This window comes from Hemitrygon akajei, chromosome 5, assembly GCF_048418815.1.
Source record: "Hemitrygon akajei chromosome 5, sHemAka1.3, whole genome shotgun sequence".
Taxonomy (NCBI): domain Eukaryota; kingdom Metazoa; phylum Chordata; class Chondrichthyes; order Myliobatiformes; family Dasyatidae; genus Hemitrygon; species Hemitrygon akajei.
Window position 1 is genome coordinate 110,712,868 of NC_133128.1, and position 288,358 is coordinate 111,001,225.

General features: G+C 45.8%; 3 protein-coding genes across 8 annotated transcripts; 2 read left to right on the plus strand and 1 right to left on the minus strand.

Annotated features, from left to right (window-relative positions):
• The first annotated feature begins 11,777 nt into the window (after positions 1–11,777).
• Positions 11,778–71,880, plus strand: LOC140728049 (5'-AMP-activated protein kinase subunit gamma-1-like). Of its 4 annotated transcripts, XM_073046182.1 has the most exons (13): positions 11,778–11,941; positions 15,342–15,393; positions 20,406–20,512; positions 25,943–26,024; positions 27,562–27,620; positions 41,253–41,298; positions 43,660–43,714; positions 48,497–48,623; positions 50,898–51,063; positions 52,901–52,938; positions 59,040–59,186; positions 61,937–62,030; positions 70,532–71,880. In XM_073046182.1, the coding sequence occupies exons 1-13, from the start codon at positions 11,861–11,863 to the stop codon at positions 70,561–70,563; spliced, it is 1,086 nt and encodes a 361-aa protein (XP_072902283.1). In that variant the 5' UTR covers positions 11,778–11,860; the 3' UTR covers positions 70,564–71,880. The 4 variants fall into 4 exon arrangements, with proteins under 4 accessions (XP_072902283.1, XP_072902285.1, XP_072902282.1 ...); XM_073046184.1 differs by lacking the exons at positions 25,943–26,024; positions 27,562–27,620; XM_073046181.1 differs by lacking the exons at positions 11,778–11,941; positions 15,342–15,393; positions 25,943–26,024; positions 27,562–27,620 and adding an exon at positions 30,140–30,667 and having other exon boundaries at positions 20,408–20,512; positions 43,660–43,691.
• Positions 71,881–82,478: 10,598 nt separating this feature from the next.
• On the plus strand, positions 82,479–186,614 carry slc23a3 (solute carrier family 23 member 3). 3 transcript variants are annotated; one of them, XM_073046186.1, is made up of 12 exons: positions 82,479–82,747; positions 123,547–123,707; positions 127,707–127,801; positions 139,151–139,236; positions 141,600–141,781; positions 150,798–150,921; positions 154,415–154,562; positions 157,448–157,701; positions 162,073–162,178; positions 167,821–167,997; positions 169,618–169,713; positions 185,601–186,614. In XM_073046186.1, exons 1-12 carry the CDS (start codon positions 82,637–82,639, stop codon positions 185,855–185,857), a joined length of 1,797 nt encoding a protein of 598 aa, XP_072902287.1. In that variant the 5' UTR covers positions 82,479–82,636; the 3' UTR covers positions 185,858–186,614. The 3 variants fall into 3 exon arrangements, with proteins under 3 accessions (XP_072902287.1, XP_072902289.1, XP_072902288.1); XM_073046187.1 differs by having other exon boundaries at positions 82,480–82,747; positions 167,821–167,988; XM_073046188.1 differs by lacking the exon at positions 127,707–127,801.
• Positions 186,615–196,015: 9,401 nt separating this feature from the next.
• LOC140728052 (indian hedgehog protein-like) lies at positions 196,016–264,823 on the minus strand. The gene is made up of 3 exons (XM_073046189.1): positions 264,384–264,823; positions 211,915–212,176; positions 196,016–200,832 (listed from the first exon to the last, which is right to left on the minus strand). The coding sequence occupies exons 1-3, from the start codon at positions 264,684–264,686 to the stop codon at positions 200,177–200,179; spliced, it is 1,221 nt and encodes a 406-aa protein (XP_072902290.1). The 5' UTR covers positions 264,687–264,823; the 3' UTR covers positions 196,016–200,176.
• Between the last annotated feature and the right edge of the window lie 23,535 nt (positions 264,824–288,358).

Genomic DNA, 288,358 nt, shown 5'->3' on the forward strand with positions numbered 1-288,358 from the left:
GGGTGGGTGCAGTCCTTCATGACATTGCTGGCCTGTCCCCGGCATCTTTCTGTATAGATGTCCTCAGTGGTGGGTAGGTTGGTGCTGGTGATGCACTGGGAAGTTTTGACTGTCCGCTGCAGAGCCTTCCTGTCCGTCGCAGAGCAGTTTCCGTACCATGTAGTGATGCAGCATGTTTGGATGCTCTCCACTGCACATCTGTAGAAAGCTGTGCATTGTCCAGCTTTCTTCAGCATCCTCAAAAAGTAAAGACATTGGTGAGCTTTCTGGATGCGTTCTGGAACCATAAGAGATTGGGAAAGATGTGCACTCCCAGGAATTTGAAATGGCTCATAGTTTCCACCGATGTAAAAGGCTGTGAGTGGTGTGAGTTCTCCTGAAGTCAATAAGTACCAGGCCTTGATTTCGTCTACCTCCTCTCTGTAGGCCATCTCATCATTATTGCTGATGAGCCCCACCTCGGTCACGTCATCAGTGAATTTGACAATGACATTACTCGGGTGTTAGGCCGTGCAGTCGTGTGAGAGTACTTTAAAAGGAAACTTGGAATTCTTATTTCTCTTACTAGTTTTCTTATTTGCTATTCAATTCATCTGTTTCTGTTACCACTCTAAGTCAAACCTGAAACAAATTTGTATGAATCAGCTTATAAGTTTGGGCTTGCATGTCGTTAGTATTGAGCTTGAACGTGGCCAAAGTCCATAGTTTGATGAAGACTATTGCTGAAGAAGGAGAGCAAAAAAATGGGGAGATGATGCTTAAGAGAAAATCGGTTAATTAGAGAACCAGAGTGAAATTGCAATCACCCTGGTGTAATTTTAACTGTCTGTCTGAGCTGAACCATCCCACAACATGAAGGCATACAAATCTTTGCACCATAAGTTTGTCACAATGTAGAGAAACACAAAGTTAAAGGTCTAATTTCTTGTAGAAAGAAGCTGTCCTGGCTTGTTGGTCCTTTAACGCTGCAGTACTGTTTGCCAGACGGAAGCAGCTGAAACAGTTTATGGTCGGGGTGACTGGTGTCCCTGATGATCTTCCAGGCCCTCTTTCTGCACCCACTGCTGTAAATGCCCTCAATGGAGGGAAGTTCACATCCACAGATGTGCTGGGCTGTCCGTACCACTCTCTGCAGTGCCCAATGATCAAGGTTGGTGCAGTTCCCGCACCAGGCGGTGATACAGCCAGTCAGGATGCTCTCAATGGTGCCCCGTAGAAGGTCTTGAGGATTTGGGGGCTCATGCTGAACTTCTTCAGTCACCTGAGGTGGAAGGGATGCTGTTTTGCTTTTTTTTGCCACACAGCCTGTGTGCACAGTCCAGGTGAGATCATCAGTGATGTGTATACTGAGGAATTTGAAACTGCTCACCCTCTCAACTGCAGACCCATTGATGTTGATCAGTCTGAGCCTGCCTCTGTTCTTCCTGAGTTTATTGTCATATGCACAAGTACATATCTGCAGAAATGCAATGAAAAAATTATTTACAGCATCATAGGCACATTGCATTAGAGACACGACATTCACAAGAAAAAAATAATCTTAAGTATGCAAAATTTGGTGTCGCAATGTGTGGTGACTCTTGCAGACTGTCCCCACCCAATGTATACTTAAGTTGTATTGATGCAAAGAATAAATTTTACTGTTTCAATGAGTCTGACAATTATACTGGACTATCGCTCTATCTTCTCAGCTTAGTGAAACAGAAGCCAGATTTCTCTATTCTAATTCTTTTTAAATACTCTATCACCCTAGTGAATATGCACTGTTGCTTTTGAAGTCAGCACTTTAGAAGATATAACAGTTCAGCACAGGAACAGGCACTTCTCTATGATGTCTGCATAGAACTAAATCTCTTCTGGCTGCATGTGACCCATATCCCTACAGTTCCTACGTATTCACGTGTCTAACTAAAAGCCACTGAAATGCCATGATCATTTCTGCTCTTGTTACCTGCACTGGCAGCCTGTTCCAGCACTCACCAGTCTGTTGTCCACTTGAACACGTTCAATCTGCTCGTGTGCAGCAGAAGTTTCAAAAGCAATATATGATTCCGGTTAAGACCCTGTGATGAAAAGGGAGGAGAGTTCTGATCGGGTCTTGATGCAAAATATCGACCATTTATTCCCTCTATAGATGCTGTCTGACCTATTGAGTTCCTCCAGCATTTTGTGCGAGTTGCTTTGGATTTCTGGCATCTGCAGATTGTCTTGTGTTTGAGGAATGGAGAGAGGGTGGATATGGGTGAACAGCTGCAGCTCAAAGCAACAATTACTAAAAGCTAGTGCAGCGTAGGTAGACAAAGTGCAAGGGCTTAGTAGGTAGATTGTAAGATTAAGAGTACATCTTTATTAAATGTGCATTTAAATTCATCTATTCAAAGTGGTCATTGCTCGATTTGGGAATAGTTGTGCAATCTTTAAAGGTTTTTCTCTGCCTCTTAGACTATACTTCCTGGAATCTGCCCCATGGTTGGTTTATTATTGTCACGTCAGAATCATAGAACCATAGAACACTACAGCACAGAAAACAGGGCATTTGTCCCTTCTAGTCTGTACAGAAACTTTATTCCACTAGTCCCATTGACCTGCACCCAGTCCATAACCCTCCACTCCTCTCCCATCCATGTATCTATCCAATTTATTTTTAAAACTTAAGAGTGACCCGCATTTACCACATCAGATGGCAGCTTGTTGCACATTTCCACCATTCTGAGTGAAGTTCCCCCTAATGTTCCCCTTTCCCCTTTCACCCTAAAGCCATATCCTCTTTTATTTATCTCTCCTAATCTAAGTGGAAAGAGCCTATTCACATTTACTCTAGCTATACCCCCCATAATTTTGTATATCAAATCCCCCCTCATTCTTCTACACTCCAAGGAATAAAGTCCTAACCTGTTCAATCTTTCCCTGTAACTCAACTCCTGAAGACCCGGCAACATCCTAATAAATCTTCTCTGCAGTCTTTCAATCTTACTGATATCCTTCCTGTAGTTAGGTGACCAGAACTGTACACAATACTCCAAATTTGGCCTCACCAATTTCTTATACAACCTTACCATAACATCCCAATTCCTGTACTCAATACTTTGATTTATGAATGCCAGGATGCCAAAACCTTCTTTACAACCCTGTCTACCTGCGATGCCACTTTCAGGGAATTATATATCTGAACTCCCAGAGCCCTTTGTTCCTTTGCATTCCTCAGTGCCTTACCATTCACTGTGTATGTCCTACCTCGATTTGTCCTTCCAAAATACAACACCTCACACTTGTCTGCATTAAACTCCATCTGCTATTTTCTGGCCCATTTTTCCAGTTGGTCCAGATCCCTCTGCAAGCTTTGAAGGCCTTCCTCACTGTCCACAACACCCCCAATCATAGTATCATCAGCAAACTTGCTGATCCAATTTACCATATTATCATCTAGATCATTGATATAGACAACAAACAACAATGGTCCCAGCACAGATCCCTGAGGCACACCACTAGTCACAGACCTCTAGTCTGAGAAGCAATCATCCACTACCACTCTTGGTCTTCTCCCACACAGCCAATTTCAAATCCAGTTTACAACCTCTCCATGGATACCTAGTGTCGGAACCTTCTGAACTAACCTCCCATGTGGGACCTTGTCAAAGGCCTTACTGAAGTCCATGTAGACAACATCCACAGTCTTTCCTTCATCTTCTTTCTTGGTAACCTCCTTGAAAACCTCTACAAGATTCATTAATCACGATCTACCACACACAAAGCCATGCTGACTATCCTTAATCAGCCCTTGGCTGTCCAAATACTTGTATATCCGATCTCTCAGAACACCTTCCAACAATTTACCTACTACTGATGTCAGGCTCATTGGCCTATAATTACCTGGTTTACTTTTGGAGCCTTTTTTAAACAATAGAACAACATGAGCTACCCTCCAATCCTCCGGCACTGCACCTGTGGCTAAGGACATTTTAACTATTTCTGCCAGGGCCCCTGCAATTTCTACACTAGTCACTCTCAAGGTCTGAGGAAATATCATGTCAGGTCCAGGGGATTTATCTACCTTTATTCGCTGTAAGGCAGCAAGCACCTCCTCCTCTTTAATCTCTATATGTTCCATGACACTACTGCTTGTTTCCCTTCCTTCCATATACACTATGCCAGTTTCCTGAGTAAATACTGATGCAAAATCAGGTTTATTATCACTGACGTATGTCGTGAAATTTGTTGTTTTGCGGCAGCAGTACTGTGCAATATATAAAAATTATGATAAATTACAATAAGAAAATATAACAAAACAAATGGTGGAAAATGAGAATAAAATAGTGATGTAAATATATCATGCGCCGTATATGAATATAGAGAAAAATAACAAAATCATAAGGTAGCAAGTAGTGTTCATGGACGCGTACATTGGCTGTCTGGCAGGAGGCAGAATGAGGCCTTTCCTGGTTGGCTGCTTGTGAATAGTGCTGTTCCACAGGGGTCAGTATTGGGACCGCTTCTTTTCACGTTAGGTCAATGATTTGGATGACAGAATTGACGGCTTTATGACCAAGTTTACGAACGACACTAAGATAAGTGGAGGGGCAGATAGTTTTGGAAGCAGGGAGTCTGCAGAAGGACTTAGACAAATTAGGAGAATGGGCAAAAAGGGGCATATGGAATATTATGTAGGGAAGTGCATGATCATGCACTTTGGTACAAGAAATAAAGGTGTAGACTATTTTCTAAATGGGGAGAACATTAAAAAATCAGAGGTGCAAAGGGACTTGGAAATCCTCATACAGGACTCCCTAAAGGTTAACTTGCAGGTTGTGTCAGTGGCAAATGCAATGTTAACATTCATTTCAAGAGGAATAGAATATAAAAGCAAGTTAATGTTGAGGCTTTATAAGGCATTGGTCAGGTCACACTTGGAGCATTGTGAGCAGTTTTGGGCCCCTTATCAAAGATAAGATGTGCTGACATTAGAGAGGGTCCAGAGGAGGTTCATGAAAATGATTCCAGCAATGTCATTAGAAACGGGGATGGTGCCGGAGGATTGGCATATTGCTCATGTGGTTCCATTGTTTAAAAAGGGTTCTAAGAGTAAACCTAGCAATTATAGGCCTGTCAGGCCTGGAAGATCATCAGGGACACCAGTCACCCCGACCATGAACTGTTCCAGCTGCTTCTGTCTGGCAAACAGTACTGCAGCGTTAAAGCCAGGACCAACCAGCTACAGGACAGCTTCTGTCTACAAGCTATTAGACCTTTAAATTCATGTGTCCGTACATTGTGACAGAGTCATAACTCAAAGATCCTTACTCCCTCACATTGTGGGACAGATGTAAGATTTAAATAAATTCAAATGCAAATGTATTTATGTACTTTTTTTTGTATTTGCACATTTTGTCTTATTTTGCACGTTGGCTGTTCGTCAGTCTCTATGTGTAGTTTCTCATTGATTCTACTGTACTTTGTTCTACTGTGAATGCCTGCAAGAAAATAAATCTCAAGCTAGTATGTGGTGACATATACATACTTTGATAATACACTTACTTTGAACTTTGAGTTTGCAAAAAATGTCTGAAGCTTGTTTATCTTCTGTGGCCTTGTGTACTGGTAGATGTAATGTCAGTGTTGCCGTTCTTTGTGAGGTGCTTTATAAATAATGCCATTGGATAGGGATGGTGAAAGGGTGTGCTAGTTATAGAGGTTATGGTCTGGTAGCAATGTCCAACATGGTGACTCATAGTGACAAGGAGTCTCTGTCTTGCCTTCACTCTCTAATACTACCTCCTGATTCACATTCAAGTTGCCCCTGACAAGGTTTCTTCAAGGATTGTAGATCAACCTTTTTCCCCATTGTGCATTTAGGACAATGTGATGTGTTTGACATATTTCCACTTTGAGGTTGTATTATCAAGTAGAGTAACTAATGATTAGTTTATTGACATCACATGACTGAGATGCAGTTAAAAACATTTTATTTTGCATCTGGATCATTCTGTACCCAAGAAAAGGCAAGCAACAACAGAACATAGTGATACACTGACATAGAGATTGCTGTGCTGGTAGACAAGGGCCTTGATGAGGAATACTGAGAGGTCAAGTTTATCTTTGTTAAGTATGGGTTTAAGTGTGTTAAACACAAGAGATTCTGCAGATGTTGGAAATCCAGAGTGACACATGCAAAAGGATAGAGGGACTCAGCAGGTCAGGCAGCATTTATGAAAAGGAATAAACAGCTGATGTTTCAGACCAAGATCCTTCATTAGACTGTTGAGTCCTGATGAAGCATCTCAGCCCAAAACGTCGACTGTTTATTTCTTTCCATAGATGCTACCTGACCTACTGAGTTCTTCCAGCATTTTGGTGTTACTTTAAATGTGTTAAAAGTGGTTTTAAATGCATCAGTAATTGTGGTTATTGATCTATTGGGGGCATTTGTGCAATCTTGGATAACAGAGAACAGATGTAGATAATCATTCACTGAGACTCTGATGCACCATCAATAACTCTCGGAGGCAGGAAGTGAACGATAGGCTTTTATTAGCAGCAAAAACGGGAGCCCACTACATCTCAGAGACTGAGGGAGGAGCAGTGCCCCAATCGTCTTTATACAGGGGTCTGTGGGAGGAGCCACGGGAGCAGTCAGTAGAGGGGCGTGTCCAGACAGGTATACATAGTTTACCACAGACTCATAATACATAAACTGTCCCCGTCAGCTCTCACCAGGTTTTATAGATGGAATGTGGAAAACATTTTGTCTCGATGCATATAAGTTCATTTTGTTTGTCACATGTACATCAAAACATGCAGTGAAATGCATTGCTTGCATCAAATCAAATTGGCGAGGATTGATTTGTAAAGTGATTAACATGCTTTTCAGAAAATATATTAAAACATGCATAAAAAGTCATATAACACCAATCGACACATTAATTGATTCTACAATCTCACACAAAGCTTGTCAACATGTTACATAATATCAAGTTAGTTGTAATTGAAAACTATAACCATAATGCATTGATATTTATAATAAGTGAACATAAATAAAATATATCTGAAATTCTTAATCCTCATTGGTGTTAACAAAATGATCCAAGTGTTGTATTACTACTTTTTCCACTACAGTTTTCTACTTACTATTTGTTGGATACCAGATATTATTTATTTTCTAAAGGAAGTAACTCATTCCTCCAAAATAATCCGTTAGCCAGCATCTCTCAGGTACCTGGTTCAAGTTGCACATTTTAAATTGTTTGGGCCACTGTTGCAGGATGGTTTCATAAAGGTGCAGGTTCTTCAGAATAATTGTGTAGTTATGAAAAGTATTGTCACCTTTGTGTAACCAGAAATAAATAGTTCACTTTAATTAGTTAAGATTGTACTCAGCCTACTGTTCTCTTTATGTATTGGCATGATTATTAAACTCTTCAATTTAACACAGTCATAAAACACTCAACTCTGATCCAGCAGACTGTAGTTTTAAGACCTTCTTTCAAGTCTTGATAACAGGAACAAGGACAAAATTCAGCAAATTGTATCAGACTCTTGTGTTGTTGTGGGTGTTGTTTTTAGAACATTAATGAAACCTGGTTTTGTCCATTTCAGGGGATAAATAATCCCATAACACTTGCTGAAAACCGCAGGCAAGTAATTCTAGTGGTTTAGTTAACACTGTATCACTCGTCCAATATCATTAATGGGTTTGCAACTCATTTTCTGTTTGGGGGTGCGTATGTGGCTCTGTTGACACATTTGCTTATATTGTAATGACTACACTTCAAAAAATAAGTACTATAAGATGCTCTAAGGCAGGGGTTCCCAACCTTTTTAATGCCATGTACTATTAAGACCATTCAGCAAGGGGGTCTGTGGACCCCAGGCTGGGAACCCCAGCTCTAAGGTGGTGAAGTAAGAACTTACGGGTTTACATTACAAGGAAAATTCATAAAATAGTTTCAGTTTGAATGGAACAACATGGTTAAAATAACAATAATTTTTAATAGATACAACTAGATTAGGTAGTCCGTCAAGGCTGTTTAGTAGCAAAAGCAAGGAACCCCACTAGATTATAACCATTAGTTGAAATTTGCAACTCACTTCCCAAAAGGCTGTGGTAAAGTAACAAACTTGCGGTCTGAAGGTGATGGATTTTTGTTCTGTAAGTGTATCAGGAGATGAGGTATAGGGGCTTTGACTTACGCATAATCAAATCGAATGGCAGCAAATGCTCAGATTTATTATTAGTCTATTCCTCTTCTAATGCTCCTATATAACAGCTAACGCAGTCTCAGGATGTCCTAAAGAATTAGAAAGTCACTGAAGTACAAACAAAATGTTTGCTATGACCTAAGGAAAATTGACTCATCATATGTGTGCATACCAATTCTACAACAATAGCATAATGACAAATGACTAGATAATTTCCTGCAGTTGCATTGCTTCAGGGACCAATGTTATCCTGCACATATCATCTGTTATTCTTAAAACGTTATATTTGAATTTTTTGTGTTTACCTGAGGTGACCTATGATTTTGAGAGCTTTGGTTTACTTGTTCGCTAATAAGATTGTAGCCACAACATTTGGCAGCTTGATGCTTATTGTCTTGGCAGAGCAGATGTCAAATTAGTTCTAAATTGGCTATTAATGGACCTCTGTGGTATAGGTCGTAGTTGCCAACACAGTGGGAAAGGTATAATCACATACACATCATTGTCCATCCAACATATGCAGAGATTTCAGAAGAATGAGGGTTGACCTAATTGAGTGTTGAAAGGCCTCGGCAGAGTGGACGTGAAGAAGATGGTGGGAGAGTGTGGGACCAGAGTTCACGAGTGTCACCTAAAACGTTGACAAATCTCTAAAGTTGTACTGACTGGTTGCATCGTGGCCTGGTATGGAAACATCAATGTCTTTAGATGGAAAAGCCTACAAAAAGTAGTGGATCCAACCCAATCCATTCAGAGTAAAGCCTTCTCCACCACTGAGCACATCTATGAGGAGCGTTGTCACAAAAAAGCCAGCATCCATCATCAAGGAACCCACCATCCAGGCTATGCTCTCTTCTCATTGCTGCCATAATAAAGGAGGTACAGGAGACTCAGGACCCACACCACCAGGTTCAGGAAATTATTACCCTTCAACCATCAGCCCCTTGAACCAGAGGGGGTAATGTCACTCAACTTCACTCACCCCAACACTGAATTGTTCCCACAACCTATGGACATTGTTGTTTCATATGACAGGTGTTTTTCTCTTCACACTTCCAATTGGCTTTTGTCCAGCCACTCCTCCTTGATTCATGATGAAGTGTGGCCCAGGAGGGGCAGACAGGAACCTGTCCATTCCGGAGCCAGGGCTCGATTGTAGGAGGATTGTAAGAGTAGCCATGCTTCTGGAATCAACATAGCCTGCTCATCCATACAACTTTGGAACGTGGCACAGGAAACTGTATGACCTGGTGGAAGCACAAGCAGTCACGGAAAGAGTGTACAAACTCCTAACAGACAGCATTGGGGATTACAGCTGGTGCTTTCATGTGTTATGTTAGCCGCTATACTACCAGGTCATGCCTGCTTGATATGGCAACTACTCTGTACGTGGCCCCAGGGAACTGCAGGGAAATGTGGACACAGCTCAGCACATCGCGGAAACCAGACTCCCCCCCACGACTTTGTCCACACTTCCCATTGCTTCAGTAAAACAGCCAGTATAAACGGAGACTCCACCCACCCCAGACGTTCTCTCTTCTCCTCTCTCCCATTGAGCAGGGGTACAAAGTCCCTACCACCAGGGTCAAGAACAGCTTCTATCCCACTGTTAGCAGATTTGTATAACAAAATGAATTCTTGGCCTCACAATCTACCTTGTTATGATCTTGCATTTTATTGATTACCTGCACTGCACTCTTTGAGTAGCCTTTACACTTTATTCAGCATTGTTATTGTTTTACCTTGTTCTTCCTCGGGGCACTGTGTAATGATCTGATCTGTATGAACAGAATGCAAGGCCAGTTTTTCCCTGTATCCTGGTCATGTGACAATAGTAAACCAATACCAATGCTTAGAATCCACCACATGGTTTGTTTATTATTGTCATGTCTACCAGGGTACAGAGACAATCTACTGTTTCATGATCTATCCAGACAGATCATGTCATACATAATTACACTAATGTAGTAAAAAGAAAACAGCTTGCAGAATATAGTAAGCACAGGGGATTCTGCAGATGCTGAAAATCCAGAGCAACACACATAAACTCACCAGGTCAGGCAGCATCAATGGAAGGAAAAACAGTTACCTTTTCACTCCTCCTTCCCTTTCTCCCGTGGTCCACTCCCCTCTCCTATCAGATTCCTTCTTCTCCAGCCCTTTACCTTTCCTACCCACCTATAGGCTCCTAGCCTCTTACATCATTCCCCTCCTCCATCCACCTGACTAGTTTGTCCTTCTTCACCTTCCCCCACCTTCATATTCTGGCATTTTCCCGCTTTCTCTCTAGTCCTGATGAAATGTCTCAGACAGGAACATCGACTGTTCATTCCTTTCCACAGGTGCTGCCTGACCTGCTGAGCTCCTGCAGTATGTTCTGTGTGATGCGGAGTATAGTGTTACGGTTATAGAGAAGGTGTGGTGCAGGTGGACAATAAAGTGTAAGGGCCACAGCAAGATAGGTTGAGAGATCAAGAGTTCACCTTCAAAAGGTCTGTTCAATACTCTTATAACAGTGGGATAGAAGCTGTTCTTGGGTCTGCTGCTATGTGCTTTCAAGCTTTTCTGTCTCCTAGAGGGGGAAGAAGAGAAAATGACTGGGATGTGAGGGACCCTTGATTGTGTTGTCTGCTTTCCCAGGACAGTGCGAATTGTTGCCAGAACCCAGTCCATCATGCTATCAACTTCCCCTCCATTGACTACACTGTGATTTCCAGTTGACCACTATAGGGCCTGCAGGTCAGTACCACAGGTGACCAATGAGTTTAACCAGATGGAGGAATTTCTTGGTGAATCCATGGAATTTATTGCCACACAGATAGCTGTGGAGGCCAAGTCTTTGGGTATATTTAAAGCAGAGGTTGATAAGTTCTTGATTAGTAAAGGTGTCAAAGGTTATGGGGAGAAGGCAGGAGAAAGGGATTTAGAGGAATAATAAGTCAGCCATGACGGAAAGGTGGAGCAGACTCGAGGGGCTGAATGCTCATTTGACTTATTATAGAGCTCTACAGCACAGGAAAAGCTCCTTCTGCCCGTCTGGTCCATGCCAAACCGTTCTTCTGCATGCACAGAGGTTGGTGCAGAGGGAGAACCTTGCTGATGTTTCTTCCACAGCTCCCTGAAAAATATCTGCCTGGGAATTCATTAGACTCAATGTCCTATATACAGTAGAAACTGAAGCACGCATTTAGATTTCAGCCAATAGTTAACTCACAATAATCCATTATTGTGTAGATATGTAAACACCCAGACTTTTCAATTGAATCTTGCCAGGACATCCATACATCATCATGAACCATTCTTGTACTCTTTTGGAATACTTATTTAATTGCTTTTAATATATATCCCTTATTGTAATTTCTAGTGTATTTTATGTGTTGTACTGTACTGCTGCCACAAAACAACAATGTCGCAGCATATGCCAGTGATATTAACCCTGATTCTGTCTCTGCCCCCTCCCATTCAGTCTTGTTCCTGCTTTAAGTGTGGCCCTTCAGTGAGTGATGTGAGCTGTGAAGCTCTCGTGTGTTTATATCCAGCAACAGGCAGTTAACTCCTACTAAGGAGAGCTCCTAAGTGAGTCTGCTGATGCGACAAATTTAGGCAGTGAAGTAAGCTGTTTGCATTCCAACCCGAGAATGGAGTGCTGTTGAAGGAGCAGGCATTCATGGTGTGCAGTTTAAACTTGATCTGTGCTGAGAGCGCCGGACGCAGAATGCAAGAAGCTTACGAGGAGCCAATAGAACAGGTACAAATACCGTGCATTGCAGGCCAGCAGTGTCTTGATTATTCCTTCCTCTGAGCTTGTTCTTCAGTCTGCCTCTCTACTCCCTCTCCCTCATTTGCACTTGACTTTGCACCTGTCCTTGTTCTTCACTCTCCTCATTTTTCTTATCGGTGCATCGTTTGTTAACTCTCTCTCCTTGCTGCTTGTGCGCACTGTCAGCTGCCCCCTCCCCAGGATTGCCATCACCTCTTCTCATTGCTACCATCGACGAGGAGGTCCAGGAGCCTGAAGTCACACTTAGTGCTTCAGGAACAGCTTCTTTCCCTCGGAATGGACAACCAACCATGAACACTACCTCAATATTTTTGTCTCTTCTTTTGCACTAGTTATATTATTTAATTTTAAAAATGTTTTTCTTATTGTAATTTTGATTATTATGCACTGCAACACACTGCTGCGACAAAACAACATATGTCAGTGTAATATTAAACCTGACTTTGATTCTGACCCCCATGAGTGGGCAGTAAGGAAAGCAAGTGTAATGTTTGCATTCATTCTGAGGGTGCCTGGATTACAGCACCATCTGGGTGTTAAAGAACTGTCCCACTCACCTTCTTTGAACCTCCCCCCCCCCACTTTAAATGCATATTAGACACTTTCATCATGGAAAAAATAGACGAGCTTTAACCTAGAACACAGTCCACAATGTTGTGCCAAACTATTAACCTAACTCTAACTCTTCCCTCCTACATAGCCCTCCATATTTTTAGCATCCATATGCCTAGCTGGGAGTTTCTTAAATACCCCTAATGTGCATACCTGTCTATACCATGGTCCCTGGCAGGGTGTTCCACACACCCACCACAACACTCTCTGTGCAAAGAACTTAGCTGTCTTACACACCTTTTGTACTTTCTTACTATCAGCTTAAAATTATGCCTCTTCTATTAACCATTTCTGCCCTGGGAAAAAGTCTCTGGCAATCCACTCTATATCTGCCTCTTATCATCTTGTACACCTCCACTGTGTCACCTCTCATCCTCCTTCACTCCAAAGAGCAAAGCCCTGGCTCCCTCAACCTCAGACTTGCCTTCTAGTCCAGGCAGCATCCTGGTAAATCTCTCTTGCACCCTCTCCAAGGCTTCCACATCCTTCCTGAACTGAGCACAGTTTTCCAAATGTATGTGGAAATGCACCCGGAGGAAATCCACATGGTCACAGGGAGAACGTACAAACTCGTTACAAACAGCAGCGGGAATTGAACCCCAGTCTTACACTCTAAGGCGTTGTACCACTGACCAGCTATCTATACCCCTCATAATCTTACAAACTGCAGTCAGGTTTCCCCTGAGCCTCTGTTGCTCCAGAGGTGAAAAGACTAAGTTTGTCCAACCTCTCTCTATATTGCCTGTACTCTCTAATCCAGGCAGCATCGTGCTGAACCTCTCCTGCACCCTCTTCAAGCTTCCACATCCTTCTTGTAATGGGGTAACCTGAACTAAATACAATACTCCAGATGTAGCCTAACCAGAATTTTATAAAGGTGCAATTCACGAATTCCATGACTAATGTAATAAAGGCGAGTATGCCACACACCATCTTTATGACCCTGTCAATCTGTTGGCTTGGCAGAGAAATAGATGTTTGTCAGAAGTAGACAGGAGGATCACATTACACACAGGCATTACCTGTCAGACTGTCCTGAATTCTTTCTAAGTCAAGAAACCCCTTCTCACACAGCCTCTGTCACTCTGCTCCACCAGCTACCATCATAAACATGATGGTATAGGGTACAGTTTACCATCAGACTTGTTCAACTTATAACACAATGGTGTCACCTTTAGACTAGAAACTGTGCAAAATTGGAATTAACAACTGCACAGTGATGCAGAGGAGACAAAATTTGAAACTGTGGCTTCAGATTTGTAAAGCTTTCAATGATAGAATGTTCTGGAACATTTTTAAGATGAACAAGTGGAACATTGCCATGGAGAGAGATATGAATGTGTGTGTGGGGGGGGGGAGAGTGGGAGGGAGGGGGAGAGAGAGAGACAAGAAACAAATAGGGTGACAGTGAGTGAAAGCAAGAGGAGAGAAAGTGAGAGCGAGAGAGACGGGTAGAGGGAGAGAGTGTGAGAGGAAGAGAGAGGCTGAAAGAGAGAAAAAGAGAGAGGCAGGGAGAAAATAGGGGTGAATGAGAGAGAGTGTTTGTAAGAGTGAGAAAGGTGTCTGAGAAAAAACTTGAGTGAAGGGAAGAGAATGATTCTAAAGATAAAAGGAATAACGGGTTTAGAAAGAAGCAGGACGGATGAACGAGACAGGAAGGAAGGCAGGTGTGAGAAGAGCAGAATCTGGTGGGAAAACTGACTAAAGCTCAGGACTGAGAAAGGCATGAAATCAGAGCAGCAGAGGAAGTGAAGGAGGAGAATTTAGAATGAAAGTAATGAGGAGAGAGACTCGGTCTCTGCCTATCCCCTCACTGAAATGAATCTTCTTTGCACTGCTGCTAAAGCTAAGAGATCAGATTTTAAGCCAAAGTCTGAACAGTGTTTTCAGTTTTGCATTGTACATTTAAGGAAAATTATTCAAATTCAGCTACAGGCTGTATAACATGAGACCTTTAGATATGGGAGCAGAATTAGGCCATCCAGCTCCTCGAGACTGCTCTGCCATTCCATCATGGCTGATTTATTTTCCCTCTCAACCCCACTCTCCTGCCTTCTTCTTGTAACCTTTCTTATTAATCAAGAATCTATCAACATCTGCTTTAAATACACCCAATAACTTGGCCTCCACAGTCATCCGTGGCAATGAATTACATAGATTCACCACCCTCTGGCTAAGGAAATTCTTGTAAAACCCCTCTGGACCTTCTCCAATGCCAACACACCCTTTCTTAGATAAGGGGCCTAAAACTGCTCAAAATGCTCCAGATGCAGTCTGACTGACTAGTGCCTTATAAAGCCTCAGCATTTCATCCTGGCCTGTATATTCCAGTCCTCTTGAAATTAATGCTAATATTACATTTGCCTTCCTCATCACTGACTCATCCTGCAAGTTAGCCTTTAAAGGATCCCATATTGGGACTGCCAAGTCCCTTTGTACCTCTGATCTCTGAATTTTCTCCCTGTTTAGAAAGTAGACTCTGTCTTTATTCCTTGTGTCAAAGTGCATGATCATATACTTCCCTACACTGCATTCCATCTGAAATTTCTTTGTCCATTCTGCTAATCTGTCTAAGTCCTTCTGCAGACTCTCTGCTTCCTCAACATTACCTGTTCCTTCACTTATCTTCATATTGTCCATAAACTTGCCACAAGGTCATGAACTCCGTCATGCTTTTGAATGTTTCTGATAGAGCGCCTTTATGCTCTTTTTTTTAACCATTTGATGATAACCGTGCACCATCATTGTTATTAAGCTTGCAGATCAGGACAGCAGCCTGTTTGAAAAGTTTCTGCCTGACAGTGTTGGTAAGTACCTATGTTTCTATCTATAAATGTGCTTCATCCTTCAATGCAATACTATACCAAAAAATCTAAATCGTCAAATTGGTTTATTATTGTCACAGTGCATTGAGGTGGATTGATCCCCAAGGAATTTAAAGTGTCACAGTAGTATTACACAGGTATAAATATTAGAAGAGAAGTAGAAAGAATAAAAAGTAAGTGACCACAAGCAGTCTAACAGGAGGGGGGTCATGACTTCCCCGACTATAGGTTGAGTCATTATAGAGCCTAATGGCCGAGGATAAGAATGACCTCATGTAGTGCTCTTTGGAGCAGCTCTTGGAGTACTACACGATAAAACAAGATCAGAATGCAGAATATAGTGTCACAGTTACAGAGAAAGACAACAAGGTAGATGGTGAGGTTAAGAGTCCTTATCATACGAAGGGACTTTATAACAGTGAGATAGAAGGCTTTGCCAGGCCTGGTGGTATGTGCATTCAGGCTTTAGTATTTTCTGCACATGGGAGGGGGAAGAGGAGAGGTTGAACGGGGAGGGTGGAGTTTTTGATTATTAGCAAGTCAGCAAGAAGAATAGACAGAGCCCAAGCAGTTTCCATGATGAGCTGAGCCACATCAACAACTCTCTCCAGTTTCTTGAGGTCGTTACCATATCAAGCCATGATGCATCCAGATAGGACGCTTTCTATGATCCATCAGTAAGAGCACCTTGGTAAGAGGACATGCCAGGTTTATTCAGTCTCCAGAGCACGTAAAGGCATTCATCTATGTGATGGGATCTCCCAGCTTCTCACTCACTTCTCCCCGCCACACTCACCTGGTTTCACCTATCACCTTTTAACTTGTATTCCTTCCCCTCTCTCCACTTTCTGATTCTGTCTTCTTCCCCTTCCTGATGAAGGGTCTCAGCCCGAAACTTTGACTGTTATTACTCTCCATAGATCCTGCCTGAACTTCGAGTTCCTCCAGCACTTTGTCTGCATTACTCTGAATTTCCAGCGTCTGCAGGATCTCTTATGTTAGTGGCAGGCTGTTGGTGATGTTCAGTCCTAGGAACTTGAAGCTCTCAATCCTTTTAACCTCAGCATTATGGATTTAGACAGAACCACGTGCACTGCCCCCTCCCTTCCTGAAGTCAAAACCAGCTCAACTGTGTTGTTGACATTGAGGGAAAGGTTGGTCTCTTGGCACCATGTCACTAAGCTCTCTATCACCTTCCTGTACTCCAGCCCATCATTATCTGAGGTAGGGCCTGCTACAGTGCAATCACCTGCAAACATAGATGAAGTAAGAGTGAATCTGGCAATGCAGTACAGGGAGCAGAGAAGGGGGACACAACCGTGTGGTGTACCAGTGTTTAGAATAATCATGCCAGAGGTGTTACTGCCTGTCCTTAACGAGTGTGGTCTGTTGGTCAGGAAATCCAGGATCCAATTGCAAAGGGAGCTGTTCAGTTCCAGATCTAGAGGTTTTGGTGATGAGTTTGCATCAAATTAGTATCAATAGCCAGGCTTAGCTTTCTTTACGGTTTAAGTACTGTATTCATCTCCGAATGAAGGTGCTTTGATGGCATAACGCAAATCCTTGCAGTTGTTCAAAATCTGATATGAAAGTCAAGTTATTGAATATCATGGATCTAACACATTCACCGTGACCCTCTGACATAGTCACAGCCAGAGAACAGAGGCAAGGAGGAATTTCTTTCACCAGAGGCTGGTGAATCTGTGGAATTCATTGCCACCGATGGCTGAGGAGGCCAAGTCATTGCGTATATTTAAGGTGGAGGTTGATAAGTTCTTGATTAGTAAGAGTGTCAAAGGTTACAGGAAGAAGGCATTGAGAGGGGTAATAAATCTGCCATGATTGAATGGTAGAGCTGGCTTGATGGGCCTAGTGGCCCAATTCTGATCCTACTTCTAATGGTCTTATTTTCTGTAGTCATGAGGGGATAGAGTTGTACAGCACAGAAGCAGGTCCCGTAGTCTATTTAGTCTTTGCCACCCCTGCCTCTTTACCTCCCCCCTCATATCTCTCTCATCCATGTACCTGTCCAAACCTCTCATGGATATTATGTATTGAGTAATCTATATGTGTGGAGGGTGGCACAGTAGCAGAGCGATTAGCGTAACGTTTTACAGCACCAGAGATCGCGGTTCAATTCCCTCCACTGTCTACAAGGAGGTTGCACGTTCTCCAGGCTCCGCCCACACTCCAAAGACGTATAGGTTAGTAAGATAATGGGTCACATGGTGTAATTGGGCAGGGTGAGTCTGATGGGCCGAGTGGGTCTGTTACCACGCTGTGTCTCTAACTTAAACTAAACTCCTCATCCTCACTAATCTCAGTTACCAGCACTTGGCCTGTTGGCATCGATACTTTGATGATTCAAGTGCTCCTCTGGATATTTGTTAAATGTTTTGTGAGAGCCTACCGCCACCAGGGAACCGCCCTCAGATACCTCTGACTTCCTTGGAGACGCAAGGTGCGGAGATCTGGAGCAAAAGGCAGCTGTGCAAGGCAGATTCTCGTTCATGCAGAGAGTGGTGGGTGCTTGGAATACGCTGCCTGGGGCGGTGGTGGCACGAGGAGGCACGAGGGCCGGTTAGACGGAGATTGGCCTGCGGGGTCCTGTGATCAGCTCGTCCAGGGGTCGATACCGAGGATTGGTCGGTAGTCCGGAAGACGTAGCCACTCAGCTGAAGCCCAGAAACTGGAGGGCCAAAGCCCTGTTCTGGGACCAGAGGACTGTTTGTGAGGGTGGGTAGGTGGGAAAGAGGAATGGGGAGTCTTGATGCTTGTTGTGTTCTGTGTTCTTCTACCAAGCGATTTTGGTGCTAGGATGTGTTGCTGCACTTGCGGGCTGTCCTCAGCACATCCTTGTGTTGTGTTGGTTGTTGACACAAAAGATGCATTTCACTGTTGCAATGTGTACAGAACATAGAACAATACAATACAGGCCCTTCAGCCCATAATGTTGTACTGAGCCAATTAAATTAGTGATCAATGTGATAATACATCTGAATAAAAATAATAATCTGAATTATATTCAGATAGAAGTGTTTTAGAGGCTGTTAGATATATGCGTGGATAGTAAGGAATTTAGGGATTTGGACCACATGCAGGCAAAGAGATTTGGTTTAGCTCAGCAAAATGTTCAGCGCAGACATTATGGCCGTAGGGCTGTTGCTGTGCTGTACTGTGCTATGTTCTAAAATACTGGTCTCAAAGTGTATATTCACTAGGATGATACAGCGTTTAAACAGTTAAAAGAAAGAAATGTGGCTTCTATTTCCCTGTTGATAAAGTGGAGTGGTGACCTGCGACACTAAAGCTCCATCATGCTGAGCATGGTGTCATGTGCTCAGTGTGTGCTGTTCACGACTGCTCTGCCAGATCCTGCTCAAACTACGTCAAGTTAGCTGATGATACCACAGTGGTTGGCCTCATCGGCAACAGTGATGAGACGGCATCCAGAGAGGAGGTTTGTCAACAACCCAAGTCTCAACGTGGACAGGACAAAAGAGATGATCGTAGACTTTAGGAAGGCATGTCAATGGCTCTACTGTGGAGAGAGAGAGAGAGAAAGTTCCTTGTTGTGCACATAACAGATGATCTAACCTCGACCCACCACTCCTCCTCAATAGTCAAGAAGGCACAGCAGTGTCTACAATTTCTGAGGAGATTGAGGCAAGCAAGGCTCCACTCCGCCATTCTAACAACTTTCTACAGGAGCACTATTAGAAATATCCCGTCTGGCTACATCATCGTGTCTTACAGAAGTGTGAGGTACTGGACTGCAAGGCCCTACTGAGGATAGTATAAATGACCTCTGGGGTCTCCCTCCCTCTGCTTTGTGACACGTAGCAAAGAGAATGCCTGGAGCATTGTTGAGGATCCCTACCACCCATCCCACAATCTCTCTGACCCTCTACCATCAGGAAGGAGGTACAGGAGCACCAGGACGAGGACTGTCAGACTGGGTAGCAGCTTCTTCCCTCGGGCTGTGAGACTAATGAATACCCTGCCTCCACCAAGGTCTCGTCACCAGGACAATGAGCTGTTTACTGTTTACCTGTGCTGTGCACTGCCTGCATTTTGAATTACACTGTATTAACTTATTTGTGGCAATATTTAGTTTTGTGTGCTGTGTGTGACAAAGGTACTGTGGGTGTACCGTGTTCTAGAGGAATGTTGTTTCATTTGGTTGTATATATGAACTTGAATGTAAAGTAAAATGATGGCCAAGTATAATTTTTATATATTTCAGGATTAATTTTGTTCTCTTGTGAATGTTGTGTCTCTAATGCTATTTGCCTGTGAAGCAGCAATATTTAATTACACCTGTGCAGACATGTATTTGTGCTTATGACAATAAATTCAATAACTAAATGGTTAAAATAACTATTTCCACCACTGAATTTTTTTCTAGTTGTGAATGAACCCCTAGTTAACCAACCTTCTCTTAAAGATTGCCTCCCCAGATGTTCACACTGTTTGTTTATTTATTTGGCGGTACCGTGTGAACAGGCCTTTCGGCCCAATGAGCCACACCACCCAGCAACCCATCTATTTAACCCTCGCCCAATCACAGGACAGTTCACGACTGGTATGTCTTTAGAATGTGGGGGGGAAAGCGGAGCACCTGCCGTTCATGGGGAGGAACGTGCAAACACCATATTGAACTCTGAACTACGACCCTCCCCCCCGAGCTTCAGTAGCGTTGCGTTAACAACTACCCTACTGGGGTGCCCACAACGGTACGGACTTTGGGCATGTTGTATGCTGGTGAGGCTCAGCAGATTGAGCAGCTTCTGCAGAGGCAAAGGGGTAGTTGATATTTCGTGTCACCAGATGCCAGTTGTCCTTTTTACCCCACAGATTCTGCCTGAACTGCTGTGTTCCTCCAGCAGCCTATTTTATTGAGCCACAACCAGATGGAGTAGGATAGTTGGGGTACAATTCCCGATTCAATCCTGAATCTCTGTGAGGTTTGACTCCATTTCTCTTCCCCAAAGGGTCGGAGCCAGATGCTAACATCTACATGAACTTCATGAAAGCACATCAGTGCTATGATGCCATCCCCACCAGTTCCAAACTTGTTGTCTTCGATACCACCTTGCAGGTGAGACAGGGCTGGTGGGTATGTGACTGGGAGTGTCGGCAAAGGGCTCAAATGTGATTCTTAACAGCGTGGAGGAAGAGAGGGATCAGAGTCGTATGTCCCTCAAAGTTGCCACACAAGTTGATCAGTGGGAGTGTTGCCCTTGATTAGTCAGTGGCATGAGTTCAGGAGCCCGTCTTTATAAAGCTCTGATTGTGTTCAGTTCTGGTCTGCTCATATGGGAGGATGTGGAAGCTTTGGAGAGGGTGCAGAGAGATTTACCAGGATGCTGCCTGGATTAGAGAGCACGACTCATGAGGGTAGGTTGAGTGAGCTAGGGAAATTCTACTTGGAACAAAGGGGGAAGAGAGGTGACTTGATAGAGGTGTACAAGATGACAAGAGGCATAGATCGAGTAGATAGCCAAAGACCTTTCCCAGGATGGAAAAGGCTAATACCAGGGAGGATAATTTTAAGGTGGTGGGAAAAAAGTATGGGGGGAGTGTCAGGCATAGATATTTTACACAGAGTGGTGGGTTGCCAGGGGCGATGGTGGGGGCAGATACTTTTAGAGACTATTTAAGAGATTTGTAGGCACATGAATGATAGAAAACTGGAGCACCGAGTGGAGGGAAGGATTCAATTGATCTTGGAGTAGGTTAAATTGTTGGCAGAATACCAGGGACCAAAGGGCCTGACTGCGCTGTTTTGTTCTACGTAAAGTTCACAGTACAACAGCAGGCTGTTATACCAGCTGGTCAATACTGGTTCTAACCCTTCAGAATCAGGTTTATGTTCACTGACACGTGTCATGAAATGTGTTGTTTTGTGGCAGCAGTACAGTGTAAGAAGAAAATTACTTCAGTTGCAAAGATTATATAAATAGAGCAAAAGAGGACCAATGACATAGAAGTCATGGGCAGTTCAGAAATCCGATGTTGGAGGAGAAAAAGCTGTTCCTAACAAGTTGAATGTGGGTGCCCAGGCTCCTGACCTCCTCCCAGACAGACGCCATCTTTCTTTACACACCGCCATTTGAAGATGTCCTTGCTGGTGGGGAGGATTGTGCCCGTGATGGAGCTGGTGGAGTCTACAACCCTCTGCAGATCATTGCGATCCTGCACATTGAAGCCAATACCAGACCGTGATGCAATCTGTCAGAAAGCCCTCCATGGTACAACCGTAGAAATTTGCTAGAGCCTTTGGTGACATATTGATCCTCCTCAAACCCCTAATAAAATATAGTTACAGGCATGCCTTCTTTGTATTGCATCTTTTCCCCTGTGATCATGTCCATCTGCTCCTTTCCCCAGTCTGCGTTTGTCCTGCTTCTCCTTAAGCATCAAAACCCTCCCTATTCCCTGTGAGGATAACCCCACACACTTATCGGCTCCTAGATGAAGAAACGTCTGCTGAATTCCTTGTTTGAAATAGAGAACAGTACAGCACAGTACAGGCCTTCATTGTTATTCTGACCTTTTAACCTTCTCCAAGTACAATCTAAAGTCTCCCTTCTTCCATTGTTAGAACATAAAACATTACAGCTGCATATTGGCCCTTTGAACCACCTTATAGCTGACTTTAAGATCAATCCAACTCTTTCCTCCATTTTGTGATCATCCATATTCCAGTGATGTACAAAAGAGCATCTATGAGTTTCTTAAATGCCCGTATTGTATCTGCCTCTAACACCATCCTTCACAGGGCCTTCCAGGCACTCACTATGCTCTGTGTAAAGAACTAAACTCTGACATAACACCCCCCCCCCATATTTTCCTCCAATCACCTTAAATTATGCCCCTCCTATTAGCCATTTCCATCTTGGGGGAAAAAAAACTCTGACTGTCCACTTCATCTGTGCCTCTTACTATCTTATACACCTACAATCAAGTCACCAACTTCAGCTTGTAGAGAAGAGCCCCAGCTCGCTCCTAACGCAGTTAGCATCTTGGTAGATCTGCATCGTCTTTAAGGCTTCCACTTCCTGACAGGAAGAAAACAGGAACTTAAATAACCTTGAATTGTAACAGTGGTGAGCAGCAGAGGATCTCTGAACACACAACTCATTGAACCTTAAAGTGGATAGGCTCTAGCAGCAGAAGACTATACTGGGTTCCACTTCTGTACCTCATAAATAGCCACTGGGTGAATTTACCCATCCAAAAGCCTTTTAAATGTTGTAATTGTACACACCTCTATCACTTTCTTACACCCATGGCAGCTCATTCCATGCCCCGCCACCCTCTGTGTGAAGAAGCTGTTTCCCACAGGACATAGGAGCAGAAAGCCCAGCAAGTCTGTCCCACTACCTCATCACGGTGATCCATTTCCCTCTCAATCCCACTTTCCGGCCTTCTGCCCATATCCTTTCACAGTCTGATAAATCAATAACAATCAGCCTCCACCTTCAATGCACCAGTGACCTGGACTCCATGGCCTCCTGTGGAAACAAATTCCACAGGTTCACCACCCCCAGGCTAAAGAAATTCCTCTTCATCTCTGTTCTAAATGGGCGTCCCTCTTTTTTGAGGTTGTGTCCTCGGGTCTTAGACTCCCCCACCAAATGAAACATTTTCTTCACATCCACTGTATCTAACCCTTTCAACATTTGATAGTTTTCAATGAGATCCCTCCTCATTCTTCTGAATTCCAGTGAGTACAGGCACAGAGCCTTCAATCGCTGCTCATGTGATAACCCTTTCATTCCGGGAATCAGTCTGGCGAACTTCCTCTGAATCCTCTCCAATGTCAGCAGATCCTTTCTTAAATAAAGGGGCCAAAGTTGTTCACAATACTCCAAGGGAGGCCTCACCAGTGACTTGCTTTTATATTCTAGTCCATTTGAAATGAATGCCAACACTGCATTCACCTTCCTCACCATCAATTCAACCAGTAAATTAACCTTTAGGGAATCCTACACAAGGACTCCCAAATCCCTTTGCACCTCAGGTTTTTGAATTTTCTTCCTGTTTCAAAAATGCTCTGTGCTTTTATTCCTTCTACCAAATTGCATGAGCATTCACTTCCTGGCACTGGATTCCATCTGCCACTTCTTTGCCCATTCTCCTAATCTGTCTAAGTTTTTCTGCAACATCCCAGCTTCCTCAACACTACCTGCCCCTCCTCTTATCTTTATATCAACTGCAAACTTGGCGACAATGATCAATTCCTTTATCAAAATTGTTGACGTACAACGTAAAAAGACTCAGTCCCAACACAGACCCCTGTGGAAAACCACTAGACACCAGCAGCCAATCTGAAAAGGCTCCCTTTATACCAACCTTTTGCCTCCTGCCATTTAGTCAATATTCTATCTGTTCTGGTATCTTTCCTGTAATAATATGGGCTCTTATCTTGTTTAGCAGCCTTATGTGCAGCAGCTTGTCAAAGGCCTTCTGAAAATCCAAGTATACAATACCCACCAATTTGGCTTTGTCTATCCTGCTTGTTATTTCGTCAAAGAATTCCAACAGATTTGACAGTCAAAACTTTCCCTTAAGGAAACCATGCTGACTTTGGCCTATTTTTTCATGTGGCTCCAGGTACCCAACACCTTATTCTTAACAATTAACTCCGACATATTCCCAGCCAGAAGCCAGGCTAACTGGCCTATAGTTTCCTTTCTTCTGCCTCCCTCCTTTCTTGAAGAGTGGAGCGACATGTGCAGATCTTTACCCTCTCATCCTAAACCCATGTCTATCAGACAGGAAGCCTTTGCATGTTCTCTGGACTGCAAGTGTTTCGAGCTCCTTTTCTGGCAGAACATAGTACAGTACAGGAGCAGGCCCTTTGTCCCACAAGCAATGTTATTTGTAGTTTCACCCTAAACCCTGGTTTGCTCCAAAGAGAAAAGACCTAACGTGCTCAACCACTCGTCATAAGATACACATTCTAATCCAGGCAACATCCTGATAAATCTCATATGCACCCACTCTAAAGCTTCCTCATCTTTCCTAATCTCAGGTTTTTATTTCACACAGTGACAGTGGTAGTGGAAAAGCTAGATACATTTAGAACATTTAAAAGGCTGTTAGATAGGCTTTTAGAGGGCTATGTGGGAGAGAAGGGCTAGACTGATCTTGCAGAACTTTAAAAGGTTGGAACTTCTATCAAGTCATTTTCATCCTCTTTTGCTCCAAAGAGAAAAGCCCCAGCTCCCTCAACCTGTCCTCATAATGCATTCTCTCTAATCCATGCAGCATCCTGGTAAATCTCCTCTGCACACTCTCTAATTATGTCATCTCACCAGCTTTGACATAATTTCTCATCTTTCCAGAGCTGAATCTCATTGCTCTGTTTATGATCTTTTTGATGGTTTTAATAAGGAGGTCTAGTGATCCTGGTGGTGGGCCTTAAACGCACCTCAACCTCACTTGCCCCATTTTCTGAGAGGTGATGCTGCAAAGCTGATGGTACTTCCACTAATGGCGAGCGGGCACAGCCCGTAACCCACAGCCCAGTGATACTGAGGCCTATCTGAGGGAATTAGAATCAGAATCAGGTTTAATATTAATGTTGTGAAATTTGTTGTTTTGTGGCAGCAGTAGAGTGCAATACATAATAAAATAACTATAAATTACAATAAGAAATATATATATATAATAAAATAAATAAGTAGTGCAAAAAAGAGAGCAAAAAATAGTGAGGTAGTGTACATGGCTTCATTGTCCATTCAGAAATCTGATGGCCCAGGGGAAGAAGCTGTTCCTGAAACATTAAGTATCTGTCTTCAATAAGGAGGTTCTTCTTCCTTGACAGAAGCAATGAGAAGAGGGCGTGTCCTGGGTAATGTGGGTCCTTAATGATGGATACTACCTTTTGAGGCATTGTCTTTGAAGATGTCCTCAATGCCAGGGAAGCTAGTGCCCATGATGGAGCTGGCTGACTTTATAACTTTCTGCAGCTTTTTCTATACAGTGGCCCCTCCATACTCAACAGTGATGCAACCAGTTAGAATGTTCGCCATAGTTCATCTATAGAAATTTGCACAAGTCTTTGGCTGCATACAAAGTCTCCTCAACCTCTTCATGAAATATAGCCACTTCTGTACATTCTTTGTAATTTTATCAATATGTTGGGTCCAGGACAGATCTTTGGAGATGTTGACACCCAGGAACTTTAAATTGCTCTCTTGTCTCACTTCTGATCCCTCGATGAGGACTGGTGTGCATTCCCCTAACTTCCCCTTTCCGAAGTTCACAATTATTTCCTTGGTCTTACTGATGTTGAATGCAAGGGTGTTGTTGCAACACCACTCAACCAGCCGATCTACCTCACTCCTGTACACCTCCTCGTCACTACCCGAAATTCTGCCAATAATAGGAGTGTCATTGGCAAATTTATAGTTAGCATTTGAGCTGTGCCGCAGTGTTGGTTGGGATGGAGGTTTGGGAGTAATCACAAACAGAATGAGAGGAATAAGAGGCTGAGGCTTGTCTCAACTCTGTGCAGGTGAAGAAAGCCTTCCTGGCAATGGTCGCCAATGGTCTGAGAGCAGCCCCTCTCTGGAACAGCAAGGAGCAATGTTTTGTGGGTGAGTTTAGATCCTGGAGTCAGAATGTAACTGGAGTGCACACATCTTTAGACTCATAGAGTCATACAGCACTGATACAGGCCCTTCAGCACAACTCGTCCATGCCAACCAAGATGCCATCTAAGCTTGTCCCATTTGCCCCTCTAACACAATATAGACCGTAAGATCAATCTACCCTTCCCTCCCACATAGCCCTACCCTCTGTTTTCTTTTCTTCCATGTGCCTATCTAACAGTCTCTTAAATGTCCCTAATGCATCTGCCTCTACTTCTGGAGAACCTCTCCTTCAGAAGAACTGTATGCATTCAAAGTGAGTTTCTCCAGCAGATAGTTGCTTCACATTCCAGCATCTGCAGGATCCCTTATGTTCCCAAACAGTAGAGATTTTGCAGATGCTGGAAATCCAGAGCAACACACACAAAAAGCTGGAGGTGCTCAGCAAGTCAGGTAGCATCGCACCTATAGAGGGCAATAACCAGTTGATGTTTCCGTCCTAACGAAGGGCATCGGCCTGAAGCGTTGACTATTTATTCCCGACTGTAGATGCTGCCTGACCTGCTGAGTTCCTCCAGCATCCTGTGTTCCCACTATGTGCATTTACTTTATCTATACCCCTCATGATATTATTAAAACTACTGCTCAGTTTCCTACATTCCAAGGAATGAAGTCCCATTCCGCCAACCTCTCCTTGTATCTCAGGCCCTTGAGTCCTGGCAATATTCTTGTAAATCTTCCTTGCAATCTTTGCAGTTTGATGACACCTTTCCTGTAGCAGTGTGATCTAGTACACCAAGAGTGGCCTCAGCAATGTCTTATACAACATCTTCCACTTCTGAAGCAAGAGCAGATGACTGATATCAGCAACCTTCATACCTTGAACATGTTCAAACTGCTTTGTCCTGTCAGTCACTGGTGTAGTGAAGTATGGCTGCCAATGTGTGCACAGTATGGTGCCACAGACAGCAGTGTAATAATGGTCAGAACACCCGTCCCCCCATTCTCCACCTTCTCTCTCCCTGTTCAACCCGTCGCTCCTCTACTCCCAGTCTATTTCACAAAATCTCTCCCAATCTCTCCCAATCTCTCCCACTTTCTTCCCAATCTCTCCCCAATCTTCCCCACTCTCCCTCTCAATCCTTAATTTCCCCCACTCTCTCCACTGCCCTATACCCATCCACCCCTTTGTCATCAGCACCCCCACTTTCCCTCCCAATTTCTCTCTCAGTTACCCCACCATTCTACCCCAATCCTTCCCCTCTTCACTCTTGCCCCTCTCCCCCACTCTCCTTCTTCACCCCCTCCTTCCCCTCTCCCTCCCTCTTCCCCTCACTCCTCTTCTCTCCCCCACTCTCCTCTATCACTCTCTCACCCTCTTTCCCATTCTGCCCACTCACCTACTCCTCTTTCCTCCCCTACTCTCTCCCTCTCTCCGCCCTCTCTCCTGTCTTCTCCCTCTCTGCCACTCTCGCAGACCCTCTCTCGGGTCAGTGACGTTAACAGGCCCCGTGTATAACTGCTCTTTCTCTGCTCTCTGCAGGCATGCTGACCATTACTGACTTCATCAACATCTTGCACAGATACTACACGTCTCCGATGGTAAGGGTATAAGAAGGAACGGTAAGGGGCAGTACGGTAGCAGAGCGGTTAGTGTAGCACTATTACAGCACCAGTGACCTGGGTACGATTCCTGCCGCCGTCTGTAAGGAGTTTGTATGTTCTCCCTGTTACCTTGTGGGTTTCCTCGGGGTGCTCTAGTTTCCTTCCCCATTACAAAGACGTATGGATCAGTAGCTGCATTGATCACATGGGTGTAAGTAGGTGCCGCGGGCAGTCTACAGTCAGTAAAATGATCCCTTTTGGAACTAGTTCTGTTGTCGGAGTGCAATGAAAGATTACACAGAGTTGGTGTTGGACATAACGTGTGATTTATTAAAAACTGGTGCACACCAGGAGACCAGTCAAAGCTGATCTACCCGAGCATGGATTTGTTACAGTTTTCACATTCCCAGTTGGTGAGATTACCAGTAAACTACATTTTGTTAGCAGAATAGTGGCTACAGGAAGAATTAATTTAGTAGCAGACTGGGTCCTGATTACAGAATAAAATGACGATCTACAGGTGTAACAGTAAATCTAATTTTCTCTTACAATGGGTGCATGCTGTAACATCATTAGTGAAGTTCCTGAAACTGGGTGTTGGCCCTTCTGGATTCCATGTTTTTAGTTCTCAGCTTCATCTGTGCTTCCCTAAAACCACATTAGCATAATCCATATCCCAATTTACTAGTTATTAGCCCTCACTATCCCTTCCCCAACAGCAGTAATTGGGCAGTGCAAGCAGGCTACTGTTCATTAATTGATCCCTTTTAGAACCAGTTCTAAGTCTACACCCACACTGAGAGTTGTTACCGTGTTGGATCTCCCAGTAAAGCATCAATAAAAGTAAGGACAAGCCACGGACGTTCATTGTTTGACCAGACTGAGTTCAGGGTATAACGAACAGAGTCCACAACACCCCGTCACCATGACAGCTGTTTGTTTATTTACCTACATATCTGACTATTCATTCAATCATTTATGTATCTATGTATTTATCTATCTATTTCTTTATTGACATATTTATGTATTAATATACACTATTTCTCTATTTATGTATGTATGTATGTATTCATTCATTTATTTAGAGATACAGTGCAGAACAGGTCCTTTTGGCCCAATGAGCCATACCAGCCAGCAACCCACCTATTTAACACTAGAGTAATCATGGAACAATTTGCCATCACCAACTAGCCTACTAACTGTGATGTCTTTGGACTGTGGGAGGAAACCAGAGCACCCAGAGGAAACCCACATGTTCATGGGAGGAACTTCTGTGTGTACCTGCATGTATTTACCCATCTATCTCTCTGCGTGATTATTTTTCTTCTGCCCGCTGGTTGTTTGTCAGTCTTTGTTCTTGCATACTTTTTCCTAAATTCTGTTGTATTTCATTATTTTCCTGTAAATGCCTGCAAGGAAATGAATCTCAGGGAGTTATATATGTACTTTGATAATAACTTTACTTTGAAGTTTGAAAAACACCAGATCCTTTTTCAATGATAAACCAATTAACAATACAAGTCAGGCCATTAAAGAGGCGACAAGATTTTGTCCAGGCATGACAAGAGGTGAAGGCATTGGCAGTCGGAGCTCCTGTGGTGAGGTGGGTGTGTTTTGGGATGAGAACGTACCAGGAGTCCAGAGCACCCATATTCTGAAATATTATAAGTTGGTACATTGATTTATTATTGTTGTGTGCAGCAGGGAGAAAGAGATTAAAGGATGTTCTCCAAAATGTTCTGCTTTCTATTGGTTTAATATTATTGTCACATGTACTGGGGTGCAGTGAAAAGCTTGAACTTCACACTGTTTGTACAGATCAAATCATCACATCAGTGCATTGAGATAGAATGAGGTAAAGCTCTCGTAGAAAGCAGAATAAAGATGTACCGTGGAGAGCGTTCTAACAGGCTGCATCAGCATCTGGCATGGAGTGGCCACTGCGCAGGATCAGACCAAGCTGCAGAAAAAATGCAGACTCAGCCACCTCCATCATCGAGGTCATCTGGTTAATTAATCCTTTGGTTAATCGGAGAAGCTGCTTATTTGGGACAACCCTTGAAGAACAAAAACTAACAGAGAAAGTAGCTAGGATTCTCTTCATTTATTTGACACACTGCCATTTCATTGGGTCAGAAGGTTTGTAATTAGCTGGCTGTTAGACACTACACCACTTAGCAACAACAGTATTGAAATAGTGCCAGTCTGTGTTCAAAAAGCAGCGATTTTTTCACTGATTGTTGCTGAGAAAGAGGCAGTAAGACAGTTCAGAACTGGTTCTACTCGCTGCGGTTTCAAGCATTGAAGTTTGGAGGTGTCAGAAATGGCTGGGAGTGAAAATGAAATGATTTCATTACTTCAACAAGTTGGGAACTATGAAAAATTTGAAGGTATTGTCAATCATCTTGAATGTTACAATGAAAATGAAGATTTGGAGGATGCAATAATTGAAAGCATTGTATGAAGGCAGTCCATTATCTGCATCAGGTGTCTGCACTAATCTTGTTCTATTACAGTCAATCAGGAGATCAGTTGCTGGGCGATGACAGTGAAACCTGTGCTGAAGAGTTTTTAATGTGGAGAAGCTGCTGCACTTGGACAATTCCACTGTCTTGACCTGGGACGACCATGTCCAGTGATATGAGTTATCATCACAAAATGGGGGCTTTCTTGCCGCAGTGGATAACCATGACTTCTGTGCTTTTCATGCCCTTTGCTCTCCATGAAGCATTGAAGAACGGCCTTCTTGGATATTGGATCTCTCTGTTGATACCCAGTCTACCAGAGCGGATTTCACGTGCTGGGACAGACACGGGTATGAGGCTGTCAGCAACCCTCACCTGGTTTAGCCCGCCTGTCGAAGTGGTGTGGCTGCTGTCGCATGCAAACAGCTTCTTGGAGCCACAAGTGAGAGCTGAGTGTCCTGTAGGGCCCAAAGTGAGTGAGCTGCCACAGAACGGACACAACAAGCTCCTTCAACAGGGGTTCCACCCTCTCCGGACACCCCTTATACACCAGTCTACCCTGGATCCCTTCATCCTTCGGTAACTATTGGGAAGTAATACACAGTTTTATTGTACTGTCGTAACGTTGGTAGTGTTCTAATTTGTTCTGATTTAATTTAAATACATAAAGTGTCCCAATTAACCAGATTCCGTTGTATATATAAATATATTTCTAATTATAATTTAAAGTTTTTAAAATCATGTATTAAAATATTCCAACTGTGGTCAGACCAAAGCCAGTTAATGCCTCAACAGCACATCCCTGTTTTTACAGTACAGTCCTCTCAAAACAAATGCTAACATTGGACTCGCCTTCCCTACCATCAACTCAGCCTGAAAGTTAACCTTAAGAGAGTCCTGAGTTCTTCAGAATCAAGGTGAATAAGTTACAATACGGGATATATATATAAATTAAATAAGTACTGTAGTGCAAAAAGAGCTCAGAAATGGTGAGGTAGTGTTCATGGACTATTCAGAAATCTGATGGCAGCTGGAAGAAGCTATTTCTAAAACCTTGAATGTATGTCTTCTGGAAAGCATTATAGGGCTATTAAAACAAAGACTACATGCTACCTTAACTTCCTCCCCGAGGCAGTTAATCTGATCAACCATTCTGGTTAGGCACCCCCGTCCTCCCCATTACTGCACTGCAGTGTAAACGCTTTAAAAATCAGTTTTTATAATGGTATTTATTTATTCATGTGCATTTTATTCCATATTTGTACTTTAGTCTCTAACTTTATTTTTATTTAATTCTTTATTCTTTATGATTTTTGATGTTATTGTTTCCGTTGCATGTCGCGCCCTGACCAACACACCGTTGCAAATTCCTAATACATGTAAATGTACATGGTGAATAAAGTTGATCCTGGATCCTTCACACTCCTGTACTTCCTCCCTGATGGTAGTATTGAGAAGAAGACAGGTCATGAGTTCTTCCATGAGGAACTGTGACAATCAACTTAATCCCAAAATACGGCAAAGCCGTGCGACTGTTTTGATGTGAGCTATGAGGTCACCAATTCCTTCTCCTGCAGTCCTCAAGTCCTCCTCGTTGACAGTGACAGGTATCAAATCTACAGATTAGCACATCAAGTGACTGTGGTGAACTACATATACCTGTCTGGACACGTCCCCTGCTGACTGCTCCTGTGGCTCCTCCCACAGACCCCGGTATAAAGGCGATTGAGGCCTGAGCCCAGCCCTCAGTCTCCAGGATGTAGTATGGTGGTCAACTACTGCTTGTTCTTTCTTCCAGTCAATAAAAGCCGATATCTCGCCTTCATGTCTCAGAGAGAGTTATTGATGGTGCATCAATTTTATTGACTGGAAGTTTTAAAAGATGGAAAGCATTTTACGTCCGGAAAAATTGGATTTGGACCCCCAAGCCCCTGAAGCAGCTCTTGCCTTTGAACTCTGGCTTGCATGCTTCCAATCATACTTGGAGGAGGTTAGTGCAACTGACCCCGCTGTTATGCACCGAATTCTCCTCTCGAGGGTCACCCCGTAAGTTTACTCACTTATCAGAGGCCTGCCAACCTACCAAGGGGCACTGGATGCCCTCAAAAGACAGTACCTGCGGCCGGTGAACACCGTCTACACAAGACATCGCTTAGCTACGCGACGACAGCGGCCTGAAGAATCGAGCGCCGAGTTTCTCCGAGCCCTACAGACACTCGTGCGAACTTGCGACTGCAAAACTCTCACGGCGGAACAGCATGCGGAGCTGCTAGTACGAGACGCCTTTGTTACAGGGATCAGGTCAGTGTACGTGCGTCAGCGGCTGCTGGAAAATGCCGATCTTACCTTACGCTCGGTGATCGAGACGGCCGACACGCTGGAGGCTGCTCTGCACAACGCTGACGCTGTCCAGCCACGCAATCCCCTGCCGGTTCCATGGACACTTCAGACCCCACCGCCGCCGGTTCCCGTGAGTGAATTCGCCAACGCCGCTGCCAGTCGCAAGTCCACGAACTCCCCAAACCCGACCACAGCTGCTGCCAGTCGCAAGCCTGCGCAGTGTTACTTCCCTCCCCCACCGCTGTTCACCAACCTGACCCCCGACTGTAAACCTGTGGCAACTAAAAGCAGGAGGTACAGCGTGGGGGACAGGGCCTTCATTCAGTCGGAGGTGCAGCGGCTGCTCAGGGAGGGGATCATTGAGCCAAGCACAAGCCCTTGGAGGGCCCAGGTGGTTGTTGTTCGGACCGGGCAGAAAAATAGGATGGTCGTGGACTATAGTCAAACCATCAATAGGTTCACGCAGCTTGACGCGTACCCCCACCCCGCATCGCGGATATGGTCAACCAGATAGCTCAGTACAAGGTGTACTTGACAATAGATCTAAAATCCGCTTATCACCAGCTCCCCATCCGCCCAGAGGACCGCCCCTACACCGCCTTCGAGGCGGGCGGCAGGCTTTATCACTTCCTGCGCGTCCCATTCAGTGTCACAAATGGTGTCTCTGTCTTCCAGAGGGAAATGGAAGTGCCAACTGAAGGCCACATTTCCCTATCTGGATAATATCACCATCTGTGGTCACGACTGGCCGGATCACAACGCCAACCTCCAATGATTTTTCAAAGTGGCCAAAGTCCTGAACCTTACTTATAATAGGGACAAGTGTGTGTTCGGAACCACCTGACTTGCTATCCTTGGGTATGTCGTGGAAAACGGGGTCATTGGCCCTGATCCCGACCGTATGCGCCCCCTGTTAGAACTCCCTCTTCCCACCACCCTCAGAGCCCTCAGACGGTGCTTGGGCTTCTTTTCCTATTACGCCCAATGGGTCCCCCATTACGCAGACAAGGCCTGCCCCCTGGTCAAGTCTACCACATTTCCCCCCTCTGCCGAGGCCCGCGCGACCTTCAGCCGCATTAAAGGGGACATTGCCAAAGCAACGATGCATGCGGTGGACGAGACCATTCCCTTCCAAGTAGAGAGTGACGCCTCCGATTTCGCGCTGGCTGCTACCCTCAATCAGGCAGGAAGGCCGGTAGCATTCTTCTCTCGTACCCTTCAAGGCCCTGAAATTCGGCACTCCGCGGTGGAGAAAGAAGCCCAGGCCATAGTGGAAGCTATAAGGCACTGGAGGCCCTATCTCACCAGCAAAAAGTTCACCTTGTTGACCGACCAGCGCTCAGTTGCGTTCATGTTCAGCAACCAACAGCGGGGCAAAATCAAAAATGATAAAATTTTGCGGTGGAGAATAGAACTCTCCACCTACAACTATGATATCCTGTACCGGCCTGGCAGACTCAATGAGCCCCCTGATGCCCTATCCTGGGGAACGTGTGCTAGCGCACAGCTCGACCAGCTATACGCCCTCCATGCACATCTTTGCCATCCGGGGGTCACCCGATTTTACCATTTCGTGAAAGCCCGGAACCTGCCGTACTCCCTTGAGGACATCAGGACGATGACCAGGGACTGTCAAGTCTGCGCTGAGTGCAAACCGCACTTCTACCGTCCTGAAAAGGCGCAACTTATCAAGGCCACCCACCCCTTTGAGTGACTGAGTGTTGACTTTAAGGGCCCCCTTCCCTCCACCGACTGCAATGTCTACTTTCTCAACATTATCGACGAGTACTCGCGGTTCCCCTTTGCCATCCCCTGCCCCGACACCACTACCACGTCCGTCATAAAAGCCCTGCACCAGCTCTTCACTCTGTTCGGATATCCCTGCTATATCCACAGTGATAGAGGGTCCTCATTTATGAGTGACGAGCTGTGCCGGTACCTGCTAGCTAGGGGCATTGCTACTAGTCGGACCACGAGCTATAATCCCCGGGGAAATGGACAGGTGGAGAGGGAGAATGCCACAGTGTGGAAGGCCACGCTTTTAGCCCTTAAGTCAAAAGGGTTGCCGGTCTCTTGATGGCAGGAGGTCCTCCCTGAGGCACTCCACTGTATCCACTCCCTGTTATGTACGTCCACCAATGCCACCCCTCACGAGCGCCTATTCTCTTTTCCCAGGAAGTCTGCCACTGGGACCACTCTACCAGCTTGGCTGACATCCCCAGGGCCAGTGCTGCTCCAGAAACATGTGAGGAGCAATAAATACTCCCCGCTGGTCGAGAGGGTTCACCTTCTACATGCGAACCCCCAGTATGCTTACGTGGTCTTACCTGATGGGCGGGAGGACACGGTCTCCGTCCGCGACCTGGCGCCCGCAGGAGCAGCAGACCACTACCCCGAACACTCCACGGTAACTATGAACCCTGTACCTGAGGTGACACCGCGCACACCGAGCCCTACACAGACTCCTCATGACACTCCTATACCAGGCGCCTTGCACACGCGTGAGGGATCACTGACGCCTAGTGGGCTGACACCTCCAGTTAGGCCGGAACCAGCACAACCTCCATCTCCGGTGCAATCACCACCACCAGCACCTGTGCAATCACAGCCGGAGCTACGTAGATCGTAGTGACAGATTCGACCACCTGATAGACTTAACCTGTAAATATACTTGTAAGAAACTTCGCCACCTGGGGACTCTTTTTAAAACAAAGGGGGGGGTGAATGTAGTGAACGACATATACCTGTCTGGACACGCCCCCTGCTGACTGCTCCTGTGGTTCCTCCCACTGACCGTGGCTCCTCCCACTGACCCCTGTATAAAGGCGATTGAGGCCTGAGCCTGGCTCTCAGTCTCCAGGATGCAGCATGGTGGTCAACTACTGCTTGTTCTTTCTTCCAGTCAATAAAAGCTGATATCTCGCCTCACGTCTCAGAGAGAGTTATTGATGGTGTATCAGTGACCTCTGCTGGCTCCTTCAACACTGCAAGGTGTCAGTTCGGATGAGATGGGGGTGCCTCTGACAGGGAGAGAACTCAGAGTTCAGAGCAGTATTACTGACAAACTAACACTAGCTAATGGAACTCAGCAGTTCAGGCACCATCTAGAAAAAGGATTAAGTCGCCACCGATGGGTCTCAGCCCAAAACGCCAACTGCTTATTCCTTTCCAAGAAGCTGCCTGATTTGCTGATTTCTTCTAGCATTGTGTGTATGTGCGGATTTCCAGCATCTACAGACTTTTTTTAAATCTTTTAACACCAGGTAATTAATTTTCCTCAGTCAAATAAAACAAAAAATCAGGTTTATCTCTTTGTTGTATACTGCTAATAACTATTAACTTACCTCAATGTATGTGCAAGGGAGCATGTTAGTACACTGACAAAACAGTATGGAAGTTACTAATTATTTTAATTAGTAATTGGTTTATTAAAGATTAGATGATTAACATAATTTGTCACATGTACAGTTAGACGGATGTCCCTTTAGAACAGAGATAAGAAGGAATTTCTTTAGCCAGAGGGTGGTGGATTTGTGGAATTCACTGCCACAGATGGCTGTGGATCCCAAGTCATTGAGTATATTTAAAGTGGAGGTTAATAGGTTCTTAATTAATAAGGGTGTCAAAGGTTATGGAGAGAAGGTAGGAGAATGAGGTTAAGAAGGATAATAAATCAGCCTAAATGGAATGGCAGAGCAGACTCGTAGGCCAAATGGCATAATTCTGCTGCTATTTTCCATGTTCTTATGGTCTTACATGTAATTATGTAACCTAGCAATTATAGGCCTGTCAGTTTGATGTCAGTGGTGGGTAAATTAATGGAAAGTATTCTTAGAGATGGTATATATAATTATCTGGATAGACAGGGTCTGATTAGGAATAGTCAGCATGGAATTGTGCGTGGAAGGTCATGTTTGACAAATCTTATTGAATTTTTTGAAGAGGTTACGAGGAAAGTTGACGAGGGTAAGGCAGTGGATGTTGTCTATATGGACTTCAGTAAGGCCTTTGACAAGGTTCCGCATGGGAGGTTAGTTAGGAAGGTTCAATCGTTAGGTGTTAATATTGAAGTAGTAAAATGGATTCAACAGTGGCTGGATAGGAGATACCAGAGAGTAGTGGTGGATAACTGTTTGTCAGGTTGGAGGCTGGTGACTAGTGGTGTGCCTCAGGGATCTGTACTGGGTTCAATGTTGTTTGTCATATACATTAATGATCTGGATGATGGGGTGGTAAATTGGATTAGTAAGTATGCAGATAATACTAAGGTAGGTGGCGTTGTGGATAATGAAGTAGGTTTTCAAAGCTTGCAGAGAGATTTAGGCCAGTTAGAAGAGTGGACTGAACAATGGCAGATGGAGTTTAATGCTGATAAGTGTAAGGTGCTACATTTTGGTAGGAATAATCCAAATAGGACATACATGGTAAATGGTAGGGCATTGAAGAATGCAGTAGAACAGAGTGATCTAGGAATAATGGTGCATAGTTCCCTGAAGGTGGAATCTCATGTGGATAGGGTGGTGAAGAAAGCTTTTGGTATGTTGGCCTTTATAAATCAGAGCATTGAGTATAGGAGTTGGGATGTAATGTTAAAATTGTACAAGGCATTGGTAAGGCTGAATTTGGAGTATTGTGTACAGTTTTGGTCACCGAATTATAGGAAAGATATCAACAAAATAGAGAGAGTACAGAGAAGATTTACTAGAATGTTACCTGGGTTTCAGCACCTAAGTTACAGGGAAAGGCTGAACAAGTTAGGTATTTATTCTTTGGAGCGTAGAAGGTTGAGGGGGGACTTGATAGAGGAATTTAAAATAATGAGGGGGATAGATCGAGTTGACATGGATAGGCTTTTTCCATTGAGAGTAGGGGAGATTCAAACAAGAGGACATTATTTGAAAGTTAGGGGGCAAAAGTTTAAGGGTAACACGAGGGGGAATTTCTTTACTCAGAGAGTGGTAGCTGTGTAGAATGAGCTTCCAGTAGAAGTGGTAGAGGCAGGTTCGGTATTGTCATTTAAAGTAAAATTGGATAGGTATATGGACAGGAAAGGAATGGAGGGTTATGGGCTGAGTGCGGGCCAGTGGGACTAGGTGAGTGTAAGCGTCGGCATGGACTAGAAGGGCTGAGATGGCCTGTTTCCGTGCTGTAATTGTTATATGGTTATATGGTAAACATCACTTATGTCAAATCAAATCAGCAAGGGTTGTGCTGGGGCAGCACACAAATGTTGCTATGCTTCAAGCACCAACATAGCATGCTCACAGCTCATTAACCCTAAACTGTACATCTTTGGGATGTGGGAAGAAACCAGAGCACCCAGAGGAAACTCACGCAGTTGCAGAGAGAATGAATAAACTCCCGACAGACAGCGGCAGGAATCAATGATTACGGGTGCTGTAATGTGATTGCCCTAACTGCCACTCAAATCCTTTGTCATATATACAGTGACGAGCTCTTATTTCCAGACAAATTATTCCTTATGTAAGAACCTCAAGGCAGTAGAAAAGGAAACAAGAAGTGAATGCAGAATGTATAATGTTACAGTTTTGGAGAAAGCACAGTGAAAGTAGACAAATAAAGTGCTCAGGTCATTAAGAAGTAAGGTTTTTTTACACAGAAAGTGGTGGGTGCGTGGAAGACATTGCTGAGTGTGGTGGTAGAGGCAAATACATTAGGCACATGGATGATGGAAAATGGAGGGAAGGGCTAGATTAACCTCACATGGGTTATAAGGCTGACATAACATTGTGGGCCAAAGGGCTTGTAATGTGCTGTGGTGTTCCATGTTCTACGCGGTAGATTGAAGATCAAGAGTTTATCTTTGAATTGGTTTATTATTGTCACATGTGCCAAGGTAAATGCCATCCACGCAGATCATTTCATCACATCAGTACACTGAGGTTACAGAAAACAGCAGAATGAAGAATATAATCTTACGTTTACAGAGCAAGTGCAGTTCAGGCAGACAATAAGCTTCAAGACCATGACAAGCATAGACTGTGATGTTAAGGTTCCATCTTATCGGACTAGAGGATCACTCTTCTAACAGTTGGATAGAAGCTGTTCTTAAACCAGGGGTACATGCTGTTGAGATGATTAGAGTGGATGGGGTCTTTCATTACATTGGCTGCTTTACCGAGGCAGCAGGAACTGTATACAGTCAATGGACGGGAGGCTGGTTTTCCCAATGGAATGGGCTGTGTTCATAACCCTGTAGGTCCAGATCATTTTGTTCTTAAACAGTTCATTCATAGGACTTGGCACCACCATCAAGACTTCTCTGAGTTAAGCTTGAGAAGGTAGAAGTGAGATTGTTAAATTTTATTTAGAGATACAACACAGTAAGGCCATTCCAGCCCAACGAGCCCGTGTTACCCATTACACCCATCTGACCAACTAACCCACTAACCCACATGTCATTGGAATGCTGGAGGAATCTGGAGCACCCGACGGAAACACAAGGAGTCACGGGGAGGACACACAACTCCTTAAGACAGTGGTGGGAATTGAACCCGAGTTGCTGGTGCTGTAATAACATTAGGGTTTCATGAACTACGCAGTCTGTGTAGGGAAGGTGCTCCGTTGTTCCGGAGACAGGTTCAGGTTGTTGCTCTTCTCACAAGGAAGTAATAGATGATATTTGTATATAGTGTATCACCCAGTTCCACTGGGTTATATAGTGTATCGCCCACTTCCACTGGGTGATGCAGTGTATCGCCCACTTCCACTGGGTGATATAGTGTATCGCCCACTTCCACTGGGTGATGCAGTGTATCGCCCACTTCCACTGGGGGATACAGTGTATCGCCCACTTCCACTGTGTGATATAGTGTATCGCCCACTTCCACTGGGTGATACAGTGTATCGCCCACTTCCACTGGGGGATACAGTGTATCGCCCACTTCCACTGTGTGATATAGTGTATCGCCCACTTCCACTGGGTGATACAGTGTATCGCCCACTTCCACTGGGGGATACAGTGTATCGCCCACTTCCACTGGGTGATATAGTGTATCGCCCACTTCCACTGGGGGATACAGTGTATCGCCCACTTCCACTGGGTGATATAGTGTATCGCCCACTTCCACTGGGGGATACAGTGTATCGCCCACTTCCACTGGGTGATATAGTGTATTGCCCACATCCACTGGTGCACCGGGGATCTAACGTCCCACTGACCTGGGGAAAGTGCACGCACAATACATCGCCTCTCCTTTCCCGGTGTAGTGATCACCGCATGGTCACTGTCTGGCTTGCTAGGCAGGAGGTCACTGCAAATGGCCTCTCCTACACTACTGCATCCATACCAACACCTTCTCGTCAGTGCCCCCCGTTTCCACTGAGCTTGCTATGTCATGGCGCGACCGAGTGTCCGGCGGTATAACTGGGTGGGTAGGCTGGGCTTGTTAGCCTTGGTTGGCAGCCAACCTAAGAGAAGGGCAACTCTGACTCCAAACCCAGGCAGGCGGGGCTCGTCAGCCTTGTCAGGCCATCCATCTAGGAGAAGGACACTCCAATGTAACTCCTACGACCCGAGGACCTCGCCGTCACCGTCCCAGCTCGCTAGACTATGGCAGATGAACCCCGGGTGTAAAGGGTGGGGCCAGTACTGCGCACACTGCACTCCACCTGAAAAGCCATTGCGCAGGTCGAAGGATGCGCCCACGTCTAAGAAGCAGACATGGGCCACCCTCCTTCCTAAACCTTCGTTCGTGAAGCCAAGCCAACAACAATTTATGGATAAAAGAAAAATGGAAGGTTATGCAGGAGGAAAGCATTAGACTGCGATTGGTGGGCAAAAGTTCAGTGCATCATAGGCCAAAGCGCCTGCACTGTGCTGTATGAGAGGTACAATGGGTAATGTGAGTGTCATCACAGAGTGACAGATTCACAGAGCACTGCAGCGCAGAAACAAAGCCTGCGGCCCAGCTAGTCTGTGCCAAACCATTATTCTGCCTAGTCCCATTGACCCGTACCTGAATAATACCCCCACGCTCCTCCCCTCCGAGTACCTATCCAAACATCTCTTAAATGTTGCAAGCAAACCCACATCCACCACTTCCACTGGCAATTTGTTCCACACTCTCACCACCCTCTGAGTGAAAGAAATTCCCTCAGGTTCCTCTTCAATACTTCATCTTTTATCCTTAACCTATGGCCTCCAGTTCTAGTTTCACCCATCCTCAGTGGAAAAAAAGCCTACCTGCATTTACTCTGTCTGTACCTCTCATAATTTTCTATACCCTGATCAAATCTCCCCTCATCACTCCGGGGAATAAATTCCAATGGTATTAGGTTATGGTGTCTTTGACATCTTAAATATTCCTGCTGTGCACACCTAGAGATGGTCAGTTCATCAGAAACCCTCAGCTGTACGAACCCAACCTTTTCGACCTTTGCCTGCAGCTCAGTTCCTCAATCCTGACAACTTCCTTCCTTGTAAACTTTGCATCATTGGAGGGGAATTTAGATACATTCGATTTCCCAGCTGACCTTGCCCTGGAGGGTAGAAATTCCTCGAGATACACCGGGAGTGCTGAACCTGAGAGGCTGACCCACTGCTCCCTCCCAGGCTGATGCTGAGACTTTGTTGGGAGAAGCCACTTCTTAAAAGTTGATCAGGGTCAAAGTCAAAGTCGATTTGTTTTCAATGTATGAATGTGTCACCATATACTACCCTGAGACTCATTTTCTTGCAGGAACTTACAGGAAAATAAAGAATCAGAATGGAATTGATGAAAAATTATACATAAACATAAATAAAGACTGATAAACAACCAGTATGCAAAGGCAGAATTTGAGGTCAAGCTTTTTCTTTCAGGTGCAAATCTATCAGTTGGAGGAACACAAGATTGAGACTTGGAGAGGTGAGGAGGTTCCTGAGGGCCGAGCGCTGAATACTGTGTGTGTGAAGGTGTGTGTGTACACACCCATGTGTGGTATATGTGTGGATCTGCAATTGTATATGCATGAGTGAGCGCAAGAATCGCTGAGTGTGTGCGCGTGTTCGTTAGAGTCTGCATGTATGCAAGCATGCGTGAGTGTGTGCGCAAGTGTCTGTGAGTGCATGTGTGCATACGTGTGAACGTGGGTGTGTCAGTGCATGTTATTGTGTGTGTGTGTGTGTGTGCAAATGGGTATGTGTGCCTGCATGTGTATGCATGTGTGTGAATAAGCGTGCGCGCATAAATGTGTGTGGGTTTGTGTATGTCAGTATGTGAGTGTGTATATACACAAATGCTGGTTGGTGCCTGTGCTACATGTAAAAGGATGTGTGAGCAAGCTAGTCCATGTCAGAAGTGAGTGCACACGCATGTGAGTACATGCCTCTATGTTAAGCTTCAATGATTAATTCTGGTCCACGTTAATTTTTACCCAGCATTGCTTGTTTACCTATTCCTTGAATGTTTATTCCCCACCCTGCTGTCCAAGTCAGAACCCTTCCCTTACACTTAACCTCGACAATGTTGCAGTAAAGCTGTTGATGCTTGACTAATCACCATTGAGGAGTGGCTGCATTGTACACCTACCACGGTACCAGGGACTTCACAGGTCCCTCCAAATGGCCCCATATCTGACTGAGCTGTGGTCCATCATTGTGTTGATCTTTTTCGGGGGTGGGGGGGCAGAAGATTTGAAAGATAGAACCAAGGAGTACGAGTGCCTCGTTAGAATAAGGCTTAAATACATCCACACCAAATATCCTTGGCAGCCGTAACCTTGAGCAACATTACAACAAAGGGACGTCACAATGGAAATCTAATGTACCTGAAAATTAAAATCTCACCACCTCCAACAAAATTGCAAAATTCCATTTACCCCAACACCCACTGTTATCCAAGCAATGTGACTATGTAGCTCATCAGTCTCAAAGACAAAGTAGATATATGGTGATATAGTGTTAAAATCTAATCATAACTCAATAATCAAATTCAGTTTTATAAAACTATCTATTTTATTTAACATTCCCGCAGGTGAAAACAGAAATTTTAGAAATACTCAGCAGGTCAGGCAGCATCTGTGGAGAAGGACCCAAGGCCAACATTTCAAGTCAATGAGTCTAATTTCTCATTCCATTTCTTTTGTACTTTTGGAAGGACTTTCAAAGAGGAGGCATCTCCTATCTCCTTAGCCTATGGGATATGGATGTTTTTGACAAGGCCAAGTTTTTTTACACATTCCTAGTGAGAGGAACAATAGATGCAGAACTACAGTACAACATTAATCCCCTCAAACTTACTCTATCATTCATAAGACCACAAGACATAGGAGCAGAATTAGGCCATTCTGCCCATTGAGGCTGCTCCGACATCCTTCTATTCTCAGTCTATGCCCTCTGGTCCTAGACTGCCCCACTACTGGAAACATTCTCTCCATGTCCACTCTATCTAGGCCTTACAATATTCGATACATCATGACTGTACTGATTGTTGGTGTCAACTCTCAATGTATTTGATACATCACTGATGCACCATCAATAACTCTCTCTGAGACGTGAAGGCGAGATATCGGCTTTTATTGACTGGAAGAAAGAACAAACAGTAGTTGACCACCATACTACATCCTGGAGACTGAGGGCCGGGCTCAGGCCTCAATCGCCTTTATACCGGGGTCTGTGGGAGGAGCCACAGTCAGTGGGAGGGGCCACAGGAGCAGTCAGCAGGGGGCGTGTCCAGACAGGTATATGTAGTTCACCACAATCACCATCCTAGACCACTTGAGAGAGAGAACTTCACAGACACCCAGTTTTGAGAGAAGCAGTGCATCCTGTCTGAGTAACACACACAAAATGCTGGAGGAACTCAGAAGGTCAGGCAGCATCCATGAAGAGGAGTCAACGTTTTGGGCCGAGACGTTTCAACAGCATCCCACACTTCTTTGTCCTTTACTGCAATGCTGATTCCTTTGAAAAGAAAGGTTGAGCTGTCTTCTTGAATGGGGCTTGTACATAGAACATCGAACATTAGAACTGCTCAGGCCCTTTAACCACGATGGTGTATCGACATTTCAACTTACTCTAAGATCAGTCTAGCCTTCCCTCCTACCTAGCCCTCAGTTTCTCTTTTGGTCTTATAAATAGAACAAGAAAATGGAATGCATCAGAAATTATGGCTATTTGAAAAGACATGGATCATAAGTCATTGCGTTGAGTAAACGTCATGAACATTGCTTTTCTGTTCAGATGAAGCTGGTTCAGTTGAATGATTTCACTTTCCCCTTCTCTCTAGAGATTTATTTACAAGATTCCTTTAAGAAACTGGTCAGTATCTCACCGAATGACAGGTAAAATGATTATTCTGTGTGATTGGGATTGATTTTATTGTAGACAAATAGTGAATTCTGTAAACATTTCTCTCCATTCATTCTTAAACATAGATGTAACAAATGGGAAAAGGTTGGTGTTGATGTGAAGAGCCAAAGAAATTATTTTGATGGAGCATGATTTAATGATTCTGAGAGTGTCATGGGATGAAGATATCGCTCTGAGGGAGGAACATACACAAGATGTATGTTGGAGGAACTCAACCGACAGACAGGGAGGAACAAACAGTCGATGTTTTGGTTTGAGATCGGGGTCTCAGCCGGATCATCAACTCTTTATCCCTCTCCACAGATGCTGCCTGACCTGTTGAGTTCCTCCAGCATTTTTAAGTGTGACACTGAGGGAGCATTTTAGCAGCCTTTTTATTTGGGAGTATGGTTGTGAACCATCACCTTTTGAACCACAGCAGTCCTTGATGCAAAGATTCTCCCACATGATTGTAAGGGTGGGATTTCCAATGGGGATGAGGGACCAGTAATATATTTCATGACTTAAATTGACAATTTGGCTTATTATTGTCACACACACTGAGGCACAGTGAAGAAGATAATTTTGCATGCCATCCTTACAGAATTATTTTGTCCCAAAAGTACATTGAGGTAGTACAAGGGAAATCAGCAACAAAACGCAGAATAAAGTGTTACAGTTACAGAGAAAGTGCAGAGCAGGTAGCCAACAAGTAACAAGGCCATAACAAGGTAGATCATGAGCTGGGGAGTCCATCTCCTGCACTAGGGGAACATTCAATCAAGGGTGAAAGATCAACTTTATTCGCCATAAACATTTACATGCATTAGGAATTTTTTGTGGTCTGTTGGTCAGGGCACAGCATGCAACAAGAAACAGCATTCAACAATTATAAAGAATCATATAAAAATAATTAAATATAAATAAAAATGTTAATAAAGTTGGAGGTTAAAGGATGGATATGGAATAAAAGGTAGATGAATAGACTTAGACAGAAGCTGTCCTACATGCTTGGAGGATAATTTGGGAAGTGGTGGTATTCCGCTGCTCCCAAAGCCCTTGACTTGGCAGTTTTGGGAGGTGCAGTCAGAGCAGTTCTGGAGAATAATGACATCTTTCTGAAGGTCTGCACTGTACGCACATTGCAGTACTGAAGGTAGTGGACATTTAAGCAATGGGATTTGAGGATGTTTTATCAGGAAGAAACTGATACTGTAGGAAGATTGAGGGACAGAGCCTGGCTGGAGTCAGCATTGAAAGAAAAGGCTCTTAAAACCTCCACAAAACACACAAAATGCAGGAAGGACCCAGCAGGTTAGGCAGCATATGAGTAAACAAACAACGTTTCGGGCGGAGTCCCTTCATCAGGACTGAGAAGGAAGGAGGAAGAAGCGAGACATTTAAAACCTCATCAAGATATCAAAGCACCTTGTAGCCAAGCTAGTAATTCAGGTAGGCACCATGCAGGCAATGAGACATTCAATTCACACTCAGGTAAAGATGAATATTAAGATTAGCTTTATTTCTCAGACATACTTTGAAAACTACAGTGCATTATTTGTCAAATCAAATCAACGAGCTTTATGTTCAAAGCAGCCCTCTAGTGTCAACAGCACCTATAAACCATTCCCACAACTCACTGTCCTTAACCAGGATGTCTTTGGAATGTGGGAGGAAACTGGAGCACCTGGAGGACACCCACATGGTCATGGGGAGAGCGTACAAACTCCTTACAGACAGCAGTGAGAATCGATGCCCAATCTTTTGATGCTGGCACTGCAAAGCGTAGCATTAACCACTACTCTACAGTGCCACCTGCAATTCACAAGGCACATGGCACCCTGGTGAATTTCAGAACTGGCTTGCCCATAGAAGATGGAGAGTAATGGTGGAAGGCTGTTATTCCAGCTGGGAGTCAGTGAACAGTGATGTTCCAGAAGGACCACTGCCAACTGCTGGGACCTCTGTTGTGAGGGCCAAGCAGCATCTACGGAAAAGAGTACAGTTGACGTTTTGGGCCGAGACCCTTCATGAAGTCCTGATGAAGTCCTTCATGAAGCACAAAACACAGACTGTACTCATTACAGCAGGCCTGACCTGCCGAGATCCTCCAGCATTTTGTGTGTTGCTTGGATTTCCAGCATCTGCAGATCCTCTCTTGCTTGTGATTAGTCCACAGTTAGTGGCAAACCCATTAATAACACTGAAGTACAGAGAGATCTTGGGATCCAGGTTCATAATTCACTAAGAATGTCTATGCGAGTGAAAAGGGAGTAAGGAAGGTGTATTGTATAGAAAAACTTGCCTTCATTGGTCCGGATGTTGAATGTAAGAGTAAGGAAGTCATGTTGCAGTTCAGTCAGACCACACTTAGAGTATTGTGGCAGTCTGGACCCCCTATAATAGGAAGGATGTGGAGACTGTGAGAAGTTCACCAAGCTGCTGCCTGGATTAGAGGGGATGAGCTGTAAGGAAAGGCTGGACTGACCTGGGCTGGCCTCCCTGGAGCATCCGAGACTGATAGGAGACCCGATAGAGCATTTAAAATTACGAGGGGCATAGACAGGGTAGAAATGACAAACAACAGAGGACATGCTTTTAGATTCGGAGGAGGGAAGTTTGAAGATGATGTCAGGCACAGGTTGTTTTTATGCAGAGAGTGGTAGATGCCTGGAACCTAGGTGACCAGGAGTAGTAGTGGAAGTTGGTGACGTCTGATAGACACACGAATATGAATGGAATGGAGAGATACACAACACACAACAGAGGGACATTTAGCATAAATCGGCATCAAGTGGGCCATAAGAGATTCTGCAGATGCTGGAAATCTTGAGGAACACACAAAATGTTGAAGAAACGCAACAGGTCAGGCAGTATCTACCAAGGGTGATTAGCAGTCGACATTTGGATGAGACTGGAATGGAAGGGGGAAGGTGCCAGAATAAGAAGGTGGTGGGGTGGGGGTGAAGGAGTACCTGCTGATGGGTGATAGATGAGGGGGAAGGTGCGTGGATGGGGGAGAGAGGATAAAGTAGGAAACTGGGAGGGGATAGGTGGAAGGGGTAAAGGGCTGAAGAATAAGGAATCTGATAGGAGAGGAGAGTGGACCATGGGAGAAAGGGAAGGAGGAGGAGGGGAACCAAAGGGAGGTGATGGATAGGTGAGGAGAAGAGAAGAGGTAAAGGGGAGCCAGAATGGGGAATGGAAAAGAAAGAGAGGGGGATGGTGTGAGAAATAATCGGAAGAGAACAAAATCAATGTTTCTGCTGTCAGGGTAGAGGCTATGCAGATGGAATACGAAGTTTTGCTCCTGCACCTCGAGTGTGGCCTCCCCGTGGCAGTACTAGAGAACATGGGTTAATATGTCAGCCTGCGAATGGGAAGTCAAATTACAATAGGTAGGCAGTGGGAAATCACACCTTTCATGCCAGGTGGGGCAAAGGTGCTCACCAGCGGCTCTGATTTATGTTCTATGCAATGGGAATAGCTTAAATGGGCATCTTGTTTGGCATCAGCAGTCCAGCTAAAGGACCTGTTTCTGTGGTGGGGTGCATGTGATGGTCTGGGAGGGGGAGCATCTTTGGTGAAGGGGCTTGTCGTGCTCACTCACTTTGGTGAAGGGGCTTGTCGTGCTCACTCACTTTGGTCCCCAGCGGACACTCAGCTCCCACCTGTGGCTCCAAGTAGCTGTCGCATGTGACAGCAGCCGCCACACTGCTTTGACAAGCGAGGCTAACGAAGGTGAAGGTAGCCAGCAGGCCTCATACCCCAGTAAAACAGGGACATGCCAGTCCTAGCATATGAAGTCAGCTCCAGCAGACTGGGTAGATGAGATCCAACAGCCAGGAAGGTGATTATGCAATGCTCCATGGAAAGTGAAGGGCACGACAAGGCACAAAATAAGACATGGTCATCCACTGAAGCTAAGGAAGTCCCCAGTTTGTGATGAGTACTCGTAGCCCTGGACCCAGACTTCCAAGGTCAAGAGAGTGGAACTGTCTCAGTGCAGTGGCTTTTCGGCTTTTAAAATCCCTCCCGCACGGGTCTCCTGTCACTGTGGGATACAAAGGACAACCAAGATCTACTGGGTCCTGTTTCATTCCTCACTTGAGAATAAGCACTCCAGGGAGTGGAGTACTCTGCCCTATGGTCAGGAGGGGGATTCGAACCTGTGGACTCTGGCCTCAGAGGTGAGCGTGCAGCTACCTGACTGGTAACTGGTCTTGTGATGGGGTACTCCTGACAGAGCACCACAGTTAACTTATTTTTGTATTTGCACAATTTGTCTTCTTTTGCACGTTGGTTGTTTGTCAGTCTTTGTTTATGTGTAGCTTTCCATAAATGCTTTTGTATTTATTTTACTGTAAACGCCTGCAAGAAAATGAGTATCAAGGTAGTAGGTGGTAAAATATGTGTACATTGATAATAAATTTACCTTGAACTTGTGCACAGTACAGTCAGCGCAGCAGCACAGGGTTACCATAACTCTATCACAGCGCCAGCGACCCAGGTTCAATTCCGCTGCTGTCTGTAAGTAACTAGGATATCCTCCAAGTGACTGCATGATCCTGTTTCCCCCCAGACTCCAAAGACCTGCGGGATGGTCGGTAATTTAGTCACGCGGGTGTAATTGGGTGACGTGTGTTCACTGGGCCGGAAGGGCCTGTTACTATACTGTTTTTCTAAATAAAAATAGCAAACATGTTCTGAAAGGCCTGCTGTTTACTGCTCTCTGATCTGATTTTGTCGGCTTTGTCTTTATTCCCTATCTACAGTCTATTTGATGCCGTTTACTCTTTAATTAAGAATAAAATCCATCGGCTGCCAGTGATCGACCCTGTATCTGGCAACGTGCTTTATATCCTGACGCACAAACGCATCCTGAAGTACTTCCATCTTTTTGTGAGTCTCCTCCGCATTAATTTTAAAAGCAGATGTGTGCACCTTGTCTTGTTCGTTGCCTGGAGAAGCTGGGATTGCTCTTCTTAGATGTTTGATAAGCCAAACGGTTATGTTAAATTGTTCCAGTGTAGGTGGGCAGTGGGAGAACTGGAGGGTTCTTATTGAAAGGCCTAGAAAGAGTGTTCATGGGGAGTATGTTTCCTGAAGTGAGGGAGACTGGCACCAGAGGGCACATTCAACAATCAACAGTGGAGGAGAAACTGTCCTTGAGCCTGGTGATACGCACTTTCAAGAGTTTGTATCTTTTGCCTGATGAGAGAGAGGAGAAGAGAAAATGTCTGGACTGCGATGGGTCTTTGATTATGTTGGTTGCTTTACTGAAGTAGCAAGAAATGTAGACAGTCATGGTTGCTCTGAGAGCTAACATTGGCATGATGTGCTGAATAGCCTCCTCTGAGAGATGACAGAGAATATTAAGCATGAAGTTAAGTCAAGGTGTTCAGGATCATATCAAAAAGGCAAGGAAAAATGGTCACCGAAGGACCTCAGCGGGCCAGGCAGCATCTGTGAAAGCAGAGAGACGGTCGCTGTTTCCGGTCAAGACTCTGCATTAGATAAACATCAAGATACTCCTTTTTCCATCGTGCATGCTGCCTCACTTGCTAAGTTCCTGAAACAGATTGTTTGTTGCTCTAGATTCCAACATCTATTATCTCTTGCGTCTGCAAGAAAGAATCTAATTCCATTCTCAGGAACAATCACAAGATTAATAAAGATGTTAACACAAAAGTGATCTCATCCCTTTTAATAACGTTAGTAACCATGATTAGTTCAACCTGTTATCATCGGTACCATGACCAGCAGTCTACAAGGTGACTGACATCCTTGGTAAAACTGTGGATGCATTCCATTGGTTGAAGCCCATGGAATCTGTTGGTCATAGATGGCCAACCAGCCAATTGCTGACTAGTTCATGTTCTACCAACTGAGGATTTCTAAATAGTACAGTAGGAATGGACTCATGAATCCAGGGCTGGGGATAGTTCATGAGGAATTATTGGCCCCTATAAATGATCCATTTATCTGATCTACCTAGTTGGTTTAGAGGTGCCACAACAGAAACCTCTTAATCAACATCAGAAAGCCAAAGACTTGATTATTGACTACAGGAGGAAGAAGGTGGAGGTCCATGAGGTAGTCCTCATTAGGGAATTGGAGGTGGAGAGTGTTTATAGCTCCAAGATCTTTGGTGTTAACATTTCAAAGGAACTGTCCTGAGAGCCGGACGTAAGTGTCATCATAAAGAAGGCATGACAGCACTTCTTCTTTTTCAGAAGTTTGCATTGATTCAGCAAGTCACCAAAAACATTTGACAAATTTCTATAGATGCAGAATATCCGAAAAGCCCCAATGCCCAGGAATAGAAAAGTTATGATACTGGTAGATATAGCTCAGTCCATCACAGGCAAAGCCCTCCCCACCATTGAGCATATTTACATGGTGCGCTGACACAAGAAAACATCATCCATCATCAAGGACCCCATGCTCTTTTTTCACCACCACCATTGGGTAGAAAGTTTAGAAGTTCCACAGTACCAGATTCAGAAATAGTTATTGAAGCCATTAAGCCCCTGAACCAGTGTGGATGACTTCAATCACCATTACTCTGAACTGATTCTGCACCTACAGATTACTTTCAAGGACTCTTTACAGCTCATGTTCTCCTGTACCTATAAAGGGTACACTGAGTTTGTGATCTTCTGCTGCTGAAGTCTATCCACTTCAAGGTTCAATGTGTTGTGCATTCAGATATGGTTGTCTACGCACCACTGTTGTAACACATGATTATTTGAGTTACTGTCACCTACCTGTCTGCTTGAGCCAGACTGGACCCTCTCCTCTACCTCCCTCATTAACAAGGCATTTTTGCCTACAAATCTACCACTCACTTGATGTTTTTTCATTTTTCGCCTCATTCTTTGTAAACTCTAGAGACTGTTGTGTGTGAAAATCCCAGGAGGTCACCAGTTTCTGAGATATTCGAACCACCCCAACAATTACATTTCTTCCCCATTCTGATGTTTGGTCTGAACAACAATTGAACCTCTTGACCATGTCTGCAATCTTTTATTCATTGAGTTGCTGCCACATGATTGGCTGATTGGATATTTACATTAATGAGCAGGTGTACAGGTATAGCTAGTAAAGTGGCCACTGAGTGTATATGTACTTTGACTTTGACCTTGATCTCTCCATGTCTGCAATTACTCCTAGGTCTCAAAGCTCCCCAAGCCAAGTTTTATGAAGAAGACTCTTAGAGAGCTTGGGATCGGAACATATGAGAATGTGGCCCTGGTGGAAGAGACGTCAACAGTGTATGAAGCTCTTGGCATCTTTGTGTCAAGGAGGGTGTCTGCTCTGCCTGTTGTCAATAAGCTGGGTGAGTGAGACCATGGGAAAGTGCCAGTGGGATATGGAGAACTCATGGTTAGTTGAGCTGGCAGTTGTCAGTTAGCAGAAGGTGGAGAGAACTGCGGACTGCAATACCTCAAGGTAAAATTAAAGTTCAAAGTAGAACATAATATCAAAGCATGTACAGCATATGTCACTGTATACAACCTTGAGATTCATTTTCTCACAGGCATTTACAGGAAAATAAATAAATACAATAGAATTTGGGAACAGCTATACATAAACAAAGACTGACAACCAACCAATGTACAAATAAATAAAGAACATGAGTTGTATAGCCCTTGAAAGTGAGTCTGTAGATTGTGGAATAAGTTCACAGTTGTGGTGAGTGAAGTTATCCGCGTTAGTTCAGGAGGCTAATGGTTGAGGGGTGATAACTCGTCCTGAACCTGGTGGTGTGGGATCTAAGGTTCCTGTACCTCCTTCCTGATGGTAGCAGCATGGCCCTGATGGTAGTGATACTTGATGATGGATGCTGCCTTGTAAATGTGCTCAATGGTGGGTCTCAGAGCTTTGACAAACAAAGCTGTATCAACCACCTTCTGTATTCTTTTCAACCATTCAGGATACTTGCTACTGTCCATCTTGAAGTTTATCAAAGTTTTCGTTATCATTCCAAATCTACATAAAACTCTAAGAAAGTAAAGACCTTGTTGTGCCTTCTTCGTGACGGCATTTAACTGCTGGTCACAGCACGGGTCCTCTGATGTGATAGCGCCAAGGAATTTAAAGTTACTGACCCTCTCCAACTCTGATCCCAGAATAATGACTGGCTTGTGGACAACCCAGCTTCTTCTTCCTGTAGTCGATAGTCAGCTCTTTGGTTTTGATGACATTGAGTACAAGGTTGTTGTTGTGGCACCACTGAACTACATTTTTAATTTCCCTCCTATATGCTAATTCATCAGCAGCTTTGATCTGGTCAACTGAGGTGTAGCGAGCAAACATGAGCACAGTATTGGAGTTGTAGTTAGCAAACATACAATCATAAGTATAATGTGAATAGAGCAGGGGAGGTAAGCACACAGCCTTAGTGTATCTGTGCTGATGGAGATTGGGGAAAAGATGTTGCCAATCCATAATCCTGAACTATCATGGATAACTGCACTTATCTAGACTCTGAACCGACTCCACAACCTATAGACTCACTCGTAAGGACTCATGTTCCCAGTACCGATTTGTGTGTTTGTCTATTTGTTTATTTATTTGTCTATGCATAATTTGTCTTCCTTTGCACATTGAATGTTTGACAGCCTTTGTTTTTATAGGTTTTCATTGATTATATTGTATTTCTTTGTCCTACCATGAATACCTGCAAGAAAATGAATCTCAGGGTTTGTATATGGTGATATGTATGTAATCTGATAATAAATTTACTTTGAACTTTTGAACTTGTTATACTTTAGGAACATCCTGTGAGTTGGAAGTGCTGATTTAGGACACAGTCCTCCGAGTGGTGTTGTTGTCTCAACATCTGCGATCTTGTTCCATCCAATTTGGAACATAGAGCCAACATTTTGGGCCAAGTGCCTTCATCTGGACTCAAACAGAAGTGTCATCTCTTTAATTCCATCTGTAAATGCTGCCTAACCTGCTGAGTTTCTCCAACATTTTTTGTGGCTTATTCTGGATTTCCAGCATCTGCAGAATCTCTTGTGTTTATAACATAGATGTGTACTTGATGAGGTAGCATGGATATGGAGGGATGAAGGGCCTGTTTCTGTGCTGTCCTGCTGCAGGACTCTGACATGTCTGTTTTTCAGGTAAAGTGAACACCTATTTATTTACTTTTTGTTTCAATACAGGTAAAGTGGTGAATCTGTACTCAAGGTTCGACGCCATAGTAAGTACAGTATCTTGCAGATAAACCAGCAGAGCTGACACTCTGTGTGAAGAGTTTATGGAGAGGTTCAGTGTATTTGGCTGGCACCATTTCAGTGTACTGAATGGCAAGGTTCTGCATGCTATCCATACAGATCGTTTATTTACATCAGTGCACTGTGGTAGTACCACAATAACAGGAGCTGGACAATTTAAACAATGAGTGGATGATTGAAATAGGGACAGGAAAATTAAACCAGGGACTGGACAATTAAAACAAGGAGTGGACGATTTAAACAAGGAATAAATGATTGAAACAGGGACTGGACAATTAAAACAAGGAGTGGACAATTTAAACAAGGAATAAATGATTGAAACAGGGACTGGACAATTAAAACAAGGAGTGGACAATTTAAACAAGGAATAAACGATTGAAACAGGGACTGGACAATTAAAACAAGGAGTGGACGATTTAAACAAGGAATAGATGATTGAAACGGACTGGATGGTTGAAATGGGGGCAGGACAGTTGAAACGAGGGCAGGACGATTGAAACAGAGGCTAGATGGTTGAAACAGAGAATGGATAATTAATACAGGGACGGCATAATTTAAACAGTTCTAGTCTCACCCAACCTCAGTGGAAAATTCCTACTTGCATCACCCTGTCTATACACCTCAGAATTTTGTATACTGCTATCAAATCTCCCCTCAATCTTGAGTGGTAGAACAGAGGGATCTGGGAATACAAATTCATAATTTCCTGTAAGTGGCATCACAGGTAGGGTTGTAATGAAAGCTTTTGGCACGTTGGCCTTCATAGATCAACATACTGAGTCCAGGAGTTGGGATGTTATGTTAAAATTGTATAAGATGTTGGTGAGGCCTAATTTAGAGTATTGTGTCCAGTTTTGGTTACCTACTTGGAGGAAAGATGTAACTAAGATTGAAAGAGTGCAGAGAAAGTTTATTAGGATGTTTCTGGGACTTTAGGATCTGAGTTAGAATAGGATAGGACTTTATTCCTTATAGTGTAGAAGACTGAGGGGATCTATGACAGCAGTATGCAAAATTATGAGGGGTATGGACAGGATAAGTGCAAGGAGGCTTTTTCCATTGAGGTTGAGTGAGACTATTCATGGGTTATGGGTTAAGGGTGAAAGGTGAAATATTTAAGGGAGCATGAGGAGGAAGTTCTTCACTCAGAGGGTGGTGGGACATGGAATGAGCTGTGGTGCAAGTGGTGGATGCGGGGTCAATTTCAACATTCAAGAGAAGTTTGGATAGGGACATGGCAGGGAGGAGTATGGCGGGCTATGGTCCGGATGCAGGTCGGTGGAACTAGGTATATTAATGGTTTGGCACAGACTAGATGGGCTGAAGGATCTGTTTCTGTGCTATAGCGTTATATGACATTAGGATAATTAAAACAGCGACTGGACGGTTGAAACAGAGACCGGGTCAGTACAATATGCTTGGTTCTAGATGCAAAGCATCAATACTCCATGCCCTCTACCACACTCTGGCCTGATGCCCTGGGGAACCTGAGGGGCAATATCGTCACTCAGAGTGTGGAGCGAGCTGTCATTGAAACATTTAGACAGGTACAAGGGCTGCCCCGAGCGTATCCTCGGGTGTGTTGGTTGTTAATGCAAACAACACCTTTCCCTGGATGTTTAGATGTACATTTGATAAATAAGTGGATCTGAATCCAAATCCAGATCTGGATCTCAGTGGGAGGGGTATGGAGGTTTAAGGTCCAGGCGCAGGTCAATGGGACTAGGCAGAATAACCAATTGGCACAAACTAGAAGGGTGAAAGGCCTGTTCTATGCTGTAATGCTCTCTGACTCTTACCCATTGGCTGGAATTCAGACTTTGACTCAATGCTTTATTTATAGTTGCTATCAGAAATATTGCGATTCGTAACAGTAAGGTGATGGGGATCATTCAGAGACACCATATGACCATAAGACAAAGGGGCAGAATTAGGCCATTCAGCCCATCAGGTCTGCTCCGCCATTGCATTATGGCTAAATTATTATCCCTTTCAACTCCATTTCCCTGCCTTCTCCCCATAACCCTGACACCCTTACTAATCAAGAAACTATCAACAACAGGGCTTATGTGATAATGGGTTGAGGCAAGGTAGGTTACCTGTGTAGAATACAGACAGAAAGAATGTGTGTGAGGCTGGTTTTCTGAGCTTGGTGTCAGATGTGGGAGGTCCTGGAGACTCCCAGCCTCTTGGAAGGCCGCATCTGTGCCAAGTGCGTCAAGCTGCATCTCCTTAGGGAACATCATAAAGGACTCCTCCCATCCTGCGCACGGACTGTTTGATCTGCTTCCGTCTGGTAGGTGCTTCAGATCCCTCCAGACTAAGACTAATAGGCACTGGAGAAGTTTTTTCCCTACTGCGGTCACTTTGCTGAACAGTTAACTGCCGGTTAACTGTCGGCTAACTATTACTTGGATTGCACTACCTGTATGTATAATCTATATTTTCATTTATATTTATCATTATTATTGTTATGAGCAGAGAGACAACATCTGCTGGAAGTAAATTCCTTGTATGTGCATAGGTACTTGGCGATTAAAGTCTGATTCTGATGTTAGGGAACTGGAGATGAAGCTCGATGAACTTCTTCTGATCAGGGAGAGTGAATAGGTGACAGTCAGGAGACCGAAGGGCAAGAGTCAGATGCTAGAGAATACCCCAGTGGTTGTCCCCCTTAACAATAAGTTCTCCTGCTTGAGTACTGTTAGGGAGATGGCCTACCTGGGGGAAGAAACAGTGGCCGCGCCTCTGGCACAGAGTCCGGCCCTGTGGCTCAGAAGGGTTGGAAAAGGAAAAGGATGGCAGCAGTGATAGGGGACCCTATAGTTAGGGGGTCAGACAAGTGATTCTGTGGACTCAGGAAAGAAACATGGGTGGTAGTTTGCCTCCCAGGTGCCAGGGTCCGAGAAAGCTTGGAGACATTGTGAGAGGGAGGATAGGCAGGTGATAGAGAAGGGATGCACTCAGACCGATGGTTTGAGATGTGTCTATTTTAATGCAAGGGGTATTATGAACAAAGCGGATGAGCTTAGAGCGTGGATCAGTACTTGGAGCTATGATGTGGTGGCCATTACAGAGACTTGGATGGCTTAGGGATAGAAATGGTTACTTCGAGTGCCAGGCTTTAGATGTTTCAGAAAGGCCAGGGAGGGAGGCAAAGGAGGTGGGGGCGTGGCATTGTTGATCAGAGATAGTGTCACGGCTGCAGAAAAGGAGGACGTCATGGAGGGATTGTCTATGGAGTCTCTGTGGGTAGAAGTTAGGAACAGGAAGGGGTCAATAACTCTACTGAGTGTTTTTTATAGACCACCCAATAGTAACAGGGACATCGAGGAGCAGATAGGGAGACAGATTCTGGAAAGGTGTAATAATAACAGGGTTGTTATGATGGGAGATTTTAATTTCCCAAATATCGATTGGCATCTCCCTAGAGAAAGGGGTTTAGATGGGGTGGAGTTTGTTAGGTGTGTTCAGGAAGGTTTCTTGACACAATATGTAGATAAGCCTACAAGAGGAGAGGCTGTACTTGATCTGTATTGGGAAATGAACCTGGTCAGGTGTCAGATCTCTCAGTGGGAGAGCATTTTGGAAATAGCGATCATAATTCTATCTGCTTTAACATAGCATTGGAGAGGGATAGGAACAGACAAGTTAGGAAAGCGTTTAATTGGAGTAAGGGGAATTATGAGGCTATCAGGCAGGAACATGGAAGCATAAATTGGGAACAGATGTTCTCAGGCAAATGTATGGAAAAAATGTGGCAAATGTTCAGGGAATATTTGCAAGGAGTTCTGCATAGGTACGTTTCAATGAGACAGGGAAAGGATGGTAGGGTACAGGAACAGTGGTGTATAAAGGCTGTTGTAAATCTAGTCAAGAAAAAAAGAACTTACAAAAGGTTCAAAAAACTAGGTAATGATAGAGATCTAGAAGGCTAGCAGGAAGGAGCTTAAGAATGAAATTAGGAGAGCCAGAAGGGGCCATGAGAAGGCTTTGACAGACAGGATTAAGGAAAACCCCAAGGCATTCTACTAGTATGTGAAGATCAAGACGATAAAATGTGACAGAATAGGACCAATCAAGTGTGACAGTGGAAAAGTGTGTATGGAACCGGAGGAGACAGCAGAGGTACTTAATGAATACTTTGCTTCAGTATTCACTGCGGAAAAGGATCTTGGCAACTGTAGGGATGACTTACAATGGACTGAAAAGCTTGAGCATGTAGATGTTAAGGAAAAGAATGTGCTGGAGTATCATTTTGGATAAGTCACTGGGACAAGACGAGATGAACCCAGGCTACTGTGGGAGGTGAGGAAGGAGATTGCTGAACCTCTGGCAATGATCGTTGCATCATCAATGAGGATGGGAGAGGTTCCAGAGGATTGGAGGGTTGTGGATGTATTTTCCCTTATTCAAGAAAGGGAGTAGAGATAGCCCAGGAAATTATAGACCAGTGAGTCTTACTTCAGTGGTTGGTAAGTTGATGGAGAAGATCCTGAGAGGAAGGATTTATGAACATTTGGAGAGGCATAATATGATTAGGAATAGTCAGTATGGCTTTGTCAAAGGCAGGTCGTGCCTTACGAGCCTGATTAAAGTTTTTGAGGATCTGACTAAACACATTGATGGAGGTAGAGCAGTAGATGTAGTGCATATGGATTTCAGCAAGGCATTTGATAAGGTACCCCATGCAAGGCTTATTGAGAAAGTAAGGAGTCATGGGATCCAAGGGGACATTGCTTTGTGGATCCTGAACTGGCTTGCCCACAGAAGGCAAAGAGTGGTTGGAGATGCGTCATATTCTACATGGAGGTCGATGACCAGTGGTGTACCTCAGGGATCTGTTCTGGGACCCCTACTCTTTGTGATTTTTATAAATGACCTGGATGAGGAAGTGGAGGGATGGGTTAGTAAATTTGCTGATGACAAAGGTTGGGGGTGTTGTGGATAGTGTGGAGGACTGTCAGAGGTGACAACGGGACATTGATAGGATGCAAAACTGGGCTGAGAAGTGGCCGATGGAGTTCAACCCAGATAAGGGCTTGGAGCGATATGGCCCAGGTGCAGGTCAGTGGGACTAGGCAGTAAAATAGTTCAGCACAACCAAGAAGGGCCAAAGGGCCTATTTCTGTCCTGTAATGTTCTATGGTTCTATGGTAAGTGTGAGGTGGTTCTTTTTGGTAGGTCAAATATGATGGCAGTATACAGTATTAATGGTAAGACTCTTGGCAGTGTGGAGGATCAGAGGGATCTTGGGGTCCAAGTCCAAAGGATACTCAAAGCTGCTACGCAGGTTGAGTCTGTGGTTAAGAAAGCATGCGGTGCAGTGGCCTTCATCAGTTGTGGGATTGAGTTTAGGAGTCGAGAGGTAATGTTGCAGCTATATAGGACCCTGGTCAGTCCCCACTTGGAGTACTGTGCTCAGTTCTAGTCGTCTCACTATCGGAAGGATGTGGAAACCATAGAAAGGGTGCAGAGGAGATTTACAAGGATGTTGCCTGGATTGGGGAGCATGCCTTATGAGAATAGTTGAGTGAACTCGGCCTTTTCTCCTTGGAGTGACGGAGGATGAGAGGTGACCTGATAGAGGTGTACAAGATGATGAGAGGCATTGATCCTGTGGATAGTCAGAGGCTTTTTCTCAGGGCTGAAATGGCTAGCACGAGAGGGAACAGTTTTAAGATTCCTGGAAGTAGGTACCAAGGTAATGTCAGGGGTAAGTTTTTTTTACGCAGAGAGTGGTGAGTGCGTAGAATGGGCTGCCGGCGACCATGGTGGAGATGGATATCGTAGGGTCTTTTAAGAGGCTTCTGGATAGGTACATGGAGCTTAGGAAAATAGAGGACTGTGGGTAACCCTAGGTAATTTCTAAGGTAGGGACATGTTCGGCACAGCTTTGTGGGCCGAAAGGCCTGTATAGTGCTGTGGGTTTTCTATGTTTCTATATTTCTATCAACCTCTGCTTTAAATATATCTAATGACTTGGTGTCAGAGGCAGAAAGGCTAGATTGTGGCAATTAGCAAGTGCTTCCCAAATGTAAGAAATCACTCTTTTCTCCTTCTGCAGAATCTGGCTGCTCAGAAAGCTTACAACAACCTGGATGTCAGTGTGAAGGAGGTGCTGGAGCAGAGGTGGCATTGCTTCGAGAACGTTCTCAAGTGCTATGCACACGAGACCCTGGAAGTCATCATTGAACGCCTGGTCAAACATGAGGTATGAAGCAAACAAACCCAGTGACCGATGCCCTGCCTCTGATTCCAGCTGAATTGCAGACGTCTCAGCTGCTTATGGATACAGCGGAGTGGAATCTTTCCCAGGAGCTCAGGGCGTTTATTTTTAGGATAATGGTTGAGCTAAAAACAGCAGAGATGTTGTCCTTTGGCACCGTGAGATCAGTTTGTTGAAAGAACCTCTGATTAGATCTGCTCCTTGGCTCTCTACCCAGAACACTGAGCTTTTACAACATAGAACACTACAGCACAGTACAGGCCCTTTTGCCCAGAACCTTTAAACCTACTGTATCATCAGTCTAACCCGTCCCTCCTATATAGCCCTCCATTTTGTTCGATCATCCATGTGCCTCACCAAGAATTTCTTAAATGTCTTTAATGTATCTGCCTCTACCGTCCACTTCCCATTCCCTCAATAACACGTCTATTCATGTGCTCCTTCCTCAATAACAGGTCTGTTCACCTCCTCCTCCCTCAATAACACGCCTGTTCACGTCCTCCTTCCTCAATAACATGCCCGTTCACTACCTACTCCCTCAATAACACCTCTGTTCACCTCCTCCTCCCTCAATAATATGCCTGTTCACATCCTCTTCCCTCAATAATGTGTCTGTTCACCTCCGCCTCCACTTCGAGGTTAACCAGAGGAATAACATCCTATATTCTACCTGGGCCATCTTCAGCCCTGTGAAATGAATACTGAACGTTTAAATGCGTTCCATGCAGTCACCACTCTCTTTGTAAAAATCGTACCCCTGACATTCCCTCTGTACTTTCCTCCTTGAAATGATGTCCCCTTGATTTCGATATTTCTGTCCTGGGAATAAAATCTCTGTCCATCCATTCGGTCAATACCTCTTGTCATCTTGTATGCCTCTATTAAGCCATCTCTCATCCTCCTTCACTCCAAAGAGAAACGCCTTAGCGCGGTCAACTGATCCTGAACAGACATGCTCGCCTACCCAGACAGCGTTCTGGTAAACCTCCTCCGCACCTGCTCTAAAGCTTCCGCAGTCTTCCTATAATGAGCCCTAATCCATCTTAGAACCCTTCCTATAATTTTGATCTCATGGTATGGCAGCCAATCACCACACATTTAGATCCCCTATAGATAATGAGTTAATGGCGAGGTAGTCTCTTCCTTCCCAACAGCATTGTTTGAGGGAGAGGTACATGCTGAAGGACACTATGACCTGAAATTGACGTTTCAGATTGATATAGACTTAGCTTTTGAAAACTCTCGCTGCTTTTGCTTCCTTTGATCTTTCACATCGATCCAGCCTGGATCTCCCAGTGGCAATTTAATTCCACTTCCCATTCCCTCCGTCACATCCTCCTCCACTTCAAAGTTAACTACAGGAACAACATTTCATATTCCACCTGTGCCATCTCCAACCTGGTGAAATGAATGCGGAATTTTCAAACTTCCACTAGCCACTTCCCCTCCATCTCTTTTTCCTTCTCCATTTCCTCGCTCTTCCTTATGCACTGGCCCACATCACGATCGTTCTTTCCCCTCCCACGGGTGCCCCCTGCCTTCCTTTCCAGTCCTGGTGAAAGGTCTCAGCCTGAAACCTTGACCATTTATTTCCCTCCATAGATGCTGCCTCCTCTTAGAGGACCACGATCTTGTCACAGGCTTTGGAGAGTTGCATGTCTCATTGACCCGGAGAGCTGTGTTGTCTGGAGTCAGGGCCTTGTGCTTTGGCTCTTGGTGGGGTCACCCATGTCAAAGGGTAGAGGCCAGACTGAGTGGTCCACCAGTCCTCCAGGTTCAGGGGTTTAACTCAGGGCTAACACCCTGACTAGTCAACAAACAATTGTTATGGAAACAGCAATGAAGAATCCTTCTGTAGACACAGAGATGGAGGACCTTCGTTGTGCCATAAATGTGTAATGGGCAGTAAGTATAGATGCTGCCTGACCTGTTGAGTTCCTCCTGCACACTGCGTGTTTTCTCTTTTCCCCCTTGGCATTTTTATCATGTATTTGTGGTTTACAGTCTCTATCCCATTCGTTAACTACCACTCTCATAAAAAGTAAACAAGAGATTCTGCAGATGCTGGAAATCCAGAGCAACACACACAAAATGTGGGAGGAACTCATCGTTTGTGCTGGAAGGGATTACGGAAGGGAAGAGTTGACATTTCAAGCTGAGACCTTTTATCAGGACTGGAAAGGAAGGGGAAAGATGCCAGCATAAGGAGATGGGGGGAGGTGAAGGTGAAGGAGTACAAGCTGACAGGTGATGGGGGGAAGTGGGTGGATGGGGGAAAAACTAAAAAACTTACCTCCGACATACCCCCTACACTGTCCTCCAATCACTTTAAAATTATGCCCTTCATATTAGCTATTTCCACCTTGGGTCTCTCGCTGTGCATTTGATCCATGCCTCTTATCATCTTGTACACATCAAATCATCCCTCATCTTCCTTTGGTGCAAAGAGAAAAGCCTGGCTCACTCAATCTAAGCTCATAAAACATGCTTTCCAATCCAGACAGCATCCTGGAAAATCTTCTCTATACTCACTCTATAGTTCCTCATCCTTCCTAATCTTAACTTTTCCTTTTACTCCTTGTAACAGAGGCTCCTCATCCTTGGAATCATTTCTGTTGCCTCCGTCACTGGGTGAGAAATTGGAGTCAGGGCCACAACCAGTTTTTAAAGAGGTCTCAGAGGCTTTGTACAGATGAACCTTCTCTTGGTCTTCCCACCTTATGTCTCTTCCTCAGGTCCATCGGTTGGTATTAGTGGATGAGGAGGACGTGGTGCACGGGATTGTCTCACTGTCCGACATGCTCCAAGCATTGGTCCTCTCTCCAGCAGGTATAAACGCTCTTTCCTCCTGAACACTCAGAGTCTCCTCTCTTCCATATCATTCTAAAGTGATCAGGTAGGTAGTGGGCTGCCTGTCAGGCAGGCTTGATCTAGACTGCACTAGAGTGAAAGGAAGGACTCAGCTCTGATCTTCAGCAGGCCCAACATACAATGTAGTCCGTATCCATACCTGCCCTCCTGGCTACAGGATGCACAGACTTGTAAAATGTAAGGATTCGCACTACATTTTATTTTGACCTGATGGCCGATTGCATAGATTATGAGGTTGTTTTCACTTGTCCTTTGCTTTGGGCATGTTGCTTGGGGTTAGATCTACACACCTTGGCTTGAAGCCTTGTTAGCCAATGGTGGTGGAGTGAGGGGTGGTGTTTGATTGGAAGGTGCTCCTAGAGGGTTAAAAAAGCTTGGAGGCAGGGCCTTCAGCCCATCAAGTCTGTGCTGACCACCAACCATCCATTTACACTAATCTTACACTAATCCCATTTCATTCTCTTTGCATACCCACTAACTCCTACCCCCCAGATTCTGCTGCTCAGCTACAAACTGGGGACAATTTCCAGTCACCAATAAACCTTCCATCTTTGGGTTGTGGGCAGAAAGGGGTGTACCTGCAAATAGGCAGATAGATACTTTATTGATCCCAAAGGAAGTTACAGAGTCACAGTAGATTACAAGTGCACAGATATATAAATATTACAAGAGAAGTAGAAAGAATAAAAAATAAGTGACCTCAACCAGTCTAACAGGAGAGGTTCATCACTTCCCCAGCGATAGGTTGACTCATTATAGAGCCTAATGGCCAAGGGTAAGAATTGCCTCTTATGGCGTACTTTGGAGCAGCGCAGTTGTCTTAGTCTATTACTAAAAGTGCTCCTCTGTTCAGTCAAGGTGGCGTGCAAAGGGTGAGAAATATTGTCCAGAATTGCCAGGATTTTCCATAGGGTCCTTTGTTCTACGTAAGCTTCTAGTGTGTCCAGTTTCACTCCTATAAGAGAGTCAACCTTTCTAATCAGTTTATTGAGCCTGTTGGCATCACCCATGTTGATGCCATTGCCCCAGCACACCACCACATAGAAGATTGTACTGGTGACAACAGACTGGTAGAACATGTGAAGGAGAGGCCTGCATACTCCAAAGGACCTCAGTCTCCTCAGGGTGACTCTGGCCCTTTTTCGTACACAGCCTCTGTGTTGGTGATCCACTCAAGTCTGTCATCCAGGTGCACCCCAGGTACTTGTAGGTCCTCACACATCCACGTCCTCATCATCAATAGTAACAGGGAGCAGTGCAGGCTTAGTCTTCCTAAAGTCCATCACCATCTCCTTTGTCTTACTGATGCTGAGCGTCAGATGATTCAGCGCAACAAAGTCCTCCACCAGGGCCCTGTATTCATCCTCCTGTCCTCCCTTTATACACCCAACTATTGCTGAGTCAGCAGAGAATTTCTGTAGATGACATGACCTTTATAAGCTTCATGCTTAGTAACAAACACAAAATGCTGGAGGAGCTCAGCAGGTCAGGCAGCATTCATCAAGAGGAATAAACAGGGCTGAAGCTCCTCATAAGGACTGTTTATTCCTCTCCATGGATTCTGCCCAACCTGCTGAGTTCCTCCAGCATTTTTGTATGTTACTCTGGATTTCCAGCATTTCCAGAATCTCTTGTGTTTAAATTCCATGCTTGACCTGATATGCTCCAACATCCTATTTTTGCCAACTTTTGTTTCAACATGTTGTTCATCCACATTTAGGGATCAAGGTGCTAAAATGGCAAGGTAATTGGAATTGTAACTGCAATGACAATAAATTGATTTATTATTGTCACATGTACTGAGCTTGACTTGCATACTGTTCATACAGATAAAGTGCTTTGAGGTAGAACAAGATACAATGATAACGGAATGTGGAGTAGTATCACAGCTACAGAGAAAGTACAGTACGGCCTGGCAATAAGATGCAAACCATCTTTTCACACTAGGGGGCCCATTCAATGGAGTAAAACTGTTCTTGAGCCTACGTTCCAGGCTTTTGTACCTTCTGCCCATGGGGAGAGGGGAGAAGAGAGAATGTTCTAGGCGGGTTGTGACTTTGATTACGTTGGCTGTTTCACTAAGTCAGCATGAAGTGTTCTTCAAACATAAAATAGTACAGCACAGTACAGGCCCATGATCTTGTGCCGAGCTTTTAACCCACTCTAAGGTTAATCTAACCCTCCATTTTGCCCACATAGCCCTCCATTTTTCCACACAACTGTAGACAGAGTCCGTGGAGAGGACTACATTGCAACTAGTGCATAGTGGTAATTCGACCTGGGATCTAACAACGGAGCAACATCAAGCCATAGATGCTGGCTTCTGCCTGTCTTCATTGTAATTTCCATGCATGGCAGCTGACTTGATTGGTAGTCCCTAACTGTGAGCATGCTCCCAGCATTTTGTTTATGTCAGCGCATGATCCTAACTGTTGTAAAGGCATAAATCATCTACTTAATGGTTTGGCATGAATTGGACGAACTTACTGGGGAATGCAAATTGTCAAACTAATGTATTTGGGTTTAACAGAAACTGAAGGAGCAGAGGGATTGGCTCTGCACTGAATGTCTCATGGACAATGTTCATGAAGTAGAGGCTGATCATAGGTATCATCAACATAGTTAGAGTCACACAGCGCAGAAACAGGCCTTTCTGCCCTTATGGTCTGTGTTAGCCATTGATTAGCCACTTACAATAATTTTCAAGATTCAAGACTGTTTATTGTCGTTCTTCAATCTGCAAGAGTAAAGGAGAAGGAAATGATTGTTACTCCAGATCTGATGCAGCATTAAAACACAATAAATACAAAAAACACAATTAAAAAACCAAAAAGGACAATAAATATAAATATAAAATGATTCCTATAAAACAGAATGTGCAAGTAACTGTTATATACAAGGAATGATTGTATAGACATGAAGTAACATTGCATGATGATATAACGGAGGTAGGGGTGGTGTAGTGGGTTCATGGGTGGAGGTGTTGATCAGCCTGAGGACTTGGGGGAAGTCACTGTTTTTGACTCTAGTGGTCCTGGCGTAGACTCTTCCCTCAAAAGATTGGGGCAGTCTATAAGCAGAGTTGGTAACATCTTTCATGATATCGCTGGCTTTTTTCCCAGCACTTTTCTGTATGCACTAATCACATATTATTTTACATTCTCCCCACATTCCCATCAGCTTTCCCAGAATTCACCACTTATCTACAGACTGGTGGTCAGTTATCCCACCAAATTGTGGGCTTTTGATGTGACCTCTATAAGGATGAAACCTGGCAGAAAACTATTATTCAAAGTTCAAAGTCAATTTATTGTCAAAGTAAATCCGAAAGGCTTCTACAGTTATATTAAAAGCAAGAGGATAGTGAGGGATAAAATTGGTCCCTTAGAGAATCAGGGTGGTCAGCTATGTGTGGAGCCGAGGGAGATGGGAGAGATTTTGAACGATTTCTTCTCTTCGGTATTCACTAAGGAGAAGGATATTGAATGGTGTAAGGTGTGGGAAACAAGTAAGGAAGTTATGGAACCTATGACAATTAAAGAGGTGGAAGTACTGGCGCTTTTAAGAAATTTAAAAGTGGATAAATCTCCGGGTCCTGACCGGATATTCCCCAGGACCTTGAGGGAAGTTTGTGTAGAGATAGCAGGAGCTCTGACGGAGATCTTTCAGATGTCATTAGAAACGGGGATTATGCCGGAGGATTGGCGTATTGCTCATGTGGTTCCATTGTTTAAAAAGGGTTCTAGAAGTAAGCCTGGCAATTATAGACCTGTCAGTTTGACATCAGTGGTGGGTAAATTAATGGAAAGTATTCTTAGAGATAGTATTTATAATTATCTGGATAGACAGGATCTGATTAGGAGTAGCCAGCATGGATTTGTGCGTGGAAGGTCATGTTTGACAAACCTTATTGAATTTTTTGAAGTAGTTACGAGGAATGTTGACGAGGGTAAGGCAGTGGATGTAGTCTATATGGACTTCAGCAAGGCCTTTGACAAAGTTCCACATGGAAGGTTAGTTAAGAAGGTTCAGTCGTTAGGTATTAATGCTGGAGTAATAAAATGGATTCAACAGTGGCTAGATGGGAGATGCCAGAGAGAAGTGGTGGATAATTGTTTATCGGGATGGAGGCCGGTGACTAGCGGGGTGCCTCAGGGATCTGTTTTGGGCCCGATGTTGTTTGTAATATACATAAATGATCTGGATGATGGGGTGGTAAATTGGATTAGTAAGTATGCTGATGATACTAAGGTAGGAGGTGTTGTGGATAATGAGGTGGGTTTTCAAAGCTTGCAGGGAGATTTATGCCGGTTAGAAGAATGGGCTGAACGTTGGCAGATGGAGTTTAATGCGGAGAAGTGTGAGGTTCTACATTTTGGCAGGAATAATCCAAATAGAACATACAGGGTAAATGGTAGGGCATTGAGGAATGCAGTGGAACAGAGAGATCTAGGAATAACAGTGCATAGTTCCCTGAAGGTGGAGTCTCATGTAGATAGGGTGGTGAAGAAGGCTTTTGGAACGCTGGCCTTTATAAATCAGAGCATTGAGTACAGAAGTTGGGATGTAATGTTAAAATTGTACAAGGCATTGGTAAGGCCAAATTTGGAATATTGTGTACAGTTCTGGTCACCGAATTATAGGAAAGATATCAATAAATTAGAGAGAGTGCAGAGACGATTTACTAGGATGTTACCTGGGTTTCAGCACTTAAGTTACAGAGAAAGGTTGAACAAGTTAGGTCTCTATTCATTGGAGCGTAGAAGGTTGAGGGGGGATTTGATCGAGGTATTTAAAATGTTGAGAGGGATAGATAGAGTTGACGTGAATAGGCTGTTTCCATTGAGAGTAGGGGAGATTCAAACGAGAGGACATGATTTGAGAGTTAGGGGGCAAAAGTTTAAGGGAAACACGAGGAGGTATTTCTTTACTCAGAGAGTGATAGCTGTGTGGAATGAGCTTCCTGTAGAAGTAGTAGAGGCCAGTTCAGTTGTGTCATTTAAGGTAAAATTGGATAGGTATATGGACAGGAAAGGAGTGGAGGGTTATGGGCTGAGTGTGGGTAGGTGGGACTAGGTGAGATTAAGAGTTCGGCACGGACTAGGAGGGCCGGAATGGCCTGTTTCCGTGCTGTGATTGTTATATGGTTATATGGTTATATGTACATGTCACCATATTCTACCCTGAGATTCATTCTCTTGCAGGCATTCACAGAAAAATAAAGAAATACAATAGAATCAATGAAAACAGAGACTGACAAACAACCAATGGGTAAAAGAAGACAAAGTGTGTGAATAAAAATTAAAACAATAAACAAACAAATAAATGAACAGATAGATAAATGGATAGATAGATCGATAAATAAACTAAATGAGAACATGAATTCTCAAGTCCTTGAAAGTGAGTCCATACATATTGGGGAATAAAATCCAAACCTATTCAACTTTTCCCTATAACTCAGGTCCTCACGTCTGGCAAAATCCTTGTAAATTTTCTCTGTACTCTTTCAATCTTATTTACACCTTTCCTTTAGATAGGTGACCAAAAATGCACACAATTCTCCAAATTGGTCCTCACTAACATCTTATACAACTTTAATATAACATCCCCATTCCTGTACTCAATATTTTCATTTATGAAGGCCAACGTGACTAAAACTTTCTTTACGACACTATCTACCCATGATGCCACTTTCAATGAATTATAGATCTGTATTCCCAGACCCATTGTTCTACCGCACTCCTCCGTGTCAGTCCTACCCTGGTTTGTCCTCCCAGAGTGCAACACCTTGTATTTGTCTACATTTTCTCAACCTATTTTTTTCCAGCTGTTCCAGAACACACTTGAAGTGTGTTCCTTGAAGTCCACTACACCCTCAATCATGGTGTCATCAGCAAATTTGCTGATCCAGTTTACCACATTAGCATTCACATCATTGATACAGATGACAAACAACAATGGACCCAGCACCAGTCACAGTCTTCCGGAGAGACAGGCAACCTACTACCACTTCCCACAAAACCAATGTCCAAACCAATTTACTACCTCATCCAGAATGCCACGCAAATGAATCTCCTTGACCAACCTCCTATACAGGATCTTTTCAAAGGCCTTGCTAAAGTCCACATAGACACCATCCATTGCTTTGCCTACATCAACTTTCCCAGTAACTTCCTAGAAAAATTCTATAAGATTGAAACATAGAAACATAGAAAGCCTACAGCACAGTACTGGCTCTTTGGCCTACAAAGTAGTGTTGAACATGTCCTTACCTTAGAAATTACCTAGGCTTACCCATAGCCCTCTATTTTTCTAAGCTCCATGTACCTATCCAGGAGTCTCTTAAAAGACCCTATCGTATCCACCTCCACCACCTGCAGCCTATTCCATGCACGCACCACTCTCTGTGTAAAAAACTTACCCCGACATCTCCTCTGTACCTACTTCCAAGCTCCTTAAAACTGTGCCTTCTCATGCTAGCCATTTCAGCCCTGGGAAAAAGCCTCTGACTATCCACATGATCAATGCCTCTTATACACCTCTATCAGGTCACCCCTCATCCTCCAGCACTCCAAGGAAAAAAGGCCAATTTCACTCAACCTATTCTCATAAGGCATGCTCCCTAATCCAGGCAACATCCTTGTAAATCTCCTCTGCACCCTTTCTATGGTTTCCACATCCTTCCTGTAGTGAGGCGACCAGAACTGAGCACAGTACTCCGTGGGGTCTGACCAGGGTCCTATATAGCTGCAACATTACCTCTCAGCTCCTAAATTCAATTCCACGATTGATGAAGGCCAATGCACCTTCTTAACCACACAGTCAACTGTGCATCAGCTTTGAGTGTCCTATGGACTCGGATCCCAAGGTTCCTCTGATCTCCACACTGCCAAGAGTCTTGGCATTAATACTATATTCTACCATCATATTTGACCTACCAAAATATTTGACCTACACTTACCTAGGCTGAGCTCCATCTGCCACTTCCCAGCCCAGTTTTGCATCCTATCAATGTCCTGCTGTAGCCTCTGATAGCCCTTCACACTATCCACAACACCCCCAACCATTGTGTCATCAGCAACTCATCCCTCCACTTCCTCATCCAGGTCATTTATAAAAATCACAAAGAGAAGGGGTCCCAGAACAGATCCCTGAGGTACACCACTGGTCACTGACCTCCACACAGAATATGGCCCTTCTACAACCACTCTTTCCTTCTGTGGGCAAGCCAGTTCTGGATCCACAAAGAAATGTCCCCTTGGATCCCATGTCTCCTTACTTTCTCAATAAGCCTTGCATGGGGTACCTTATCAAATGCCTTGCTGAAATCCATATACACTACATCTACTGCTCTACCTTCATCAATGTGTTTAGTCAGATCTTCAAAAAATTCAATCAGGCTTGTAAGGCACGACCTGCCTTTGACAAAGCCATGCTGACCATTCCTAATCATAATATGCCTCTCCAAATGTTCATAAATCCTACCTCTCAGGATCTTCTCCATCAACTTACCAATCACTGAAGTAAGACACACTGGTCTATAATTTACTGGGCTGTCTCTACTCCCTTTCTTGAATAAGGGAACAACATCCACAACCCTCCAATCCTTTGGAACCTCTCCCATCCCCACTGATGATGCAAAGATTATTGCCAGAAGCTCAGCAATTTCCTTCCTGGTTAGACATGATCTACCGCACACAAAGACATGTTGACTATCCCAAATCAGTCCTTGTCTATCCAAATACTTATATATCTGGTCCCTTGGAATACCTCCAGAAACTTTCCCACAACTGAAGTCAGACTCATTGGCCTAAATTTTCCTGGATTATGTTTAGAACCTTTCTTAAACAATGGAACAACTTTAGCTATCCTCCAATCCTAACGAGGCTAAGGATGTTTTATATCTCTCTGCTAGGACCCCTGCAATTTCTGCACTAGCCTCACACAGGGCCTGAGGGAAGACATTATCAGCTCCTTGATGATGTGAAATTTTGCAGGAGCAGTACAGTGCAAATCCATACTCTAAATTATGAAAAATAAGTAAATGGTGCAAATAAAAGGAATGGTAAGATAGATTCCATAAATCTGATGGAAGGGAAGAAGCTGTTCCTGCTCACAGTCATGAGTAAAACATACAGGCTCCACGCAGGCAACTCTGGATGTGAGGATTGATCCTGGTTCTCAGGAGACATGAGGCAAACAAAGGCTCTTTCTGTGGCTCCGCATTGCCCTTCCCACGGATAGACTCACAATCCGGATCGGCTGTCAAACCACAGTGACAGGAGAACATTTCAGCTGGGGAGTGGGGGGAGGTGACCTTTGAGCTCAAAGTAAGCAGTGAGCCATTGAATAGTTCAGGATGGACTAGATGGGCCGAAGCGGCTGCTTTTGTGCTCTATGACTCTATGACTCCCTCAGATGTATAACTTAATTCATTTCTCTTCCATTTATTTCTACAGATCCCAAGGGCCAGTTCCTGCATTCTACCTGAGATCAGTACACTTTTCAGGAGCACGCAGATCATGTGTTGATGGGATGTAAATGGATATCGGAGAAGGAACACTCCTAGCAGGAACAGCTTCCTGACAAATGCCAACCTTTCTGTGATCTTCACGGGAAAGGGTTTCCAACAGTGACAGTCTTGGGGTTTAATGCCCTGTTTTAAGCTTGCTCTTTAAGGCTATATTCCTGTTTATACTACTTCCGCAGCACTTTTGGGTTAAAGATGGAGATAACAGGAGAAGGAAGTTAAGTTGATGCACAATAAGAATGAGGTTCACCACAAACAAAATGCAATTATGATTGTCGTTTAATTCTTACTTTGCACTTTATTTGAAGCACAGATTTAGATAGGAGTTGTATGCTGATTTTACAGGTTGCTTCACAGTGTGGTGTGGTGTGCAGTGAAACTAATTAGCTCAACCTCATGGGTAACAATCAGACATGTGCTGTTAAATTGATAGTTTGAAATTTTGGAAGATTAGCGCTAAACATAAAAACACCTATTTCTACCAGGGTGTATCGAAGGCCTGTGAAATCCCTGTCCTGAGTCACGGCTGTCTCTCTATGCAGGAAGCTCTCAGACATAGATTCAATGAAAGAAAGATTGCCTTTATTTGTCACATAGACATCAAAATATCAAAATATGCAGTGAAATGCATCATTTGTGACAATGACCAACACAGACCGAAGATGTGCTGGGTACAGACTACAGGTCTCACCATGCTTCCAGTGCCAACATAGCAAGTGCAAACCCATATGTCTTTGGACTGTGGAAGGAAACGGGAGCGCCTGGGGTAAACCCATACAGTGAAGGCAAGAAGGTACCAACCCCTTACAGACAACGACAGGAACTGAACTCCGATTGGTGATTGTTATTGCTGTAAAACATTGCGCTAAATGCTATGCTACCATACCGCCCTGCCAATAGGGGATTGATTACCTATTTCAGGATGAGGGGATCTTGGAGGTGCTGGTGTTCTCTAGCCACCGTTATTATCATCCTTTTGGGTGGTAGGAGTTAAAGATCTGAGAGGTATAAATGGTTGGTGGTGTCAGAAACCCCTGGTACCTAAACCAGACCTCAATGTTTTTGCAGAATAAAGTTCAAAGTAAATTTATTATCAAGGTACAAATATGTCACCATATGCTACCTTGAAATTCATTTTCTTGCAGGCATTCACAGGCAAATAAAGCATACAATGACATTTATGGAAAAGTATAAATAGCAAGGACTAAACGCAACCAATGTGCAAAATAAGACAAATTGTGCAAAAAAAAGTGAAAAATAAATAAATAATACTGAGAACATGAGTTGTGGAGTCCTTGAAAGTGAGTCCATAGATTGTTGAATCAGTTCAGTGTTGAGGTGAGTTCAGCTCTCCACACTGTTTCAGAAGCCTGAAGGGTAATAACTGTTCATGAACCTGGTGGTGTGGAACCTAAGGCTTCTGTACCTCCTTCTTGAGAGATGAGAGCATGGTCTGGCTGGTGGTGGTCCTTGAGGATAGATTCTGCTTTTTTGTGGTAGCACTCCTTGTAAATGTGCTCAATGTGAACAAAAACTGATCATGGAAATAGCCGGGATTCCCTTCATTTATTTGGGCCAATATGCCACATAACTGGGGCAGGGAACTTGCCAAACATTTTCTAAGTCGTGTCACAATTGCACGCCTGTCGTGTGGCCGTTAGACACACACCATGCTTAGAGCGAACAGTTTTTAAGAGGAGTCAGTTTGTGCATTTGTGTTCAAAAAGCAGTGACCTTAGTCACTGATAATTGGCAAGAAATAAGCAACAAGTCAACTCAGAGCTGTTTCACTCAGTGTGGTTTCAAACATTCAGACTTGGAAATGCCAGAAACAGCTGAGAGTGCAGATGAAACAATGTCACTAATTGAGCAAGTTAGGATCTACAAAAAATTTGAAGGGATCGACAATCATCTTGAATGTTACCTTTGGGTCCAGTCTACACGAGCAGGCATGGACTGGCGGGCCAGTTGTGGGAATATTGTGCTCAGCCCCATGTTTCGTGGCTGTAGTGGAGAATATGGGCTTGGAGAGGCTTGGGAATTCACCCAGCAGTCGAGTAAACTCACATGCGGTGGTGCATATGCTTGACAGAGTCATTGTGGGGAACTAACTGGCGGAACAGGGTAACGACCCAGTCCTTGACATTCACAAGCCAGCAGTTCTTAAGATCAACTATCAGTCCTTGGGCACGCAGGAAATCTGTGCTGAGCAGATGTCTAACTACTTCAGCCGGATGAAGTTCCACGTGTAACATCACCCACTGAAGCAGAGCATCACCCATCCTGTCCCATAGGTCTGAATCTTGCTGCCATTAGTGGCCTCCAGTGAGGTTTCATTGCTGTGTCACACAGGAAGTGTAGCCCTGAAAGGGTGTCCATTATAAACAGTAGACGACCCAGGCAGCTGGATTCACAGACCTCAGATGTCCCAATGCACTGGCACTGTTGAAGCTGCAAGGTGGTTGACACTTCCTGCTGTTCATAGCAAAGAAAGCACGGTAAAAACGCAGACCCAGTGTCGTCCGGAAGGGTCTCAGCATTAGTCAGTAGACTCTTTCACGTACTTATGTTGGAGGCCTTGCTGACTGTGAAAGGAGGAGGAATTATGCACCGTTACCTGGCTGAATGTCAGCCATTTTAGCAAGCTCTTTTACGGGTGTATGAGTGAGGGCTATGCAAACTTGATCAGGCATTTGCTGCATAAAGATTTCTTTAAAAATAAAATGATGGCAATTTCCCAGGGTAGACAGCATGTGGTCCATTAGCTCCGATGGCTTAGCATCACCGAGGCCAGGCACGGAGAGCAACTGTTTGGCGTGTTCAGACCCTGAAAGTCCAAAAGTCCGTAAGAAGTGAGTTTTTAGTGATCAAATTTATTGTGTCCAGGCGGGTGTTCTAGTAGACTCACCACTCTCACAGCCGTGGAGTTGCTGAGTGACGCTACCACATAGAAATATTTGGTGTTGTGGGCAGTGATTTCTCACAAGGAGAAATGGGCCCTGGCTTGTACAAACTAAGCAACAGCATTTGTTCCCAAAATTCTGGCAGTTTCAAAATAACTGTAGGCCGACATGTTCAATTTCTCTGGAATTGTCCTGGAGCATCAGGGTTACCAAAGTAGGTGTTCGCAAATAAAATAATGTGAGGCATTTTATATTTAAGAAAGATCGTGACAACTCATTTATTGTACTCCAAAACCTGAACACAAAAAGCACAGTAACAGAACTTTATGTAATAGTTGTCAGACCTGCCTCTTAAAGAATACCCTACCTCAATGTCAGTAGTTGTGAATTATGTACATTTCCCCCCAATTCCATTACCCTACAACAGAACTGGAATCAGAATCAGGTTTTTTATCACCGAAATATGCCATGAAATTTGTTGTTTTGTGGTAGTGTGATACATAAAAATTACTAAAAGTTACAATAAGAATTGGAAAAAAATACATCGTACAAAATAAAGCAAAAAGATTCAGAAATCTAATGGCGGAGAGGGAGAAGCTGTTCCTTAGACATTGAGTGTCTCTCTTCAGACTCCTGTCCCTCCTCCCTGATGGTAGCAATGAGAAGAGGGCAAGTCCTGGATGGTTATTGATGGACGCTGCCTTCTTAAGGCATCGCCTTTTGAAGATGTCCTTGATGGTGGGGAGGCTATTCCCCATGGTGCAGTTGGCTGAGCTTGCAACTTCCTGCGGTTTTTCTGAACTTGTGCAGTGGCTCCTCCATACCGGACAGTGATGCAACCAGTTAGAATGCTCCCCACGGTATTTCAGTAACAACTTAGTGAAGTTGTTGGTGACATACCAAATCTCCTCAAACTTGAAGGAACTATAGACAATGTCCATCTGTAGAAATTTGATATGAAGTGCAGTGCAGGCAGACAATAAGGCCATAAGGAGGTAGACTGTCAGGTCAAGACCTAACAGAGAAAGAACCATGTAACAATCTGATAACAGTGGGGTAGAAGCTGTCCTTGTGCTTGGAGGTATGTGCTGTCAGGCTTTTGTATTTTGCCTGATAGAAGAGGGAAGGAGTGAGAATTTGGAGTGGGTGGGGTCTTTGATTATGATGCATGCTTTCCTGGGGCATCAACAGGCATACTCAAAGACATAGTGGGCAGATTGACCTGTTTCTATGCTATGAGACACCAGGAAAAGCCTCTGTGTGTAGTTATAATTAAGTTACACCTTTCCTGCCACGGCCCAACTTGATGATAGAATGGAAGATGCAAGGATATAATGCTGACACTTTATAAGACATTGCACAGACCTAGAGTACAGCGAGCAGCTTTGAGCCCCTTATCTGAGGAAGGATGTGTTGACATTAGAGAGGGTCTGGAGCAGGTTCACAATAATGATTCTGGGAATGAAAGGGTTAATCTATGAAGAGCATTTCATGGCTCCGAGTCTGTTCTCGCTGAAGTTTAGAAGAATGAGTGGTGATTTCTTTGAAACCCAACACATATTGAAAGGCCCAGACAGAATGGACGTGGAGAGGATGTTTCCTATAGTGGGAAGTGTAAGACTAGATGGCACAGCCTCAAAATATAAGGACATCCTTTAGAACAGAGATGAGGAGGAATTTCTTAAGCCAGAGGGTGGTGAATTTGTGGAATTTATTGCCACATACATTTGAAGAGTCATAGAAAAATACAGCACAGAAAAATTCAGCCCATTTACTCCATGCCAAACCATTTAAACTACCTACCACAACCAGTACCTTCCAGCTGCTACCATCTGGGAAATGGTACCGCAGCATAAAAGCCAGGACCAACAGGCTCCGGGACAGCTTCTTCCGCCAGGCCATCAGACTGATTAACTCACGCTGATACAACTGTATTTCTAAGTTATACTGACTGTCCTGTTCTACATACTATTTATTACAAATCACTATAAATTGCACATTGCACACTTAGACGGAGATGTAACATAAAGATTTTTACTCTTCATGTGAGGATATAAGAAAGAAAGTCAATTCAATTCAATACTCACGTTGATCTGTATCTCCATACCCCTACCATCCATGTAGGGGTATGTACCCAAACTTCTCTTAAATGTTGAAATTGAGCTTGAATGCACCACTGGCAGCTCAGTCCACACTCTCCCAACTCCAAGTGGAGTCATGATGTTTTTTTAGCCAGTTTTCTTGTTTTTATGAGGCTGAGTTGCTACCAGGATGCTACCAGCACAGACGGAAAGTGTGCAAGGGAGGCGGCTGGATTTGAACTCGGGAACCTTCGCTCCAAAGTCCTGTGCTGATGCCACTACACCACCAGCAGGCTTCAGATTGAAGAAATTCCCCCTTAAACATTTCACCTTTCATCCTTAACCCATGACCTCTAGTTACAGTCCCACCCAACCTAAGTGGAGAAAGCCTGTTTTCATTTACCCTATCTATACCCCTCAAAATTTTGTAAACCATTATCAAATACGTTCCAAGGAATAAAATCCTAACCTATTCAACCTTTACCTATAACTCAGGTCCTTGCGTCCCAGCAACATCCTTGTAAATTTTATTTGCGCACTTTCAATCTTACTTACATCTTTCCTGTAGGTGAGTGACCAAAACCGCACATAACATTCCTCACCAATGTCTTCAGAATAGTATCCCATCTCCCGATCTCAATGCATTGATCTTGACCAATGTGCCAAAAGCTTTCTTTACAACCCTATCTACCTGTGATGCCATTTTTAATGAATTATGGATCAGATCCCTTGTTCTACCACACTCCTCACTGCCTTACCGTTCACTATGTTAGACCTACTCTGGTTGGTCTTACTGAAGTGCAACCCCTCACAATTGTCTGCATTAAATCCCATCTGCCATTTTTCAGCCTATTTTTCCGGCTGAGGTAGATCCCACTGCTAGTCTTCCTCGCTGTCCACTACACCCCCAATCTTGGTGTCATCCATAAATTTCCTACTCCAGTTAACCACATTATCATTCAGATTGTTGAAGACAAGCAACAATGGATGAGTACCAATCCCTGTGGCACACCACTAGTCGCAGGTCTCCAGTCAGAGAGACAACATCTACAATTACTCTCTGGCTTCTTCCACGAAGACAATGTTTAATCCAATTTACCACCTCATTTTCAACACCAAGTGACTGAACCTCCTTGACCAACTTCCCATGCATTACTTTGCTAAAGGATTTTAGGTATATTTAAACTATACTTATATTTAATTATACCCAATTATGTACTTTGGGTATATTTACAGTGGAGTTTGATAGGTCAATAGACTTTTGATTAATAAAAGCCTCAAAGCTTACGGGACAATGCAGGAGATGGTGTTGATGGGGATAATACATCATTCAGAATGGAATGGTGGATCAGTCTCGATGGGCCAAATGGCCTAATTCTGCTCCTCTGTCTTATGCTCAGGATGCTGTGCTAGCCTGTTAACCTACTCTAACCTTTCCCTCCCCCATATCTCTCCATTTCTCCTTCATCCATATGCCTATCTGAGATTCTCATAGATGTCCCTAATCTACCTCCACCATTGGTAGCACATTTCATGCACACACCACTCTCTGTGTAAGCACCTAACTCTGACATCCCCCTTAACTTTCTTTCAATCACCTTAATATTACACCCCGTCATATTTGCAGTATTAGCTCTGAGAAAACACCTCTGGCTGTCCACTCTGTCAATGCCTCTTATCATCTTGTACAACTCTATCTAGTTATCCCCCTTCCTCCTTCTCTCCAAAGAGAAAAGCCTCACCTATCAACCTATCTACATTAAACCCTAATCCAAGCATCATCCTGGTAAATCTCCCCTGCTCCCTCTCTTAAGCTTCCAGATCCTTTCTATAATGAGGCACCAGAAATGAATGCAATCAAAGAATGCAAATAAGATGTAACAGCTACAGAGCAAGTGCTGTGCAGGTAAACAATAAGATACTTGCTTACTTACTGCCCGTCACACCGCTGCCGTTTGGGCAGCAATGAAAGTCCACCATCTCTGTTTGTCCTTGGCCATACCAGATTTGGTCTTGGTGTCAGTGGTGATCAGGGCTTCCTTCATCCTCTTGGCTTTCATTACTGTCAGCCATTCAAGTCCCGGGTGGAGGCTCAGGAATACCGTTGCACTCATATGTAGAAGGATTCTTCATTGTTGATTCCATAACAGTTTTGTTTGACCGGTCAGGGACATTAGCCCTGAGCTGAACCTCTGAACCTGGAGGACTGGTGGACCACTCTTCACCTGACCTCTACCCTTTGACCTGTTTGGCATGAGTGACCCTACCAAGAGGCAAAGCATAAAGCCCCGACTCCAGCCAACGTAGCTCGCTGGGTCATTGAGGCCCACGATCCTCCTAACATTGACAAGGTTGTGGTTCTCTTGTAGGAGACAATAAGGTGCAAGACTGTGATGTCAAGAGTCCATCTGACCACACTAGGGAACCATTCAATATTCTTATAACAGCAGGGCAGAAGCCACCCTGGAGCCTGGTGGTATGTGCTTTCAGGCTTTTTTTTAAGCTACTGCCCGATGAGAGAGAAGAGAGAATGTCTGGAATGGGTGGGGTCTTTGATTATGTCAGCATCAAATGCAAACAAGTGTGACTAGCATAAATCTCGGTCAACATGAAGGAGTTGGGCCAATGGGCCTCTTTCTATGCTGTCTAGCTCTATGAATCTAAATAGCTAGACCAGTTTTTACAGGGCACTCAATTATTCTAATTTTTCTCTTACCCAATACTGTCCAATAATTGTCTATCAAGAAGAGAGATCCTATTTTGCTGTAATAAAGCTGTATTTAATTTCTGATAATTTATCTTTCCACATAAAATCATTTTGGAAAATCCACAGATCACAATATAGGATCAGCTAAAATATAGGTAAAGCAAAGAAAGGCAAAAATAAAACATTTCAGATGCTGAAAATCCCAGATAAAAACAAATTAAATGCTCAGCAGGTCAGGCAGTATCTGTGCAGTTACCAGACTGTCATCAGAGTTGGAAAAAATAAGTAATAAAACAGCACTACCTACCACCCCACCAGCACTCCTGTCCAGCACAAACTTCTCAGTAATTTCAACCATCTCCAACAGGATCCCACCATCAAGCACATCTTTCCCTCCCTCCCACTTGCTGCTTTCCACAGGGACCACTTCCTACGCAACTCCCTTGTCCAGTCGTCCCTCCCCACTGATCTCCCTCCTGGCACTTATCCTTGCAAGTGGAACAGCTGCTACACCTGCCCCTACACCTCCTCCCTCACTACCATTCAGGGCCTTAAACAGTCCTTCCAGGTGAGGTGATACTTCACTTGTCAATCTGTTGGGGTCATATGCTGTGTTCGGTGCTCCCGGAGTAGCCTCCTGTATATCGGTGGGACACAATGTGGATTGGGAGACTGCTTCACTGAGCACCTACGCTCTGCCCGTCAGAAAAACTAAGATCTCCCAGTGACCACCCATTTCAATTCTACTTCCCATTCCCATTCCAATATATCAATCCATGGCCTCCTATACTGCTGTGATGAGGCCACACTCAGGTTATATTCCGTCCGTGTAGCCTCCAACCTGATGGAATGAATGTCAATTTCTCAAACTTCCGGTAATGCCCCTCCCTTCACCATTCCCCATTCCCATTTCCCTCTCTCACTTTATATTCTTACCCGCCCATCACCCCATTTGATGCTCCTCCCTCTTCCCTTTCTTCCATGGCCTTCTGTCCTCACCTATCAGGTTCTTCCTTCTCTAGCCCTTTATCTCTTTCACCAATCGACTTCCCAGTTCTTTACTTCACCCCTCCCCCTCTTCCTCTCCCGGTTTCACCTATCCCCTACTGCCTTGTATTTCTTCCTCCCTTCACCCCCCCACCTTCTTACTCTGACTTCGCATCTTCTTTCTCCAGTCTTGAAGAAGGGTCTCGGCCTGAAATGTTGACTATCTATTCATTTCCATAGATGCTGCCTGACCTGCTGAGTTCCTCCAGCATTTTGTGTGTGTTGCTTGGATTTTCAGCATCTGCAGATTTTCTCTTGTTTGCACTAAAACAACATTTAGGTTGAGGAGGAGGAGTGGAGGAGAGGATAGAGGAGGATTAACAAACAGATTAGAGAACATGACTTGTGAGGAAAGGTTGAGTGAGCTTGGGCTTTTCTCTTTGGAATGAAGCAGGATGAGAGCTGACTAAATAGAGGTGTATAAGATTACAAGAGGCACAGATAGTGTGTTCAGCCTGGGTCTTTCTCCCTGGCAGTACAGACTAATACCACAGAGCCTCCTTCTAAGGTGAAAGGAGGAAAGTTTAGGGGAGATGTCAGAGGTAGGTGGTGGCCTCTATGTTTTGTAACTCCAAATCATAAAAATTAATTGAAAGGAAAGTAAGACAGGCAGGAGATAGCTCATGTACATTGGTTTTTACTTTAAGCGAGGTGTGCATGTATCACAGGGTGGTGTGATGACGTATGCCATTTACGTACTTTTACAGATAGCCCAAACTGTATTATGTAACCAATCAAGGCTGTTTAATCAAACTATATATTTACAATATCACTCAACTATTACTGAACTATTAAATACACAACACTCCTCCCTGTTTAGCTCGAAACTCCAACTCAGTATAGAATGCAACTCAACTATATACACAATATGCTATATAATACAACTACTTATAGGCACCCACAGCATAGTGAACTTTAAATTGTCCGATTCAGGGCTAAAGATTTAATCGCTGTGCAGGAATTCTTGCTATTGACAAGGGAGGTCACTCTGCTCTGCAGGTGAGACGTGGCAGTGAAAGCAGTCCCAGGTTCTGGGGCCTCCTTCGTGTTGGTTCTGGGAGTTGACTCTGGGACTGCAGGAAATAATTCTGACAGCTCTCGACAACTTACTTCCCTTCTTTTTCTTTGGCTAGTTCTAATATTCTAAACCTCTCTTAAATGTTGCAATCAAACCCGCATCGACCACTTCCACTTGCAGCTTGTTCCCCACTCACACCACTCTCTGAGTGAAGAAGTTCCCCTTAAATATTTCACCTTTCACCCTTAACCTACGACCTCAAATTGTAGCTTCACGCACCATCCGTGGAAAAAGCCTGCTTGCATCTACCCTCTCTATACCTTAATAATCTTGCATGCCTCTATCCAATCTCCCCTCATTCATCAAATCGTTCTGGGAATAAAGTCAGACTTTCCCTATAACTCGGTGCTCAAATCCCAGCAACATCCTTGTAAATGTTCTCTGTACTCCTTCAATTTTATTGAAATGTTTATTGCATGAACTTCAGGTGGGAGATGGAAACTGCTCGTAAAAGCCCAGGTGGATGAATGGAAGGTGAAAGAAACCTCTGGCTAAAGAAATTCCTCCTCATCTCTGCTCTGAAGGAACATCCTTGGTATTCTGAGGCTGTGCCCTCTGGTTCTAGACTCACCCACTGTAGGAAACTTCCTCTCCCATCCACATGACCTAGGCCCTTCAGTATTCAAAAGGTTTCAATGAGATTTCCCTCTCATTCTTCTAAACTCCAGTGACTAGAGGCCCAGAGACATCATGAAACATAGATGGGAGGGTTATGGTGCAGTGCAGGTTGATGGGACTAGCAGTTCAGCATGGACTGGATGGACAGAAGGGCCTGTTTTTGTGCTTTATGACTCAGTGACTGTGTCAGTGATTCTGATTGTCTACCTGCACTGCACTCTCTCTGAATGTTAGCACTATATTCTGCATTCTGTTCCCGCTCCTCTCCTGTATTAGCTCAGGACACTGATCGGAGAAATGATCTGTATGAGTGTCATGCAAAACAAGGACTTTCACTGAACTCCAGTACGGGTAACAATAATAAGCCAAATACCAATTAGACCATGGCCCACCCTTAACCACCTTGGTCCTAGATTCAGAACCAGGTTTACTATCACTGACAAATGTCATGAAATACGTTGCTTTTCAGCAGCAGTACAGTGCAATACATAACACTTACTATAAATTACAATAGGAAAGATGAAAAATAACTAAGTAGTGCTGAAGGAGAGCAAGTTAGTGTCCGCGGGTTCAGATGGCGGACAGGAAGAAGTGTGTGTCTTCAAACTCCTGTACCTTCTCCCGTTCAGTAGGAATGAGGAGAAAGCCTATCCTGGGTGGTGGGGGTCCTTCACGATGCACAATGTCCTTTTGAGGCATCGCCTTTTGAAGATGTCCTCGATAATGTCAAAATGAGGAATACAAGTCCTTGCTCACTGACAGTGGCCATGAAACTAGATAGGCCAGTAAAGAAGGCAAATTACATGTTTATATCATATGTATGCTGATATATGAACTTCTGCCATGGATGACATTGAGTATAAGTATCAGGAACTCATGTGCTGAACAGGTCGCCCAATTACAGGATGTCGAAGATTTAGAGAGTGTGCAAATTCAAAGTCAAATTAGGTTTATGATCAAAGTACATCCATGTCACCTTAGATTTTGCAGACATTTACAGGAAAATAAAGAAATACAAAAACAAAGACCACCAGACAGTCAATGCGCTTGATATCCAAGACAAATCTAGTGATGTTAACCCTGCCAATTGTAACGGACCCTGACCAAAAGCATCTTTCTGTGACAAGTATCTTGCAATTGCTGACCTTCTCCCCAGCATTTCCCATCCAATTGCAGACTGGCAGATAACGTTAAGAAGCATGATAAGGGAAGTAAATTAACAACAGAACTGAGATGGGGACAATATGATATAGTTAATCAGGCTGCCCAGTGCTTACTAGGACTGTAATCTTGATATAGTTAAGCAGACTGCCCAGTGCAAAGCAGAGAAGTCTCAAGCTTTAGTGAAAAATGAAACGAGTTTAGATTACCCAGTCAGATCACCCAGGTTAATGGTAAATTTATTTGTGTCCTATCCCACACAAAGGGTGCAAAGGTCACTCAGACTGTATAATGCTGCCCAGGAAATCAGCAAAGTCATCTCTCACCCCTTGTCCTCTCTCCCTCTCTTTTCCGCTCAAGCCCAGGCCTGTGTGTATCTGAGGGACGTGGGCCAGCTCAAACGTCGTCTGTGGAAGTGGACCGATGATCACTGGGTGTAATGGAGGACACCCAGAGCTCAGAGCAAAGCCCGGCCAGGAAACCAGCGATCGCTCGCTACCCATTACACCAGCAACCTCCCTGGATATTTAGTGCCTTGTTTGCAGTGCAGGTATGTAAGAATTGAGCAAGAAAAACCACAGGCATCGTACATTCCTATCGATTTACCCTCAATTTGGATTAAAGGGGAGTCTCTTCACTCAGAGGGTGGTGAGGGTGTGGAACAAGCTGCCAGTGGAATTGGTGGATGTGTTCGAATGCAATATTTAAGAGAAGGTTGGATAGGTACATGGACGGGAGGGGTGTGGAGGGCAGGTCAATGACACTGAGCAGTACAATAGTTTAGCATGGACTGGTTGGGCCAAAGGGCCAGATTCTGTGCTGTATGAGTCTACTGAGTTCCTAAACTCTGGACTTTCCATTGAAAGGAGTGGCTCAGGTGGTAGGGCTGTTGCCTCACCACTCCAACAACATGGGTTCCAGCGCTGTCTATCTGGAGTTTACATCCCCTCCCCGTCCCTCCCTCCCCACATCTTCCAGCTTTTCTCCCACATCCCATGGGTAGATGGATTGTTGTGTTAATTTACTTTTATTATTTGCACGATTTCTCTTCCTGCACATTGGTTGTTTGCCAGTCTATGGAAATGAATAAACAATCAACAGTTCGGGCTGAGACCCTTCTTCGGGACAAGTTTTTCGTAAATTTTATTTTATTTCTTATTTTCCTGTAAATGCCTGCAAGAAGATAAATCTCAAGGTAGTATGTGGTGACATATACTTGCTTTAATAATAAATCAGCTTTGAACTTTAAACTTAATTGGCTGCTGTTAATTGCCGACCTGGGGTAATGGTGAGTAAGAGAATCTGGGAAGAGTGAATGGCCATGTGTAGAGCTTAAAAATAACATTGGAGCTAACGTCAGCACAGATTCGATGGGCTAAAGGGCTTTCCTCCAAGTTGTGAACTTTATAACCTTTTCACCAACTAAGATTGTCCTTAAAGTTTATTCCTTCATTCAATGTTCTAACAATGCCTCACACCATTTGGTATTAATCTATTGTATTTATTTTCCTGTAAATGCCTGCAAGAAGATGAATCTCACTCAGGGCAGTAAATATAAGCACATTGATAACAAATTGACTTTGAATTTTGAACTTTAATAGCTTTTCTTTTATATTGAAGCTGTTATATATAGGTTGTGTTTTTAACGGAGAGGATACCTGTTTCATAGAAACATAGAAACATAGAAAATAGGTGCAGGAGTAGGCCATTCGGCCCTTCGAGCCTGCACCGCCATTCAGTATGATCATGGCTGATCATCCAACTCAGAACCCTGTACCTGCTTTCTCTCCATACCCCCGATCCCTTTAGCCACAAGGGCCATATCTAACTTCCTCTTAAATATAACCAATGAACCGGCCTCAACTGTTTCCGGTGGCAGAGAATTCCACAGATTCACCACTCTCTGTGTGAAGAAGTTTTTCCTCATCTCGGTCCTAAAAGGCTTCCCCTTTATCCTTAAACTGTGACCCCTCGTTCTGGACTTCCCCAACATCGGGAACAATCTTCCTGCATCTAGCCTGTCCAATCCCTTTAGAATTTTATACATTTCAATAAGATCCCTCCTCAATCTTCTAAATTCCAGTGAGTATAAGCCTAGTCGATCCAGTCTTTCTTCATATGAAAGTCCTTCCATCCCAGGAATCAATCTGGTGAACCTTCTCTGTACTCCCTCTATGGCAAGAATGTCTTTCCTCAGATTAGGGGACCAAAAATGCACACAATATTCTAGGTGCGGTCTCACCAAGGCCTTGTACAACTGCAGTAGAACCTCCCTGCTCCTGTACTCAAATCCTTTTGCTATGAATGCCAACATACCATTTGCCTTTTTCACCGCCTGCTGTACCTGCATGCCCACCTTCAATGACTGGTGTACAATGACACCCAGGTCTCGCCACCGTTCAGATAATAATCTGTTTCCCTGTTCTTGCAACCGAAGTGGATAACCTCACATTTATCCACATTAAATTGCATCTGCCATGAATTTGCCCACTCACCTAACCTATCCAAGTCACCCTGCATCCTCTTAGCATCCTCTTCACAGCTAACACCGCCGCCCAGCTTTGTGTCATCCGCAAACTTGGAGATGCTGCATTTAATTCCCTCGTCTAAATCATTAATATATATTGTAAACAACTGGGGTCCCAGCACTGAGCCCTGCGGTACCTCACTAGTCACTGCCTGCCATTCTGAAAAGGTCCCATTTACTCCCACTCTTTGCTTCCTGTCTGCCAACCAATTCTCTATCCACATCAATACCATACCCCCAATACTGTGTGCTTTAAGTTTGCACACTAATCTCCTGTGTGGGACCTTGTCAAAAGCCTTTTGAAAATCTAAATATACCACATCCACTGGTTCTCCCCTATCCACTCTACTAGTTACATCTTTGAAAAATGCTATAAGATTCATCAGACATGATTTTCCTTTCACAAATCCATACTGATTTTGTCCGATGATTTCACTTCTTTCCAAATGTGCTGTTATCACATTTTTGATAACCGACTCTAGCATTTTCCCCACCACCGATGTCAGACTAACCGGTCTATAATTCCTCGGTTTCTCTCTCCCTCCTTTTTTAAAAAGTGGGGTTACATTAGCCACCCTCCAATCCTCAGGAACTAATCCAGAATCTAAGGAGTTTTGAAAAATTATCGCTAATGCATCCACTATTTCTTGGGCTACTTCCTTAAGCACTCTGGGATGCAGACCATCTGGCCCTGGGGATTTATCTGCCTTTAATCCCTTCAATTTACCTAACACCACTTCCCTACTAACATGTATTTCCCTCAGTTCCTCCATCTCACTAGACCCTCAGTCCCTTACTATTTCCGGAAGATTATTTATGTCCTCCTTAGTGAAGCCAGAACCAAAGTAGTTATTCAATTGGTCTGCCATGTCTTTGTTCCCTATGATCAATTCACCTGTTTCTGACTGTAAAGGACCTACATTTGTCTTGACCAATCTTTTTCTTTTCACATATCTATAAAAGCTTTTACAGTCAGTTTTTATGTTCCCTGCCAGCTTTCTCTCATAATCTTTTTTCCCTTTCCTAATTAAGCCCTTTGTCCTCCTCTGCTGGTCTCTGAATTTCTCCCAGTCCTCAGGTGTGCTGCTTTTTTTTGCTAATTTATATGTTTCTTCTTTGGATTTGATACTATCCCTAATTTCCCTTGTCAGCCACAGGTGCACTACCTTCCCTGGTTTATTCTTTTGCCAAACTGGGATGAACAATTGTTGTAGTTCATCCATGCGATCTTTAAATGCTTGCCATTGCATATCCACCGTCAACCCTTTAAGTATCATTTGCCAGTCTATCTTAGCTAATTCACGTCTCATACCTTTAAAGTTACCCTTCTTTAAGTTCAGAACCTTTGTTTCTGAATTAACTATGTCACTCTCCATCTTAATGAAGAATTCCACCATATTATGGTCACTCTTACCCAAGGGGCCTCGCACGACAAGATTGCTAACTAACCCTTCCTCATTGCTCAATACCCAATCTAGAATGGCCTGCTCTCTAGTTGGTTCCTTGACATGTTGGTTCGGGAAACCATCCCGCATACCTTCCAAGAAATCCTCTTCCTCAGCACCCTTACCAATTTGGTTCACCCAATCTATATGTAGATTGAAGTCACCCATTATAACTACTGTTCCTTTATTGCACGCATTTCTAATTTCCTGTTTAATGCCATCCCCAACCTCACTACTACTGTTAGGTGGCCTGTACACAACTCCCACCAGCGTTTTCTGCCCTTTAGTGTTATGCAGCTCTACCCATATCGATTCCACATCCTCCAGGCTAATGTCCTTCCTTTCTATTGTGTTAATCTCCTCTCTAACCAGCAATGCTACCCCACCTCCTTTTCTTTCCTGTCTATCCCTCCTGAATATTGAATATCCCTGGATGTTGAGCTCCCATCCTTGGTCACCCTGGAGCCATGTCTCTGTGATCCCAACTATATCATATTCATTAATAACTATCTGCACATTCAATTCATCCACCTTGTTACGAATGCTCCTCGCATTGACACACAAAGCCTTCAGGCCTGTTTTTACAACATTCTTAGCCCTTATACAATTATGTTGAAAAGCGGCTCTGTTTGCTTTTTGCCCTAGATTTGCCTGCCTGCCACTTTTACTTTTCACCTTACTACTTTTTGCTTCTACCCTTATTTTACACACCTCTGTCTCTCTGCACTTGTTTCCATCCTCCTGCCACATTAGTTTAAAGCCTCCTGAACAGCAGTAGCAAACGCTCCCCCTAGGACATTGGTTCCAGTCCAGCCCAGGTGCAGACCGTCCTGTTTGTACCAGTCCCACCTCCCCCAGAACTGGTTCCAATGCCCCAGAAATTTGAATCCCTCCCCCTTGCACCATTTTTCAAGCCACGTATTCATCTGAAATATCCTCTTATTTCTACTCTGACTAGCACGTGGCACTAGTAGTAATCCAGAGATTATTACCTTTGTGGTCCTACTTTTTAGTTTATCTCCTAACTCCCTAAATTCACCTTGTAGGACCTCATCCCATTTTTTACCTATATCATTGGTACCTATGTGCACCACGACCACTGGCTGTTCACCCTCCCACTCCAGAATGTCCTGCAGCCGCTCAGAGACATCCTTGACCCTTGCACCAGGGAGGCAGCATACCATCCTGGAGTCTCGTTTGCGGCCGCAGAAACGCCTTTCTACAATCGAATCCCCTATCACTATAGCTCTCCCACTCCTTTCCCTTCCCTCCTGTGCTGCACAGCCACCCACTTCCTTTGCATTCGCACTTTCCCGAGGAGTCGTTACTGTGCTGCTGGGGAAGTCTGTAAAAACTTAACCCGCAATTACTGACTGGCATTTAACTTAACGCTTGGCTGGAGTCAGCACGGAATGTTGGAATGCCTTGTCATAGAGTCATTGACCACTACAGCACAGAAACGGGCTCTTTGACCCTTCTAGTCCATGCAGGACTGTTACTCTGCATAGTACCCTCAAGCTACATCTGGACCATAGCCCTCCATACCCCTCCCATCCATGTACCTATACGATTTTCTCTTAAATGTCGAAATCAAAACCACATCCACCACTTCCACTGGCTGTTCATTCCACACTCTAACCCCTACCTTGAGTGAAGAAGTTCTACCTCATGTTCCCCTTAAACACTTCACCTTTCACCCTTGACCCATGACCTCTAGTTCTAGTCTCACCCAACCTCGGTGGAAAAGGTCCATATGCATTTACCTTACTTATATCCTCATAATTTTGTATACCTCTGTCAAATCTACCCTCATTCTCTTAAGCTCCACTGAATAAAGTCCTAACCTATCTAACCTTTTCCTATAACTCCAGTCCTCAAGTCCCAGCAACATCCCTGTAAATATTGAACTTTTGCCCCTCACCTATGACTTCTATTTCTAGTCTCACCCAACTCGAGGAGAAAAGCCTACATACATTCACTCTGCAACCTCATAATTTTGTATACCTCTGTAAGATCTTCCCTCATTCTCCTGTGCCCCAGTGAATAAAGCCCTGACCTCAGTTAGAATCAGAATCAGGTTTATTACAAGTTTATCACATTGGGACCAGTACATTTTGGCCCAATTAAGTGACTGCCCCAATTAGCCAAAGTTTCATGGAAATAGTTAAAAAGTATAAAAAAGACAAATTACATTTAACTGAGTAAGAATTTATGTATTTAAGTGAAATAAAGAAAATAAGAACAAACCTCTACAGAACTATAAAACAATGTATTAGTTTCTAACAGTTATCAATGGAGAAATTCATCCAGTGTACGCTGCCATGTTCCTGTGATTAATTGTAAATGAACAAAATCAGCGCAGACACTTAGTTCTGATAATGGTCTGCCTTTGTACAATTCTTTAGACAATTGCATCCTCTAAATCTTTATTCTCATCTGTCCACAGAACACAGTCCCAGAAGCACTGTGGAAAATATAAATGGTCTTTTGCAAACTTGAGCTGTGCAGCAATGTTTTTTTGGAGAACAGTGGTTTCCTCTGTGGTGTCCTTCCATGAATACCATTCTTGTTCAGATTTTCTCCTGATTGTCCACAGATTTCTGCAGGTCTTTTGCTCTTACTCTTGGGTTCTCTTTCATCCCCTTCTGCTTTGCTCTTGGTGTGATCTTTGCAGGACACCCACTCCTAGGGAGAGTAGCAACAGTACTGAATTTCCTCCATTTGTAGACAATTTCTCTCACTGTGGACTGATGAGCAGTCAGTCCTTTATAAATGTTTTTGTAGCCTTTTCCAGTTTCTCGAGAAGAGAAGGTTCTGTCAGTTACCTGACTTTATGTGCATTTTTTATAGGGCAGAGTACCTCTACAACCCACACCTCCAATCTCATCTCATTGACTGGAACACCTGATTCCAAATAGCTTTTGTCGAAGGCATGACCCCAAAGGTTCACGCACTTTTCTGAACCTAGATTGTGATTGTTTAAGTGGTGTACTCAGTATTGACGAGAAGATGTACAATTGTTTGTGTGTTATTAGTTTAGGCAGATTATGTTTGTCTATTATTGTGACTTAGATGAGATCAGACCACGTTTTATGAGTGATTAATGCAGAAAACCAGGTAACTGCAAAGGGTTCAAAACTTTTTCCATATATATATAAATTAATTAACGAAAAAAGAAAGAAAAAAAAGTGATGTAGTGTTCATGGATTGAAATTGAAATCATATCTCCTAGTTGTGCTAGCAGCTCGTTCCACACTCTCACTGCCCTCTGAGTGAAGAAGTTTCCCCTCATATTCCCCTTAAACCATGATCTCTAGTTGTACTCCCACCCAACCTCAGTGGAAAACGCCTGCTTGTATTTACCCTATCTATACCCCTCATTATTTTGTATACTTCTATCAAATCTCTCCTCAATTTTCTACTTTCCAAGGAATTAAGACCATAAGAGAGAGGAGCAGAAGTAGGCCATTCAGCCCATTGAGTCTACTCCACCATTCAATCAGGGCTGATCCAATTCTTCCAGTCATCCCCACTCCCCTGGTTTTACCACAGACCCTTTGATACCCTGGCTAATCAAGAACCTATCTATCTCTGCCTTAAATACACCCAATGACTTGGCCTCCACATCCACTCATGGCAACAAATGCCACAGATTTACCATGGTGGCATCCGTCGGTCTCGAGAGACCATGGATCTGCGCCTGGAGTTTCCAGGGCGCAGGCCTGGACAGGGTTGTATGGGAACCCGGCAGTTGCCCAAGCTGCAGGCCTTCCCCTCTCCACGCCACCGATGTTGTCCAAGGGAAGGGCACTAGGACCCATGCAGCTTGGCACCGGTGTCGTCGCAAAGCAGTGTGTTGTTAAGTGCCTTGCTCAAGGACACAAACACGCTGCCTCAGCTGAGGCTCGAACCAGTGACCTTCAGGTTACTAGTCTGATGCCTTGCCCACTAGGCCATGCGCCAACACAGATTTACCACCCCCTGACTAAAGTAATTTCTCTGCAGCTCTGTCCTAAATGGACGTCCTTCACTCCTGAAGTTGTGTCCTCCTGTCCTAGACTCACCGACCATGGGAAATAACTTTGCCATATCTAATCTGTTCAGGCCTTTTAACATTTGGAATGTTTCTATGAGATCCCCCTTCATTCTCCTGAACTCCAGGGAATACAGCCCAAGAGCTGCCAGACATTCCTCTTACAGTAACCCTTTCATTCCTGGAATCATTCTCGTGAATCTTCTCTGAACCCTCTTCAATGTCCATATATCTTTTTTAAAATAAAGAACCCAAAACTGCACACAATACTCCAAGTGTGGTGTACTAACCTATTCATTTTTTTCCTTATAACTCAAGTCCTACAGTTCTGGCAACCTTATTTACATTTTTCCTGCAGGTAGGTGACCAAAACTCCACACAGTAATCCTAATCAGGTCTCACCAATGTCTTATACAACTTCAACATAACATCCAATCTCCTGTACTCAATACATTGATTTAGGAAGGTCAATGTGCCAAAAGCTTTCTTTGTGACCCTCTCTACCTGTGCTGCCACTTTCAATGGGTGACGGACCTGTATACCCAGATCCCTTTGTTTTACCACACTCCTCGATGCTGTACCTTTCATTGATTAGGACCTACCCTGGCAGGTCCTACCAAAGCACAACACCTCACACTTGTCTGCATTAAATTCCATCCGCCATTTTCAGCCCATTTTTCCAGCCGGTCCAGATCCCGCTACAAGCCATGATGTCCTTCCTCGCTGTTCATTACACACCCAATCTTGGTGTCATCTGCGAATTTGCTGATCCAGTTAACCACATTATCCAGTCAGAGAGGCAACCATCTACTACCACTCTCTGGCTTCTCCCAAAAAGCCAGTGTCCAATTCAATTTATTACCTCATCTGAATGCAAAGTGACTGAACCTTCTTGACCAAACTTCCATGCGGGATTTTGTCAAGTGCCTTGCTAAAGTTCATGTAGGCAACTTCCACAGTCTTGCCTTCATCGACTTTCCTGGTAACTTCCTTGAAAAACCTTTCTCCAACAGCAGAACAACATTAGCCGTCCTCTAATCTTCCAGTACCTCATCTATCACTAAGGATGATTTAAATATCTCTGCTAGGGCCCCTGCAATTTCTGCACTTACCTGCACTGGATCTGAAGGAACACCTTGAGAGTCCCTGGTGATTTATCCACCCAAAGACAGCAAACACCTCCTCCCCCGTAATCTGTATGGGGTCCATGACTTCACCGCTGCTTTGCCTCATATCTACAGACTCTGTGACTATCTCCTGGGTAAATCCATTTAAGATCTCCCCAGTCTCTTTTGGCTCCATACATGGATGACCAGAATCAGAATCAGGTCTATTATCACTAGCATGTGATATGAAATTCGTTAACATAGCAGCAGCCGTTCAATGCAATACATAATCGAGCAGAGAAAATAAATAAATTAATTAAATTTTACAAATAATAATTAGTAAACAACTAAATCAATTACGTATATTGAGTAGATTAAAAAAAACATGCAAAAACAGAAATACAGTACATTAAAAAAAAAGTGAAGTAGTGTCCAAAGATTCAATCTCCATTGAGGAATCAGGTGGCAGAAGGGAAGAAGCTGTTCTTGAATCACTGAGTGTGTGCCTTCAGGCTTCTGTACCTCCTAGCTGATGGTAACAGTGAGAAAAGGGCATTCCCTGGGTGCTGGAGGTCCTTAATAATAGACGCTGCCTTTCTGAGACACTGCTCCCTGAAGATGTCCTGGATACTTTGTAAGCTAGTGCCCAAGATGGAGATGAATAGATTTACAACCTTCTGCAGTTTCTTTCAGTCCTGTGCAGTAGCCCCTCCATACCAAACAGTGATGCAGCCTGTCAGAATGCTCTCCATGGTACAACTATGGAAGTTTTTGAGTATATTTCTTGACATGCCAAATCTTTTCAAACTCCTAATAAAGTATAGCTGCTGTCTTGCCTTCTTTATAACTACATCAATATGTTGGGACCAGGTTAGATCCTCAGAGATCTTGACACCCGGGAACTTGAGCTGCTCACTCTCTCCACTTCCGATCCCTCTATGAGGATTGGTGTGTGCTCCTTTGTCTTACCCTTCCGAAAGTCCACAATCAGCTCTTTCATCTTACTGACGTTGAGTACCAGGCCAATTATAGAGGGAAGTACAGAGGCCCAGGTTCTGCAACTTCTCAATCAGGTTTGTGGGAATGATGGTATTAGATGCTGAGCTATAGTCGATGAACAGCATCCTGACATAGGTGTTTGTGTTGTCCAGGTGGTCTAAAGCCGTATGGAGAGCCACTGAGATTGCATCTGCCATTGACCTATTGTGGTGATAGGCAAATTGCAGTGGGTCCAGGTCCTTGCTGAGGCAGGAGTTCAGTGTAGTCATGACCAACCTCTCAAAGCATTTCATCACTGTCGATGTGAGTGCTACTGGGCGATAGTCATTAAGGTAGCCCACATTATTCTTCTTTGACACTGGTATAATTGTTGCCTTTTTGAAGCAAGTGGGAACTTCCACCTGTAGCAGTGAGAGGTTGAAAATGTCCTTGAATACTCCCACTAGATGGTTGGCACAGGTTTTCAGAGCCTTACCAGGTACTCCATTGGGACCTTCCGCCTCGCAAGGGTTCACTCTAAAGACAATCTGACATCGTCCTCTGAGACAGAGATCACAGGGTCATCAGGTGCAGCAGGGATCTTCACAGCTGTAGTTGTGTTCTCCCTTTCAAACTGTGCATAGAAGGCGTTGAGTTCATCTGGTAGTGAAGCATCGCTGCCATTTACACTATTGAGTTTCGCTTTGTAGGAAGTAATGTCTTGCAGACCCTGCCAGAGTTGTCATGCATCCGATGTCACCTCCAACTTCATTCAAAATTGTCTCTTTACCCTTGAAATAGCCGTTCACAAATCATACCTTGTTTTCTGGTACAGGCCTGGGTCGCCAGACTTGAATGCCACAGATCTAGCCTTCAGCAGACAGCGAACCTCCTGGTTCATCCACAGCTGTTGGTTTGGGAATGTACAGTAAGTCTTTGTGGGCACACACTCATCCACAGAGGTTTTAATGAAGTTGGTAACAACTGCAGCATACTTATGCAGGTTTGAAGATGAATCCCTGAATACAATCCAGTCCACCGATTCAAAGCAGTCCTGTAGGCGTTCCTGTGCTTCCCTTGTCCATACCTTCTTGGTCCTCACTACTGGTGCTGCAGTCTTCAGTCTCTGCCTATACCCAGGGAGTAGAAGTACAGGTGATCAGACTTCCCGGAGTGAGGGCGTGGAATAGCACGATAGGCATTCTTGATGGTGGTGTAGCAATGGTCCAGTGTGTTGTTTCCTCTGGTATTGCAGGTGATCTACTGATGGTAGTTGCTTAGTGATTTTTTTCAGACTGACCTGGTTAAAATCTCCCAAAACTATGGTAAAGGCATTAGGGTGTGCTGTTTTGTGCATGTTGATCCCAATGCTCAGATCATCAAAAGCCTGCTTGACATTGGCCTGAGGTGGAATGTAAACTGCTACCAGAATGACCCCAGAGAACTCCCGTGGTAGGCAAAAAGGATGTGATTACTCGGGCAATGGGTGAAATATCCCTCTAGTGTTTGTAGATCTCGTACTGGAGATGCAGTATCACTTCACCCTGCCACTTTGTTTTTGGCCCACGTTGTCATCATCTAGGTCCCCGACTTGTCTTTATTGAAATTGTCCTCCTCGTTAACCTCCATTCTGGAGTTTAAATTACTATGGTGGAGTTATTGCTTATGGTTAGTGTTGGGGGTGGCCATTTATAGGGATTAGATGCTGTGATCTGGAGGTTGTGCAGTAGCTATCAGCTGCTTCCAAAGTCAGTACTGTCAACAAAGATGTCTTAATGTGTTTAAACAAACTATTTGTCCTATCTATCAACCTCTCAGCCTCCTGAATGAACTGGAGTTCACCCATTTCAAGATCCAACTCCTTAATACCGAGTGTTTGAAGCTGCAGCTGGATGCACTTCTTGCAGGCGTAGTCATCAGGGACACTGAAAGCAGGGAGCCTTCCCACATCTTGTAAGAGGAGCATTCAGTTATCCTGCCTGACATCCATATTGTTCAAACTGTGTAAATATAAAAAAGGAAACAAAAATTAAACTGGGGAGAAAATAATCTACCTACAGCTTTTATGGCTTCTCTCACTCAAGTCTCTCTGTGCTGAAACCTCAAAGAGTTAAAGCCTCAAATAACCACTCCCACACTGTCCGTTCCCACACTGTCCCACACTGTCCGTTCCCGCACTGTCCGTTCCCACTGTCCATTCCCACACTGTCCGTTCCCGCACTGTCCATTCCCGCACTGTCCGCTCCCACACTGTCCGTTCCCACACTGTCCGTTCCCACACTATCCGCTCCCGCACTGTCCGTTCCCACACTGTCCGTTCCCGCACTGTACGTTCCCACACTGTCCGCTCCCACACTGTCCGTTCCCGCACTGTACGTTCCCACACTGTCCGCTCCCACACTGTCCGTTCCCGCACTGTACGTTCCCACACTGTCCGCTCCCACACTGTCCGTTCCCGCACTGTCCGTTCCCACTATCCATTCCCGCACTGTCCATTCCTGCACTGTCCGTTCCCGCACTGTCCGTTCCCGCACTGTCCGCTCCCACACTGTCCGTTCCCACACTGTCCGCTCCCACACTGTCCGTTCCCACACTGTCCGTTCCCACACTGTCCGTTCCCACACTATCCGCTCCCGCACTGTCCGTTCCCGCACTGTACGTTCCCACACTGTCCGCTCCCACACTGTCCGTTCCCGCACTGTCCGTTCCCGCACTGTCCGCTCCCACACTGTCCGTTCCCACACTGTCCACTCCCACACTGTCCATTCCCACACTGTCCGCTCCCACACTGTCCGCTCCCACACTGTCCATTCCCACACTGTCCGCTCCCACACTGTCCGTTCCCACACTGTCCGCTCCCGCACTATCTGCTCCCGCACTGTCCGTTCCCGCACTGTACGTTCCCACACTGTCCGCTCCCACACTGCCCGTTCCCGCACTGTCCGCTCCCGCACTGACCGTTCCCACACTGTCCGTTCCCGCACTATCCGCTCCCGCACTGTCCGTTCCCGCACTGTACGTTCCCACACTGTCCGCTCCCACACTGTCCGCTCCCGCACTGTCCATTCCCACACTGTACGTTCCCACACTGTCCGCTCCCACACTGTCCGCTCCCACACTGTCCACTCCCGCACTGTCCGCTCCCGCACTGTCCGTTCCCGCACTGTCCGCTCCCGCACTGTCCGCTCCCGCACTGTCCATTCCCACACTGTCCATTCCCGCACTGTCCGCTCCCGCACTGTCCGCTCCCGCACTGTCGGCTCCCGCACTGTCCGTTCCCGCACTGTCCGCTCCCGCACTGTCCGCTCCCGCACTGTCCGTTCAGGCACTGTCCATTCCCGCACTGTCCGCTCCTGCACTGTCCGCTCCCACACTGTCCGTTCCCGCACTGTCCACTCCCACACTGTCCGTTCCCACACTATCCGTTCCCACACTGTCCATTCCCACACTGTCCGTTCCTGCACTATCCCACACTGTCCATTCCTGCACTGTCCGTTCCCACACTGTCCGCTCCCGCACTGTCCACTCCCACACTGTCCGTTCCCACACTATCCGTTCCCGCACTGTCCGTTCCCACACTGTCCGTTCCCGCACTGTCCCACACTGTCCATTCCCGCACTGTCCGTTCCCACACTGTCCGTTCCCGCACTGTCCGTTCCCACACTGTCCATTCCCGCACTGTCCATTCCCACACTGTCCATTCCTGCACTGTCCACTCCCACACTGTCCATTCCCACACTGTCCGCTCCTGCACTGTCCACTCCCACACTGTCCGTTCGCACACTGTCCGCTCCCGCACTGTCCGTTCCTGCACTGTCCGTTCCCACACTGTCCGTTCCCACAATAACAGTTCCCACACTGTCCATTCCCGCAATGACCGTTCCCACAATGACCGTTCCCACACTGTCCATTCCCGCACTGTCCGTTCCCGCACTGTCCGTTCCCACACTGTCCGCTCCCACACTGTCCGTTCCCACACTGTCCGCTCCCGCAGTGTCCGTTCCCACATTGTCCACTCCCACACTGTCCGTTCCCACATTGTCCACTCCCACACTGTCCGTTCCCACACTGTCCGCTCCCGCACTGTCCGTTCCCGCACTGTCCGCTCCCACACTGTCCGTTCCCACACTGTCCGCTCCCGCACTATCCGCTCCCGCACTGTCCGTTCCCGCACTGTACGTTCCCACACTGTCCGCTCCCAGACTGTCCGTTCCCGCACTGTCCGCTCCCGCACTGTCCGTTCACACACTGTCCGTTCCCACACTATCCGCTCCCGCACTGTCCGTTCCCACACTGTACGTTCCCACACTGTCCGCTCCCGCACTGTCCGCTCCCGCACTGTCCGTTCCTGCACTGTCCGCTCCCGCACTGTCCGCTCCCGCACTGTCGGTTCCAACACTGTCCATTCCCGCACTGTCTGCTCCCGCACTGTCCGCTCCCGCACTGTCCGTTCCCACACTGTCCGCTCCCACACTGTCCGTTCCCACACTGTCCGTTCCCGCACTGTCCGCTCCTGCACTGTCCGCTCCCACACTGTCCGTTCCCGCACTGTCCACTCCCACACTGTCCGTTCCCACACTGTCCATTCCCACACTGTCCGTTCCTGCACTGTCCCACACTGTCCATTCCTGCACTGTCCGTTCCCACACTGTCCGTTCCCACACTGTCCGCTCCCGCACTGTCCACTCCCACACTGTCCGTTCCCACACTATCCGTTCCTGCACTGTCCGTTCCCACACTGTCCGTTCCCACACTGTCCCACACTGTCCATTCCCGCACTGTCCGTTCCCACACTGTCCGTTCCCGTACTATCCGTTCCCGCACTGTCCGTTCCCACACTGTCCGTTCACACACTGTCCGTTCCCGCACTGTCCCACACTGTCCATTCCCGCACTGTCCGTTCCCACACTGTCCGTTCCCGCACTGTCCGTTCCCACACTGTCCGCTCCTGCACTGTCCACTCCCACACTGTCCGTTCCCACACTGTACGCTCCCGCACTGTCCGTTCGTGCACTGTCCGTTCCCACACTGTCCGTTCCCACAATGACAGTTCCCACACTGTCCATTCCCGCACAGTCCGTTCCAGCACTGTCCGTTCCCAAACTGTCCGCTCCCACACTGTCCGTTCCCACACTGTCCGCTCCCGCAGTGTCCGTTCCCACATTGTCCACTCCCACACTGTCCGTTCCCACACTGTCCGCTCCCGCACTGTCCGTTCCTGCACTGTCCGTTCCCACATTGTCCGTTCCCACACTGTCCGCTCCCACACTGTCCGCTCCCACAATGACAGTTCCCACACTGTCCATTCCCGCAATGGCCATTCCCACACTGTCCGCTCCCACACTGTCCGTTCCCACACTGTCCGCTCCCGCAGTGTCCGTTCCCACACTGTCCGTTCCCACACTGTCCGCTCCCACACTGTCCGTTCCCACACTGTCCGCTCCCGCAGTGTCCGTTCCCACATTGTCCGTTCCCACACTGTCAGTTCCCACACTGTCCATTCCCACACTGTCCGCTCCGACACTGTCCACTCCCACACTGTCCGTTCCCGCACTGTCCGCTCCCACACTGTCCGCTCCCACACTGTCCGTTCCCACACTGTCCGTTCCCACACTATCCACTCCGACACTGTCCGTTCCCACACTGTCCACTCCCACACTGTTCGTTCCCACACTGTCCACTCCGACACTGTCCACTCCCACGCTGTCCATTCCCACACTGTCCGTTCCCACACTATCCGCTCCCGCACTGTCCGTTCCCACACTGTCCGTTCCCGCACTGTACGTTCCCACACTGTCCGCTCCCACACTGTCCGTTCCCGCACTGTACGTTCCCACACTGTCCGCTCCCACACTGTCCGTTCCCGCACTGTACGTTCCCACACTGTCCGCTCCCACACTGTCCGTTCCCGCACTGTCCGTTCCCACTATCCATTCCCGCACTGTCCATTCCCGCACTGTCCGTTCCCGCACTGTCCGTTCCCGCACTGTCCGCTCCCACACTGTCCGTTCCCACACTGTCCGCTCCCACACTGTCCGTTCCCACACTGTCCGTTCCCACACTATCCGCTCCCGCACTGTCCGTTCCCGCACTGTACGTTCCCACACTGTCCGCTCCCACACTGTCCGTTCCCGCACTGTCCGTTCCCACACTGTCCATTCCCGCACTGTCCGTTCCCACACTGTCCATTCCTGCACTGTCCGTTCCCGCACTGTCCGTTCCCGCACTGTCCCACACTGTCCATTCCCACACTGTCCATTCCCACACTGTCCATTCCCACACTGTCCGCTCCCACACTGTCCGTTCCCGCACTGTACGTTCCCACACTGTCCGCTCCCACACTGTCCGTTCCCGCACTGTACGTTCCCACACTGTCCGCTCCCACACTGTCCGTTCCCGCACTGTCCGTTCCCACTATCCATTCCCGCACTGTCCATTCCTGCACTGTCCGTTCCCGCACTGTCCGTTCCCGCACTGTCCGCTCCCACACTGTCCGTTCCCACACTGTCCGCTCCCACACTGTCCGTTCCCACACTGTCCGTTCCCACACTGTCCGTTCCCACACTATCCGCTCCCGCACTGTCCGTTCCCGCACTGTACGTTCCCACACTGTCCGCTCCCACACTGTCCGTTCCCGCACTGTCCGTTCCCGCACTGTCCGCTCCCACACTGTCCGTTCCCACACTGTCCACTCCCACACTGTCCATTCCCACACTGTCCGCTCCCACACTGTCCGCTCCCACACTGTCCATTCCCACACTGTCCGCTCCCACACTGTCCGTTCCCACACTGTCCGCTCCCGCACTATCTGCTCCCGCACTGTCCGTTCCCGCACTGTACGTTCCCACACTGTCCGCTCCCACACTGCCCGTTCCCGCACTGTCCGCTCCCGCACTGACCGTTCCCACACTGTCCGTTCCCGCACTATCCGCTCCCGCACTGTCCGTTCCCGCACTGTACGTTCCCACACTGTCCGCTCCCACACTGTCCGCTCCCGCACTGTCCATTCCCACACTGTACGTTCCCACACTGTCCGCTCCCACACTGTCCGCTCCCACACTGTCCACTCCCGCACTGTCCGCTCCCGCACTGTCCGTTCCCGCACTGTCCGCTCCCGCACTGTCCGCTCCCGCACTGTCCATTCCCACACTGTCCATTCCCGCACTGTCCGCTCCCGCACTGTCCGCTCCCGCACTGTCGGCTCCCGCACTGTCCGTTCCCGCACTGTCCGCTCCCGCACTGTCCGCTCCCGCACTGTCCGTTCAGGCACTGTCCATTCCCGCACTGTCCGCTCCTGCACTGTCCGCTCCCACACTGTCCGTTCCCGCACTGTCCACTCCCACACTGTCCGTTCCCACACTATCCGTTCCCACACTGTCCATTCCCACACTGTCCGTTCCTGCACTATCCCACACTGTCCATTCCTGCACTGTCCGTTCCCACACTGTCCGCTCCCGCACTGTCCACTCCCACACTGTCCGTTCCCACACTATCCGTTCCCGCACTGTCCGTTCCCACACTGTCCGTTCCCGCACTGTCCCACACTGTCCATTCCCGCACTGTCCGTTCCCACACTGTCCGTTCCCGCACTGTCCGTTCCCACACTGTCCATTCCCGCACTGTCCATTCCCACACTGTCCATTCCTGCACTGTCCACTCCCACACTGTCCATTCCCACACTGTCCGCTCCTGCACTGTCCACTCCCACACTGTCCGTTCGCACACTGTCCGCTCCCGCACTGTCCGTTCCTGCACTGTCCGTTCCCACACTGTCCGTTCCCACAATAACAGTTCCCACACTGTCCATTCCCGCAATGACCGTTCCCACAATGACCGTTCCCACACTGTCCATTCCCGCACTGTCCGTTCCCGCACTGTCCGTTCCCACACTGTCCGCTCCCACACTGTCCGTTCCCACACTGTCCGCTCCCGCAGTGTCCGTTCCCACATTGTCCACTCCCACACTGTCCGTTCCCACATTGTCCACTCCCACACTGTCCGTTCCCACACTGTCCGCTCCCGCACTGTCCGTTCCCGCACTGTCCGCTCCCACACTGTCCGTTCCCACACTGTCCGCTCCCGCACTATCCGCTCCCGCACTGTCCGTTCCCGCACTGTACGTTCCCACACTGTCCGCTCCCAGACTGTCCGTTCCCGCACTGTCCGCTCCCGCACTGTCCGTTCACACACTGTCCGTTCCCACACTATCCGCTCCCGCACTGTCCGTTCCCACACTGTACGTTCCCACACTGTCCGCTCCCGCACTGTCCGCTCCCGCACTGTCCGTTCCTGCACTGTCCGCTCCCGCACTGTCCGCTCCCGCACTGTCGGTTCCAACACTGTCCATTCCCGCACTGTCTGCTCCCGCACTGTCCGCTCCCGCACTGTCCGTTCCCACACTGTCCGCTCCCACACTGTCCGTTCCCACACTGTCCGTTCCCGCACTGTCCGCTCCTGCACTGTCCGCTCCCACACTGTCCGTTCCCGCACTGTCCACTCCCACACTGTCCGTTCCCACACTGTCCATTCCCACACTGTCCGTTCCTGCACTGTCCGTTCCCACACTGTCCCACACTGTCCATTCCCGCACTGTCCGTTCCCACACTGTCCGTTCCCGTACTATCCGTTCCCGCACTGTCCGTTCCCACACTGTCCGTTCACACACTGTCCGTTCCCGCACTGTCCCACACTGTCCATTCCCGCACTGTCCGTTCCCACACTGTCCGTTCCCGCACTGTCCGTTCCCACACTGTCCGCTCCTGCACTGTCCACTCCCACACTGTCCGTTCCCACACTGTACGCTCCCGCACTGTCCGTTCGTGCACTGTCCGTTCCCACACTGTCCGTTCCCACAATGACAGTTCCCACACTGTCCATTCCCGCACAGTCCGTTCCAGCACTGTCCGTTCCCAAACTGTCCGCTCCCACACTGTCCGTTCCCACACTGTCCGCTCCCGCAGTGTCCGTTCCCACATTGTCCACTCCCACACTGTCCGTTCCCACACTGTCCGCTCCCGCACTGTCCGTTCCTGCACTGTCCGTTCCCACATTGTCCGTTCCCACACTGTCCGCTCCCACACTGTCCGCTCCCACAATGACAGTTCCCACACTGTCCATTCCCGCAATGGCCATTCCCACACTGTCCGCTCCCACACTGTCCGTTCCCACACTGTCCGCTCCCGCAGTGTCCGTTCCCACACTGTCCGTTCCCACACTGTCCGCTCCCACACTGTCCGTTCCCACACTGTCCGCTCCCGCAGTGTCCGTTCCCACATTGTCCGTTCCCACACTGTCAGTTCCCACACTGTCCATTCCCACACTGTCCGCTCCGACACTGTCCACTCCCACACTGTCCGTTCCCGCACTGTCCGCTCCCACACTGTCCGCTCCCACACTGTCCGTTCCCACACTGTCCGTTCCCACACTATCCACTCCGACACTGTCCGTTCCCACACTGTCCACTCCCACACTGTTCGTTCCCACACTGTCCACTCCGACACTGTCCACTCCCACGCTGTCCATTCCCACACTGTCCGTTCCCACACTATCCGTTCCCGCACTGTCCGTTCCCACACTGTCCGTTCCCGCACTGTACGTTCCCACACTGTCCGCTCCCACACTGTCCGTTCCCGCACTGTACGTTCCCACACTGTCCGCTCCCACACTGTCCGTTCCCGCACTGTACGTTCCCACACTGTCCGCTCCCACACTGTCCGTTCCCGCACTGTCCGTTCCCACTATCCATTCCCGCACTGTCCATTCCCGCACTGTCCGTTCCCGCACTGTCCGTTCCCGCACTGTCCGCTCCCACACTGTCCGTTCCCACACTGTCCGCTCCCACACTGTCCGTTCCCACACTGTCCGTTCCCACACTATCCGCTCCCGCACTGTCCGTTCCCGCACTGTACGTTCCCACACTGTCCGCTCCCACACTGTCCGTTCCCGCACTGTCCGTTCCCACACTGTCCATTCCCGCACTGTCCGTTCCCACACTGTCCATTCCTGCACTGTCCGTTCCCGCACTGTCCGTTCCCGCACTGTCCCACACTGTCCATTCCCACACTGTACGTTCCCACACTGTCCGCTCCCGCACTGTCCGCTCCCGCACTGTCCGTTCCTGCACTGTCCGCTCCCGCACTGTCCGCTCCCGCACTGTCGGTTCCAACACTGTCCATTCCCGCACTGTCTGCTCCCGCACTGTCCGCTCCCGCACTGTCCGTTCCCACACTGTCCGCTCCCACACTGTCCGTTCCCACACTGTCCGTTCCCGCACTGTCCGCTCCTGCACTGTCCGCTCCCACACTGTCCGTTCCCGCACTGTCCACTCCCACACTGTCCGTTCCCACACTGTCCATTCCCACACTGTCCGTTCCTGCACTGTCCGTTCCCACACTGTCCCACACTGTCCATTCCCGCACTGTCCGTTCCCACACTGTCCGTTCCCGTACTATCCGTTCCCGCACTGTCCGTTCCCACACTGTCCGTTCACACACTGTCCGTTCCCGCACTGTCCCACACTGTCCATTCCCGCACTGTCCGTTCCCACACTGTCCGTTCCCGCACTGTCCGTTCCCACACTGTCCGCTCCTGCACTGTCCACTCCCACACTGTCCGTTCCCACACTGTACGCTCCCGCACTGTCCGTTCGTGCACTGTCCGTTCCCACACTGTCCGTTCCCACAATGACAGTTCCCACACTGTCCATTCCCGCACAGTCCGTTCCAGCACTGTCCGTTCCCAAACTGTCCGCTCCCACACTGTCCGTTCCCACACTGTCCGCTCCCGCAGTGTCCGTTCCCACATTGTCCACTCCCACACTGTCCGTTCCCACACTGTCCGCTCCCGCACTGTCCGTTCCTGCACTGTCCGTTCCCACATTGTCCGTTCCCACACTGTCCGCTCCCACACTGTCCGCTCCCACAATGACAGTTCCCACACTGTCCATTCCCGCAATGGCCATTCCCACACTGTCCGCTCCCACACTGTCCGTTCCCACACTGTCCGCTCCCGCAGTGTCCGTTCCCACACTGTCCGTTCCCACACTGTCCGCTCCCACACTGTCCGTTCCCACACTGTCCGCTCCCGCAGTGTCCGTTCCCACATTGTCCGTTCCCACACTGTCAGTTCCCACACTGTCCATTCCCACACTGTCCGCTCCGACACTGTCCACTCCCACACTGTCCGTTCCCGCACTGTCCGCTCCCACACTGTCCGCTCCCACACTGTCCGTTCCCACACTGTCCGTTCCCACACTATCCACTCCGACACTGTCCGTTCCCACACTGTCCACTCCCACACTGTTCGTTCCCACACTGTCCACTCCGACACTGTCCACTCCCACGCTGTCCATTCCCACACTGTCCGTTCCCACACTATCCGTTCCCGCACTGTCCGTTCCCACACTGTCCGTTCCCGCACTGTACGTTCCCACACTGTCCGCTCCCACACTGTCCGTTCCCGCACTGTACGTTCCCACACTGTCCGCTCCCACACTGTCCGTTCCCGCACTGTACGTTCCCACACTGTCCGCTCCCACACTGTCCGTTCCCGCACTGTCCGTTCCCACTATCCATTCCCGCACTGTCCATTCCCGCACTGTCCGTTCCCGCACTGTCCGTTCCCGCACTGTCCGCTCCCACACTGTCCGTTCCCACACTGTCCGCTCCCACACTGTCCGTTCCCACACTGTCCGTTCCCACACTATCCGCTCCCGCACTGTCCGTTCCCGCACTGTACGTTCCCACACTGTCCGCTCCCACACTGTCCGTTCCCGCACTGTCCGTTCCCACACTGTCCATTCCCGCACTGTCCGTTCCCACACTGTCCATTCCTGCACTGTCCGTTCCCGCACTGTCCGTTCCCGCACTGTCCCACACTGTCCATTCCCACACTGTCCATTCCCACACTGTCCATTCCCACACTGTCCGCTCCCACACTGTCCGTTCCCACACTGTCCGCTCCCGCACTATCTGCTCCCGCACTGTCCGTTCCCGCACTGTACGTTCCCACACTGTCCGCTCCCACACTGCCCGTTCCCGCACTGTCCGCTCCCACACTGTCCACTCCCGCACTGTCCGCTCCCGCACTGTCCGTTCAGGCACTGTCCATTCCCGCACTGTCCACTCCGACACTGTCCACTCCCACGCTGTCCATTCCCACACTGTACGTTCACACACTGTCCGCTCCCACACTGTCCGCTCCCACACTGTCCACTCCCGCACTGTCCGCTCCCGCACTGTCCGTTCCCGCACTGTCCGTTCCCACACTGTCCGTTCCCGCACTGTACGTTCCCACACTGTCCGCTCCCACACTGTCCGTTCCCGCACTGTACGTTCCCACACTGTCCGCTCCCACACTGTCCGTTCCCGCACTGTACGTTCCCACACTGTCCGCTCCCACACTGTCCGTTCCCGCACTGTCCGTTCCCACTATCCATTCCCGCACTGTCCATTCCCGCACTGTCCGTTCCCGCACTGTCCGTTCCCGCACTGTCCGCTCCCACACTGTCCGTTCCCACACTGTCCGCTCCCACACTGTCCGTTCCCACACTGTCCGTTCCCACACTATCCGCTCCCGCACTGTCCGTTCCCGCACTGTACGTTCCCACACTGTCCGCTCCCACACTGTCCGTTCCCGCACTGTCCGTTCCCACACTGTCCATTCCCCCACTGTCCGTTCCCACACTGTCCATTCCTGCACTGTCCGTTCCCGCACTGTCCGTTCCCGCACTGTCCCACACTGTCCATTCCCACACTGTCCATTCCCACACTGTCCATTCCCACACTGTCCGCTCCCACACTGTCCGTTCCCACACTGTCCGCTCCCGCACTATCTGCTCCCGCACTGTCCGTTCCCGCACTGTACGTTCCCACACTGTCCGCTCCCACACTGCCCGTTCCCGCACTGTCCGCTCCCACACTGTCCACTCCCGCACTGTCCGCTCCCGCACTGTCCGTTCAGGCACTGTCCATTCCCGCACTGTCCACTCCGACACTGTCCACTCCCACGCTGTCCATTCCCACACTGTCCGTTCCCACACTGTCCGTTCCCACACTGTCCACTCCGACACTGTCCACTCCCACACTGTCTGTTCCCACACTGTCCACTCCGACACTGTCCGTTCCCATACTGTCCGCTCCCGCACTGTCTGTTCCCACAATGACAGTTCCCACACTGTCCATTCCCGCACTGTCCGTTCCCGCACTGTCCGTTCCCACACTGTCCGCTCCCACACTGTCCGTTCCCACACTGTCCGTTCCCACACTGTCCGCTCCCACACTGTCTGCTTCCACACTGTCCGTTCCTGCACTGTCCGTTCCCACACTGTCCGCTCCCGTACTGTCCGCTCCCACTATGACAGTTCCCACACTGTCCATTCCCGCAATGACCGTTCCCACACTGTCCGCTCCCACACTGTCCGTTCCCACACTGTCCATTCCCGCACTGTCCGTTCACGCACTGTCCGTTCCCACACTGTCCGCTCCCACACTGTCCGCTCCCGCACTGTCCACTCCCACACTGTCCGTTCCCACACTGTCCGTTCCCGCACTGTCCGTTCCCACACTGTCCGTTCCCACACTGTCCGCTCCCACACTGTCCGCTCCCACACTGTCCACTCCCACACTGTCCGTTCCCACACTGTCCGTTCCCGCACTGTCCGTTCCCGCACTGTCCGCTCCCGCACAGTCCGCTCCCACAATGTCCGTTCCCACACTGTCCATTCCCACACTGTCCGTTCCCACACTGTCCGCTCCCACACTGTCCGCTCCCGCACTGTCCACTCCCACACTGTCCGTTCCCACACTGTCCATTCCCGCACTGTCCGTTCCCGCACTGTCCATTCCCGCACTGTCCATTCCCACACTGTCCGTTCCCACACTGTCCGCTCCCGCACTGTCCATTCCCGCACTGTCCATTCCCACACTGTCCACTCCGACACTGTCCGTTCCCACACTGTCCGCTCCCGCACTGTCCGTTCCCGCACTGTCCGTTCCCACAATGACCATTCCCACACTGTCCGTTCCCACACTGTCCGCTCCCGCACTGTCCATTCCCACACTGTCCGTTCCCGCACTGTCCGTTCCCACACTGTCCGTTCCCACACTGTCCGTTCCCGCACTGTCCGTTCCCACACTATCCTTTCCCGCACTGTACGCTCCCGCACTGTCCACTCCCACACTGTCCGCTCCCTCACTGTCCATTCCCACACTGTCCAATCCCACACTGTCCACTCCCACAATGACCATTCCCACATGGTCCATTCCCGCAATGGCCGTTCCCACAATGACCGTTCCCACACTGTCCGTTCCCGCACTGTCCGTTCCCGCACTGTCAGTTCCCACACTGTCCGTTCCCACACTGTCAGTTCCCACACTGTCCATTCCCACACTGTCCGCTCCGACACTGTCCACTCCCACACTGTCCACTCCCACACTGTCCGTTCCCACACTATCCACTCCGACACTGTCCGTTCCCACACTGTCCACTCCCACACTGTCCGCTCCCACACTGTCCGTTCCCACACTGTCCGTTCCCACACTGTCCACTCCGACACTGTCCACTCCCACGCTGTCCATTCCCACACTGTCCACTCCGACACTGTCCACTCCCACACTGTCTGTTCCCACACTGTCCACTCTGACACTGTCCGCTCCCACACTGTCCGCTCCCACACTGTCCAATCCGACACTGTCCGCTCCCGCACTGTCCGTTCCCACACTGTCCACTCCGACACACTCCGTTCCCACACTGTCTGCTCCCACACTGTCCGTTCCTGCACTGTCCACTACCACACTGCCCGTTCCCACACTATCCGTTCCCACACTGTCCGTTCCCACACTGTCCGTTCCCGCACTGTCCCACACTGTCCATTCCCGCACTGTCCGTTCCCGCACTGTCCGTTCCCGCACTGTCCGTTCCCACATTGTCCGCTCCCGCACTGTCCATTCCCACACTGTCCGCTCCCACACTGTCCATTCCCACACTGTCCGTTCCCACACTGTCCGTTCCCGCACTGTCCGCTCCCGCACTGTACACTCTCACACTGTCCGTTCCCACACAGTCCACTCCCGCACTGTCCGCTCCCGCACTGTCCGTTCCCACACTGTCCGCTCCCGCACTGTCCGCTCCCACACTGTCCGCTCCCGCACTGTCCATTCCCGCACTGTCTGTTCCCACACTGTCCGTTCCCACACTGTCAGTTCCCACACTGTCCGTTCCCACACCGCAATGTCCGTTCCCACAATGACTGTTCCCACACTGTCCGTTCCCACACTGTCTGCTCCCACACTGTCCGTTCCCACACTGTCCACTCCCACACTGTCCGTTCCCACACTGTCCATTCCCACACTGTCCGCTCCCACAATGTCCACTCCCACACTGTCCGTTCCCACATTGTCCGCTCCCGCACTGTCCGTTCCCGCACAGTCCGTTCCCACACTGTCCGCTCCCACAATGACAGTTCCCACACTGTCCATTCCCGCAATGACCGTTCCCACAATGACCATTCCCACACTGTCCATTCCCGCACTGTCCGTTCCCACACTGTCCGCTCCCACACTGTCCGTTCCCACACTGTCCGTTCCCGCACTGTCCGCTCCTGCACTGTCCGCTCCCACACTGTCCGTTCCCGCACTGTCCACTCCCACACTGTCCGTTCCCACACTGTCCATTCCCACACTGTCCGTTCCTGCACTGTCCCACACTGTCCATTCCTGCACTGTCCGTTCCCACACTGTCCGTTCCCACACTGTCCGCTCCCGCACTGTCCACTCCCACACTGTCCGTTCCCACACTATCCGTTCCCGCACTGTCCGTTCCCACACTGTCCGTTCCCACACTGTCCCACACTGTCCATTCCCGCACTGTCCGTTCCCACACTGTCCGTTCCCGTACTATCCGTTCCCGCACTGTCCGTTCCCACACTGTCCGTTCACACACTGTCCGTTCCCGCACTGTCCCACACTGTCCATTCCCGCACTGTCCGTTCCCACACTGTCCGTTCCCGCACTGTCCGTTCCCACACTGTCCGCTCCTGCACTGTCCACTCCCACACTGTCCGTTCCCACACTGTACCCTCCCGCACTGTCCGTTCGTGCACTGTCCGTTCCCACACTGTCCGTTCCCACAATGACAGTTCCCACACTGTCCATTCCCGCACAGTCCGTTCCAGCACTGTCCGTTCCCAAACTGTCCGCTCCCACACTGTCCGTTCCCACACTGTCCGCTCCCGCAGTGTCCGTTCCCACATTGTCCACTCCCACACTGTCCGTTCCCACACTGTCCGCTCCCGCACTGTCCGTTCCTGCACTGTCCGTTCCCACATTGTCCGTTCCCACACTGTCCGCTCCCACACTGTCCGCTCCCACAATGACAGTTCCCACACTGTCCATTCCCGCAATGGCCATTCCCACACTGTCCGCTCCCACACTGTCCGTTCCCACACTGTCCGCTCCCGCAGTGTCCGTTCCCACACTGTCCGTTCCCACACTGTCCGCTCCCACACTGTCCGTTCCCACACTGTCCGCTCCCGCAGTGTCCGTTCCCACATTGTCCGTTCCCACACTGTCAGTTCCCACACTGTCCATTCCCACACTGTCCGCTCCGACACTGTCCACTCCCACACTGTCCGTTCCCGCACTGTCCGCTCCCACACTGTCCGCTCCCACACTGTCCGTTCCCACACTGTCCGTTCCCACACTATCCACTCCGACACTGTCCGTTCCCACACTGTCCACTCCCACACTGTTCGTTCCCACACTGTCCACTCCGACACTGTCCACTCCCACGCTGTCCATTCCCACACTGTCCGTTCCCACACTATCCGCTCCCGCACTGTCCGTTCCCACACTGTCCGTTCCCACACTGTCCATTCCCGCACTGTCCGTTCCCACACTGTCCATTCCTGCACTGTCCGTTCCCGCACTGTCCGTTCCCGCACTGTCCCACACTGTCCATTCCCACACTGTCCATTCCCACACTGTCCATTCCCACACTGTCCGCTCCCACACTGTCCGTTCCCACACTGTCCGCTCCCGCACTATCTGCTCCCGCACTGTCCGTTCCCGCACTGTACGTTCCCACACTGTCCGCTCCCACACTGCCCGTTCCCGCACTGTCCGCTCCCGCACTGACCGTTCCCACACTGTCCGTTCCCGCACTATCCGCTCCCGCACTGTCCGTTCCCGCACTGTACGTTCCCACACTGTCCGCTCCCACACTGTCCGCTCCCGCACTGTCCATTCCCACACTGTACGTTCCCACACTGTCCGCTCCCACACTGTCCGCTCCCACACTGTCCACTCCCGCACTGTCCGCTCCCGCACTGTCCGTTCCCGCACTGTCCGCTCCCGCACTGTCCGCTCCCGCACTGTCCATTCCCACACTGTCCATTCCCGCACTGTCCGCTCCCGCACTGTCGGCTCCCGCACTGTCCGTTCCCGCACTGTCCGCTCCCGCACTGTCCGCTCCCGCACTGTCCGTTCAGGCACTGTCCATTCCCGCACTGTCCGCTCCTGCACTGTCCGCTCCCACACTGTCCGTTCCCGCACTGTCCACTCCCACACTGTCCGTTCCCACACTATCCGTTCCCACACTGTCCATTCCCACACTGTCCGTTCCTGCACTATCCCACACTGTCCATTCCTGCACTGTCCGTTCCCACACTGTCCGCTCCCGCACTGTCCACTCCCACACTGTCCGTTCCCACACTATCCGTTCCCGCACTGTCCGTTCCCACACTGTCCGTTCCCGCACTGTCCCACACTGTCCATTCCCGCACTGTCCGTTCCCACACTGTCCGTTCCCGCACTGTCCGTTCCCACACTGTCCGCTCCTGCACTGTCCACTCCCACACTGTCCATTCCCACACTGTCCGCTCCTGCACTGTCCACTCCCACACTGTCCATTCCCGCACTGTCCATTCCCACACTGTCCGCTCCCACACTGTCCATTCCCACACTGTCCGTTCCCACACTGTCCATTCCCGCACTGTCCATTCCCACACTGTCCGCTCCCACACTGTCCATTCCCACACTGTCCGTTCCCACACTGTCCGCTCCCACACTGTCCATTCCCACACTGTCCGTTCCCACACTGTCCGTTCCCGCACTGTCCGTTCCCACACTGTCCACTCCCGCACTGTCCGCTCCCACACTGTCCGTTCCCACACTGTCCACTCCCGCACTGTCCGCTCCCACACTGTCCGCTCCCACACTGTCCGCTCCCACACTGTCCGCTCCCGCACTGTCCGTTCCCGTACTGTCTGTTCCCACACTGTCCATTCCCACACTGTCAGTTCCCACACTGTCCATTCCCACACTGTCCGTTCCCACACTGCAATGTCCGTTCCCACAATGACTGTTCCCACACTGTCCGTTCCCACACTGTCCGCTCCCACACTGTCCGTTCCCACACTGTCCACTCCCACACTGTCCGTTCCCACACTGTCCGTTCCCACACTGTCCGCTCCCACACTGTCCACTCCCACACTGTCCGTTCCCACACTGTCCGCTCCCGCAGTGTCCGTTCCCGCACTGTCCGTTCCCACACTATCCGCTCCTGCAGTGTCCGTTCCCTCACTGTCCACTCCCACACTGTCCGTTCCCACACTGTCCGTTCCCACACTATCCGCTCCTGCAGTGTCCGTTCCCTCACTGTCCACTCCCACACTGTCCATTCCCACACTGTCCGCTCCTGCACTGTCCACTCCCACACTGTCCGTTCGCACACTGTCCGCTCCCGCACTGTCCGTTCCTGCACTGTCCGTTCCCACACTGTCCGTTCCCACAATAACAGTTCCCACACTGTCCATTCCCGCAATGACCGTTCCCACAATGACCGTTCCCACACTGTCCATTCCCGCACTGTCCGTTCCCGCACTGTCCGTTCCCACACTGTCCGCTCCCACACTGTCCGTTCCCACACTGTCCGCTCCCGCAGTGTCCGTTCCCACATTGTCCACTCCCACACTGTCCGTTCCCACATTGTCCACTCCCACACTGTCCGTTCCCACACTGTCCGCTCCCGCACTGTCCGTTCCCGCACTGTCCGCTCCCACACTGTCCGTTCCCACACTGTCCGCTCCCGCACTATCCGCTCCCGCACTGTCCGTTCCCGCACTGTACGTTCCCACACTGTCCGCTCCCAGACTGTCCGTTCCCGCACTGTCCGCTCCCGCACTGTCCGTTCACACACTGTCCGTTCCCACACTATCCGCTCCCGCACTGTCCGTTCCCACACTGTACGTTCCCACACTGTCCGCTCCCGCACTGTCCGCTCCCGCACTGTCCGTTCCTGCACTGTCCGCTCCCGCACTGTCCGCTCCCGCACTGTCGGTTCCAACACTGTCCATTCCCGCACTGTCTGCTCCCGCACTGTCCGCTCCCGCACTGTCCGTTCCCACACTGTCCGCTCCCACACTGTCCGTTCCCACACTGTCCGTTCCCGCACTGTCCGCTCCTGCACTGTCCGCTCCCACACTGTCCGTTCCCGCACTGTCCACTCCCACACTGTCCGTTCCCACACTGTCCATTCCCACACTGTCCGTTCCTGCACTGTCCCACACTGTCCATTCCTGCACTGTCCGTTCCCACACTGTCCGTTCCCACACTGTCCGCTCCCGCACTGTCCACTCCCACACTGTCCGTTCCCACACTATCCGTTCCCGCACTGTCCGTTCCCACACTGTCCGTTCCCACACTGTCCCACACTGTCCATTCCCGCACTGTCCGTTCCCACACTGTCCGTTCCCGTACTATCCGTTCCCGCACTGTCCGTTCCCACACTGTCCGTTCACACACTGTCCGTTCCCGCACTGTCCCACACTGTCCATTCCCGCACTGTCCGTTCCCACACTGTCCGTTCCCGCACTGTCCGTTCCCACACTGTCCGCTCCTGCACTGTCCACTCCCACACTGTCCGTTCCCACACTGTCCGCTCCCGCACTGTCCGTTCGTGCACTGTCCGTTCCCACACTGTCCGTTCCCACAATGACAGTTCCCACACTGTCCATTCCCGCAATGACCGCTCCCACAATGACCGTTCCCACACTGTCCATTCCCGCACAGTCCGTTCCAGCACTGTCCGTTCCCAAACTGTCCGCTCCCACACTGTCCGTTCCCACACTGTCCGCTCCCGCAGTGTCCGTTCCCACATTGTCCACTCCCACACTGTCCGTTCCCACACTGTCCGCTCCCGCACTGTCCGTTCCTGCACTGTCCGTTCCCACATTGTCCGTTCCCACACTGTCCGCTCCCACACTGTCCGCTCCCACAATGACAGTTCCCACACTGTCCATTCCCGCAATGGCCATTCCCACACTGTCCGCTCCCACACTGTCCGTTCCCACACTGTCCGCTCCCGCAGTGTCCGTTCCCACACTGTCCGTTCCCACACTGTCCGCTCCCACACTGTCCGTTCCCACACTGTCCGCTCCCGCAGTGTCCGTTCCCACATTGTCCGTTCCCACACTGTCAGTTCCCACACTGTCCATTCCCACACTGTCCGCTCCGACACTGTCCACTCCCACACTGTCCGTTCCCGCACTGTCCGCTCCCACACTGTCCGCTCCCACACTGTCCGTTCCCACACTGTCCGTTCCCACACTATCCACTCCGACACTGTCCGTTCCCACACTGTCCACTCCCACACTGTTCGTTCCCACACTGTCCACTCCGACACTGTCCACTCCCACGCTGTCCATTCCCACACTGTCCGTTCCCACACTGTCCGTTCCCACACTGTCCACTCCGACACTGTCCACTCCCACACTGTCTGTTCCCACACTGTCCACTCCGACACTGTCCGTTCCCATACTGTCCGCTCCCGCACTGTCTGTTCCCACAATGACAGTTCCCACACTGTCCATTCCCGCACTGTCCGTTCCCGCACTGTCCGTTCCCACACTGTCCGCTCCCACACTGTCCGTTCCCACACTGTCCGTTCCCACACTGTCCGCTCCCACACTGTCTGCTTCCACACTGTCCGTTCCTGCACTGTCCGTTCCCACACTGTCCGCTCCCGCACTGTCCGCTCCCACTATGACAGTTCCCACACTGTCCATTCCCGCAATGACCGTTCCCACACTGTCCGCTCCCACACTGTCCATTCCCACACTGTCCATTCCCGCACTGTCTGTTCCCACACTGTCCGTTCCCACACTGTCCGTTCCCACACTGTCCGCTCCCGCAGTGTCCGATCCCACACTGTCCACTCCCACACTGTCTGCTCCCACACTGTCCGTTCCTGCACTGTCCCACACTGTCCATTCCCGCACTGTCCATTCCCACACTGTCCGCTCCCACACTGTCCATTCCCACACTGTCCGTTCCCACACTGTCCATTCCCGCACTGTCCATTCCCACACTGTCCGCTCCCACACTGTCCATTCCCACACTGTCCGTTCCCACACTGTCCGCTCCCACACTGTCCATTCCCACACTGTCCGTTCCCACACTGTCCGTTCCCGCACTGTCCGTTCCCACACTGCGCACTCCCGCACTGTCCGCTCCCACACTGTCCGTTCCCACACTGTCCACTCCCGCACTGTCCGCTCCCACACTGTCCGCTCCCACACTGTCCGCTCCCACACTGTCCGCTCCCGCACTGTCCGTTCCCGTACTGTCTGTTCCCACACTGTCCATTCCCACACTGTCAGTTCCCACACTGTCCATTCCCACACTGTCCGTTCCCACACTGCAATGTCCGTTCCCACAATGACTGTTCCCACACTGTCCGCTCCCACACTGTCCGTTCCCACACTGTCCACTCCCACACTGTCCGTTCCCACACTGTCCGTTCCCACACTGTCCGCTCCCACACTGTCCACTCCCACACTGTCCGTTCCCACACTGTCCGCTCCCGCAGTGTCCGTTCCCGCACTGTCCGTTCCCACACTATCCGCTCCTGCAGTGTCCGTTCCCTCACTGTCCACTCCCACACTGTCCGTTCCCACACTGTCCGTTCCCACACTATCCGCTCCTGCAGTGTCCGTTCCCTCACTGTCCACTCCCACACTGTCCATTCCCACACTGTCCGCTCCTGCACTGTCCACTCCCACACTGTCCGTTCGCACACTGTCCGCTCCCGCACTGTCCGTTCCTGCACTGTCCGTTCCCACACTGTCCGTTCCCACAATAACAGTTCCCACACTGTCCATTCCCGCAATGACCGTTCCCACAATGACCGTTCCCACACTGTCCATTCCCGCACTGTCCGTTCCCGCACTGTCCGTTCCCACACTGTCCGCTCCCACACTGTCCGTTCCCACACTGTCCGCTCCCGCAGTGTCCGTTCCCACATTGTCCACTCCCACACTGTCCGTTCCCACATTGTCCACTCCCACACTGTCCGTTCCCACACTGTCCGCTCCCGCACTGTCCGTTCCCGCACTGTCCGCTCCCACACTGTCCGTTCCCACACTGTCCGCTCCCGCACTATCCGCTCCCGCACTGTCCGTTCCCGCACTGTACGTTCCCACACTGTCCGCTCCCAGACTGTCCGTTCCCGCACTGTCCGCTCCCGCACTGTCCGTTCACACACTGTCCGTTCCCACACTATCCGCTCCCGCACTGTCCGTTCCCACACTGTACGTTCCCACACTGTCCGCTCCCGCACTGTCCGCTCCCGCACTGTCCGTTCCTGCACTGTCCGCTCCCGCACTGTCCGCTCCCGCACTGTCGGTTCCAACACTGTCCATTCCCGCACTGTCTGCTCCCGCACTGTCCGCTCCCGCACTGTCCGTTCCCACACTGTCCGCTCCCACACTGTCCGTTCCCACACTGTCCGTTCCCGCACTGTCCGCTCCTGCACTGTCCGCTCCCACACTGTCCGTTCCCGCACTGTCCACTCCCACACTGTCCGTTCCCACACTGTCCATTCCCACACTGTCCGTTCCTGCACTGTCCCACACTGTCCATTCCTGCACTGTCCGTTCCCACACTGTCCGTTCCCACACTGTCCGCTCCCGCACTGTCCACTCCCACACTGTCCGTTCCCACACTATCCGTTCCCGCACTGTCCGTTCCCACACTGTCCGTTCCCACACTGTCCCACACTGTCCATTCCCGCACTGTCCGTTCCCACACTGTCCGTTCCCGTACTATCCGTTCCCGCACTGTCCGTTCCCACACTGTCCGTTCACACACTGTCCGTTCCCGCACTGTCCCACACTGTCCATTCCCGCACTGTCCGTTCCCACACTGTCCGTTCCCGCACTGTCCGTTCCCACACTGTCCGCTCCTGCACTGTCCACTCCCACACTGTCCGTTCCCACACTGTCCGCTCCCGCACTGTCCGTTCGTGCACTGTCCGTTCCCACACTGTCCGTTCCCACAATGACAGTTCCCACACTGTCCATTCCCGCAATGACCGCTCCCACAATGACCGTTCCCACACTGTCCATTCCCGCACAGTCCGTTCCAGCACTGTCCGTTCCCAAACTGTCCGCTCCCACACTGTCCGTTCCCACACTGTCCGCTCCCGCAGTGTCCGTTCCCACATTGTCCACTCCCACACTGTCCGTTCCCACACTGTCCGCTCCCGCACTGTCCGTTCCTGCACTGTCCGTTCCCACATTGTCCGTTCCCACACTGTCCGCTCCCACACTGTCCGCTCCCACAATGACAGTTCCCACACTGTCCATTCCCGCAATGGCCATTCCCACACTGTCCGCTCCCACACTGTCCGTTCCCACACTGTCCGCTCCCGCAGTGTCCGTTCCCACACTGTCCGTTCCCACACTGTCCGCTCCCACACTGTCCGTTCCCACACTGTCCGCTCCCGCAGTGTCCGTTCCCACATTGTCCGTTCCCACACTGTCAGTTCCCACACTGTCCATTCCCACACTGTCCGCTCCGACACTGTCCACTCCCACACTGTCCGTTCCCGCACTGTCCGCTCCCACACTGTCCGCTCCCACACTGTCCGTTCCCACACTGTCCGTTCCCACACTATCCACTCCGACACTGTCCGTTCCCACACTGTCCACTCCCACACTGTTCGTTCCCACACTGTCCACTCCGACACTGTCCACTCCCACGCTGTCCATTCCCACACTGTCCGTTCCCACACTGTCCGTTCCCACACTGTCCACTCCGACACTGTCCACTCCCACACTGTCTGTTCCCACACTGTCCACTCCGACACTGTCCGTTCCCATACTGTCCGCTCCCGCACTGTCTGTTCCCACAATGACAGTTCCCACACTGTCCATTCCCGCACTGTCCGTTCCCGCACTGTCCGTTCCCACACTGTCCGCTCCCACACTGTCCGTTCCCACACTGTCCGTTCCCACACTGTCCGCTCCCACACTGTCTGCTTCCACACTGTCCGTTCCTGCACTGTCCGTTCCCACACTGTCCGCTCCCGCACTGTCCGCTCCCACTATGACAGTTCCCACACTGTCCATTCCCGCAATGACCGTTCCCACACTGTCCGCTCCCACACTGTCCGTTCCCACACTGTCCATTCCCGCACTGTCCGTTCCCGCACTGTCCGTTCCCACACTGTCCGCTCCCACACTGTCCGCTCCCGCACTGTCCACTCCCACACTGTCCGTTCCCACACTGTCCGTTCCCGCACTGTCCGTTCCCACACTGTCCGTTCCCACACTGTCCGCTCCCACACTGTCCGCTCCCACACTGTCCACTCCCACACTGTCCGTTCCCACACTGTCCGTTCCCACACTGTCCGTTCCCACACTGTCCGCTCCCACACTGTCCGCTCCCGCACTGTCCACTCCCACACTGTCCGTTCCCACACTGTCCATTCCCGCACTGTCCGTTCCCGCACTGTCCATTCCCGCACTGTCCATTCCCACACTGTCCGTTCCCACACTGTCCGTTCCCACACTGTCCGTTCCCACACTGTCCGCTCCCACACTGTCCGTTCCCACACTGTCCATTCCCGCACTGTCCATTCCCACACTGTCCGTTCCCACACTGTCCGCTCCCGCACTGTCCATTCCCGCACTGTCCATTCCCACACTGTCCACTCCGACACTGTCCGTTCCCACACTGTCCGCTCCCGCACTGTCCGTTCCCGCACTGTCCGTTCCCACAATGACCATTCCCACACTGTCCGTTCCCACACTGTCCGCTCCCGCACTGTCCATTCCCACACTGTCCGTTCCCGCACTGTCCGTTCCCACACTGTCCGTTCCCACACTGTCCGTTCCCGCACTGTCCGTTCCCACACTATCCTTTCCCGCACTGTACGCTCCCGCACTGTCCACTCCCACACTGTCCGCTCCCTCACTGTCCATTCCCACACTGTCCAATCCCACACTGTCCACTCCCACAATGACCATTCCCACATGGTCCATTCCCGCAATGGCCGTTCCCACAATGATCGTTCCCACACTGTCCGTTCCCGCACTGTCCGTTCCCGCACTGTCAGTTCCCACACTGTCCGTTCCCACACTGTCAGTTCCCACACTGTCCATTCCCACACTGTCCGCTCCGACACTGTCCACTCCCACACTGTCCACTCCCACACTGTCCGTTCCCACACTATCCACTCCGACACTGTCCGTTCCCACACTGTCCACTCCCACACTGTCCGCTCCCACACTGTCCGTTCCCACACTGTCCGTTCCCACACTGTCCACTCCGACACTGTCCACTCCCACGCTGTCCATTCCCACACTGTCCACTCCGACACTGTCCACTCCCACACTGTCTGTTCCCACACTGTCCACTCTGACACTGTCCGCTCCCACACTGTCCGCTCCCACACTGTCCAATCCGACACTGTCCGCTCCCGCACTGTCCGTTCCCACACTGTCCACTCCGACACACTCCGTTCCCACACTGTCTGCTCCCACACTGTCCGTTCCTGCACTGTCCACTACCACACTGCCCGTTCCCACACTATCCGTTCCCACACTGTCCGTTCCCACACTGTCCGTTCCCGCACTGTCCCACACTGTCCATTCCCGCACTGTCCGTTCCCGCACTGTCCGTTCCCGCACTGTCCGTTCCCACATTGTCCGCTCCCGCACTGTCCATTCCCACACTGTCCGCTCCCACACTGTCCATTCCCACACTGTCCGTTCCCACACTGTCCGTTCCCGCACTGTCCGCTCCCGCACTGTACACTCTCACACTGTCCGTTCCCACACAGTCCACTCCCGCACTGTCCGCTCCCGCACTGTCCGTTCCCACACTGTCCGCTCCCGCACTGTCCGCTCCCACACTGTCCGCTCCCGCACTGTCCATTCCCGCACTGTCTGTTCCCACACTGTCCGTTCCCACACTGTCAGTTCCCACACTGTCCGTTCCCACACCGCAATGTCCGTTCCCACAATGACTGTTCCCACACTGTCCGTTCCCACACTGTCTGCTCCCACACTGTCCGTTCCCACACTGTCCACTCCCACACTGTCCGTTCCCACACTGTCCATTCCCACACTGTCCGCTCCCACAATGTCCACTCCCACACTGTCCGTTCCCACATTGTCCGCTCCCGCACTGTCCGTTCCCGCACAGTCCGTTCCCACACTGTCCGCTCCCACAATGACAGTTCCCACACTGTCCATTCCCGCAATGACCGTTCCCACAATGACCATTCCCACACTGTCCATTCCCGCACTGTCTGTTCCCACACTGTCCGTTCCCACACTGTCCGTTCCCACACTGTCCGCTCCCGCAGTGTCCGATCCCACACTGTCCACTCCCACACTGTCCATTCCCGCACTGTCTGTTCCCACACTGTCCGTTCCCACACTGTCCGTTCCCACACTGTCCGCTCCCGCAGTGTCCGATCCCACACTGTCCACTCCCACACTGTCTGCTCCCACACTGTCCGTTCCTGCACTGTCCCACACTGTCCATTCCCGCACTGTCCATTCCCACACTGTCCGCTCCCACACTGTCCATTCCCACACTGTCCGTTCCCACACTGTCCATTCCCGCACTGTCCATTCCCACACTGTCCGCTCCCACACTGTCCATTCCCACACTGTCCGTTCCCACACTGTCCGCTCCCACACTGTCCATTCCCACACTGTCCGTTCCCACACTGTCCGTTCCCGCACTGTCCGTTCCCACACTGTCCACTCCCGCACTGTCCGCTCCCACACTGTCCGTTCCCACACTGTCCACTCCCGCACTGTCCGCTCCCACACTGTCCGCTCCCACACTGTCCGCTCCCACACTGTCCGCTCCCGCACTGTCCGTTCCCGTACTGTCTGTTCCCACACTGTCCATTCCCACACTGTCAGTTCCCACACTGTCCATTCCCACACTGTCCGTTCCCACACTGCAATGTCCGTTCCCACAATGACTGTTCCCACACTGTCCGTTCCCACACTGTCCGCTCCCACACTGTCCGTTCCCACACTGTCCACTCCCACACTGTCCGTTCCCACACTGTCCGTTCCCACACTGTCCGCTCCCACACTGTCCACTCCCACACTGTCCGTTCCCACACTGTCCGCTCCCGCAGTGTCCGTTCCCGCACTGTCCGTTCCCACACTATCCGCTCCTGCAGTGTCCGTTCCCTCACTGTCCACTCCCACACTGTCCGTTCCCACACTGTCCGTTCCCACACTATCCGCTCCTGCAGTGTCCGTTCCCTCACTGTCCACTCCGACACTGTCCACTCCCACACTGTCTGTTCCCACACTGTCCACTCCGACACTGTCCGCTCCCACACTGTCCGTTCCCACACTGTCCGTTCCCACACTGTCCGTTCCCACACTATCCGCTCCTGCAGTGTCCGTTCCCTCACTGTCCACTCCGACACTGTCCACTCCCACACTGTCTGTTCCCACACTGTCCACTCCGACACTGTCCGCTCCCACACTGTCCTTTCCCACACTGTCCACTCCGACACTGTCCGCTCCCACAATGTCCGTTCCCACACTGTCCGTTCCCACTCTGTCCACTCCGACACACTCCGTTCCCACACTGTCTGTCCCCACACTGTCCGTTCCCACACTGTCCACTCCCATACTGTCCGTTCCCGCACTGTCCGTTCCCTCACTATCCTTTCCCACACTGTCCGCTCCCGCACTGTCCGTTCCCGCACTGTCCACTCCCACACTGTCCACTCCCACACTGTCCGTTCCCGCACTGTCTGCTCCCACACTGTCCATTCCCACACTGTCCACTCCGACACTGTCCATTCCCACACTGTCCACTCCGACATTGTCCACTCCCGCACTGTCCACTCCCACACTGTCCGCTCCCACACTGTCCGTTCCCGCACTGTCTGCTCCCACACTGTCCATTCCCACACTGTCCACTCCGACACTGTCCACTCCCACACTGTCCTTTCCCACACTGTCCACTCCGACACTGTCCACTCTGACACGGTCCGCTCCCACAATGTCCGTTCCCACACTGTCCGTTCCCACTCTGTCCACTCCGACACACTCCGTTCCCACACTGTCTGTCCCCACACTGTCTGTTCCCACACTGTCCACTCCCACAATGTCCGTTCCCACACTGTCTGTTCCTGTACTGTCTGCTCCCACACTGTCCGCTCCCACAATGTCCGTTCCCACACTGTCCGTTCCCACACTGTCCACTCCGACACTGTCCGTTCCCACACTGTCCGCTCCCACACTGTCCGTTCCCACACTGTCCACTCCCACACTCTCTGTTCCCACACTGTCCACTCCGACACTCTCCACTCCCATGCTGTCCATTCCCACACTGTCCACTCCGACACTGTCCACTCCCACGCTATCCGTTCCCACACTGTCCACTCCGACGGGTCCACTCCCACACTGTCTGTTCCCACACTGTCCACTCCGACACTGTCCACTCCCACACTGTCCGTTCCCACACTGTCCACTCCGACAGTGTCCGTTGCCGCACTGTCTGTTCCCGCACTGTCCGTTCCCACACAGTCCACTCCCACACTGTCCATTCCCACACTGTCCACTTTGACACTGTCCACTCCCACACTGTCCATTCCCACACTATCTGCTCCCACACTGTCCGTTCCCACACTGTCCGCTCCCACACTGTCCGTTCCCACACTGTCCATTCCCACACTGTCCGCTCCCACACTGTCCGCTCCCGCACTGTCCTCTCCCACACTGTCCGTTCCCAAACTGTCTGTTCCCACACTGTCCGCTCCCACACTGTCCGCTCCCACACTGTCCGTTCCCGCACTGTCCATTCCCACACTGTCCACTCACGCACTGTCCGTTCCCACACTGTCCAGTCCCACACTGTCTGTTCCCGCACTGTCCGTTCCCGCACTGTCCGCTCCCGCACTGTCCGCTCCCTCACTGTCCGCTCCCGCACTGTCCACTCCCACACTGTCCGCTCCCACACTGTCTGTCCCCACACTGTGCATTCCCGCACTGTCCCACACTGTCCGTTCCCGCACTGTCCGCTCCCGCACTGTCCGTTCCCACACTGTCCGCTCCCGCACTGTCCATTCCCACACTGTCCGCTCCCGCACTGTCCACTCCCACACTGTTCGTTCTCACACTGTCCGCTCCCGCACTGTCCATTCCCACACTGTCCATTCCCACACTGTCCACTCCCACACTGTCTGTTCCCACAGTGTCCGTTCCCACACTGTCCATTCCCACACTGGTCATTCCCACACTCTCCGTTCCCGCAATGGCCGTTCCCACATTGTCCGCTCCCACACTGTCTGTTCCTGCACTGTGCACTCCGACACTGTCCGCTCCCACACTGTCCACTCCCACACTGTCCGTTCCCGCACTGCCCGCTCCCACACTGTCCGTTCCCACACTGTCTACTCCCACACTGTCCGTTCCCACACTGTCCGTTCCCACACTGTCCACTCCCACACTGTCCGCTCCCACACTGTCCGTTCCCACACTGTCCGTTCCCACACTGTCCGCTCCCACACTGTCCATTCCCACACTTTCCGTTCCCACACTGTCCGCTCCCACACTGTCCGTTCCCACACTGTCCGCTCCCACACTGTCCGCTCCCACACTGTCCGTTCCCACACTGTCCGCTCCCACACTGTCCGTTCCCACACTGTCCACTCCCACATTGTCCGCTCCCACACTGTCCGTTCCCACACTGTCCGCTCCCACACTGTCCGTTCCCACACTGTCCACTCCCACACTGTCCGCTCCCACACTGTCCGTTCCCACACTGTCCACTCCCACACTGTCCGCTCCCACACTGTCCGTTCCCACACTGTCCGTTCCCACACTGTCCACTCCCACATTGTCCGCTCCCACACTGTCCGTTCCCACACTGTCCGTTCCCACACTGTCCGCTCCCACACTGTCCATTCCCACACTTTCCGTTCCCACACTGTCCGCTCCCACACTGTCCGTTCCCACACTGTCCGCTCCCACACTGTCCGCTCCCACACTGTCCGTTCCCACACTGTCCGCTCCCACACTGTCAGCTCCCGCAATGGCCATTCCTGCATTGGCCGCTCTGCTTGCTCCTACCTTATTTTTATCTGTTCTTGCCAATCATTTCCGACTGGTGATTTGCTGTTGCTCAAAACTGAACACTATTGTGAATCAATGGCTTGTACTCAGTTGGTGAATCTGAGTGAGTTACGCCCTCTCTCATTTTCTATCACTGATTGGCCGCTGTTCAGAAGTAGCTTCTTGATTAGTAAGATCATCAAAGGTTTTGGGAAGAAGGCAGAAGTCTGCTCCTCTATTCCATCATGGCTGGCTATTATCCCTCTCCACCCCATTCTTCTGCCTTCTCCCTGTATTCTTTAACACCCTTACTAATAAAGAACCTATCAATCTCTGCTTTAAATGACTTGGCCACCGCAGCATCTGTGGCAATGAATTCCACATATTCACCACTCTGGCTAAAATAATTTCTCCTCATCTCTGTTTTAAAGGGACATTCTTGTACTCCGAGGCTATGCCCTCTGGTCCTAGACTCCCCCACTATTGGAAACATCCTTTCCACATCCATTCTATTTAGGCCTTTCAAAATTTGGTAGGTTTCAATGAGATTCCCCCTCATTCTTCTAAACTCTATTGGTTACAGGACCAGCACCATCAAATGCTTCACATACATTAACTCTCTCATTCCTGGGGATCATTTTTATAAACCTCCTTTGGTTTAAAGCATCTAATACATGCTTTCTTAGATATGGGGCCTAAAACTGTTCACAATAGTTCAAGTGTGGTCTAACCAATGCCTTATAAGACCTCAGGATTACATCCTTGCTTTCAGATTCTAGTTGTCTTTTGTTTGGGAAACAATGGTGTGCATTCACTCTCACGGTTTTATAGTGTTTAATCATACTCATCTGAAGGTTACTTTTCATCTCTCTCCACAGCACTTGCTGACACAGGCAGCCCTTCTCCAGATAGTTCATTGGCTACTGATCGAAGCTCTTCCAGCCAATCAGAGGGCACGGCAGCATGGCTACCAGTTTATGGCGACCAGCCTCTTCTCCACTGGCGTTTGCACACTGTTACAAACCACACTGGGCAACAGGTAAATCTGCTTACTGAATATTGAAAGACCTAGGTAGAATGGATATGGACAGGATGTTTCTAATAGTGGGAGAGTTTAGGGCCGGAAGGCACAGCCTCAGAATAGAAGGATGTCTCTTTAGAACGGAAATGAGGTGGAATTTCTTTAGCCAGAGGGTGCTGAATATGTGGAATTCATAGCCACAAATGTCTGTGAAGGCCAACTCATTGGGTATACTGTATTTAAAGCAAAGTTTGATAGGTTCTTGATTAGTCAGGGCATCAAAGGTCATGAGGAAAAGGCAGGAGAATTTGGCTGAGGGGGATAATAAATCATCCATGATTGAATGGCAGAGCAGACTCAATGGGTCGAATGGCCTGATTCTTATGGACTTGTGTACAAGGTGATCAATGATGGGGCTGTAGAAAGTGAGGAGCAGAGTCCTTAAAGAAAAAGTCAAAAGTCAATCTGAATTTATTATCAAAGAATCAAGATTCAAGATTGTTTCATGTCATTACCAGTACACACGTAAAGGAGAACAAAATAATTGTTACTCTGGATCTGATGCAGCACAAAAAACACAATTTAATTAAGAACACCATAATAAAAACGCTTTGAATATAAATACATAAGATTGATTATATTTACATAAGGTGACGTTAGGTACAGGAGTGTCTGCACACAAGGTGACTCTGACAGCAATGATGAAGTGGTGGTGGTTGGGGGTCTGGAGTGCTGAGTTAGGAGGTGAAGGTGTTAGTCAGCCTTCCTGCTTGGGGACAATAACTGTTTTTGAGTCTGGTGGTCCTGACATGGATGCGATCTGGCTTCCTCCCTGATGAGAGTGGGACATGAGCAAAGCCGGTGGGATCCTTCATGATCTTGATGGCCTTTTTAATGGCACGTTTCTGTATACAGGTCCTTGATGGTGGGTAGAATGGTGCCTGTGATGCGTTGGGCTGTTTTGGCTACCCATTATAAAACCTTCCTGTCTGGCGGAGAGCTATTGCTGTACCATGCAGTGATGCAGCAGGTTAGGATGCTCTCAACTGTGCATTTGTAGAAGCTTGTCAATATTGACATATGCACAAAGTACACAAATATCACCAGAATTAGAATCAGAATCAGTTTATTATCATGTGTCGTGAAATTTATTAACTTAGTCTTGTGATACACTGTCTAGAGATTCATTTCTTCCAGATATTTACAATGAAATAAAGAAATACAGTACAATTTATGAAAAATTATACATAAAACCTGACAAACAGCCAATGTGCAAATAAAAAATATTGAGAACATGATTTGTAAAGTTCTTGAAAGTGAGTCTTATGTTACAGAAAGATATTGATCAGTTGTTAAACTGAACAGAACAATGGCAGATGGGATTTGGTTCTGCTAAGTACGACGTGCTGTACCTGGGCAGGATTGATAGGGTGCAACATATGCTCGGGTCTTTGGGAATATTGTGGAGCAAAGTGACCTCGGTGTATGAGTTCGAGGTTCCCTGCAGGTATTAACGGTGGGTAGGTGATGGGTGCTGATGAATACATAAAGGATTCTTGTCTTCATTACCTAGGGCATGGGTAGAGTACCTTTTTGAGAGCATGTACCCAAATTGGCGAAAACCTGCTGAAAGATTCTCTTGCTTGAGCAGAGATTATCAGTGATTAACAGATTAGTAACAATAATTATGAACTTTTTAAGGAAAGAAGATTCCTGTTGCTTATTTATGTCTATTTAGTTTATTGCAATGAACAAAATTATAACTGACACTGATTGAAATACATGAAGCATTTTAGAAAACCTGTTCAAAATTATTAATATTAATCTTTTAAGAAAGACAATTGAAAAATAACAGAATTTCTAAATGCAATTTTTATTGTAACTGTTTGCTATCCAAAGACTAATGTGCACTCCAAGTCAGTGAGGATTTCAAAACGTATCATCCAAGCACATGTGTTCTCACAAGTGTCTAGCCTGCACCTAGCTGACCTGAGACATCTCCTGAGAAAACACCTCACTGCTCTCGGGTTGTAAACATTCTTTTCTGCTTCATAAGACCATAAGACATAGAATTAGGCCATTTGGCCCATTGAGCCTGCTCTGCCATCCCAATGTAGCTGATTTATTACCCCTCTCAATCCCATTCTCCTGCATCTCCCCAGAACCTTCGACGCCCTGACTAATTCAGAATCTCTCCACTTTCACAGAAATATGAGAGAATCAGAGGGCTGAGTGAATGTCTTTGCTATTACTCAGGAGAAGGTGCTTGGGCAGCTGAAAGGTCTGAAGGTAGATAAGTCACCTGGACTCCACCCCAGGGTTCTAAAAGAGGTAGCTGAAGAGATTGTAGAGGCATCGGTAATGATCTTTCAAGAATCACAAGATTCTGGTATGGTTCTGGAGGACTGAGAAATTGGAAAAAAAGGAAGGGGGCAAAATTGGTAGTAATGATCATTTTTAATATATATTTTTAAAAATTATGTGTGGGGTTTAAAGCATTGTGGGACGGCTCTGCATGTCGCATGCCAGTAAAGATTTTGTGTGTACCATCTCGAACACAGGTGCCATAGGTTTGACACCCCTGAAGTAGACAATAGAATCATGAAACATGGATGTTACAACTTGAAACTTTGTGTAGGCCATGGCTGTAATATTGAGTACAGTTTGGGTCACCACCATTATAGGGAGGACTCATGGCAATGGTGAAGGTGCAGAGGAGATTCACCAGCATGTTGCCTGCAATATGGAGCATTTAACAGAGCCATCAAGCCGTAGAGTACTACAACACAGATACAGGCCCTTCAGCCCATCTTTTCTGGGCCAAGCTATTAGTCTGCTTAATCCCTTCGTCCTGTACCTGCATTGCAGCCCTCCATACCTCGCCCAACCATGTACCTATCCAAACTTCTCGTAAGTGCTGAAATCGAACCTGCATCCACCATGTCCACTGGCAGCTCGTTCCACTCTCACCTCCCTCTGTGGGAGGAATTCCCCCCTCAGGTTCTCCTTAACCCATGACCTCCAGATCTAGTCTCAACCCTCGTATGCCCCCCATAACTTTATATATCTCTATCAAATCTTCTCTCATTCTCCTACGCTCCAGGGAATAAAGTCCTAACCTATTCAACCTTTCCCTTTAACTCGACTGCTCAAGTGAGAGTAACATCCTCGTAAATGTTCTCCATACTCTTTCAATCTTACTGATATATTTCCTGTAGATAGGTGACCAGAAATGGGCACAACATTCCAGATTCAACCGCCAGGAGTAAGATATGTTAAAGTGCCGGGGTTGATTGTATTTAATGTATTTAAGTAAACTACTTAAGAACTTTTTAAAAGCTATTATTAATGCTTTTTGAGAGAGTGATTTAGATGCATATCATATTTTTACTGAGTTAAGTATTGTATGTAATTAGTTTTGCTACAACAAGTGTATGGGACGTTGGAAAAAATGTTGAATTTCCCCATGGGGATGAATAAAGTATCTATCTATCTATCTATCTATCTATCTATTAGGCCTCACCAACATGGTATACAACATCAACATCACATTTCACTTGTGGAGATACTAAAGTTGTTTTCCTGGAAGTAGGTGAGGTTGAAGAGGTATGCCTGACTGAGGTAAACTAACTTATGAGAGGCATGGACAAGATAGGTAGTAGGAATCCTTTCCTTAGAACAGAAGGACATGGGTTGAGGGTGAGGGGAAAGAGGTTGAGAGGGGATTTGAGGAACTGTGGTAGGAATCTGGAATAGTGTAAATGGGTGGTCATGGTCAGTGCAGACATGTTGGGCTGAAGGGTTTGCTCTGTGAGCTATATGAGTCTGTGGCCTGATCCCAAGGGAGTGCCAAAGAAGCAGAAGGTTTCTCCAACCAATTAGTCTGGCCAGAGACTCAAGAGAGTGTAGATGCTGGAATCTGGAGCAAAGCACAAGACGCTGGAGGCTCTCTGTACGTTCACTGGTAAGGACTGTGGTCCAACACCACCCATCTCTCTCTTCCTTTGTCTTTCCCAGATTGCCGCTGGTCCAGGCTCCATCTTTTGAATACTTAATCCCTGCTATGATTCTTATTTCGCACCCCATGGAAGCCAACGTCACTCATTATAACGGTACAGTGTTGCTCTTCTGTAATATCTCAATTTCAGTGATCATCTCAGCGGAATTTAGCTGATTATGGAGTTTAACCTGGCCAAAAGTAGGAGATCAAATATAAAGAAGCAGTACACCAAGGCTCTTAGCAATATGACAAGGTGGTGTAGCAGACTGGAATTTAGAAGGATGAGAGGGGATCTGATTGAACCATATGAGATTATTAAGGGATTGGACACACTGGAGGCAGGAAGCATGTTCCTGCTGATGGGTGAGTCCAGAACTAGAGGCCACAGTTTAAGAATAAGGGGTAGGCCATTTAGAACAGAGATGCGGAAAAACTTTTTCACCCAAAGAGTGGTGGATATGTGGAATGCTCTGCCCCAGAAGGCAGTGGAGGCCAAGTCTCTGGATGCATTCAAGAGAGAGTTAGATAGAGCTCTTATAGATAGCGAGGTCAAGGGATATGGGGAGAGGGCAGGAACGGGGTACTGATTGTGTATGATCAGCCATGATCACAGTGAATGGCGGTGCTGGCTAGAAGGGCCGAATGACCTACTCCTGCACCTACTGTCTATTGTCTATTAATGTAATACTTCACAGCACCAGTGATCTTGTAAGGAGTTTGCATGTTCTCCCTGTGACTGCATAGGTTTCCTCCAGGTGCTCCAGTTTCTTGCCATATGGGCTAGGGATAACGAATCGTGGGCACCGGAAGCATAGCAGCACTTGCGGGCTGCCTCTGGCACAACCTCCAACTGTGTTGGCTGTTGTTGCAAACAGCGCTTTTCACTGTATGTTTCAATGCTTCAATGTACATGAAACAAGTAAAGGTAATCTCTAATATTTTTAACAGCGTTGATGTATAAAGAGATTTTGAGGTCTAACTCCATAGTTCCCTGAAAGTGGCTACCCAAGTTGATAAGGTGTTGAAGAAGACATATGGTGTGCTTGTCTTCATTAGTCAGAGCACTGGAGTTGAAGAATCAGGAATGTATGTTTCAGATTATAAAACTCAGTTTAGATCTCATCCAGAGTATTGCACTGAGTTCTGGTGCCCCATTATATGAAGGATGTTGAGGTTTTGAAGGGGTGCAGAAGAATTTTTTCCAGGATGCTGCTTGGATTTGAGGGCCTGTGCCTATGAAATGAGCTTAGAGAAACGTGGGTTTTTTTCTCTGGAGTGGGGAGATCTGATAGAGGTTTATAAAAACCGAGAAGGGGTAAATTCAAAGATGTGTGGGGCAAATATTTTGCACAGAGAGAGGTGGTTGCCTGGAATGTGCATTCAGGGTTCAATTCCACTGCTGTCTGTTTGTTCCCCTCGTGACCACGTGGGTTTCCTCCCACATTCCCAAGATGTACGGTTAGGGTTAGTAAATTGTAGGGATGTGATGCTGATGCCGGAAGTGAGGTGACTCTTGTGGGCTACTCCCAGCACATTCTCAGACTGTGTTGGTCATTAATGCAAACGCACACAAAATGCTGGAGGAATTCAGCAGGCCAGGCGAAAAGCACAGTCAACATTTTGGGCCAAAACCCTTTGGCAGGACTGGATTAAAGAAATAGCTGAGAGGTAGATCTGAAAGGTGGGGAGGGAAGAGAGAAATGACAGGTGATAGGTGAAACTAGGAGGGGGACGGATGAAGCAAAGTGCTGGGAAGTTGATTGGTGAAAGAGACAGAAGGCCATGGAAGAACGAAGAAAGGGGGGGCGGAGGGAGGAGCACCAGAGGGAGACGATGGGCTGACAAGGAGAGCACATGAGAGAGGGTAAGGGGATGGGAAATGGTGAAGGCATTACTGGAAGATTGAGAAATCAATGTTCATTATCGATAATGATGCAAACAATGCATTTCATTGTATGTTTCGATGTATGTGCCAAATAAAGCTAATCTAATCTAATTGAATCTGATTACTATTTTAAATAGTTCAGCACAGAATTATGGTCTGAAGGCCCATTCCTGTACTGTACTGTTCTATGATCTATGATAGAGGTCACTTTCTTGTGGAAACATAGAAACATAGAAAATAGGTGCAGGAGTAGGCCATTCGGCCCTTCGAGTCTGCACCACCATTCAGTATGATCATGGCTGATCATCCAACTCAGAACCCTGTACCTGCTTTCTCTCCATACCCCCTGATCCCTTTAGCCATGATGGCCATATCTAACTTCCTCTTAAATATAGCCAATGAACCGGCCTCAACTGTTTCCTGTGGCAGAGAATTCCACAGATTCACCACTCTCTGTGTGAAGAAGTTTTTCCTCATCTCGGTCCTAAAAGGTTTCCCCTTTATCCTTAAACTGTGACCCCTTGTTCTGGACTTCCCCAACATCGGGAACAAGTGTGGAAGTGTGGTGTCCACCATCTTCATCGAGAGCAGACACATTACAGCATTATTAGGCAAAGGCAGCCAATGGTAGAGTAGTTTTTTTTGAAATTAACCAATAGAAAAGCAGCGATGAGTGAAGGTGGCCAATAGTAAAACAACACTGCGGTTAGCTAGTCTAATGGTGAAACATCAACACATGAAATTCAAAAATTGATGATTTTCTGTTGTCACTGTTGAAACTGTTACAGGCTCACTAACAAAATGGGTTGCAATGAGTGCATTATAAACGTGCAAAGGTATTGCATGGAAACAAGTTTTTCAACATACCGATCAAGATACCCATCAAAGCTGGTACCATTTGTCCCTTATTTCTCTAAACCTTTCTTATCCATGTCGCTGACCAAGTATCTTTTAAGTGTTGTTACTGTGCCTGCCTCAATTACTTTTGTGTGTGTGTTGGGGGTGGGTGGTGAAGGAAAGTGGTTTGTTTTGTTGTTTGTAGTGTTCTGTTTTACGCTGATCTGTGTTGTTCTGCCGAGCCCCGTGGGCATGCTGTGTTGGCACCGGAATGTGTGGTGACACTTGGGGCTACCCCTAGCACATCCTTGGGCATTTGAGTTTTTGGAATACATCTATCTTGCACCTTCCTCATTTTTACCAGAAACTCGTGCCAGTGCTTTTCAGCTGTTGTCTCTGCCAGCATCTCCTTTCAATTTACTTCAGGCAAATCATCTCTCATGACACTGCAATTTCCTTTACTGCACTGAAACACTGCTACGTCAGACTTTCTCCCTATCAAACTTCAGGTTGAACTCAAACATATTGTGATCACTGCCTCCTCAGGGTTCTTTTACCCTAAGCTCCCAAATCACCTCTAGTTCATTAAAGAACATCCAACTAGTACAGCTGATCCCCTAGTCGGTTCAGCAACAAATTGCTCTAAAAAGCCATCTTGTATGCTTTCAACAAACTCACTCTCCTGAGATCCATTTCCAACCTGATTTTCCCAATCGACCTGCATGTTGAAATCTCCTGTAACTATTGTAACATTGCCCTTTTGACACATCTTTTCTATTTCCTATTGTAATCTATGGTCCATATCCCAGCTTCTGTTTGGAGGCCTGTATATAACTGCCATCAGGGTCCTTTTACCCTTGCAGTTTCTTAAGGATTCAACATCTTCCAATCCTATGTCACATCTTTCTACTGATTTGATGCCAGCAGAGTCACACCACCCCCTTTGCCTCTCTTCCTACCACTCCAATACAATGTGATAACTTGGACATTCCGCTCAAATGGTTGTTAACACATTTCACTGTATGTTTCGATATATATGTATAAATAAATATTCAAATAAATCCTCTGGCAGCTCATCCACATAACGGCTGCTGTCTGGATGAAAATTATCTCTACCCTCTCACCTTAAACCTGTGCCTTCTAGTTCCTGATTCCCCAGGAAGAAGACTGCGTGCAAGCACCCAATGTGTACCCCTCATAATTCTCCATTACCCCTCATAATTCTCCATCACCCCTCATAATTCTCCATTACCCTTCATAATTCTCCATCACCCCTCATAATTCTCCTTCACCTCTCATAATTCTCCATCACCCCTCATAATTCTCCATTACCCCTCATAATTCTCCATTACCCTTCATAATTCTCCATCACCCCTCATAATTCTCTATGACCCCTCATAATTCTCCACCACCCCTCATAATACTCCATTACCCCTCATAATTCTCCATCACCCCTCATAATTCTCCATTACCCTTCATAATTCTCCATCACCCCTCATAATTCTCCATTACCCCTCATAATTCTCCATCATCCCTCATAATTCTCCATTACCCCTCATAATTCTCCATTACCCTTCATAATTCTCCATCATCCCTCATAATTCTCCATCACCCCTCATAATTCTCCATGACCCCTCATAAATCTCCACCACCCCTCATAATTCTCCATGACCCCTCATAATTCTCCATTACCCTCATAATTCTCCATCACCCTCATAATTCTCCGTTACCCCTCATAATTCTCCATCACCCCTCATAATTCTCCATCACCCCTCATAATTCTCCATTACCCCTCATAATTCTCCATCACCCCTCATAATTCTCCATTACCCTCATAATTCTCCATTACCCCTCATAATTCTCCATTACCCCTCATAATTCATCATCCCTCATAATTCTCCATGACCCCTCATAAATCTCCACCACCCCTCATAATTCTCCATGACCCCTCATAAATCTCCACCACCCCTCATAATCTCCATTACCCCTCATAATTCTCCACCACCCCTCATAATTCTCCATTACCCTTCATAATTCTCCATCACCCCTCATAATTCTCCATCACCCCTCATAATTCTCCATTACCCTCATAATTCTCCATCACCCCTCATAATTCTCCATTATCCTTCATAATTCTCCATCACCCCTCATAATTCTCCATCACCCCTCATAATTCTCCATTACCCTTCATAATTCTCGATCACCCCTCATAATTCTCCTTCACCTCTCATAATTCTCCACCACCCCTCATAATTCTCCATTACCCCTCATAATTCTCCACCACCCCTCATAATTCTCCATTACCCTTCATAATTCTCCATCACCCCTCATAATTCTCCATTACCCTCATAATTCTCCATTACCCTTCATAATTCTCCATCACCCCTCATAATTCTCCATTACCCCTCATAATTCTCCACCACCCCTCATAATCCTCCATTACCCTCATAATTCTCCATTACCCCTCATAATTCTCCATCATCCCTCATAATTCTCCATAACCCCTCATAATTCTCCACCACCCCTCATAATTCTCCATTACCCTTCATAATTCTCCATCACCCCTCATAATTCTCCATTACCCCTCATAATTCTCCATCATCCCTCATAATTCTCCATTACCCCTCATAATTCTCCATTACCCTTCATAATTCTCCATCATCCCTCATAATTCTCCATCACCCCTCATAATTCTCCATGACCCCTCATAAATCTCCACCACCCCTCATAATTCTCCATGACCCCTCATAATTCTCCATTACCCTCATAATTCTCCATCACCCTCATAATTCTCCGTTACCCCTCATAATTCTCCATCACCCCTCATAATTCTCCATCACCCCTCATAATTCTCCATTACCCCTCATAATTCTCCATCACCCCTCATAATTCTCCATTACCCTCATAATTCTCCATTACCCCTCATAATTCTCCATTACCCCTCATAATTCATCATCCCTCATAATTCTCCATGACCCCTCATAAATCTCCACCACCCCTCATAATTCTCCATGACCCCTCATAAATCTCCACCACCCCTCATAATCTCCATTACCCCTCATAATTCTCCACCACCCCTCATAATTCTCCATTACCCTTCATAATTCTCCATCACCCCTCATAATTCTCCATCACCCCTCATAATTCTCCATTACCCTCATAATTCTCCATCACCCCTCATAATTCTCCATTATCCTTCATAATTCTCCATCACCCCTCATAATTCTCCATCACCCCTCATAATTCTCCATTACCCTTCATAATTCTCGATCACCCCTCATAATTCTCCTTCACCTCTCATAATTCTCCACCACCCCTCATAATTCTCCATTACCCCTCATAATTCTCCACCACCCCTCATAATTCTCCATTACCCTTCATAATTCTCCATCACCCCTCATAATTCTCCATTACCCTCATAATTCTCCATTACCCTTCATAATTCTCCATCACCCCTCATAATTCTCCATTACCCCTCATAATTCTCCACCACCCCTCATAATCCTCCATTACCCTCATAATTCTCCATTACCCCTCATAATTCTCCATCATCCCTCATAATTCTCCATAACCCCTCATAATTCTCCACCACCCCTCATAATTCTCCATTACCCTTCATAATTCTCCATCACCCCTCATAATTCTCTATGACCCCTCATAATTCTCCACCACCCCTCATAATACATTACCCCTCATAATTCTCCATCACCCCTCATAATTCTCCACCACCCCTCATAATTCTCCATTACCCTTCATAATTCTCCATCACCCCTCATAATTCTCTATGACCCCTCATAATTCTCCACCACCCCTCATAATACTCCATTACCCCTCATAATTCTCCATCACCCCTCATAATTCTCCATTACCCTTCATAATTCTCCATCACCCCTCATAATTCTCCATTACCCCTCATAATTCTCCATCATCCCTCATAATTCTCCATGACCCCTCATAAATCTCCACCATCCCTCATAATTCTCCATTACCCCTCATAATTCTCCATTACCCTTCATAATTCTCCATCATCCCTCATAATTCTCCATCACCCCTCATAATTCTCCATGACCCCTCATAAATCTCCACCACCCCTCATAATTCTCCATGACCCCTCATAATTCTCCATTACCCTCATAATTCTCCATCACCCTCATAATTCTCCGTTACCCCTCATAATTCTCCATCACCCCTCATAATTCTCCATTACCCCTCATAATTCTCCATCACCTCATAATTCTCCATTACCCCTCGTGCTCCTGTGAAAGAAAGCCCAACCTGTTCAACCTCTCTCCATAATTCCGTCCCTCCTTATAAATCTCCTCTTCACTCTTTGAATCTTAATTTCATCCTTCCTGTAGCAGGATGAGCAAAACTGAGCTCAATATTCCAGGCGTAGCCTCACCAATGTCTTGTACAACTGCACCAGAATATCCCAACTCCTACCAGGATCTGAAATGTCAGCATTTCCTGCCACAGATGTTGCCTGACCTGCTGAGTTCTTCCAGCAGATTATTTATTGCTCCACATTCCAGTATCTGCTGTCTCTTGTGTTGCAGCTGCTATGCTCAATGTCCTGCCATGTACTTGTACTCCTGGGTTCCTCTGTTCAAATGCCCCAGGGTCGATGCTCTTACAAATCAAGAATCTATTAACCTCTGCCTTAGATATACCCAATGACCTGGCCTCCACAGCCTCCTGTGGTAATGATTTCCACAGACTCCCCCCCCCCACCCCCGGCTAAAGAAATTCCTCCTCTTCTCCGTTCTAAAGGGACACTCTTCTATTCTGAGGCTGTGCCCCCTGGCCCCAGACTCTTCCTCTATGGAAACATAGCAGCAATTCACCTTCAGCGGGGGTGCAGGGGTGAAAAAAGGCCATGGCATCAAATTCCTGAAGTGATTTACAACCTGTTTTTAATTTGTTAAAATGATATCTCAATTTCTATGCTGATATCTCAGTGACTTGAGTTAACAGCCTTTTCTTACCCTGCTCACCTTTAACCCACCTTACAGGGAACACAGAGGTCACATCTAGGTACAGAACCTCTAGAAACCAGGAATGGAGCCAAGGAACCTACATTAGCATGCGCCTTATTGACTGCATCTTCCCCAACTGCAATAAAATGCTCATGAGGAAGTCCTACCCTCATCAAGTGTGGAAAATGTGGGCAAGGTTCCTTTAGCTGGCACAGAAAGGTTTTCGAATAACTTGGAAATATGAACCTTTGGCAAACTGTCCCATTCCTTCACCCTGTTTCACACACAATTAGACATTAACTAAACTGCTTAGAGGATTGGGATTGGTTTGGTGCAATATGCAGAATAAAGTGTAAAAGCTACTAAAAAAAAGTGGCATATGACATACTTTCCCTTCCTTTATGAAGGGTTTTGACAGGAAATGTTGATTGCTTGTCCATTTTTATTTTATTTAGAGATACATCATGGTAACAAACCTTTCCAGCCCAACAAACCCATATGCATGAGACCCATTAATCTACTAACTTGAACACAAGGAAATCTACAGATACTGGAAATTCAAGCCCCACACACAAATTGCTGGTGGAATACCATAGATGCTGCCTGGCCTGCTGCGTTCCACCAGCAATTTGTGTGTGTTGCTTGAATCTACTAACTTGTACTTCTTTGAAATGTGGAGGAGACCAGAATGCCTGGGAGAATGTATAAACTCCTTACAGAGAGCGGCAGAATTGAACCCTGGGTCACTGGTGCTGTCATAGTGTTATGCTAACCACTACAATACTGTGCACCCCCAAGATTTATATCCCTTCATAGCTGCCTCCTGACTTGCTGAGTTCCTTCAGAATTTTGTGTGTGCTGCACTAGATTTCCAGAACTTCTTGTGATTGTGGACATATTTTCCTTGTCCTCACTCTCAACTCGCTTGGACAACGACCATGGCCAGGAGCAAATAATCTGATCAGGAGCTCCACCCCATGGCACACCGTGGGACTGCAACAGTCCTCAGCTTCTGCTTTTGAACACAACAGATTCTGCAGACGCTGGAAATCCAGAGCACACGCACAAAATGCTGGAGGAACTCTGCAGGTCAGGCAATATCTCTGGAGAGGAATAAATAGTTGATGTTTTGGCCATAAATCCTTCATCAGGAATCAAAAGGAAGGGGCCAGAAGAAGGTGATGGTGGGGGCAAGGGGAAGGATTATAAACCTGCAGGTGTTTACAGTGAGGTGCAGTGAAAAGCTTTTGTCTGTATGCTCTCCAGACAGATCACACCATACGTGTGATCATACATTACAGTAGTAAAAGGAAGACAGAGTTAACATTTGAGAGAATATGCAGTGCAGGTAGACAAATAAAGTGCGAGGGCCATTACAAGGTAGATTGTGAGATTAAGTATTGATCTTTTAGTGTACATAGAACAAAGAACATAGGTCCTTCAGCCCATGACATAGTGCCGATATTTAACCTACTCTACAATCAATCCAACCCTTCCCTCCCACAGATCCTTCCATTTTTCCCTTCATCCATGTGTCTAAAGAGTTTCTTAAATGTCCCATTGGAATCTGCATCTACCACTATCCACGCACACAGCACTCTCTGTGCAAAAAGCCCCCAGTACCCCTGGCATTCCCCTGATATTTCCCTCCAATCACCTTAAAATGGTGACCTCACTCAAGCCAGCTCTCATCCTCCTTGGCTCCAAAGCGAAAAGACCTAGCTTGCTCATAAGCCATTCTCTCTAATCCAGGCAGCATCCTGGTAAATATCTTCTGCACCCTCTCTAAAGCTTCCACATCCTTCCTATAATGAGGTGACCAGAACTGAACACAATACTCAAAGTATGGTCTAACCAGAGTTTTATATAGCTGAAACATTACCTCGTGGCTCGAACTCAACTCCCTAACTAACAAGCGCCAACACGCCATATGCCTTCTTAAGCACACTATCAACTTGCTTAGCAAATTGAGGGATCTATGGACACAGAGACCCCAAGATCCCACTGCTCCCTGTACAAAGAATCCTGCCATTAAGCTTGTACTCTGCTTTCAAGTCTGACCCTTCAAGGTGAATCACCTGTCACTTTTCCAGATTGAACTCCATCTACCACTTCACAGCACAGATCTTCATCTCGTCTATGAAACCTGCAACAACTTCCTACACCACCTGGAGAGCAAGTGAGACTGCAGACACTGGAAATCTGGTGTAACACACACAAGAATGCTGGAAGAACTCAGCAGGTCAGGCAGCATCTTTAGAGGGAAATGGACAGTTGTTATGGATCAAGGCCTTTCCACAGGACTGGAAAGAAAGAGGAGTGATGGCCAGTATCATTTCCCCTCTCCTTAATACCTCAGCTGCCTATCACGCTCCTCACCTGGTTCCACCTATCACCTGCCAGCTCTTGCTGCACACCTTTTCCCCATATTTATACACTGGTTGTCTCCCCATTCTCCAGTCCTGATGATGGGTCTCGACCCAAATGTCGACTGTCCATTTCCCTTCACTGTTGTTGCCTGACCCATTGAGTTCCTCCAGCATTTAGTCTGTGTTGCTATAGATTTCCAGCATCTGCACCTCCAGAGGGTGCAGTCTGTGGACGAGAGGCAGATGGAACCAAGCAGGAAAAGCAGACTGGATCAGTTTGAGGCATTGAGGCATTTGGATAGGTACATGGAGGCGTGGAGCTCGGAGGGTTACACACCTGATATGGGCAACTGGGACAAGCAGTGAGGGTGCTGTGGTCACAGGAGATTCTGCAGCACTCACAAAATGCTGGAGGGACTCATCAGGGAGCATCTATGGAGAACCTCCCTCACCTGGTCTCACCTATCATCTGCCAGCTTATACTCCTCCCACTCCCCCCGTCCTCTTAATCATCCCTTTCATTCCTGACGAAGAGCCTCAGCCTGAAACGTTGAGGGTTTATTCCCCTCCATAGACGCTACCTGACCTGCTGAGTTCCTCCAGCACTTTGTGAAGGACGCTACGGTCAGCAGGGACCAAAGGGGTGTCTCCGTACTGTTTTATTCTACGACTGCGGAAGGCAGGAGTGGATGGAATCATGGAAGAGAGAAAGGGCACAGGGAATGTGGGTTTGTTGAAGTTGGAAAATTCACATTCATACTATGGGACTGTAGACTAGTCCAGGTGGACTACGAAGTGTTGTCCTTATAGAACAGCTCTTGCTCTAACCATTAGGTAAGGATCCCACGACGGTGTTCTAAGATGAGAAGAGGGAAAGGTCCCCAGTGCTTTGGCTAACACTATCCTTCCACCAACGGCTTTCGAAACTTCTTATTGAGACATTTTGCAAGAAATTCTCATAATGTTTTTACTATTCTTTTTTCATTTCATTACAACTTATTTCTCTTGCTTCCTGCCCACAGCCAGACAGATTCAAGTCAATGGGTATATTTAAAGTGCATGCTGATAGCTTCTTGATTAGTAAGGGTGTCAAAGGTTATTGGGAGAAGGCAGAAAAATGGGGTTGAGAGAGAAAATCAATCAGCCATGATGGAATAGTAGTGCAGACCTGATGGGCCAAATGGCCTAATTCTGCTCCAATGTCATGGTTTTATGGTTAAACTCATCATAGATCCCTTTGCTGGTTGTTGGTTCTTACTGGGCACGCATTGGTTACCTCTTCCTCTGAATCTACACTTCAAGGAATACACTGTGTTGCTGTGAAGCCCTGGGACCATGGAAGTCTCTATATTAACCACTGACTTTCTTTTAATGTTGTGCCATGTCTGATACAGGTACAGACCTGGTGTTCTCATGTCCTGGAACACAGTGCCCTGAGACAGAATTCGGTCTACAGACATGGAGAAGTGCCCTCAGTGAGGTAAGACGCCTAAAGTCGCCCAGTTTTACCCTGTCAGGATTCAAAGCGAAAAAGTCCACCTGACTTGGATTGCTAATGCCACATGTACCGAGGCAGAGTGATTCCGATTCAAAATTAGGTTTATTTATTGAAGGGGTGCCACGGTAGCGTAGCAATTAGAGTGATGCTGTTACAGCTCAGGCTGTCTGAGTTTGGAGTTCATTTCCGGCATCCTCTACAAGGAATTAGTACACTCCCTCCTGTGTGCACGTGGGTTTCCTCTGGGTGCTCCGGTTTCCTCCCATAGTCCCAAAGATGGACTGTCTGGTAGGTTAATTGGTCATTGTAACTTGTCCTGGGGTTAGGCTAGAGTTAAATAGGCGGTTTGCTGGGTGGTGTAGCTCGGAGGGTCAGAAGGGCCGGTTCTGTGCAGTACCCCTAAACATAGAAACATAGAAAACTGACAGCATAATACAGGCCCTTCGGCCCACAAAATTGTGCCGAACATGTCCCTACCTCAGAAATTACCTATAGCCCTTTATTTTTCTAAGCTCCATGTACCTATCTAAAAGTCTCTTAAAAGACCCTATCGTATCCACCTCCACCACCGTTACCAGCAGCCCATTCTGTGCACTCACCACTCTCTGCATAAAAAACTTACCCCTGACATCTCCTCTGTACCTACTCCCCAGCACCTTAAACCTGTGTCCTCTTGTGGCGACCATTTCAGCCCTGGGAAAAAGCCTCTGACTATCCACACGATCAATGCCTCTCATCATCTTATCTGAGGAAAAACTTCTTCACACAGAGAGTGGTGAATCTGTGGGATTCTCTGCCACAGGAAACAGTTGAGGCCGGTTCATTGGCTATATTTAAGAGGAAGTTAGATATGGCCCTTGTGGCTAAAGGGATCAGGGGACATGGAGAGAAAGCAGGTACAGGGTTCTGAGTTGGATGATCAGCCATGATCATACTGAATGGTGGTGCAGGCTCGAAGGGCCGAATGGCCTACTCCTGCACCTATTTTCTATCTTTCTATGTTTCTACACCTCTATCAGGTCATACATAATAAAATAAAAAGTTCACGATTCAAGATTGTTTATTAAAAATTTTCAGTACACAAGAGTAAAGAAGAGCAAAATGGTTGTTACTCCAGATATGATGCAGCATAAAAAACACAGTAAGCCTAAAGAACGCAATAAATATAAAAACAATCAGATGAAACACAATGTACAGGTTATAAACCATACATAGGCTGACTGTATGTACATAAATTGACACTAGGTGAGGTGTAAGTAGTGGGTTAATAGGTGGAAGTGTTGATCAGCCCGATGGCTTGGGGGAAGTCATTGTTTTTAAGCCTAGTGATCCTGGCATAGATGCTATGTAGCCTCTTCCCTGATGGGAGTGGGACCAACAGTCCAGGAGTCTTAAAACACACAGAGGAATGTATTAACAACCAACACAACCTGGGGATGTGCTGGGAGCAGTTCACAACTGTCATCAGCAGAGCATGTCCACGATGTTCAGCAGAACAATACAGAACACAACAAAAAACAGAACAAGTAACAACAGCAAAACAGTGAAAAGTTTGTCTTGCATGATGTACCCACAGATTAATTCCATTCAAAAAGATGAGAAATGACTTGATAGAGGTGTACGATGTTAAGGTAGAGTGGTTAGGCTGAAATATGAGGGGAGCATAATTTTCAGATGATTGGAGCAAAGCGTGAGGGTTAGGTTTTCTACACATAGAGTGGTGGCTGTACTGCCAGGGATAGTGGTAGAGGCAGATACACCAGGGACATTGAAGGAACTCCTTGATAGGCACATAGATGAAACAAAAATGGAGAGATATGTGGAGGGAAGGGTTAGATTGATCTTAGTGTAGGTTAAAAGTTTGGCTGAAGGGTCTGTACTGTGCTGTACTATGTTCAATGTTCTATCACACAGTGCATTGAAGTGAGAAAAGATAAAACATAACAATGCAGAAGAAATTCTGCAGATGCTGGAAGCCCAGAGTAACACACACAAAATACTGGAGAAGCCCAGCAAATCAGGCAGCATCTACGGAGGGATATACACCTCAGCGCTGCATAGTATCATAACGATTTGTGTAACACTGTAAGCCGCGTGGGTTTACTCCTGGTGTTCCAGAGATGTAGGGTTAGTCGGTAAATTGGGTATAATTGTGTAGAGCAGCTTCATTGGGCTGCAAGGGCATCTTATCGTGCTGAATCTCTAAATTAAAATTAATTTAAAATTTATAAATTAAGGTCGATCATGTTTTTCAGAGAAGGGTTCATGGAACCGAGGAGGAATGGAAAGTGTTAAGCTGCAGATCAGCCATGATCTAATTAAATTCTTGATTTGACTGGTTCCAGGTACGAGGAGCGGTGGTTGTATCGGGAATAGTCCAAGTCCTGCTGGGACTGTCGGGCATCCAGGGTCTGTTCACCCAGCACTGTGGTCCAATGGTGCTAGCGCCCATGCTCTCCATTATTGGCCTGAGCTGCCACAAGGTGGCAGCACTGTTCAGCTCTACGCACTGGGGCGTCTCTGCTTTGTGAGTACAACCGGCTTGGGTATTTTAGAGTCCTGGACTTACAGTATCGTAGAACACTACAGCACAGAAACAGGCCTTTCAGCCCAATCAGTCTGTGCTGAACCATTTACCTGCTTCGTTCCATCGGCCTGCATCCGAACCATAGCCATCCATATCCCCAATCCATGTACTTATCCAAATTTCTCTTAAGTGCTGAAATCGACCCCGCATCCACCACTTCTGCACTATCTCCCCACAGGGTCTGAGGGAACACATTGTCGGACCCTGGGATTTATTCTCCTGAATTTGCCTCAAGACCGCAAACACCTCCTCCTCTGTAATCTGTATGGGGCCCATGACCCCACATCTATGGACTCTGTCCATTTGCCAAGTAAATACAGATGTAAAAAAATCTATTAAAGATCTCCCCCATATCTTTCAGCTCCACAGATAGATTCTGATCTTCCAGAAGACTATTTTTGTCCCTTGCTATCCTTTTGCTTGTAATACACCTGCAGAAGCCCTTTGGATTCTCCCTCATCTTGTCTGTGAGAACAACCTCATATCTCTTTTAGCCCTCCTGATTTTTTGATTCCTGACTTTGTATGTAGTCTTTTTGCACAACCACTCCACTACTTGTCTTGGTGCCCTGGTTCCCATCCCCTTACATCTTAACTTTACACCCCTCACCCAACAACAGGAGAGTCTTCCGACACTGGAAATCCAGTGCAACGCACACAAAGTGAGAGGGATAATAAATCAACCAGGACGGACTGGTGGAATAGACTCAATGGGCTGAATGGCCCAATTCTGCTGCTATGTCTTGTGGAACTCAGCAGGTATATTTGACAACATTGGGTGCTTTCCCGACGAAGCAGGAAATGTAGAGAGAGGTGTGGTGGGATTCAGAAGGGCGAAGGATTCACGTGTTCCTACGTGCTGCCAGATCTTCCCATCCACCTGTAAGAATACACAGCACCTCAATGTAAAGTCTGGTGTGAGCGATGGCACCATGGAGCTGCAATCCCTAGCAGGGCACCCAGATTCTCAGGTATAGAGAAAGCACTCCGTAAATGGAAATTGACAAAACAAAGTCGAAAATAGACCTGAGCAACACAGACAGCATTTGTGGAGAGGAATAAACAGTCAATGTTTCTAGCTGACAGCATTCATCAGGACTGGAAAGGAAGGGAGACGGTGGGGAAGGGGAAGGAGTACACATCTGCAGGTGATAGGTGCAAACAGGCTAGGGGAAGGTGGGTAGGTGGGGGAGGGATGATGATATAAGAAGCTGGGTGGTAATAGGTGGAAGAAGTAAAGGGCTGAAGAAGGAATCTGATAGGAGAGGAGGGAGGGAGAAAGGGAAGGAGGAAGGACACCAGAGAGAGGAGATAGACAAGGGAACACACACAAAATGCTGGAGGAACTCCTGAAGAGCCCTGGAGAAGGGTCCTTTCCATAGAAGCTGCCAGGCCTGCTGAGTTCTTCCAACATTTTGTGTGTGTTGCTTTGGATTTCCAGTATCTGCAGATTTTCTTGTGTTTGAAGAAACCTGAAAATGGAAAAAAGAGCGAAAGGGGAGGTCGGAGAACTTACTGGAAGTTAGAGAAATTGATGTTTATGTTATCAGGTCGGAGACTACCCAAACAGAGCATCACACCTTGCTCCTCCAACCTGAGCCTGACTTCATCGTGGCCATGCACTGACATGGCAGAATGGCAATTGGCACTGTAGAAACTCCATTTCGAAAATAGTCCTGAGTTGTGAAGCAGGAGAAGCTACAGAACAGAATTTACCAGAATTCAAAACTTTGAGCTATCAGGAAGGAATAGGCCTCGATCAAATATCAGAAGATAGGCTGATGAAATGTTAAATGGTAGTAATGAGAAGAGGACATTTCCTCAATGATGGACGTCGCTTTGTTTAGCCATTGACTCTTGAGCATGATGACAAGGTTAGTGCCCATGATGAATCCAAAATAGTACACAGCCAAGTTCATAGCTCACTGAAGGCAGTCACGCAAGTAGATATGGTAGTAAGGAAGGTAAGTCGCGTGTTTATATTCATACATGAGCATATGACACGTATAAGAATCGCAACTTTATAAGAGTTTTCTCTGGACTATTGTGTGTGTGTACAGGTTGCCCCATTACAGCATGTCCATGTTTCGGAGAGGGTGCAAAATGAAAGTAAATATATTATCGAAGTACATATGTGTCAGCATACACTACCCGGAGATTCATTTGCTAGCGGGCATGTACAGGAAAATAAAGAAATGCAGAAATAATTCCAGCAAATAACCAATGGGCAAAACATAAATAAAATAATAGCAATACCAAGAACACGAGCTAGAGTGCTTGGAAATATGTCTGTAGCCTGTGGAATCATTTCAGAGTTGAGGTGAGTGAGGTTGCCTCGTGCCAGTTCAGGAGCCTGATGGAACCTACAGCTCTTGCAAACCCTTCCTGAAGGCAGTAGCTGGCTGCTGCCTGGATTAGTGTGTATGTGCTCTATCGAGAGGTTGGGCAAACAGCTTGATCTTTCTGGAGTGGTGTAGGTTGTTCAAAGTTCAACGTAAATTTATTATCAAAGTGCACATACGTCACCATATCCTACCTTGAAATTTACTTTCTTGTGGGCATTCACGGTAGATGAAACACTATAGGATCAATGAAAAACTGCATGGGGCAGAGACGGACAAACAACCAATGTGGGAAAAACAACGCACTGCGCAAATACAAAAAAAAAGAAAAATAAATAAATAAACAAAGAAACAATTAAATAAGCAATAAATATAGAGAACACCAGTTGCAGAGTGAGCCCAGAGATTGTGGAAAGAGTTCAGTGTTGAGGTGAGTGAAGTTATCCCCTCTGGTTTAGGATCCTGATGGCTGAAGGGTGTTACGTTCCCCAGTAACCGGGTAATTTCCAGCAAAGATAGATGGGTCCACCGAAGCCTGATGCTACTATTTTCAAACGTTTTTATTTATAAAGGGGCACGAACGTATGGTTAATACAAAACATTCAGATCCTATACGTCATCACAACTCAATCTAAAGCACAGGTATAGTAATAATCAATCAGAAATAAGCTCTATCGTTGTCTAGGGATAATGTAGATATATTTTGTTTACTGGATATTTAAAAGTCTTTTTGCGGTCACTGCAGTTCCACCCGCTGCCGTCGTTGTGGTGTCGCATTGGTGCACTTTTGTTAGACAGAGAGAGAGAGGGGGGATGAAAGAGTTACCTGACAGGTTTTCCAACCTGGAGGAGTTCAGTTTGTCGGAGCCTCGTTGGGGGAATGAACGCTGATCTGTGGCCTCCCCTGTAGCTAAGCCGTTCTTCCGTTGTGGGGTTGCCAATCCCAGGCAAGGAAAAGACCCACACGAACCCCACCACCAGCTGTCGCTCTCTAAACGCTGTCACAGGATCTCAAGCGCGTCTTCCGGTGTGTCTTTCGCCCCGCCTCGGCAGCCCACCTTTTATCTGGACTGGCAGGGTTGTAGATGTCCATCAGGGTGGGGGGGCGAGGCAATCCTTCCCCCATCACCCATCTCACATTGCCCTGAGATTTTGCACGTAGGCCAGTTCCTTATCCCACAAAGGTGTCTCCCAAGACAATGGCTATGTCCGAGGCTTTTGTCTTGTTGAGCGACCAGCCCACATTCCAAACCGTAAGGCTCTCTCTCTCTCTTGCGATTCTCACAAAGGAGGGGGCTGAGGTCATGACAAGGGTAATAACTGTCCCTGAACCTGGTGGAGTGGGACTCGAGGCTCCTGTTCCTTCCTCCTGGAGGCAGCTGTGAGAACAGAGCATGGCCTGGCTGGTTTGCGTATTTGATGGTGAATGCTGCTTTCCTGCAATGATGCCCCTTGTAGATGTGCTCACTGCTGAAGAGGGCTTTGCCCATGATGGGATTGGCTGTACATTTCTGCCATTCAAGGGAAGGAGACCTGCTACTGTTTAGTAGAAGCATGCTGAGAGGCATCAATAGGGTTAGACAGTCAGAACGGTGCTCCCATTGTGAAAATACCAAGGAGCAGAGTACATCCATTTAAGGTGGGGGGGGGGGAGTAAAGTGTAAAGGAGACGTGTGGGGCAAATTTTTTTATGCAGCGCAGTGGAATGGGCTGCCAGGCGGAGTGGTCGAAGCTGTTAAACTAGTGGAGTTTAGGAGGCTGTCCTGATGGCTGCCCAAAATGCCGACTGTTTACTCTTTTCCATAGATGCTGAGTTCCTCCCGCAGTTGTGTGTGTTACTTCGATTTCCAGCATCTGCAGGTTTTCTTGTGTTTGAGTTTAAGAGGAAGTTGGACTGATGCATGAATACGTGGGGAATGGAGGGATTAGGATCATGTGCAGGTAGAAGAGATTGAGTTCAATTTGCCGTCATGTTTGGTGCAGACGTTGTGGGCCAAAGTGCCTGTTTCTGCGTTATCTGTTCCACAGACATAGTCTGCTTTACATTCATGTTGTCACTTAGTCTATCTGACCATGGTATTGTCTTAATGCGCTCTATGTACAAGGCTCCATTGACACTCATGGTGCCTCTGTTGTTTAAGAAGCAGTTTCACAAATCCCAGTTCCAGGTCAGATTCAGATTCATCTCTCAGCTCTACATTGAAACATGCAGTGAAACGCATTCCGTTCAGCAGCACCTCACACCCCAGTCCCCTCCCACCTTTGTGCTGGCTGCACTGAGCTTCAAAGTTCAAAGTAAATGTATTATCAAGGTGCGCGTATATCACCATGTACCACCGAGATCCATTTTCCTGCAGGCATTGACAGTAGAACAAAGAAACACAATGATAAACCAAACATGAGGACTGACAAACAACCAACTGAGCAAATACAAAAAGACTAAATTATAAACAAACAAGTAAATAGTCGGATAGATAGATAAATAGAGAAAGAAAGAAATGGAGAGTGTGGTGGTTCGTGCGATGCTGTTAGAGCTCAGTGTTCGGAATTCAATTCCAGTGCCGGCTCCAAGGAGTTTGTATGTTGTCCCTGTAACTGTGGGGTTTCCTCCGGGTGCCTCAGTTTCCCTCCACATTCCAAAGATGTCGGTTAGTGGGTTAATTGGTCATTGTAAATTGTCCTGTGATCAGGCGAGGGTTAAATAAATGGGTTGCTGGGCTGGAACGGCCTGTTTCACACTGTATCTATAAATAAGTAAATGCTGCAGATATTGAGAAGCTGAGTTGTAAGTGAGGTGATAGATTGTGGAATCAATTCAGTGTTGAGGGGAGTGAAGCTACACAGTGCATCTCTTCGCGCGTACCCCTGCAGCCTGGAATGTGCCAGCCAGCAGGATTCCCTTACGGAATTCCTTTACCCTGCCGAGGAGAGGGTGGGAATGAGGTTGAAGGAAGATTAAGGAGACCTCTTCCCTCTTCCCTGTCAAGTGAAGGTGGTGTGTGCTTGAAGAGGAAAGGAACTGAGGTCAGGGCAGGAAAAGTTAATTAGACAGCAGGAAACTGATCTGGGAGTATAAACACCAGTACAGACCCATTAGACCCCTGTAAAAATTGTGTACAATCAGAATCAGGTTTATTATCATTGATATATGTTTTGAAATGTGTTGTTTTGCAGCAATAGAACAGTGTAATGCATACAAATACTGTAAGTAATGCAAAAAGAGTGCAAATCGCGTTCATGGATCCCTGGATCATTCAGAAATCTGATGGCAGAGGGGAAGAAGCAGTTCAAAAACATTGTTCGTGGCTCTTCAGGCTCACTGATGGTAGCAACGAGGAGAGGGCATTTATTTGTTTGTTGAATAGGCCATTCTAGCCCTTCAAGCCTCGCCACCCAGCAATTCCCTGATTTAATCCTGTCCTAATCACGGGACGATTTACAATGACCAGTTAACTTTGGACTGTTGGGAGGAAACCCATGTGGTCATGGGGAGAACATACAAAGTCCTTACAGGCTGGCGGGAATTGAACCCGGTTCATCTGCACGGTAGAGAGTTATGCCTGGATGCTGGAGATATTCTTATGAGTGCTGCTTCTGTGATACTATGCATCCATGATACTACTGCAAGCGAGTTTTTCATTGCACCTCTGCAGACTTGTACTCCTGTGTATGACAAGAAACTTGAATCCGACTTTGACTTGGACCAAATTTCACTGCCTGAGATTCTGCTGCAGTTCCAGTAGGTTCCACGAGGTGGAGCATTTGTTTCACACTTACTGTGGAATCTGAATCAGTATCAGATTTATTATTTTATTTTTATTTAGAGATCCAGTGAGGAAAGGCCCTTCCAGCCACACCACCTAGCAACCTCCAACATCCCTGATTTAAGCCTAACCTAATGCCGGGACAGTTTACAATGACTAATTAGCCTATCTGTTACATGTTTGGACTGTGGGAGGAAACTGGAGGGCCTGAGGACAACTCACACATTCCATGGGGAGGATATACAGAGACTCCCTACAGAGGACACCGGAACCGAACTCCAAATTCTGATGCCCCGAGCTGTAATAACGCAACGCTGCTGTGGCACCACTCAGCACTCGCCTTATAAAGCATGAAATTTGCTGTTTTGACGCAGCGATACAGTGCAAAGTCATACAATAAATTACAAAATAAATAAATGGGACCAAATGAGGTGGTGTTCATCGACCGTTCAGAAATCTGATGTCAGTGGGGAAGAAGTTGTTCTTAAAGCACTGGGTGTGGGTCTTCAGGCTCCTGTAGCTCCCCCTGAGGGTAGGAATGCGAAGGAGGCATGAGCTGAGGCTCCATAATAATGGGTGCCTCTTCCTTAAGGCACCGCCTCTTGTAGGGTTGTACCCGTGATGGAGATGGCTGAGTCTACAACCCTGGGCAGCCTCCACACCAGGCAGTGGTGCAGCCAGTCAGAATGCTCCCTACAAAATGTCTATACAAATTTCCAAGAGTCTTTGGTCACCCACGTATCAAATACTGAAAGCCTAGAAAGAGTGGATGTGGAGATGACGTTTCCATCTAGGGACGTCCCTTTACAACAGAGATAAGGAAGAATTTCTTTAGCCAGAGGGTGGTGAATTTGCGGAGCTCACTACCATAGATGGCCGTGGAGGTCAAGTCATTGGGTATATTTAAAGTAGAGATTGGTATGTTCTAGATTAGTAAGGATGTCAAAGTTTATGGGGAGAAGGCAGGAGAATGGGATTAAAAGGTAATAAATCAGCCATGATGGAATGACAGAACAGACTCGATGGCCCGAGTGGCCTACTTCTGCTCCTGTGTCTACGGTCTTATACTTACCTCATTTACAAAGTAAATGAGGTTCAAAGCAGGAGAGTCAAAGTACACAGATTGACCTAATGTGGCCATTCAAAGGCTCTCTATTGAATTCCATTCCCTCTTCATCCTCCACCTTTGTGTAATGTTTCCTTCCCTCAAAGGTTTTCTATACCTTTTTGAAAGTTATTCCTGAATTTGATCCCACAAACAGTTCATTCCAGGACTTGGAAACATGTTGGGTTGGAACAGTCCTTTTCTCAGCTTTATTTTGTTATCTAACCCACATCTGTATTCACTGTTTGCTGGTCATCAGAGTTCTGGAACAACAGCTACTTGTAGAGGGTGCAGAGAGGTTTCCCACGATTCCATCCAGATTACAACTGTATAGGACCCTGGTCAGACCCCACTTGGAGCACTGTGCTCAGTTCTGGTTGTCTCACTACAGGAGGGATGTGGAAACCACAGAAAGGGTGCAGAGGAGATTTACAATGATGTTGCCTGGATTGGGGAGCATGCCTTATGGAAGTCAACAAGTCAGGCAGCATCAGGAGCCTTAAGTCCCACAGCACCAGATTCAGGAACAGCTATTACCCTACAATCACCAGATTCAGGAACAGTTATTACCCTACAATCACCAGGTTCAGGAACAGTTATTACCCTACAATCACCAGATTCAGGAACAGTTATAACCCTGCAATCACCAGGTTCAGGAACAGCTATTACCCTGCAATCACCAGGTTCAGGAACAGTTATTACCCTACAATCACCAGGTTCAGGAACAGTTATTACCCTACAATCACCAGATTCAGGAACAGTTATAACCCTGCAATCACCAGGTTCAGGAACAGCTATTACCCTACAATCACCAGGTTCAGGAACAGCTATTACCCTGCAATCACCAGGTTCAGGAACAGCTATTACCCTGCAATCACCAGGTTCAGGAACAGTTATTACCCTACAATCACCAGGTTCAGGAACAGCTATTACCCTGCAATCACCAGGTTCAGGAACAGTTATTACCCTACAATCACCAGGTTCAGGAACAGTTATTACCCTATAACCACCACAGGGTCCTGAACCACCTCAAACAACCTCACTCACCTGAAAACTGAACTGATTCCACAACCTATGGACTCAATTTCAAGGATTCTACAACTCATGTTCTCAATATTATTTATTTTTATTTAATTATTATCTTCTTATGCATGTTGGTTGAACCTTTATGGCACTTGGGGCATCCTGTGAGGTGGGGAAGCTGTTTTAGGGCAAATTCCTTTTTGCTTTGACTATGTTCAAAGCTCAAAGTAAGTTATTATCAAAGTATGCATTTGTCACCATATACCACCCTGAGATTCATTTTCTTGTGGGCATTCATTGTAACTACAGAGAAACACAATCGAGTCATTGAAGAACTGCACACAAAGACAGGCAAACAACTGATATGTGTAAGACAACAAAAGGTACAAAAGCAAAGAAGAAAAAACAAGATAATAATAATAATAAATAAATACTGAGAAGATGAGTTGTAGAGACATTAAAAGTGATTTTGTAGGCAGTGGAATTAGTTCAGTGTTGATTTGAGTGAAGTTATTCATGCTGGTTCAGGACCCTGATGTTTGAAGGGTAGTAACTGCTCCTGAACCTGGTGATGGGGGACCTAAGTCTCCCGTAACTCCTACGTTTTTGTAACAGCGATAAGAGAGCATAGCCTGGATGGTGGGGGTCATTGATGATGGATGTTGCTTTCCTGTGGAGAAGGAAGCCTGGACTCTTTCCCTCTTTTTTTCATCCCCTTTGCAGATTAGTCCTCCTCGTGGTGCTGTTGTCTCAACATCTGCGATCCTGTACAGTCCCGATTTGGAGGTGGAGAAAATCCAAAGGATTCGATGTTTGGATTCGAGTCCCCATCTTTAGGATATTTTCGGTATGTACAAAAATTCCATGTGCCCACGTTCGGCCCATTTTCCCAGCTGCTGCAGATCCCTCTGCAAGCTCTGATAGCATCCCTCGCTGTCCACTTTACCCCCAATCTTGGTGTCCTCCACAAATCTGCAGATCCAGTTTACCACATTATTGTCCAGATCATTGATATAGATGACAAATAACAATGGACCCAGCACTGATCCCTGTGGCACACCACTAGTCACAGGCTTCCAGTCAGAGAGGCACCCTTCTGCTCCCACTCTTTAGCATTTCCCACAAAGCCAATGTCTAATCCAATTTGCAACCTCAGAGGTCACAGGTTAAGGGTGAAAGGTAAATCTGAGGAGGAACTCATCACTCCGAGGGTTGTGTGAGCTGCCAGATGAAGGGGTGGATGTGGATTTAAATGCAACCTTTCCCTGAAGCTAGGGTAAGTACATATATGGGAGGGGTATGGAGGGCTATAATCTGGGTGTAGGTCTAGACAGAATCACAGTTCAGCATGGAGCAGATGGGCCAAACGGCCTGTTTCTGTGCTGTAGTGCTCTGTGGTTCAATGGCTGTATGACTATAAAGCCATAAGAAGACATAGCAGCATCTCATCGAGTCTGCCCCACCATTCCATCATGGCTGAATTATTATCCCTCTTAACCCCATTCCCAAGCCTTCTCCCCATAACCTTTGATACCCTGACTGATCCAGACTGATCAGCCTCTGGTTTAAATATGCCCAATGACTTGGCCTCCACAGCCATTGGTAGCAATGAATTCCACAGATTCATTAGCCTCTGACTAAAGGAATTCCACTCCTGGCTGTTCTAAAGGGACGTCCTCATATTCTGGGACTGTGCAGGCTGGTCCTAGACTCCCCACTATAAGAAACATCCTTTCCATATCCACTCTATCTAGGCCTTTCAATATTTGTTACCTTTCAATGAGATGCCCCACATTCCAAATTCCAGTGAGTACAGACCCAGAGCCATCATATGCTCCTCCTACGTTAACCCTTTCACTCCCGATCATTTTTCTGAACCTCCTCAGGACCCTGTCCAATGCCAGCACTGGAAATACCTAAGAACATACATGCATTGCTGCATTTCAAGATGGTAGCCCATGACCACATTCTTGAGGGGCAACTGGGGATGAGCAACAAATACACTTGCATTAGGTAGATGTTTCATCAGAACCTGTTTTTCACATAGCCTAACTTCCATCAGGTAAGTAGAACCGTGGGTGTCAGGGTAGTGTAGTGGTTAGTGTAACACTATTACGGTGTCATTGTCCCGCGTTCATTTCCCGCCGCTGTCTGTAAGGAGTTTGTACATTCTCCCATGACCACTCCGGGTGCCTTGGCATCCACCCACGTTCCCAAGACGTATGGGTTAGTAGGTTCATTGGTCACGTGGGAGTAACTGGGCTGGCTGGGCTGGAAGGATCTGTTAGCATGTTGGATCTCAAAATAAAAAAAACAAACATAGAACATAGGACAGAGCTGCACCCAAACAGGCCCTTCGGCCCACAAAGCTGTGCTAAATTAACTAAACAAATACTTCCTGTCCATATCCCTCCATTTCTGCATGTCCATGAGCCTATCTAAGTGCTTCTTAAGATCCTCTTAAATACCTTTATCATATTTGCCTTCTCCACCCCTCCTGTCTTTAAAAACACTTGCTCTGGACATCTCATGTGAACTTACCCCTCTCACGCTTTACAAGCATCCATCAGGCCTCCGTTCAGCCTCTGACACGATATCCACGCCAAGTATGATGCCTAATTATACTAACTCCCATCTACGTGGTCTGTAGCGCTTCATTCCTTTCATGCTTATGTGCAGGGCTGATGGAGGGTTTTGGCTAAACCCTCAGCTGCTTATTCCCCTGCTGCCTGATTGCTGAGTTCCTCCAGCATTTTATGCGTGTTGCTCAGATATTTGGCATTCATGATTATACCTTTTCCCACCCTGTCACCTGTAAAAATGCCATTTCTTTTCTCAGTTCCTTCCTCTCTGCCCCAGGATGAGGGTTTCCTTTGCAGAACATCAGAGATGTCCTGCTTCCTCAAGGGATGAGGTTTCCCTTCCTTCACCATCGATGCGGCCCTCATCCGCATCACCTCCATTTCCCGGAAATCCATTGATACCTGCCTGACTAGCTCAGTTCCTCCCGCAGTTCACGTGTGTTGATCATGAGTCTGTCTCAGTGTTGTTTCCATCTGTTTGGTCACTTACCACTCTGAATGTGAAAAGCTACTTTGCCTCATGCATCTCTTTTAAACTTTCCCCTCTCACCTGAAAGCTAGATCCTCTTGATTTGACAATTCCACCTTGGGAAATAATGCTGACTACATAACCTATCTATGCCTCTTGGAATTACTAGCCTTCTATCATGTCTTCCCTCAGCTCCGGAGGAACCAGCACACTCCTTATAGCAAATATCTCTCTTATCCAAGCAACTTCCTAGTGAACCTCTTCTGCACTCTCTCCAAAGCCTCCACATCTTTCCCTTAATGTGGTGATAAAAAAGTATCACCCTATCCACCTGTGTTGCCATTTTCATAGTTGGAATTGGAATTGGTTTATTATTGTTACATGTACTGAGATACAGTGAAAAGTTTGTCTTCCATTCTGTTCATATTGACCAGATCATAACACCATGAGGTAGAACAAGGTAAAACAATAACGATGCAGGATAAAGTGTAACAGCTACAGAGGAAATGCAGTGTAGGTAAACAATAAGTTTTGGGATCATAATGAGGATGACTGTGAGGTCCATCGTATTGTACTAGGGAACCAGTGGTCTCAGCTCATAGTGGCCACTTGCAGCCCAAGATCCCTCAGTCCTACGTTTGAGCAAGTTGTAGGGTGGATATCCTGCAGCCAGTGACTTCCAAAGTCTTTCCACCATCTGCAAAGAGCAAGTGTGATGAAATACTCCCAGCTCGTCTGGGTGAGTGAATCCCACAGTGCTAAGAACAAAGAATAGAGAACCTAGAACACAGATCAGTACAGGCCTTTTGGCCCAGAATCTTGTGCTGAAACGTAAACCTGCTCCAAGGTCAATCTAACCCTTCCCTCCCACAGAGCCGACCAATTTTCTGTCATCCACATGGCTATCGAAGAGTCTCATTTTATTAAAATCTATTTCGAGAAACAGGCCCTTCCAGCACGACCCTCCCAATTATGCCCAGGTGACCAGATACACTAATTGCTCCACTACTATGCCGTCCAAATCTCCCTGGTATATCTGTCTCTACCACCATCTTTGGCAGGGTGGTCCACACACCCACTCTCTGTTTAAACAACCTACCTCTGACATCCTTCCTGATACTCTCCTCCAAACACCATAAAGTTACGCCGCTGTCTTACATCTGACTCCCTAAGCACAGGCAGGCACGCCGGTCGTTTCTGCTTGTCTACTTGTGTTGTCGTGCTATAGACTTGCCCCGCTCCTCCCTGATCCCTGTTGAGTGAACTATATGTGGTTTCCGATATTTCAGCTGTTCCTGCCGATCGTTTCTATGTGGATCCTGTGCGGGAACCTGCGGGAAGGAGCTGCCATGAATCCTTATCCGGGTGGAGTTTTCCAGGGAATCCTCGGCACCAACGGCACAGAGCTGGTGCCGTGGTTTAGACTCCCGCTCCCAGGTAACAGATTTCTGGGCCTGCAGTGAGGGTGGGGAGTTCCAGAGACCCGTGCTCATCTTGACAGGAGACTGGCCAGATGCGCGTTCATCTCCGGGATCCTCCTGTGTCAGAGCCTGGAGGGGGTGGGGGTATGGTGGAACAACACATTGAAAGTAGAACATGCCACAATTCCAGACTGGCAAACCTGGGCAGTTGCAATGGTCAGTCTTAACATAAGACCATAAGGTAGGCCATTCTGCCCATCGAGTCTGTCTGGTCACAATAATTTATTTCTCTTCTTGACCCCATTCTCCTGCCTTCTCCCTGTAACCCTTAACCCCCTTACAAATGGCTAGTACAAAGGGGGTATAATTTTAAATGATTTGAGGGAGGATGACAGGGATAGGCTTTTTTTTAACGCAGAGAGTGGTGGATGCATAGGATAAGCTGAAAGGGATGATGGTAGGAGCATATTTGTTAGAGCATTAGGAACATTTAAGATAGGCACATGGGTGATAGAGTGATAGAAAAATGGAGGGTGAGGGATGGAAGGAATGACTTGATCTTAGAGTAGGTTTAAAAGTCAGCACAATATTGTGGGCTGAAGGGCCTAAACTGTGCTGTAATATTCTACAATCTATATTCGACCAGCAGCCTATCAATCCATGCATTAAATATACCCAATGACGTGGCCTCCACAGTCGTCTGTGGCAATGAATTCCACAGATTCACCATCCCCTGACTAAAGAAGTTCCTCCTCATCTCAGTTCCTTTATTCTGAAGATGTGCCCTTGGTTCCTACACTCTCCGGCCAACGGTAAACTCCTCTCCGTGACTGCTCTATCCAGGCCTATCAGTATCCGGCACATTTCAATGAAGTTTTGTTTTAATAAACCTGTTAGATTACTTATTGCCATTTTGTTCATATTTTATTACAGAAGCACAAAGATGATTCGTTTCCAAATTGCTTTATTTTAATAATTGAAAAAGCATATTTTTGACTGATGTTAATAATCGACAAAACCACCTAAATTGAACCAAAATTTAAAAAGCAAATATATTCAACCCCCTTGTAAAATGCAAATTCAAAGATAGTATCAGAATTTTTTGTGAATGCTGACTTTTAAGTCACTGTAGCATAAAGAAATATTTTTCTTGAAGTTTAGTTAGAACAGTGAACATAGAACAGTACAGCACAGTACAGGCCCTTCAGCCCACAATGCTGTGCCGATCTAAAAAAAATACTCCATAATCAATCCAACCCTTCCATCCCTCACAGACCATGGCCCTCTATTTTTCTTTCATCCATATGCCTATCTAAAAGTCTCTTAAATGTCCCTAATCGTATCTGCCTCTACCACCACTCTCTGGCACCCACCACTCCCTGTGTAAAATAACTTCCTTTGACATCTTCCCTAAACTCTCCTACACTGTCAGAGAAATGTATGCAATATATATCCTGAAATGATTTTTCTTCACAACCTATCCTCATACAGCGTGCCTTCTAATCCAGGAAACATCCAGGTAAATCTCCTTTGCAACCTGTCTAATGTTCCCACATCCTTCCTCTAGTGAGGCAACCATAACTAATCTAACCAGGGTTTTATGAAGTTGAAACATTTCCTCATGGCTCTTAAAGTACATCACCCAATTAATGAAGACCAAAACTCCATATACCTTCTTAATCAACCTGCACCACAGCTTTGAAGTATCTATGGATGATAATACCAAGATTCCTATGTTCCTCCACACTGTTAAGAATCCTGTCATTAGCTCTGTATTCTGCCTTTGAGTTCAACCTCCCATGGTGAATCACTTCATACTTTTCCATATTGAACTCCATCTGCTACTTGTCAGTCCAGCTTGGCATCCTGTCAATGTCCCCCATTGTAACCTTCTATCCTATCCACAATGCCACCAACCATCATGTCATCTCTAACCTTCTACACAGGAAAGCAGTATCCACCAGGTTCAGGAACAGTTATTGTCCCTCAGCTATAAGGCTGTTGAATCAGAGGAGAATAACTTTATTCACCCCAAAACTGAACTGTTCCCACACCATATGAACTCTCTTTCAAGGACAAAGGAAATGAGAAAAATAAATGGTATTTTTACAGGAGAGAGACTGGGAAGATGTATAGTCAAGATAACCGTGGGAATTGGTAGATTTATAAAAGATGTAGATTGACTATTTTTCTCCAGAAATAGAGACAGAGAGATAAAGAAAGGGAAGGGAGGTGTCAGAAATGGACCAGGAACATTTAAGGGCAGGGTGGAAGTTGGAGGCAAAGTTGATGAAATTGACAAGCTCGGTATTGGTGCATCAAGCAGCTCGGTATTGGTGCATCAATGTGGTCGTCAACATAGTGCAGAAAGAGTTGGGGGAACATTACCAGAGTCGGCAAGGAACATGAACTGTTTCACGTAGCTAATGAAAAGGAAGGTGTATCCTTACCCCTCCCATCCATGTTCCCCTTAAAAATTGCACCTTTCACCCTTAACCTATTCCCTCTAATTCTACTCTCACCTAACCTCAGTTGAAAAAGCCTGTTTGTATTTAACCCATATCAATATCCCTTATAATTTTATATACCTCTATCATGTCTTCCCTCATCCTCCTACACTCCAGGGAATAAGTCAAGTCCCACCAATATCCTTGTAAATATTCTCTGCACTCTTCTGAGTTTATTAATATCTTTCTTGTTGGTAGGTGACCAGAAATGTACACAATACTCCTGATTTGGCCTCACTAATACCCTATACAGCTTCTGCATAACATTTCAACTCAGTACATTGATTTATGGAAGGCAATATGCCAAAAAGCTCTCTTTATTCCACAAGGTTGTGAAGGGCTGTGAATGCAAAACTACCCAGTCTTGTTAACAAGGTTCTAACCTTCCAACCAGGTCAATGGGGAGTGCCCAGGGTCAACATTCGGGCACTCTATTTGGGAACCATCATGGCACTGGGTGCCAGCATCAGCTCAGTAGGCTGTTACACGATGTGTGCAAAGGTGACGGGTTTGCTGCACCCACCAAGAGATTCCTGTAACCGAGGCATTTGCCTGGAAGGACTCGGAAGTTGCCTTAGCGCTGTCCTAGGAGGCATTTCAGGAACGTCATCCAGTATTCCCAACGTCGGAGCTTTGGCGCTAACACAGGTAGGCGGGTCTTTGTCTTTCTCTGAGTGTGGCCCCCTTGTAATGTTGTTGGTCATACAGCCCCAGTGATGTCACTTCTCACAACCGTCTAGCTGGCACCAAACTGGTGTGAAGTGTTTCCTATGAAAACAGTTCACTGCTCTTGGATTTTAAAAAAATCATTTGCTTTTTCATTTAGCAGTAAAGTTAATCAATATGCATGTTTGCTGTGGGTGGAGGTTTAAAGAATTGAGGGACAGCACTCCATACTGCGAGTCAACAAAATTTTTGAATGTGCCATTTTGGGCACACGTGCCACAGATTCGCCATCCTTGGCTGTGGGACATCTCCACCTGTGTTTTATATTGTTTCTTTCCTAAACTCTCTTTGAGCTAATATGGTGGTTTCAACTGTGACTCAGTTGAATCATATCTCCAACTGCAAGTTCAGATCAGACTCCTGGGATTTGAGATGCAGGATCCAGTGCCATACTGGTGGGCTGTTGTATTGTCCCAATGTTAAATGATGAGTATTTGCCAAATGTACATCAAAGCATACATTAAAATGCATCGTTTTGCTTCAACGAATGCCACAGTCCGAGGATTGTTCTGGGGGTGGGGGCAGCTCACGGGTGTTGGCATACTTCCCACAGGCCCACAGCTCCCTCACCCTAACTCTACACCTTTGCAAAGTGGGAGCTCTCTAACCCTAACTCTACACCTTTGCAACGTAGGAGCTCCCTAACCCCAACTCTACACGTTTGCAATGTAGGAGCTCTCTAACCCTAACTCTACACCTTTGCAACGTAGGAGCTCTCTAACCCCAACTCTACACCTTTGCAACGTAGGAGCTCCCTAACCCCAACTCTACACCTTTGCAACATAGGAGCTCTCTAACCCCAACTCTACACCTTTGCAACGTAGGAGCTCCCTAACCCCAACTCTACACCTTTGCAACATAGGAGCTCCCCTACCCCAACTCTACACCTTTGCAACGTAGGAGCTCCTTAACCCCAACTCTACACCTTTGCAACATAGGAGCTCCTTAACCCCAACTCTACACCTTTGCAACATAGGAGCTCTCTAACCCCAACTCTACACCTTTGCAACGTAGGAGCTCTCTAACCCCAACTCTACACCTTTGCAACGTCGGAGCTCTCTAACCCTAACTCTACACCTTTGCAACGTAGGAGCTCTCTAACCCCAACTCTACACCTTTGCAACGTCGGAGCTCTCTAACCCTAACTCTACACCTTTGCAACGTAGGAGCTCTCTAACCCCAACTCTACACCTTTGCAATGTAGGAGCTCTCTAACCCCAACTCTACACCTTTGCAACGTAGGAGCTCTCTAACCCCAACCCTACACCTTTGCAACGTAGGAGCTCCCTAACCCCAACTCTACACCTTTGCAACATAGGAGCTCCCTAACCCCAACTCTACACCTTTGTAATGTAGGAGCTCTCTAACCCCAACTCTACACCTTTGCAACGTAGGAGCTCTCTAACCCCAACCCTACACCTTTGCAACGTAGGAGCTCCCTCACCCCAACTCTACACCTTTGCAACGTAGGAGCTCCCTCACCCCAACTCTACACCTTTGCAACGTAGGAGCTCTCTAACCCTAACCCTAACCCTAACCCTAACCCTAACCCAACTCTACACCTTTGCAACGAAGGAGCTCCCTAACCCCAACTCTACACCTTTGCAACGTAGGAGCTCTCTAACCCCAACTCTACACCTTTGCAATGTAGGAGCTCTCTAACCCCAACTCTACACCTTTGTAATGTAGGAGCTCTCTAACCTTAACTCTACACCTTTGCAACGTAGGAGCTCTCTAACCCCAACTCTACACCTTTGCAACGTAGGAGCTCTCTAACCCTAACTCTACACCTTTGCAACGTAGGAGCTCTCTAACCCTAACTCTACACCTTTGCAACGTAGGAGCTCTCTAACCCCAACTCTACACCTTTGCAACGTAGGAACTCTCTAACCCCAACTCTACACCTTTGCAATGTAGGAGCTCCCTAACCCCAACTCTACACCTTTGCAACGTAGGAGCTCTCTAACCCCAACTCTACACCTTTGCAATGTAGGAGCTCTCTAAACCTAACTCTACACCTTTGCAACGTAGGAGCTCTCTAACCCCAACTCTACACCTTTGCAACGTAGGAGCTCCCTAACCCCAATCCTACACCTTTGCGACGTAGGAGCTCTCTAACCCTAACTCTACACCTTTGCAACGTAGGAGCTCCCTAACCCCAACTCTACACCTTTGCAATGTAGGAGCTCTCTAACCCCAACTCTACACCTTTGCAATGTAGGAGCTCTCTAACCCCAACTCTACACCTTTGCAATGTAGGAGCTCTCTAACCCCAACTCTACACCTTTGCAATGTAGGAGCTCTCTAACCCCAACTCTACACCTTTGCAACGTAGGAGCACCCTAACCCCAACTCTACACCTTTGCAATGTAGGAGCTCTCTAACCCCAACTCTACACCTTTGCAATGTAGGAGCTCTCTAACCCCAACTCTACACCTTTGCAATGTAGGAGCTCCCTAACCCCAACTCTACACCTTTGCAATGTAGGAGCTCTCTAACCCCAACTCTACACCTTTGCAATGTAGGAGCTCTCTAACCCCAACTCTACACCTTTGCAATGTAGGAGCTCTCTAACCCCAACTCTACACCTTTGCAACGTAGGAGGATAGTGGAGCAGCCCAATCGAACCCACCGGAGAGAGTGTCGTCTCCCTACAGACAGCAACCAGAATCGAACGCCAATCGGTGATCACGGGCATTGTAAAGCGATTGCATTAACTGCCATACTGCCATGCCTTCCCATCCACAAGATGTTGTCTTGCAGATGCACTATTACATTGTAATGTTGTCTACAGCACATAAGACCATAAGACTTAGGAACAGAATCAGAACCTGCTCCACCACTCCATCATGGCTGATTTATTATCCCTCTCAACCCCATTCTCCTGCCTTGTCCCCGTAACTTTTGGTGCCCCAACTAATCAAGATCCTATCAACCTCCGATTTAAATACACCCAATGACATGGGCTCCACAGCTGTCCCTGGCAATAAATTGCACAGATTCACCACCCTCTGGCTGAGGAAATACCTCCTCATCTCTGTTCTAAAGGGATGTCCTTGTATTCTGAGGCTAGACTCCCCCACTGTAGGAAACATCCTCTCCAAATCCACTCTATCTTGGCCTTTTGATAGATTTCATTGACATCAGAGGTACTGTGCATGGTTTCAAAGGCAGGGAATTCTTCCTGATCAATATTTACCCTAAGAGTAGATTATCTCACTTGTTGGAGCTTCATGGCTCAAACTGTGTTCTTTGTCTCCCTTGCCAGTGACTCACTTTCAAGGACTATACAATTCATGTTCTCAGTATTATTTGCTTATTTATATCTTGTTATTTTTATTATTGTTTGTTTGGTATTTGCAGTTTGGCTTCTTTTGCACATTGGTTGTTTGTCGGTCTTCATGCATAGTTTTCCAATGACTCTGTCATATCTTTGATCTACTGTGAATGCCTGCAAGACACAGTATCTCTGAGCAGTAGATGGTGACATATACGTACGTTGATAATAAATTTACTTTGAACTTTACTACCCGAGCTTTTGTGGATATAAAATCAACAAGGACACTTTGTGGATAAGTACTTGGATGAGTGTCAAGTGTTGGACAGTGGTTAGTTAAAGCAGGGCAGGATTTATGCGGTAGACGACAGGACCTTGAAGTGTGTTCCAGAACAGAGGGACCTTGGAATATAGGTTCCCTCAAAGTGGAGACATGGGTAGACAGGGTGGAGAAGAAGGCACTTGCCATACTTAAACACTAATGTTTTGGCAGATGCTGGAAGGCTTGAGTAACACACAAAATGCTGGGGGATCTCAGCAGGTCAGGCAGCATCTACGGTGAGGAATAAAGGGCTGATGTTTTGGGGCGAGATCCTTCATCAATACAGGAAAGGAACAGAGAAGAAGCCTGAATAAGAAAGTGGGTGAAGGGGAGGAGTACTGGTGCCAGGTGAGACCAGGTGAGGGGGAAGGTGAGTAGGTGGGGTAGGGGTGATGAATTGAGAAATGGGGACAGCAGTGGGCTGTGGAAGAAAGGGAAGGAGGAAGGGAACTAGAGGAAGGTGATGAAGGGAAAAGAAGGGGTAAGAGGGGAACCAGAACGGGTAATGGAAAAAGAGAGAAGGATGGGGAGATTCAGCTAAGCATGAGTTGGTCACAATGTAATATAACTGGTCAGTTGTCGGTGTTTCACATATAGTGTTACACCGGAGGTCTGTGTACCTGCATCACAGCAATGTTCCACAGGTGAGGTGCCGACATTCCGCTCACAGCAACGTTTCCATCTTGTTCCACAGGTGCAATCCCGGCATTCCATTCAGATTGCTGCCGTGCTGTGTATCCTGGTCGGGATGTCAGCCAAGCTAACCTACTTCCTCTCCACCATTCCGATGGCCATCCACGGTGAGACTACCTCCCACCCTTGTGCAATAGGTTCATGTGGGGTGGTGGGGAGGGCAATACATTGTAGAGCTGGTGAGATAGTGATGCTAACTCACAGCTGGGTCAGGCTCCAGGGCTGTTACCGAGAGGAAGGTGCATTTTTTAATTTATTCAGGGAGTGTGGCACCACTGATGTGATCAGCATCTATTGTTCCTAAGAACATGGAACATAGAACATTATAGCACAGTACAAGCATTGTGCTGACAGTATAACCTACTCCAAGATCAATCTAACCCTTCCCTCCAACCGAGCCCTCCATTTGTCTTTTATCTATGTGCCTGACTTAGAGTCTCTTAAATGTCCCTAATATGTTGGCATCAACCACCAGCCCGGCAGTATGTTCCAATGTCTGTGTAAAAAACTTATTTCTGACATCCCCCGCTAAACTTCGTCCAAGCACGTTAAAATTATTAGCCATGTCCAGAAAAAAAATCTGGTTGATTGCTCAATCTATGCCTCCTATCATCCTCTCATCCTCCTTCACTCCAAAGAGAAAAGCCCTAGGTCACTCAAACTGTCCTCATACGACATGCTCTTTAGTCCAGGCAGCTCTCTGGTAAATCTCCTCTGCAGCCTCTCTAAAGCTTCCACATCCTTCCTTCTGAAGCGACCAGAACTGAATACAATATTCCAATAGTTAGAGTTTCATAGAGCTGCAACACCACCTCATGGCTCTTGAACGCAATCCCTCAATTAATGTAGGCCAACTCACCATACACCTTCTTAACAGCCCTATCAGCTTGTGCGGCAACTTTGAGGGATCTATTGACGTGGACCCCAAGATACCTCTGTTCCGTGACACTGCCAAGTATCCTGCCATTAACCCTGGATTCTGCCTTAAATTCAATCTCGCAAAATGAAACACTTCACACATTAGCGAACTGTTTTCTTCAACCTCTTCACTGTTTTTAATCAATTAGTTATTTCAGAATTAACCAGGTCACTGGTAACAATAAACTAGAGGGGTAAGGATGACAGATTTCCTTCCCTGAAGGAGATGGGTTTTTAGAATAATCGTCTCGCTTCGTGGTCACTGCAACTGATAATAACAGGAAAATTTACCCTCGAATTTATTCCTTTGCTGAAGGGATTTGAAAGCATATCTTATCCATTAGTCAAGGCTTCCAAATTCCCAACCCAGTAACATTAAAGGCAGTGTTATTAAAGGTTATAGCAGCAAAGTGTTGCATTAAGGGAGACGTCAGGGGTGTTTGTAATATTATATTGAAGGGGATGTGTGATATTGAAGATGCCTGCACAATATTGAAGGTTGTGAATACCAAAAGACATCAGTAATATCGAAAGGATTTAGGCTGTGCATATTATTGAAAGATGTATGAAGTAAAGTATCAAGAATCAACTTTATGTGCCATTTACATTTAAGTATATTAGATCGTTGCCATGGTGTGTTGGTCACGGTGTGACGTACAAAACAACAACAATATTAAACAATTATAAATAATAAGAATGATTTTTAAAAAGTTGAAGTGTGGATATGGAATAAAATTCACATAAGTACATAAAACATAGGAGAAAGATCGGGCTCTTTGGCCCAATGAGTCCGCTCTGTCATTTCATTACAGGTGATCTATTATCCCTCTCAACTCCATTCTCCCTGTAACCTTTGCCCTTACTATCAACTTTCACTTTAAATACACCCAATGACTTGGCCTCCACAGTCGTCTATGGCAATGAATTCCACAGATTCATCACCTTCTGGCTAAAGAAATTCCTTCTCATCTCTGTTCTAAAGGGACATTCTTCTGTTCTGAGGATTGTGGCCCCTGGTCCAGGACTCTCCCACTGTAGGGACATCCTCTCCATGTCCTTTCAATATTCAATAGATTGTAGTGAGATTCTCCCTCCATGCCCTCCCCCTGCTCCCCTATCATTCTAAACTCCGGCCGAGTATGGGCCCAGAGCCATCAAATGCTCCTCATATGTAGCACTTCCATTCCCAGTATCTTTCTTGTGAACCTCCTCTAATGCCAAAATAAAGAGCCTTAAACTGCACACATTACACCAAATGATGCCCTGTAAAGCCTCAGCATTTCTAGTCTTCTCAGAATGAATGCTATCATTACATTTGCCTTCCTCGACCTGCAATTAAACCTGGGAATTTTGCATGAGGACTCCTGAGTCTCCTTGCACCCCTGATTTCTGAGTTTTCTCTCTATTTAGAAAGTTGTGTATTCCTTTTATTCCTTCCACCAAAGTGCATGATCATACACTTCCCACCTGCCACTTATTTGCCCATCCTCCTAATCTGTCTGTCCTTGTACAGGTGCCCTGCTTCCTCAGCACTACTTGCCCCTCCACCTGCCTTTGTATCATCCACAAACTTGACCACAAAGTCATCAGTTCGGTCATCCAAATCATTGACATATAACATGAAAAAAGCAGTCCCAACACTGACCCCTGCAGAACACCACTAGTCAATGGCTGTCAACCAGAGAAGGCCCCCTTTATCCCACTCATTGTGTTGTGCCAGTCAGCCAATAGTCTGTCCACGCCTATATCTTTTCTGTAATCCCATGGGCTCTTATCTTGTTAAGCAGCCTCATGTACGGCACCTGAAAGTCCTCTGAAAATCCAAGTAATCAACATCTGCTGACTCTCCTTCTGTCGATCCTGCCTGTTATTTCCTCAAAGAATTCCAACAGATTTATCTGGCAAGATTCCTCCTTAAGGAAACTATACTGATTTTATCATATGCATCTAAGTGCCCCAAATGGACTAATGACATAATAGACCTCCAAGTGCTAACATCTACCACCACTACCTAAATGAATACCAGCATCTTTTAACAATGTAAGCAACATCATAGACCATGTTTTAAAGTGTCTACTGTGCAGTGCAGTGATACAGTGGGAGAGGGGGTGGGGGATAATAGATAGAGGGGGATGGTGTGTGGCCTCACTAGAATGGCTGATCAGATTAACTGCTTGCGGAAAGAAACTTTTAAGATGAAGTGAAGTATTTGTTTTAATAACCCTGTAGCACTTTCCAGAAGAAAGCTTTAGGAAAGGGCAGTTTACAGGTGGGGAGTGACTGCAATGAGTTTGTCTGTCCACTTCTTTGTCCTGGAAACATTCAAGTCCTGCAGTGATGGTGGACTGCAGCCGGAGAGCTTTTCTGCTGTCCTGACTGTAACTTTTGTGTATTGTGAGAGGGTGCTGCACCGAACCAGACTGAAATGTTGTGTGTTAGACTGAAAAAATGTAGTTATTCATGAAGGGAATCAGAATCAAAATCAGATTACACATTGAAAGGATGTGTTATTGAAAAACGTGTTACGTTACAAGGGTCTGTACATCACTGAAGGATGTATTACATTGCAGGGTGTCTATATTCTTGAAGAGTACTTGTCATATTGAAGTGTGTGTGTAATATTGAAGGATCTGTCAAAAGGCAGTGTTTGTACAATGGAAGGGTACATGTATTGAATGTTATAATACTGAAAACTGTGTTGGTATGTGGTATTGGTTTTGGTTTACTGTTAGAGCAGAAGTACAGTACCTTTTGGATATTGCAAGGCCTGGATAGAATGAGCATGGAGAGGATGCTTCCAACAGTAGGGGAGTCTATGGCCAGGGAATATAAGGACATTATTTTAGAACAGAGATGAGGAGTAATTTCTTTAGCCAGAGGGAGGGGAATCTGTGGAATTCATTGCCACAGAAGGCTGTGGAGGCCACGTCATTGAGTATCTTTAAAGTGCAGATAGATAGGTTCATGATTAGTCAGGACATCAAAGGTTACAGGGAGAAGGCAGGAGAATGGGGTTGAAGGAGATCATTCATCAGCTGTGATTGAGTGGCGGCCAAAAGGACTAATTCTGCTCATCTGTTGTTTGGTCTTGTGGTCTTATGATGGTTCTCAGAAAGTAGCTGTTCCTGAACCTGGTGGTGCGTGACTTCAAGTTTCTGTGCCACCTGGCTGATGGTGAAAAGATGGCATGGCCCATACGGTGGGGATCCTCAGTGATAGATACTTACAGTGATGGAGGGACTGTCTCCTACTCTCTGAATTCTCTTGTGTTCATATGCATTGGAATTGGTGTACTAGGCCATGATGCTGCCAGACTCCTGTGGAGACCAAGGCCTTGGGTATATTTAACATGGAGGTTGATAGGTTCTAGATTAGTAAGAGCATCAAAGGAGAATGGGGTTGAGAGGCAAAGGAAAACAGACATGATGGAATGGTGGAGCAGACTCACTGGGCCAAATGACCCAATTCTGTTCCTATGTTTTATAGTTTTATAACTTTATTGTCACAGTTTCCAAGATACAGTGAAAAGCTTGTCTTGCATACTGTTTATACAGATCAAACATTGCACCATGTGTTCAGCTAGAATAAGGTAACAATGCAGAACAAAGTGTAAAATTACAGTGCAGGTAAATGGTGAAGTGCAAAATCATAAAGATTGTGAGTCCATTTTATCATACGAGGCCTTTCAAAGGCCTAATAATCAGAAGCTGTCCTTGACCCTGATCCTGGCGGTATGTTTTTAGGGTCTCCTGTCTTCTGCCCCTTGGGAGGAGGAAGAAGTGAAAATGTCTAGGGGTGAGCAGGGACTTTGATTATGCTGGCTGCTTTAATGAGGCAGTGAGAAGCGTGGACAGGGTCCATCGAGGGGAGTCTGGGTTCTGTAACGTGCTAGCTTTCTCCAGTCACTTCTTGCAGTCACTTACAGAGCAGTTGCCATTCCAAGCCAGACAGAGAGCTTTCTATTGACGATTCAAGATTATTTAATGTCATTTCCAGGACACAAATGTAAAGGAGAACGAAATAATTGTTACTCCAGATCCAATGCAGCACAAAAAAACACAATAAGATAAAGGACACAATAACTATAAGTACTTCAGATAGCTTATACACATAGATTGATTGTTTGTATGCTCATAGAGCGACACTAAGCACAGCCGTGTCTCTGCGTAAGGTGACTGACAGGAATTGATAAAGTAGTGGTGCTGGGGGGTGTGGAGGGCTGGGTTCGTGGGTGGAGGTGTTGATCAGCCTCACTGCTTGGGGAAAGTAATGGTTTTTGAGTCGCTGGTCCTGGTGTGGATGCTATGTAGGGAGTGGGACAAACAGTCTACGAGCAGTGTGTGTAGGATTCTTCATCATGTTACTGGCCCTCTTCCAGCAATTTTCTGTGTACATGTCCTTGATGGTGGGTACCAGTGCTGCACTGGGCAGGTTTGATGTTCCATTATAGAGCTTTTATGGGGCCTTGACAAAAACTAGGAATGGTTGACAAGGACATGCCTAATTTCTTCCTGCTACTGTGAAAGGGCACCTGTATTACTGAAGGGTGTGTGTGTGATATTGAAGGAGACGTCTGATAATACAGGCAATTGAGAACCAGTCTGAGTAACTTGATCAACACATACAGAATGCTGGAGAAACTCAACAGGTCAGGCAGCATCTGTGGAAGGGAACGGACAGTCGATGTCTCAGCCTAAAGTGTCAACTGTTTATACCCCCTCCATAGATGCTGACTGACCTGCTGAGTTCTTCCAGCACTTTTGTGCGTCTCGTTCAAGATTTCCATCATCCACACAATCTGGAGTTTGAGTAACTTGTTTGCTTTGTGCAGGTGGGGTACTCAGTGTTACGTACACAATGGCCGTGTCCATAGGAGTTTCCTATTTCCAGTACACGAACATCGATTCCGGCCGCAATATCTTCATCATCGGATTCACCATGTTCATGGCACTCCTCACCCCTCAGTGGTTCAGACTCAATTCGGAATATATCGCAACAGGTAACAAAGGTGGTCTGCCTCTCCCAATCTCTACAAGATACTGTGATTAGATTAGATCAGACTTATCGGTCACATCCACATTGAAACAATCAAGCAGATAGCGACACACACAAACTGCTGGAGGAACTCAGCAAGTTAGGCAGTTATCTATATAGGGGAATAAACAGCTGACATTTTGGGCTAATACCTTTCATCAGGACTCATACTCTCAGAACAGGGGCTCAGACCGAAACGCTGTCTGCTTATTCCCCTCTGTAGACGCTGCCTGACCTGCTGAGTTCCTGCAGCAATTTTTGTGCGTTGGATTTTCAGCATCTGCAGAATCTCTTGTGTTTATATAGAGACCTGTTTCTTTTTTTCAAAGATCAAGATGAGCTTCATTTATCACATGTGCATTGAAACGTACAGTGAAATGTGTCACAGTCTGGGGACAGCCCTCAAGAGTCACCATACTTCGGGAGCTAACATAGCATCCACACAGTGTTCAGCAGAAGAACACTCGGTCGATGTACAACAAGACAGAAGAGACAACAGCAAAACAAACCTTGCCTACCCGCCACCCTCCCCATCAGGGGTCACAGGGTCCTCATCCTCTGACTATTATCTTTGACCTCAGGAATCACAGGGCTTCATCCTCAGCATCTGCTGACCCGGCCTCTGTCCTCATGGATTGCTGGACCTGCCAACCAACCTTGTACCTCTGGTCCTGCCCCACGCAGACCTCTTACTTGTCATCCTCGAGGCCCACCAACCTCAGTTCTTGACCTCAAGGATCATTCCCAGAGCCTACCGACCCAACCTCCATCATTGTAGATGCTGACTTTTGACCTTTGACCTCTGGCTCCTGCCCCTGTCCTTTAACTTTCTCTCATCAGTGTCTATAAACTTTAACCTGACCCCTAACAATCTGTGCTGTCCCCTAAACCATTCCTAAGAAGCTAAAACAACAACTATGTCTGTACCACAACATCACAGCTCCACACCATCTTGACCACAGAATTATAGGACACTACAGCTCAGAAACAGACCCTTCAGCCCATCTAGTCCATGCTGAAATGTTATTCTGCCTTGTCCCATCAACTTGCACCTGGACCATAGTCCTCCATACCCCTCCTGTCTATGTACCCATCCAAATTTCTCTGAAAAGCCACTAATTTGGCTAAGTATCAGCCATGGTATGACAGGTAAAGGTGAGCCATTCCCAAAGTTCAGACCTCTAGCAGTGTGAGGCCTTGGCTCGAGGCTGTACCACTGTGTCATCCTTGTAAAATGCACGTGAGGACTTGGTCTGAGCAATGACCGAGGCTACATATCTTCCCCCACCACCAGGCTAGTGAGGGGAAATAGTCTCACCTGGAGGGATTGCGGAGTTAGCAAGTCACTCTGAAAGGTGAAAGCAGAAACCTTTGTCACATTCAGAAGTTGCCTGATGGCCTGTAAGCTGTGGGTAGTAGAGTAGCCCTCAATATTCCACCTGGGTAGCCTCCAAGCAAAACATCAATTTATCTAACTTCTGATCATTTCTCCCTCCTCCCCCCTTCCCTCTTTTTCCATTCCCCTTTTTTGCTCTTGTGTTTATAAGGCTTTGCAGGTACTTTGATCTGCTTTCCTCTTTTTGTTACCACGCAGGTGTTACCAGCCTGGATCTGCTTCTTTTGGCTCTGCTGTTGACTCCAGTGATTCAAGGAGGGCTTCTGGCTTTTCTCCTGGATAACACTGTTTCAGGTGAATTCGGGAATATTAGCGATAACTTATTTTTGACAGTTGCCCTGTAATGTGAATAAGAAGAAAGAGGGATAGAGTACGACTCGAGGTATCTCTGTTTTCTATCCCCAGGAAACAAAGACAATTCCTGCTCACTTCTGATATTAACACGGGGCAGGTTTACATAGAATATAGACATTACCGCACAGTGCAGGCCCTTTGACCAATGACATTGTGCTAACCATTTAATCTCCTCCAAGCTCAATCCAATCCTTTCTTCCTACATTGCCTTCCATTTTTCTTTCATCCATGTTCCTATCTAAGAGTCTCTTAAATGTTTCTATTGTATCTGCCTTTACCATCACCCCTGGCGGAGCAGACCACACGACCACCACACCTCTGATATCCCCACTTTCCTTTCCTCCAATCATCTTAAAATTATGCAGCTCCTTCATTCCCACCCTGAAAATTGTGAGTGAGGAAACTGCAAAGGGGGTGAACAAGCAGACTGAGTGGGCAAAAACATTTTTCACAGGACGGAGGTGACTAAGACACGAGGGCATAGTTTTAAGGTGTTTAGAGCAAAGTATACGGGGAATGTCAGAGGCAAGTTTCTTTACACTGAGAGTGGTGAGTGTGTGGAACATGCTACAGGTGTGTTATTAGAAATAGATATATTAGGGGCATTTAGGACTCTTAAATGAAAGAAAAATAGAGGGCCGTGTGGGAAGGAAGGGTTAGATTGATCTTAAAGTAGACCTAAAGGTTGGCACAAACATTGTGGGCTGAAGGACCTGTACTGTGCTGTGTTGTTCTATGTTCTGTTCTGAATTTCATGTTGTTCTTCAATAGGAATAATGTTCTTTTGTAATTTGGTAAATTGGATTATTATCCATGCGTAAAGTGAAGATCTTTACTTTGCATGCCATCCACACAGATCATTTTGTTACAGCAGATTATCTTGTAACACCTGCATAGCACGAGGGAAGACAGGAATGGAATGTAGAATAAACTGTTTCAATTAAAAAGAAAGTGCAGTGTACATTAACAGTTACAAGGTCGTAATGAGGCCGATTGTGAGATCAAGAGCCCTTTTTATCATACTGGGATAATCATACAGGCCAATGCGACAGAATGTACAGGAATGTTATAGAAGGATATGGACATTGCGTAGGCAGAAGGAATTAGTTTATAAACACAGGAGATTTTGCAGATGATGGAAATCTTGAGCTACACACACAAAGTGCAGGAGAACTCAGCAAATCAAGCAGGATCTATGGAGGGAAATAAACATTCGATGTTTCAGGCCCAGCCATGATGAAGGGTCTTGGCCTGAAACATCGACTGTTTACTGCCCTCCAAGGATTAGTTTAGCTCAGCATTTGATTAATAATTTAATTAGATCTGCACAATATCATGAGCTCCTGTTTTGTTGTGCCAAACAAATTAAAACATTTGCTGGATTCTTTTCCATCGGCCAATATAATCAAGGGTCAACTTTATTCGCTATATATATATATTTACATGTATTAGGAAATTGCTGTGGTGTGTTAGTTACAGCACTACATGCAAAAAAAAGACAAAATTCAACAAATGCATTTCTACCCTGGGATAAAGGTTATGTCTGTCTATGCCTCTCAAATTTATAAATTTCTATCAGATTTTCCCTCTATCTCTGACGCTCCAGGGAAAACAAACCCAACTTTTTCCAACCTCTTCTTGCAGCTCATGCCATCTATTCCAGGCAGAATCCTGATGAACCTCTTCTCCGCCTCTCCAGAATGTCCATATCCTTCCGGTACTGAACTGCACACCATATCCCAAGTGCAGCCTAACCAAGGTTTATGCAATTTCAACATGATTTCCAGACTCTTGTTCTCAATGTCCCAGCCACCGAAGGCAAGCGTGCCGTATGCATTCTCTATCACCCCTTCTACTGATACGGTCACTTTCAGGGAGATATGGACTTAGACATCAAGATCCCTCTGTACATCAAATAACTCACTGAAATCCTTTGGAGGCTGTTGATGTTAATGCAGGGTTGATATTTCATCTGGCTGATAATTCCAGGACCAAGGGTTAATAGCTTCAAATAAAAGTTAGACCAATTAGAAGAGAGGAAATTTCTTCAGGTGGTGAAGCTTTGACATTTTAGAGGCTCAGACTGAACACATGCTAACAGATTACTGGGGCCTAGTCATAGAGTCATAGCACACTCCAGCACAGGAACAGTCTCGTTACCCATCTAGTCTGTACCAAACTGTAATTTTTCTTACTCCCATTAACCCGTACCTGAACCATAGTTCTCGCATGTTTGGCTGAGGCAGCGTGAGACTTAAAAAGAGTCTTTCAGGATTTTTTGGCAGGCTACAATCATAGTGATCTATTAGACACTCAACAAAGGCCAATAGAAAGAAGCAAAGTGTAGGCAGAGCGGCTATTGTAGGAGTGACCATCGTAGGAGTGGCCATCGTAGGAGTGACCATCGTAGGAGTGACCATTGTAGGAGTGACCATTGTAGGAGTGACCATCGTAGGAGTGGCCATCGTAGGAGTGACCATCATAGGAGTGACCATCGTAGGAGTGACCATTATTGGAGTGGAAGTGTAGCTCTTCACATTTGGCTGGGTTAAACTCCATCTGCCATTTCTCTGCCCATATCTGCAATAGATCAACATCCTGCTGTATTCTTTGTCAGTTATCCTTGCTATCCACACCACCACCAATCTTCATATCCGCTGCAATCACAATCGCAACTAAATCATCCTCGTCAACTCATCAAAAAACTCTATCATGTTAGTAAGACATGATTTGCTCCGCAGAAAGCCATGCAGTCTCTTCCTAATTAGACCAGGGTTTTCCAAGTGTTCATAAATCCCATCCCTGAGAATTCTCTCCTGTAGCTTCCCTGTCACTAACATGGAACTCGCAGGTCTATAGCTTCCCTAGTTCCCTTCCTAAATAATGGAACAATATTAGCTACTCACCAGTCCTCCAAAAACGTGCCTGTGCCTAGAGAGGAACAAAGATATTGGTCAAATATGCCAGCCTTTTAATCTACTCTAAGATCAATCCAGCCCTTTCCTCCTACGGAGCTGTGGAGGCCAAGTCACTGGGTATATCTGAGGTTCGTGATTAGTCAGGGCGTCAAAGGTTACAGGGAGAGGACAGTAGAATAGCATTAACAGGGATAATAAATCAGCCATGATGGAATGGCAGAGCAGACCTGATGGGCCAAATAGCCTAATTCTGCTCCTGTGTCTCATGGTCTGTGATCTAATTTGGAGATTGGGCTGAAAGGCCTGTGTCTGTGCTGTTTGATTCTATGAACCAAGCAACTGCCGCCCCAGAGGGCCTCAGACTGGGCTAACGATTGAACCTTTGACCTACACTGAGACAAGAGTATAGCCAGCCAAGCACAAGTAACCCCAACACTGCCAGGTGGTAAAGGTGCTCCCAAAGCAAAGGCTGCGACCGCACCCATGTGATATCAAGAGGGTGATAGCAGCCAGCTGGTTGTATGTGTAACGGATTAATGATTGATGAAACGAGTTAAACTCCCTCCCTTCCCACCCGCTCCTCCTCTCCACACCCCGCCCAGACAGGTTCTGCACTGAGCTGCAACCAAAACAGCGCTTGGAGGTCCCGCAGAGTTCACGGGCTCTCGCTCTGAACTTCTCAGCTCCGACGCTGCATCCTCCCAACGCAATTAGGACTCCTGGTTTTTATTGCTTCTGCGTAAACCCCAAAGCCCTGAGCGATCGTAAAAGGAGCAAAGTTTCCACTCGGCTGGGAATTTGTGTGGCCGTCCGCGACCAGGTAGCCAGATGTCCGCTCTTTCCCCCTGCACAGGGCACCTTGCTCATAAAAGTCAGTACCCGTGAACCAGAACAATCCTTTATGATTGCTAACAACCTTGTGTTTGTACAGGGCAATAAAAATTAACATCCCTAATTGCATGTGAAGGATACTTGTGCAGCTGACAGATGACTGACCACAGTCAGCCAGGTAGACCTGTGTGGGAACAAGAAAGAGAGATGGGGGCAGGGTGGGCAGATATAGGGAGAGCGGGAGGATGGTTAAGGTTAAACAGGAGGCAAAGCGAGAAAGATTCTTGGCCATCGCCTGTCATGGAGTCATAAACCACTATTTAACTTAGCTTTTTGCAGTACATTACAAACTTAAGAGGGAGACCATAGAACATAGAACAGGAGCAGGTCCTTTGGCCCACAATTTTGTGCCAATCCAATTAAATTAGTAATCACATGGTCAACTAAATTAACCTCTTCCACATACACAATGCCCATAACCTTCTATTTCCTCACATCCATGTGCCTGTCTAAACATCTCTTAAAAGTCTTTGATGTTTCTGCCTCTACCACCATCCCAGGCCATGCATTCCAGACACCTACCACGAGTTTTGGTGTAAAAAACTTCCCTCTCACATGTCCTTTGAAATGATCTCCTCTCACCTTAAATGCATGCCCTCTGGTGTTATACATTTCAACCCTGGGAAACAGATACTGTCGCTCTGCTCTATGAGGAGCTAAACTCAGATGTATCAGTATTACAGTGGAGTAAAGGGACCTATGGAAGCATGAGAGAGGAGCTGGCCAAAGTTGATTGGAAGGGGACATTAGCAGGGATGATGGCAGAACCGCAGTGACTGGAGTTTCTGGAAACAATTTGTAAGGCCAACGATAGATACATCCCAAAGAAGTATTCTAAAGGGAGGATGGGGTACCGTGGTTCTTTAGAACAGAGATGAAGAGGAATTTCTTTAGTCAGGGAGTGGTGAATCTATGGAATTAATTGCCACAGGCATATGTGGAGGCCACGTCAGTGATTGTGTTCTAAATGGAGGTTGATAGGTTTTTATTAGTCAGGGCATCAAATGTTACAGAGAGAAAGCTGGAGGATAGGGTTGCAAGGGATAATAAATCAGCCATGATGGAATGGTGGTGTCGACAGAATAGCCTAATTCTGCTCCTATGTCTTATGATAAATATGCAGTAAATTAAATCAACTTAAATTAACACAAATTATACATAACTTGCATGACATTTTGCAAGTTGAGGGAAATATATTCCTATGTAGTGTTTGGGTTTTCAGCACAGTTCAAGAATCTGATTGCTTATGAGGGGTATAGGTATCGTAAAATACAAGAAGCTTTTCTCCACTGTGGTTGGGTGAGACTACAGCCAGAGGACATGAGTTAATGGTGAAAGATAAAATGTTTAAGGGGGATGTGAGGGAGAACGCTTCACTCAGAGGGTGGTGGGAGTGTGGAAGCCATGGATGTGGGTTTGATTTCAACTGTTTGGGCGGGAGGGGTGTGAAGGGCTGTGGTCCAGATGCAGGTCGATGGAACTACGCAGAGTTACAAATTGGCACAGACTAAACAGGCCAAAGGGTCTGTTTCTGTGCTGCAGTGATCCATGACTCCATGGCAGTGGGGAAGAGGCTTTTGTGAATCTTCAGGGTCCAGTACCTCTTGCCTGAAGGCAACAAGGAGAAGCAGCCACAGCCTGGGTGGTGGGGTTCCTGATGATGGATACCCCCTTCCTAAGACATTTCATCTTGTAGATGCTTTCCAGTTACAGACTTCTATAGTACAGAATCAGACCTCTCTGCCTAAAATTGAAGTCAAATTCAATTTTATTGTCAGAGGAGCACCACAGCACAGAAACAGGCCTTTCAACCCATCTAGTCCATGCCAGCCTGTATTTTCCAGCTAATACCATCTACCTGCACCCAGAATATAGCCCTCCATACCCCTCCCATCCATGTACTTATCCAAATTTCTCTTAAAGTTTGTAATTGAACCCACATCCACCACTTTTACTGGCAGATCGTTCCACACTCGCACTACCCACTGAGTGAAGCTCCCTCTCAGATTCCCCGTAAATATTTCACCTTTCACCCAAAAGCAATGAACTCTAATTGTTGTCTCATTTAAGCTGAGGTGTAAATGCCTGCATGCACCCTATCTATACCCCCATAATTCTGTATACCTTTATAAGATCTCCCCTCATTTTCATGGACTCCAGGGAATGATTGGAGGAAAGTATATAGAAACATGTCTGGAGGATTGGAGGGTTGCAGATGTTGTTCCCCTATTCAAGAAAGGGAGTAGGAATAGCCCAGGAAATTAGAGACCAGTGAGGCTTACTTCAGTGGTTGATAAATCGATGGAGAAGATCCTGAGAGGCAGGATTTATGAACATTTGGAAAGGTATAACATGATTAGGAATAGTCAGCATGGCTTTGTCAAAGGCAGGTCATGCCTTACAAGCCTGATTGAATTTTTTGAAGATGTGATTAAACACATTGATGAAGGTACAGCCATAGATGTAGTGTACATAGATTTCAGCAAGGCATTTGATAAGGTACCCCATGCAAGGCTTATTGAGAAAGTAATGAGGCATAGGATCCAAGGGGACATTGCTTTGTGGATCGAGAACTGGCTTGCCCACAGAAGGCAAAGAGTGGTTGTAGACAGGTCACATTCTGCATGGAGGCCGGTGACTAGTGGTGTGACTTAGGGATCTGTTCTGGGACCCTTATTCTTCATGATTTTTATACATGACCTAGATGAGGAAGTGGAGAGATGGGTTAGTCAGTTGACACAAAGATTGAAGGTGTTGTGGGTAGTGTGGAGGGCTGTCAGAGGTTACAGCGGGACATCGATAGGATGAGAAGTGGCAGATGGAGTTCAACCCAGATAAGTGTGAGGTGGTTCATTTTGGTAGGTCAAATATTATGACAGAATATAGCATTAATGGCAAGACTCTTGGTAGTGTGGAGGATAAGAGGGATCTTGGGATCCGAGTCCATAGGACACTGCTATGAAAGTTGACTACATGGTTAAGAAGGCATACATCAATTGGCCTTCATCAATTGTGGGATTGAGTTTAGGAGCCGAGAGTTAATGTTGGACCCTGGTCAGACCCCACTTGGAGTACTGTGCTCAATTCTGGTCGCCTCACTACAGGAAGGATATAGAAACCATAGAAAGGGTGCAGAAGAGATTTATAAGGATGTTGTCTGGATTGGGAAGCATGCCTTATGAGAATAGGTTGAGTGAACTCGGCTTTTTCTCCTTGGAGCGATGGAGGATGAGAGGTATCCTGATAGAGGTGTACAAGATAATGAGAGTCATTGATTTTGTGGATTGTCAGAGGCTCTTTCCCAGGGTTGAAATGGCTAGCACGAGAGGGCACAGTTTGAAGGTGCTGGGAAGTAGGTACAGAGGAGATGTCAGGGGTAAGTTTTTTACGCAGAGAGTGATGAGTGCGTGGAATGGGCTGCCAGCAACGGTGGTGGAGGTGGATACGATAGGGTCATTTAAGAGACTCCTGGATGGCGACATGGAGCTTAAATAAATGGAGGGCACAGATATTAGTGACGTAGGGTGTGACACTGACACAGTTATTAGTGACGTATGGTGGGACAGACACAGATATTAGTAATGTAGGGTGTCACACTGACACAGTTATTAGTGACGTAGGGTGTCACACTGGCACAGATATTAGTGATGTAGGGTGGGACACTGACACAGATATTAGTGACATACGGTGTGACACTGACACAGATATTAGTGACATAGGGTGCCACACTGACACAGCTATTAGTGACATAGTGTGGGACAGACACAGATATTAGTAATGTAGGGTGTCACACTGACACAGATATTAGTGACGTATGGTGTGACACTGACACAGATATTAATGACATAGGGTGCCACACTGACACAGATATTAGTGATGTAGGGTGGGACACTGACACAGCTATTAGTGACATAGTGTGGGACAGACACAGATATTAGTAATGTAGGGTGTCACACTGACACAGATATTAGTGACGTATGGTGTGACACTGACACAGATATTAGTGACATAGGGTGCCACACTAACACAGATATTAGTGATGTAGGGTGGGACACTGACACAGATATTAGTGACATAGGGTGTGACATAGACACAGATATTAGTGACATACAGTGTGGGACACTGACACAGATATTAGTGACATAGGGTGTGACACTGACACAGATATTAGTGACATAGGGTGCCACACTGACACAGATATTAGTGACGTAGGGTGTGACATAGACACAGATATTAGTGACATACAGTGTGGGACACTGACACAGATATTAGTGACATACGGTGTGACACTGACACAGATATTAGTGACATAGGGTGCCACACTAACACAGATATTAGTGATGTAGGGTGGGACACTGACACAGATATTAGTGACGTATGGTGTGACACTGACACAGATATTAGTGACATACGGTGTGGGACACTGACACAGATATTAGTGACATAGGGTGTGACACTGACACAGATATTAGTGACATAGAGTGCCACACTGACACAGATATTAGTGACGTAGGGTGTGACACTGACACAGATATTAGTGACATAGGGTGTGACACTGACACAGATATTAGTGACATAGGGTGCCACACTGACACAGATATTAGTGACATAAAGTGCCACACTGACACAGATATTAGTGACATAGGGTGTGACATAGACACAGACATTAGTGATGTATGGTGTGACACTGACACAGATATTAATGACATACAGTGTGGGACACTGACACAGATATTAGTGACATACGGTGTGACACTGACACAGATATTAGTGACATAGGGTGCCACACTAACACAGACATTAGTGATGTATGGTGTGACACTGACACAGATATTAATGACATACAGTGTGGGACACTGACACAGATATTAGTGACATACGGTGTGACACTGACACAGATATTAGTGACATAGGGTGCCACACTAACACAGATATTAGTGACATACGGTGTGACACTGACACAGATATTAGTGACATAGGGTGCCACACTAACACAGATATTAGTGATGTAGGGTGGGACACTGACACAGACATTAGTGATGTATGGTGTGACACTGACACAGATATTAGTGACATACGGTGTGACACTGACACAGATATTAGTGACATAGGATGCCACACTGACACAGATATTATTGGAGCTGGGACATTATATTGCAGTTATCCAAGTCGTTGTTGAGGCCATGCTTTGAGTACAGTGTTTTGGTCACCCTACATTGGAAGACATGATGAAGCTGAATAGAATGACAAAGATGTTGAAAGATCTAGACGACCTGTGTTATTGGAAATGTTGGCCACACTAGGCTTTTATTCTTTGAAGAAAGACCTAGCGTTAGTTCTGTATAAAACTGTAAAATTTTGAGGCAAAGAACAGGTGGATTGTTGCTGTCTTTTCTGCATATTTTGGGAGTCACAGACTATGGGGCCAGAGTTTGAAGAGAGAGTGGAGAGATTTAAATGTGATCTGAGGGGCAACTTTTCATGCAGAGAATGATGATTGTATGGAAATAACTGCCAAAGGAAGTGGTTGAGGCAGGTTCATTAGTATCTATTAAAAAGCACTGGGGTATGCACACAATACTCCAAGTGTGGTCTAACCAGGGTATTAACAGAATTTCACAGTTATTGAACTCAATTCCTGATTAATAAAGGCCAACACTCTGTACACCTTCTTAACCACTCTATCAACTTGTGCAACAACTTTGAGGGGTCTCTGGATGTGAACCCCTAACAAATGGAGCCCTTCTATCTGATAAAGGACAGACGGTGGGGAAGGGTTTGTGGGGTTTGATCTGAACCAGATCAACGTACAGTATGGTGGTGATTCTGGCTCTGAAATAGGAGCTCTGAAAGATTCTGGATGCACAAATGAAGCACCTCTATTACCTGCTCGCCTGTTATATCAGTAACCTGAGATATATTGAGGGCTTATTGTTTCCACAGGATATCACCCTACCCTTCTACACCAGCCCCCTCTCCCCTTCCACCAACAAAACACACAATGAAGCGAATTTAATCAGTGCACTCACAGAAATATGATAAAGGTTCTTTGAAGAAGTTTGCACAGGGATGACTACACAAGGCCTACGAAGGTCACCCAGGCCTTACTTCATTTAACTCTTCTTTCCTTTGTGTTCAGTCACTGCCACTCCTGTCTGCCTTCTCAACAGAGATAGGCATACCGTATATTTGCAAGATGTACCAACAACGATCACCCACCTCTCCTTTCTGACCTATATCGAACATTGACATCAATCCTTGTTTTCAAATGCATCCACTTCTTTTCAGTGAAGCATCTTCCAGCCTCACAAGATTTCTCTGCTCCATTCTTTCCAGCCTCTTGTACATCATCCATTTTTTATCACTCCATTACTGGCAGCTGTGCGTTTGGTTGCCAGGATCCTAAGCTCTGGAATTCCCTCCCGGGACCTCTTCACTGTCCTTCAGGAACCATTCTGACTAAGGCTTTGATTATCTATCGATACTTTCCATCCCTCTATTCACGGTAGAGAGAAAATTTGCTATTCTTCCTTGAAACAGTTTGGTGCAACTTCATAAAAACATTGTTTTGGCCATTTTTGGTGCAATGTGTGCAGTTCTGTTTGCCAGACTACAGGAAGGATATGACTGCAATGGAGAGGGTGCAGGAAATTTTCCAGGATATTGCCATGGATGGAGCTTTTGAGTTATAAAGAGAGAACAGTTAGAAAATAGAACATTACAGCACAGTACAAGCCCTTTAAACCATAATGTTGTACCAACTTTTTAAGTTCAAGTTCAATTTTATCATCATTCAACTGTATATCTACATGCATACCACCAAATGAAACCAAGGTGCACAGCACAGTACATATAACTCACATAAGGTAATCTTACCACAAATATATTAACAACTAATGAAATACATTCCAGAAGATTGACCTTTAGCATGAGGTGCACTTACAACACAAGTTAAAAAGTAAACAGTATAACTGGGGCTTCATGCGTGGTGAAATTTGGGTGGTGTCAGGGAGTTCAACAGTTTCACTGCCTGGGGAAGGAGCCGTTTCCCATCCTAACAGTCCTTCTCCTAACACTATGGCATCTCCTGCTGGATGGTAGAAAGTCAAAGAGATTGTAGGATAGGTAGGAAGGTCATTGACAAGGGCCCTCTGTATGGATCACATCTGATAATTATCTTAGATGGGTAGAAGAGAGACTCTGATAATCCTCTCAGGAGTCCTCACAATTCTTTGCAGGGTCTTGCGGTCAGAGGCCTTACAATTCCTGTACAAGTGGCGATGCTGTCTTGTCATCACCGTTGATGAGGCTAGCCTCCGCTGTTTCATCAGTGAGCTTGATTCGATCTGAGCTGGATCTGGCAGTACAGCCATGCGTCAGCAGCGGGCTAAACACACGGCCCTAGCTCAGTGTGATGGGGCTAGAGATGTTGCTGCCAACACAGACTGACTCTGTGGTCTCTCTGTCAAGATCCAGTTCCAGAGAGGGATGTTGAGACCTAATGAGGGTTTACCCACCAGCTTCTGAGGGAAGATAGTATTAAACCCTGAGCTGAAGTTGATAAACAGCATTGTGGTATATGAGGCACCATTTTCCAGGTGGGACGGGACGGAATGGAGGGCAGAGGCTATGGCATCATCAGTGGACCAATTTGAGGGATAAGCAAACTGCAAAGAGTTCCTCCAGCATGTTGTGTGTGTTGCTCAGAATTTCCAGCATCTGCAGAATCTCCTGTAGTTATGATTTTATAAATGCCTATGAGTTTACCCCTTATTCTCTCATGTTCCAAGAATAAAGGACTTCAAGGGTAGTAAAGAGAGCTTTTGGTACTTTGGCCTTTATAAATCAAAGTATTGAGTATAAGAGTTGGAATATTATGGTGAGGTTGTATAAGGCATTGGTGAGGCCGAATTTGGAGTATTGTGTGCAGTTTTGGCCACCGAATTACAGGAAGGATATTAATAAGGTTGAAAGAGTGCAGAGAAGGTTTGCCGGGACTTGAGAAACTGAGTTACAGAGAAAGGTTGAATAGGTTAGGACTTTATTCCTTGGAGTGTAGAAGAATGAGGGGAGACTTGATAGAGGTATATAAAATTATGATGGATATAGATAGAGTGAATGCAAGCAGGCTTTTTCCACTGAGGCTAGGGGAGAAAAAAAACTAGAGGACATGGGTTAAGGGTGAAGGGGGAAAAGTTTAAAGGGAACATTAGAGGGGACCTCTTCACACAGAGAGTGGTGGGAGTGTGGAATGAGCTGCCAGATGAAGTGGTAAATGCGGGCTCACTTTTAACATTTAAGAAAAACTTGGACAGGTACATGGATGAGAGGTGTATGGAGGGATATGGGCTGGGTGCAGGTCAGTGGGACTAGGCAGAAAAATGGTTTGGCACAGCCAAGAAGAGCCAAAAGTCCTGTTTCTGTGCTGTAATGTTCTATGGTTCTATGGCTCTAAAGGCCTTCCACCACCTTCAGAAGACAACTTGAAATGGGCAATGCAAGGATTTCATGATCCGATATTCATGCCATCAGACACAATATAAGGTGTTTCTCCTCCAGCCTGAGGGTAACCTCATGTTGGCACAAGAGGAGGCCATGGATCGGCACATCAGAATGGGAACGGGGATGGGAATGTGAATTAAAATGTTTGGCCATTGGGAAGCCCCGCTTGTGGCGGATGGTGTGTAAGTGCTCAGCATAGCAGTCCGCTGGTTAGTTAACCAGCATGGTGCGAACCAAAGTCAGAATCAGGTTTAATATTACTGACATTTCAAGAAGTTTGTTGTTTTGTAGCAGAATTACAGCGCCATACATGAAAAAACTATAATTTACAAGAAGAAATATATACATGTTGAGTACACTTTATCCGAAATTCCAAAATCCAAAATTTTTTTGAGTGCTGATGTGATGTCACGTGTCAGCGAAGGTTTCATGGCGATATACAGGTTACTGCGCACCACAGACAGTTCTGAGATGTGATTTCACATATAAAATGAACAGAAATTGATGAAAAATATTGCATCAAGCGGAAAAAGGGCTCGATCGTGTATTGAAAGAGTGGATTTGTCAGTGTCTGAGTGAATGTTTGCTGCTTAATGGTATGCTGATCAAGAAACAAGCAAAGATCTATCATGATGAACTGAAAATTGAAAGCAATTGTGAATATTCAGCAGACTGGATCCAGAAATTTAAGAAAAGGCGCGGCATTAAATTGTTAACGATTTGCGGTGATAAAGCACCTGCTAATCCTGAATCAGCAGAGGAATTCATTGATGAGTTTGCCAAGATCATTGCTGGTGAAAATCTAACACGATGAAGGGCTGTATCAGTCCATTTGTGTGATAAACATGTGGAAGACAAAGACTGCTGACTGGTAAATTCAGAGTCAGAAATGATGGCGATCCCAAGGTATTTCATTATATATTCCAAAATCGGAAAAAATCCAAAATACTTCCAGCTCCAGGCATTTCAGATGAGTGGTACTGAACCTGTATTAAGAATTTTGATTAAATAAGTAGTGCAAAAGAGAACAAAGATAACGAGGTAATGTTCATGGGTTTATTGTCCATTCAGAAATCTGATGGCAGAGGGGAAGAAATTGTCCTAAAATGTTGAGTGTGTGTCTTCAGGCTCCTGTACCTCCTCCTTGATGGGAGTAAGGCAAAGAGAGCATGTCCTGGGTGATGAGAGTACTTAATGATGGAGGTGCCTTTTTTGAGGCATGGTCTTTCGAAGATGTTCTCGATGCTGAGGAGGCTAGCGCCCACGATGGAGCTGACTGAGTTTAGACTTTTTGTAGCGGTTTGCAATCCTGTGCAGTGGCCCCTTCATTCGGGACAGTATGCAGCCAGTTAGAATGATATCTGTATATATCTCATATCATGTAGAGATATATCTCTATTTGCTAGAGATTTCGGTGGCAAGATATCCTCCATCTTCTAATGAAATATTGTGTGTATGTTTTATACAGTGCTTGTTGATGTGTCTATGAAGCATTAGTGAGCCGAACTCGGGGGTACATCTGCTACCTGACTGGTTTGTAACCCTCTGAGACATGTACCAAAGGTTGCTCGCCACCCTAGGCCACTTTCAAAGGCTTTGTGCTCCTCTGCCTGCTAATGTCTCAGTGGAAACAGCCCGCAGTCAACAGGGACCGATCTGATCCTTATCTGCCCCCAGATGAATGACCTGTCGCTGAGTCACTCCAGTGATGGAAGCTATGTTTTGCAAGTTAAAATTTAATCCTCGGCCTGGTGGCTCCAGCTGAGGCCTTTCCCTCACGATGACTCGGGGATTTAGCATCTCCCCGGTGGGGGTGTTGTGGGGAGACAGTGGGAGCAGCTGATGGGAAAAGCAGGAAATACGTGACCAAAAGGTTTTCAAAGCAACCGAAGTTCATTGTCAAAGTATCTATATGTCACCATATACAACCCTGAGATTTATTCCACAAACAAGAGAAAATCTGCAGATGCTGGAAATCCAAGCAACACACACAAAATGCTGGAGGAACTCAGCAAGGCGGGCAGGCATGTGTACCTGATATTCATTTTCTTGCAGGCATTCAAAGAAGCACAATAGAATCAATGATTGATTCCACACAACAAGATGGACAAACACAATGTGCAAAAGACATTGAAAACAAATTGAGCAATACAAAAAGAAAATAATAGTCAAAATTATAATAATAAATAAATCAGCAATAAATATGGAGAATTTGAAATGAAGCATCCTTGAACGTGAATCTATAGAGTACAGGAACAGTTCAGTGTTGGGGTGAGTGAAGTTGAGTGAAGTTACCCCCTCTGGTTCAAGAGCCTGATGATTGAGGGGTAATAATTATTCCTGAACCTGGTGGTGTTGGTCCTGAGGCTCATGTACCTTCTTCCTGATGGCAGCAGTGAGAGATGAGCACAGTGGTAGTGAGGGTTATACCCGTGTTGGCGCGTGGCCAAGTGGTTAAGGCATTCGTCTAGTGATCCGAAGGTCGCTAGTTCGAGCGTTGACTGAAAGGCACTTAGCCACACATTGCTCTGTGACGACACCGGTGCCAAGCTGTATGGGTCCTAATGCCCTTCCCTTGGACAAGATCAGTGGCGTGGAGAGGGGAGACTTGCAGCTTGGGCAACTGCCGGTCTTCCATAAAGAAAACCTTGCCCAGGCTTGCGCCCTGGAAACTTTCCAAGGTGCAAATCCATGGTCTATCGAGACTAACAGAGGCCTATGATGGACTGGGCTGTATCCACAATGAGGAACAAAGAGAAAGTTGTGAAGCTTTGGAGGTGAAAAGAGAAATGAACTGACAGAATCAAAATCAATAAAGCCAACAAACAAGAAATAATCTCAAAAAACAAGTAAATAACATACCAAATATTAAACAGCAAGCCACCATGGAACAGACCAGGGATGTTCGGTTCGGTTCAGTTTTGCACTGTGTCATTCATCGACTGCAGGCCGCAGAGTCAGTCCGTGTTAAAGCAATAAATAAAGGGTGTAACCAGAAACCGGAGACACAGATAACAAGAACTGCAGAGTCCTCTAAAAATGAGTTCAATCCAATCCACAAACCACGGCAATCAAACCCTGCCTGAGACCCAAGGCTCCTGCACTTTCCTCCGGCAGAGGTAAGTGAGAGGGAGAGGGAGACCAGTCAAGCACAGGTAGAGGGCACCAAGCACCTGCTCATTTCCTCTCTCTTCCTCATTAATTTCACTATTACTCAATGCTTTGACGGCAAGCAATAGAGCCGATCACACTCCACCATTAGGCCGCATGCTCCATTCTCAACCACTCTGAATTCCATTGGAGACCTCAAAAGGTTGGGCCAAAAGCACCTTATTAAAATTGCAGGTTTCACCCGCGCACAGATTTTAAGTATATTTAAAATAAGAAGGAGAAGAGAAAGCTGTTTTGTGAACTGTTTGCAGGACATCACCGTTAATCTTGTTGGCTGCTGGCGCCATCTTGCATTGATTGGATACAATATTAGACAAAACAAGTGACTTGCCTCTCTGATTTCAGGGACATCAGCAGAGCGGGGACTGGTGGCAGGTTTCCCTGGCTTCCACTCACGGCCAGAAGGTGAAGGCATTCGTCAGCCACAGGAACTGACCAGCGTACCGCAGCTCCCTGGTGGTGTGCGCACAGTTTTGAAACACCTGTGCCCGAAGTTCTTACCTTTCCACAACCTTTGTCCACTCTCAGAACCAGCACAGGAATGTACAGAAGTTGAGGAAAACAAGGGCTTGCTCCCGGTTCCCATTCTCCAGGAAAGTTAAGGGAAAAAAAGGTTTTCCAAGGCCTCCAAGACTGTGCTGAGATTCCAAGTATTCCAGATTGACTCTACTGAGACTAAAGCAGAACAGGGAAAAGAAGCCCAAGAGTCTTTTGTCTTTTTATTACCTTTGCACATTAACTACAGAGGAATTTTTGGGAGATGGGGCTGTTCAGACAGATGGGTTTGGATGAAGGATGCAAGATTTAGAGTTGGTGATGTAAAGGACATTTGGATTTTCTGACCTTTTGGATTGTCTTGGAACCTACAGAGTAAAAATAATCTCTGACACAGCAGGGGATGGGTGAGACACAAAAAATAACAATTTTCACTGCTTTGGTAAGTTATAATAAAAATTGAGAGTTGGGAAAGAAGAGTTGGGTATTGTAAAACTTGACAGATATTGTCCAACTGGGTTAAGAATTACTTGCTTTTAAACTGGTCACAGGAAGGGTGTAGGCACCTGTGATCATGGGTTTTGGGGATGAACGTGAGAACCAGGAAGCATGCAGGCAGCATGGCAGTTAGTGTAACACTATTACAGCACCGGCAACCTGGGTTTCATTCCCGTCACTGTCTGTGAGGAGTTTGTACATTCTCCCCATGACCACATGGGTTTCCTCCAGGTGCTCCGGTTTCCTCTCACAGTCCAAAGACGCATGGGCTAGTAAGTTAATTGTTCACATGGATGGTCTGGGCTCATTGGACCGAAAAAAATGTCTGTTATCATGCTGCATCTCTAAATAAAAAATAAAAATTAACAGCGTCGTTATAGTGGGGAAAAATTCCAGGAGGCGGGAAGCTGATGAGGTAAACAGAAAAGATAGAAAATGGAAAGTGGAATCCAGTCTGGAGAACGATGAGATAATGCACTGGTGGAGGGGAAATGGGAAATGGGCAGGGAAATTTGGAGTATCGTGTACAGTTCCGGTCACCTGCCTACAAGAAAGAAACCATTTAGATTGAAAAGTACTGAGAAAATTTACAAGGATGTTACCGGGACTTGAGGGCCTGAGTTATATGGAAAAGCTTCTCCGAGGATTGTCACCTTGTCGTGGTGGAGAGGCTTGTGGCTTCCTGAGATCCCAAAAGCAATGTCCCCTGGAAATTAGCCATCCTGTGCTTAGCTCCCAGTAGGGCCACCCATGGCTGTAATGTGAAAGGAGATGTTCCAGACAAACAATGACCTCAGTGGTGGAGCTGGCAGACGATGATGACCCACCACAGAAGCAGTGAAGGTGGAGGAAGGATGCAGCAGTGAAAGATCCCCAGTTGTTCTGCATTCGATGCCACTGGACCCTGACCCGATCTGTCAAGGGCCATGTGGTGGCTGCCTGTGCAGCAGCCTCCACACGTTAAACAAAGTCACGCACAGGCATTCTCCATTGAGAGAAAAATCCCTGGGGAAAACATTATATTCGACTTGAGTGATCACACTACTATAGGGAAAGGTTGATTAGGTTAGGTCTTTATTCCTTGGAGCATAAAAGAATTTGAGTAGAGGTATACAAAATTATGAGGGGTATAGATAGGGTAAGTGCAAGCAGGCTCTTTCCACTGAGGTTGGGTGAGACTAGGTTAAGAGTGAAAGATGAAATATTTAAGGGGATCCTTTTCACTCAAAGGTGGTGAGAGTGTGGACCAAGCTGCCAGTGGAAGGGTTGATTTCAACATTTAAGAGATGTTTGGATGAGTACGTGGATGGGAGGGGTATGGTCCAGGTGCAGGTCGATGGGGTAAGCAGAATAACAGTTTGACATGGAATAGATGGGTTGAAGAGGCTGTCACTGTGTTGTGCTCTATGACTCTATAATTCGGATTAGTGTTAGGATCGACAGATTCCTGAATACAACACCAGGAGGTGGTTAAGGAGAAATCTGATACTTACCTTCACTGCACAAAGCACAAAACACTAAGGCTGGGACTTAACCCACTGGATGAGTAGGAGACTAAGGGCAGTTCTGGTCACCATGGCACCACAAGGAGGTGATAAAGCAAGGAGGGAGTACAGAGGAGATTTATTAAATACATTTGCTCTTGCCAGAGTCAGAATCAGTTTTAACATCACTGATATATGTCATGAAATGTGTTGTTTTGCAGCAGCAGTACAGTGTAATACATAATAATTTTTAAAACTATAAATTTCAGTGAGAAATATACAGAGAAATTAAATTAAATCTGTAGTGCAAAAAGACAGGAAAAATTAGTGAGGTGGTGTTCATGGATTCAATGTCCATTCAGGGAAGAAGCTGTTTCTGAAATGTTGAGTGTGTGTCTTCTGGCTCCCGTACCTCCTCCTTGACGATAGGAACGAGAAGGGGGCATGTCCTGGGTGATGGGAGTCCTTAATGAAGGATGGCAACTTTTCGATGCGTTACCTATTGAATGCTGGGGAGGCTAGTGCCCATGCTGGAGATGGCTGAGTTTACAACCCTCTGCAGCTTTTTGTAGTCCTGTGCAGTGGCCCCTCCGTACTAGACAGTGATGCAACCAATTGGAATGCTCATCACGGCATATCTATAGATACTGGCGATGTCTTTGGTAATATACCAAATCTCCTCAAACCCCTAATGAAATTGAACTCTGATTGAAAAACTCCTACGGCTAATTTTCGATGGAACAGCAGAAGCTGCAAGCAGACTGGTACAAATGTCAGAAATCATGAGGCATTAGGCGCTCGGAAGGAGGGCGAGAGGGCAGTTGAAGAATTTTTCTAGTCATCAAGAGAACGAAAGAAAGAGGCCCTTTGGCCTATTATAACTGAGGTCTGGAATTCAGTAACTATAGGTGTCAGCAGAAAACTTCACGGTGTTTAAAAGGCATGAATGAGGACTAGAAGAACCCTAATAGTCAATAGTTGTAGGGTCAGAGTTGTACAGCATGGGAGCAGACCTTTAAGACCTATTTGTCCTTGCTTACTAAGGTGTCTATCTACAATAATCCCATTTTCCTGCATTTGGCCCTTGTCCCTCTGTTCTGTCCTGTTCTAAATCTTTTTTTAAGCACTGTGATTGTATTTGCCCCCACCACCTCCTCTGTCACTTTCTTCTATTTATCCACCACCTTCTGCAGGGATCTGTGCTGGGACCTCTGCTGTTCGTGATGTATAGGAATGACTTGGACAAACGTTAGTGAGCTTGCAGATGATATGAAGATTGGTGATGTTATGGATAGAATAGAAGACTGGTAGAGAGTACAGCAGGATGATAGATCAGTTGCAGATATGGATGATTTTTGAGAGAGGCAATAGATGAGTTTGCTGGGGCATTGACCAATATCTTTGTGCCCTCTCAAGCCATAGGTGATGTCCTGGAGGACTGGGGTGTAGCTAATGTCCCATTATTCAAGAAGGAAGTCAGGGATAATCCTGGAAACTATAGACCAATGAGTCTTATTTAAGAACATAAGGGCAAGAGTAGGCCATCTGGCCCTTCGATTCTGCTCCGCTTTTCAATAAGATCATGGCTGATCTGACCATGCACTCATCTCCACCTACCTACCTTTTCCCCATAATCCTTAATTCCCTTACTATGCAAAAATCTATCCAACCTTGTCTTAAATACATTTACTGAGGTAGCCTCCACTGCTTCATTGGGCAGAAAATTCCACAGATTCACCACTCTTTGGGAAAAGCAGTTCCTCCACATCTCCATCCTAAATTGACTCCCCCAAATCTTGAGGCTATGTCCCCTAGTTCTAGTCTCATGTACCAGTGGAAACAACTTTCCTGCCAAAGGGTTTTAGCCCAAAAAATCGACTGTACACTTTTCCTACATGCTGTCACGTCCTGCAAGGATCACATGATCTTCCATCTGCAGACCCCAGAGCCTGCCGGCTCCACCACTAGCAGGCATGAACTTCGGATCGCTGCCCCGGCAAACCAGGGCATATTCAAAACTCGGACTCCAGCACCATCAGCGCGGGTTCCAACGACCATGGACACCTTCAAAGCGATTGCACAGCCTCCAACTGTGACTCCAGCCTTGAACTCCAGGCCGGGTCTTCACATGCTGCGATTGTGACTCCCGTCTCCCCTTCCCCCACCACCACTCTGCAACCCCGTCTCCCTCAGATCCCATCGTCAGCTCCTGGGCCCTCAGAGGCTCCATCTTCCTCTCACCCCAACTCTCCCCTCTCCACCGACACCACCAGCCTCCTTCCCCCCTCTGATCCCAGTTCTCATCCGTGCCGGGTCTTTACCATCCCCTCTGACCTTCAACTCTCTGAGGCAGAGCGCTCTGTCCTCAGTAAGGGCCTCACCTTTATCCCCCTTTGCCCACACCTCACTGAGTTCCACGTACGCCATGATGCTGAACTCTTCTTCCGCCAGCTCCGTCTCCGAGCTTACTTCTTTGGCAAGGACTCTCCCACACCCACCGATGACCCCTTCTCCCATCTTCAACCCTCCTCCTCTTCACGGACACCCCGCTCTGGTCTTCTTCCTGCTCTGGATCTCTTTATTGCTAACTGCCGATGGGACATCAACCATCTCAACTTCACCACACCTTGTTCCAATTCCAACCTCACTCCTTCTGAACGCTCTGCTCTCCGCTCCCTCCGCACCAATCCCAACCTCACTATAAAACCCACTGATAAGGGGGGCACTGTTGTAGTCTGGCGTACTGACCTCTACCTGGCCGAGGCACAGTGACCACTCTCTGATACCTCCTCTTATTTACCCCTTGATCATGACCCTGCTAAGGAGCACCAGGCCAGTGTCTCCTATACCATCACCAACCTTATCAGCTCTGGGGATCTCCCATCCACTGCCACCAACCTCATAGTTCCCACACCCCGCACTTCCCGTTTCTACCTCCTACCCAAGATCCACAAACCTGCCTGTCCAGGTAGACCTATTGTCTCAGCTTGCTCCTGCCCCACCGAACTCATTTCTGCATACCTTGACACTGTTTTATCCCATCTTGTTCAATCTTTTCCCACCTATGTTCATGACACTTCTCACGCTTTGAATTTTTTCAATGATTTTAAGTTCCCTGGCCCCCACCACCTTATTTTCACCATGGACGTCCAGTCCCTATATACCTCCATCCCCCACCAGGAAGGTCTCAAAGCTCTCTGCTTCTTTTTGGATTCCAAACCTAACCAGTTACAGCATAACCTCTCTGCTCTTAAATTTAATCCCTCTAGCAATGAAGGCCAACATTTCATTTGCCTTCTTGATAGTTTGCTGCACCTGCAAATCAACCTTTTGCAATTCACGCACAAGCACTCCCAAGTCCTTCTGCACAGCAGCATGCTGCAATTTTTTACCATCTGATCTTCCATTTTTCCTTCCAAAGTGGATGACCTCACATTTACCAGCATTGTACTCCATCTGCCAGACCCTTGCCCACTCATTCAACCTATCTATATCTCTCTGCAGACTCTCTGTATCCTCTGCACAATTTGCTTTTCCACTCAATTTAGTGTTATCAGCAAACTTAGATACAATAAACTCAGTCCCCTCTTCCAGATCATTCATTAATGTAGGTTTGTATATTGTGAACAGTTGCGGGCTTAGTATTGACCCCTGCGGCACACCACTCACCACTGATTGCCAACCAGAGAAACACCCATGTGTCCCAACTCTCTGCTTTCTATTGGTTAACCAATCCTCTATCCATGCTAATACATCACCCCTAACTCTATGCATCCTTATCTTATGGATAAGTCTTTTATGTGGCACCTTTTTGAATGCTTTCTGGAAATCCAAGTAAATAACGTCAGCTGTAGGGAAGTTACTGGAGAGAAATCTTCGGGATAGGATTTATGAGCAATTGGAAAACCGTAGCCTAATCAGGGAGAGCCAGCATGGCTTTGTGCAGGGCAGGTCGTTCCTTACTAACTTGATTGAGTTCTTTTTGACAAGATGTCGTCTATGTGGATTTTAATAAGGTGTTTGACAAGATCCCTCAGAGAAGGCATATCAAGATGATTATGATGCATGGGACCAATGGTGAATTGGCCATTTGGATGCAGAACTGGCTTGCCCAGAGAAAACATGGGGTAGTGGTCAAAAGGAAATGTAGAGGGTAGGTCAGTAAGTTTACAGATGATACAAAGATTGATGGTGTTGTGGATAGCATAAATGACCAGCAAAGAATACATTGTGATATAGTTCAGTTGCAGACAGGGACAGAGAAATGGCAGATGGAGTTTAACCCAGCCAAATGTGAAGTTTTGCACCTTGGTAGGTTAAATGTAAAGAGACAGTACAGTGTTAAGGGCAAGGCCCTTAGCAGTGTTGATGGGGTCAAAGTTCATAGCTCCCTGAAAGTGGCTACACAGGTTGATGTGGTGGTTAAGAAGGCATATGGCATGTTTGCCTTTATTAGTCTAGGCACTAAATTCAAAATCAGGAAGTTATATCACACCTTTATAAAACTCTAGTTGCATACAATTCTGGTTGCCCCATTACAGGAAGGATATCAAGACTTTGGAGATGGTGCAGAAGAGGATTTCTAGGATGCTGTCTGGATTAGAGGGCACGTGCTATAAATAGAAGTTGGACAAACTTGGAATTTTCTCTGGAGTGGTGGAGACTGAGGGGGAGATAGAACCATAGAACACTACAGCACAGTACAGGCCCTTCAGCTCTCCATGTTGTGCCGACCCATATAATCCTTTAAAAAAGTACTAAACCCACACTACCCCATAACCCTCCATTTTTCTTTCATCCATGTGCCTGTCCAAGAGGCTCTTAAATACCCCTAATGTTTTAGCCTCCACCACCATCGCTGGCAAGTCATTCCAGGCACTCACAACCCTCTGTGTAAAAAACTTACCCCTGATGTCTCCCCTAAACTTCCCTCCCTTAATTTTGTAGATATGCCCTTTGGTGTTTGCTATTGGTGCCCTGGGAAACAGGTACTGACTATCCACCCTATCTATGCCTCTCATAATCTTGTAGACCTCTATCAAGTTCCCTCTCATTCTTCTACGCTCCAAAGAGAAAAGTCCCAGCTCTGCTAACCTTGCTTCATATGACTTGTTCTCCAAACCAGGCAACATCCTGGTAAATCTCCTCTGCACCTTCTCCATAGCTTCCACATCCTTCCTATAATGAGGTGACCAGAATTGAACACAATACTCTAAGTGCAGTCTCACCAGAGATTTGTAGAGTTGCAACATGCCCTCTCTACTCTTGAACTCAATCCCCCTGTTAATGAAGCCTAGCATCCCATAGGTCTTCTTAACTACCCTATCAACCTGCACAGCGACCTTGAGGGATGTATGGATTTGAACCCCAAGGTCCCTTTGTTCATCCACACTCTTAAGTAACTGACCATTAATCCTGTACTCAGTCTTCTGGTTTGTCCTTCCAAAATGCATCACCTCACACTTGTCCGGATTGAATTCCATCTGCCATTTTTCTGCCCAACTCTGCAGCCTGTCTATATCCTCTTGTAACCTTTGACAACCTACAGCTCCATCCACAACTCCTCCAACCTTCGTGTCATCCACAAACTTACTCACCCATCCTTCCGCCTCTTCATCCAGGTCATTTATAAAAATCACAAATAGCAGGGGTCCCAGAACCGATCCCTGCGGCACCCCACTAGTCACCGACCACCAGGCAGAATACTTTCCTTCCACAACTACCCTCTGCTTTCTTCCTTTAAGCCAATTTTTTATCCAAGCAGCTAAGGTTCCACTTATCCCATGCCTCATGACTTTCTGGATGAGTCTCTCATGAGGGACCTTGTCAAATGCTTTGCTAAAGTCCATGTAGACCACATCCACTGCCCTACCCTCATCAATTTCTTTTGTTACCTCTTCAAAAAACTCAATCAGGCTCGTGAGGCACGATCTTCCCTTCACAAAGCCATGTTGACTATCCATGAGTAGACTGTACTTCTCCCAATGCTTGTAGATCCTATCCTTAAGAATCCTTTCCAGTAGTTTGCAGACCACCAACGTAAGACTCACCGGTCTATAGTTCCCAGGTTTCTCCCTATTACCTTTTTTAAACAAGGGAACTACATTTGCCATTCTCCAGTCCTCCGGCACTTCCCCTGCAGCCAAAGAGGATTCAAAGTACATAGCTAATGCTCCTGCAATCTCTTCTCTCAATTCCCACAACAACCTGGGGTGTATCATATCCGGCCCTGGGGATTTATCAATCTTGATGTTTTTAAGAAGATCCAGCACTTCTTCTTCCTTAATCTCCACATTGTCCAGCACACAGGCCCGCTCTACTTTGACCTCATCCTGACCAAGATCTGATAGAGGTTTACAGGATTATGAGAGATATAGATAGAGATTAGTTGGCTATTTGAATACTAATTTAATTGGCCTGGCACAACATTGTGGGTTGAAGGACCTGCTCCTGTTCTGTCCTGTTCTAAGTTCTTTTTTCCTGTCTACTTCTGTGTGAATAAGTTGCCTTCCTGGTACGCTTTAAATCTTACCCCTCTCATCTTACAATTCCTCTTGTTTTAGACTGGGTAATCTTCAGGGGTGTGGATCAAGGGCAAGCAAGTGGGGTTAGGTGGATGGAGGGTCCTTATTTTCTATTATGAAAAGGCAGTGACAAACAGATATGGAGAGGATGTTTCCTATAGTGGGGGAGTCTAGGATCAGAGGGCACAGTCACAGAATACGAGGACATCCCTTTATAATAGAGATGAGGAGGAATTTCTTGGTGAATCTGTGGAATTTATTGCCACAGATGGCTGTGGAGGCCAAGTCATTAGTTACATTTTAGAAACATAGAAAACCTACAGCCCAATACAGGCCCTTCAGCCCACAATTCTGTGCCAAACATGTACTTACTTTCAAACTTACCTAGGGTTACCCATAGCCCTCTATTTTTCTGCAGAGAATATAGCCGTAATGAATGATTTTAATAGGAACTATGATTGATAGCAATGTCTCCAAGTTCTGGTCTATGTGATATTACTTGGCTTCTGAAGATATAAGAGACTGCAAATGCTGGGATCCGGTCACAAAATCAAACTGCAGGAAGAACTGCTTGCCCTACTTCCCTCAAAAAGAGCAGAACTAGTGTTCTCTTGGATTTTATGCAGAGATAAATTCTTGATTAGTCAGGGCATCAAAGGTTACCAGGAGAAGGCAGGAGAATGAAGTTAAGAGGGATAACAAAGCAGCCATGATGAAATAGCAGACCAGGTTCAATGGGCCAAATGGACTAATTCAGTTTCTATGTCTTAGGGCCTAGGTATGAAAAAGCGGTACATCTCAAAAGGCTGAGTGCCCAGGTTATGTGGGGTGGGGGAAGGGATGGAGGGAGCAATGTGGATGCGTTGAGAAGGAAGGGATGGGAGTAGGAAGTGGAGTGAGGTGGAAGGAAAGTTAAGGGAAGAGGAGATGGAGCAAAGAGAAATAGCATGCTAAACTGATACAATGGCTGTGAAGAGGATTGTGTGGAACATAAATGAATTATTTGGTCTCTCTCTGTGCAATGGACAGAGGCAAAACTGGCCAGTAGATGCCACCATACTCGCAGTGCTTCTTTGTTTGGCACACCTGTACACCTGCTCATTAATGCAATTATCTAATCTTCCAATCTTGTGGCAGCAACTCAATGTATTAAAGCATGCGGATGTGGTCAAGAGGTTCAGTTGTTGTTTAGACCAAATATCAGAATGGGGAAGAAATGTGATCTAAGTGGAATGATTGTTGGTGCCAGATGGAATGGTTTGGATATCTGAGAAGCTGCTGATCTCCTGGGACTTTCACACACAACAGTCTCTAGAGTTTACAGAGAGTGGTGCGAAAAGTAAAAAAAAATCGTCCAGTGAGTTGCAGTTCTGTGGGCGAAAACACCATGTTAATGAGAGAGGCCAGAGGAGAATGGTCAGACTGGTTCAAGATGACAGGAAGGTGACAGTAACTCAAATAGTAACCACGCATTCTAAAGTGGTGTGTACAGTAGCATTTCTGAATGCACAACATGTCGAACCTTGAAGTGGATGGGCTACAGCAGCAGAAGACAATGGACATACACTCCGTGGGCACTTTATTACGTACAGGAGGTAACTAATAAAGTGTAACTGGATCAGTTAATTTGTGTCTGAGACAACATTGGCCAATTAGATGCCACAACTGGACCATCACAGACAAGGTGGCTCCACATCCCCTTCATTCTGCTTGTCAGTACTTTAAACAGTGCACATGACAGAGCAAGTCAGTGATCAGATATTAATTTTATTCATTAAATAGAAGAAAACAAAGTACATTGCAAGATTAGTCACAGGAGATTCCAGAATAACATCAGAAGTCAAGATAAAAATATCTCTATTCTTGAAAATCTTTTAAATTAAAACTTTACAGATTGATAGCATTTTAATATATAATATAATAAAATTCATATTGACAGCCAACTTTTACAATTCTATATTACAATTCACAAGTATAAAAATAAATTTCATAAGTAACACACAAGGCCTGGGGTGTAAATTTACACATTAAATTGCAGTTGCGGGAAATATACATATATTTTCTTTCCAAAATCAAATAAAATCAACTAACTTAGGGGGAGAATTGAGCATTGAGTGGGGTATATCTGTAAATAGAGAGTTAAAACCCAAACGTGTGTGTGCATGTACGTGTGTACATAAAATTTTCTAAAAAGTTTTGAGGCATGTACTCATGTGTCCAGTTATGTATTAGCTCACGTGATCAGTCTGGTGTTTAGTCATGAGCTCACACATGTATTCAGTTGTGTGTTTTGTCACATGTTCATTTCCATGTTACACATGAAGTGTCAGGTGTACAGTTACGCACATAGTCATCGTCCTATGCCCAGTCACACGATTGGTCACGTATGCATTTTCTCACGTGCTCAGTCTCATGTTCAGTCTGGCACATCGTCACATCATTAGTTAAACCAGGTTGAATCCAGCATATCGTCACATGGCAAAATACAAAGCATTCAGCTGGACTTCTTGTCCTGTGTGCAGTCTCATGGTTTGCCATTGTTGCTCAGTGTGCCGATGGAGTCGGGGTCGAGAGGTTTCCACGGCACTGGGTGTAATGAATGGGAAACACTCCCCTCTTTTGAATCTCTTTGCCCACTCTATAGAGCTGGCTCAGAATTTACATAGCCCAGAATGAGTTGAGGAGAGAGCTTTGTTTCCATGATGTAGAAAGAAAGAGAAATGGGGCAACATTGCCTTCTTCTCCAATTCAGAATACTTAGGATTCACAGTAAGTGACATTCCTTCCACTTGACGTGTCCATCATTGCCACAGTTACAAAGCCTCCCCTCCTCTTCTGATGTTTCCTCATTTCTCAAGGCTCCACTCTGTCATCTTTGGCAGCCATATTGGATTGGCACACCCCTATGTGACATCACGGCAACATCATCAACCCACCAGCAATCAATCCCTTTCTCAACTCATTCATCTTGTCGGAAGAAACCCCCCCTAAACTGACTACTTCCAGGGAAGCTCAGCCTAAAATAGAGCAGCAGGAATTTCTGCAGGAAGACTACTTGCATTTACATAGCAACTTGTCAGGATACTTTATTCCTTTATTATGGTGGCATCATCACCATGTTTATACAACATATAGCAGTGAATTTGCAGCCAACAAGGAGCCAGATTTTTTTTTTGTTGCCAAGTGAAGAGAGTCCACCACTGGATTAGATCTAAAGGTCAATAGTCTTCTCCTAAGAAGGCCAATTCCTTCTTCGGCCCTTCAACTCTTCCACACCACCTTCCAGCCTTTCACTTCATCCCCCTCCTCAAACCTCGTACTTTCCCCTCACCTATCACCCACCAGCTTGTCCTCCTCCCTCCTTCCCTCCACCTTCTTATTCTGGCTTCTTCCCCCTTAATTTCCAAACCTGATGAAGGGTCTTCGCCCAAAATGTTGACTGTTTATTCCTCTCTGTAGATGCTGCCTGGCCTGCCAAATTCCTCCAGCATTTTGTTTGTGTTGTTCAAGATTTTCAGCATCTGGAGAATCTCCTTGTATTTATAAGTCTGCTGTTTGCAGGTTGAAGAATTGGAACAGTATTTAGATATTTTTGAAGATAAATTTTAAAAATTCACTAAAGATAGCTGGCAAAAAAAGGCCTTCCTGCCATCCAAAGCAAACCCATGAACAAACTGAGGTGGTTAAGGAAATCTGAAGTAGAGTAATCTTGCATGAGTGAGTACCGGGGCAGTGTTGGAGAGACCAAAGGATTTCAAACTTAACATTCTTGTACAATCTGCAAGCTGTTTATTTTTCATACATAACATTCCAAATTTCACGCTGTTCTTCAAATGGGGTAATGCAACCTGCTGATTTGCATGTATAAGTACCCGTTGGACCTTGAGTTTCCCAACATGTTCAAAGTCAGCTGAGGGAAGTTTCTGAAATCTTGCCCCCACAGCTTAGAAACCCTCACCATAAGACTATACGACTACAAGACGTATGAGAAGAATTAGGCCATTCCATCATGGCTGATTTATTATTCTTCTCAACCCCACTCTCCTGCCTTCTCCTCATAAAATTTGATGCCCTTACTAATTAAGAACCTATCAACCTCTGCTTTATATACACCCAATGACTTGGCCTCCAAGGTAATCTGTGGCAATGAATTCCACAGATTCACCACCCTCTGGTTAAAGAAATTCCTCCTCATCTCTGTTGTAAAGGGATGTCCTTCTATTCTGACGGTGAGCCCTTTGGTCCTACACTCTCCCCATAATAGGAAACATCCTCTTCACCTCCACTCTATCTAGGCCTTTCAATATTCCATAGGTTCCAGTGAGAGCTCCCCTTATTCTTCTAAATGCCGGTGAATACAGAGCTCTTCAAACATTAACCCTTTAATTCCAGGGATCATTCTCATGAGCCTCCTCTGGACTCTCTCCAATGCCAGTACATAAGGGACCCAAAATTTACAGAAGAGAGATTTTCCATCCCTTCCTCCGGATAACTCAAATGTGACAGTTGAAACCTTTTGCAGTGTGATGGTTGATGACCAGTTAGGTGAGCAACACGCTCAAAATACTGGAGGATCTCAGCAAGTCAGGCAGCATCTATGGAGGGGAATAAGCAGTCTACTCTTTGGACCGAGACCACTTCATCAGGACTAGAAAGGAAGAAGACAGAAGCTAAATTAAAAGGTGGAGGGGTACGAGGGGAGGAGCACAAGCTGGCAAGATAGGTGAGTCCAGTTGAGAGGGGAAGGTAGGGTGTGTGGGGGATGAGGGATGACGTTTTGTGAGCACATTTTGGAAGACAGAGGTTAAAGTATTGTCAGGCTAAAGGGTGGATTTATTGGAGGACCTACATGGTCAAATAGTCAACTGCAGAGTCAAACTCCAAAGCCCCTTTACATTTCTCATTCTGGGTTTGTCATGAGGTTAGACTTGAGAAGATTTATCTCCCCTTTTCTGTCTGGAGTGGTGACATGTAGAGGAAAGGAGTCAGGACCTTGATTGTCCGATCTGACCCCCACAGATGGAGATTATGAATGGGGCAAGTCCTTCCTTAAGAGGCAAAAAGGAGCAAAGTGTCCAGCTTGAGAGGGATTTTGAGGGTGGAAAAGTCACACCGGAAACCTCCAAGAATAGAGATGGTAACCTTAAATCTCCATCGGGATTTGGCTGTGACTCTCCTGATGTAAACCAAACACTAATGATTTGATATTCTTTCAATTCTCGGCATTGATGGTGAACGATTTTAATGAACATGATTCAGCAGCAAAGCAAACAGGACTCAAGCTATGGTCCCTTGTCTAGCCTCTGTATGGAGATGATAACCCTGTATATGCTGAGAGATATTTTAGGATATATACATCTTGGTAATCATACATCTGTGTCGATGCACTAGTGAAACTGTCTGCAGTACAGCTAGAATGCGACATGTTTACCTAGCCGTTTTCGTTCAATGTGGGGCACAGTAATTTGTAAAGGAAACTGCAAAATGATAGGTGAGTGAAAAATGCAATACTTTGAATCTGAGTCCACAAATGTCCTTGTCCAATTATCCACAGCTCTGAAGAAGGCAACGTTTAGATACGGATGGCTTTGACTCAAGTCGGGGCCCTGGGTAATTCTATCCAAGGTGAGAGTTTTCTTTTTCTCAGCCGCAATGAAGTAAACTCCCGTTCTCAATGCCAACAAAGCAAAGTCTAACTCCAGAGATCATGAGCAGGTGTTTTTTTCCTTCCAGAGAAGGGAGATCTCAGATCCATGAATCCTGGAAGCTGTAGACACAGGGCGATGCCCCCAAAGCAGTGCAATTTACCTGATCTACTGGGAGGAGAGAGGAGGAGATGCGGGGGGATGGGTCAGGGCCTCCCCGCATGCCTGAGACACCACCCCTCCCGTGTCGAAGCCTCAGCCCATGACGCCGGGCCTCAGCCTTGCGCCACGCCCCAGGGGTGGAAGTCACTGGGGCTGAGGATGAGCCTGCCAATCCGGTGCAGTAGCTGTGAGTACCAGTGAATGCCCTCCTGGCTGATGGCAGGGCAAACTTGGCCGAAGATGGACGCCAATCGATGGCAGAGGCGAAGCGGGGCAAAGGCCATCTGCGCCAGGCTGTGGCCCTCGATGGCGGCAAAGCAGGAAGCCAACACACCGTCCACCAAAAGCGTGCCGTGCTGGGTCAGTGGGGCGTAGGCGCCGACGTCTGCCCGCAGCGAGACCCCCGTCACCTGCGCAGGGCCATCCAACGTGTACACGTAATGTCCGGCCCTCACCTCACTGGCGAAGGTGGGCCTGAAGCGGCCCAGGTCCAAGGTGAAGTTGTCTGCCACGAAGACCAGGTGCGCGGCAGTCAGCTGCAGCCTCCGAGGCGGCTCTTGAGTCTCGAGCACGTGGAATAACTTCACTGTCTCAGGCTGCCGGTCCAGGAAGGTCATGAAGGTGCTGAAAACAACCTGGCCATCTTGATCCACGGTCTGCACCCGGTCTCCGGGCTGCAGCTCGGAGACCCTCTTCCTCCGGCCGTCCTCCATCAGGATGCTGGCATTCCCAGGGAAACAACCGCCAGTTTTGGCTGCCATGGAGTGATCTGAGGAAACATTGAAGACATCAGGAGGGATTAGCATCAGTTTCCAGCCTTGATTCAGTAAATGTGTGAAGGCAGTCATGCAAGGAGACATAGAACATAGAACATTTCAGCCCTTTGGCCCATGATGCTGTGCCAAACTTTTACCTCTTCTAATAATCCCTCCTGCATAGTCCTCCATTTTGCCATCATCCATGTTCCTATCTAGGAGTTTCCTAAACGTCTCTAATGTAGCTAAGTCTACCATCCACCCCCCCACCCCCCCGGCAGCACGTTCCACACACCCACCACTCTCTTTGTATAAAATTTACCCCTGACATCCATTCACTTTAAAATGGTAGAGCAGTACAGCACAGTACAGGCCCTTCAGCCCACAATGTTGTGCTAACTTTTTATCAGGGGCTTGGAGGAAATTCCTGGTTTGAGGCGAGAGACTTGGAGTCAGGGAAGTGAAGGAGGCAGATGGTTTGAAACAAAAGATGGGGGAGGAGGGATACAGTAACAGAGGCAAAAAGGGGTGAAGAGAGGCATAGCGCAAGTCCGAGGGTGTAACAAGTTAACTAGGAGAGAGAGAAAACACTGCAAGAAGGACAGTTAGTAAATAAAGGAATTTTACAAGATGCCATTCAGCATGTGTTGGTGCAAGGTTTTTGTAGTTAGTCAAAGTTGCCCCTCTCCAGGCTTCTCTCTGCCTCCAGATTGCCCTGCAGTTTGATTGCCCTTTTCAATTCATTATTGAACTCTGTTTTTGAACATTTCTGGTTGAGATCTTTCCCACACCCTTTTAGGTAGTACTGCACAAAGCCTAACACTCGGCATAACAAAACTTCACCTTAGCAACCACCCACTGTCAATAATCTTAAAACATGCAGGTTACCAATCCCACTGTCAATGATTTTGAAATACACTCCTTAAATTTCTCTCTCTCCTTTTCCTTCCACCCTTCTCTCTCTCCCTCTCTCTCTCTCTTCCTTGCCCTCTCTCTTTTTACCTATCCCACTCTCTCCTTTACACGCCATCTCCCTCTCTCTCTCTCTGAGTTGTCAACTTTGTTCCTAATGTCGAGAGCTCAGCAATCGATGAGTAACCCGCAAAAGGTTAACCTGAGACTTTCTTATTTGCTGACCATTTTATGCAAGTTTTGAACTTGTCCTTCTTCTTTCAATAGTTTTTGTAAGAAAGAACAGTGGGAACAAAACAGGGCAACCATGAAACTAACATACTGAATAACTTTGTGAGATAAGGTAATCAGAAACAGTTCTGGATGAAAAACAGATTGTTTTCCGTTATGTCTACCTTCCTTTTTTCTTTTCAGAATGTCATCCATCCTCCACATTACTTCATCTACATGTCAATATCCTTGTGTCTTTCTCTCATACAATATCTATCAGCTCATTCTCTTCTCTCTCTCTTCCCTCGTCTGTCTCTATCGTGTTCTCTGCTCCTTCTTTCTCCTTTTCCCTTTACCTCACTGCCTCTTTCAATACCTGATTCTCCCATCAACTTTCCCTCTCACTGTTTGCCTCTATCCACCCTCCAAGCCTATTCTTTCTAATAACAACCTTCATCACTCTCCTGTTTCCATCACTTTCTCAAAATGCTGGAGGAATGCGGCAGGTCAGGCAGCATCTACAGAGAGGACTAAGCAGTCGATGCTTTGGGCCAAGACCTTCATCAGGAGAATGCTTCTTGGCCAGAAACGTGGACTGTTTACTCGTCTGCATAGACACTGCCCGACCTGCTGAGTTCCTCCCTCATTTTGTGTGTGTTGCTTTGGATTTCCAACATCTGCAAATTCACTTGAGTTTTTGATCCCTCATTTTCTTTTTCTCCATCTCTTCAAAGATTGCATGGAAGACTGACAAAGGATACAGCAGGATATAGATTAGTTGTAGATGTAGACGAGGAAGTGGCAGATGAAGTTTAATGCGGGCAAATGTAAGCTGCTTCACTTTGGGAAATCTAACATTCTTTTGAATGGCAGAATCCTTAATGGTACTGATGAACAGAGTCCAGAACATGGCTCCCTAAAACTGGCTGCGCGGGTTGATATGGCGGTAAAGAAGCCATATGGCATGCTTGTCTTCATTAGTGGAGGCATTAAGTTTAAGAGCTAAGAAGTTACGTTACAACTTTATAAGACTGAGGAACTGAGGAACAGTAAGGGCAAAAGGACCCAAATGGGTGTTGTCTACAGGCCACCAAACAGTAGCATGGACATTGGATGAAGTTGAATAGGGAGTTAACATTGGCATGTGGCAAAGGTAATGTCGCAGTAATTATGGGGGATTTCAACATGCAGGTGAACTGGGAGAATCAGGTTGGTGCTGGACCACAGGATAGGGAGTTTGTAGAGTGCCTACGGGATGCATTCTTGGAACAACTTGTACGAGAGCTGACCAGGGACAAGATTATTCTGGATTTAGTGTTATGTAATGAACATGATTTGATAAGCGATCTCGCAGTAAAGGAGCCATTAGGAGGTAGTGATCACAATATGATAAGCTTTTATCTGCAATTTGAGAAGGATAAGGGCAGCTCGGAGGTGTCAGTGTTGCAGATGAACAGGGGAAACTATGGAGCCATGAGGGAGGAGCTGGCCAAAGTTGACTGGACGGATAGCCTAGCAGAAAAGACAGTGGAACAGCAATGGCAGGTATTCTTGGGAATAATGCACAAGGTGCAAAATCAGTTCATCCCCCAGAGAAGGAAGGGTTCAAAGGGGGGAAAGGGGCCTCAGTGGTTGACAAAGGAAGTCAGGGACTGCATAGCATTAAAAAAAAGGAAATATGACAGATCTAAGGTGAGTGGGAGGACAGATGATTGGGAAGTTTTTAAGGAACAACAGAACTTAACTAAAAAGACAATACAGGGAGAAAAAATGAGGTACGAACGCAAGCTAGCCAGGAATATAAAGGAAGATAGCAAAAGCTTTTTTAGGTATGTGAAGAGAAAGAAGATAGTTAAGAACAATGTTGGGCCCTTGAAGAATGAATTGGGTGAAATTGTTAAGGGAAACAGAGAAATGGCAGAAGAATTTAATGAGTACTTTAGATCTGTTTTCACTAAGGAAGACACAAGCAATCTCCCAGATGTATGGATGGGCCAAGGACATAGGGTAACAGAGGAAATGAAACAGATTGACATTCGGAAGGAAACGGTGATGAGAAGACTGATGGGACTGAAGGCTGACAAATCCCCAGGTCCAGATGGTCTGCACCCTAGGGTACTAAAGGAGGTGGCCCTGGAAATTGCGGATGCATTGGTAATCATTTTTCAATGTTCCTTAGATTCAGGATCAGTTCCTGAGGATTGGAGAATGGCTAATGTTATCCCACTTTTTAAGAAAGGAGGGAGGGAGAAAACAGAGAACTATCGACCTGTCAGCCTGACATCGGTGGTGGGAAAGATGCTAGAGTCCATTATTAAGGATGAAATAGTGGCATTATCTAGATAGCAGTGATAGGATTGGGCCGAGCCAGCATGGATTTACCAAGGGTAAATCATGCTTGACTAATCTGTTGGAGTTTTTCGAGGATGTAACCAGGAAGTTAGACGGGGGAGATCCAGTGGATGTAGTGTACCTCGATTTTCAGAAGGCATTTGATAAGGTCCCACATAGAAGTTTGGTGGGTAAAATCAAAGCTCAGGGCATCGGGGGGAAGGCATTGACATGGATAGAAAACTGGTTGGCAGATAGAAAGCAAAGGGTAGCGGTGAATGGGTGTTTCTCGGAATGGCAGGTGGTGACTAGTGGGGTGCCACAGGGCTCGGTATTGGGACCACAGCTGTTTACCATTAACGTGAACGATTTGGATGAAGGCATAGAAAATAACATCAGCAAATTTGCTGATGATACTAAGCTGGGTGGCAGTGTGACATGTGATGAGGATGTTAGGAGAATTCAGGGTGACTTGGATAGGCTGGGTGAGTGGGCAGATACTTGGCAGATGGTGTTTAATGTGAATAAGTGTGAGGTTATCCACTTTGGGACTAAGAACAGGAATTCAGATTATTATCTGAACAGTATAGAGTTGGGTAAGGGAGTAATACAAAGAGATCTCGGAGTCCTTGTTCATCAGTCACTGAAGGTGAATGAGCAAGTGCAGCAGGCAGTGAAGAAAGCTAATGGAATGTTGGCCTTTATTACAAAGGGAATTGAGTACAAGAGCAAGGAAATCCTCTTGCATTTGTACAGAGCCCTGGTGAGACCACACCTGGAGTATTGTGTACAGTTTTGGTCTCCAGGGTTAAGGAAGGACATCCTGGCTGTAGAGGAAGTGCAGCGTAGATTCACGAGGTTAATTCCTGGGATGTCTGGACTGTCTTACGCAGAGAGGTTAGAGAGACTGGGCTTGTACACGCTGGAATTAAGGAGATTGAGAGGGGGTCTGATTGAAACATATAAGATTATTAAGGGATTGGACAAGATAGAGGCAGGAAATATGTTCCAGATGCTGGGAGAGTCCAGTACCAGAGGGCATGGTTTGAGAATAAGGGGTAGGTCATTTAGGACAGAGTTAAGGAAAAACTTCTTCTCCCAGAGAGTTGTGGGGGTCTGGAATGCACTGCCTCAGAAGGCAGTGGAGGCCAATTCTCTGGATGCTTTCAAGAAGGAGCTAGATAGGTATCTTATGGATAGGGGAATCAAGGGATATGGGGACAAGGCAAGAACCGGGTATTGATAGTAATTGATCAGCCATGATCTCAAAATGGCGGTGCAGGCTCGATGGGCCGAATGGTCTACTTCTGCACCTATTGTCTATTGACTTTGGATAGGTCACATTTAGAGCATTTAGTTCTGGTCACCTCATTATAGGAAGGATGTAGATGCTGTGGAGATGGTGCAGAGTGCAGAGGATGTTTACCGGGATCCTGCATGGTTTGGGGGATGTGCTTTGAGGAGAGCTTGGTCAAGCTGGGGCTGTTTTCTTTAGCGTGATGGAGGCTGAGAAGAGATTTTACAGAAGCTTATAAAAGCATGCAATGCAGAAATAAATTAGACAACCAGTAACTTTTTTCCAGCATTGAAAGGTTAGTACCAGGGGGCAGGTACGTATGTATTTAAGCTGAGGGGGGAAAGTACAAGGGAGATAACGGGGCAAGTTTTTTTTTTACACAGAGAATGGTGGCTGAGACAAATGGGACAGGAGTATTTAAAAGGCTCTTAGATACACACGTGAATATGCTGAGAAGAAGGGACGTAATCAATGTGCAAGGAAGAGAGATTAGATTAATTAGAAATCAATGGCTTAATTAGTTTGACATACCATCTGAATGCACATAAAGGCAGATGTGTTAGGGACATATAAGACGCTCGTAGATGAGAATATGGTGAAAGAAAATGGAGGGTTGTGGGAGAGAGAAGCAATAGATTGATTGCAGAGTAGGTTAAAAGGTTGGCACAACACTGTGGGTTGAAGTGCCTGTCCTACATTCGATGTCCTATTACTTTTACCTCTTTAAGACGGTGTCCCGGCTTCCCTTATCCTTCTCCCTCAGTGTCTCTAACTCTTCATTTATGCCTGCCATGCCCATTTCCTATACTGCTTTTAACCTTATAAGGGATCACAACCAAAGTTTACCCAGTGAATAATTCCCAGATATTCTGTTTGCTTAAGTTAAGAGCAAATAGGGATACCATGACAACAGTACATGTCAGGCAAACTCCCTGCCACTCCCTGCCTCAAAATCAGCACATTCTCCATTGAACGCAGCCAGCCCCGCATCAGTCTCTCACTGACTAACTCGGCTCGACTGCAAGAGTCTCACCTATTTCCCTTTCCTCTGGTCTCAGCCACTCTGCTACTGCACAGAATCAGAAAACGAGGTCCCACCACCCACCATATGCACACTTCATATGCAACAGTTCAATGATTCCTTTGCAACTTCCACCAGCCCCAATGAGGGTTCCTCAGACACAAATTTTCATCTCCTTTCTGCATTTCGAAGGAAGTAGTCTAGAACTTTAGGTAACTCATACTCCCTCTCTGTTTTGAATAAGCCATTTCTGCCATCAATCATCTATCTACCCAGTCCTTCTCCATGAGCACGGTCTAACCTACCAGGCATGTAGCACAGACCAGGGCTTCTCACCTTGCTTTCTCCCTCTTTCAAAACCTTCTATCAAAATGTAAGACCATAAGACATAGGAGCAGCATTAGGCACTTGGCCATTGGGTCTGTTCTGTCATTCGATCATGGCTGATTTATTTTCCCTCTCAACCCCATTCTCCTGGCTTCTCCCTATAACCTTGGATGCCTTTACTAATCTAAAACCTATCCTCTCTATATAGAATGTCCACTTTGCCTTATTTATCCATTGTTTATCACTCTTTCTCTAACTTGTTAGGGTGGCACAATTGTTTCACAACCCAACCAGGATCAATTCCTGCCTCTGCCTGTGTGGGGATGACAGTTCTAGTATGTGTTACCATCACTGTGAAAACCACAGGGGTCATCAGTTCTTGTTTATATTTACAGAATATGAGTGCTTGTGTCCGTAGGGTTGGCATAGTGGTACTGCTAGTAGCGCTGTGGCCACACTGCTTCAGCAAGCCAGGATCAATGCTAATGTCAGGTAATGCTTCCAAGGAAACTTGCACAATATCCCTGCGGCTGCATTGGTTTTATCCGGGTGCTCCAGTCTCTTCCCACATCTCAAAGTTGTGTAAATTATCCCGTTGTGTATAGGTGGTTTATTATCTGCAAGGACCCAGGATACAGAACATAGAACAGTACAGCACAATGCTGGCCTACAGCCCACAATGTTAACCTACACTAAGATCAATCTCTCCCATACAACCCTTAATTTGCCTTTCATCCATGTGTCTATTCAAGAGTGTCTTAAATATCCCTAACGTATTTGCTTCTCTCACCAGCTCTGGCAGGGTGCTCCACATACCCACCTCTCCCTGTGTACAACACTTACCTTAGACATCCTCCCCCACCCCCATACATCCCTCAACCATTCCTGAAGCCTTGTAGAGTAAAAAACTTGTCTTGCATACCATTACACAGATCAATCCATTATGTAGAGCATTGAGGCAAAACAGTAACAGATTGCAGAATAAAGTGTTACAGAGAAAGTGCAGTGCAGGTAGACAATAAGCTACAAGGCCATAACAAGGTCGATTGTGAGGTGAGGAGTCCATCTAGGGGGCCATTACTGTCCCAGAGGACTGTGGCTGTCCTAGGGGACCATTCAAGTGAGATCTGTGGGGAGTTGCTGAGAATATGAGAATAAATGGATTTCTTGATTATTGGGACACACTCAGTGGCCTGTTTCTGTGCTGATGGCCTGTTTCTGTGTTTTCAGGAGCCCCTGTATATGCTGCACAGAACAGCAGCCTCTATGAACCTTATATGGAATAGCAGTCCCTGTGAATATGATCAGAAATAGCAGCCCCTGACAAAGATCCCTCTCATCCCTGTTCTACATAGACGCCCTTCTATTCTGAGGCCTGCTCTTCGGTCCTAGACACCCCAGCTATCTCGTCCATCCTCTCCATGTCCGTTCTATCTAGGCCTTTCAATATTTAATAGGTTTCAGTGAGATTCTTGTAAACACCAGTGAGTACAGGTCCAGAGCTATCAAACGTTCCTCGTATTACCTTAGGTAATGATGAATAAATAAACAGTTCAAGAGAGAACTAGTGAGGTAGAGTTCGTGGAATCATGGACCCTTCCGAAATCTGATGGCAGAGGGTAAAAACTATTTTAATATGTTCCTAAACCATTGAGTGTTCATCAGTATTTTGATATCGAGGAATGAAATCATGGCCTGTCAATGAATAGAATAGAAACATAGAAAATAGGTGCAGGAGTAGGCCATTCGGCCCTTCGAGCCTGCACCGCCATTCAGTATGATCATGGCTGATCATCCAACTCAGAACCCTGTACCTGCTTTCTCTCCATACCCCTTGATCCCTTTAGCCACAAGGGCCATATCTAACTTCCTCTTAAATATAGCCAATGAACCGGCCTCAACTGTTTCCTGTGGCAGAGAATTCCACAGATTCACCACTCTCTGTGTGAAGAAGTTTTTCCTCATCTCGGTCCTAAAAGGCTTCCCCTTTATCCTTAAACTGTGACCCCTCGTTCTGGACTTCCCCAACATCGGAAACAATCTTCCTGCATCTAGCCTGTCCAATCCCTTTAGAATTTTATACGTTTCAATAAGATCCCCCTTCAATCTTCTAAATTCCAGTGAGTATAAGCCTAGTTGATCCAGTCTTTCTTCATATGAAAGTCCTGCCATCCCAGGAATCAATCTGGTGAACCTTCTCTGTACTTCCTCTATGGCAAGAATGTCTTTCCTCAGATTAGGGGACCAAAACTGCTCACAATATTCTAGGTGTGGTCTCACCAAGGCCTTGTACAACTGCAGTAGAACCTCCCTGCTCCTGTACTCAAATCCTTTTGCTATGAATGCCAACATACCATTTGCCTTTTTCACCTCCTGCTGTACCTGCATGCCCACCTTCAATGACTGGTGTACAATGACATCCAGGTCTCGTTGCATCTCCCTTTTCCTAATCGGCCACCGTTCAGATAATAATCTGTTTTCCTGTTCTTGCAACCAAAGTGGATAACCTCACATTTATCCACATTAAATTGCATCTGCCATGAATTTGCCCACTCATCTAACCTATCCAAGTCACCCTGAATCCTCTTAGCATCCTCCTCACAGCTAACACCGCCGCCCAACTTCGTGTCATCCGCAAACTTAGAGATGCTGCATTTAATTCCCTCGTCTAAATCATTAATATATATTGTAAACAACTGGGGTCCCAGCACTGAGCCTTGCGGTACCTCACTAGTCACTGCCTGCCGTTCTGAAAAGGTCCTGTTTACTCCCACACTTTGCTTCCTGTCTGCCAACCAATTCTCTATCCACATCAATACCATACCCCCAATATCGTGTGCTTTAAGTTTTCACATTAACCTCTTGTGTGGGACCTTGTCAAAAGCCTTTTGAAAATCTAAATATACCACATCCACTGGCTCTCCCCTATCCACTCTACTAGTTACATCTTCAAAAAATTCTATAAGATTCGTCAGACATGATTTTCCTTTCACAAATCCATGCTGACTTTGTCCGATGATTTCACTTCTTTCCAAATGTGCTGTTATCACATTTTTGATAACCGGCTCTAGCATTTTCCCCACCACCGATGTCAGGCTAACCGGTCTATAATTCCCCAGTTTCTCTCTCCCTGCTTTTTTAAAAAGTGGGGTTACATTAGCCACCCTCCAATCCTCAGGAACTAATCCAGAATCTCAGGAGTTTTGAAAAATTATCACTAATGCATCCACTATTTCTTGGGCTACTTCCTTAAGCACTCTGGGATGCAGACCATCTAGCCCTGGGGATTTATCTGCCTTTAATCCCTTCAATTTACCTAACACAACTTCCCTACTAACATGTATTTCCCTCAGTTCCTCCATCTCACTAGACCCTCGGTCCCTTACTATTTCTGGAAGATTATTTATGTCCTCCTTAGTGAAGACAGAACCAAAGTAGTTATTCAATTGGTCTGCCATGTCTTTGTTCCCTATGATCAATTCACCTGTTTCTGACTGTAAAGGACCTACATTTGTCTTGACCAATCTTTTTCTTTTCACATATTCATAAAAACTTTTACAGTCAGTTTTTATGTTCCTTGCCAGCTTTCTCTCATAATCTTTTTTCCCTTTCCTAATTAAGCCCTTTGTCCTTCTCTGCTGGTCTCTGAATTTCTCTCAGTCCTCAGGTGTGCCGCTTCTTTTTGCTAATTTATATGTTTCTTCTTTGGACTTGATACTATCCCTAATTTCCCTTGTCAGCCACGGGTGCACTACCTTCCCTGGTTTATTCTTTTACCAAACTGGGATGAATAATTGTTGTAGTTCATCCATGTGATCTTTAAATGCTTGCCATTGCATATCCACCGTCAACCCTTTAAGTATCATTTGCCAGTCTATCTTAGCTAATTCACGTCTCATATCTTCAAAGTTACCCTTTTTTAAGTTCAGAACCTTTGTTTCTGAATTAACTATGTCATTCTCCATCTTAATGAAGAATTCCACCATATTATGGTCACTCTTACCCAAGGGGCTTTGCACGACAAGATTGCTAACTAATAGCTAATAGTTCCTGGGTTGCACTGCTGGCAATTGTGTTACAGCAGGGGTTCCCAACCTGGAGTCTATGGATCTCTTGCTAAATGGTATTGGTCCATAGCATGAAAAAGGTTGGGAACCCCTGTGCTAGAGGCTGATACATTAGAGACATTTAAAAGACTGTTAGATGGGCACACAAGAAAAATGGAGGGCTATGGGCTGTGTAGGAGGGAAGGGGTAGATTGATTATATAGATCGGCACAACATTGTGGGCTGAATGGCCTGTACTGTGCTGTACTGTTCTATGTTCTAGATGTACTGCTAAAAGTATTCTAACTGGTTGTCTCATGGTGTGGTAGGGTAATTCAAATGCATAGGAATATTAAAAGCTGCAGAGAGGAATGGGCATCTGAAGCTCATTGCACCCACCGTCAGTAGTATCTACAGGTGGCTCTGCCCCAGGAAGGCAACATCCATCGGCAACGATCTCCAGTGATGTGAGGGACGGGTTTGTTTGTACACCGTGTATGGTGGGTGCTTGGAATGCACTGACAGGGATGATGGTGGAGACAGACACAATAGAGGCTTTTACAAGTCTCTTGGATAGACGCAAGAATATGCAGAGAAAGGAGGCATCAGGACCATATACAGGCAGTAGGGATTAGGTAAAAATGGCACAACCTCATCTGCCAAAGGCTCTTTTCCTTTTTCTGTATGCTAACAGACATTTTTCACAGAAAGTTTCTAATTCTGCCTCTGTGCAGAAGTGGGAGGCTTGTTTTGTTGTTGTGTTGTAGCTTATGTTGTTCTACTAAACATAGTGATCGCCAGAATGTGTGGAGACACTTGCGGGCTGCCCTCAGCTCACCATCGTGTTAGTGTAAATGACACATTTCACATGTGATATATAAATAACTTGAATAATTGTAGGTTGTCACTAAGAAAATCATGCCACTATGTAAACTGAGTGGGGTTTTTTTACCTGATTTGACTGAACAATGGATGTGAGCCTTTGATTCGTAGTAGACCCAGTCAAAGCCTGCCTCGACTGCCAGTCGTGCCAGCATCCCGTACTTGGAACGGTCTCTGTCCGAGGTGGTGATATCCACTGCCCGTCCCTCATAGTGCAAGGACTGCACGGAATGGTGACCGTCTTCATCCCAACCTTCGGTCACTCGCAGCCTCACGCCAGGCCACTGGTTCATCACCGAGATCGCAAGGGCATTCAGTTTATCTTTGCAACGCTGGAATAAGAGAGAGGAAAATGATTAGATGGGGCCAAGTTCCCTGATACTACCACAACCCCTGTATCCATCCCTCCACCTAGTCTCTAGTTGTTTGTGGAGATACAGGAGACGGCAGATACTGGAATCTGGAGCAACACACACACTCAGCAAGTCAGCTGATAGGAAGGGGACAGCTGCTGTCTCTTGCTCCATACCTTCCCTCCACACTGAATCCATCCTAAGCATCCTCTCTTCTCCCTATTCAATCAGGCAGAAGTACAAGGACAGATTCTATCCCAAAATTATAAGACTATTGAAATGACCTTTTGTATGATAAGATGGACTCTTGGCCTCACAATATACTTCAGCATGGCAATATACTTTATTCTGCAATTTGTTATTGCTTTTCCGTGTACTAATTCAATGTAGTCTTGTAATCAAATGATCTGCATGGATGGCATGCAAAACAAAGTTTTTCTTCACCATACCTTGGTCATGTGATTCCAGAGAAGAGGGACTTCTGTGATATGAATAGTGTGGAGCAGGTGGGGTATTCTAGTGGGAATAGAGGAGGTTCTAAGGGGATAGAATCAAGGTATTTCAAGTCTTGAAGCTTATATTGGTATTGGTCTTGTCACATGTACCACGATAGAGTGAAAAGCTTGTCTTGCATTCTGATATAGACAGTGTGGATGGAGAGAAGCTTCCCATTGGTGGGTAGGGTCAAGAATGCCATGTCCTGATTGGTTACTTCGTAGCCTGGTATGGAAACACCAGGAAGAGAAAAGTCTATACCAAGTGTTCCAGTCGATCACAGGGAAACCCCTCCCCACCAATGAAAACCTCTAAAAGAAGAAATGCAACAAGAAAGCCGCATCCATTATCAACGACCTCCATTACAACTGCTCACGATATTCCAAGTGAGGCCTCACCACTACCTCATAAAGCCTCAGCATCATATCCCTGCTTTTATATTTTAGTCCTCTTGAAATGAATGCTAACATTACATTTGCCTTCCTCACAACGGACTCAACCTGCAAGCTAACTCTTCGGGAATCCTGCACAGGGACTCTAAAGTCCCTTTGCACCTCGGATTTTTGTATTTCCTCTCCGTTTAGAAAAATGTCTATGTATTTTTTCCTTCTATCCCTGTGGAACACCACTAGTCACTGACAGCCAACCAGAAAAGCCCCCTTTTATTTCCACTCTTTGTCTCCTGCCAGTCAGTCAATCTTCTATCCGAGCTATCTTCAATCTGGTACCTTTCCTGTAATACCATGGCTGCTTAATCTTGTTAAGCAGCCTCATGCGCGGCACCTTGTCAAAGGCTTTCTGAAAATCCAAATAAACAACATCCATTGACTGCTCTTTGTCTATCCTGCCTGATGGTTGTAGTGTAGTAGTAGTAGTAGTCCGATCACTTGAGTAGAGTGGGATGTTCTCCTAAGGGTTTGTCTATTGACGAGTCTTCAGGTGACTACAGTGGTCAATCTAGAATCCACATATTCAGCTGCAATGTGGGTAAGAGGACTGGAAGTGGTGGCTGTGGTTAGTGGTCGGGGTTTTTGGTTGTTTAGTCTCTTCTTTTGCAGAAATAACTGTTTCTGAACCTAGTGGAACAGTTATTACCCTACACCAGCATGGATAACGTCACTCTCCTCAACACTGAACTGCTTCCACAACCTACAGACTCACTTTGAAGGACTCTACAACTCGCGTCCTCAGTATGATGTATTTATTTATTTATTTTTATTATTTGCAGGATTTGTCCATGTTGGTTGCTTGACAGTCTTAGATATTTCATAAATTCTAATGTATTTCATTACTTTCTTCTAAATACCTACGAGAAAATGAATCTCGGAGTTTTGTATAGTGACACATGTGTACTTTGATAATAAGTTTACTCTGACTTTGATGCATTCAGGGAAATCCCCTCTGGAGAATCCCATCATTGTCAGATCGCCACTATGGTCCCCTAACCCTTCACCATTCAGAGCATCTACAAGCTGCACTGCCACAAGAAAGCAGCATCCATCATCAGGGACCCCACCATCCAGGCCATGCTCTCTTCTTGCTACTACCATCCGTAAGGAAGCACAAGCATCAGGCCTCCCACCACCAGGATCAGAAGCAGTTATTATCCTCCAACCATCAGGCTTTTGGCTCCTGAACCAATACTGTTCACTCACCACAACTCCACAATCTACACAATCACCTCCAAGGACTCCACAACTCATGTTCTCGGTATTATTTATTTTCCCATTATTATTTGAGCAATTTGTCTTATTTTTCACATTGGTTGAATGTTATGCATCAGCCTTGATTAAACCAAGGCATCCATTAGCAGGAAGAAAAGCTTCAAGTTCTTGTACTCATCGACAGCTCACTTGCTTTTGGACCAAACTGCCAAATGGTGTGTCTAATTGAGTAGTAATGAGCCTGTGCCAATTTCCAGATAAGGCTGCATGTATCTGAGTTCACAATTGCTAATAGGTTACTGGGGCAGTTACATTTTAAAGAGCAAATATGTGTTTATGGATCTCAATGCTGCCATAAGCTAATTAGACCCTTCCCACCTAAACAATGTCAATTCAGTTCATACTATTTTCTACACCTCATTTCCCTGATAATTCCCGTTCTCACAGATTTACTGATCAAAAGAGCCGCTCAATACAAGAACAGGACCCTTTATTCAGTCGAGCCAAAGCACACATTACGATTTCTGACCTTTCTAATCTCTGCCACTAGCACAGGTCAGCACTGCATATAGGAAGTAATACGTACAAAATGCTGGAGGAACTCAGCAAGTCAGGCAGCATCTGTGGAGGGGAATAAACAGCCGAGATTCTTCATCAGAACTGGAAAGAAGGGGGAAGAAACCAGAATAAGTAGATAAGGGGAAGGGAAGGGGTACAAGCTAGAAGGTGAAGCCAGGCGGTTGGGTAAGTGGGGTAAAATGGGAAGCTGGGAGATGATTGATAGAAAAGGTAAAGGGCTGGGGAAGAAGTAATCTGATGGGAGAGGAGAGTGGACAATGGGAGAAAGAGAAGGAGGAAGAAGCACCAGGGGGAGGTGATAGACAAGTGAGAGGAAGAGAAGAGGTAAGATGGAAGCCAGAGATGGGAGTGAAAGAAGAGTGAATAGAGAGAGGAAAAATTAGTGGCTATATTTCATTAAGAACTTGAGGAGTCTTGGTATGTCAGCAAGTTTCTACAGATGTATCATGAAAAGCATTCTGTGAGGTTGCATCACTGTCTGGTATGAAGGGCACGCTGCACAGGATTGGGAGAAGCTGCAACTCGGCCAGCACCATCATGGACACTAGCCTCTCAGCATCAGAGACATCTGCAAAAGACGATGCCTCAGAAGGGCAACATCCATTATTAAGGACCCCCATCACCCAGAACACACCATCTTCTCATTGCTACCATCAAGAACGAAGTACAGGAGTCTGAAGACACACATTCCACAATTCAGGAACAGCTTCTTCCCCTCCACCATCAGATTTCAAATGGATGATGAATCCATGAACACTACCTCACTATATAATTTTCTTTTTTGCACTACTTATTTAATTTAATTTTTTACAGTGTATACTTATTGTAATTTATAGTTTTTTGTTATTATGTTTTGCAAGGTACTGCTGCTGCAAAACAACAAATTTCAAGACAGAAGAGATTAGTTTGGTTTAGAGGACCAATTAAAAGGTAATCACCACCTTCTGGATAAAGAAATTCCTCCTCACCTCTATTCTAAAGGGAATTTGTTCTATTCTGAGGCTGTGCTCTCTTGTCCTAGCCTCCCCGACTACAGGAAATATCGTCTCTGCATCTGCTCTATCTTAAGGCCCTCCACTGGTTGGGAACCATAAGACCATAAGACGTAGGAGCAGAATTAGGCTATTTGGCCCATCGAGTCTGCTCCATTACTCAATCTTGGCTGATCCTTTTTTTCCACCCCTCAGCCTCACTCCCCGGCCTTTTTCCTGTAACCTTTGATGCCATGTCCAAACAAAAACCTATCAAGCTCTGTCTTAAATATACCCATCGACCTGGCCTCCACAGCTGCCTGTGGTAGTAAATTCCACAAATTCACCACCATCTGGCTGAAGAAATTTCTCTGCACCTTTGTTTTAAATGGACACCCCTCTATCCTGAGGCTGTGCCCTCTTGGCCTAGACTCCCCCACCGTGGGAGACATCCTTTCCAAATCTACTCTGTCTAGGCCTTTTAACATCCATAAGGTTTCAATTAGATCCCCACTCATCCTTCTAAATTCCATAGACCCAGATCTATCAAACGTCCTTCATATCATAAGCCTATCATGCCTGGAATCATCCTTGTGAACCTCTTCTGAACCCTCTCCAATGCCAGCACATCTTTTCTTAGACGAGGAACCCAAAACTGTTCACAATACTCAAGGTGAGGCTTCACTAGTGTCTTATTAAGCCTCAACATCACCTTCCTGCTCTTGTATTCTAGACCTCTTAAAATGAAAGCTAACATTGCATTTGCCCTCCTCACCACCAACTCAATTTGCAGTTAACCTTCAAGGTGTTCTGCACAAAGACTCCCAAGGCCCTTTGCACCTCAGATATTTGGACTTTCTCCCCATTTAGAAAATAGTTGCACATTTATTTCTACTACCAAAGTAGTAATGCATTGGCCAACATTGTATTTTATTTGCCACTTTCTTGCCCATTCTCCTAATCTGTCTAAATCCTTCTGCAGCCTACCTGTTTCTTCAACACTACCTGCCCCTCCACCAATCTTCATATCATCTGCAAACTTGGCAACAAAGTATAGAAAGAATCAGTCCCATCACCAACCCCTGAAGGCACTGGCAGCCAACTAGAAGAGGATCCTTTTATTCCCACTCGCTGCCTCCTACCAATCAGCCATTGCTCTAACTATGACCATGGATGTTATGTCCAGCTGTCTACGTGATATGTAAACCAGTATGCAAACTAGGGCAGTATGATATGAAGGGTGTGCAGGCTCCCCCTCTCCACATAGCTGATGAGTCTTAAGGAACAGCGGAGACTGACACAGTTTGGTATCAGCAGTGTTGCAGAAGTTGCCAATTAGCATTGAACTTAAGGACTGCCTTAAGACTGCTCTGGATTTTCCCTCTGGACTTACACCCGAAACTTTCCTCATCAGTGGGTATAGCCACAAGGCAGCAGAGGTTTGAAATCAGAGTTTTCTTTTTCATAGATGAGCTGCCAGCTACAGCTGACGGAGCCCCATCTGACTGAAGTGACTGGTTTTAAGGCACCAGTAACCCGCCTTTGCCCCTTCTCTTGTCAGTGGAAATGGTTCCACCAGGATTAGTAGCTAAGCCACACGTGAAGCCAGGAGCCGGACTTGGTTGTCAGAGGCTATTTGAGATTCACACCATTGGGAGTATTTAATAGGTGTCCCCTACCATCCCTGGCTAAAGCAATCTTAAGGACACTCCCAAATGCCAGCACATCCTTTCTTAGGTAGGGGGTCCAAAACTGCTCACAGTATTCCCAGTGTGGGAGTGTTCTGAACTTGCCCCCAGTTTAGAAATAGTCTGCACCTTTATTCCTTCTACTAGAGTGCACCACCATACACTCCCCTGCACAATATTCTATCTACCAGTTCTTTGCCCATCTCTTAAACTAAATCTTTCTGCAAATTTCCTACTTCTTCAACACTACCTGCCCCTCTACTTATTCACACCACAGACAACTTCCTGTGGGATGATAATGGCCAGAGAATTTATCTCGGCCAGACCTATACATTCAGTGGTTACAAGAGCAGTGCAGAGGATGGGTAGCTTATGACGAGTGGCACATTTCTGCTTACAGTCAGATTCAAAACAGACCAGAGACACAGAGGCTGCTGGGAATGTGGAAGGAGTTGCCAGAGAAGGTGGAAGAGATAGGAATAATAACAGCATCGAAAAGACTTTTGGACACGTACATGAATCGGAAAGGTTTTGAGGAATATGTTCCAAATGTAAGCAAGTGGGCCAAGCTCAAGTAGGACAGTCAGAATGGATGAATTGGGCTGAAGGGCTTTTATCAGTGCTGTATAGGTCTGTGACTCTAACCTTCCCACCACTTACAAAGCACAAATCAGGAAAGTAAAGATTAAGAGATTAGCTTTATTTGTCACATGTACGTCGAAACATACAGAGAACTGTGTCACTTGCATAAAATTTAGTCAATGAGGATTGTCCTGGACAGCCCACAATTGTCATTACACTTCCGGCGCCAACACAGCATGCCTACAACTCACTAACCCAAGCCCGTATGTCTTTGGAATGTGGGAGGAAACTGGGGCACCTGGAAGAACTGAGAGACAACAGCAGGAATTGAATCCCAGTTTTGCAGCTGGCGATGTAAAGTGTTACACTGACTGCCTCACTACCACATCACCCCTACGATTCAGGAGGAGCTTCTTCCCTCCCCCCACCATCACATTTCTGAACAGTCCATTCACTACCTCACTATTCCTTTCCTTTGCACTAATTTACTTTTATAACTTATAGATTTTCACACTGCCACAAAGTAACACATTTCAGGTTAGATCAGTGATAAAATAAATCAAGATTTTTATTCTGACATAGTTATTAACATAGTGAAACTCTGAATTGAGAGGTTCCCACCCTATCAGTGTCTTCATGAAGAATAATTAGAAATTATTCTTTACTAGAAGACCGTAAAATATTGGAGCAGAATTAAGCTATCTGGCCCATTGAGGCTACTCTGCTATTCCATGATTACTGATTTATTACCTCCCTCAATCCCATTCCCCTGCCTTCTCCATGTAACCTTTGACAAATCAATAACCTATCAACTTCTTCTTTAAATATAGTCAATAATTTGACCTCCACAGCTGTTTGTGGCAACGGATTCCACAGATTCTCCAACCTTTTGCTGAAAAATAATCCTACTCATCTCTGTTTTAAAGGGACATCCTTATATTGTGAGACTGTGCCCTCTGGTCCTGGACTCCCCACTATAGGAAACATTTGCTTTATGTCCACTTTGCCGAGGCCTTTCAATATTCAATAGGGTTCAATGACATTTCTGATGTGAAATTTCTGATTTTGTGGCAGCAGTAGAGGGCACAGGCATAAAATTTACTGTATGTTACGAAAGTAAATAAACAGTGGAAAAAGAAAGCATGTTTTTTCCACTGAGGTGGGTGAGACATTGTTTTAGAGTGAAATGTGAAATATTGAATTGAACCTGAGGGGGATTTTCTTGGCTCAGGTTCCACTCCAAGTGTGGAATGAGATGCCTGAGGAAGTGGTAGATATGGTTTCAACTACAACCTTTACAAAAAGTTTGGTACTTGGATGGGAGGGGTAAGGATGGCAGATGAACACTTTGGCACAGACTAGATGGGCTGAAGGGCCTGCTTCTGTGCTGTAGTGCTCTCTGACTCTATAAAAGAAAATAATAGTGAGCACAAAACGTGGAAGTCATAGGAAGCTCTCCTGGATTTCCACTGTGCTCTGTCTAAACAAGGTGATGACAAAGCTGGACAAAGAGATTGTCAATGTACTTTGTCGACCCAAGGTAGGCAGTTTCTGCCTGTCTGAGACTTACTTCAACTTGGCAAGTTCAATCAGACACCTGTTTCTGTTATCACTCTTGTTTCACATAGCACTAACAGAATTAGCATTGTAAAACAGCTCCTTAAAATATTTTGTTTCAAACTTTGACCGATGTCATCTGAATCATTAACACCTTTCATTTTAAAGTCAACAGCGTTAGATTTACCTGAAACCCAAATAATCTCTGCAGTTTTACAATCAAATTTGCCTTATCTCATGTACAATGACACCTTGGAGAGAGGTCTAATTGCTGCTCACCTGCATATGCCACAATGCATGATAAATTACTTCCCTGAATTGAGTATAATAGTATACTTGTTTACTCACATGTCAAGAATATTTTCATACTTCCTTATGGCATTGCAGTGGATTGTTCAGCCCATCAAATCTATGCTAGCTTCCAGAGCCATCCTGTATCTGGATAATTCCTCTGCAGCTTATTCTCCCAACATTCTCATCAATTTCCCAAACATCTCCAATTCTACCACTTAATTTCCCAGTGTTCTTAACTACCCACACTTAACTGTATCCACTTTGGTTATCTTCCCACCATCCAGGCCATGTTCTTTCTCACTACGACCACTGGGCATGAGCCTAAAGAGCCTTACACCACCGGCTTCAGGAACAACTATTACTTTACAACCATCAGTCTCCTGAACCAGTGTAGATAAATTAACTTAATTCACCTCACCTCTGAAATGACTCCACAACCTACGGACTCACTCTCAAGGGTTCTACAGCTCATGTTCTGAATTTGACAGTTTAGGTTTATTTATAGCTTTTCATAAATTCTATTGTACTTCTTTATTTTCCTGAAAATGAATCTCATTTTAATATATGGTGACATATACATACTTCGATAATAAATTTACATTGACTTTGAAAGTAGGAGTATGGAACATAGAACACTACAGCACAGTACAGGTCCTTCAGTCAAAGATGTTTCCCAACTCTTTAACCTACTCTAAGAGCAACCCCACCCTTCCCATCCACATAGCCCACAATTTTTCTATCATCTATGTGCCTATCTAAGAGTTTCTTAAATGTCCCTAACGTACCTACCTCTACCACCATGGCCCCTGGCAGGGTGTTCCAGACACCCACCAGTCTCTGTGTAAAAATCTTACCTCTGACCTCCCAACTATACTTTCCTCCAATCACTTTGAATTTATGACCACAGGAATTAGCCATTTACAGCCTAAGAAACTCCACAAATTCCAAATTCCAGCGGACATTTATCCTCCCAACCCACATGTTCTTGGGAAGCGGGAGGAAACTAGAGCTCTCGGAGGAAGCCTACGTGGTCACATGGAGAATGGCAAATTCAAACTTGGGATCAAACGTAAGTCACTGGTGCCGTGGGGCAGCAGCTTCACTGTGCTGAGGAGAGGAGGGATGTGGAGACTATCCAAGGTGGATGTTGCTTTTGACACCCAGCGATGGTGTGTGGACGTTCTGAGAGCTTTGTAGAACACGTACAATTCTGAGTGGCAGCACCAGTCTCTGACTGTCTACTCTGTGAAATTCATGTTAGCAATGTTGGATCCTCATGCTTTTGTGACCCAAAGTTTCTTTGAAAGTCAAGAATGAAGCATAACTGCTGTTGCTTATGGCCATTTGGAACAAGAAAAAGGAGCCAAGAGAACACAGAAAAGACAAAGGAAAAGAGCAGTCGTGGTCATCTCATACTCAGACAAGATTCCAGTGATAAAAATTAACACACAATAGCCAGATGTATGGCAGGGTTGGAAGGCACGAAGTGAGCCAATAGAGGCGGAGTGTAGAGGCTGCCCACTGTGCAGAAGCTACTCTCTCCTTGGCATTACAGGGGATGCAAAGAAAAGAGCCATCAGGACCGCCACAGAGGCTGCTGAGCAAGCCTCCAGCTGGGTATGGATCAACAGGTATGACCCATGGACCAGTGCTGCTGGGAGACAAGCCAGGGCCTGATCATCCCTGGCTGGGTCGTCTGAGCGAGGACGGCTGAGGATGAAAACACAAAACACCCAATGACCTCAGGTTGCATCACTGATGGGGTGTCCCAGTGGATCCTAAGATGCATCTCAGCATCAAGTAATGTGACACCAGCTACAGAAAACTAAGAAGTTTCTAGAAAAATACGGAAGCAACAGTACCATAATTACGAAAACTTCACTGAACAATTATATGCATATAAATAGATTTTTGCATACAATGGAATTAAGGGCTAGGAGAAAAAGGCAGGGTGGTGGAGTCAAGCTATGTCTAGATCAGCCATGATCTTATTGTCTGGTGGAGTATGCTCAACAGGCCACATAGCCCCCTTCTGCTCCTATATCTTATGCTCTATGTAAGTGATTATATAAAAATATGAGCCCTTAAATATGAGGAAACTTCTCCCAAAAGTAGTGGATACAGCTCAGTCCATCACAGGTAAAGCCCTCCCCACCATTGAGCACACCTACATGGAGTGTTATCACAGGAAAGCAGCATCCATCAACAGGGACTCCCACCACCCAGGTCATGCTCTGTCCTCACTGTCCTCAGGAAGAAGGTTCAGAAGCCTCAGGACCCACACCACCAGGTTCAGAAACTGTTATTGCCTCTAAGCATTCAAGGTCTTGAACTTCACTCAACTTCACTTGCCCCATCACCAAATTGTTCCCACAACCTATGGACTCACTTTCAAGTACTCTTCATCTCATGTTTTCGATTTTTTTTGCTTATTTATTTATTGTTATTGCTACTATTATGTATTTTTCATTTTGCACAGCTTATTGTCTTTTGCACACTGGTTGTACGCCCAGTTGGTGCAGTGTTTCAGTGATTCTGGTGTGGTTAGTGGACTTATTGAGTATGCCAGCAAGAAAGTGAACCTCAGGGCTGTATGTGGTGACGTATACTGTATGCACTTTGACAAAAAATTACTTTGAACTTTGAGGTTAAACTACAAGAAGAATGACAATTCTGCACCCCAGTCCAACAGCAAGCAACTCCTTCGTTTCTTTATACACTACAGACTGTCTGCACTACAATTTTTGCACAATTCTGTTGTCTTGTTCTCTCCTTCACAGAACTGACTGCACTTCTCACTGCCTCTGTAAACAGCCAACATAATCAAAGACCCCACCCAACTCAGACGTTCTCCCTTCTCCCCTCCCAACAGACAGAATATACAAAAGCCTGAAAGCATGTACCACCAGGCTCTGGGGAGGGTCCACAGGAGTCTTGGAAAGAGTTCCACGTACTGTATGAGGAGTGTTTGATGGCTCTTGGCCTATACTTGCTTGGGTTTTGAAGAATTAGAAACCTATCGTTGAAACCTATCGAATATTGAAAGATGTAGAAGGAGTGGACATAGAGACAATGTTTCCAATAGTGGCCGAGTCTAGGACCAGAGGGCATATCCTCGGAGCAGATGAAAGAGAGATGAGGTGGAAATTCTTTAGAATCTGTGGAATTCATTGCTACAGGTGACTGTGGAGGCTAGGTCATTGGGTCTATTTAAAGCGGAGGTCGATAGGTTCTTGATTTGTAAGAGTATTAAAGATTACAGGGAGAAGGCAGGAGAATCAGCCAAGATGGAATGGCTCAGCAGACTTGATGGGCCAAATAGTCTGCTATTATGTTTTATGATCTTGTGGTCTGAAGGTTGGCTTCTACCCCACTGTTATAGGACATTTGAACAAACCCCTTGTACAATAAGATGGACTCTTGACCTCACAGTCTACCATGTTACATGGTCTTGCACTTTATTGACGAGCTGCACTGCGCTTTGTCCGCAATTTCAACAATTTATTCTGGATTCCGTTATTGCTTTTCCCTTGTACTACCTCGATGTTCCGATGTTGAGAGATGAACTGTATGAATGGCACGCAAAACAAAGCTTTCCACTGTGGCTTGGTACAAATGACAATAATAAACCAATTTACCAATTTATTGTATTGATTATGACCATGTATACTGCTTATCCAACGCACTGCACACAAGTAAGAAGGTCATTGTGTCCCAGAGTATTAGACAATAAAGTAATCTGAATTTGAACCTAAATCTAGATCTGAAATCTTCCATGATACAGCCACAATTGCTATTGGTGTGGTGATTAAGTTATTGGATTAAAGATAAATATGACTGTATTTGTCACATGCACATTTGAACACACACACAATAGCCACTTTATTAGATACTTCCTGTACCTGATGATTCAATGTACTTTTCTGGGTCTTTTGCTGCAGTAGCCCATTCACCTCAAGGTTCAATGTTTTGTGATTTCAGAGATGCTCTTCTGAACACCGCTGTTGTAACCTGTGGATATTTGAGTTACTGTTACCTTCCTGTCAGCTTGAACTTGTCTAACCATTCTCTTCTGACTTCTCTCATTAACAAGGCCTTTTTGCTCTCTGAACTGCTGATGACTGGAGTCTTTTTTTTTGTTTCTTGCACCATTCTCTATAAACTCTAGACTGTTGTGTGTGAAAATCCCAGGTTAGCAGTTTCTGAGATACTCAAACTGCCCCATCTGGCCCCAACAATCATCCCACAGTCAAAGTCACTTTGATCACATTTCTTCCCCATTCTGCTGTTTGGTCTGAACAATAATTGAGCCTCTTGACTACGTCTGCATGCTTTTATGCACTGAGTTGCTGCCAAAATGATTGGCTGATTAGATTATTTGCATTAGAGAGCAGGTATGCAGGTGTACCTAATAAAGTTGCCAATGAATCATGAAATCATAGGGAAGTACAGCCCAGGAACAGGCCTGTCGGCCCATCTAATCCCTGCCAAAACCATTTAAACTGCCAACTCCCATCAACCTGCCCTGAGACCATAGCCCTACCTATCCAACAAACTTCCGTTAAACATTGAAATCAAGCTTGCATGCACCACTTGTGCTGGCAGCTCATTCCACTTTCACGGCCCTCTGACTGAAGAAGTTTCCCTCATATTTCCCTTAAACATCTCACTTTTCACCCTTAACCCATGACCTCTGGTTGTAGTGCCACCCGATCTCAGTGGGAAAAGCCTGCTTGCATTTACCCTATCAATACCCCACTTAATTTTGTATAGCTCTATCAAATCTCCTCTCAATTTTCTATGCTCTAATGAATACAGTCCTAACCTATTCAATCTTTCCTTATAACTCAGGTCCTCCAGACCCGGCAACATCCTTGTAAATTTTCTCTGTACTCTTTCAACCTTATTTACATCCTTCCTGCAGGTAGATACACATCCACACAAAATAATCTAAATTAGGCTTCACCAATGTTTTATACAACTTAATATCCCATCGTCTGTACTCAATACATTGCTTTATGAAGACCAATGTGCCAAAAGCTTTCTTTACAACCTTATCCACCTGTGACACTACTTTCAATGAATTAAGGACCTGTATTCCCAGATCCCTTTGTTTTAGCACACTCCTCGATGCCCTACCGTTCACTATGTAAGACCTACCCTGGATGGTCCTACCTCATACTTGTCTATGTTAAGTTCTGTCTGCTATTTTTCCAGCTGATGCAGATCTTGCTGCAAGCTTTGATAGCCATCCTCGCTGTCCACTGAACCACCATCCACAAATTTCCTGATCCAGTTAACCACATTATCATCCAGATCATTGACATATATGACAAACAACAACAGACCCAGCACTGATCCCTGCAGCACTCCACTAATCACAGGCCAGGCAGTCAGAGAGGCAACCAATGAAACCAGTCAGAGTGTCCAATCAAATGCATTGTAGGATCAAATCAAATCGCCAGGTAATGCGCTGCACATCCTGCAGCTGGTGCCAACATAGCATGCACGCAACAACTCATTGATGCTAACTGTGCATCTTTGGAATGCGGGAGGGAACAGGAGCACCCGGACGAAATCCCTATGGTCACGGAGAGAATGTACAAAGTTCTTACAGGAACTGAACCCTGATCAGTGATTGCTGGTGCTGTAAAGCGTTGCCCTAACCACTGCGCTACTGTGTCACCCTAGCAGGGTTACTCTGGTGCCTCTTGCAGGAGCTAGTAACCAGAAGGTAATTGTTCACACATAGAGCTGGAGGAACGCAGCAGGTCAAGCAGCATCTATAGAAATGCCTAAAGAGTCGTCATTTCAGTCCAAATCTCTCCAGCAGGAAGGTGAAGGATCTCGGCCTGAAACGTTGACTCTTTATTCCTTTCCGTGTATGCTGCTTGACCTTTATCCCAGGGCAGCAGAGGCCAATACCAGAGCTTTGAGGTGAGTGGTGGGACGTTCAGGGGAGATGACAGAAGTAGGTTGATTACACAGTTCAAAGTTCAAAAGTTCAAAGTAAGTTTATTATCAAAGTACGTATATGTCACCAGATACTACCCTTTTCATTTTATTGCAGGCATTCACAGTAAAACAGAGAAGTACAATAGCATTAATGAAAAACTGCATGCAAGTAGGACTGACAAGCAACCAATATGCAAAAGAAGACAAACTGCACAAATACAAAAAGCAACAAATAATAAGTAACGTGTTGCAGAGTCCTTGAAAGTGAATCCATTGGTTGTGTTCAACGATCAGTTCAGAGTTGTGGTGGGTGAACTCTGTGGATGGTGGTTCAGTGGACAGCGAGGATGGCTATCAAACACTGGTTCAGGAGCCTGAGGGCAGAGTGGTAAGGGTCTGGAATGCACCTCCATGACATCTGCTTCTACCATTAACTCCTGAGCCTGTTCCAGACACCCAGCACTCCCTGTCTCACCCCACACATTTCCTGTAGACTTTCTCCTTCTCTCCTTACGTACACGTCTTTCAACGTTTGACACACCTATCCTGGAAAAACGACTGACTGCCTTCCCTGTTTATGACTCCCACAATCATATTGTACCTCTCCAATGCATCAAAGAAAACAGTCCAGGCATGTCTTCTATACTTAATACCCTCTAATCCAGACAACATTCTGGTTAACCTCCTTTGCACCCTCTCCAGAGCCTCCAAATCCTCTCTGTAATGGGGCATCCAGGACGCTGTACAGTACTCCAAATGCCTAACAAAACATTATACAGTTGCAAAGTACTTGTGACTGTTTTATGTTCTGTGCTCTATGTTACATGAAGTGCCCTACAAACAGGACTTCTTCAGTGTAACCATGCCTGAGACCTTTGAGAAAGGAAATCCGGGGCTTATTAGGAACTAGCCCTGCACTTCTAATTCACAATCTGGTTTATTATCACTAACATACAGTATGTCATGAAATTTGTTGCTTTGCAGCAGCAGTACAGTGCAATATATACAAAAAAACTAAGTTATGAAAGGGATTTAAAAAATAAATAGGTAGATCAAAAAGAGAACAAAAGAGTGGGGTAGTGTTCATGGGTTCATGAACCAAAAATATTACTGCAGTTTACAATAAGAAATATAAAATATAATAATATAATAAAATAGTCTAAAAAGAGAGCAAAATAGTAAGGCAGTGTTCATGGACCATTCAGAAATCTGATGGCACTGGAGAAGGCGCTGTTCCTAAAATATTGAGTATGCGTCTTCAGGCTCCTGTACCTCCTCCTCAATGGTGGTAATGAGATTAAGACATAAGACATAGGAGCAGAATTAGGCCACTCAGCCCATCGATTTTGCTCTGCTATGGCATAGCCTGGATGGTGAGAGTCTTTCATGATGGAAGGCACCCTTTAGAGGCACATGTCCAACAATATCTACCATCTTCACTCCCCACCCCAACCCCCCATCACACCACCACTGGCTGGACACGTACAGTAGATATTTATGCAAACGTTAGAAAAACTAAGAGAACCTGGCTGGAGTTTCGAAAAACCCATTACTGCTTGCTACATCTTTTGCAAGACTTGTCCTGACCTGTAATTTACTGCCTTTATAAAATATGTATAATGTTATAAATATTTGATTTGAAAAGTACAAGATGTTTTCTGCCAGATGAGTTTATGTTGCATTTTCTGGAACAGGATTAGCTCCAGAGTACAGGAGTCGCTGGGCGATCTGGATATCCCTGTCCGCAGCATTAACGGGAATGCTGAAAGCAGCTATGTTCGGATGATAATGTTCTTTCCTGCTTCAGCAAAGCAGCAATGTTACAAAGTAGAAGTAGAGTGGAAATAAACTGTGTTGCTTTGGTGACTTCCATTCCCTGGGGTCAGCCCAATGCATCTTCTGATACTGCAACTGCCGTAATATAGACAGGCCAGCAGCTTTCATTCTGACATGCAGGGTCCGTTCCTAACAAGTACCAGATTTCTTTATTTCAGGGACTTAGGCAGCATTACATTGAAGAGTCCTGTTTGTAGGGTACTTCATGTTACATAGAACATAAAACAGTAACAAGCACATTGCAACCGTATAAAGTTTTGGTTAGGTGCATTTGGAGTGCTGCACAGTCCTGGATACCCCATTTCAGCAAGGATGTAGAGATTTTGCTCTTTTTTGGCTTTATTTAATTTATACTAATTTAATTTTTATATAGGTTCTTTATCGTAATTTATGGGTTTTTCTCCGATTCAGAATCAGGTTTATTATCACCAGCATGTGCCATGAAATTTGTTAACTTAGCAGCAGCAGTTCAATGCAATACATAATATAGAAGAAAAATAAATAAATAAATAAATAAATAAATAGACAGACTGATAGATAGATAAATAAATAAATTGCAGGATATGTATATTAGATAGATTAAAAATCATGCAAAAACAGAAATAATGTACATAATAACAGTGAAGTAGTGTTCACAGGTTCAATGTCCATTTAGGAATCGGATGGCAGAGGGGAAGAAGCTGTTCCTGAATCACTGAGTGTGTACCTTCAGGCTTCTGTACCTCCTTCCTGATGGTAACAGTGAGAAGAGGGCATGCCCTGGGTGCTGGAGGTCCTTAATAATGCCTTTCTGAGACACCACTCCCTGAAGATATCCTGGGTACCTTGTAGGCTAGTACCCAAGATGGAGCTGACTAGATTTACAACCCTCTGCAGCTTCTTTCAGTCCTGTGTAGTAGTCCCCTCCTTCCCACCCCTCCATACCAGACAGTGATGTAGCCTGTCAGAATGTTCTCCATGGTACATCTATAGAAGTACAACTGTATTGCAATCTACTGCTGCTGCAAAACAACAAATTTCATGACATATGTAAATGATATTAAACCTGATTCTGACTCTAAAGTGCAAGTTGCTATGTGGTGACCAGAGTGATGGATGTAAGTGTTGAGAACTCCTCTGCTCTGATTATAAAGAATGCAATTTGATATTATATATCTAGCTTAGAGATAACATAGAGCCCATAAGACCAAAGGAGCAGAATTAGGCCATTGACCCTTTGAGTCTGTTCCACCATTCCATCATGGCTGATTTATTATCCCTTTCACCCCCATTCTCCCGCCCTCTCTCCGTAGCCTTTGATATCCTGACTAATCAGGAACCTATTAACCTCAGACTCAATAACTTGTCCTCCACAGCTGTCTGTGGCAATGAATTCCACAGATTCACCAGCCTCTGACTAAATAAATTCCTCCACACACCCATACACACATATATACATGTATGTGTGTATACATATTATTTTAATTTATTTTTTATTTTATTTAGAGTTACAGCATAACCCCAACCCTCTGACCAAAGGAGGCACAGTACCCAGCAGTCCAGCTATTTAACACCCGTCTGATCACAGAATAAGTTACAATGATCAACTAACCTACAAATAACAGTTCTTTAGACTGTGGGAGGAAACAAGAGCACCCAGAGGAGACCCACACACACTCCTTACAGATGATGCCAGAATTGAACTCACGACTCTGGTAATAGCATCTCACTAACCACTTTGCCATGCACACACACACACACACACACACACACACACACACACACACACACACACACACACACACACACACACTCACACACACACACACACACACACACACACACACTCACACACACATACACACACACACACACACATACACACACACACACACACACACTCACACACACATACACACACACACACACACACACACACTCACACACACACACACACACACACACACTCACACACACACACACACACACTCACACTCACACACACACACTCACACACACACACACACACACACACACACACACACACTCACACACACACACACACACACACACACACACACACACACACACACACACACCCTTAATGAGGTACCTCCTGACTCAATATGACAAACAACACATTTCACTGTATGTTTCAATGTACATGTGACAAATAGAGCTAATCTTTCATCCTTATGTTCACCCCAATCCCTTTGGAGTGAAGGAGGATAAGGGGTTCCTTGGTAGGGCTGTACAAGAAGATGACAAAAGACACAGAATGGACCCCAGAGACTTTTCCCAGGACAGAAGTGGCTGATAGGAGGGGTACAACTCTGAAGTGTTTGGAGGAAAGTATAGGAGGCATGTTCGAGGTAGGTTCTTTACACAGAGAGTGGTGGGTGCATGGAATGACCCGCCAAGGCAGTGGTAGATGCAGATACATTAGGGACATTTAAAAGAATGTTAGTTAGGTTAGAAAAATGAAAGGCGAAGTGGAGTAGGTTAAAAGGTTGGCACAATATCATTGACAGAGAGGATCAAGAATCAAGCATCAATTTTATTGCCATATCCATTTCCATGTACAGTGGTTAATTGGGACACATTGGGACCAGTACATGTTTTCCCATTTAACTGGCTACCCCAATTAGCCAAAGTTGCATGGAAATAGTTAAAAAGATACAAGAAAGACAAACTATCATTATAATTGAGCAATAAATTATGTACTTAAATTAAATACAGAACAAATTAAGAACACTACCAATACTACTACAGTACTATGAAACTACATATTAGTTCCTAATAGTTATCAAGGGAGGAATTCATCCAGTGTACACTGCTATGTGTAGGCCATCCAGGGAGGGGTAGTGCCTTTGGTGAAGGGGCTTGTCATGCCCATTCTGGGGCAGCTCACTCACATTTGGTCCCCAGCGGACACTCAGTGGCTGCAAGTAGCTGTTTGCATGCAACAGCAGCCACACCTTGGTACACTTGTTCAACAAGGTGCTAAATCAGATGAGGGCAGCCAACAGGCCTCATTCCCCAGTAAAATAGGGGAATCACATGTCCTAGCATGTGAAGTCAGCTCCGGTGGAATGGACGGATGAGGTCAACGGTGAGATCCAATGCCAACACTCCATGGAGAGTGAAGGGCATGACAAGGCACAGAAGAAGTCATGGCTCTCCACTGCAACCAAGGAAGAGCCCAGTTTGAGTTTCTGGTCACCCCATTACAGAACAGATGTTGATGCTTTGGAGAGGGAGCAGAAGAGCTTTACCAGGATGCCGCCTGGATTAGAAGACAAGTGCTATAACGAGAGGCTGGACAAACTTGAGTTGTCTTCTGCATTGTATTGATCACTCCTAGTTTATGTTCCAAGTGCGTTCCACAAAGAGTGATGGGTGCACAGGGGTGGTGCTCGAAGCAAACATATCAGTGGCATTTAAGAGACTCTTAGATACACACATGGATGAAAGAAAAATGGAGGCTATGTGGGAGGGAAGTGTTGTATTGATCTTGGAGTATGTGAAAAGGTCAGTACAACATCTTAGGCCAATTCATCTCAATGGACAAGTCGGCAAAAATCAAATTGATTCTGATTCCATTGATACCTCAAAAAGTTGTTTGACTGTGAAATTTTTCTGATACTCTGAGGTTGAATGTTATCGCAATGCAAACTTTTTCTCTTTTTCTAGGAACATGTAGCAGTTAGTAGTGTAAACAAGAATTCTGTTACTTAATGACCTGATGAAAGACTCTTCATCATAATTAATCTCATAGTGAAGTCTTATCTCTATCTGCTGCTGACTGTTCTACTGTGCATTTTCATTTGTGATTTGTTGCTTTGTGAATCATTAACTTGAATCAGACCAATCAAAAGTGAGATGTCTTGAAGTCAGAGAAAGCAAATGCAAGATATTGTAAAGGATTGTATTCTCAGCCAGCTCCATCACAGGCACAACCCTCCTCACCACTGAGGATAAGGCATTGTATTGGTTTTATCTGTGTGCCTTTTTTCACTGATACCTCATTGAGGATGTCTCAAATAGACAGCGTCCATCATTGTGGACTCTCAACATCTGAGACACACCCTCTCCTCGTTACTACCATCAGACAGAAATACAGAACCTGATGACCCACATTCAACATTTTAAGTATAGTTTCTTCCCCTCTGCCATCAGATTTCTGAATGGCCCATGAACGCTACCTCACTATTTTATGGTATGTACCGATTAAGAATCATTCACATTATCCAGTTACTATTCTACCTAGAAAGTCCACTATTCCACACAGACACAGAAAATGCTGGAATGACACAGCACACCAGGCAGCCTCTGCGGAGGTGGAAACAGAAGTACGTTCTCAGTATTGTTTGTTTATTTATTTATTTGCACAGTTGTTTTTTTTTATCTGTGTGAAATTTTTTACTTATTCTACTGTATTTCTTTGTTCTACTGTGAATGCCTGCAAAGAAAAATTCTGAGAGTAGTTTATGGTAACATACGTACTTTGATAATAAATTTACTTTGAACTTTGAACTTCTTTACACAGAGGGTGTTCCATATATGGAAGAGGTTACCAGAGGAAGTGCTTGAAGCCGATGCAGTAACACCTTTTATAAGACTGTTGGTCAGATACATGGATCGGAAAAGTTCTGAAGGATATGGGCCAGATGCAAGCAACTGCAACACGTTTAGATGGAAATGTTGGTCAGCATGGACCAATTAAGCTGAAAAGCTTGTCTCCATGGTGTATGACTCTCTGATAATCCTAACCCTATGAGATTCCTTGTGCAGCATTCCATAAAGGTTAACTTGCAGATTGGGTCAGTTGTAAGGAAGGCAAATGCAGGGTTAGCATTCATTTTGAGAGGACTAGAATATAAGAGCAAGGATGTAATGCTGAGGCTTTATAAGGCATTGGTCAGACTGCACTTGGAATATGATGACCTGTCTTTCCTTCGGTGATGTTCACTGGTATCAAGAAAACTTTCTTCTCCCTCTCTCACTGGGCAGGAGATACAAAAGCCTGAGAACATGAATCACCACACTCTTGAACCGCTTTTATCCCACTGTTATCAGGGACACACAGCTTCCACCAGACTCTTGAATGGACCTATTATAAAACAAAGATCAGCACTTGATTTCCCAGTTTACCTTGTCAAGGCCCTTGTATTTTATTTGTCTCCCTGCACTGCCCTTTCTCTGTGAGTGCCAACACTTCTTTATGCATTCTGTTTTCCTTATGTGTGGAATGACCTGTCTGCATGGCACGCGGGCAAAAGCTTTGCACTGCGTCAAAATCAAAGCCAAGTTTACTATCAAAGTGAGTACCTGCTCACATATATTACCCTGAATTTCATTTTCTTGCATTTACAGAAAAATAAAGAAATAGACTTAGAATTTATGAAAAAACTGTAGATAAACAAAGACTGACAAACTACCAATATGCAAAAGAAGATAAATTGTGAAAATATAAATTAATAACACTGAGAACACAAGCTGTAGAGTCTGTAGGTCTTAGAATCAGTTCAGTGTTGAGGTGAGTGAAGTTATATTCCCTGGTTCAAGAGCCTGATAGTTGTGGGATAATAACTGTTCCTTAAGTTGGTGGTGTGGGGCCTAAGGATCCCGTAACTCCTATCTTATGATGGTAGTGAGAATGCCTGAATGGTGGGAGTCCTTGATGATGAATGCTGCTTTCTTCTAAATGTGCATGTTACAGTAACAAATTTCCATAAAACCAAAGCAAGTAACCTTTGCAACAGCCTGTCAGAGCAGGTAAAACGTGGCATCAGCCAGGAATTTAGTGCTGCCTGTTTCAAACCTGCCTCTTCCACCTCCTCTATCTTTCACTATGCAATATTATTTCCCACTCTTTCTTGGGAACGTGCAATCTAGAGATCAGACTTCATACTCACTGGTCTATTAATAGATGCCTGAAGTATTTGATCAGAGATTTATTATCTTGGGTGGACTTTAATCAAAGAACTTCTGCTCAAAACAGTTGTGTACTGTGAACAGGCAAAGAACCCATGTAAGTTACCTCACTATTTTTGCTCTCTCTTTGCACTATTTTTTCATCTTTTTTTTGAAAACCCTACAAAGAGTTGTGAGTACTGATGAGAGGACAACCAGGGTCTCTTTTCCATCCATCCAAGATATTTATCAGGAGCACAGAACCCTCCCTCCTATTTGTCCAACAATCTCTTTGACCCTTGCCTACTATCAGGTAGGAGGTAACATAGCATTAGATCAAGGACTGTTAGGACAGGTAACTGCTTCTTTCCACAGGCTATGAAATAACTGAACTCCCTAGCACCACCCAGGTCTCATCACTTATGAAGCGCCAGTAGCTCCTGTACGCGCTAGTGCATGTATAGCATGATCGTGTGGGACGCATGCAAACAAAATGTTTTCACTGTATCTCGTTACATATGTCAATAATAAACTAATGTCCAATCAGAGGGAAGCTTGCATTGTAATTCCTTTCACTGGGAAGTGGCAGGTGATATACTCAGTGGCCACTTTATTAGGTACCCCTCTACCTCAGCGCATTAATGCAAATATCTAATCAGCCAATCACCTGCAACTCAATGCATAAAAACATGCAGACATGGTCAAGAGGTTCAGTTGTTTTTCAGACCAAAAACAGAAAGGGGAAGAAACATGATCTAAGTGGCATTGACTGTGGAATAATTGTTGATGCCAGGTGGGATGGTTTGAGAATCTCAGAAACTGGTGGTCTCCTGGGATTTTCACACACAACTCTCTCCAGAGTTTACAGAGAATGGTGTCACAAACAAAAAAACAACATCCAGTGAGTGCCAGTTCAGTGGGCAAAAGGGCCTTGTTAATGAGAGAGGCCAGACTGGTTCCAGCTGACTGAAAGGAGACAGTAATTCAAATAACCACACATTACTGAATATACAAAACGTCACACCCTGAAGTGGATGGGCTATAGCAGCAGAAGACCACAAACATGCACCCAGTGTCCACTTGCTGATTCCCAGAAGTCACCTAACAAAGTGGCCACAGAGTGCAAATATTTGAATAGCCCACGTGCCATAGTATACCCATCACTGAGAGAACATACACCAGACCCATTGGTAGAACTTCAAGTATCAACATCACTGAAGATCGAACCTCGGCCTGACATATTGATGCGATCATAAGGACGACGTGCCAGCAGCTCTACTCTGTTGGGAGTTTGAAGAGATTCAGTATGTCACCAAAGTCTGTTACAAATTTCTGCAGATGTGCTGTCTGACTAATGGCATTCCAGCCTGGTGTGGAGTCTCCAATGCACAGGATCACAGGAGGCTTGCAGACTCAGCCAGCTCCATCACAGGCACAACCCTCCCTCACCACTGAGGACATCTTCAAGAAGCAGTGCCTCCGGGTGGCAGCGTTAAGGACCCCCACCAGTGGGTCAAACCATCATCTCATTACTACCAAATTCCTCAGGAAGAGATGCCTGAAGACCCTCTCTCAATGATTCAGAAACAGCCTCTTCCCCTCCACCATCCAATTTTTGAACAGTCCATGAATCCATGAACACTACCCCATTATTCCTTTTTTTGGCATTATTTACTTATTTTCATTATTTAAAGATTTGTATGTGTTTGCACTACGCTGTCTCACATCCTATGTCAGCGATAATAACCCAGATTCTGAGATTCCCACCATCGACATCCAGGAGCTATGGGGCAGTAGATCTACCAGCTGTAACACTGACTGCCCTTTCCTGAGAAAGCACTCCCTTCCTTGAAGCATCACCTCAGACGAGCTTGGACGAGAAGATGCAGCTACAGCAGTTAAAGAGTTAACACCAGCGGCAATAGAATCTATTTCTAATTGGAGGTGTAAAGAATTTTTTGATGATGTCTGACGATACGTTTATAGCTGGCCTTTTGCTCTCAGTGCTGGCATTGACCCTGTTAGGGGTGGGAGCTGATAAGGAACTTGCACGGCCAATATGCCACTTGTACTTTAGCCAGGACCGATGTGGAGCTCAGCCAGCCACGTTGACTGAGGAACAAAATCCATTCAGCTCAAAGCCTCTCATCGAGGTGAGGGAATTGGGCCTTAGTTGTTTATTTTATTTAATTTGGAAATATAGTGCCGAACAGGCCCTTCGGCCCAACAAGCCGGACTGCCCAGCAATCCACCTACTTAAACCCTCGCCTACTCACAGGACAATTTACAATGATGAATTAACCCACTAACTGGTATGATTTTGGATTGTGGCATGAAGCCAGAGCACCTGGAGGAAACCCACGAGGTTCACGGGGAGAAAGTACAAATTCCTTGCAGAAGTTTATTTGCTAACAACGATACATGCAATAATCAGTGATTCACAGAACTACTCAGAATTTCAAATTAAAATATGACTACTATTATGTATAATTACGGACGAATTGAAGATGGGTGGAGATGCAGGTGGTGTTGAGGAGGCAGAGAGACTGCAGAAGGACTCGGACAGATTAGGAGAATGGGCAGAGAAGTGGCAAATGGAACTCAGTGTCAGCAAGTGTATGGTCATGCACTTTTGCAGAAGGAATAAAAGCACAGGCTATTTTCTAAATGGGGGAAAACTCAAGCTTTTGTATCTTGACCGCATGCCCCTTCTCCAAAGACACCTGGGCATGGACGTAACCCTGCCCGCCATCGGCCGCCTGGACCCATGAATGGCCTCAGCTTGGTCAGGCTCAGGGGAAGCCCACCAGGACATCTCCTGATCAACCCACACTCTCCCCACTCAGATCAGGAGCATGGGGATGAAGTGCGACCAGATCTCGACAAGCAATCGCTTCAGATGTTCCAATAGAGGCTGCAACTGCTCATACTCAATACATACACGATAGTCTGACTACACTGGGCCATAGTAAAGACAGGTGGCTGCTTACCATCATTTGTGTCATAGAACATAGAAGAGAGAGCAGTGTAATGGAGACACTAGAGAGACTGCAGTTGCTGGAAATCTGGAGCAACGTACACACACACACACAGAGTGCTGAAGGAACTCAGAAGGTCGGGCAGCATCTATGGAAATGAATAAACAGTCGATGTTTCATGAATGATGGGTGTTAACCCGAAATGTCTATTGTTTATTTCCTAAAACAGTACTCCAAGTGCAGCCTCATCAGTAACTTACACAACTGCTGGGAAATATCTCATCTCCTATACTCAGTGCCCTGACTGATGAAGGCCAGTGTGCTAAATTCCTGGCAACATCTTCATAAATCTTTTCTGTACTCTTTTCAGCTTAACCATGTTTATTTCCATAATAGGGTGAACTGTTTAACCATATATAACCATATAACAATTACAGCACGGAAACAGGCCATCTCGGCCCTTCTAGTCTGTGTCAAACGCTTATTCTCACCTAGTCCCACCGACCTGCACTCAGCCCATAACCCTCCATTCATTTCCTGTCCATATACCTATCCAATTTTTTTTAAATGACAAAATCGAACCTGCCTCTACCACTTCTGCTCTTTAATGTACAGTATTTACTGCTGTATTTATTATAACCAGGTACACAGTTTACTCTGAGTTTCACACAAGCAAGGAATTTCATTGTACATTATATATTGTCATATACACCGGGGAACAATGTAACAATGTGTGAGTCAATATGTGACAATATATATTGTATTGTCCCATAGAGCATTAGTATTATTTATTTTTTAATGTGCACAGTTCATCTTCTTTTGCACATTGTCAGTCTTTGTGTGTAGTTTTTCATTGGTTCTATTGTATTTCTGTGTTCTACTGAGAACCTCAAGGAAATATTTGGTGACGTATGTACTTCTGATAATATATTTACTTTGAACTTTGTATAAAATAATGTGAATCTGCATCTGAATCTAGCTCATGCAGGACATGCTCTCTTCTCAGTACTACCATCAGAGAGGTGGTAGGAACCTGAAGACAAAACCTCTCCATTTTGGGAACAGCTTTCCCTCTGCCACCGGATTTCTGAATAGACAATGAATCAATCTATGAGCACTACCTCACGATTTTCTTCTTTTTGCATTGCTTATTTAATTTTATATATATATATATTTCTTATTATAATTTCTAGTATATTTTATGCATTGCAATGGACTGCTGCCACAAAACAACAAAGGTCAGGGCACAAGTCAGTGATAGTAAACCTGATTCTGAGTCTGGTTGGTGCATGCAGGGGTCGGGACCAATCACAGAAATTGGGGCCTACTGGGTGGGCTTTGTGGTTGGCATGGACACTGTTGGACTGTGTTATATGACTGTATGACTAGATAGAAGAAATAGAATTGGATGTTCCTGAAGGTTGAAGAGTCCAGAAACAGCCCATAGGTCTGGGGAATGATAAGAAGATTCTTTGCTCAGTGAGTAATGAAAACGTTGAATTATCTACCACAGAAAGCAGTAGAAGAGCCTTGTTGTTGAATATATTGAAGAATAAAGTAAATATATTTCTTAGTGCCAGAGAGATGAAGAGAATTGAGGAGATGTGAACAAGGTATTGAAGTGAGTAATCAACCAAGGTCATGCTGAATGAAAGGGCACTTCAGAAGGACAGAATAGACTCCATGAGGCCACTCTCAGATTGGAGGGGTAACACCTCCTATTCCATCTGGGTACCCTCCAACCTGACTGCATGAAAATCAATTTCTCTAACTTCCAGTAATTTCTCCCGCTTCCCCCTCCTCTCTCTTTCCATTCCCCATTCTGGCTCCCTTCTCACCCCTTCTCACCTCCATCTGGTGCCCCTCTTCCCTCGCTCTCTCTCATGATTCACTCCTATCTTCAGCCCTTTACCTATCACCTCCCAGCTTCTCATTTCATTCTCCCCTCCCCCTACCTACCTTCCCCTTCATCTGGACCCATCTATCACCTCCCAGCTTCTCACTTCATTCTCCCCTCCCCTCCCGTTACCTACCTTCCTCCTTGTCTTGTCCCATCTATCACCTGTCAGCCTGTACATCTTCTCTGCACCCCTCACCTTCTTATTCTTTCTTCTTCCCCCTTCCTTTCCCATCCTGATGAAGGGTCTCAGCCTGAAATGTTTTTTTACTCCTCCCTGTAGACACTACCTGACCTGCTGAGTTCCTCCAGCATCTTGTGTGTGTTACTCTCAAAATATTGCTATCATTACAGCCCCTCCCCCCATATCTCTGTACAAACTTTTTATTTCCAGCCCGTTGATTTTCCTGCCACCTCCCAAGAGAAGGAGCAAGTTACAGCCACCAGTTAACCTGCTGACCTGCACGTCTCTGAGACGCGGGAGGAAACCGGAGCACCCAGAGGAAACCCGTGCAGTCACAGGGAGTGGCAAGTGCCACGTCGAGAGTGCCAGAGCTCATGATTGAACCCACAACTCTGGATGTGTGAGGGCAGTCCCTGTAACATCACACCACCCTAGAACTCCTTATTCAAGTAGCAAAAATCACCACTTCACATATCTTTCATTTTTCATTTTCCATACAAAAATAATGAACCAACCCATACATTTAGTCTCTAGATGTGGGTCCACTCCTAACTCTGCAAAAACTTAAAATTCAGAATTAGCTTTATTTGTCACGTGTACATCGAAACATTGACGCATACAGTGAAATGAGTTATTTTCATCAATGTCTGAGGATGTGCTGGGGGCAGTCTACAAGCGTCACCATATTTCCAGCGACAACAAAGCATGCCCACAATTTACAACTTACTAACCATACATCTTTGGAAAGTCGGAGCACGTGGAGGAAATCTAGAGTACTATGCAAAAGCACCTAGCTTCAGATGGTGTGGCCTCCTCAGAGCCCTGATCTCAACCTCATCGAGGCTGTCTGGGATTTCCTGGAGAAACAGAAGCAACCGAGATAACCAACATCTGCAGAAGGACTGTGGCAACTTCTCCAAGATGCTTAGCGCAACCTACCAGCCGATTTTCTTATGAAACTGCACGACCGTGTACCTAAAAGAATCGATGCAGTTTTAAAGGTGAAGGTGGCCACACCAAATATTGATTTGATTTTTTTTTGATATTTAGAAACTTTTCATTTTATTATTTCAGAAAACATCTGTGTTTTACAGGAATTTTTACATGTGCCTTAAGACTTTAGTACAGTACTGTGTGCGGTCTCAGGGTGAACGTACAAACTCCAGTAGCAGGAATTGAACTCTGATCCTACAGCTAGCATTGCTTAGTGTTATGCTAACCACTTCGCTCGTTTCTGGTATGACCATATCTCATACAACGCCTCGTCTCCATGTAATATGTAAAGGAGTTTCACCTGATTGGTTCCTGGGTTGGGAGATTGTCCTGCAAATGTAAAGTAAGCAGATTGTCCGAAACATGGCTTAACACAGTAAACAGTGTGCGATGATTTATCTGGCTAAAGTGTATCAGACCAGGAGTCACAATCTCAGAACAAAGACTTAGCCAAAGATGAGAAGAATATTTCTTCACCCCTAGAGTAGTGAATCTTTGGCCTTCTCTACCAACAAGAGTCGTGGAGGCTAAGTCATTGTTTATTCAAGAGGTCAATGGGTTTCAAAGATCGAAGATCAAAGATTAGCTTTATTTGTCACATGTACATCGAGACATTGAAACATACAGTGAAATGCGTCATTTGTGTCAACGACCAACACACTCCTAAGGATGTGCTTGGGAGCCTGGAAAAGTTGCCACTCTTTCAGGGCCAACATAGCATGCCCAAAATTTACTAACCCTAGCCCATACATCTTTGAAATGTGGGAGGAAACCGGATCACCTGGAGGAAACCCACACTATCAGAGGGGGAATGTACAATCTCCTTACAGACAGTAGTGGGAATTGAACTCTGATTGCAGATTACTGGTGTTGTAATATTGTTGAACTAGCCACTACACCACTTTGCATGGTATGGGTCAGTGCAGGAAAGAGACACTGAAATAAAAGTTCAGCCATGGCTAAGTTCAAGGGGTTACTCAGAATCAGAATTAGAATCAGCTTCAATATCAGTTATATGTTGTGAAATATGTTTCTTTCCAGTAGCAGTACCATGCAATACATAATTAAAAAAGCTAAAATAACAATAAGAAATATATATATATAAATTAGATAAGTAGCGTAAAAAGAGAGCAGAATAAAAAAAATATGGTGAGGTAGTGTACAGAAGTTCGTTGTCCATTCAGAAATCTGATGTCAGGGCAGTTAGAAGTTGTTCCTGAAATGTTGAGTGTGTGTCTTCAGGCTTCTCTACCTCCTCTTTGATAGTAGCAATGAGACAAGGGCATGTTCTGGGTTATGGGGTCCTTAATGACAGATGCCACCTTTGTGAGGCATCCCCTTTTGAAGATGTCCTCACTGTTGAGGAGGCAGAGAGTGATACAGCATGGAAACAGGCCATTTGGCCCATCATCCACATTACCTCCAGTCACCCATCTGTAGTGATACCATCTCCCAGCACCTGACCTCTTTGCCCAGGTGAGTCAAGAGCGCATCGAAGATTCAGGAATGTTTACTGTCATTCTTCAATGACAAGTGTAAAAGAAAACAAAATGATTGTTTCTCCAGATCATTCTGTTATTTCTTTCTGTTGTTCTACCTCAGCGCACTGTTGTAATTAAATGATGACATAAATTTAAAAATTTAAAAATTTAAGTGTAAACCAATTTGCCAATTGTGTGCACCGCCTGAACACAGCACAAAAACACAAGAAATATAAATGTAAAAACAATCCTATAAAATACAATGTACCAGTAATTGTTGAGTGTACCTGTTTATACAAAAGCTTTCCTTATGTCCATAGACTGATTGTATGTATGTCCATAAAGTGACATAGGTACAGGAATATCTGTGCATGAGCCGGCAGGAAATGATAAAGTGACAACGTGACTCTTGCCGGGAGGAACCGGTCTGGGTATCCGCAGGGTATATATATAAGACACTGGAGGACAGTGACTGTCAGTGTAGGTATGAGGTGGGCAGGGTAAGCGTAACGTGGCAGTAAACGGGGGATAAAGGATGCTGAGGGGCTGTGGAGAGGAGTGGCTGATGTGGATGTAGTGGTGGTGGGCTGGGCTATTGGGTCGAGGAGTTCGTCAGCCTGACGGCCTAGGGGAAAGGAGCCGTTTTTGAGGCAGACACTTGTTAAATGTTGTTAATGATTCTGTTTCCATTAATCTCTCGGGCAATGAATAACATTGGTGAATTGGTTTACCATCTAATTTTTTTAATTGTGTGCTATAACTTTATTTCAGTTCATTATAACAATGTATTGAGGTAGTGCAAGGGAAAGCAATATCAGATTGCGGAATAAAGTGTTACAGTTACAGAGAAAGTGCAGAGCTGTTAGACAATAAGGCGTAAGGTCAGAATGAGGTAGATTGTGAGATCAAAAGAAATTTGGCATGTCCCCCATCAACCCTCACCAATTTTTATCTAAGCACACTGTGGAAAGCATCCAATAATGGCTTGTTATGGTAATTACTCTGCCCGTGACCACAAGAAACTGCGGTTATGGACGCAGCTCAGCACGTCACAGGAACCAGCCTCCCCTCCATGGACTCTGTCTACACTTCTCACTGTCTCGGTAAAGCAAAGAGTCCACTCAAGATGGGCATTCTCTCTTCTCCTCTCTCCCATGTGGCAGAAGATACAAAAGCTTGAAAGCAGACTCTTCCATGGTCACCTAGTATGATAACATGGACTTCTGACTTCACAATCCACCTCGTTACGCCCTTGCAAAGTGCCAACACTGCACTTTCTCTGTAACTATAAAGCTTTATTCTACATTCTGTCATTGATTTCCCTTGTACTACCACAACGCATTCTTCTACTGAGTTGAGCTGTATGAACTGTATGCAAAACAAGTGTTTTGCTGTCCCTTGGTACATGTGACAATAATAAACCAATTTACCACACAGAGCTAACGTGTCCTTTGCACACCTGGCGGTTAGCACGATAGTTATTGGAATACCGAGTTCAATTCCAGCATCCTCTGTAAGGAGTTTGTACGTCCTTCCCATGTGTGCATGGGTTTCCTCCCACAGTCCAAAGACGTACAGTTAGTAGGTTAAATGGTCATTGTAAATTGTCCTGTGATTAGGCTAGGGTTAAATAGGAGAGTTGCTGGGTGCAACGGCTTGGTGGGCCAGAAGACCCTGTTGCGCACTGTATCTCTAAATAAAGCATAAAAATAAAATAATAAACCAATTTACCAGTTTAGCTACTCACCCTCCATAGTTGCTATCATGTCCTTCACACCTCTAGGAAAGAACAATGTTTTCCTGTTTTGATTTTTTTCATTTATTTTAAAACTAATCATATTCAGTGACTTAGTATGAATTGATCTGATCACAATGAGCCTCAAATCGAATTGCTTCAACAGCTCTGAAAAGACATTGGCAAGCTTTTAACCTCTGCTTTGGAGGAAAGTATAGGGAGATGTCAGACGTAGGTTTTATACACAGAGACAGTGGGCAGTAGAAGCAGACACGTACATTAGACGATAGAAAAACCAAGTGCGAAAGAGGAGGGAAGGGTTAGATTGATGTTAGAGTAAGTCATCGTGGGCCATAGTGCCCGTACTGTGCTGTAATTTCTCTATATTCCATGTTCTATTTGCCAAAATGAAATTTTCAATGAAATAGAATCTTTACATTTGAAAGGTGCTCACAGAAACAACCTCAGCAAAAGGCTTGCCTGTCAAAAGGACAGAAGACCAGAAGTTGGGCAATGAACTACCTTAAACAAGGAGAGTTATTACTGCATTAATAACTCAGTAAAGCCAAGCAAACATTCTGATTCTGAATAAGTTGATCATTCTAATTGGCAGGCTAAAGTTGTTTAGCTTTTAGCATTCAGAAGGTTACCATCCTTCCCGTGAGGGTCACAAATTTGTCTCTGAATCTAAGCAATCATGCTTTAAAGACATTTCTTTGCTGAAATGTTCTGGGCTTGTTTTTGTTTAGGCTGATGTCTTGGAATCAATCAAATTAAAGAAAACAGAAGCACAAATTAGTTGAAATTCATGGAAAATCCTAACTTCAGTTCTGTGGTTTTTGGCAAATGCTTATTGGGATTCAGAAGAAGCGAGGTTGAAAGCTTTGGCAGTGCGGCAGACTGTAATGTGCTCTTCCACTGGGCAGATGTCAGCAGGAATGCTCTTCTTCATCTGGGCCGTGGGCCATGTCGTCTTTCTCGCAGCTACCATCAGGCAAGAGGTACAGAAGCCTCAAGTCCCACACCACAGGTTTAAGGACACTTACTTCGCTTCAGTCATTTGGTTCTTGAACTAACTCCAGCACAAGCTTAGTCACTACGGTTTAGCAAAACGTGTACAAGGTGATAAGAGGCATTGATCGAGCGGACAGCTAGAGACATTTTCCCGAGGCAGTAATGGCTAATAGGAGGTGGTATTACTTTAAGGAGTTCGGAGGAAGGTACAAGAAGGATGCTAGAGGCAGGTTTTTACACAGAAATTGGTGGATGCAATGAATGCTCTGTCAGGGGTGGTGGTAGGGGCAGATAGATACATTGGGGGCATTTAAGAGATTCTTAGACAGGCACAATGATGATAGAGAAATGGAGAGCTACGTGGGAGGGAAGGTTTAGACTGATCTTGAAGTAGGTTAAAGGGTCGGCACAATATTGTGGGCAGAAGGGCCTGTACTGTGCTGTACTGTTCTATTTTCTATATCACTTTGCATTAAAATGGACTTTGTTCAAATTGTGTTCTTTCTTGTCAAAGTTATGTACAATGTTCAATTTATACTTTTGTTTCTGAGCATTGTTTATCCAATGCTCTGTGCCTGTTGTGCTGCTGCGAGCAAGTTTTTCATTGCACTGTGCACATATGTACGTGTGCAGACGACAGTAAGCTGTACACGCGTGCAGGTTAATGTACGAGGAGTGTTCGATGGCTCCGGGCCTGTACTCGCTGGAGTTTAGAAAAATGGGGGGGGTCTCACTGAAACCCATCAAATATTGAAAGGACTAGATAGAGTGGACATGGAAAATGTGTTTCCTAAAGTGGGAGAGTCTAGGACCAGGAAGCACAGCCTCAAATTAGAAGGACGTCCCTTAGAACAAAAATGAGGAGGAGTTTCTTTAGTCTGGGGGTGATGAATCTGTGGAAGTCATTGCCACAGAGGGCTGTGGAGTCAAGTCATTGGGTATATATAAATGGAAGGCTTTTAAGTTATTGATTAGTAAGGGCATGAAAGGTTACAGGAAGAAGGCAGAAGAATGGGGATAAATCAGCCATCACATTGCAGACTTGATGGACCAAATGGCCCAATTCTGCTCCTATGTCTTATGGTCTATGGTCTTAATGATACTCTGTCTTGTTAATGTGGGGATGGTCAATGTTCCCCTTTTCTATACCCTCTTGTTCCTCAGGTATACTACCTTGCAGGCATCTATTGCGGCTTGGTAGGGTGCAACTCTGGCCTTTGAGAAGCTTCTGGGAAGGAGAGATGTGAGGGAAAAGGTTTTTTATTCATTAGGGGAGTTGTGACCTGGAACTTACTTCCTGTCGAGGAGGAGGGAGCAGAATCCACTCAGGCCTGCATATGGGAATGACATAGTCATAGACTCACAAACTAATAGCAGAGAGAAACAAGCCCTTTACCCCACTGAATTCGTGTTGACCGATACACCAATCCCACTTTATTAAGACCATAAGACATAGGAGAAGAATTAGGCTATTTGGTCAGTCGAGTTTGCTCCACAGCTCCATTATGGCTGAATTATTATACTTCTCAACCCCACTCTTTTGCCTTCATCCTGTAACCTTTGATGCCTTGACTCTTCCCTTATTCTCCCCATATTCTTCAATCCTCGAAGAACATAGAATATGTACATGTATCTGCCTCTACTGCCACCCCTGGCTATGCATTCCAGGCATCCTGCATCTGTGTAAAGAACCTATTTCTGACATCCCCCCTAAACTGTGGTGCTCCTGTGCTGATGGAGATCATGGAGGGGATGTTTTTATCAATCTGAACTGATTGGGGTCTACAAGTGAGGAAATTCAGGATCCAATTGCACAAGGAGGTACTGAGGCCCAGTTCTTGGAGTTTACTGATTAGTTTTGAGGGGATGATAGTATTGAATGCTGAGCTATAATTGATAAAGTGCATCCTGATGTATGCATCTTTGCTCTCCAGATGTTCCAAGGTTGTGTGAACAGCCAATGAGATGTGTCAGTGATAATAAACCTGAATCTGATTCTAAGTTGGTAGGAGTTTGATGGGAATACAAGAAGAATAGAAATGGGCCTAAGGTTAGAGTAAGTGAGTGGTTAAGCATTCCAATGGGTAGTGGGCCAATGGGCCTATTCTATACTGTGTAGGTCTAGAGCAAAACTTCAATCTACAGTCCCTTTATATGGAGACAGGCGTGCTACTGACACCACTCCAGTCGACACACATCACCGTGACAAATCAACAATAATTAGTGTCCTGTATTGCTTTGTACCTGTGTCACATGATCTCTAGAACTGCCTCATCAGTTAATAAGTTATGGGAACCTAGAAGAAAAATAATCCATATACTGTAATGCATAAACAATAATAAATATCTGGCAGTAAGAGTAAGCCAGTAATTGAATCTTGAAGTTTCTGCTGATGTTTAAGAGCCAGACAAGCTGAATTTTGTGGTCCACAATATCATTGAAATTATGATCAAATTACAGGCATGCTGCTTCTGCCAAGTGTCTGAAAATCTATATGTATGTTCTCACCGAGAATTACATAGCCACATGGCACTCTCTCATCTTTACTTCCTTATTCTGTCTGAGATCTTAATTAAAACCTTTGAAAAGGAGGTTGTCCAACTCAATCCAAAGCTGCTCACAAACTAGCGACAACCGACCCCCCCCCACCCCCCAGGATGGATTCTTGGATTCAGTCCTGGATAAAAGGCAGGAGGAAGTCCTTCTGTCCTTCAGGTGACTCTGTTGTCTTTTCCTCACATTATAGCTTGCCTTCACGCTTCTTCTTAATCTGAATTGATTGTAATGTGAACTTCCCTCTGTCATTCATGACTACCCTCTAACCTGTACTCCATCACTCAGTTTGTTGAAATCAATCCTTGCTGTAGAGACTGCTATCCGTAACTCACTTACAATTTTATCTTCCTCGTTGTGACCTTGCGCTTTATTGCTTACCTGCACTGCAACTTTAACACTTTATTCCGCATTATTATTGTTTTACTCTGTTCTTCCTAAGTGAACACAATATTCTACTGAAGATTGTGTTCAGTTCTGGTGGCCTCTTTGTAAGAAGGATGAAGAAGCTTTAGAGAGGGTGCAGAGGAGATTTATGAGTCTTATGAGGATAGGTTGAGTGGGCTCGGGCTTTTCTCTTTGGAGCGAAGGAGGATGAGAGGTGACTAGATGGAGGTGTACTAAATATAGATTGAGTGGATACCCAAAGACTTTTGCCAGGGCAGAAGTGGCTAATACAAGGGGGCATAATTTTAAAATGATTGGAGGAATGTATAAGGGGGATGTCAGAGGGAAGTTCTTTGCACTGAGAGTGGTGAATGCATGAAATACCCTACCAGGGGTGGAGGTTAAGTTATTTAAAAATAAGTAGCGCCAAAAGAGAACTAAAAGTGAGATCGTGTTCATGGGTCTATGTCCATTCAGAAATCTGATGGTGGAGGGGAAGAAGCTATTCCTGAAACATTGAGTGTGTGTCTTCAGGCTACTGGACCTCCTCACTGATCAATAAGAAGAGGGAATATCCTGAAGTGTGAGGGGCCTTAAAGACAGATGCCACCTTTTGAAAATGTCCTCAATGGTGGGGAGGCTATTGCCTATGATAATACTGGCTGAATTTACAATCCTCAGTAACTTTTGCCAATCCTGTGCATCGGAGCCTCCAGACTCGACATTGATGCTAGACAGAAAGTTCTCCATGGTACATCTGTAAAAATTTGCTAAAGTCTTTGGCTCAATCCCAGAGTTTGTACATCCTTCCCATGGAATGCGTAGGTTACCTCTGGGTGCTCCTGTTTCCAAAGACATACTGGTTAATAGGTTAATTGGTCATCGTAAGTTGCCCTGATTAGACTCGGGTTAAATCGGGAGTTGCTGGACAGTGGGCTCGAAGGGCCAGAAGGGTCTACTCCACACTGTACCTCTAAATAAATAAATAAATAAGTACCAAATCTCCTCAAACTCCAAATGAAATATATCTACTGGCATTCCTTCTACATAATTACCTCAGTGTTAGGCCCAGGATTGACCTTCAGAGATGTTGACAACCAGGAACTTCAAACTGCTCACCCTTTTCACAGCTGAGCCCTCGATGAGGACTGGTGTGTGCCCTCCCCTTCCTGAGGTACACAATCAATTCCATGGTCTTACTAACATCGAGAGCAAGGTTGCTGTTGTGACACCACTCAACCAGCTGATCTATCTCACTCCTGTATGCCTCCGTGTCAACACCTGAAATTCTGCCAACAATAGTGGTGTCTTCGGCGAATTTATAAATGGCTTTTTGAGTTGTGCCTAGCCACATAGACATGAACGTAGTGAGAGTTGATCAGTGGACTAAGCATACACTATACATTCATTGTGCCATTGTATACGTGACAATAATAATCCAATGCCAGCACCAAATTTGTCCTCACAGTCTCTCATCCACTAGAATCTGGAAGGAATATATTCGTTTGAAGGCAATACATTTGTTTTAGAATCCAATAGCAAAGTTCTGCAGATGCTGGATTATTGTAAGAAACACTAAACAGGAAGTACAGTATCAACAAAGAGTGAAACAGAGTTAACTTTTCATTTCTTCAGTACTGAAAAATCATAAACACAAGAGATCCTGCAGATGTTGGAAATCTGGAGCAACACATACAAAATGCTGCAGGAATACAGTTGAGGCCTAATGGATGTCCTGATGAAGGGTCTCAGACTGTTTATTCTTCTCCATAGATGCTGCATGACCTGCTGAGTACTTCCAGTTTTGTGGGAGTGTTGCATCAAAAAAGATGCTGGAGGAACTCAAAGGCAGTATCTGTGGAAGGAAATGGACAACTGACATTTCGGGTGATTTGGACTGAATGCAAGATGGAGTTGACCATTATAAAGACGTAAGGGGAAGGGCAGCAAGAGCTGGCGAGCAACCTGCTGACAGCTTCCAGAATTCCCTGCTTTATAAACAGAAGAGATTCTGAAGATGCTGGAAATCCAGGATAACGCACGCATCATATACCTCCTCTACCTAATAAAGTAGCCACTGATGTGTAATTGTGGTCTTCTGCTGCTGTAGCCCATCTACTTCAAGGTTCAATGTGTTGTGTGTTCAGAGATGCTCTTCTGTGCACCATTGTTGTAACATGTGGTTATTTGAGTTACTGTTAGCTTCCTGTCAGCTTGAACCAATCTGTCCATCCTCCTCTGGTCGCTTTCATTAACAAAGCCTTTTCACCCACAGAACTACATTTACTGGATGTCTTTTTGTTTTTTGCACCATTCTCTGTAAACTCTAGAGATGTTGTCCTTGAAAACCCCAGGAGATCAGCAGTTCCTGATGTACTCAAACCTGTCTGTCTGGCACCAACAATTACTCCACGGTCAAAGTCACTTAGATCTCATCTCTTCTCCATTCTGATGTTTTGTCTGAATAACAGATGAACCGCTTGACCATGTCTGCATGCTTTTATGCATTGAGTTTCTGACACATGATTAGTTGATTAGATATTTGCATTAATGAGCAAGTGTACAAGTGTACCTAATAAAGTGGCCACTGAATGTAGATGATAGAAAAATGGAGGGCTATGTAGGAGGGAAGGGTTAAATTTTATCTGTTTAGAGGTACAGCATTGTTACTTGTCATTAAAAACTGAATTTCCTCATAAATCTCCTTCAAGTAAGGAAAGCAGTCTTCTATAAAACTGATCCAGCAAGTATGTGACTCCAGATCATAAGATACATGAGCAGCATTAGGGCCTTTGGGCCATTGGGTCTGTTCCACCATTCCAACATGGCTGATTTATTCTCACTCCAAACTCCATCCTCCTGCAATCTTTTACACCTTACTAATGAAGAACCTATCAACCTGATTTCATCTTCTTCTGATATTTATATTTCCATCTATCACCTCCCAGTTTCTTACATCATTCCTACTCTCCACCTTCCCCATCTGCTGATTACTCCTCATCCCCCTTCACCTGCATCCACCAATCACCAACCTGCTCTTCATAAAGATAAAAAGTTAACGATTAGCATTATTTGTCATGTGTACTTCGAAACATACAGTGAAACGCATTGTTTGCATTAGGGATGTGCTGGGGCAGCCCACAAATGTTGCCACATTCTGGCACAACATAACATACCAACAACTAACTCTAACCCATACGGCTTTTGAATCTGGGAGGAAACTGCAGCACCAGGAAGAAATTCATGTGGCAACAGGGAGAACGTGCAAACTCCTCTACAGACAGCAATAGCAATTGAACCCCAATCATTGATCATGGACGATGTAAAGCTTTGTGCTAACCCTTACAACACTGTGCCTTTCATCACTCTTTCTCCTCATCTATTTATATTGGTTATCTCCCCTCTGTCTCTCTAGTCTTGACAAAGAAGATGTCTTGACCTGACACATTGACTGTCCATTTCCTCCATAGATGCCACCTGACCCGCTGAGATCCCCCAGCTTTTTACGCATTAAAGTAAATGATTAATGGAACCTGCTCTAGCATAGGACAATAAACCCAAATTGACTTGAAAGAACGCATTTTACTGTATTTTATGATGTACATGTGATAATTAAACCTGAATCTTCAAAGAAAGGAAGGGTCTGTTCCAATTAAACCTTAGGGTGGGTGGTGGTGGGGCTGTGGGGATAAGGACGAGGTACAGAGGTGTTCAAATATTGCTCTCACTCTCCTTGCCTTAGCCATGAGACCATAAGATTTAAGAGCAGAATTAGGCCATTCAGCTCATCAAGTCTTCTCCGCCATTTGATCATGGCTGATTTATTTCCCCTCTCAACTCCATTCTTCTACCTTCTAATGGCACTGGCCATTAAACAGAAAAAGGCACCAGGAATGTGAACGTATTTGAAGTACTTTATAAGACATGCATCAAACGAGATAACTTTCCTTTCTGCTGACACTAAGCATGTAACAACAATGAACTAAAGTATATCTTTGCATATCTCCCTTTTCATTTTGAAAGTTCAAGACCCATCCAATCATCGAATGTTACAGTGCAGAAGTACTCTGAATTGTCACCAAATACTCTAAAAGATGCAAAGTATCCTGACCAGAGGCGTCATGGCCTAGTACAGCATTTCCAAAGCACATGAACTCAAGAGGCTGCAGAGAGTAGTAGACACAACCAGGTCTGTCACAGGGAGAACCCACTCCACTACTGTAAGTGTCTAACTGAGGCACTGCTTCTACAAATGTTTGTAGAAGGATATCCACGATCCAGGCCAAGCCATTTTCTCGCAACTACCATTGAGCAGGGAGTACAGAAACCTGAAATCCCACACTACCAGGTTCAGGAACAGCTGCTTTCCAAGAATCATAGTATGGCCATAAGACCATAAGACGCAGGAACAGAATTAGTTTTCGTGGCCCATCAAGTCTGCTCCACCATTCTAACATGATTGATTAATTATCCCTCTCAACCCCATTCTTCTGCCTTCACCCCGTAACCTTTTGATGCCCTTACTAATCAGGAACCTATTAACTTCCACTTTAAATATACCTTATGGTTTGACCTCCACAGCTTTCTGTGGCCATGAATTCCACAGATTCCCCACCATATGACTAAAGAAATCCCTCCTCCGCTCTGTTCTGAAGGGATATTCAGAGGCTGTGCCCTCTGGTACTACACTCTCATACTAATAGAAACTCTCTCAGGTAGTTGAAACAACCACACAACCCTAATCAGCAGCAATGGAACACAACAGGCCACATCTTGCATTACCATGGACGTTTCCCATCGCGTCTCTTTTTTGGCACTACCTTTTCACTGTATGGTTTAATTTTATGTATAATTTATTTACAATTTATTGTCTGTACACCACTGACAATAAACCTGACTTGACTTGACTGAGGCCATTTGGTCCATACATGCTTGGGTAAATTTCTTCAATCTAAATCCTTATTCACCCCTTCCTTGACCTATTCTTCATTAAATGTTTATCCAATTTCCTTCTGAATGCCCCTGTTGGCTGCTTCAAGTACTCCAGAACAAAGCAATTCACTATTTAAATATTGCCCTCATCTCCCAAGAAATAAGTGATACAGATGCCACAAATCTCAGGACAATTCAAACAAACAAAACCATTCCAATCCAGCAAGGTATAAAGTGATACACTTTAAAGGTTGAACTTGAAGGCAGAATACAGACTTAATGGCTGGATTTTTTGCAGTATGGAGGAAGAGAGGGATCTTGGGGTCCACATCCACAGATCCCTCAAAGTTGCTGCACAAGTTGATAGGGTTGTTAAGAAGGTGTATGGTGTGTTGGCTTTCATTAGTTGGGTGACTGAGTTCAAGAACCACAAGGTATTGTTGCAGCTCTATAAAATCTGGTTTAGGCCACACTTGGAATATAGTGTTCAGTTCTGGTGCCCTCATTATGGGAAGGATATAGAAGCTCCAGAGGGGGTGCAGAGGAAATTTAGCAGGATGGTGTCTGGATTAGACAGCATGTCTTATGAAAATAGGCTGAGCGAGCTAGGACTTTTCTCTTTGGAGCAAGGGAGGATGAGATGTGACTTGATAGAGGTGTATAAGGTGAGATCTAGTGGGTAGCCAGAGGCTTTTTACCAGGATGGAAATTGCTAATACAAGGAGGCATGTTGTTAAGGTGATTAGGAAAAAGTAAAGGAAGAAGTCAGAGGCAAGTTCTTTTCACAGGGAGTAGTGGGTGCGTGGAATGCATTGCCAGGGGTGGTGGTAGAGGCAGATACATTAGGAGCGTTTAAGAGACTCTGAGCTAGTGACATGGGTTATAGAAAAATGGAAATCTATGTGGGAGAGAAGGGTTAGATTGATTTTAGAGTAGGTTACCATCCTGATAATTCTCCTATATACTCTCTCTGAAGCTTCCACATCCTTCCTATAATAAGGTAACTGGAACTGAACACAATCCTAAAGATGTGTAGGTCTGAGTAACTGGATGTGTAACTGGCCACTGCAGTTACCAGGGAGTGGTTAGGTGGTAGAGTCTTAGAGGAGTTACAGAGAGAATAAGATAAATGCAAATACTTGACATGAAAAGACTCTTGGACATATATAGATAGGAAAGGTTTAGAGGGATACAGACCAGATGTGGGCAATTGGGACTAGGCTGGATGGGCTCCTTGGTCAACAGGGACAAGTTGTTGCAGAATGGCCTGATCCCATGCTGTATTACTCTACAGTATAGTTACTTGTTCCGGATTCAGAATCAGGATCACTGACATAACCTGTGAAATTTGTTGTTTTGCAAGTGTGTGGCTCCAGGCCCCTGTAGCTTCTCTCTGATGGTGATACTGAGAAGACTGTATGTCCTGAGAGGTGTGGTTCCTTAATGATGGGTGCTGTTTTGAGTTATTTGACCTCATAATCTATCTTGTTATGTTTTTGCACCATTTTTCCTGCTTGCACTGCACTTCCCCATAGCTGTTACACTTTATTCTGCATTGTTTCTGTTTTACCCTGAACTACCTCAATGCACTGTGTAATGATTTGATCCGTATGAATGGTACGCAAGGCTAGCTTTTCACTGTATCATGGTACATGTGACAATAATAGATCACTTCCAATTCCAATATCAATATCAATCACCCAGACACTCCTCCCACTGGTTCCCCCACCTTCCACTGTTCCCATCTCCCCTCACTGAATTCTGTGCTCCGCCATCCTCTCCTGTCAGTTTCCAATTCCTATTCCATTGCCAGCATAATCAAAGATGACACCCAGCTCATAATTCTGTCTTCTCTTCTCCCTTCCCCCGTCAAGATGCAAAACCCTGGGAACACGTACCCGCAAGCTCAGGGATAGCGTCTATCCCACTGTTATCAGAACTCCAGAGTGGGAGATGGGCTCTCAGCCTCACTACCTACCTTGTTAAAAACTCACACTTTATTGTTAACCTGCGCTGTACTTTCTCTGTAGCTGCTATTCTACCTTCCGTTATTGGTTTACCTCACTGTAGCTCAATGCGCTGTGTAATGAATCGATCTGTATGACGAGTATGCAAGATAATCTTTGCACTGTGTCTTGGTTTATGTGGCAATAATAAATCAATATCAATGCCAGTTCACTCTATCAGAAGGTCAGCACTCACTGCCTAGCCTAAATTTACTCTGCACTGAATCATCTGTATTTAATTCCGCATCCTTTCACTCACCAGTCTCCCAACAACTCAATATAAACCACTAGCCTGCGATTTGCATACAAACCTCTAACTTTCACTGCTTCTAATGTTGATTCAGTTTACCTTTAAAGTAGCTTATTCTCAAGCATTTTCTCACGTAATTTCTCTTGCAGAGTAACTCTGTACCTGGGCTTCTTTACCTCACTCTGCAACTTCCTCACTGGAAGACCACACTCAGTATTAACATCTCCTCTTCACTGACCATCAACACAGGCACATCTCAAAGATGTGAGCTTAGTCCTCTGCTCTATTCTCTCTACGCCCATGATTGTGGCGGCTAGGCACAGCGCAAAAGCCATCTTTAAATTGGCCGTTTACACAACTGTTGTTGACAGAATCTCTGATGGCAATGAAGAGATGAGTGAGATAGATCAGCTGGTTAAGTGATGTCGTAGCAACAACCTCACACTCAACGGCAGTAAGACCAAAGAATTGATTGTGGACTTCAGTTAAGGGAGGTCAGGGGAACAGTCCAGTCCTCATTGTAGAGTCAGTGGTGAGCAGCTTCGGGTTCCTGGCTGCCAACATCTCAGAGACCCTGTTCTGATGCACTCACGAAGAAGACAAGCCAGCGGCTATACTTTATGAGGAGATATGGCATGTCAGCAAAGACTCTTCCATATTTCTACAGATGTACAGTGGAGAGCATTCTAACTGGTTGATTCACTGTCTGGTAAGGAGGCGCCAATGCACAGGATCAGAAAAAGCCACAAAGGGATGGAAACACATCCAGCTCCATTGGGGGCCTCCCCATTATTGAGGACATCTTCAAAAGGTGATACTGCAAAAAAATGGCATCCATCTTTAAGGACCCCCATCACCCAGGGCATGCCCCGTCTTCGTTATTACCATCAAAGAGCGGGCGCAGGAGCCTGAAGACACACACTCAATAATTTAGGATAAGCATCCTCCCCTTTGCCATCAGATGTCTGAACAACTACCTCATTATTTCCTTAATTGCTCTATTTATTTAGTAATTTATATTAAATTTAAGCTGAATTTCTCCAGCATTTTGTGTGTGTTTCTAAGAGCGGTGAGAGGTGACTTGACAGAGGTGCAAGGGATGATAAGAGGTATAGATCAAGTGGACAACCAGAGACATTTTCCCAGCACGCAGATGGCCAATATGGGTTGTTGGAGGTAGGTTCTTTGCACAGAGAGTGGTGGGTGCATGGAATTCTCGACCAGGTGTGGTGATAGAGACAGATACATTAGAAACTCTTAGATAGGCACGTGGATGATAGAAAAATGGAGGGCTTACGAGGGGGAAGCCTTAGATTGATCTTGGAGTATGTTAAATGGTCAGCACAACATCATGGACAAAAGGGCCTGTACAGTGCCATACTGCTCTAGTTTTTATGTTCTTTGTTCTATGTTTCTCAGCCTGGGCACACAGAAGCCACACATAGTGGAAATATGGGAAGGAACTGACTAACTCCCAAACCACCTCCATGTCAAGAATGTCCTATCATACTTGTGGCCACACTGACTTCATGAGCCACACATCAGAACCCACAGAGCTGCCCTGGTGTCAAATTTCATTCAACAATTGCTCCAGTGGATTCCTTTTGAATAATTGACAGAGCTCTTATGTAAATGTTGTATGTCTTAGGAGTATGTTTCATGAGGATAGGTTGAGCGGGTTAGTGATTTTCTCTTTGGAGCGAAGGAGGATGAGGGGTGACTGGATAGAGGTGTATAAGATGATAAGAGGAATAGATAGGATGGATAGCCAGAGACTTTTTCCCAGGGCAGATATGGCTAATAGGAGAGCACGTACTTCAAACACAAGAGATTCTGCAGATGCTGGAAATTCAGAACAACAAACACAAAATGGAAGAGGAACTCAGCAGGTCAGACAGTATCTATGGAGAGAAATAAACAGTCGATATTTAGGGCTGAGACCCTTCCTAAGGTGATCGTAGGAAAGTATGGGGGGGATGTTAGCAATGAGTTTTCCACACGAAGAGTGGTGAGTGTGTGGAACGTGTTGCTAGAGGTGGTCATAGAGGCAGATATATTAGAGACATTTTGGAAACTCTTAGATTGGCACATGGATGAAAGAAAAATGTGGGAGAGAAGGTTTAAATTGGTCTTTGATTAAAAGGAAGGCAAAACATCGTGGGCTGAAGGGCTTGTACTGTGCTGCATTGATATACGTTCTATGTTAAATAAAGGCTGCCTGCTTTCTTTAACTTCAGAATCTTTGCATGGCCAGTATATATTGCCCACCCCTAACTACGTTGAGTGATATGTGGTGGGCTGCCTCGTCAAATCTGTAAAGTTTATGGGGCATTGAATGATTAGAGAGTAACACAGTCTGTGTCTGAACTGTTGAGAAATTGGCTGCTGCATTTCCAACAGCACCTTTTATATTGAATTCCACCCTTTGTTACTTCATCAGAGCCATTGAGGTTTTCAACATTCAAGATTCAAGGTTGTTTAATGTCATTTCCAGAACACAAGTGTAAAGGAGAACAAAATAATTGTTACTCCGGATCCGATGCAGCACAAAAAAACACAGTAATAAAAAAACACAATAAACATAAGTACATAAGATAGCTTATATACATAAACACAAAGTACACTGCAGATGCTGTGGTCAAATCAACACGTACAAACAAGCTGGATGAACTCAGCAGGTCAGGCAGCATCCGTTGAAATGAGCAGTCAACGTTTCAGGCCGAGACCCTTTGTCAGGACATACATAGATTGATTTATGACCACAAAGTGACACCAGGCACAGCAGTGTCTGTACGTAAAGTGACTGAGAGGAAATGATAAAGTAGAGGTGGTTGGGGATGTGGAGGGGTTGGTTAGTGGGGTGACAGTGTTGATCAGCCTTACTGCTTGAGGAAAGTAACTGCTTTTGAGTCTGGTGGTCCTGGTGGGGATGCTATGTAGCCTCCTCCCAGGAGGGAATGGGACAAATAGTTCACGAGCAGGATAGGGAGGATCCTTCATGATGTTATTGACCCTTTACCGGCACCTTTCTGTAGATACATCCAAAAAATAAATTAGCTGGCACGTTCAAAGATGGAAGTGACACTTGCATGTTTATAGCACCCTTCACCCTTTGCATGTCAGCCAGTGAAGTGGAGACTGTTGTGGCTGCACGGATCCCAACCCACTTACCACAAGCTCTGATAAATAACAACGAAAAAATGACCAGCAGGCCAAGCAAGGATAAACAGTGAGTCAGCAGACGGGAGGACATCATCACAGCCTGTGAATACTGTGGAGTCCAAGAAGCCGGTCATGCATGTTGGTAGAAGGAATAAAGGCACAGACTATTTTCTAACCAGAGGGCAAATTCAGGAATCAGAGGTGCAAAGGGGCTTGGGAGTCCTTGTGCAGGATTCACCGAAGATTAACTTGCAAGTTGAGTCAGTGGTAATGAAGCCAAATGAAATTTTAGTACTTATTTCAAGAATATAAAAGCAAGGATGTAATGCTGAAGCATTATAAGACATTGGTCAGACCATACTTGGTGTATTGTGAGTAGCTTAGGGCTCCTTATATCGGAAAGGGTGCACCGGCATTGGAAAAGATCCAGAGGGGGTTTACGAGAATGATCCCAGGAATGAAAGGGTTAAGGTATGGGGAGCTGGACCTGTACATGTTGGAGTTTAGAAGAATGAGGGGTGGAGGGATCACATTGAAAGAGATTGAATATTGAAAGGCCTAGAGAGAGTGGACATGGAAAGAATGTTTACTCTAGTGGTGGAGTCTAAGATCAGAGGGCACAGCCTCAGAATGCAAGGACGTTTCTTTAGACCAGTGATGAGGAGGAATATCTTTAGCCAGAGGATGATGAATTTGTGGAATTAATTTCTACAGGTGGATATGGAGGCCAAGTCATTGGGTATAGCTAGAGCAGAGGTTGATAGGTTCTTGATTAGTAAGGGTGAAAAAAGTTATGGAGGCAAGGCAGGAGAATGGGGTTGAGAGGGGTAATAAATCAATTATGATCAAATAGCAGAGCAGACTTTGAGGCCAAATGACCTAATTCTGCTCCTGTCTTATGGTCTTAAGTTCTAACTTTGCTATAGTTAAGATTCCATTATGCTTGGAAGATTACCGAGGAGTATTCAAGAACTAAAGTACGTATGTTTAAGCGGAGGGGTTTATTTCAAAGTTCAAAGTAAATTTATTATCAAAGTATGTATATGTCACCATATACAACGCTGAGATTTGTTTGTGTGTGGGCATTCATAGTAAGTACAAAGTAGCACAATAAAACCAAAGGAAAACCACACACAACAAGATGAACAAACAATCAATGTGCAATAGAAAACAAACTGAGCAAATACAAAAAGAAAACAATAATAGCGATAAATAAGTAACAAGTAATAAGTATCAAGAACAAGAGAGCAGCTGGATCCTGAGGAGCAACCTTTTCACCCAGAGAGTGGCCAGTTTATGCAATGAGATGCCGGAGGAAGTAGTTGAGGCAGGTATAGTAACAGACTTTAAAAGGTACATGGACAGGTTCACAGATAGGAATTGTTTAGAGTGATAGAGGTGAAACACAGGCAAATGGGACCGGCTTAGTCTGGAATCGTGGTCAGCATGCACCAGTTAGTCTGAAGGGCCTGTTTAGTTTATAACATTTTATCTAAAAAACAGCACTCTAACAAAGGAGTGCTCCCTCCGTACGGCAGTGAATCAGAATCAGGTTTATTATCTCTGATGCACATTTATATCACACGTTATTTTGTGGCAGACTCAATCAGCCAAATGACTTAATTCTGCTCCTCTGACTTATCATGTTATGGCAAGTCATATAAGTTATTATAAATTATTGTTTTATCTTATTCTAGCTCAATGCACTGTGTAATGATTTGATCTGTATAAATAGCATGCAGGACAAGGTTTACACTATATCTTGGTACATGTAACAATAATAAACTAATATCAATACCAATAGTGCAAAGATGAAATACCAGGTTGTGTTCATGGGTAATGGGCCCTCAGCCTAGACTTGTGTTATCAATTCACTTGAATAGGAATGGATCTACAGCCTTCAGAGTTGGGAGCAAGTTCGCTACTTAATTAGTATGTCATATCTATACTCATTCTATAGATGTACAGTAGAGAGCATCGTAACATGCTGCGTCACTGCATGGAACGGAAACTGGTCTGCAGTGGACAGGAAGGCTCTACAATGAGTAGTCAAAACTGCCCAGTGCATCACTGGCACCAGCCTGCCCACCAGCAAGGACCTAGATACAGACAGGTGCTGGAAAAGGGCCAGTAACACCATGAAGGATCTTACCCACCCTGTTCATGGACTGATTATCCCACTCCCATCAGGGAGGAGGCTATGTAGCATCCATGCCAGGACCACCAGACTGACCAAACCATTAGCAGTGAGGCTGATCAAAACATCCACCCACTAACCCATCCTTCCACACCCCCCCCCCCACCATCTCTACGTTATCAATTCCTATCAATCACCTTATGTATAGACACTCCTGTGCCTAGCGTCACTTTATGGAGAGCCATCAATCCATGTATTTAAGTTAAATTATGTATTTATATTTATTGTGTTTTTAATTATTACTGTGTTCTATACTTTATTGTGTGATTTTTGTGCTACGTCAGATCTGGAGTAAAAATTATTTCATTCTCCTTTACACTTGTGTACTGGAAATGACATTAAACAATCTTGTATGTCGGTATATGGGTAACTATCAGTAGGATAAGTAAATGAATAGGAAAGATTTATTGAACATAGAGCACTACAGCACAGTACTGACCATATTCTAAGATCATTCTAACCCTCCCTCCCACGTAGCCCTTCACTTTTCAATCATCCATGTGCCCATCTAAGAGTTTCTTAAATGTCCCTAACGTGCCTGCCTCCACCATGGCCCTTGGCAGCGTGTTCCATGCACATACAACACTCTGTGTGATAAACATTCCTACTTAGAGGGATGTGGGCTAAACATGGGCAAGTGTTTCAAATACCTATATGTCAATGTATACAATCCTGCCGCAAGAAAACGAATCTCATTTTGGTAATAAGTTTACTTAGCCCTTTGAAAGGGAACTGGTTTGGTAGTCACGGATAACTTGGGCTGAAGAGCCTGTTTCCATGCTGTTTTACCCCATTTGACAGGCAGCAAGTTGGAATCATTGTCAGGATGAAACTTTTAGTGCTCCACCAGGTTTTCTTGGTGTACATGTGTTTGAGGAAGGCTTTATTTCTCCCACTGTGAGGACAAACATTACAACTACTGATATTAATTAGTCACTCAGTGGCCACTTTATTAGGTACACCTGTATACCTGCTCCTTACTGTTAATACCAAATCAGCCAATCATGTGGCAGCAAATCAATGCATAAAAGCATGCAGACTTGGCCAGGAGGTTCATTTGTTCTTCAGACCAAACATCAGAATGGGGAAGAGATGTGATCTACCTGACGTTGACTGTGGAATGAAAGTTGGTGGCAGATGGAGTGGTCTCAGAAACTGTGCATCCTGTTGATGAGAGAGGGCAGAGGAGAATGGCCAGACTGCTACGAGCTGACAGGAGGGCGACTAACTCAAATAACCACGTGTTACAACAGTGGTGTGCAGAAGAGCACTACACATCGAACCTTGAAGTGGATGGGCTACAGCAGCAGAAGACCATGACCATACGCTCAGTGGCCACTTTATTAGGTACCTCCTGTGCACTTACACACATTCCTAATTATAACCTCCTCCTCTAGCGAGGGACTTAAGTTGCACCTATAGGATATTTGCAAGGAGTACTGCCACAAGAAAGCAGCATCCATCATCAAGGACCCCAACCATCCAGACCGTGCTCTCTTCTCTCTGCTGCATCAGGAAGGAAATACTGGAACCTACACCTTGGGAAAATATCTCTGGCTGTCAAATCTTCACTTATTTATTTATTGTAACTTATAGTCATTTTTTATGTATCCCACTGTACTGCTGCCACCATACAACAAATTTCACGATATGCTGTACGTCAGTGATAATAAACCTGTTTCTAATTCAGAATAAGACACAAAATGCTGGAGGAACTCAGCAGGTCAGGCAGCATCAGTCTTGGCCCGAAACACTGACTGTTCATTCCTCTCCATAGACACTGCCTGGCCTGCTGAGTTCCTCCAGTATCTTGTGTGCATTGTTCTGGATTTCTAGCACCTGCAGAATCTCTTGTGCTTAGCGAGGAATCTTCAAAAAGTGATATCCATTAAGAATCCCCATTGCCCAAGGCATGTCCTCTTCTTATGCCACCATCAAGGAGGAGGTACAGGAGTCTGAAGACACACACTCAACAACTTCTTCCCTTCCACCATCAGATTTCTGAATACATTATAAACCCTAAGTACTCTACCTCACTGTTTTGCTCTCTTTTTGTATTACTTAGTTAATTTAATATATTTCTTACTGCAATTTATAGTTTTACTACAACAAAATAACAAATTTCATGACATGTGCTAGTAATATTAAACCTGATTTTATTTCTGCCATAAGACAGATTCATATGCCTCTTCCCTCACAGTTACAAAAAAACCCTCTTATACAGTGGAGTATGTGGCATGGGGGCATCGGTGATAGGCAAACACTTAGTTGTCCATCTTTAAATACCCTTCAAATTCCAATGTACCCAAACTGGCCACCTTGTCAGAGCAGCTACATTGCATCAGCTTGACAGCAACACTCACACCTCAGGAATGATTTGAAAAACACTTGTGCGTGGCCTTTGGGTGAGCTGGAGGATGCAGAGCTTTATAACAAAGAACACTATAGTACGTGCTACAGTATGTAGTATATAATAGAGCTGGTATTCAGAAGTGTAACTGTAATCTTGAACTAACTGAGCAATATTCTCAAGTGAAATTTGAGCCAATAATGATTTTCCGTGAAGGACAATCTTTTTCTGGGCACAGGCTGTGCACAAAATCTTTATAAAGAAACAAACAGACACACTTACTGTACACAGGGACACACAGATGCAGATACAAATGTAAGACCATACGTCCATACGATGTAGAAGTACAGTAGGATTGGGCCATTTGGCCCATCAAGTCTGTTCTGCCATTCCATCATGGCTGGTTTATTATTCCTCTCACAACTTTCCTGTCTTCTCCCCATAGTTTTTCAGGGTCTTAATACATACATGGACACATACAAATACATATATGCATATGCTCAGAGGCACATACGCATATCCACATGCACACAGATACACATTCACACAAACATATAGATACTATATTGACTATCACACATTCATATAGATAAGCACTTACATGCATGCACACATTCAAGGACATACATAGACACACATATAAATTAAAGACACAGTCTCTCAGACGCACTCACTCACATAAATAGACAAACAGAGGCACACATTCAGGCACATGCGCACATGCACACGCGCACACAAATTGAAAAATATATACACAAACACATACTCAAGCACACATACATACACACACACCTGCAATCAGACACAACACTAACAGAGAAATTTACATAAACACACTTAACTAAACATATCCGTGAAAGTATGTTCACATCCACACCAATGCACGAACCCTTGCCTACACAAACACGTTCAGACATAAACACACCTATAGACACACATCTACGGTTAGATTATCTACACAATCCGATTCGCACGCACGCACACACGTGGAACAGCAACACACATAGTTGACGCTCGGCTTAATTTCTGATTACATTTAAATAAATAGTAAACCCTGTCTTTCTCCCGGCGCTTTCTGCGGGAGCGGCAAAGCAGGGGGACTGTCACCCCGACTCCGCTGCCTAATAGACAAAATCGTACTTTAACCGACTAACCCTGAACTCGCGGCCGATTCTCTCTTGACAACAGATTCAGGTTCAGTGTTACAAAGGTTATTGTCAGTTTATCACACTAACTGGAAATAGACCCTGCCCTTAAAAACAGCGCACAGACCCGTCGTTTCCGCTTCATTACAGGGAAAATAAAAAAAAGGACAGCGCCGTTTTTGTTTTGGAATAACCTAACGCTCGCTTAAACAAATATCCTGTGATATAAATAACATATTTTCTTTTAAAAAAATACACACTGCACTGGAGTGGAAATATTGGATAATTGGAATCATTTTGTTGGTCTAAAAGAAATTGTTTGAGTTTAATACATACATGAATGATATTTCTTTCTTCCCCTGAAAGCTATGGAAACTCTAGTGTTGTTGGAGAGCCCCCACTACCACCACCTTTCTCTCTCTCGCTCTCTCTCTCTCTCTCTCTCTCTCTCTCTCTCTTTCTCTCTCTCTCTCTCTCTCTCTCTCTCTCTCTCTCTCTCTCTCTCTCTCTTTCTCTCTCTCTCTCTCTCTCTCTCTCTCTCTCTCTCTCTCTTTCTCTCTCTCTCTCTCTCTCTCTCTCTCTCTCTCTCTCACACACACACACACACACACACACACACACTCACTCACTCACTCTCTAACTGATCGGGAAGGGTTCAGAGAGGATTGTCGGGGCAAAGGGCATTCAGTGTTTGCAAGGGACTGGGTAAACACGGGGCGCCCAAGACTGCTCCCGAGAATTGATTAGCGTTCTAATGCGTTTGGCAATAATAATAATAATTTAAGCAAAACAAGCTCGCTGTCCGGCGAAGAGGGGAATTCGCAGCCGCACTTAGTAACAAGTGGATCAGGGATAGTTTGAGAGGCGGGTTACGAGGAAGTGAAGGGTGGTGGAGAGGTACAGGGAGCACTTGGACCGTTCTCTCTCTCTCTCTCTCTCTCTCTCTCTCTCTCTCTCTCTCTCTCTCTCTCTCTCTCTCTCTCTCTCTCGCTCGCTCTCTCTCTCACATTCTCTCTCTCTCCCTCTCTCTCTCTCTACTGGTCTACTGTAAGGTTGGTGAACCTTGTATAAAGAGGCTTGGGGAATTTTTTTTGAAAAGGTTCAACCTGCCTTGGCCAAGGTTTTGACACAGTGCCGGGCACCTGCCCAAGACTCCCTCTCAAAACTCTGTTGATCTTACACTTTAAGGCATGTTTACGGGACTGGCAAAGGATTCAGTAGCGAGAAGAGAAGAACATTTTTTTTTGTTTTTTGCTGCGATTCGCGACGTGAATGCGGAGGTAACTCTCACAGAGGGATTTGGATGAGAGAGGCGGCGGGGATTTTTTTTGGATAGTGCCCGGGTTTGACACGGGCATGGTGGGCTGAGTGACCGCTATCAGATGTCCCCCACATTAGTCTCCTACCTGTGTCATGAGCCTGTCCGCGCCGGATTTCTCCTCGTCTTTGAAGATGATGTCGGGGTTGTAATTCGGAATCAGGTCCTTGAAGCGGGACGCGTTCCTGTTTATCTTACTCTCCGACTTGCCGCTGGCTCCCAGGGTTTTTTCGGCCACGTTGGGGATGAACTGTTTGTAGGCGAGCGGCGTCAGCTTTCGGTTGTGTCTCCGCCGGCTGCCGTAACCTCTCCCCGGGCCGCAGCCCAAGGCGCCGGGGCAGAGGAGAGGAACCCAAGCGGACACCAGCAGCAGTACCGTCCACGGTCTCATCGCCAGAGTCCCCAGTCAACTGGCGGGTCAAGGCAGTACTGAAAGCCTCCCCCGGCACACTTCTTCACCCTCACCCTTTCCAGCCTATACCCCCTCACGCAGGGGGTATATGCTATCAACCCACACAAACACACACCCCTCTCTCCTTTCCCCACCCTCCCACCCCTAACCCTCTCCAAGAGTGGCGATCAGCCTAGGCACCCGGTTGCAACCAAGACCCCCATCCAGGGCGCCCGCCGGTTCTCCACTCCGCGTCCCTGGGAGCGCACCGACCCACCCCAGCGTTCACTGCTCCGGCCGCCACCGACCTCTCTCCGGACGGTGCATGGGAAGTCCCGTGAGGGAGGGGGTGTGAGGGTGATCCCGCTGCGAAGCGATGCCAAGGACCGTGAGAGAGAACTAGACCGAGAGAGGAGAAATAATTAAGAATATAATTGTAAATATATGAGATAAAGGGAAGGGGTAAGAGGAAGCCGGCGGGGAAGAGTGGGGAGATATATTGGTAGTGGGAGAGAAACGGGATTGAAAGAGAGGCAATGAGGTGCTAAGGTGAAGGGTGCAGGGAGGATCGGGGAATTGAGAGATGGAGAAAGTCGGCAGGGGAGAGAACGTCAGGGATAGAGGGAGTGTGTCAGGAACCGCGGAGAACGGCAGATCAGGCAACGAAAGAGAGAGAGAGTGTGTGTGAGTGAGAGAACGGGGCACCTAGAAGTCTGTGCGATCCACTGATAGGCGAGAAACCAGAGTCCGCGGGGACCCGGCAAGCAGGCGGAGAGAATTTCTCAGGTGATAAAGTGACGGGAAAGTGAGATGGGAAAGCGTCCGAGGCAGGGAAGTCAAAAGAAGGTGCTTCAGAAGGCGACGGGGCAGCTGCGGACGGTGCCGGAGCCGCTGAGCCGGCAAATCCGGGCAAGAAAACGGAACGAGCCGCAGAGACCTGGAGCCTCTTTGAACAGTGCAGCGCCGAAGTGTAACTGGCTGAGATTGCCTCCGCCGAGACCGCACCCTCCCTGTAACCGCGCTCCTGACCACTAATTCAGTGCCCCTGCCCTGGTACATAAACACACATATACACACACACGCCGAGGGCAGGGCTGACACATACATATACCCCCTCCCTCCCATTTAAAGCCACCCCCTCCCCACACATCTATATCCCGCTCCTGGAACCGAGGTGAGCGCCGCAGGTAAACTTGCCAATCCCTCACTTCGACTCGAACCATCCCTAACAGACGCCTGGTATATGTGTGCGTGTGTGTCTGTGTGTGTTTTCACACCAGAGCCGTCTTTCCATCCTAGGGCATACGACTGTTCCACGCCCAGCCCTCAGCGCCAACATCACTTTTCCGAAGCGCTGCGTCCAATCCCGGAATCGTTTCACACAGCACTGGAGATCGTCCCGTCGGCGCTAGACCCCGTTGGCTGCTCCCTCAGTGTGCAGACAGTACCTGAAGACAGTCCCGGAGACCGTCGCCTGCGATCGCGCTGAAAGGTGCTACGGTTACTGGGAACCGCTGTGTCCGGCGCGATGCTGCTCGTCACTGCTCATTCGGACATTCTCTGATACTGGGCGCTGTAAGAAGATTCCCGCAGTCTGCAGAATGGCCAGTACAGGGGTGTCAGACCCTGACCAGTTAGTCTGTATTCTGATCAGTACTGGAGTGTCACTGACCAGCATTGGGTTTTCGGGCACTGACCATTGTCCATAGCTGACCAGTCAGTGTGATACTGGCCATAAGGTGACAGGCAGCGCCTCGATCCTGAAACCTCTGCCTCAAAATGGTCAGCGTTGCAGTGACTGGGCAGTCTCTGACATCCCCGTACTGGTCAGTTTGACCAGAGTGATCATACAGTACTGCCTTCACGGACACTGTACCTTGACCTGGAGTTCTGCGATTTAGCACTGTGCTTCCAGACAACAATCTTGAGATTAGGGTTGCCCCAGATGGGGAGATCTCTCAAGTTAAGGGGTTACAGATTCTAACTCTATATAATCTGTCTTTCAATTCAAAGCTGTTTGATTAGTTTATTTTCAACACTACCATACTATTTTGCTGAGGTGTTATACTGGGAAATCCAAACTTTAGCCTATCTAATAACACTTTATTGTGAGGATTTTGCATTATGAGGAGCAAATATCACAATAGACAAAGCTTTCAATGTAGGATGTAATTGATTCAAGATAGTTTAATGTTATACAAGCGTAAAGGAGAACAAAATAACTGTTACTTCGGATCTAATGCAGTACAAAAAACACAAACAATATGATAAAGAAAATAATAAAAAGCACAATAAATATAAATACATAAGTTAGCTTATATACATAGATTGATTGTATATCCATTAAGTGACACTAGACACAAGGGTGTTTGTATGTAAGGTGACTGACAGGAAATGACAACATAGTGGTGATGGGGTGTGTTAGTGGGTGGAGCTGTTGATCAGCCTCACTGCTTGGGGAAAGTATCTGCTTTTGAGTCTGGTGGCCCTGGAATGGATGCTACGTAGCCTCCTCCCTGATGGGAGTGGGAGAAACAGTCCATCAGCAGGGTGGGTGGGATCCTTTGTGATGTAACTAGACCTTTTCTGGCACCTTTTTGAATGTATGTCCTTACACTTGAGTTGAGTATGATGTTCTCCTAAGGGGTTGTCTATTGGTGTGAACTCAAGTGACTGTAGAGGCTGATCCAGGATCCACATAACCAGGGATGGTAGGATAGGTTCCCTTAATAGAGGATACCTGCACATGACTTTATTTGTCCTTGTTTGACACGGCAGCCACCACTCAGTCCTTGACACCTTACTAATCACGAAACTATCAATCTCTGCTTTAAATATACTCAATGACTTGGCTTCCTCGGCCATCTGTGCCAATAAATTCCATAGATTCACCACCCTCTGGCTAAAGAAATTCACCCTCATCTCTGTTCTAAAGGGATGTCCTGTTCTAGACTCCCCTACTATAGGAAACATCCTCTGCATGTCCACCCGATCTAGACCTTTCAATAATCTATAGGTTTCAATGAGATCCCCCCTCATTCTTCTAAGTAGCGAGTACAGGCCCAGAGCCAACAAACACTCCTCATACATTAAGCCTTTCATTCCTGGGATCATTCTCCTGAATCTCCTCTGGACCTTTTCCAATACCAGCACATCCTTTCTTAGATAAGGGGTCCAAAGCTGCTCGCAGTTACTCCAAATGCATTCTGACCAATGACTTATAAATCCTTAGTGTGTACAGTCAGTTGTGAGCAAATAATAATCCAATACACTTTTCTTCATTACACTTTGAAACTAGGATCTGTACTGTCAGCACCCAAGTAGAATAAGCTTTTATATAAATTAAAGATCTCTCTGAGTTATTAGGTGTTGAGACATCACTTTAAATAGGAATTAAAATTAAAAAAATATTTTGGACAAACTGTACAGATCAGGGAACATTTATGAGAGGGACACAATGTTAACATTTCAGCCCCATAAAATTTTAACTTATAGACCTCAAACTTGACTGACAGCATTTTCCTGATTTTGATACAGATGTTTTCAACATCTGTAGTATTTCTTAAAAGTAATAAATCAAAATAGTGCTTACAAAGGCACTAATTAAAATTAAAATTAAAAGGCATGAACTTACTCCCAGTGGAATATTGGAAAATAAATCAGTCATGATGGAATGGCAGAACAGGCTGAATGAAACAAATAGCCTAATTCTATGTCTTATAATCTTATAGTTTTAATACAGCATCTCACAGCACAGAGAGATCTTCAGTCTATCCTGTCCTGGGGCTTTGAATGAATCTCCAAAAACTACAACTTAGATTCAGAGACTCAGAATCAGGTTTATTATCACTAACATATGTTGTAAAACTTGTTGTTTTGTGGCAGCACTACAGTGCAACACATAAAATATATCATAAAATTTATATATATATATGTATGTATATATATATATATATATATATATATATATATATATATATATATATACACACACATACATAGAGAGAGAGAGCAAAAATAGTGAGGCAGTGTTCACTGGGTTTATTGTCCATTCAGAAATCTAATGGTGGAGGGGAAGAAGCTGCTCCTAAAATATTGAGTGTGTGCCTTCAGGCTCCTGTACCTCCTCTCTGATGGTAGAGGGCACGTCCCAAGTGCTGAGGATCTTTAAAGACAGATGCTACCTTTTTGCAGCATCATCTTTTGAAACTGTCCTTGATGCTGGAGAGGCTAGTGTTGATGATGGAGTTGGCAGAGTTAACTCTCTCCTTTATCCAATTCCCTTGATTCTTTTTGGAAGGCTGTTATTGAATATATCATCAACTTTCTGTCAGGCAGTGTGCCCTTGGTGCCAACAGCTTACTGGATAACTGAACCTTTCTCCGCTTTACCCCTGTAGTTACTTTGGCCTCTGGTCATTCAGTCTCCTATCTCTGGAAATTGATCTGATTCACTTTATAAAAACACGCCCTGATGTTGTATATTTTTATGAATATTTCCTTAAACTTCTCTGCAATAAAGCAGAATAGTGAGGTAATGCTGCATTTCTATAAAGCCCTGGTTAGACCACACTTGGAATATTGTGTTCAGTTCTAACCGCCTCATTATAGGAAGGACATAGAAGCTTTAGAGAAGGTGCAGAGGAGTTTTACCAGGATGCAGCCAGGACTAGAGAGGGCATGTCTTATGAAGATAGTTTGAGCAAACTATGGCTTTTCTCTTTGTCGTGAAATAGGATGCGAAGAGCTTTGATAGAGGTATGCAAGTTAATAAGAAGCATAGATCAAGTGGATAGCCAGAGACATTCCCAGGACAAAATTGGCTAATACAAATGGGCATAATTTTAAGATGATTGGAGGAAAGTATAGGGGATGTTGGAGTTAAATTTTTTACGCAGAGAGTGGTGGGTGCATTGAACACCCTGCCAAGAGAAGTGGTAGAGGCAGATACATTCTGGGCATTTAAAAAGCTCTTAGACAGACACATGGATGAAAGGAAACTGGGGGGCTATGTAGGAGGGACGGATTAGTTTGACAGAGTGGATTAATAGGTTGGCACAACATTGTGGGCCAAAGGCCCTGTGCTGTTCTATGTTTTATGTTCTAACTCTACCTTCTCAAGTTTCCTTCTGTATCCAATATCCATCACCCTTAGAATCATTCTGATAATTCAGCTCAGCACCCTCTCCAAATCCTTCATTTCATTGGTGAAGTGTTATGCCTCAATGTTCCAGAGGATAGCTAACTAAGTTGAGTCCAACATTTCTGTTTTATCCTCTATGCATACATTTGGAAGGCAAACCTCCGTTTCCAGCACATTTGTCAACCAGTACTCAGGTCACTTTGATTCTGTACAACTTTAAAGTTCATTGTTATTCCAATGGACTTTCACTGAGTGTTAATTTTATTTTTATTTGGAGATACAACACTGTAACAGGCCCTTCAGCCCAATGAGCCCATGCAGGAATTGTTCTCATGTGACTAATTAACCTACTAACCAATACATAGTAAGCTAACAACTTACTGACCCTAACCTGTCAGAATGTGGGGGGGAGTCAAAGCAGCCAGAAGAAATCGACGTGGTCGTGAGCAGAATGCACGAACCTCACAATCATTATGGCCTTGCCACTTATTGTCTGCAATGCACTTTCTCTGTAGCTGTTACACTTTTGGGGTATTTAAGAGCCTCTTGGACAGGTGCATGGATGAAAGAAAAATGGAGGGTTATGGGGTAGTGTGGGTTTAGTACTTTTTTTTAAGGATTATATGGGTCGTCACAACATGGAGGGCTGAAGGGCCTGTACTGTGCCGTAGTGTTCTGTGGTTCTATGGTTTATTCTGCATTCTGTTTTTGTTTACCTTGTGCGACCTCAATGCACTGTGTAATGAATTGATTTGTATGAACAGTATTAAGACACGAGTTTCACATACCTTAATGCATATAATAATCATACACCAATTTAACCAGAAAGTGCTGGAGGAGCCATAGATGCTGCCTCACCTGCCAAGTTCCTCCAGCACTTGTGTTGCTCAAGATGTACATCTACAAAATGTACATCTCATGTATTTGTAAAAAAAATTACCAACTTGCCAGCTCGGAGCTCAGAGCACTGGGGAGATGCTAGAGTTTGTGGGACTGGTCCCTTGTTTTTTCTCAACTTTCAACCATGCATTGCTTCTCTGAATAAATATTGATTAAGTAGATTTCACTTTTGGATGGGGCAGAGTAAAATTAACATTTAGGGCAATGAAGTGCATCAATACCAGCAATGGTCTCAGGACTTGATTCCTAGTGTACAGTGAGATGTCATTCAGATCCGGACAAAGTCCACCACTGTCCAAAGGTATGCCCTCACTGATTATCCAGGGACACAACAGCAGAGTAAACTGCGGAGATGATCCCATGGCCATGGATAGTCAGGAGAAGTTAGGAAGAGGACAGAAGGTATGATATCATGGTCGTGCAGAGGCTAGTACAACACCTGACAGTGCCAGCAATCAGGTTCAATTCCCACCACTGTCTGTAGAAATTTGGATCTTCTCCCCATGACCGGGTGGGTTTTCTCGGGGTAGTAAGTTGAGGGCATGTATATTGGTGTCAGAAACATGATGACACTAGTGAGTTACCTTCCCTCCTCCCCCCCAACATCCTTGTGTTGGTCGTCAATGCAAACAGCATATTTCTATGTACATTGTCACATGTACATCAATTTTTTGATGTACATGTGACAAACAAGGCTAATCTAATCTAATCTTATTGTACTAGGAGGCTGGTCAATAGTCTTATAACAGCAGGATAGAAGCTGCCCTTAATCCTGGCGCTACATGATTTCGAAACCTTCATCTGCCAAGCTCCCTAGCTGAGGAATTGTTCACAAATTTCTTTACCTTTATATCTTCCTAAGGTTTGCTCACTGGTCAAACTTTTGGTCACCTCTCATAATACTTCTTTGTAATGGACTGGTGCCAGATTTGATCTGATTATACTCAATGTAAGCCTTGGGACATTTTACTGTGTTAAAGGCACTATCTAAATGCAAGTAATTGTTCCTGTCATTGAAGCTTTCAAAAGTATCCCCCTATGGAAACCAAGGTCTTTCACCTTCCGACAAGTACAATGTAGTGTGTGTGTGTGTGTGTGTGTGTGTGTGTGAGAGAGAGTGAGTGGTGTGAGTGTGTGTGTGTGAGGGAGTGAGTGAATGAATGAGAGAGTGAGTGGTGTGAGTGTGTGTGAGAGTGAGTGAGTGAATAAGTGAGTGTGTGTGAGAGAGAGTGAGTGAATGAGTGAGTGTGTGTGAGAGAGAGTGAGTGAATGAGTGAGTGTGTGTGAGAGAGAGTGAGTGAATGAGTGAGTGTGTGTGAGAGAGAGTGAGTAGTGTGTGTGTGTGAGAGAGAGTGAGTGAATGAGTGAGTGTGTGTGAGAGAGTGTGAGTGAGTGTGTGAGAGAGAGTGAGTGAATGAGTGAGTGTGTGTGAGAGAGAGTGAGTAGCGTGAGTGTGTGTGAGAGGGAGTGAGTGTGTGAGTGAGTGTGTACCCATGAATGTCCATTTATAAATGTGTACATGAGATATAGGAACAGAATTATGCCATTTTGTCCATTGAGTCTGCTCAGCCATTTGACCATGGCTAATTTATTATCCCAGTCAACACCATTCTACTGCTTTCTTCCCGTAACCTTTGATGCCCTTACTAATCAAGAATATATCAATCTCTGCTTTAAATATATGCAATGATTTGGCCTCCACATCCATCTGTGGCAATGAATTCCACAGATTCACCACCTTCTGGCTAAAGAAATTCCTCCTCATCTCTGTTCTAAAGGGAAATTCTTCTATCCTGAGGCAGGTACCCCCCGGTCTAGTCTCCCGCACTATAGGAAACATCCCCTCCACATCCTCTCTTTCTAAGACTTTCATTATTTGATAGGTTTCAATGAGACACCACTCATTCTTCAACTGCCAGTGTTGGTTTGGTACAACTGCATAGCTCATCGGGACGCTCCATATGGCCATTACAATGTTAATATGAAACTGGATTTGGAATTGGCTTAATATTGTCACTCAGAGATTTGTGCTAATATTACTTTGTGCTGTATTGTGCTTTATGGTAGTTAAATGTGTTGTATAGTAACTATACTACATGTGCTGTGAGTGACTGTATGTACTGTGTTTTGCACCTTGACTGAAAGGACCGTTTTGTTTAGCTGCATATAACGATAAATTTGAACTTGAATTTGATCTATAATTTTCCAGTGAAAAGCTTGTCTTGCTTACAGATCAGATCATCACACAGTGCATTTATTTCCCAGCACCAGGGAAAACAAGGCAGCTGGATGTTAGAAAGATGGAGAGCTATGTAGGAGAAGGTTTAGATTCATCTCAGATTAGGTATATCAACAGTACTGCTCCATGACAGATGCCATGCCCTTGGCCCTGATACATCTAGAAACCAAGAACTCTTATGCCAGAATGTTGTTTCTGGATTTCAGTTTGGCATTCAATACTATTGTCCCACTAACCTTGGTGAACAAACTCCCACTCCTGGGGCTAAACTGGGTGTGGGTCTTCCTAACCAACAGAGCTGAGTTAGTCAGGATGCACAGCCACTCCTCCTCCCCATCATCCTCACCGTGGGTGCCCCAGGGACTGTGTACTGAGCCCATTGCTCTACACTCACACCTGACTGCACGGCCAAACACCCGAGCAATCACATCGTCAGGCTCGCTGATGACACGACAGTGGTGGGGCTCGTCCTACAGAGTGGAATGGAAGAACTCAAGGCCTGGTGACAGGCAAATAATCGCTTCTTTAATGTCATCCGTACAAAGGAGATGGTTATCGACAAGGAGAATTCACACCACTCACACCCCCCTGACTGTACCTCAGCAGCATATCATTGAAACTGCAAGTTTCAAACTCCAGGAGTGAACATCACACACAACCTCTCATGATCCCAGAACACATCCTACACCATCAAGGAAGCTCACCCTCACCTCTACATTCTGAGGAAGCTCGAGTTTACACATTCGAACACGTGTCAATCTACAGAGGTACAGTAGTGAACATTCTAACAAGCTGAATCACTGACTGGTACGGAAACTGTACTGCAGCCGATAGGAAGGCTCTATGACGGACAGTCAAAACTGCACAATGTGTCTCTGGCACCAGCCCACCCTCCATCAAGGACAGAAAGGTGCCTGAAAAGGGCCAGTAACATCACGAAGGATCCCACCCACCTCTTTGTCCCGCTGCCATTAGGGAGGAGGCTATGTAGCATCTACACCATGACCACCAGACTCAAAAACAGTTACTTTCTCCAAGCAACACACACAAAATGCTGGTGGAACACAGCAGGCCAGGCAGCATCTATAAGGAGAAGCACTGTCGACGTTTTGGGCTGAGACCCTTCATCAGGGTAACTTATTATTTCCCATCAGACCACCCTCAACGATACTATATGTGCTGTATGTAACTATAGGTACTGTGTTTTGCTAAGCTGTATGCATGTGTGTGGTTGACTAAGCAACAGTCTGATGGCCACTTTTGGTAGATTTTTATTTTCAGTTTAAGTTCTAAAACTCAACGACATGGTTCAAACTTGTGTTCTAGGAATTATTAATTGCATACTGTACTCTCCCTCTCAGGCGACTAAGGCAAGGCTGTCAACTTGCCTTCTCTCTCTCTACGAGGACTATGAGACCATAAGACATGGGGCAGAATGAGACCATCTGGCCCATTCAGTCTGCTCTGTCATATCATTATTGTGGTTTATTATGCCTCTCAATCCCATTCTCCCCATACCTTTTGATAACCTGACTAATCAGGAACCTATCAGCCTCCATCTTAAATATATGCAATGGCATGGTACTACAATCCTATGACAAATCGGTGGTGCTGAGAAATGGTCAGTTAACTTTGGCCTCCTTGTTTGTACGTGACTGAAATCATGAAGCTAATGGGCTAAGACCCCCTGTCTCCTACGGTTGGAGGCAGAGAGACAGGTACTGATCCGGCCTTTGTGGCTCTGGATTTCCAGTGGACCACTGCCCTTTCTGTCCAGTGCATTGCAGACAAGAATGGACTCAACTCAAAGGGGAATCGAGCTCGCACAGTCTCCCCACCACTGTGCCAATTCTTAGGGGACGAGTTTCCCACGTGGTAGAAATTTAGATTTAAAAATGCACACACAGTCTCTGGGGCTTAGACTGTCCTCTCATTCTCTCTGCATTCTGTGGCTTCTTTTAATGTTCCAATCCAACAGTTTGTTTATCTCTCTTTTTTAAAACACAATTGCACTTCTATTTTCAAATTCTCTTCATTCCCCATCTTTTTTAATGAGTGTTTCAAGATTCAAGATTGTTTAATGTACACAAGTGTACAGGAGAATGAAATAATTGTTACTCTGGATCCAATGCAGCATAAAAAACACAATAAGGATCACAGTAATGATTTAAAAACACATTAAATATGTACAATAGCTTATATACATGTAGTATATGGATGTCCATAAAGTGATGCTAGGCACAGGAGTGTCTGTACATAAGACAGCTGACAGGAAATGACAAAGTAGTGGTGGTGGGGGTGTGTTAGTGGTTGGAGGTGTCGATCAGCATTACCGCTTGGGGAAGGTAACTGTTTTTGAGTCTGGTAGTCCTGGTGTGGATTCAACATGGCTATAAATTTGGAAAATTGAGTGAAGTTCTGGTCCATAAGACCACAAGACAAAAGAGCAGAATTGGGCTATTCATTCCATCGAGTCTGATCTGCCAGTCAATCACGGCTGATTTAATTTTCCCCTCAACCCCTTTCCGCTGATAACCTTTGACACCCTCACTAATCAAGAATGAATCAACTTCTGCTTTAAATATACTCGATGAATTGACTCCACATCCGTCTGTGGCGATAAATTCCACCTCTGTTCACCTACCTACAGGAAAGATATCAATAAGATTGAAAGAGTGCAAGTAAAATTTACAAGGATGTTGCTGGGACCTGAGGACCTGAGTTATAGGGGAAGGATTCTAAATATGCAGGAGTATAGGAAAATGAGGGGAGATTTGATAGAGGTATACAAAATTATGAGGGTTATAAATAGGGTAAATGCAAACAGGCTTTTTCCACCAAGGTTTGGTGAGACTAGAACTAGACGTCATGGGTTAAGGGTGAAAGGTGAAAGGTGAAGTGTTTAAGGGGAACCTGAGGAATAATGTGGAAGGAGATAGACAATAGACAATAGGTGCAGAAGTGGACCATTCGGCCCTTCGAGCCTGCACCGCCATTTTGAGATCATGGCTGATCAATTACTATCAATACCTGGTTCCTGCCTTGTCCCCATAACCCTTGATTCCCCTATCCATAAGATACCTATCTAGCTCCTTGAAAGCATCCAGAGAATTGGCCTCCACTACCTTCCGAGGCAGTGCATTCCAGACCCCCACATCTCTCTGGGAGAAGAAGTTTTTCCTTAACTCTGTCCTAAATGACCTACCCCTTATTCTCAAACCATGCCCTCTGGTACTGGACTCTCCCAGCATCTGGAACATATTTCCTGCCTCTATCTTGTCCAATCCCTTAATAATCTTATATGTTTCAATCAGATCCCCTCTCAATCTCCTTAATTCCAGCGTGTACAAGCCCAGTCTCTCTAACCTCTCTGCATAAGACAGTCCAGTCATCCCAGGAATTAACCTCGTGAATCTACGCTGCACTTCCTCTACAGCCAGGATGTCCTTCCTTAACCCTGGAGACCAAAACTGTACACAATACTCCAGGTGTGGTCTCACCAGGGCTCTGTACAAATGCAAGAGGATTTCCTTGCTCTTGTACTCAATTCCCTTTGTAATAAAGGCCAACATTCCATTAGCCTTCTTCACTGCCTGCTGCACTTGCTCATTCACCTTCAGTGACTGATGAACAAGGACTCCGAGATCTCTTTGTATTTCTCCCTTACCCAACTCTACACTGTTCAGATAATAATCTGCCTTCCTGTTCTTATTCCCAAAGTGGATAACCTCACACTTATTCACATTAAACGCCATCTGCCAAGTATCTGCCCACTCACCCAGCCTATCCAAGTCACCCTGAATTCTCCTAACATCCTCATCACATGTCACACTGCCACCCAGCTTAGTATCATCAGCAAATTTGCTGATGTTATTTTCTATGCCTTCATCCAAATCGTTCACGTTAATGGTAAACAGCTGTGGTCCCAATACTGAGCCCTGTGGCACCCCACTAGTCACTAGCTATGGTCCAAGTGTGGGCTGATGGAAGTATGCAGGATAATAGTTTGGCGTATACTGGATGGGCTGAAAGGCCTGTTTCTTTGCTGTAGTGTTCTATGATTCTATAACATGTTTCATTCTTTCTGAGTCCTAACGCTGTTTTAGTTTCGGAATTCCAATCTTACTCCATTCTCTGCTGCTGCCAGCCAAGTCCTTTGAATGCTGACTGTCCGTCACTGACTGAGTGAGAGCTGCTCTTAACTTTCACCATCCTTCCCTTAAAATGCTTGGAGAGGACATCACCGAGGCTCCACACCAACAAAGGCAACCGAGCACCGAGCATAGAATCATCATTCAGATACTGTATTAAGTATGTTTCTCACATGGGTGGACATTAGTTTAGAGAAGACCTTCCTGTTGTCTCTAGCTGAGGGGAGACCTGACAGAAGTTTATTCTTCTGAGACCATAAGAACAGAATTAGGCCATCCAGCCCATTGAGTCTGCTCTGCCATTCCATCATGGCTGATTTATTATCTCTCTCAACCCCACTTTCCTACCTTCGCCCTGTATCCCTTGACACCCTGACTAATCAAGAACCTATCAACCTCCACTTTAAATATTTTCAAAGACTTGGCCTCCACAGCCAACTGTGGCAATGATTTCCACAAACTCACCATCCTCTGGCTAAAGACATTCCTGCTAACCTCTGTTCTAAATGGACTTCCCTCTATTCCGAGGCTTGTCCTTTTCTACCAAAAGAAACTTTATTCATAATAAGTAAAAAAAGTGTAAGAAGATAAACCATTCATCCTTACATTCATAGACAATGTGCTCAGCAGTGCTCAATTACATGTTTTCAGGCCTCTAGCACTGTTGCCACTCATATGGCCCAAGAGAGTTGTATTCTACTACAGAAATTGAGGGGCTTCCTCACTTAATGAGCTGTCAACAGAAGTGGTGGATATGGGTTCGATTTCAATATTTAAAATAAGTTTGGATATGTATATGGATGAGGGGGCTATGGTGTAGGTCAATGGGATTAAGCAGAGTAACAGTTCAGCATGGACTAGATGGGCCAAAGGCCCATTTCTGCCCCTACACTGTGATCTTCCCCCACTGAGCCCTTGCATTGGCTGCACCAATTCAGGGCGTCCCTCAGCGCGTACTCCTGCAAACTGGAAAGTGTCAGTCAGCAGCATTCCTCAATTTAAATTTTTTAAATATATCAAAATAAACTTTATTCGTAATAATTAAAACATTACAAGAGTAAACAATGCAATACCTTTTCATTCTTATATTGACAGTCAATGCACTCTGCTATTACATTTCCACACATCGATAACACTGCTGTCGCCTATCGGAATCAGGATCACTGGCATATGCTGTGAAATATGTTGTTTTGCAGCAGCAGTAGCAGTACAGGGCAATATTCAACAAGAACTATAAATTACAATAAAGATACGTATATTTTACACATATGTCGATCATTGATGTTGCGTTCTAGCTGTCTCCGTTGATCCACAAGTCTGTGTGCAGTCCAGGGCAGTACGATATGGAGAGGAAGCTCCCCTCTTTGTGCAGCTTAAGAATCCAAAGGAACAACAGAGACTGATACCGTTTGGCACCAGCAGCATCACAGGAGTTGCCAGTCAGCATTGAACTCAACGTAGGACTGCCTTAGGGACTCCAGTTCCTGGTTTGTCCTCAGGGTTTGCTCCCGAAGCCTTCCCCATGTGCAGTGCTGTGGAGGTCTGAGATCAGAGCTCCCCTTCCAGATGATCTGGCTGATGAGCCCCACCCACCAGGAGCGACTGTTTTCAAGACGCCAGTGACCCACCTTTGTCCCTTGCCAGTAGAAACAGTTCCACCATTCCTAGTAACTAAGTCACGTGTGAAGACCAGGAGCTGGACTTGGCTGTCAGAGGCTGTTTGAGACACACACTATTGGGAGCATTTAATAGGCAGTGGGAGATCCTCCCCACTAACCACCCCCTCATATACATATATAGATAAATAAATTAAACGAGTAGTCCAAAAGGTGGGCAAAAAATAGTGAGATAGTGTATGTGGGTTCATTGTCCATTCAGAAATCTGAGGGTGGGGAAGAAGCTGTTTCTGAAATGCTGAGTGTGTGTCTTCAGGCTCCTGTACATCCTCTTCGATGGAAGCATTGAGAAGAGGTCATGTCTTGGGTGAAGGGGTTCCTTAATGATGGACGCACCATCTTGAGGCATCGCCTTTCAAAGGTGACCTCGATGCTGTAAGGGCTAGCCCCCATGATGGAACTAGCTGCTTTCAACCTTCTGCAGTTTTGTCTGATCCTGTACGGTAGCAGACGGTGATGTGACCGGTTAGAATGCTCCCCACAGTGCTCTCATGCGGTTGTACACCACGACAATAATTGAGGGCTTTCGCAAGTTTGTAAAATTATGAGAGGCACAGACGGGTAGATAGTCAGTATCATTTCCGCAGTGTAGAAATGTCAAATACTAGGGTGCATAACTTGCAGGTGAGGGGTGGGTGGAGTTTAATGTAGAAGATAGGGCAAGTTTTTTTACATGGGGAATGCTGGGTGCCTGGAGTGGCAGTGGAACAAACAGAGGGTCATTCGAGAGACTTTCAGGGTAGCTTGGTGGTGAAGCCATTAGCACACTGCTTTATAGCTTCAGTGATTTGGTGCTGTCTGTAAAGGGTTTGCATTTGCTCCCTGTGACTGCTTGTGTTTCCTCTGAGCGCTCTGGTTTCCTCCGGCATTCCAAAGAAGCATTTCTGTGCGTAGACCAGAAACGTGACAGTCCTCAGCTCATTGGCACAATCGGAGCCTGTCGCTGTATGTTTTGATACATGTGACAAATGAAGCCCACCTTTACCTTTTAAAGATTGGCACGTGAATGTACAGGGAAGTGGGGGTGGGGGGATATGGATCATGTGCAGGCTGAAGTATTACTTTAGTTTGGCACTGTGCTCAGTACAGACACGATGGGTTGAAAGGCTTGTTCTCTGATTTATGCAGTGTGATCATTCAATTCAAGCATGATGTTCTCCCGAGCTACTGACATGATGAAGGAAGTCCTGAACACCTCCGGAGATGGAGGACCTTTACTAGGATGCTGTTCCCCTAGGGGATTGTCTATGACAGGGCCCTCAGCTGGCCGTAGAGGGTAAGTGATGACTGTGTTTAATGGTTGGGTCTTTGGTTGTTCCATCTCTCCTTTCACAGTTGCCACAAGTTCTCTGTGACACAGCAGGGGTCGTTCTCATGTAGGCAACTCCCTCTTGACCAGATTTCCTCCTGGTGTATCTATTGAATGCCGATTTTTAGCTGTAATGTTGAATTTGATCAGCCTGATCTTGATGCTATCTTTGAAGGGTTTCCTTTGCTCAGCAGGGGCTCACTGACCATTCCTCTATTCAGAGTAAAGGATCTGTCTGGGAAGCTGTGAGTTTTCTATGTATCCTGAGCCAATGTTCATCTCAGAACTAACATCACTAAAGAAATTTCCTGTTCATTGTACATGACTACTTGTTGGAGTTTAGAACTAGCAAATTGTTTGCAGTAGTTCCTACATTATAAGAGTGATTATGCTTGCCATCTGGGAATCCCTAAATGAGATGTGAAAGGTGCTATAGAAATGACGAAACACACACAAAATGCTGGAGGAACTCAGAGGTCAGGCTGTGTCTATGGAGAGGAATGAACAGTCGACATTTCGGGCAAAGACCCTTCATCTGAACTGGAAGTGAAGGGGGAAGAGGCCAGAATAAGAAGGTGGGGGAAGGGAAAGAGCACAAGCTGGCAGGTGGGTGGAGGACGGGGGATAATGTGAATACGGGGAGGAGATAGCTGGAAGACCTAAAGGCCTGAAGAATTAAGGAATCTGATGGGAGAGGAGAGAGGGTCATGGGAGAAAGAAAAGGAGAAAGAGGGATACAAAAAAAAAAAAAATCTGGAGGAACTCAGCAGGTCCTGCAGCATAATGGAAAACAATAGAAGTCTCGCTTAAACTGAAAAGCAAAGACTGCAAATCTATTTATTTAGAGGTACAGAACTGTAACGGCCCTTTGGCCCAGCAAGTTCCCACCCATGTGACCAGTTAACTTACCAACGAGTATGTGTTTGGAATGTGGAAAGAAACCAGAAAACCCAGAGTAAGCACTCACTGAAAAAGGGGACGTTCGAACTACTCACTGAAACAGGGACGTTCAGACTCCTCACTGAAACGGGGGACGTTCAAACTCCTCACTGAAACAGGGACGTTCAGACTCCTCACTGAAACAGGGACGTTCAGACACCCCACAGAAACGGGGGACATTCAAACTACTCACTGAAACGGGGGATGTTCAAGCTCCTCACTGAAAAAGGGACGTTCAGACTCCTCACTGAAACAGAGGACGTTCAGACTACTCACAGTAACAGGGACCTGCAGACTCCTCACTGAAATGAGGGACATTAAGACTCCTCACTGTAACAGGGACGTTCAGATTCCTCACTGAATCAGAGGACGTTCAGACGAGTCACTGAAACGGGGGACATTCAAACTCCTCACTGAAACGGGGGATATTCAAACTTCTCACTGAAACGGGGGACATTCAAACTTCTCACTGAAACGGGGGACTTTCAGACTCCTCACTGAAACGGATGACGTTCGGACTCGTCATAGAAACGGGGGACGTTCGGACTCCTCACTGAAAATAGGGGCGTTCAGACTCCTCACTGAAATGGGGGACATTAAGACTCCTCACTGTAACAGGGACGCTCAGACTACTCACTGAAACAGAGGACGTTCAGACTCCACACTGAAACAGGACGTTCCGACTCCACACTGAAACAGAGGACGTTCAGACTCCTCACTGAAATGGGGGACGTTCAGAGTCCTCACTGAAACAGGGACGTTCAGACTCCTCACTGAAACAGTGGACGTTCAGACTCCACACTGAAACAGGGACGTTCAGACTCCTCACAGAAACAAAGGACGTTCAGACTACTCACTGAAACGGGGGACGTTCAGACTCCACACTGAAACGGGGGAAGTTCAGACTCCTCACTGAAACGGGGGACGTTCAGACTCCTTACTGAAATGGGGGACATTAAGACTCCTCACTGAAACAGGGACGTTCAGACTCCTCACTGTAACAGGGACGTTCAGACTCCTCACTGAAACGGGGGACATTCGGACTCCTCACTGAAATGGTGGACGTTTAGACTCCACACTGAAACGGGGGACGTTCAGACTCCTCACTGAAACGGGGGACGTTCAGACTCCTCACAGAAACGGGGTCGTTCAGAATCCTCACTGAAACGGGGGATATTCAAACTCCTCACTGAAACAGGGACGTTCAGACTCCTCACTGAAATGGGGGACATTGAAATTCCTCACTGAAAATGGGGACGTTCAGACTCGTCACTGAAACAGGGACGTTCAGACTCCTCACTGAAACAGAGGACGTTCAGACTCCACACTGAAACAGGGACGTTCAGACTCCTCACTGAAACAGAGGACGTTCAGACTACTCACTGAAACGGGGGACGTTCAGACTCCACACTGAAACGGGGGAAGTTCAGACTCCTCACTGAAACGGGGGACGTTCAGACTCCTCACTGTAACAGGGACGTTCAGACTCCTCACTGAAACGGGGGACATTCGGACTCCTCACTGAAATGGTGGACGTTCAGACTCCACACTGAAACGGGGGACGTTCAGACACCTCACTGAAACGGGGGACGTTCAGACTCCTCACAGAAACGGGGTCGTTCAGAATCCTCACTGAAACGGGGGATATTCAAACTCCTCACTGAAACAGGGACGTTCAGACTCCTCACTGAAATGGAGGACATTGAAATTCCTCACTGAAAATGGGGACGTTCTGACTCGTCACTGAAACGGGGGGAGTTCAGACTCCTCACTGAAAATGGGGACGTTCAGACTCCTCACTTAAATGGGGGACGTGCAAACTGCTCACTGAAACTTGGGACGTTCAGACTCCTCACTGAAACAGGGATGTTCAGACTCCTCACTGAAAAGGGGGACATTCAGACTCCTTACTGAAACGGGGTACGTGCAGACTCCTCACTGAAACGGGGGACGTTCCGACACCTCACTGAAGCGGGGGACGTTGAAACTCCTCACTGAAACATGGACGTTCAGACTCGTCACTGAAATGGGGGACATTGAAACTCCTCACTGAAACAGGGACGGTCAGACTCCTCACTGAAACTTGGGACGTTCAGACTCCTCACTAAAATGGGGGACGTTCCGTCTGCTCATTGAAACGGTGGACGTTCAGACTCGTCACTGAAACGGAGGACGTTCGGACTCCTCACTGAAACGGGGGACGTTCAGACTCCTCATTGAAATGGGGGACATTCAAACTCCAAACTGAAACAGGGACGTTCAGACTCCTCACTGAAATGGGGGACATTCAAACTCCTCACTGAAACAGGGACGTTCAGACTCCTCACTGAAGTGGGGCAGATTCAAACTCCTCACTGAAACGGGGGAGTTTCCGACTCCTCACGGAAAGGGGGAACGTTCAGATTCCTCACTGAAATGTGGAACGTTCAGATTCCACACTGAAACGGGGGTCGTTCAGACTCCTCACTGAAATGGGGGACGTTCAGACTCCTCATTGAAATGGGGGACATTCAAACTCCTCACTGAAACAGGGACGCTCAGACTCCTCACTGAAATGGGGCAGATTCAATCTCCTCACTGAAACGGGGGACTTTCAGACTCCTCACTGAAACTTGGGACGTTCAGACTCCTCACTGAAAAGAGGGAAATTCAGACTCGTCACTGAAACCGGGGACGTTCTGACTGTTCACTGAAACGGGGGACATTCAGACTCCTCACTGAAATGGGGGACGTTCCGACTGCTCACTGAAACGGGGGACGTTCGGACTCCTTACTGAAACGGGGGGCATTCAAACTCCTCACTGAAACAGGGACGTTCAGACTCCTCACTGAAATGGGGCAGATTCAAACTCCTCACTGAAACCAGGGACTTTCAGACTCCTCATTGAAATGGGGGACATTGAAACTCCTCACTGAAACAGGGACGTTCAGACTCCACACTGAAACGGGGGACGTTCAGACTCCTCACTGAAATAGGGGACGTTAAGACTCCTCATTGAAATGGGGGACATTCAAACTCCTCACTGAAACAGGGACGTTCAGAATCCTCACTGAAATGGGGCAGATTCAAACTCCTCACTGAAACGGGGGACTTTCAGACTCCTCACTGAAACTTGGGACGTTCAGACTCCTCACTGAAACGGGGGGCATTCAGACTCCTCACTGAAATGGGGGACGTTCCGACTGCTCACTGAAACGGGGGACGTTCGGACTCTTTACTGAAACGGGGGTCGTTCAGACTCCTCACTGAAACGGGGGACGTTCAGACTGTTCACTGAAACGGCGGACATTCAGACTGTTCACTGAAACGGGGGACATTCAGACTCCTCACTGAAATGGGGGACGTTCCGACTGCTCATTGAAACAGGGGACATTCAGACTCCTCACTGAAACGGGGGACATTCAGACTCCTCACTGAAACGGTGTGGTTCAGATTCCTCACTGAAATGGGGGACGTTCAGGCTCCTCATTGAAATGGGGGACATTGAAACTCCTCACTGAAACAGGGACGTTCAGACTCCTCACTGAAATGGGGCAGATTCAAACTCCTCACTGAAACCAGGGACTCTCAGACTCCTCACTGAAACGGGGGACGTTCAGATTCCTCACTGAAATGTGGGACGTTCGGACTCCACACTGAAACGGGGGACGTTCAGACTCCTCACTGAAATGGGGGATGTTCAGACTCCTCATTGAAATGGGGGACATTCAATCTCCTCACTGAAACAGGGACGTTCAGACTCCTCACTGAAATGGGGCAGATTCAAACACATCACTGAAACGGGGGACTTTCAGACTCCTCACTGAAACTTGGGACGTTCAGACTCCTTACTGAAACGGGGGACATTCAGATTCCTCACTGAAATAGGGGACGTTTCGACTGATCACTGAAACGGGGGACGTTCGGACTCCTTACTGAAACGGGGGACGTTCAGACTCCTCACTGAAACGGGCGACGTTCAGACTGTTCACTGAAACGGGGGACGTTCAGACTGTTCAATGAAAAGGGGGACATTCAGACTCCTCACAGAAATGGGGTACGTTCCGACTGCTCACTGAAACGGGGGACGTTCGCACTCCTTACTGAAACGGGGGACGTTCAGACTCCTCACTGAAACCGGGGACGTTCAGACTGTTCACGGATACGGGAGACGTCCAGACGGTTCACTGAAACGGGGCAGATTCAAACTCCTCACTGAAACCAGGGACTTTCAGACTCCTCACTGAAAGGGGGACGTTCAAAATCCTCACTGAAAATGGGGACGTTCAGAATCCTCACTGAAACTTGGGACGTTCAGACTCCTCACTGAAACGCGGGACATTCAGACTCCTCACTGAAACGGGTGACATTCAGACTCCTCACTGAAACGGGGGACGTTCCGACTCCTCACTGAAATGGGGGACGTTCAGACTCCTCACTGAAATTGGGGACGATCCTTCTGCTCACTGAAACTGGGGATGTTCAGATTCCTCATTGAAATGGGGGACATTCAAACTCCTCACTGAAACAGGGACGTTCAGACTCCACACTGAAACGGGGCAGATTCAAACTACTCACTGAAACGGGGGACTTTCAGACTCCTCACTGAAACTTGGGAGGTTCAGACTCCTCACTGAAACGGGGGACATTCAAACTCCTCACTGAAACGGGGGACATTCAAACTCCTCACTGAATCAGGGACGTTCAGACTCCTCACTGAATTGGGGCAGATTCAAACTCCTCACTGAAACGGGGGACGTTCAGACTGTTCACTGAAACGGGGGACGTTCGGACTCCTTACTGAAACGGGGGACGTTCAGACTCCTCACTGAAACGGGGGATGTTTAGACTCTTCACGGAAACGGGAGACGTCCAGACGGTTCACTGAAACGGGGGACATTCAGACTCCTCACTGAAATGGTGGACGTTCCGACTGCTCATTGAAACAGGGAACATTCGGACTCCTCACTGAAACGGAGTGGTTCAGATTCCTCACAGAAATGTGGGACGTTCAGACTCCACACTGAAACGGGGGACCTTCAGTCTCCTCACTGAAACGGGGGACCTTCAGACTCCTCACTGAAGTGGGGGACGTTCGGACTCCTCATTGAAATGTGGGACATTCAAACTCCTCACTGAAACAGTGACGTTCAGACTCCTCACTGAAATGGGGCAGATTCAAGCTCCTCACTGAAACCAGGGACTTTCAGTCTCCTCACTGAAACAGGGACGTTCAGACGCGTGACTGAAACGGGGGACTTTCAGAATCCTCACTGAAAATGGGGACGTTCAGACTCGTCACTGAAACGGGGGACGTTCGGACCCCTCACTGAAACGGGGGACGTTCAGACTCCTCATTGAAATGGGGGACGTTCAGACTCCACACTGACACGGGGGACGCTCAGACTCCTCACGGAAATGGGGGACGTTCAGACTCCTCATTGAAATGGGGGACATTCAAATTCCTCACTGAATCAGGGACGTTCAGACTCCTCACTGAAAGGGGGACTTTCAAAATACTCACTGAAAATGGGGACGTTCAGAATCCTCACTGAAACTTGGGACGTTCAGACTCCTCACTGAAACGTGGGACATTCAGACTCCTCACTGAAACGGGTGACATTCAGACTCCTCACTGAAACGGGGGACGTTCCGACTCCTCACTGAAATGGGGGACGTTCAGACTCCTCACTGAAATTGGGGACGATCCTTCTGCTCACTGAAACTGGGGATGTTCAGATTCCTCATTGAAATGGGGGACATTCAAACTCCTCATTGAAACAGGGACGTTCAGACTCCTCACTGAAACGGGGGACGTTCAGACTGTTCACTGAAACGGCGGACTTTCAGACTCCTCATTGAAATGGGGGACATTGAAACTCCTCACTGAAACAGGGACGTTCAGACTCCACACTGAAACGGGGCAGATTCAAACTACTCACTGAAACGGGGGACTTTCAGACTCCTCACTGAAACTTGGGAGGTTCAGACTCCTCACTGAAACGGGGGACGATCCTTCTGCTCACTGAAACTGGGGATGTTCAGATTCCTCATTGAAATGGGGGACATTCAAACTCCTCACTGAAACAGGGACGTTCAGACTCCACACTGAAACGGGGCAGATTCAAACTACTCACTGAAACGGGGGACTTTCAGACTCCTCACTGAAACTTGGGAGGTTCAGACTCCTCACTGAAACGGGGGACGTTCAGACTCCTCACTGAAATGGGGGACGTTCAGACTCCTCATTGAAATGGGGGACATTCAAACTCCTCACTGAAACAGGGACGTTCAGAATCCTCACTGAAATGGGGCAGATTCAAACTCCTCACTGAAACGGGGGACTTTCAGACTCCTCACTGAAACTTGGGAGGTTCAGACTCCTCACTGAAACGGGGGGCATTCAGAATCCTCACTGAAATGGGGGACGTTCCGACTGCTCACTGAAACGGGGGACGTTCGGACTCTTTACTGAAACGGGGGACGTTCAGACTCCTCACTGAAACGGGGGACGTTCAGACTGTTCACTGAAACGGCGGACGTTCAGACTCCACACTGACACGGGGGACGCTCAGACTCCTCACGGAAATGGGGGACGTTCAGACTCCTCATTGAAATGGGGGACATTCAAATTCCTCACTGAATCAGGGACGTTCAGACTCCTCACTGAAAGGGGGACTTTCAAAATACTCACTGAAAATGGGGACGTTCAGAATCCTCACTGAAACTTGGGACGTTCAGACTCCTCACTGAAACGTGGGACATTCAGACTCCTCACTGAAATGGGGGACGTTCAGACTCCTCACTGAAACGCGGGACATTCAGACTCCTCACTGAAACGGGTGACATTCAGACTCCTCACTGAAACGGGGGACGTTCCGACTCCTCACTGAAATGGGGGACGTTCAGACTCCTCACTGAAATTGGGGACGATCCTTCTGCTCACTGAAACTGGGGATGTTCAGATTCCTCATTGAAATGGGGGACATTCAAACTCCTCACTGAAACAGGGACGTTCAGACTCCTCACTGAAACGGGGGACGTTCAGACTGTTCACTGAAACGGCGGACTTTCAGACTCCTCATTGAAATGGGGGACATTGAAACTCCTCACTGAAACAGGGACGTTCAGACTCCACACTGAAACGGGGCAGATTCAAACTACTCACTGAAACGGGGGACTTTCAGACTCCTCACTGAAACTTGGGAGGTTCAGACTCCTCACTGAAACGGGGGACGTTCAGACTCCTCACTGAAATGGGGGACGTTCAGACTCCTCATTGAAATGGGGGACATTCAAACTCCTCACTGAAACAGGGACGTTCAGAATCCTCACT

Excerpts from the sequence above, each read along its gene's own strand:
- LOC140728049 (XM_073046181.1), top strand. The coding sequence starts at position 30,252 with ATGTCCAGTGATATGAGTTATCATCACAAAATGGGGGCTTTCTTGCCG. Across the intron at positions 51,064-52,900 it reads GCCTGTTGTCAATAAGCTGG|GTAAAGTGGTGAATCTGTAC; the intron begins GTGAGTGAGACC and ends GTTTCAATACAG. Across the intron at positions 62,031-70,531 it reads ATTGGTCCTCTCTCCAGCAG|ATCCCAAGGGCCAGTTCCTG; the intron begins GTATAAACGCTC and ends TTATTTCTACAG.
- slc23a3 (XM_073046186.1), top strand. The coding sequence starts at position 82,637 with ATGGAGGACACCCAGAGCTCAGAGCAAAGCCCGGCCAGGAAACCAGCG. Across the intron at positions 123,708-127,706 it reads CAAACCACACTGGGCAACAG|ATTGCCGCTGGTCCAGGCTC; the intron begins GTAAATCTGCTT and ends TGTCTTTCCCAG. Across the intron at positions 154,563-157,447 it reads GTTTAGACTCCCGCTCCCAG|GTCAATGGGGAGTGCCCAGG; the intron begins GTAACAGATTTC and ends CCTTCCAACCAG.
- LOC140728052 (XM_073046189.1), bottom strand. The coding sequence starts at position 264,686 with ATGAGACCGTGGACGGTACTGCTGCTGGTGTCCGCTTGGGTTCCTCTC. Across the intron at positions 212,177-264,383 it reads CGGACAGGCTCATGACACAG|CGTTGCAAAGATAAACTGAA; the intron begins GTAGGAGACTAA and ends CTCTTATTCCAG. Across the intron at positions 200,833-211,914 it reads CCATTGTTCAGTCAAATCAG|ATCACTCCATGGCAGCCAAA; the intron begins GTAAAAAAACCC and ends ATGTTTCCTCAG.